General features: G+C 37.8%; 2 protein-coding genes and 1 pseudogene across 9 annotated transcripts; 1 reads left to right on the top strand and 2 right to left on the bottom strand.

Moving 5' to 3' along the window:
- The first annotated feature begins 24,023 nt into the window (after positions 1 to 24,023).
- LOC100714945 (DNA polymerase epsilon subunit 3-like) lies at positions 24,024 to 24,472 on the top strand (annotated as a pseudogene).
- Positions 24,473 to 111,254: 86,782 nt separating this feature from the next.
- Positions 111,255 to 128,411, bottom strand: Mtnr1a (melatonin receptor 1A). The gene is made up of 2 exons (XM_003469177.3): positions 128,000 to 128,411; positions 111,255 to 112,128 (listed from the first exon to the last, which is right to left on the bottom strand). The coding sequence occupies exons 1-2, from the start codon at positions 128,193 to 128,195 to the stop codon at positions 111,260 to 111,262; spliced, it is 1,065 nt and encodes a 354-aa protein (XP_003469225.1). The 5' UTR covers positions 128,196 to 128,411; the 3' UTR covers positions 111,255 to 111,259.
- A 17,550-nt stretch (positions 128,412 to 145,961) lies between these two features.
- Positions 145,962 to 263,233, bottom strand: Fat1 (FAT atypical cadherin 1). Of its 8 annotated transcripts, XR_010042555.1 has the most exons (31): positions 260,363 to 260,525; positions 246,262 to 249,547; positions 210,295 to 210,609; positions 192,831 to 192,892; positions 190,204 to 190,533; positions 189,656 to 189,866; positions 188,299 to 188,367; positions 187,079 to 187,218; positions 181,801 to 182,076; positions 181,462 to 181,672; positions 172,650 to 176,717; positions 171,997 to 172,193; positions 168,793 to 168,946; positions 167,759 to 167,992; positions 166,622 to 167,011; positions 165,137 to 165,351; positions 164,785 to 164,922; positions 162,635 to 162,778; positions 161,848 to 162,045; positions 160,668 to 161,469; positions 160,431 to 160,562; positions 159,351 to 159,508; positions 158,020 to 158,482; positions 156,152 to 156,305; positions 155,865 to 155,975; positions 153,804 to 154,435; positions 153,150 to 153,287; positions 152,592 to 152,645; positions 150,656 to 150,715; positions 148,366 to 148,401; positions 147,264 to 147,378 (listed from the first exon to the last, which is right to left on the bottom strand). XR_010042555.1 is itself a non-coding variant. In XM_063234630.1 (30 exons), the coding sequence occupies exons 2-30, from the start codon at positions 249,527 to 249,529 to the stop codon at positions 146,750 to 146,752; spliced, it is 13,935 nt and encodes a 4,644-aa protein (XP_063090700.1). In that variant the 5' UTR covers positions 249,530 to 249,547; positions 262,925 to 263,233; the 3' UTR covers positions 145,962 to 146,749. The 8 variants fall into 8 exon arrangements, 6 of the variants coding, with proteins under 6 accessions (XP_063090700.1, XP_063090699.1, XP_063090701.1 ...); XM_063234630.1 differs by lacking the exons at positions 152,592 to 152,645; positions 260,363 to 260,525 and adding an exon at positions 262,925 to 263,233 and having other exon boundaries at positions 145,962 to 147,378; XM_063234629.1 differs by lacking the exon at positions 152,592 to 152,645 and having other exon boundaries at positions 145,962 to 147,378.
- Between the last annotated feature and the right edge of the window lie 25,125 nt (positions 263,234 to 288,358).

The raw sequence follows: 288,358 nt of genomic DNA, 5'->3' as shown, positions 1-288,358 counted from the left end.
TGTTTTGGTTTTGTTGGTTTTGTTCTTTACTGTTTTGTTCAATTGTATTATAACTAACGATATAGGCAATTTTATTAGAGATAGCGGGAGGCATTATGGTAACCATTGTTGATCACCTTGTATTATGTTTTTACATTATCTATTATGTCCACCCTTTTGACTTGACCGATTCTGTTCTGTTATGTCACATTTGGTTTTACTCTCTTCCAAAAAAGTAATAAGAACTGTGGGAGCAATGAAACCCAAAATGTGTAATAGTCATTGTACAAAAGAGAGGAAAAGATAGTGCTCTAAACTATATAACTGCATGTATATTTAAGTGTATAAGATAGAAAATGATATCACAGAGTCTTATTGGATCATTGAACAGAACTGTTTGCAGTATCATTGTTGGAATGTCCACTTTATAAGCTTTAATTTTGTGACTTGAACAATTATTTCTAAGATGACAATATGTAATCCATTAACTAGCGATTTCCTACTGTTTATTTTTTTTCTGTAAATCTGTATAACTTGTACCCGTTCTCTGCTTTTTTTTTCTTTTCTCCTTAAATAAAATTTAAAAAAAAGAAAAGAAAAAAAAGGGGTAAAGATAGGAAAAGAAGAAGTTAAATTATCATTGTTTGCAGATGACATGATACTCTACATAGAAGAACCCCTAAACCCCATTGAAAGACTCTTAGATATAAAATAAATTCAGTAATGTCGCTGGATACAAAATCAATACTCAGAAATAAATAGCATTCCTATACACTAACAACAAAATCACAGAGAGAGAAATAAGAGAAGCCACACTCTTCACACTAGCAACCAATAAATAATGAAATATCTAGGAATTACTCTTACGAAAGAAATGAAAGACCTATACAGGGAAAATTATAATACACTGAAAAAGGAAATTGAAGATGATCTCAGAAAATAGAAAGACATCCCTTGCTCATGGATAGGAAGAAAAAACGTTGTGAAAATGGCCATTCTCCCAAAACTCTTATACAGATTCAATCCAATCCCAATAAAAATATCATCAACATACCTCATAGATCTAGAAAAATCACTCCTGAAATTCATCTGGAGTGAGAAGAGACCTAGAATAGCAAAGACAATTTTAAGCAACAAAGGCAAGGCAGGAGGCATCACAATCCCTGACTTGAAGTTATATTACAAAGCAACCGTAGTAAAATCAGCATGGTACTGGAATCAAAACAGAGCAGAAGATCAATGGAATAAATTAGAAGATACAACCAAAACTACAAACACACTCAATCACCTTATCTTTGATAAAGGAGCCAAGCAGGTTCACTGGAAGAACGACAGTCTCTTTAATAAATGGTGTTGGAAAAACTGGCTCTCCATTTGCCAAAAACTACAACTAGAACCATTCCTATCACCATGTACTAAATTAAAATCTAATTGGATCAAAGATCTGAATATTACAACAGAAACACTAAGTCTATTGGAAGACAAATTGGGTAGAAACCTTGATGACACAGGGGTAGGTAGAGAATTCATGAACAGGACTCAAACTGCACAGGAAATACTTCCCAGAATCAATAACTGGGACCACCTCTTATTAAAAAGTTTCTGCATGTCAAAAAAAAATCTCCAGCATAGTGAAAAGAAAACCCACAACCTGGGAAAAGATCTTAGTGAACTCCCCCTCAGACAAGGGACTTTTGTCTAAAACATATAAAGAATTTAAAAAACTCAGACCCCCAAAATTCAAAGTCCAATCCAAAAATGGGCATCTGAGATGAATACACAATTCTCAGATGAAGAAATACAAATGGCAAATAAATACATGAAAAAATGTTCATCATCATTAGTCATTAGATAAATGCAAATTAAAACCACACTGAGATTCCATCTCACTCCTGAAAGAATGGCCAGGGTCAGGAAAACCAACAACCACAATGCTGGAGAGGCTGTGGGCAAAAAGGAACTCTCCTGCAATGTTGGCGGGAATATAGACTGATACAACCATTGTGGAGGTCAGTCTGGAGATTTCTCAAAAAGCTGGGATTGGAAGTCCCATTTGTTCCAGCTATCCCACTTCTAGGCATATTCCCAGAAGAACTGAAGGCATCATACCACAGTGATATATGTGCACCTATGTTTATAGTAGCACAATTTGTAATCGCCAGATCTTGGAAACAACCCAAGTGTCCATCAACTGAGGAATGGATAAAGTTGTGGTATTTCTATACAATGTAGTACTACTCAGCTATAAAAAGGATCACATTGAGATATTTATCAATAAATGGGCCAGCTTGAGACCATACTCATAAGTGAAATAAATCAAACTCACATGTGTGAATACCGAATAGTTTCCCTAGTGTAAGAAATGATTCAAATATATAAAAGCATGTGGTAATCATGATTTCCCATTATGTGGCCTTGAAGCCTTATAAAGTTTTCACTCCTTAATTGGAATGGCTTTATTCTGGGCTGCTTGATATTATTGCCTGTAATGAGATGAACAGGTATTTTGAAGAAAACAAGACATCATAATAGCTAGTGCTGATTTAATATCATCTTGTTTTGAAGCCCACCAAACTGTTGGTCTTCTGTCTCCATTGGTTCTACCTTGTTGTATCTTACTGGATTTTATTACATGTGATAGTATAAACAAAAATTTTTATAGGCAAAGAGATAATATACGAACCATTGTTCATTTTCTGTTAGCTGGTTCTAAATATCCTGTAATACTTTTATCTACTTTAATGGTTTCACACTGTCTTGATATGTTTGATGTTATAGTATACAAAGTTATATTCAAATATTTCAAGGAAAGAGACACTATGGTAACTACTATTAAGTCGGGTTATTTGGTGGTGAAGCACTAGGTTGCTGAAATTGTCATGCTTTGACCTGTATTGTTATGTTGGTTATGTCCTCTTTTATCTCAATCTCCCCCTTTCCTTATTCATTAAAAAAATTATTTATTTGTTTTATTTTTTTAATTAAGGGGAAAAAATAAAAGAAAGCAAGATATTTTATAGTAACTTTTTTGATTTCCCATTAACTTGATTTGAAGTTCTATATTACTCTCACTATCTTGTTTTGACTGAGTAGACTGTTCCATTCTGTTTGATAGTATCAAGTTTGAGGGTATAGGTAACTACTTTGAAGGCAATAAGATTCACTAGGATGCCCATTCTGGTTTGACTAATATCTTCTTTTGAAGTCCTGTAATGTTTACAATGTTTAGGTTTTATCGGTCTTGTTCTGTACTGTTTTGTTCAACTTTATTATACCTAATGATATAGGCAAATCTTTTTAAGAATGAAGAGCATTTTGGTAATCATTGTTGATAACCTTGTACTCTGTTTTTACATTATGTGCTATGTCTACCCTTGGTTTTGACTGACAGCTTTGTTTTGTCATATTTGGTTTTATTCTCTTCCAAAAAAAAGTAATAAGAACTCTGGGAGGAATAAAACCCAAAATGAGTAAATTTTGTTGTAAAAAAGAGAGGAAAAAAAGTGCTCTAAAGGATACAACTGCAAGTGTGTTTAGGTGTGTTAAGATAGATAACCATATTACTGAGTTTTTGTTGGATCATTGAACACAACTGTTTGCAGTCTCACTGTTTGAATGTCCACTTTGTATGCTTTGATACTGTGATTTGAGCAACTATCTCTAAGATGACAATGTGTAATGTATGAACTAGTGATTTCTGACCTTTTTTCTGTAATTCTGTATTACTTGTACCCTTGTACTGTTTTGTTTTGTTTTTTCTTTTAAATAAAGTTTTTAAAAAATCTTCCACTGTTCTCGTTTTTATCACAGATTAATTTTGCCTATTTGTTTAATTGCATGAAAGCATTCCTTTTATTCTTGTTTTGGCTTCTTTTCTCAGTTTACCTAAGCCACTAGGTAATTGCTTGATTTTCATATTTGATTTTATCCATTGTATGAATGTATCACAACTTATTTAGACATTTTAGTTGTTTCTAGTTTTCACTGTTACAAATAATTCCCCAGAAACACACATTATCTATCACACTGGTCGCTATCTAAGGGATAGAATTAAATTAGTAGACGTGCCAAAATGTTTACCAAGATGATCACACCAATTTATTTTTCCATCAGCACTTAAAGCCACTGCTAATGTCACACGTGTATTTCTTTTTATCCTTACTGTAATTTTTTGGGCCCTATATGAAATAAACTTTGTCTACATTAACATCATAAAAATACTGTTACATACATTTTCTAGATGCTTTAGCAATTTTCTTTTCATGTTTATGATCCACCTTAAATTAAATCTTGCAAATGATGAGAGGTAGGGGGTTAAAGATTGCTTAATTTTTCTTTATGTGTATGCAATTGTAATTACTAGCCAATCAATTTTCTCAGATGATATAGAGACTTCACTTCATTCCTCTCCCTGGCTTGCGTCTGATGTCAGATTTTCCATGGCTCCATTGAAGGCTCTGGGGCATCTACCCCTCAGTACTCTTAGCCTGCGGCTCACCCTAGATATCAGTTCACCTTCAGCACAGCCTCCTGAGACATCTCTAATCTTTCTATGATCTCGTCATCACTTCAGTCTGGGGTCTACTGCTGGTATCCGTCACTCTGTGTAATACGCCCATGTGCCTTTTGTCCATGCCTCTTCTCTATTTCTTGGCTGAAATGTAAATGTGATAGCTGAAATTGCAGCATTTTGAGACAAGCAAGAGAAAAGAGATATGAGACACAAGGCTGCCTTTTAGCCACGATGGGGTAGGATGATGGGGAGAGAGCAGGTCCTTGCTGGCCCTTGTGTGGGACACCAAGCTCTCTCACGAGTTGTTGTTCTCATCTATTTACTGTGTTTTCTATTTGCAGATAAATGCAATAATATTACATTAGCTAAAAAAGAAATAAAATTGATTTGAAGATTTAAATTATTTTAAGTTTTAATTCCTTAGCAATAATGATTATCCTTGATTGCAAAAATACATAAAATAAATCACATCAAGACTTCAAAATTTTTGCAACATTTATATCATCTGTAATGGTTGATAGATTGTGTCAACTTGAGATGTTTAGAAGTTTAACTAAGTGACTCATTAAGGGGCCAGGAGCCTCTCTAGTAAACATTCTGAGCCTGTGCAAGAGGAAGGCAGAGAGATGGTGTGAGGGCTACACCCACCAAGCAGGGTAGCCTGCTTACACTAAAGGGAGGAAACAAGGCGTGCTCTCCCTTCTGTCTTCTTGGTTTACTGTCTTCTGCTGCCTTGGAGTGTTGCCCCTGTGCCATGCCACCCTGCTTTGGAACCAGCTGATTATGTACTGAGCCACCGTCTGTGAGCCCTTTCCTTCCTTAGTTTTGAGTGTCAGGTTTTTGTCCCAGCAATAAGAGAAAAATAACCAACACAACATCATTATGTTCAATTTAGAATGCTCATTGGTCTTCCTTAGAAATAGGGCTTTCTAAAAAGTACTTAGGATTTCTTGTCTAATCATACGAGATGGAAAACATTTGCCAAATTGAGGAGACACTGCAACTGAAATGACTGCAATAAAAAAGCCTAGAATTATATACAAGAGAAAAAAGGGGAAAATTCAAATCAATTTAGTTGTCAGAAAATGTTCAAAAAATTTGCCAGATGTTTTGGAGAACGCTAGCTGCCTAGTGTAAGAGTTCATGATGTATTTGCTTGCCATATAGATGTTTCTAACCTAGCTAGATTTTGTTACAAGTAACTACTTTTTTTAATTAGCAAAGGAAAGATGTACTGAAAATATTACTAGAAGTAGCTTATTTAGTAAAATCAATCTACGGTGAGAATATATTAGAGTGTAAATCACCAATGCTGTAGTTGCTTTAAATAAACTAAAATAAGGATTCTCAGTAAAGAAGCTGAAAATATAAAACGTGAAATTCATGGATTGCTTCACTCAGTGAAAACAGCAGAAATTAGAAGATTTAAAGTGTTATCCCATTCTAGGATATCAGTCATGTAGTTAATTTTATTTTTAAAAAGCACACAATTGTTAAATACTTGACAGTTTTGAGAAGTCAATCATCAGGACATACCGTACTGCCCTCTACCTCTCTCACCTGTTATTAATATTTGGTTTGACTGGAAGAGGATGTTGGTCCTCAGACCACTATAGGAAAGCTGGGTTTATAAATATCGCGATGAGAAAATATTTCTACAAAGTTCATTTTTTTTAAATTAATTTCATTGGTGCATTTTTGACATATACAATGACATCATTCATCACAGCGAACTTGTACCTGTACATGATATACTTTACTTTTATTTTTTCCCGTTCCCCTCCTTTCCCTTCATATCTTCTTTCCCTCTCTTTATATAGCATTTTGTTTCTATTATTTCTTAAAAAATGATTTTAATGGATGAACGAGCCCCAGCCTGGTAGGATGTTTTCCATCATCATCATTTAAGCAGTAATTGTTCTAAAAGTCTGATGTAACTATGTGGTCTTAGACCTTATTTTAATGATCACATTAACTTACCAATTTAGGTAGTATTTTTCCTAGGGCTATCTCAGAACACTGATTGAATGTTAGAATGTATAGAAATGTGTTTTCTTTCCTTAAGTAACCAACTCTGTAACAGTTCTTTGTTTCATATTTACGATTTTTGCTGTTGTTGTTTTTAGGATGATAAGATATCTTTCTTCCTCTTCTTTTTCCCTAAAGTCAATGGAGGTCAGGGTGGATGAGTAGACATATTTTATCTAGCATGCTGGGAATACTTGGGCGGATGGGAGAGTTGTCACTATTATTTTATGTATCTTGCTAAGTGCTGCCTAGTAGTTCTCAAGCCTGATTAGCAAAATACTTTAGCAATACATGACTTGGATGAGGTGAGTTCTCCCCTTGCCACCCAAATTTAAATGGAGACTTGGGGAAACTAGCAAAATGGTGTGTTGCCTAAGGTTAAACTGATTAACTTAAACTTCTAATTTTTATCATTTGTCTAACACAAACTGATAGTGGAAAGATGCATCCCCCAAGTGCCCACTGACTGCAGAAGCCACACTGCAAGGCCATCTGGGTGCCTGCTGCTTTGTGCACCCCTTTGCCTGGGCACTGCCTCAGTAATGCATGTCTCATTGTTTTGAGAATGGGTACAGAAGTAAAGATTTTCTCCCAAACCTAGAGGCAGATGGGGTAATGTCCCCCCCCCCACCCTCAGTTTTTGCTTTCAAAGCTTAAATTTTTATAGTGCAGGGTACAGAGATGACAGACAATTAGCAGGTGAAGAATCACAGAAAAGTGTTAAAAAAATTAAAACTTCTGTATTAGCTAAAAGGCTTCTGGACGCATCACTGTGATCTACAACGAAGGCTGGAGAAGATAGTGAGGAGTATTGGCTTCTACAGCCTTCACACAAAGTTGGTATGTCTATGCACTTTAAATTGTTCCTAAGCAATTTATTTTATTTTTGTTTAATCAAATTAACAAGAAGGTTTTTCCCTGGAGAAAAACCAAAACAAAGAAACAAGAAAACCAAGAATCTATTCAAAATATAATAGGATTATTACATCTAACTATGAAATTTAAATTTGCTGCCTTTTCCTGAGGGCTCGCAGCCAGTGTCATACACCTTAATGTAGCCATTCTCAAACTCTAAATGTGCATCAGAATCACCTGGGAAGCTTCTAGGACACAGCTTGCCTTGCTGGTCCCTATCCCCAGTGTTTCTGACCCAGGAGGTCTGGAATGGAGCTGAGGGTTTACATTTATTACAACGCCCCAGATGAGGCAGGCGCTGCTGAGGCAGAGAGAGCTTTGATGGCCATTAACGCAGAGCACATTCACACACACACACACACACACACACACACACACACCTGGACCTTTCAGACACATATGAATGAATAAAAATATAGCCGTACTTTACAGTAACAGTATTGCAGCTGTGTTTAAGTATGCAGTTCCACGGCATTAAGTCCGTTAACACTGCTGTGCAGCCAATGCCATCCATCCACAGAATTATTTTTGTGATCCCAAAATAAAATCTTATACCCATTAAACAGTAACTCCTCATGTTCTTTCTACCTCCCTTTGGAAACTGCCATTCTAATTCTACTTTCTTTCTCCAGGAATGTGACCACTCTGGGTACCTCATAAAAGTGCCACGATATGATAGTTGTTCTTTTGTGTCTGGCTTACTCTCTCTGAGAATCTGGGTTCTTGTGGGCATCAGAACTTCATTTCGTTTTGCAGCTGAATACTGTTCCGCTCTCCTTTTTTATAGACTATTTCAAAAGTAAGTGTTTGTTATTATGAGGTAATTTGAATGTTAAAACAACACATATTACCTATAAATATGCGTGTATATGTTTTAAATATTGAAAACATGTATGCCAGGGCTGTGATTCAGTGATAGAATATTTGCCTAATGAGCACAAAGTTCTGGTTCAGTCATTGCACTAAAAAAATAAACTGAAGACAACATGTACAAATTGTAAATAAATTTTTCAAAACTCTTAATGCATTTAAAAATCATTTTGAAAGATACAAAAATTAATCATCTTCTTAATAGTCTGCAAAGGCATTAACATCAGGCAAAGCTGAATTTCTAGTTGTTAAACAAAGCTACCTTCCCCATTACTGAACAAAAATCAAAATGAATTCAGGATTTTTTAAACGGAACTGGTTTAGATTTCTTCCTTTTAAACTTTTTTGTAAATGATCTTTTTCAGTTATAAAAACAACTAAGACTAAATAATAGTATTAGCAATAAAGTAAAATTGGGTCCAATTCTTTGAACTGCTGTGCACAGAATACAAAGCCAAGATTTAAAAATAATGAAGCATTTTCTAATATATTACACTCTGTAAATTTTTAATAATACTCTTGTGAAAGAAAAAGGTATTTCATATCATTTAATAGCTTAAATATTTTTAAAATATAGTTTAATCACCTCATACTTATCAAATTTTTATATTTTTCATGCTTTTACAATAAATAATTCATTGACAGAGTAATGTAAAGATATATTTGTTGGTAAAGGCAAAGCTTTTCAATGACTGAGATGCACAATCAGAAAATTAGGATACAGGTATTATTGGAAAGGTTTTCATAGAAGGAATTCAGTATTATTTTTCTTATAAGCTTAAGTTGAATAAAACATTTTTATCTAAAATGAATCTAGTACAAAACAAGATAGTAAACAAATATTTTACATTGGTGTTTAAGAACAATCAATTTGTGAGTGTCAAAATCGATCCATGTTTTGAATGAGTTCTTCAGGAGTTCTTCAGCCTGCTCATCTCTCTTCCAGGGTCTGCCTTCTTTCTTTATCCACCTGTGGGTTGCTTGCAGAAACAGAATCAGTGAGGCTTGTGTATACACAGGAATGAAATGCTTACTTTTCAAAATTAACTCCAACTGTGGAGGTAGGCAAGTCCAAACTCTGCAGGATGCACCATGAAGCCAGAGACCAATGTTTCTGTCAAGTTCAAAGTCATCAGCTGGCTCTGTGGGCTCCTCTTGCCTGGGGAGGTCAGTCCTTAGATACTACTCAGACCTTCAGCTGATTGGGTTAGGCGCACACAAGTTACAAAAGGAAAGGTGCTGGTCTAAAGTTAAACTTTAATCTTTTTTTTAAAATTTTATTTAAGGAGAAAAGAAAAAAAAACAGTGAAAGGGTACAAGTTATATAGATTTACAGAAGAAGAAAATGAACAGTAGGAAATCACTAGTTAATGGATTACATATTGCCATCTTAGAAATAATTGTTCAAGTCACAAGATTAAAGCTTGTAGAGTGGACATTCCAACAATGATACTGCAAACAGTTCTGTTCAATGATCCAATAAAACTCTGTGATATCATTTTCTATCTTATACACTTAAATATACATGCAGTTATATAGTTTAGAGCACTTTCTTTTCCTCTCTTTTGTACAATGACTATTACACATTTTGGGTTTCATTGCTCCCATGGTTCTTATTGCTTTTTTGGAAGAGAGTAAAACCAAATGTGACATAACAGAACAGAATCGGTCAAGTCAAAAGGGTGGACATAATAGATAACATAAAAACATAATACAAGGTGATCAACAATGGTTACCATAATGCCTCCCGCTATCTCTAATAGAATTGCCTATATCATTAGTTATAATACAATTGAACAAAACAGTAAAGAACAAAACCAACAAAACCAAAACATTGGAGACATTGTAGGTCTTCAAAAGTAGATAAAAGTTGAGAATGGGCATTATAATGAATCTCATTATCTTCACAGCTGATGCCTAAACTTTCGAACCTGATACTATCCAGCAAAACAGAATAGGGGAACATCAGTCAAAAACAAGATGGTGAGAGTAATACAGGGCTTCAAATCGAGATAATAGAAAGTCAAAGTGGGTTACTATATTATATCCTGCTATTTTTTCCCTTTAATTAAACGGATAAAAATAAAAAAGTAAATAATGGAGTGGAGATTGAGAAAAAAGAGGGCATAACAGCGAAACAGCGCAGATCAAAACATAACCATTTAAGCAGAATAGTGTTTCACCACCAGATAATTCCGACCCAAAAGTAGTTACCATATTGACTCTTTCCTTGAAGTCCTTGAGTACAACTTCGTATACTGTAGCATTAAGTATATCAAAACAATGTAAAACCATTTAAGAGAATGACAGCATTACAGAGTATTTAGATCGACTAACAGAAAATGAACAATGGTTTCTGTATAATCTCCTTGTCTTTAAAAGGTTTTTGCTTATACTATCATACATAATAAAATCCAATAAGATACAACCTGTTTAGACCATTGGAGACAGAAGAACAAAAGCTAGATGAGACTTCAAAACAAGATGATACTAAATCAATATTACCTATTAAGATGTCATTTTCTCCAAAATAGCTGTTCCTATCATCCAATCTTCTCTGTCTCATTTCTGTTGAGCTCTTTTTCTGTCAGTAGCTGTCAGTTTGTCTTCTTCATTTTGTTCTCTGCTCCATTCGTTGTGGCCTCCCCGCCACTATTTCTGGGTTCTTTGTATTTTTCTTTTTTTAGAATATCCTGCAATACTTTCTGTAGAGTTGAATTGGTGGTTGCAAATTCCCCCAGTTCCTCTTTATCCTGGAAGCACCTTGTTTTTCTGTCAATTTCCAGGGACAGTTGTGCAGGATATCTCAATCTTGGCTGGAGATTATTATCTTTCAAAGCTTGAATTATTTCTCCCCATGCTCTTCGTGATTTGATGGTTTGTGCAGAGAAATCTGCTGTAATTCTGATGGGTGTTCCCTTGTAAGTGATCTGTTTCTTGTCTCTTACAGCTTTTAATATTCTGTTCTTGTATTGAATTTCTGGAATTTTTATTATTATATGCCTGGGTGTTTCTCTGTTAGGGTTGTAGGTGGCTGGGGTCCTGTATGCCTCATACATCTGAGTATCTTTACCTTTTGCTAAATTAGGAAAATTCTCCTGGATTATTTCTGTGAGTAGCTTTTGTAGTTCACTTGTTTGTGTCCCTACTTCTTCTTTTATGTTCTTAATCCTTAAGTTATGGCTCCTCTTATCATCTTCTTGTCTTTGTATTATTGCTGTTTGTTTCTTTGTTATTTTTAAGAAGTTTTTCATTTCATTCTCCCATATTACAAGTCTGCCCTCCAGTTCAGATAGTCTGTCCTTAGTTTCTTTCAAGCTGTTATGCCAGTCTTGGATAGACTTCTTAATTTCTTGATAGTCCCTTTGAACCTGCTTCACGTACTCTATGCTTTCTCTGTTTTCTCCATCAAACAATTCTCCCCTCTTTTTCTGTTCTTCCATTCCACCATCTATTTTTTCCTGGGTGGTGCTTAGGATTTCTCTAACTATTCTGCATACTTCTAGCTTCAGGTCGTTGATAACTTCATTCCTGAATTGGTCTATGAGGCTCTCTATATGGTGCTTTATGTGTATTGGTGCGGTGTCCGCTATTGCCTGTTTCTCAGAATTGGGGGCTGAGGAGCCTTTCTTGTTGCTTCCCTTCCCCATATTTTCTGTTCCTTATATATATGCAAGCTTACCTAGGAGGCCCGGCTTCCCTGCCTGTCAGCCACAGCCTGATCGAATTGCGCTGGCTAGGTGTTCCCGCCCACCGCAGCGCACCAGGGAGTTACGGACTAGGCAGCCTACGCGGGAGTCACCCCTCCGGGCCACCGTCAGGCTCTGGGATCTGGGTTAGGCCAGCCTACTGAGTCCGCCAGCAGCGTCACGCAGGCCAGGCACTTTTCACCAATCCTGTCCGAGAGGGGAATGTGTGGCTGGAGTCGCCACCGCGCCCTGCTCCCGCAGGACTGCCCGAGCCCAGAAAGTCCTCCGCTGGAGTCAAACTGTGGTAGAGTGTCAGTTTCTCTCACTCACCTCACCACAAGTCAGTGCACAGACTCTGTTCGCAGACTCCCGTTCCCAGAGCTTCTGCATGTCTCTCCTTGCTGAGTCGATGTAGAGGCAGCCAGCCGCTGAGCGGTGGGAAACCCAAATCGCGGCTTCCAATGGCGCGGGGTCCAGCCTCCACACCGAGTCTTTTCTGTTCCTATTTTAGTGCCAGGACTGCATTCCAAGTTGGTTTCTCTCAGCCCGGTTCGTTCCTGAGTCAGTAGAGCATATCTCTACCAGCTTATGTCTCCTTAGTCCGCACCATTCCTGACTTCTGAGCCGAGCCTTTCAGAGAGCCTCCGGTAGTTGCTGTTATCTGTCAGCCATGTTCTCCCGGACTCTAAACTTTAATCTTGTTTAAAAAACACTTTTATCCAGGATAATGTTTTACTGATTATTAATATGACACATGAAATTAACCATCACAGCCTACAAGAATGCTCACACTTCACCTGCGCTCAGACAACACTGCAGCACTAACCCTACAGCAACCACCATTGTCGGCATATTGTACTCTCTCCCACCAAACTACAACTCTGTCTTTCGCCTTTCTTTAATTACTAACTTGATTCAACATTGAATGGGCTGGGCCGCTGGAAATTGCATATGTGCATACGTGTTCATATATGTGTGAAGCCATTACACTATGGACCTGTTATCCATCACACGTTCAATGAGACAGAACATTGTTAAGTAATATGAATCTTTATTACCTTCAGCCAGCCAGCAAGCAATGATAGAAGACTAGGATGCATGGCAAGCATCAGGAAAGCTTGGATAGAGTCCAGGGTCGCTGGAGTTTCATCTCACATTCTGCTGAGTGACTCTGAAAGTACTTTTTCTTTGGGTTTTTAGACCTTAGGGATAACTTGTTTTGATGAGTTAAGGAGTCACTGGGCACCTGTTCTAGAAGAATGAAGACAAAGCCCAGGCTACTCTGGATATTTCCTCCTCATCTCAGGGTCTACTTCTCAGTTCACTCTAACAGTTCTCTTGCAAGCAGAAGGTGGAGAGCTGATAGACCAAGGTCACTTGGGGAAGGCGTCTGCCGGGCAGCAGTAAGGGTGTGATGTGTCTTTCTCTGCTCTCCTATTTGAAGTGCTAAACATTGCCTTGGTCCCTTTTAGTATGGTAACTCAACTTCAAGGCACAAAGGTTGCAGGTGGAGTCTTTTGAGGCCATGAAGGGCATCTGCCTTTAGGGTAATTTTCTTGTTTTTCCAAGTATTCAGAGCACACAGGGCTAAGCCACCTCTCCAGAAAGCAAATCAAAGAGATTTGGTCAGTCTAGGTCTGTGAAGTGGTAGACACAGAAGCCTCTGCAGTAATATTCGAGGTCATGCTCTGAATTGCATTATGTAATGACTTACGACGTTTCAAGCAAATCTTCAAACATATAAGAATTAGATAACTGAGCATTTCAACACTGATACTTCCCAGAAAACTGGTAAAGGTAAGTGTGCGTACTCATTTTAACTTCATTACCAGATGCAGAAACATCATCACTAGTTATGGTAGTGATGGTGAGGAGTAAAAACACAAACTCGATCGTATCTGTATGGGACTCGAAAGGATTAACCTTCATCCTCTTCTTTTAATATGAAACCAATAAAAATCAAGTATAAGCGAGGAAGCAGGGCTCACTACAATGCTACAGCAGGCCTCTGGAGTCTAGTATGAATGAGGAACAGTTACAATGACTTGAGTCCACCAATACTTTATAGACTTTAGGGATGTAAGTCATGTGTACTTTAATGCAGGCTTCCAGAGAGCAACCTATTGAGTGAGCACAATTGAGAACCTTGTGGTGGAGGTGATAGTGTGTCTTAACCAAATTCTAAGTTATGTTCCAAGGCTCAGAGCTGACTGTTATATTCTAATCTATCTTGCACTAAGTGAATTCAGTGTCAGGGAGATAGTGGCAGGAGTGACAGCTTGAGAGTTTGAAACTGCCTGTAGTTGCCTGCCATTTTTCTTCTGTGTATGAGTGAAAGGTTATGGCACGACAATGTCACCATCAGAAGATGAAGCAGTCTTTCCAAAAGTTTCTGAAGAGAACCTAAATCATCTGGACTTGACTTGTTATGAATTTATTTTGTTAAAAAGAAAGAATTTTGTAGAATATTTATTCATTTTAGTGATTCATAGTATAATTGTCTTGATTCAAAAACACTCCTTCGTAATTAATTGTACTCTGGCAGCTCCCTGGCACCCAGAAGTGACTGTAACCCGGGCTGAGTGCTAGCCGCACGTGTACCAGGCAAACACTGTATTACTGAGCCACATCTCCAACCCCAAAGTTTGTCTTTTCTGTCTTAGAATTAAAAATGTTGCAATAACTTGAGAAACTTAATTGCAATCCTCTACATGAAACATTCCTTGAATGTTACAGAATATATTTAACACAAGGTGCTCACTACTTCTTATTTACCATTATTAGTGTGATCGTGATGACAGGAAGGACACAAGCCTAAAAGTGTGACTTAGGGGTTGGGGATTTAGCTCAGTGGCATAAGCGCCTGCCTGGCAAGTGCAAGGTCATGAGTTCGATTCCCAGCACCAAAAAAATAAAATAAATAAAAAAGTAAAAGTGTGACTTCAAGGTAGCCAAAATTTTAGTATCCTTCTATGACATATCTTAGTTGTTGTTCATCATAAGAATGGAATAGATTTGGTATGCATGGTACAGGTTTCCAAGTCTGTCCCTATTTCTATATAGGCTTAGGCATGAAAGGCAGGAAGGCATCAGCAGTTACTGCCACCAAGTTACAACGTGACCCAGCACAAATAATAACAAAATACCTACCCAGTACTGCTCACTAAATATGGGTTAAAAAAACTGCTTATAGAAAATTCTGCTTTCTGTTCATAGAAAATTGTTGAAAACAAGTTAAATGGAGCTAAATGTCTTATTCCATGTATTTCTTCCTGAGTTCATTTAATCTGGAGTTCGCCCCACTCTGACCCATATAAATCTAGAGAAATTTAAAATCACTGATTTCTCAACAGCTACTGACTGGGAAAAGAAATTGGAAAAGAACCTCTGAACTATTAAGTAGCATTTTCCCACTGGTCCTAGAACTGGAAAACCCCAATTTGAGAAAATGCTTAGAAAATTACATTGTGTGAAATCTCAAGGCACTTCTAATCTCTCAAGCGTCCTCATGCATTTCTCTAAGACCTAAATGTGTGTAGACACTATCATCTGGATGACCACTTTACAATGGTCCAACTTCCTGGTGCTAAGTTCAGGGCATCCACAAGGACCTGTCAGGGATAGGTTTGTTCCTTTGGTGTTGGATTCTGTTGATGGGTATTATTAAGTTCCTGATCCTAACTAAGAAGGGAATGCATTTATTCTTTTGTTCTGTGGGATGTTATTTAGCCTTTAGGCAAACATAAGAAACCCTTGTCATCATTCTAGTTAATAAGAAAGGTGTGAGGGATATGAGCATTCAGAGGGATCAGATTCTAGATATATTAACTGTATTCAGCAAAGTCAGACAGAAGCCTGAATTCACTGGTGATCTAAAAGTGATGGGCTGGAAATGGTCCAATGAAGTGAGCAAATTTTAAAGATGGCATAATCTTGTGCTTTTTCATGTGGAAAACACTAATATGAAAAATATATCAGGACACATGGAATGTGTCTGTTGTGAGGCTCTAATGAATGCTGCCAGACCTTTTGAATTTGAGGGTGGGAAGCATTGGCAGTCAGGACCCAGGTTGGTGAGGTCATGATGCCAGAGGCAGTCTCACCTGGATGCTTGCTGATCGCATGACCAAGGCAAAAAATTGTTGAATGTGTGCAAATTACCAATGGTAACACCATTGCAATGGCTGAAGCTCTCTGGACAAACCTTCTGTGTGAACTTTATTTAAAGTTTCATTGTAGCATTTGTCACCAACCTGATCATTCACTGGAGCTGTCTAAAAACTTTCTATTGCATATCAGGTCATGTCAGAACTCCCCAGTCTTTCTGAGAGCTTCCCAGTAGATGAAATTACCTATTTTGTTCTGAAACAGTGAGGATTACAACCAAAGGCAGCCCAACACTTCAAGGATAAAAATGTGTCAAGTGAGATGGTTTATTTCAAGCATTCTTAAATTCCTCAGCCTAATCTGTATTTTTTCTAAGAAAAAATTATCATTATTTTAATTAATGCTTTAGAAGTAAGTAAAATTATATTCCAGGAGCCTGTGTCATGTTTATCTGTGATCTCTTGTACCACTCTAAAATGTGGAAAGACACACTTCAATCAGTCTGGGACTAAATTAACAAGCCCAAGTGACTTTGCATAATGTTCAAACTTTAGACAGCATGTCTCAAAGCTCCCTGACCAGTCAGTTCCACCTTCTCCTGTATCCCAGGCTCTAGCTTTTAGGATTTGTTCCTTGTTTGAACGCTAAATTCTTGTGCTCCGCCATGTCTCTGTCTGGATTATCTTTCCTTTTCTTATACAATTAGTCGTCTAACATTTGTCCTTTAAGAGTTATTTGTGTTTTAACAACTCAGTGAAGCCTTTTTTCCATCTCTTCTTGCGCATTTTCTTTATTCTTGTATATCATCATATTACGTCCTGTATTCGTTTCTCACCATTTCCTTCTGTCATAATGAGCTATTTGAACACCAGAGAGTATGTGTTCATCTTTGTGCCCCCAGCATACAGGAAAATGGCTGGCATATATTGGGTGATCAATAAACAGTTAAATAAATGACTTACATTTCTTTCATACAAATATTCCTCATGTAGATGTGTTATATCTCTCCCTTTTTTCTGGTGTTATTTCTTTTCTAATTTTTACTTTCTCACATCAAATTTCTTACACCTCTACTAATGTAGACATTATCTACATTAAAAGTTTCTCCTTGTGATGATTATATAATGATTTGATACTGCTGACGTATAAAGAGTGCATGTTGCTAAGAAATTCAGTCTCTTAAGAACTGCTTTCGGTAGCTGATTTCATCTCTATCCTTCAAGACTATGCTTTCACTTACTTTAATTGAGTGATTATCCCAGACAGATGGCCTTTGCAAATAATAGGAATCAAGATATTATAAACAAAACCTAATTGCAAGGAAAAATTTTGCCCATTTACTGCATTTTCTATAGTTTTGTTATCTACTTTTCATAACTGTAGTAGTAATTCATATGGGTCAACAGTTGTGAATTATTTTATACGCCCAAGAGATTGAAGTTAAGGAAGAAAACATATTACGAATCCCAATTTGAAAAAAAAAAACTTCCATTTGAAGTGTATTTCAGATGTTGAAACAGTTTTAGAAAATTTCATTAAAAATTGACAATGTAATAAGCTTTTTTCTCTTTCCTTTCTTTTGTTTACATAGCACAATGCTGCATCTCAGCTCAAATTTAGCTTACTCTCCTGCTTAAATTCTTTAGATTGCCTTTAGAGTGATATTCAGATTCCTTTGCAGAGCCCTAATTTCTTTCTGCCTAAACCTTCCTCTGTCTAGTCCTGCACATTTATCCTTGACCTTGGTACACACACACACAATTATCACTACTCATCCCAAACCACTCATGGTTTCCAACAAACATTTAGGAGAGACACACACTTCACAATATTCATATCTACTTTTTCACCTGTTATTGCCTCTCTCTCTCTCTCTCTCTCTCTCTCTCTCGCTCTCTTTCTCTCTCTCTCTCTCTCTGTCTCTCTCCACTACTACTGCTACTACTAACATTGTCCCAGTTTAAAACCTCATCATTCTTCAGTGTCACTTGGAAAAATATATGTATTCATGTAAATTCCAGACTTGGTTATTACTGTTAGACAAATCAATCATTGGAAGCATGTTTTTAGACATATACTATTTGAATCATTTCCTTTGGCTGCACACCACCGCTAAATTCATCAGAATCTCATAAGCTCCATTCTTCTCTTTATTCTGTTAAATAGGACTTTAAATTCAACATCTGTCAGATCTTTAGTAAAACCTAGGCTGCATCACTTTTTGAATAGGAAAGAATTTTAAGTAGTGTTATTTTCACCTGCAGTGATAGTTGTCCTTATTCAGTCTTATTCAGTCTATGTACAACAAGATTATTGGTCTAAAAAATCACTTATGACCTAAACTGAAAACAAGCCTCAAACATATACATACAGAGAACTAAGGAAGTGTGTGTGTGTATGTGTATGTGTGTGTGTGTGTGTGTGTGTGTGTGTGTGAGCAGCAGAAGTGAGAGAGTGAAGGTCAAGTGTTAAAAGATTATTTATGCAGCACTGAATAACCATCAATAGCATGAAGAATACAATGAAGCAACACAAAAACTTTTCAGAGGAGTGTCTCAAAAGTCAGGCTAAAGAAAAAATAATGCCCTAAAGGACTCTAACAGACGTGTTAATTTTTAGGGCAGTAAATGTGCTATGGTAAATAGAATATACTTGTCGAGTGGAAGATGAGAAAGGGGACCTGCTTTGGGGTATTAGGTGGTTTATGAGCAGCCTGTTACGCTTGCAGTGGAAATGGGAAAGGATAAATAGGATCAGGCCTGGGATATTTTGTATTAGCTCTGCTAATGTGGCTGAGAGACCAGACCACGCTCAAAACCAGTCATGCAACTGCTTGACTTTATTCCCAGGAGAAACTGAAGTCCGCGCCGTGGTGCACCAGCCCCTGCACGCTCTGGCCCTGCCTGCTGTTTAGGTCACTAACACTGCTACAGCTGCAGCGTTTACTTTTACTTGACCCTGTCAAGGTTTTTGCCTGCCAGAAGTCTTTTGTACTTGATCTTATCTCTGGCTGAAATTCACTTTCTTGGCCAGTCATGGCTAGCCTTCTCATTTTCCTCAGGTTATTCTCAGTATCACCTGGTCACACAAGCCGTCTTGCCATCTTGATTAAACCACCACTTACCTGTCCATCTGGTCTACCCACTAGACTGATTCACTTTTCTGCATAGTGTTTGTCACTATAATATCAGCATCATAATATACTTTGCCATATTTGTTTGCTGTTTTTTTCTGATGATAATACTAGCTTTATGGGTGATATCTTGCATTTCTTTCTTCATCTAAGAGCTCATTCATTCATTTTCACATTATGTGAAAACAGGACTATTTGTGCTTGCATTTCAATTTCATTGGCCTTAAGATAGATATCAGGCATAAAAGAATGTTTGGGGCAGACCTCCATGTGCCAAACTCATAAAGGAAACTATAAAATTCTTGGACCTCTTAGCAAGATTCCAGATACTAAAATAAGCAGTTTATGGGGAGAACAGAAATATCTGAGAATATATTACTTTGGCAAGAATTCTGGTTTCATCCCAAGCTTAGTGAAGGCCCTTCCATGGGAACACACAGAAAGCTTTGAAATGAGACTCTTATAGGCGAGAGGTGCAAAGGCTTAGTGTCCGACTCTCACACAGATTGTACAGAAAGTTAAAAACAATATGTCCACTACATGCAGCTCCTTGGATGTTCTCCACTCTCAGGACAGTTTAGTCAAATGGGTGCTACCGGAGAAAAAGATATGGATACTTTAAAAGTTTAAAGAGTGAGCACTCTGAGTTTTTTGCAAAAGAATTTTTGCAAAAGTGGGAGAAGGTTTTAACACTGAGATTCTGATGAGGATGAGATGTCATGGAAGCTGAGAGGCATTCGTAATGAATAAAGAAAGGAATGTTAATATCACAGATATTGTCATTAGAGGGAGAAATCTTGCAAATATTTATTGGAAATTTAGCATGCTGTCAGATATAATGATTATGAAGTCACACCCCTGAATAAAGAACTATGTTGTCACAACTCTGCTCCATCACCATACTTTCCTTATTTTGAGCTTAGCAGCTTAAAAAGTCCCTAGACAGTAACTAGGGTAGGAAATGAGAGGAGACAAAGCATAACCCTACGACCTCTCCTTTTCTGTACTCTGTGTCTTATCCAGAGGCTAGTGGCCGCCCATTTGTAGCCTAAACGTGGAAGAGAGAGAAGCCCTAACTTTAAATGGGGATGTAAGGTGTAAAATTCGCTACTTTTTCTGCTTCTCTTTCCTTTTCTTCTTGAACAATTCAGTGGTGGAGACAAGAGACTCTATATACAAAAGGATTGGTTAGATAAATAAATGAACAAGTTAAGACTTGGATTTCTTGTTGTCGGAGGAAAAAAATTACAAACATACAAATAAATAAAACTAGAAAAAATGAATAATGTTGGCTTGGAAATGGAAATACCTGTGCACAAAAAGTTGAGGCTGATAGATAGATGAGTATAGACAGGTAGGTATTTCCTAGATTTGTCTACCTGAAAAGGCTGGTAAGAGTGACACCCAGTGCTGCTGAACCATCTAACACCCAAGTCTCGCTTCTAAATGGCATTCTCCATTAACATAAACCAGACTTCCTGGGACAAATGGCTAATTTCAAGACGCGCACATGAGAAGTTAAAAATAACCCTGGAATATCTTGTGTCATAAGAAAAAAAATGCTCAAAAAGTGAAGGGTGCATATAAAAATACTAGCAATAATTGGTTCTTGCTTTCCAAGCTGGGGAAATTTTAAATATTTAAATAGATGGTGGTAGTAACAAACTAAAATCCATTGAACACAATTGGAAATCTTAAGTACAGTGCAAATAAGCCCAGTCTAGGAAGCAGTGCAGTGCACGGGATGCCACAGGACCAGGAACAGCTAGACCCAAGCGTCTCCTAGCGCCATTCACAGGCTGGAGAAGGGAAAACAAGGCCACACCAGCAAGCAAGCCCAGTCTGGGAACCAGTGCCATGTGTGGGCCACCGCCAGACCGGGAACAGTCACATCCAAGCCTCTCCCTGTGAGTCAGCGCCATGCACAGACTGGCAGGAGAGAGAAAAAGGCCACATTACCAAGCAAGCCCAGTCTGGGAACAGTGCCACACATGGGCCCTGATGGACTGGGAACAGCCAGACCCCAGCCCTTTCCAGTGCATGAGCTGTCAAACAAGAGATACCAATCATCTCCCCCTTCCCCATGCATAAGGAACTGGCTTATCCAGAGAAACACAGGCTGTAATCATAGCTATCAACGTGAAATGTAACTGAATGCCTGTGGTGCTTTGGTATTAACCTAGCATTGCAGGTCTAGGGCCAGGGGTCTTATCATAATAGGTTCACAGGATAGTGGTATGCAGTGTGGCATCTAGGGGGGATCCCCTTCTGAGGGTTGTAGCCATTGTTGATTTCCTATGCTCTTGTTTTGAAGTCCTATATTGTTTCTATCATTTTGTGGGGTTGGATTTTATTCTCCTTTGTTTTGTTTGGTTATGTTAAATCCAATGGCTGAAGCAGCTGTTTCAAAGATAGCAAGATATATTATGGTAGAAATTTTGGATTTACTACTGGCTTGTTTTGAAGTCCTTTATTGCATTCATTGTTTTGTTTTTGTTGTTTCTATTCTATTCTGTTCTGTTTGGTTTTTACTATGTCAGAAGTCCTTTGAAGCTATTTTGAAGACATCAAAAAGCATTATGATAACTATTGTTGATTTTGTAATATTTTGAAACCCTGTATCTCTTTACACTGGTTTGTTTTGATTGGTTTTATTTTATTTTCTTTAAAATAAAATTTAAAAATTAAAAAAGAAATCATAAGTACATTCAAATATAAACAAATAAGTGAATATGTTAAGACTTTGGTAATACTTATGTAGTCTCAAAGTACATCATTATAGAGTGTTTATTAATTACAAAAGATGATTAATCAAGTGATCAAGTAAACACCATTGATTATGTGTCATCTGACAAGGTGAAATGAAAACACAGCACCTATATCAGAATCATAATCAAAACATTTAAAAACATTAAGAGACATAATAAATCACTGCTATCTTCAAAATTGTGGAAATCATAAAAATAGTTTCTGGTACAATATACCTGACATTTGCAATTTCAAGAAGGAGAGGTTTGTTTTTGGCTGATGGTTTCAGGTGCTCTGTGCCAGGTTTCAGTTTATGGACTGCTGGCTCCCGGACAGAAACATCATAGTAGAAAGACATGGCAGTGCAAATCTGCTCTGTACATGGAAAATCTGAGAAATCATTCCAAATCTATTTTTTGAGATGAGGTCTCACTAGATAATTTAGGCTGGCCTTGAACTCACAATGTAGTCCACGAAGACCTTGAACTCATTAATCTTCCTGCCTCCAGCCTTCTTATAGGATTACAAGCGCCACCATGTCAGAATCATTCTAAAGTTAAAGGCTGAAGAAACTTAAATTCTGAAATAGGTCTTTTTATATATATATCTAAGAAAAAAAGATATCGCAATCCCTGATGAAACTGGAGCGGGACTGGAGAAGCCAATGTAAGCAGTTTCATGTTAGCTTCTGATTTTGATGACTCTTGATATTGTGCTTGCATAAGAGAATATCTTTGTAGGAAATACAGACCGAATTATGTGGAGGGAATGGAACATGAGGTCAGTAATTTGAATCCAAATACTTCTGGGAAAAATTTATTTGTAATGGAGTTGTAATGATTTTGTAAATGTGTGATTGTTCCTGAAATATTAATTTTTTAACTTTCTTCAAGTACAAAAGTTTTCTCTTACCTTCCTAGAGCTTAAACAAAAGATCTAAACTCTCTGAACATTTAAATTGTTAATCTGAGACTGCCTGTGGCCTGAGAACAGGGAACTTCTGAGAAACAGGGGTTTTCACTAGGTGCTGAGGACACTGTATGTCTTACGAGATAAGCTTAGTAGAGAAATAGTAAAATTGAAATTTGGTTAACATTTGACAGTCTTGATTGTCAAGTTGACATGCTAGAGAGCATATGTCTGGGTAACTCGTGGGGTATGATCTTGAGGGCTATGTCTGGTCTCTACCTTCCTTGTTTCTGGCACATTCTGCTCTGCTCCCGGCCTGCTGTGAACTGAGCACTTGCCCCACCATGCCCTTCCATCATGGTGTTTCCGGTGTTAACCATGGACTGAACCCTCTGAAATAATGAACCAAAATAACCTTCCCTCCTTCAAGTTGAAAGTGTCATGTATTGTCTCAGTGACAAAAAGCTAATACACCACTAGTGATTTGTCAGTTTACCAGGTACATAGTCATGTACTCCTTCTTTTAATACACATTTAAGTAGATGCACTGTGCCAGAAAGTATGCCAGTTACCAGAGTTTACAACAAATATAAACTTTTAAAAGTAAAACCTTGAGTAGGTTATAACGCTAGGTGGCTAAAGACCTGCATGTAAAAACAACATGGTACTATGTGTTATAGAAACACTAATGCAGTTAGAAGCCAAAAGGGATAATAATTGTCTCTAAAGTGATAATCAAAAAAGGATTCAACAAAGAGGTGAATTTGGATCTGGGTCCTGTGGTTTGAAAAGAGTTCTGTAATCAAAGCAAGACAAATGGCACTGGAGGGAATGTTGCAGGTGGAAGGAATTCTAAGCAATTTGAGGCTCTTAGGAGGGCCCTGGATGACTAGAGATCAAAGTTTGTTGGGACTGAAGGCTGGTCTACAGAAGGAATGCCAATGAGGAGAGATGAAGAAAGATTTGATGTGCAAAGCTGTCCTATGTCTGGTTCTATCAACTGCTTTCTGACAGGTATTATTTTTCATGTTATAAAAAAACATGAGAGCAAGCTAGCAACATGGGAAGTCCGGACAAGGTATTGGCCAGGAGAGGAGGCCCATAGCAGAGGAGCCTTGGCCCCGCATTGGCAATGGTGGAGAGGCCCGAGGACCTAACGCTGCCCAGTGCCGTCATCACCAGGACCATCAAAGGAGCACTCTGGGTGGTGTCAACCTCTCCAAGGAGGCCGGGAGCACCATCTCCCACACAGCCAGCCATCTTTGTGCTGTAGGCCACATCCTGTGCCAAAAACTTCGCAATGGAAGGGAAACTCAAGACTCAGTGCCAGAGATGTGCTCTCAGCCATGGAAGAGATGGAGTCCCAGCTGGTTGAGGGAAGCTCTGAAAGCATAAAGGCAAGAGGGAAGCTTTGGAACAAAAGAAGAGCGACAAAGACAAAAAAAAAAACCAGATTCAGAAAAGCAAGACAGGCGCAGAGATGAGGATAATGATGAAGATGAAGAAAGTCTGAAAGAAGAACAGAATGAAGAACAGGAGGTAGACAACCAAGAGACTGGCCCTGTGGAGCTACCTCCCTGAAGCATGATGTATGTTACTGTGATGCTTTTCCTTACCGGGCAGAGTAGTCTTCGGGACAAGTGCCTAGGGAGAACAAAATAAAACTGAGTATAATTATCAGCAAAACCAGCGTTTCGCTGACTCAGAGCACCTGAAGTAGCAGAATCCTCTTTTGTTTGTTCAGTCTGAAGGCTATTACTTTTTTTGGTAAAGGAGATTCTGAATAGCTAATTAAATTGGCAAATATTAACTTGTTTACTTATGTGTATGGTTATGTAGTTTTTTAATTACTAGTTTTCCTGCCCCTCCAAAAAAATGACTGCCATGCTGCCTGCTGGGTTCCAGATCACAGAGGCAGTAAAGGCTCTGGAAAAACTAGGGCTTTGATCATGGGCAGCCATATTGGTTGACGGTAGCTTATTAAGAATGTTCAGAACGGGCTGGGCATGGAGTCACATGCCTGTAATCTCAGCTACCAGAGAGGCTGAGACAGGACAATTATGAATTTTGAGCCCAACCTGGGCAACTCAATGAGACACTGTCTTCCTGTCTTGAAAATAGATAAAGGAGGCTGGGTATGTAGCCTAGCACTCCCTCAGACTGCTTAAAATAATAATAATAATAATAATAATAATCTGTACTATGGTTTCTTCATTTGACAGTAGCATTAGATGAGTTCTGTTTTCTCTAAAACTACGTGGCTTGTGGCCTTTTTTGCTACCTCTAGGTGTCTGAGCTGCTGGGCACAGTGCTCTGGGCATAGTGTGTCTTACATTAGCAGTGTAGATTGGAAGTCCTTAAACAAACAAGAATGTTTACAAAACAGATGGCTTAATCCTAGGTTACCTCACCCCTGCCCCTGTACAGCTTAGGATTTATGGTCACCTCCTGGCAGGTGTAAAATCTTAGACTTTCTCTTACTGTGTACATCTCTCAGATTGCTGATGAGTTCGAGGCTTTACTTCATCTAACCACAACGTTACCCTCTGTGCTTCTTCCTTTCTGTTTCTTTTCTGCCTCTGCTCTATTTCCCCATTCCCACTTTCTCTCCCTTTCTAACTCATCTGCAAATGTAGCAACTTTGAATACCTGCTTAATGTCTTAAGATGCCTAGGTCTAATCAGGCCTTAAAAATGATTTTGTACTCGGGAGACTGAGGCAGGAGGATCACCTTGAGTTCAAGGGAAGTCTGAACTACTTAGTGAGATCTTGTCAGAGAGAGAGAGAGAGAGAGAGAGAGAGAGAGAGACAGAGACAGAGACAGAGACAGAGACAGAGAGAAGAGATTTTGTGAAACTCCTCTGAATACTGAGAAAATTCTGATGGTGCTCAGGGATCTAACCTCTAGACCAGCCATCCCTTGAACTGGTTTTTAAAACCAACTGTCTGTTGGTTTTTCTTAGCCTTTTTCTCTTTCCAGTCAGTGTTCCAGGCACCGGTTGAGTACTCAGGATTTGACAGGCAGTATAGTGTAGTGTAGTTTGATACTGTTACCTTGTTAAATGAAGTTTATTCATAAGTGACTGATGACTGTTGAGATTATAATGCTTTGTACAAATAAAGAACATTTCTTGTTTAAAAAAAGTATGTGAGCAGAGCATCCTGTCATTTCCCTACTTTCCCTTTGACAAACTGATAAGAAATGGAGTCGCAGGGTAGCTGGATTCCTGAGATGGTGGTGGATGTCTTGATGGATTGTCATATACTCTGTCAAATTCCTGCAGATAAAAACAGACTATATTTTGTAGAAATCATTAAATGTTCTTTTATGCTCATATTTTGGGATTTCATAAGAGAAAAAAGTTATTTTTTGCCTAGGCTGGAGATTTTTTTTTAAATGTATTTGCTTCTTTTCTTTAATTAAATATCTCATTTTAAAATTCAGGTTTTTCTTTTCTAAAACTACAACTAAAATTATGTATTTATAGAGAAATTTTAAATTTCTCTATGACTTGAATAAAATATTTTGCCTCTTTGTTTGGTTTTGGTTTGGGTCTTGAAGACGTTGATTTATCTATTGTTTGCTAAATCCAATGTCCACAAATAGAAAAAGGCATGAGGGACAATGAAAAACAGAAAGATTAAATGTCTGAACCACAGAAAAATCAAACAAAAAGATTTATTACAATTTAAATTTCTTCCTCACCACTTGCTTTAATGGGCATCACCAAAATAACAGCTTAGTTACATTGATGAGCCCTAAAATTGAACCTAATGAATGTTACAAAGATTTTTCAAAATACTGAACATTGTGAAAACAATTTTATCAAAAATAACATTTTCAAATGCTCCATAAATCATTTTAATATGGGAATTTCAGAAATTTTATTTTTTTAAAAAAAATACTCCAACAGGAGTATTTTAATAAATAATACCAGGAAAATTAGGAAACATGACCTCTCATTTTCAGCTACACACATTTAAAGGTAGTATGTGTCAGAAAAAACTACAGCCACCATATTTACATTAATCAATGCATTTTAAACACGTTCCCTGTAATTATTATTGCTGTGATGTTGCTGCTTTGATTTTGAGATGACACTCTGTCTTGGTCTGGAGCAAGGTGAAGCTCTGTAAAGAGACACAATTATTGACACATCAAGCAAAACTTGCATAAGGTTTTCATGCTGGCCAGGGACTCCGAAAAAGTAGTTGAGGGTGCTGGGGTGAGACGTGTGCAGCTTTACAACACCTGCTGTCTGAGTCCCTGAGAAGTTTCTTCGTTTAATACAATCAGGGCCAAACAATAGCTGTGGCTTTAGAGTGAGACACTTTTCAGAAGCCTGGTTTTATAAATCTCGAGAGAAAAATAAGCGTGAGAACAAGCCACTCATTCCCCCTTCCTTAGCTCGGTACATTTGAATCCCTTTGAATGGGACTATGCACTATAAAATTCTTCACTGGTGGAAATGGCTCTACCTGAGTAGGCAAAAAGTATCCTAATAGTCTCTCTTACACAACCAGAGATAAAAAGCACACAAACCCTGCAAGAAATTGGGAGATGAGACAACTACGGGTTTCACAATTCTCCATATGAAATATCATAGCATGATTTAAGAAACAGAGTGGATATCATTGTGCTTAGTAGGATGAGACTCTGGGTTAGGATATGCTTGATAGGATGGCACAAGGGAGGGAAAGCTGGGGGTGTCTCAGAAGGGAAGAGGAAGATGGGGAGAAAGAGAAGGAGGAGGAGGAGGAGGAGGAGGAGGAGGAGGAGGAGGAGGAAGATGAGAAAGAGAAGGAAAAGGAAGAAGAAGAAGAAGAAGAAGAAGAAGAAGAAGAAGAAGAAGAAGAAGAAGAAGAAGAAGAAGAAGAAGAAGAAGAAAAGGTGAGGATAAAGGGGAGAGGAGGGGCGAAGGAAGGAGAGAGAAATAAAACAATAGCATCATGATTTCCCCCTTCAGTAAAATTAGGAAAATATAACGTTGGCGATAAGAACCTTTCTTCAGAGATGTGAGTTGAGAGGAACTTTTTTGGTTTAGTACTGTCTTGAACACTAAATTAGTATATATACCAGATTCCAACGAGTGAAGCTATGAAGTAAATAAATGAATTCAGAATTATCCAGAATTTTAAATAAAGTAAGCTTGGGGGTCTGTGGACCAATTTGAAGAAAAACTCAGAATGCAGGAGGATAGAAACAAGTCCTCTACCTCCCTCAGGGAGCAGGCCAGTTTGCAGTCTGCTTTACCTTTCCCAATCTATCCGTCCCTTGTACTGACACTGAAGAAACAGAGGTCTTTGAAGTGATCTGTGTTACTGAGATCTGCAAAATAGAAAACTACCTTTCATCCGGGTAATTAAAATCAGATGTGTATCATCTGAGTACACCTGCTGCCCAGAGGCGCCCACCGTCCAGGAACAGCCATGGATTCCCTGCATCAACCACTCCTAAGCCAGGCAGTTTCCAGGCAAGACAGACTTGAACAAGAGTCCTCTATCTTTTACTGCTGCCAACTTTTTTAAAACATAAAATCATCTTCCTTTTTGCAACACACTGTCTCTTGATTTAGTTGGCCTGTTGTGCAGGAAGCAGCCAGACTTGGGTCCAAAATACTCTAGCTCAGAGCCACAGCCCCAGTCCAGGCTTTCAGTTCTGTGTGCACCAGACTCATTTACCTGGTTTCTGTATCTTTTCTCCTTGATCTTAGTTTTTTTTTTTCTTGTTTCCAAATCACTGAATTCACTTCTCTCCTCTGGCGTCTTATATCCATTAGTACTTCAGGGTCTATACTTGCTTATATCCATTATATCTTCAGGTTCTATACTTGCTAGTATTCCTTTCAATTGTATACTTTTTCTTTCCTTCAAGTAATTCTGAATTTCTCAGACTTATGTTTTATCTGCTGTTATTTAATATTCATTTTTCTAACGTCTCAAATTTAATTTGCAATCCTACTAAACACAGACTCTAAAGAATTTCTAAATGTGGAGAAACCCTCAGTCAGTGTTTTTCCAATCTGTGGTGCAGCAACGTCTGTTTTCATGAACAGTATTATTTCTCTGTTGGTTAGTTTGCTGCTTTCTTTCAATTTTGGTATAGTTTCTCATGTCAGTGGCCCCCAGTCCCTGGGGTTGTTTTTGTTCCCTATCACTGAATGATCCAATTTTGTGGAAATTTCCTATATATGAAAGAGATCAAGAGGAGCATCTAGACTTTTACTATGAAAAATTCTGCTAACAGAGACAGGGAGCTTCCTGCAAATATACTCAATTACTGTGTTTTTCTCTTTCTCTTCTTTGCTTTCTTTTCTCTTTTTTGTTTTACTGCTTTCTTGCTTTTTCGTAGCTTATTTCCTTCACCTCTGTTAAGAGATCCAAGAAAATTTCCCCTACAACTGTATTTCTCCACCTATTATTATTAATAAGGCATTCAACTGGGTGTTTCAGTCAAGTTCCTTGTTTTGGGAGCTGTATCCTGACAGCCCCTGGTATTTGCTACAACTTACCTCACCTGTCACCCCAAGTGATTTTAATCTTCTGTTTCACTTGCCTGCTTCTGCCAGATCTCAGCTCCCTGAGCATTCTGTGTTTTGCAGATTGGAAGATTTTCTTTTATGATTTGCAGGAGGTCTACAAATCATAAATTTGAAAGGAGTGGAAATAATGACTTGCGTGGGCAATACATTAAAAATCCACTTAGAAATATTTTATTTTGATTTATTAGAAATATTTTTAAAGGAATCATTTTGTGGTTAACATTCTGTGTAGTCGTAAGACAACTGTAGAGCTCTCTTCCTCAGAGTTAATTTCAGTCTTCATCTGTTGTAAATAATAAGGTAATATGCTTTTAATTAAGTGTCAAATCATATGGTGGAAGTTGACAGCACCCTCGTCCAAATAGCATATGGTATGATATGAAAACAGCATAATCAAGAGAGTAGTTCCATTTCAGCGTCTACAACCTGTGATTTATTATGCACTGTTCTAGAGACTTCACATCTCTCCACAAATGTCTCCAATTTTTGCTGTTGCTACAGAAACTAGCCCCTTCTCTGTGAGCCAGCCCTTCACGTGGCTACCTGCCTCTAACTTTCACATTTGCAGAATCAGACCTACAGCAAGCAAAAGGCCACCCTCCTTTATTTTGTTTTGTATGGACCACACCCTCAGTATATACATATGTGCACTAAAAATAAATATACAGAAAGTCATAAAATAAGCTCATGATAAATTTCAACAAAATGATATAGTTTAATTTCAACATATTTGCTTTTGAATAGGAAAAGATTTTTCCAATGCTCAGTTCAGATGGCATCTAATAAATAAGAAATAAAATTCAGAATTCATCAAAAACAGTGATGATTTATTTTCCCGAAAGGGTCCTGGTTGCACTGTTAGCTGCTTGCACATCCTGTCCTTCAAAGTAGGAGAGGAATTCTAGCGTTTGTGGGTTGTTCTAATCTCCCAACCCATGAGTTAGGCACTAACTTAGAGTGCATTCTGCCGTTCCCATGAAACTTCTGCAAATAGGGACAGAACAGTATTGGTGCTTTCTAGTTTTAGCATGCTTTCTTTTCAAACTCAAATTTCTAAATTATAAACACACTGTATCATAGAAATTAGACACCAGTATTTAGTGGGAGAGGAATAAGTGGCTCTTGTCTGACAAAGAAGGAACAATAGAGAAATGCAGTTTGTTTTTTCATTTCTCCTTGCAACAAAAATGGAATTTTCCACTGTTCAAGTGAATATTTGCTTAGCAATTCCATGAAACACTATTTAAAAGTTCCCAGAAGCCACTCTGAGTCTGGGTTTACACTGAGCCTCCAAAGAGGAACATAATATTTCCAGCAATGGTGATTATCTTCCTAGAAATTTCTTTAATTAATAAAGGGAAAACTTTGTCTTTTCAGTCAATAGAATTTTGATTTGGGAACTTGTTACATATATTTCATTTCTACAGACTAAGTTGACCTGCCAGAATAACCAGCCCATCATCATCTCACATTTAATGAAACCCACAAAAGTTTTCCCTCTTCAATAATCTGGCTGCCAATAAGGTACAAACTTCTGTGCTTCTCATGAGAAAGAAATTATTTCAAAGACTCATATTTAATCACTCTACTGAATTTAAAATGATATATACTCTACAGAATTGTACATGATGGGAGTAAATTTGGTAATGATTTCATATTAGTGTGTATTTGAGTATTTGGCTACATACTAAAATCTTTCTTAGAAATCAATCCAGTTGTTTCTCAGAAAATATTTGAATTTTTGTACTAACTTCTAAATTTCATCTTTGCAAAAATCTAAGTAGCAGTATCATTTTAAGGAAAATAAGCTAAACTTTTGGCCTTAAGATATAAAGAGCAGTAAGATACTAAAATTTCTATTTTCAAAAACTAATTTCTCAAATTTTTCTAAAACCCTCCATTGAAAAATGGTGCAATTGGATTCCTGAAACCATGCCTGAGTTTTCAATGAATCAGGGCTTCAACTGTACATCTGTATTGTCCTGTCAGCCACATATAGACACAGCCTAAAGTACAAGATAAAACTAGGGGGAAATCAATCAATAAATGTGTTCAAATCAGTAGATATTTGATAATGATAGAAAAGTCTTTAAAAATTAGCTGAATTAGAAGTGGCAGTACATGCCTACAATTACTTCAAAGGTTTAGGCAGGAAGATTAGAAATTTGAGCCCAGCCAGGACTGCACAGTGAGACCTTAACTTAGATAAACAAATAGTAAAATTAGCTGAGATGTTCAACTTCTACCTACATCTTTCAAATAATATAGGCTCCAATGTGATTTTTTTCAGCACATTTGTGGTTGTACTTTAAAGTTCGTTAACTATTGTTCTGCATGAGAGATGCCTGAAGAAGGAAATGGTGTGGCAAAAAATAATGTGATGTGTAGTGTCTCATCATAAAAGCTGAAACTTATTTGAGGAACACAGTTGAGTTTTGGTTTAAAGGAATCGTAGCACACCTCAGTTTGCTCCAGGATGGTGCACTTTAACAAAGATAAACAACAGCTGGAATCGAAGCAGCATCAGGCAGCCACAGTCTCTGCGTTCCTCCCTCTCAGGACCCTGGCAACCCCTTCCCCGGTGGTCCTGCTCCTCCACCACCACTGCACTCCTATTCCCCCCACTTGACGTCTCACCACTGTGGCTTTCACTGGCCTCAAAAGGTCACCTGTGCCTAACTTGCCTCTCTCTCTCTCTCTCTCTCTCTCTCTCTCTCTCTCTCTCTCTCTTCCAGATTATTCCGATAGAATGTAATTTACCTGGTTTATTTTTTCAATCTGACTTTAATATTCTAGCAAACCTGTGAATATTCTGCCTATGGGAGAATGCAGACAGTTGCAAGCTCCTTTCTGTTCCTATTGAAAAATGAAGTATAATTACATGACTGTGCAAACTGGCCTTGCTTTCAGTTTTTAATTTGCCATACAGAATATAGCAGAAGTTGGAAGAGGTAAGTTTCTTCTTCAGACCTACTGCCAGGTCAGTTCGGAAGAAATCTGGCAGATTCTACTTTTTGCAGCTTTAATACAACAAGCTTTCATGGAGCCATAAATCACCATGTTAACCTTCCTGCTAGCATGATTGTGTAAAAAGAAGAGGGGCATAGTTTAATCTTGACTTTTAGTGGCCCCTCCTCCCCACCAAGGTGCCAGTTGTGTGAATGAAGTATTTTGAAACACCCAAACCCGTGCATCAGTTGAATATCATGAAGGGTCCCTACTCAATTCCATTTACAAATCAGTCCTCCATGTGAGCATTGCCAAAAGTTCCCGATCACAGAATTTTGAGATTTGATTAAGTGGTTGTCTGATCCACTAAGCTTTAGAATAGTTTGTTGTGCAGCAATAAATGACCAACACACCTCTGTTCCAATAAACCATATCTAAAGAAACACCGAGCAAACTAAGTCTACCCCAACAAAACAAGTGAGTGGAACCTTCCTTATAGAAAAGACTCCATGTCCTCAGCAATCATAAAAGAACTCCCTAGTTTAATTGTTCTTCTTAATTCTCTTGAGGAAGTAACAAGGATGAATGTGATCAAGTTACAGCCAGACTCTGGTAGGATTTAGATAAAACACACAAAAGTATATCTAGATACTAGATGAGACCACTGACATCACTAACCAGATTACAACCTGCAATCTAATCACATTAAAAAATTGGACAATCATATTGCATCAAGATTCTACATAAGTGACTTAAGAATAATTATCTAAAAGCTAAAGGCTATATTTGCTAATCTCTTACTTTACCCCCACCTGAAGCAGAGAAATCAATAAATCTTAACGATGTCTCGATTATTGGAAATTTGTCCTAAATTTATTTTGTAAATACATAATCACTTGAAAATGAAAGCTATGTATGTGAAGTCAATTATGTGTAGCCATTGGGAGGAAAAGAACTTAAAACTTTGAAACCAACTACAGTCATCATTAATACAATTCTTATATTAAATGACAGTTAAAGACATATATTTTCTCACAAATCTTAAATTTCAACCTCTGATCTTATGTTAGTCAGCTTTTTGTATCTGTGACAAAACAACTTAAACAGGAAAGATTTATGTGGTTCATGGTTTTGAGGTTTAGGTCCATGGTCACGTGGTTCCCTTGTTTCTGAGTCAGCAGTAAGACAAAACATCATGGCAGAGAGTGTGGTGTGTAGTAAAGATGTTCGCCTCATGGCAGCCAAAAGCAGAGAGACAGGAAGCAGTCAGAACAAGATATAGCTTCTCGGAGCATGCAGACAGGGACCAATTCCTGCAACTAAGCCCCATCCTCAATAATTCCACCTGTTCCCCATAATGTCACCAAGCTAGGACTCTATCAATAGACTCGTCCATGGGCCGATCACAACCCTCATGATCCAGTCACTTCCCAGAAGCTTCACTTCTCAGCACAGCTGCCTTCTGGACCAGGCCTTCAACACATGAAACTCTGAGGCACATGTTATCTCCAAACCCCAGCAAATCTATGTTCATCTGTAAACTACCACAAGCAGCTAGATGGTGTACTTACCGTCAGGTTTATTCAGACTTGCCTTCCAAATAATTGATTCAGTTCACTTTGTTGACTTACAGCAAAATCCTTGCTGTCACCAAGAAATATTTGTGAATTAGTAAAACTAACGTCATGTGAACATGAGAACCTTTGCTCCTTGTTCGAGCAGATTAGTTGGAGCAGCTGCCCAATTATTTTAATGGAAAGATGTTACACTAAAACATGCAATGGATAAGATTTCACTAAATTGCCTTATTTTTCAAACATATACTATACCTATAATTTTAAATGATTTTGAAGTCCTGATATATGTATACAGAATTCTGAAATTCGATTCTGAATTAACAGCATTAGGAGGGGGAATTGTGGCAAGAACCCAAAATCACTGGGTTCAATATTATTTCAAATGAGATTTTTTGTGCTTTTATTCAACCAATATTTGTTAAATATTGAAAATCATGGCACCAGGCTCATCTTTGCTGCCCTATCTTTCTTAAAAAGGTGTGAAAGTACTCAAACTATTTTTTCCAAGCCTACACACTTTTTTGTGACCTTGATTACAAGATCATATTCCCTATCTGCTTCCTGTAGTAGTCGTATTTGTATAGGTGGCAGAATTCCATATATTCATTCTTATTATAAGAATGTAATATTACACTATAATGTATATTTGCTTTTATAAAATAGTAAACAAATGGTCTACCTTTATATATGAGCTTGCCAATATTTACCAAAAGAATTCCAGCAATTATGAACAACTAAATTCAAGTAGAAGAGTTTTCAGTAATAGTTGTTAAGAAAATAGATGGCCTGTCATTCAGGTCATGGTCCTGTTACCATTTAGGAAAATGAAAAATCCTGTCTTCCTTGTGACTTATGGTTTCTGATTGCTGTGGGTATTCTTTGGCTGGTATTTCTTGGCCCCATCACTTAAATGTCTACCTCTGTGGTGATACTGATTTTTATCTAAGCAAAATCACCTTTTCCTCCTTTTTTAAATTTCTTATTATTTTCAAGGTTGATGCACTTTGTTAATATACAAGGACAAAGTTTTCTCTTTTCATTATTAACTTCTTATATTAAATTCAGGGAAATAATCACTTGTGGTTTAATTTGTATGGATTTCATCTATATACGTTTTCTGTAAATGCTACTTGAATTGCATTTAGATCTCCTGGGTAAGCCAGAAAAACCTTAATGTCTCAAAATCTTTAACTTAATCACACCCTTTTATTGCCACATAAGGCAGCCTCCACAAGTATTAGGGAGAAGGATGCGGGTTTATGGGGGGTAGTGAGTCTTATTCATTTTAACACACTTTCTGAAGACAAAAGTGACTAGGCTGGTTCCTTGGTAGTCATGTCACATTATCATGGCCAGTCCCTACCTAACTTGCTTCCCCTCTCATATTTTAGATGGTTAAAATGAAGGCATCAAAGTGTGATTTCAGGAATCACATGGCTTACTACCATATAAAGAGACGCATTTCTTTGATTCGGGTGCATGATATTTAAGAGACCAGATCCGAGGGATATACTCACCAGACAAGGCACATTAACCACAGAATGAGTGAGTTCCATTTTAGAGTCCAATGGGATGAAGTGGGTCTCTGTGGAAAGTAAGGTCTAATTCAATTTGGAGGAGTACTTTTATGAGCAGCTCTCAGAAGACACTGGCCTGATAAACACAGCAGGGACTCCTGGGGACAGGTGAGGTCCCCAGGGCACTTGGTGATGAGGCTTTGAAGTTCAGCTTAGTGCCTAACAGACTGCTGTAGCAGTGTGAGCTCTTGTCCTCTGGGAAAGTGGCTGACATTAAGACACCCGTCCTGCAGCGTGAGCTCTCAAGGTCTGACAGACACGCAGGTGTGTTTGTATCTTGGAATCCAGTAGCTGAGATCAGTTGCTCCTATGGCAGGTCTTGAGAAGGTGTGACATTGCATTTTTGAGTAGGAAGAACTTCACTCCAAGTTATTAGAGTAAAACATATGTCACGCTTGGCAAACGCTTGGAATAATTTCCAAACAACACTGCACTTCATACCTACGGAGACCTAGTGAGAAGAGCACTGAAGCCCAAGTAGGGATGTAAACACTGTGTCCTCTCCATCTTTCTGTTTCCCAAACTTCCAGATAAAGATACAGGAGTAAGAAATCAGAAGGGGGATCATGAGCTGATGGGTGTAGAAAGTATATAAATAAGGTCATTTACTATCTACTGTTAAATAATGAATGTGTATATATTTAAAGTTTTAGGATGATTATTTAACTTTTTCTACTTTTGAGCTTTAGAGATGTATAGATGCACAATTTCTCACCGTGTGTGTGTGTGTGTGTGTGTGTGTGTGTGTGTGTGTGTGTGTGATGCTGATGATTGAACATACACTGTGGTTCATCCACAGTACTCTTTTTTATTTTTTGGTTTTGAAACAATCTCATAAGGCACTACATTGTACAGCGTGGCTTCAGCCTCCTAGAGCACTATGATTACAAGCACGCACCATGACTCTTGGCTCTTCCTCATCTTTAGTAAAATGTGGCACATAAAAGCAGGACTCATCTCAGCCAATAACTGTGAGAAGAAAATAGCTTTCACCTGTTTCAGCAGGTGATGACTTTTCTAATTACTTCATGGAAACATTAACATATTTCTTTTCCACTTTGGTATCCCCTTTTCTGATGAAACAAACAGCCTGTTAGCAAACCTACAATATCAAATTGGACTGTGAACCAAGGTGCCTGAATAGTTTCACTAGTTACCAATCTCAGTACCCTCAGAACTTTGCCCCCTTATGCTGACACCTTGCCGTGTTACATTCGGGTTTCAAGTGATTTTGTGACAAATGAGACAAATTCTTGAGGAAGAAATTAACACTTTCCTTTACCATGATCACTAGTCTAATTTAACAGTCACTCTTTATGTCGCATAGTTCATTTTATTTAATTTTCACAGTTATGACTCAGAGTTTTTTATGTTGAACCAATTGGGTTCTTACCTTCTAAAGCTAATTCTTAGAGACTTATTTTTCCCAGAGCTACAAATAAGTGACTGATCAAATTTAAACCCAGACTTCAGAGCCCACAACACAGTTTGCAGCTGTGTCATACATACTAAGTACTTCATGAAGTTAACCACGTTTTAAGGATAGAAAGGCAGAGGCAGAAAACTGGGCTTTTGTCCCCTTTTTCCTCACTAGACTGAGCTACACTGAGTCCAGATGGAGCTCCTGATTTAGTCTCTGCTCCTGAGCAGCCATATGTGGTTGTACTACATGTGATTTCTAAGCTTAGTGTTAAAGAAAAATAATATATAGAACTACTAGGAAATTGCTACAGCTTTAGCCCAAAAGGCAAAACAAGAATTTGTTTCCATGCTTAAGCAAATCCTAACTGAATTAAATCTACAGAGATAACACTCTTGTAGTGTTTTAATGATTTAGAAATTTCCAAAGGCAACATTGAAGACTCACATGATTTTCTCCATATCTTGAAGCTAGAATTACCTAAATGTAACTACACTCCCTGTTCTCTCTAGCCTGTATAGTTTCAGCTATAAAAAGAGCAGTGATTGGCTCAATGTTAGGAAATTTGGTTTCTGCTAATATGCTAGACCAATAGGGCATAGCCTCACATCACTAACATTTTACATTTCTTAAACATTTCAGGCACAAGATAGATAGTGGGAGAAAAAACACATGTAGGTCAGCTTTCCACTGTTTGTGTACTTGATTACACCACAAAGATGATGGCAGCTCCAGTCAGGTATTCCAAAAGGCTGCTTCCCCTGGACACATCTGAATATTATATGGGATTAAAAGAAATGTTTCTCCAAAGTGTTATATGCAATAAACTTTGCCATGTTTGAATCTTCTCACCCAAGCTAAAAAAAGCATTATCTTGTTTTTATCCTTATTAAAATCTTCCTGCTTGTTTTATAAATTTCATCTTTGAGCTCTGAAACCCCAAAGGACTGTTGAGTAATCTCCACTAGTCTTTTACTATTTAGAAAAACTGTCTTCAAATTAATAAGCTTCTTTATTCCCAGCCTTGCCATCATGCCTGGAGAAAAAAATCAAATCTACAAAGTTCTCCACCAATAAAAAAGATAAAGATGAATTCAATATTTTATTTCAAGTTCAGCAGCTCACACAACTCTATTATCGCTCTTCTCTGACACCATCATCTGACTAATATGCTTTCTTCTAGAAAGGGCTTTAATGGTTAGAAACAAAAAGGAAGAGAAAAGGGACTTTCAATTTGTCTTCACAGCAGTGATGAATGAGCAAAAAGATGAAAGAATTTGATATGAAAAAATATAAGTTAGATCAACATTAATCACACCAGCAAGAATTTTCCAAAGTGTTTCTTGGTATTTAGAGCTGTATCTGTCTCCTACCGCATAAACCAGGCCAAGCCTGAATTCTGATGGCTGGAGCAGTATCAGCCAAATACCTAACTGTTCTTTCTGCAGCTTGCTAGGGGTAGCAAGAAGTGAGGATTCTTCTGTTTTCTGGCAACCAGAGTTCCTGATTCTGAGACTTCTATTCAAGCAGCAGTAACATTTGGTTAGATTGATGTGGCGAGATGGATATGGAGCCACCCAATTCATCATTTAACCCTGATTTCTGCAGCAGATTCAGCTGGGAACACATGGAGTATCTTGGGTGGGCAGGCTCAAGTTACTCTTTTATACCTGGCTGGTCTTTTCTTCTATGGCCTGATTCCTTATTTGTGATAAACTCTCAAGCTGATACCATCAACAACACCCATGAGTTTCCCATATTCAGATCAAAAACTTTCAAAGAAAAAAATGCATTTGTACCAAACATGTTCAGATTTGTCACTGTTTCCTATACTTACAGTAAAACAACTGCTAATATAGCATTTACATTGTATTCTGAATTATTAGTAATCTAGAAATGATACAAAGTATACAGGAGGATGTATGTAGGCTAAAAGCAAATACAGCATCATATTATATAATGCACTTCAACATCCACAGATTTTGGCACCTTCAGATTTGCTAGAACAAATCCTCTACGGGTAGCAAAATACTATTCGTTTAAAAATTTATTAACCGATGTAGGTGGAAGAGTGAGGAGACAGTGCAGGTCTAGAATAATGGAGTAAGATTAAGCCTTATATTTCCCCAAACCAATACTGACTGTCTCTTTCTCATCCTGCCCTGTCCTCCTCTGATTTCTTCTTAGTACCTTTTCTCACCAGCCATCCAGTTGTTCAAACTACATGCAGTCCACACAACTATTACTTCTTCCCCCACCATATTCACCAATTCGTTTGATTATAACTTAAATATGTTCTTAATGCATCTACTTTTCCTGTGTTTGTGTCCAAATACTATCCAAGCTCAAACCCCTACAATCTCTATCTGTTATGTTACAATATTTGACTCACACTGTGCCTAAAGAAAGCATTTCAATGTCTTTACACTGCACATTGATTGCAGTTGAAGCCACAGTTTCTCATGGCCTGCCAAGCCATAGATGTTGTGGTTTCTTTCTGGCTTCTTGTCTGAACTTCACAGCATGCCTCTGCTCTTCTGCTCATTCATTATAACCTGGCTCCCCTCAATTCACTGAACTTATTCAATTTTTTCCTAATCTGAAAATTTTATGCTGGGTTTTTTGTTTTGTTTTGTTTTGTTTTTTGCTATTAGGTAACTTTCCAGATGCTGGTGTAAAATTCCTGGTGTCTACAAATTAAAGAAGGAGTAGTTTCACTTGACTTACAGTTTCAGGAGCTTCAGTCCATGGTCAATAAAATCCACAGCAAAAACATCATGGCTAAAAGGCATGATGAAGCAAAGTGAACCCTTTATGGTGACCAGGAAACAGAGCATAGGGTAAGAGCACCAGAGAGAATGGAGCTAAAGATAAAATTCTGTTCCCAAGGTCAGGCCTCCATGACCCACCCAGATACTCCTAGAAGTGTGCTTCACTAATTCCCTGGACAGCTGTCAAGACAATCAATTTGACACTTAACTAATTACAGCCTAGAACATAAATGCATATGCTTTTCTTAGACCCTCTCTTTCCTTAAGCCTCGATTTACAAGTTACTTCTCAAAGGAGATTTGCTCTGATCACATTCAGTAAGCCCACTCCACAATTTCCTGACCTACACTCAGCACATCACATTCTTTAACTTTATTCTTCAGCTCAAATATTGCAAAGCATGATGTGGGACGGGTATGTAAAACATATAAAAAAGGTTATGTGCTAAATGACTATTCCATTAAAACACGTCCTGAAACTCTCATCAAGAAGAAATGCGTAAGTTCATCATAAACACCAGATGCTACAGAAAGAGGAAAGAGTTGAGTGTTGTCATACACACCTGGCACTGCAAAACACAGAGAAAAGTGGAAGTTGGAAGAAAAGAGGGAAGGAAAAGAGAGGGGAAGGTAAAAAGGACAAGAAGAGGAGGTGGAAGACAAAGAGAAGAAACCAGAGAACTAAAGAGAAAAGCAAAACAAAATAAATAAATAAATGAAGGAAATAAGAGAGAAAGAAATCAGAAATGAAAAAGCAGCGAGTTATACTAAAGCTGTCAGCCTACTAGGCCTTGGACTTGACATAGAAACAACAGAAGAAGCACTTTATTTTTCCTTATGGAGGGACCAAAAACTTGGCTCACCTGAAGTCTGAGTGCTGAGCTCCCAGCTCCACAAAAGCAGGTTCCTACAGCCAACTTCCTCATCACTGATGGACACTTGCGTAAAGCTGCATATTTGGCATTCAGCGTCGGAGCCAGGGGCCTGCTTCATCAGCTGTGTCTCCACAGTCACAGCAAGGCAGCCGGCCTGGACCACCTCCGATGACAGTGGAGTATACAAGGGCATGGGAAAATCCAATCAAAAGATAAGGGAAAGAGAAATATCCTGCTCAAAAAGATAATGCCAAAGCTCAAATTAAAAAACACATGAAAAAAAATGTTAGCAGGCAAAACTATCAGCAATTAGTAATACAAATTAAAATGGCCCTAAGATTCCAGAATGAATGGCCAACATCAAGAAATCAAACAATAACAGATGTTGGCGAGGTTGTGGGGAGAAAAAGGAACTCCTCTGTATTGTTGGTGAGAGTATAAACTAGTACAGCCACTATGGAAATCAGTACGGAGATTCCTCAAAAAACTAAAACTAGAAATTGCATTTGACCCAGCTATTACTCTTCTAGGTATCTTCCCAAAAGAGTTAAAGTCATCATATTACAGTGACATAGGCATACATATGTTTATAGCAGCACAATTCATAATACATAAATTTTAGAAACAGCATGAATGTCCATCGAATAAAGAAAATGTATTTGCAAGCAATGAAATGCTACTCTGCCATAAGGAGGAGCTTGGGTGACTTGTAAGAAAATGGATGTACCTTAAGACCATAATTTTAAGTGAAATAAATCAGATGGTCAAGCTGAAATACTACATGATTTCCCTTGTATGAGAATCTCAAAGTACAAATAAAGAGAAAAATAAAAGATAACAGGAAATAGGGAGCTGGATCTCCTCAAAGGGAAAGGGGACCAGAGACGGAGGGAGTGAAGGGGAGGGAAGGGAAGATGACGGGAGACACACGTGTCATGGCGCATCATTATGGATTGCAAATGGCATCCGAGTTTAAAAAAGAAGGAAAAGAAAAAGAATCACATAGTAAATGAAATAAAACAAACCAAAAGAACAAGCAATACTTTAAAAGCAAGTACATTTGAGTACACAGAATCTTAAGTGCTTTTTAAAACAAAGACAGTATGAAGCACAAAACATGTGGGTAGGAAAAAGAACCAATTACAATGCTTCAAAATGAAGGTACCACTGATGGAATTTGTTTTTGGAAAAACTTAAGCAGTATTTCTAGTTAAATTTGATAAACTCAGTATATATTTTCCTCTATAGTCTGTGCCATTAAAATAATGGCAAAATAACTTTTAAAAGGCATAGTGAAGGATCTCAGGGATTTTGAATTTAGGATGTAGGTACACTTATTAGAAACGAAAAGGCAGAGTGAGACTCCAACATTCCCCAGACTCACTTTCTCTACACCCTATTTTCTACTCAAGAATGTAAGCTGTAAGCACTGCATAAACGAGCTTCTTGCCCTCTATGATCTTACCAGGTTTAAGTATGAGAGGGTAGAAGGAGATGAATTTTCAGTAGTTAACCGCTGGTTTCCCGGTGTCCAGGTCTCTCTACACTGACTGAGACTGATGACAAGGGGCCTTAGCTTCTCTTACAGTACTCTCATTTTCTAGGGTCTAGTCACTACTTCTTCCCATCGTTCTTTTGGAAGTTAAAAAAAAGAAAAGGAAAGAAGAGAAGGAAATAGAGGAAAGAAACAATCAAAGAAAAATTAAAAGATTATTCTTGCCTTGAATAATTAAGAAAAAAAATTAAAAGAAAAGACATCATTCTAAAACCAGCTTTATTTTTATAAAGATTTGCTTTTAAGACAAACTGCATCATGATTATTAGAATACTCAAAGAAAAATTTTTAAAAAGACTATTCTTGACTTGAATAATCAGGAAAAATTAAAAAATTAAGAGCAGGAAAGGCCTTCATTCTAAAACCAGCAAGAATAAAGATTTGTTTTTAAGGCAAGTCACATTGTATATGAAGAGAATACCTGTCTCCTCAACCACACTTTGAGGGAAAATTAGTTCTACTTACAAATTGTATCTTTTTAAAATTATCGTGTTTGTGATGCATAATTCCATTCATTGTGGGGAGCCGATACACATGAACACCACATTTTAATCATCTTCCCTGCGCTCCCCACCGTCTCATCTCCCATCCTCTAACCCCTGCCCAGCTCCACAAAATCTACCTCCCTGTTTCCAACTTCCATATTCTACTTTTCTTTTTAAATTGTTTGTATTTTGGGGCTCTCATTTAAAGAGAACGTGATATTTAAGTTTCTATGTCTGCTTAATTTCACTAGCATTATGGTTGCAAAGTGCATCCATTTTCACACAAATGACTCAAATGTGTCCTTCTGCATGAATAAGCAGGACTGCATTGTGTATAAATACCACATTATTTTCATTAAGTAATCTGTTGATGGCTCTTTCTGCCATTTCCAAAATTTAGGGATTAGGAATATAAACACAGGTGTGCATATATTACAGTACTACGATGTCTTTAGTTTAAGGGGAGGCTGTTGTTCCCATCAGAGGTATTTTCTCCTGTTCTGTTGTCCTGAGGACAGCTGGCAGCCACGTCGGGAGGTGACCCTCTGACCACACACGTGTGCGGAGGCTTCAGTGCCTGCACTGTTTATTTTTCATAGTTTATGTTTTCTCTTTCTCCAGCTATTATGGCATTGATATTAAGCATTGTAATTATATTTTAAATTATTTAAGACTAGTACCAAAAACCTAAATATGCTGTTTTGTCCTACATATGCTTATGATAAAGTTTAATTTATAGTTCACTACAGCAAAAGATTAACAATAATAACTACTGATTATTAAACAAACATTGCATGAGGTTGTTGTTTATGACTAAGTTCCTGCACTGGGCCCCAAAAGACTAAACCAAAAATCATACTGGAATCATCAATGCCAAGTTCCACATTCATCAAATAGAAACTAAATTGTAATATGATCTTCCTCAAAAGGTAGGTGACAGAAATGGCAGTTAATTTCCCAAATAGGCCCATCTCAGTGGGCCTGTTTGGGAAGTAACTGAAGTAACTCAGTGTTAATAATTCAGTTAATTTCTTATTGTTCCATCTCCAAGTCCTTGCTTTCTAAGATCAGTAATTTTGAAATGAGCAGTAGGCTTTTGATTCTTTGTTTCTTTTGGGTTTTTCAAACCTTGTCTATCAAACCACCTTCTTAGCTGGAGGTGGTGGCATACACCTGTAATCCTAGCATTTTGGGAGGCTGAGGCAGGAGGATCACAAGTTTCGACCTATGTGGGAAACATAGAGAGTTAATAAGACCCTGTTTCAACATTTTAAAAAGTGAACCGAGGACTCAGCTCAGTGTGAAGTCTCTGTGTTCAATTCCCAGTACCAAGTGGGGGACAGGGTCTTCTGCTCTCTGCCAGAACAGTTCTACTTTATCGAATGAGGTGTTGCCCTTTTCTAAAATCTAAAGTAAAACCAACTAATTTGCTGTGTTTTTTCCTTTGACACAACAAAGTAGAACAATTAGAACAGTATGTTGTAATAGAAGTTAAATAAATATTCTGTCTGTTTCTCTCTCTCTCTCTCTCTCTCTCTCTCTCTCTCTCTGTCTCTCTATCTCTGTCTATCTCTCCCCTCTCTTGTCAAGACAAATATTAATATTTTCTGACCACAGTTGATGATCAGTAACTGAAACCATGCAAAAAAAAAAAAATCCAAGAATGAGGATGAAGGGGAAACACTATAAATCTTTGCATCTTCAATCAGCACCTTTTAATCATCTTTTTAAAAAATCATCCCAATATATTTTCAAATAGCTATCAGTGATCACCATAGTCTTAATCCATTCCTTGATGCTGAAGTGTATCAGAAAAATGCCATACTAACATGCATCTCTTTGGCATATGGATTGCTATAACCTGAAGTCAGCTGAGGACCAGAAGATGCAGGAAAGCACTTATTTATCCTAATTGCCTAAAAATATAAGTTTTCCCCATTAGAAAGGAAATTTGCATTTACACATGAGTCTGTAAAGTGTCTCTATTCTAAGAGATCTCCCGATTACTTTCTGGAGACAACCCTTATTATCTGGTCAGCAGCCTCTTGAGTCTCATTTCTTGGAGAAATTCCCATGCATAAGCACATAATTAAACAATTTGTCTTTTCTTAATATGTCTCTTGTTGGGTTAATACTCCTGGCCCCAGCCAGAAAGCAGAATTGCACAAAGATAAAGTAATTTCCTTCCCTACAACTTCCAATGAGACATTAACAGAAAGTAAAAGCCCATCTTGAAGTTCTCATACGGAATTATTCTCCCAAATGTTTTTCATTTCTACTGAGAAGCTTTTTCTTTACTTGATATTGTCTGCTACTCGCAGTTCTTTCAAAATAAATTGTGAGCAATTTTTGGCAACCTGGAGGGATAGGGGTTTTCATATATTGTCCTTACTATAATAACATTTTCTATAAGGACTCCTAAGCAAGGTTATCTGTTATATATTTTCTTGTAGAAAATTAATCAAAATTTTTTCTAATAAGTATAGCACTTCTGAAAAACATTCTCAATTCATTCAGCAAGCATATATTGTACACCTACTGTGCACCACAATAGAAAGCCATAGGAAAGAAAATCCTGTTATACAATTTAGTTTCATCAGCTGGATATTGCAAATTAGACTGACAGAAGACAGATTAACAAGAAAGAATCAAAGAGAAATGTATGACCAAGCACACTGTGGAAACACACAAATATATTCAAGGATAACTCAAAGATGTGTTTATTCACTGATATTATTTTAACCAAATAGCAATATTTTGTGGAGAAACAGATAAGATGTTCTAGTCAGGATTTTCAAGGGAAAAGATATAATACAGGACACTTAATTTATAAGGTTTTATAATATTCACCCAAAGAGTGAAATGCAAAAGACTATAGGACATCTAGTCCACACACTAGAGGCCCAGAGAATCTTGCTAAGAGCCTAGATCCCCTGGTAATGTCCTGATGAGTCCAGCTAAAGACCTAGAGCCCAAGACAATGTCTTCCAGGAGTCCAGCTGTAGGCCTAGAACCCATGACAATGTCTCATGCAAGTCTGTATCAAGGATCTGCACTGCGAAGGCCCAAGGTCACTGGTGGAAGTCAGAAGATCTGCACCAATGGAATGAAGAATCTGTGCCAGCTGAAGGATCTGTACTGGAGCCAGCAAGCAACATGCCAAGTAAGGTCCAGAGCTCCCCAGAATAGTACCACAGCTCAGCAACAGCGAGGACCTGAGCTCCTGCAATGATGAGAACAGCTGAGTTCAAATCAAAAAGCAAGTGTGACCCACTTCTCTAGGAGAATCAGTAGCACCACCTCTTCCTCTTCAGTTCTCCTTTTTATGTTGTTGGCAACAATCCTCAGGTTGGCCCTCCACACTCAGCGCCATGCTGATTCAGCTCAGTTGGGTGCTACAAGTTGACCATCAGTTGTCAATCCACCATACAAGGTTAGGGGACTTTGAGCTTCTAGGACCAGAAAATTATATGAACATAACTTGTGAGGGAAATATGAAAGATAAGAGCAGATTCCTAAGGACTGATATGTGGGTTTCTCCTTATTTGGATAAGGAGATTATCCAAATTGCTATGTGTCTAGGGTCATGTTGGAATTAAGACTTACTGCTGTTTGGGAAAAGAGAAGATGATCACAGAGATTTCATGTATTTGCTTCTTTTTCATTGTTTTTGGGTCAAAATATTTCTGTGTCGTATTTCAGGATGTCATTCCATGAACATTTTTGAAGCAAATGAGAAAAACGCAATCACTGAAATCAGCGTAGAGTCCAAAGAAGCAATCTGTATTTAAAAGAAATATGTCCTTTTTGACAGTCATACCTGGATATCATCCAGAAACTGATACTGCTCAGTAAAGAGGCTACTTGTATATAATTACAGGAAATGAATCAGCAAACAATCAGACAAGAAAATTTCCTTTCTGCAAAGATGAGTACCACCAGGTTCCAACTGGAATTCAGCCACTCAGTGATTTATATGACTGACAAACAGCTTCTGTGTATAGCTAAAATCACTGTCTTGTTTCAGCAAGGAATGTCACCAGGTTCCATCTGGAGTTCTGCCACTTGGTGATTTATATGACTGACAAACAGCTTCTATGTATGGCTAAAATCACTCAAATCTCATTTCTGTAAATGTATGGAGCACCAAACTAACTTCTCCACTGTGTCATGAGAAGGGAGAATGTTCAGAGTCAGTTCACATAATGAAAAATTTCTCAGAAAAGATGATTAGCTAGGAGCTGGAGAAAAGTAAAAGTTTCAAAGGGTCTCATGCATACAAAAAGTAATAGAGAGTCATGGTCTCTCTCTCCTGGCAGGTGGTGTGGCCTCATCAATGTTCGGTGTGGCCTCATCAATGTTCAGTGTGGCCACATCAAATGTGGATGTCATTTGAGACCATCTGACATCTTGTATACAGATATTCTCTTGTCCAGCACCACGTTCAATAGAGTGCTCCTAACAAAGTAATACTTTAATTGTTGGAAGCCACAATGAAGCAGCTCTGTGCAGGATTTAAAATTAACCAATTGGCTTTCTATGTGGATCTGTGAGTCTCGGCCCCTTGCCTGGCAACGGGAGCTGATTCATAGTAAGTGAACCTTTGTTTTTTTTTTTTTTTTTTTTTTTTTTTTCTGGGTTATTATTATTTTTTTTTATTTAAGTAGAAAAGAAAAGAAAAAAAACAGTGAAGGGGTACAAGTTATACAGATTTACAGAAGAAAAAAATGTGCAGTAGGAAATCACTAGTTAATGGATTACATATTGCCATCTTAGAAATAATTGTTCAAGTCACAAAATTAAAGCTTGTAGAGTGGACATTCCAACAATGATACTGCAAACAGTTCTGTTCACTGATCCAATAAAACTCTGTGATATCATTTTCTATCTTATACATTTAAATATACATGCAGTTATATAGTTTAGAGCACTTTCTTTTCCTCTCTTTTGTACAGTGACTATTACACATTTTGGGTTTCATTGCTCCCACGGTTCTTATTGCTTTTTTGGAAGAGAGTAAAACCAAATGTGACATAACAGAACCGAATCGGTCAAGTCAAAAGGGTGGATATAATAGATAACATAAAAACATAATACAAGGTGATCAACAATGGTTACCATAATGCCTCCCGCTATTTCTAATAGAATTGCCTATATCATTGGTTGTAATACAATTGAACAAAACAGTAAAGAATAAAACCGACAAAACCAAAACATTGGAGATATTGTAGGTCTTCAAAAGTAGATAAAAGTCAACGAGAATGGGCGTTATAATGAATCTCATTATCTTCTCAGCTGATGCCTAAACTTTCGAACCTGATACTATCCAACAAAACAGAATAGAGGAACCTCAGTCAAAAACAAGATGGTGAGAGTAATACAGGGCTTCAAATCGAGATAATAGAAAGTCAAAGTGGGTTACTATATTATATCCTGCTATTTTTTCCCTTTAATTAAACGGATAAAAATAAAAAAGTAAATAATGGAGTGGAGAGTGAGAAAAAAAAGAGGGCATAACAGCGAAACAGGGCAGATCAAAACATAACCATTTAAGCAGAATAGTGAACCTTTGTGAATCACTGATCCTGGCTGAGACCTGTAGTGGTCTGTGATGCCAAAGAGACCTCAAGGGACAAGATAAGGCCACAGCTGAGGACACGTGGCTCCAACCACAGTTAACAAGATAGAGACTGCAGCTGCAGGCATCTGACTCTCTATCGCACTCCTACATAAACGACATTATAGAGATAAGACAGTTCTCCTCAATTGGCATAATTTACTATTCACAGAAGTCTTTAAAGTGACTCCCAAGGTCCTGCTCTGTTCTCACATTTTCCTCAGTATCCTCTCTCTTTGTTTGAAAATGTAGTAAATATGAGCTGCCCAGAGAAGCTCTTTGTCTCAGCCCCCAGAGTTGTAAACTCTGCTAGGGGTATTGACCCTCCTGGAGCCCTAAGATCATTTTGCCTTTTCAAAGTCAACTTTATTTAACAGCAAACAATATTGACCTCCAAAGGCAGCAATTCTAGAGATGGATATATTTACTTAAGCCTTCATTGTACACTTATTTGGGAGATTGGGGATCTTAGCCAGGTCCCCGATATTTAATAAAGTTTCCCTTGACATTAAATTAAAGGATATGAACCTTGTGGGCAAATCTCAGGAGTGGAGACAGACATCTGGAATAATTTTATATGGTCAAAACCTGGTTATTTTTGCTCGAATTACTGATATAAGTCTTGACCATTTAAATATAGAGCTTGTCCTCCAGGATTAAGTTTAGGAAAATTGAAAACATAAAAGAAATGTCCTGTATCTCCTCTCCCAAGTTCACTAGCGGAATCTGTCAATCAAAGTAGTAAAAGATAATTAACAAAGAAAAAAGTTTTAGTTTTACATTTATGCAGGCAAGTTTCCCAAAGAAATGAGACAAAAGACCAAATGATGGCACTTGAACAGCATCTTATGCTAAACAACAGAAAAAAGGATTTGGAGCGTCTATACAAGAGGGGCAAGTTATGGAAGGGAAGACATATGTGGTTAAAAAGAGATGGTCTTGTTATGCAGACAAGAGTCTGGGTTGTCTCTGAAAGAAGGAAGAAGCTCTCTTTGCACTACAGACACATTTACAAATAGGAACTTCCTTTATAAATATAAATTTCCCTGGCAAAAGGCAGAATTTATCAGCTATTTTTAGGCAGGTAGAGGGAAGTAACAACCTTTCCCAGCATCTGTTGGTTCTCATATATTTAGGTTACGATAATCACTTTTCTAGAAGCATCTTTTGGGGCGGCATGCCCTGACACCCCTCAGCATCTTGCCTTCCATATCTCTTTGGGAGACAGCCCTTGGCCTTCAGTTCTTGCTTCTTAATTTGAGATATTTATTCCCTATTGTGAATTATTTTTATATTATCCATTTCTAGAGCTTTCATGGTAAGCTTCTTCTCTACATATAGAATGAAAGACAATCACATTATAAAATTTCATATGTTAACAGGAAGCCTCATCTTGGGAGCACTGATTCTCTACACAGTCAAGAGTTAGCTCACAGGTGTCCAATTGCTTCCTATTGTTACTTTCTGCTAAATATAACACATTTTATTTATGAGCTTGAGTGGAATTAATCTTGTTCTAGAATTTCAGCTTTTCTGCATCCCCTCAGAGAGTATAGATAATAAAATATATTCTTTACAATCCAAAGTTCAGCAGAATATCACTATAATGTCATTCCTTTGGGAATATTTATTGAAAAGTCTCCACAGGCCAAGACTTTTACAAACAGAGAGCACAGGAAAGAATAGCATAAGGATCCAAGATAGCATCTACAAAGTTGATTATTCGTTTTGTGGAAAAATAAATCTTGGGAGCAGGTTATTTTGCACAGGTAACAGTCTCTAATGTTAACTGGTGCTGATAAAAAGAAGTGTGGCAAAGGTAAATAAAGCATTTAAAATCTAATTCTACTTCAATATTTTGACTTGTTTTATGTTTTGTTTTTTTTTTTCCATCAAAATCTTCTATAAGGGAAATCTTGTTCAGGTAAATTCTAAAGAGCTACATTGTCTGTATTTACATTAATAGATTTAAAGTACTTTCACAACTTTTAAAGGTCAGTGTATTTTTACATGATCTTATTTCAGATCTAAAAGCAGTCTATGAAGACATGAGACTCAAAATGAATGTGCTGAGTTCATACATTTTTAGAGGTCTAAAACCAAAAGTTATCATGAAAATCAAATTTGAGTAAAAGGGTTTTTTTAAAGTAATTCATTTTCACATTGTGATTACCACAATGTGCTATATTCAATTCTAAGTCTCCAAGAATGCTTTCTAAAGAAATTGTTTCATGTCTGTGTGTATTAGTCACCTTTCCACTGCATGCACAGCTTCAAGGAGAAAATGATTATTCTGTCTTACAGTTTCAAAAGCTTAAATCCGTAGTTGGCTGCTTCTGAGGCAGAGACATCATGGTGGGAAGGCACAGTGGAGAAACATAGTTCAAATCCTGGCAGCCAGGAAACAGAGTGAAAAGGAAAGACCTTAGAAACTTGGACCTCTCCAATGTGTTCCCAGTGACCCATGTCCCCCAAATAAGCCTCACCTTCTAAAGGTCCATTCAACTATGAACTTACAGATGCACAAACCCATTGATGAGGTTAACCCCGTCACAATGCAAGTACCTCTCCAAGCATCTCTTCATCCAGTCAAGTTGATAATCAAGACTAACCGTCACTCTGTGTCCATCCAAGGTGGTAAATATAAGCATTAGCAATGAACAATGCATTACTAAACTGAAACCATTTTCAAAACTAAGGCTATAACCTGAAATGATTTCATAATTGTCTTCTAGAACACACAACCACATTGTCCTTGCGATTTTATTTTCTGTATAAAATGTGTGACGTGACCGAAAAGCAGGACCATCATCAAGTGTTATTTTCACTGCCTGGTCTGACTTCCTCTTCCTTCTCGTTCTCTTTCCTCGTCCTGAGAGACTCCAGGCCTTCAGTTAACTAAAGTATGTGCGTTTTTTCCTCAAGGCCCAGTATTTTCCAGTTTCTTTTTACACAGGGTTGCATATAAATAAACATTCAGTGCATATTGATGCAAAATGAAGGATAATGGAAATATTTCCTATTCCTATCATTTTGCCTTTTCAAAGTCAACTTTATTTAACAGCAAACAGTATTGACCTACAAAGGCAGCAATGCTAGAGATGGATATATTGAATAAATAATTTTGACATGTGCAATGATTCAGAATTGTGATATAAGACTGTGGCCACCCGCTGGGCAAAATAAAGATCCTATGTTGAAAGCCGCAAGATGGTCCCACTGATAAGGCAGCAGCACCAGGACAAGCCTGCTGAGGAGCTATGTAGGACGGTGCTGTTCAACCACTGAGTGGAAGAGGTAAGAGCCCTCTCAGGAGGGCACTGTGGAACCCACAATGCATCAAAGCTTTGGAGTCTGCACCCAGGACGCTCACGAAGTTGAGATCAAGTCATGGCACTGTGACCCAGCTAGTGGGCAAGAACACAGAGTATGGCTGGTCGGCACAGCCAACTGTAGGAAAGACTGCGAAGGCTTATGGTAAACTCATGGGGCACTGCCAGTACCCAATTCTGTGATGCAGGTGGGAGAGAGAAGGCCTGAAGAGGCTGCAGCAGGCCAGTGGGTTTCACTGCAAAAGTCTCCTTCTATATCATGAGCAGTGGGGCAGAGGCCTAGTTAGGGAGGTCAGCTCAGGGTGAGCTCAGGGAGTGTCCTCCAGTCCAGCGGAGTGCCTTTCTGTAAGCCCTCTTCCTCCTGGACCAACAAGGCATCCAGTCACCTCCTGGCAGGTCCAGCTTGCTTAGAGCTTGTGCTTCCTGTCAAACCTAATCAACAAGGACAACTTGGAGCACTGAAAGAGTAGGCACCTCCCAGTGCAGGTGATGGTGGCAGAAATGACTGACTACTGTAGTTCCCTGACCTGTGCTACACCCTTCTCTGGGAACACGACCTCTCTCTGCACACATACAGGCTACCAGCTGCTTTGAGTGCCACCTGCCTCTAACACAGAGCCCAGGAACCGCAGCCCCTTGTGATCACGGGTGTCATGGGCATCAGGCACATGCCCTGTAAGGAGAGCTTCAGTGCTGACCTCAACATCCCAGAGATCATGACCGCCCCCTACTGTAGTCATCTCCATCTCCAGCCAAGGTTCCTCCAGCCTGTGAAAGCTACCTTCCTCCCACTGTAGGTTCTAAAAATTATAGGGTGGAATTTGAGCTCTGGCACTCTGACTCTAAATCTTACACTTCGTTGGGGATTGTGTATGGATATCCCCCAAAAGTCTCATGCACCGGCATGAGTGGTGGGCCTTTTGAAGGCGGCTGAGTCTAGCGTTTGTGATTGGTTCATTGTCTAGCACTGAGATTGGCAGTGAGCGCTGTGCCCGCCCAGGGCCGGGAGCTGGCATACTATACAAGGGAGGGAAGAGGCATGCTTTCCCCTTCTGCCTTTTTGCTCTGTACCTTGCAGGCCTGGTGAAAGACTGCCCCTTAGCCGCTACACCCTGTCTTGGAACCAGCCGAGTATGGACTGAGCCTTCCAAAAACTGTGAACTAAATAAACCTTTCCTTCTCTAATTTTGTGTGTCAGGTGTTTTGTCTCAGCACTGAGAGCGAAGACACACCATAATCATCATTCTTTCCTTTTGGTGGGTATAACTCGCCTTAGTGAACACACCTTGTAAAATCCAAAGTGGTGTAATTCTTCAAATACAATGACTCATAAAATTACAATCAGTTTATTTGTTTCTCTTTGCTCTCATCCACCAGCAGAGGGAGTAAAAATTCCTTATAGCAGTTGAAATCCCAAAAAGAAATCCCCAGAATGGTAGACCTAAACAGGGTCTTCAATCCTGTATTTCTCTAAATTAGGACGTTGCAATGATGGGGGTTGAGCAGTAAATGGCAGTTTCCTGGCTGATTAGTAGTGGGCGAGGTAAATAAACTGAGCGTCCTTGCCTCTGGGGTGTTCACCCTGTCAGGACTCAGGGATGTGCTTTCCTTTTAATGAATGCTATGTTTCCTTCGTAACTCACTGGGGGTAACGTGAAGTGTTTCAGAAAGCCAAACTCAGTGTCTTATAAGAGAAGTAAATGACCAGGAGTTTAAGCTGAATTTTTACCTGGCTACAATAAAATAATGATGACAGTTCCCTAAGGTGAAAATAACTTTAAAAGTTAATGCTCTGCACAGATTAGGATTAATGCTAATAAAAGAAATTCTGAGAACCAACAACATTTCTCTTCGGATCTTCCAAATACACCATAATATTTTTATGTAATAGCTTTCTATTTTAATTTCAATATATAAAAAGACTTTCAAATATTGAAATGGACTAGAAATTTATTCAAATTGCATATGTCATAGATTCTTGTGGATCTACCTGATATATTAATTCTAATGTGTTTCAAGTTTTATAAATTTTTCCTAAAATGACATTAAATTGAAAAAAACCTCAAAGATAGCAAGTGCTAATATGAACAATCTACTAAAAGCAAAATTGCCTTTGTTCACTTCAAAAACCTTGAAAATTATTATTTATTAGGACTTAATACTAAGCTCAGAGAACATCTTTAAACCAACAAAAACAATGTTCTTTGCTAATGACAGAGCCCATATCTTTTTCTTAATTAAGGTATAATTCCTTTTCATAGGGTGAATGTCTGTTATTTTACTTGAATCTTTGCAATGGGCTAGTTTATTAAGCAATGGAGGGGTGCATTTCATCTGCAGTATGTACTGGGGACACTATAAAATTTGGAGTTTTGAGTGGAGTCATAGCTCAGCACTGGAAAGCTTGCCTCCACACTGTAAAATAAATAAACAAAAGGTGTAAAACCTGGAAGATTCCCTGCTGTGTGGGAGTAAGGAGAAAAAAAGGAAGTCGAGAACTGATTGTTTAATGACCAAAGTGAGAAATGTATAGTCCGTCACAGATGTCTGCCTGAAACAAACTGGCCTAAGTTCCAGTTGAAAGATGAAAACAAAAACCAACAATAAAAGAAAAAAACTCAAAAGTTTCTTAGCTACTAAGAGAAGAAAAGCTTGAGAGACAAAATTCCAGTTCCTCTCCCTTGAATTCCTTCCCCTTCCTGGTTCCATCGTGCTAAGGCAAACGCAGACTGGGGCTTTCTCTCACACACCACCTTCCCCCACCCGAACTGCAGCACGGACCTGTCACTGGTCACTCTCATTCTCACCTTGTCTGCTTTCTTTTTGTGGTAACCACAGAAATAGGGGGGCTACTTTAGCCTCCAGGCCCATGCTGGGTATTCTAATCCAGAATTTTAGTAGAGAAGTTAATGAGAGTTAATTACTAGATGCTGAGTCAAATAGGGTAATGAATTATACTAAAATTTTCATTCTGTTATTTTTTCCCTTGGTTAAAGAGGCCAAATAGGGTGTACAGTTAAACCTTTCATATTCCTGAGTTCCTAGAACCCAGCAGACCCTAGTGGCATCAAGAATGGCTGCAATCTAGCTGTCGGGAGAATCAGACCAATTGGAAACTCCAAAATTACTTTGTCCTTATGTGAAAAGTACAACTTCAACTTGCTGGGGCATTTTTATAGTGGAGCTAGCCTGGTCTCCTTTTGCCTTTTGGGACTCACAACACGTCCCTCTAGCACGCCCTATTACACCAACTCCATGGTATGAAGAGAACAGAGAAACACTTAAGGAGGTCAATTCTGTCATTTCTTTCTTTCCCAACTTATACCTCTGTCCTTGGATCTCTTGATGCTCAGTTATTTCCCTTGTTAAGAACATAGAGTGAAACAGGCTCAGATTCTTTCCAAAAAAAGGAGCTATAAATACACCCCCCAACACACACACACACACACACACACACACACACACACACACACAGAGAGAGAGAGAAAGAGAGAGAGAGAGAGAGTAGATTAATACTAGTTGATCGCAGTCCTCCTTGATGCTGAACTAAATTATATCTTCAAAATTCATCTCAGCATAGCATCCCAGGAAGAAGGGTAAATGAGATTTGACATTCAAGATGAAACTTATTTACCACCCCGGACTATTAAAGAGAAAGCCCAGAGCTAGACACTGAAGTGATAAAGACAGATTTTATTCAGAGGTTACTATAATACAGGAAAAGAGACTTGAGTGTAGAACTGAGCTCAGTTTGAATACAGCTGGAATTTTAACTGAAGGGCAGGATGGGAGTTGGTGCTAGTGAATGGAAAATTACTCAGAGGAAATATCTAGGATAGGAGGATTCCTGTCTAACTTAACAAAATTCTTGCTGGGGGCAGGATGGGGTGATCATATATCAAATGCAGAAGATTCTTTTGTAAGGAAGGAAAATATCCTTCTACCCTTCATGTTCTAGATTGGGTTCATTGTTCAGAAAAAAATATATTTCTTTCTACTCTTGAAATTCTGGGTTTGGGACCCTGTAACAAAAGACAGAGTGACAAATCAAAAGCATACAAATTTATGTATTAAGACTTATATTATGAGAGCTTCCATAAGGAAATGAAGACCCAAGGCGGAAGTTAAATCTCATTGATTTTTGTACTAGTTCTACTGGAGAGCACCTACTTGCAGCAAAATGTGAAGGACACAGCGGTAAACTGGAAGGAGTTCAGCACAGCCATTTCATTTCAATTTCTCTCAGCACCTCTTGGTCCTAGAGATAAGGATGTTCCTTTCTTGCAGACATAAAAGGGGGCCTGTCACATGAGGGTCTGTTGACCTGCTTCAGGAGACACTCAAAAAATCCTTCTTATAGCTGCTGTGGCTTCCCAAATCCTCTCAGCCCCAAATAGCCAATATGCCAAAGGGCCAAATGTGGGGATAGTGAAGCCTGAACTCTGTCACTCTCTAAACTTATTTAGCAGAATTCATGGTACAATTGTGCCACCAGAGAGGGTCCTGTCGGGGTCCTGAACCCATCATACCCAATGAATTAAGATGCAGTCTTGATGACTCTTGTTACAGAAAAAGAGTTTTTATAATATGTCATGAGGAGACAGAAAGGGGATCTATTAGGCAGAAATTTAAGGTATCCCTCAAAGAAATAGGGTGCAGGTCCTTTAGAGAGGCACATTATGATCCAGAGCTGGAAATATTATGGGATTTGGTAAGTGTCTTCAGGATGGATGATCTATTCATACTGTGTCATTGAAGAGAGATGAAGTGCAGTTTATAGATGAAAAGAGGTGGCCTGTTTATGGCTGAAATGGCGAATTTACAAGAAATGGGGAACTTCCAGGCTTACTGTGTCTTGGGAGAAGAGGAAAAAGTTATAGTGGGCCTGGGTAACTTCAGTGTCCTTCAGCTGAATTTTTCTTCATTTTTCAAACACCAATTTTTTTTGTCTCCTTTTTACCTATCTTTATTTTTTCTATCCTCTTTCACCTGGACTCTGTAAAGATGAACACAGAAGCCAAAGTCAAGTCTTAGTCAAAAAAACAAGCCTGAAGGAGTCTGAGTAAGGTGTAGCTAAGAACAAACTCTTTCTTACTCCAGAATTTAGAGTTTATAACTCTCAGGAGCAAGGAAACTGCAAATAACTCTAAACAACTTGACTGTGGATATAAGTAGACAAAATAAGTGCACAAATTTTATTGCTAATGCCAGATAATCTGGGATCTTGGGAGGTCAGAACAGGATACCCCAACATTTGGTGTTTGGGCAGGCTAAGTGTTTGCAGCTGGAAAAGATTTAGAGGGTTACAGAAACAGAAGGTCTCTCTGATCTCTCCCACTTCTCTCTCCACCCCTTTCTCCCCTAAAACAAGTCATGAAAACTAGAATTCCCTTTCCCTGGAATAAGTCATAAGGGCTAAGAAAGTCCCCTCATAGCTCCTCTGTCCTCCACAGAAAGCTCTCCCATGATGGATGTCCTGCCCCTACCTTTGGAGGAAGAATGTTATGAAAGGCCACCGAGAACAATCTGGACAAACAGACCTTACTAAGGGCCCCATCCCAGCTCGTTACATCATGCTATACTTCCGTTCTGTCCATCATGCTCCTCCTCTACTAGCCACTTTACTTAGACATGCCCTCAGTCTTCCCTGGCTTTGGGGTCTGCATTTCTAAAGGTTCCTGTTCATATAAAAGTGGTTACATAAATTCATTATATTTTTCTCTCATTAATCTGTCTTTTGTTATGGGGTATCAGGCATGAATCTTACACTGATTGAGAAAAAGTCATTACTTTTTCTCTCCTACAGAACTCAAGGCTCAAATGGGCATATTGAAAAGAAAAAACATGGAAGAAAACACAAAATTATATAGTTAAAGTTCAGTTCTTTTCAAACAATATAGAAACAATATTGAACAAGCATTTTATAACTTCTTCCAGAAGACAAAACTATAGGTAAGTAAAAACACAGTCGCCAAATTGCAAAACTTTATTTTGAATCTTGTAATACTCACAGCAGGAGATTTTCTACCACATTTTCCATTAGTTAAATACAATTTTGAAATCAAACTTGTATTAGATACGGACTGTAGGTGCTTCTACTCAACCTGTTTTGCAGCTGACAGATTACAGATAATAAACAAAAAGGAGATCTTTTTTCTTTTCTGAGGAATTGAGTCCGTAAGTATGTTCCTTGGGAGGCTCTTTTTTTTTTTTTTTCATTTTTTTTTATTTAAAGAGAAAGAAACAAAAAAAATGGAGAAAAAAGGGTAGAAATAATACAGAATTACAGAAAAATAAACAGTAATAAATTACCAGTTGATAAGTTACATATTGCCATCTTAGAAATAGTTGTAGGTTACAAAATTAAAGTATATAAAGTGACATTCAAATAGTGACACTGCCAACAGTTCTGCTCAATGATCCCACAAAAACTTAGTAATACAGTTATCAGTCCTACACACTTGTTTTTTATCTTAAAGAGGGTAAAATTAAACATATCAAAACAGAACAAAGCAGTTCAAAAAAAAACAATTTAAAGAAATACAGATTTCAAAGCAAGTCCACTGGAGATCTTCACTGTCTATCTTATTGTCTCTAGTTTTCTTCCAAATATTTGTCCCCATCTTTACACACATTGAATACATACTGCATATTATAGAACTAATCAAATCATTACAGCATGATGGAAGCTTTTTAGGTCTTCAAGATCTGATATTGGGGAAACCTATAATGACTACCATAATGTCTCTCATTCTCTTCGTAGTAGCTGTCCTTATCTTTATGTCTGCTGAAATTAAACTTATGAGACTAGACTAATATCACTCTGACCAGTGAATAATAGTATTGCTAGATTTTGTATCATAATGCTACAGAATTAGCATTGGGTTTCTTAATTGGGAGGCTCTTGACATGTCTATTTCTGTTAGCACATTTTCCACATTAAAATTGTAATGGAATAGGCCATGTTTTGCATATTCAATTATCAATTCTGTGTACTTACTATAATAGCTATGAGAATTAAGGTGTATTTTGTGGACAATCTAGAAGAGCTCAGGTGAAATGTTTACTATTAAGCCACTTGAAAATTCTTTTGGCCAACTTTCCCCAACTTCCCTTTTCATAAGTCTCCATTCCAGATGCTGAGTCAGAATATCTGGGGTATAGGCAGCAGTCTTCGTGTTTACCAAACACCATCAGTGGTTTTCTTAGAGAGGTTTGGGAAGCACCACTCCAGGAAAGTCCTCATTTTCAGGAGTTAGAACATTTTCAAGAAGAAACTAATGGTTTTAAAGGAAACACACACCCTAAGAAAGGAACAGCCATGATCCAAATCTCTGGCTTGCACTTACTGGCTGCTGTTTCCTCCACAGCACTGCAGCCCCTTGAAGGCCTCTTCCTTCCTTCGTTAGGAGTATGAAGAAAGGCAAAGGCAGGGGAGAGAGGATGCAGAGATGCTGCAAGCTCCTCACAGAAACCAGGAGCATGTCCTTCGTCCTGAGCCTAGGATGAGCCTGTATACTGTGCCAAGTCACAGGAAGGTTCTGATGACAAGATGAGAGCGCACAATCAGACACTTCATAGAGAGTGAAGTGTCTCCTGGAAAGAGGTGTTACAATTATTCCCTGTAATGGTTGAATATTTTTTTTTTATCTGTAGGTCTGGAGATCGAACTCACGACCACGTGCTTACAAGGCAGGTAGGTGCTTATGCCACTGAGCTAAATCCCCAGGCCCCTGTGGTTAAATTTTTTAAGCCATGGTCTCAATACGTTGATAAGTTGCCTAGGCTGGAGTCAACCTGTCTCAGCTTCCCAGAGCGCTGGAATTACAGGCATGCACCACCACACCTAGCTCATGGTGGTTAATCTCGAGAGACACCTAGGAAATCCTGAAAGTGCGGCTCCAGGTGTATCTGTCAGGATGTTTCCAGAGACCACTGACCTGAGAACCAGCGAACTGAGGTGGACCTGCCCTGAATGTGGGCCGCACTGTCCAATAGCCTGGAGTCTGGGTGAGGCAAAAGTGGGCGGAGGAAGTTGGTCAGCACATGCAAGCTGGATGCTTCCTGAGCAGGTATAGCTTTTGCTGCTGCCATCACCTGTGGACATTAAACCCCAGCTTCTCCCTCTAGCCTTTCGGTGTGGTCTCACATCAGTGATTCTCCAGGGAATTTCTAGGGCCTCAGCCTCAAACTCCGGCGTTGTCTTTTGTCGCTTTAGTTCTGAGGCCTCCAGCTCCTTGGACTGAGCAGCTATTGGCTTCTCCAGCTCTCCGATATTCAGAGGGCCATTTTGGACTATCCAGCTTGTAACCCTGTAAGCCAACATAGTAAGTCTTCTATAATAACGGAACCTTTGACTAATTAACATGTCATTCTTTTAGCTCTCACAGCACGTTTAGGAAAAGAAAATGCTCAGTAATCTCAGTAACCAACAAAAACTCCCAGCAGAAAGGAATTTCCTTTTTTCTTTTTCGTTTCTTTTCCCTCTTTTTTTTTTTTTTTTTTTAATACTGGGAATTGAACTTATGACCTCACACTTGCCAGGCAGAAGCTGTGCTGCTGAGCTGTATTCCTGGCCCAGAAAGGAAGTTTCTGAAAAGACTAAGAGAGGCAGAGCTGGAAGAAGTAAAGTATGAGAAATATCACCGGAGACTGAAGGAGAAGGGAAGGAGAAAGGGAGAGCACACAGCTCAGAGCAGCGCGGATGCGGGTGGGTGTCTTCAGGTCTCCTTGTGTCAGTCTCGGAACCAACACGAGTCTGGAGGCCAAATGAACGGGCTTCTGCACCTGCGTCTCAGCTCCAGTACCGGAAATCATTATTCCTGCTTCAGTTCAAACTCAGACATTGCAAAAATAAAAGCACTCATCTGGCCAACTTTTGAGAGAATTTGAGAGACTTCAGATATCTCTGAATAACCCTGGTGAAAGCAGGAAAAATGAGAGCTTACCTGGGGTAATGCAGGTTAAGAAGGAACTAGAGATATTAGATCAAAAGAATGTTACACAAAGAAAGTATAAACAGAATGGCAGTGCCTCTAAATCAAGAGTCTAATAACTTCCTGATAGTCAGTGAACCTCTGGGCTTTGTTGTGCCCGTGGTTCCAGATGCCTATGGTCAGAGGATGAGAGAAACATTTCATCAGCAGCTAAAAGAGTGTGCATCTTCTGCTTCCCAGTGATCTTCTGGCTTAAGCTCTTTCTATGTGTCTTTCATCATAATTTTCTTTTTGTTTTCACACTACCTGCAGTGGATTTCATTGCTTCCCTGCCAACTTGAAGGCTCCCCAGAACCTCCAAAGAGCATTCAGGAGGCAAATTGAATTTGCTCTTAAAATCATGTTACTCATCGGAAGAGTTAACAGTGTTAGGAGACTAAAGGAAAGACAGAGGCAGGATCGAGCCCCTCTCTGGAGCAGAAAACTGGAGACAACTACAGTTGTTTGTGGAAAACAGCGGGAAGCTCCTCTTCTCATTCCACTCTGAGAAGCCCGTGCTGCTCAGTTGGATCTGCATTGTTCCTCCAGGCTCTAGACTCTGACAGCTGCTTCTTTGAGTGTAGTGTCACGTAGAGACCAAGCCACCAGGAAGCTGGCTTTACACACATACGATCATATTTTAAAACTCTACTTCCATGCATGAGTAAGAATATGAACAGCCGGTGGCCCCTTTCCTGTGTCTCTTTTGTCATTGCAGCCCACAGTGGGAACATCGGTTTCCAATGCCTGCCCCACAGCTGGGATTTCTATAAACCTGGTAAAAACAGAACAAGGGACAAGGGGTAGTAGCCTTAGCCTATAATCCCACTACTAGAAAGTCTGAGGTAGGAACATTGTAAGTTCAAGGCTAGCTTGGACAATTTAGGAAGATCCTGTCTCAAAAAGGGATTGAGGGGGCTGGGGATTTAGCTCAGCGGCATAAGCACCTGCCTTGCAAGCAGGCATTCGTGAGTTCAATCCCCAGTACCGATAAAAAGTTTTTAAAAATTGAAAAAAAAAAAAAGGATTGAGGGTGTAGCTCACTGGTAGAATACCCCAGATTTCACTCCCCAGACTGCAAAAACAAAAATAAGAAAGGTACAGACTCATTGAAGGGGCCTAGGACCTAAGGGACCCCTGCCAATGGTGAGGAACACTCTCTGCAGGAATGTGGTCAATAAGCAGAAACTTACATGATTTTTAAATAAAAGCAAGAAATCAGGAGTTTCTTGATTTTCTTCTTACCAATTTTAAACTTTAAGACAACTTATACAACAGTATTTAATTTTTACCACCTTAGCCCTTTTCAAAGTATATATATATATATAGCCAGAGAACTGCAAAAGCTGTTTTTAGTGGTTGGGCAGCTAACTACAAAGAAAACGAGTGAGCCACAATGTGCTGCTTTGTGCCAAAATGGCAAACAACCTTCCTATTAGACTCACACCAAAGAGAAATTCTGTTTTCATCACTGCCTCCCCATGGGAAAATTAGCTTAAGCTGGATGGAATGAACAGAGCATGGGGCCAAAGCTGATTGAACATGAACACGGTGTCCAAACAACAAGAGCGCCTCAGCAGACACAGACAGAGCGGGCAGAGCAGCCACAAAGCTGCATAGGGCTGTCAGTGGGTGGTGATTATGAGTGCAGTCACTTGTAAAAGTCACTTTGGACTTAAAGGAAACATCTTTTATAAAATGGCAAAGCACTTCTAAGTATATTATTTAGGATGAAGAAACCTGAAAAAAGAAAGACAAGCTTTCATTTTTAAAAACGCTATCAAAACAGTGCAGGAAGCACAGGGATGGCCCAGGTGTAGATAACCATGACAATGCTGTTTAGATCTCACTAACTATGGTGGGCAACGTACATGCTAATGAAGCTCTTTATGGTCTTTGTCAAAAGTGGGTGGAGACAAGATAAGCTGATGGAAGAATCATGGAAGCAGGCAGTGACACGGCTCAGAATATAAGCTTCCGAAATAGGACTGTAGAAGGTGAGAATATGCCCATTCCTTATATGCATCTTAGCATAATGATTATTTTGGGCTTTTTAAACATTGTTTTGTTTTGGAAACTGTATACACATTAGAGATGTTCAAAATAAAATAGAACTTACCTTTTTTGTAAGAGAAATTTCCACCTATAAAATAAAGCCCCAATTTTAAGAGTGTGTCTTTCTTGGGATAACTAAATCTTTAGAGATCAAGTCAACGAAGAAGCCATGATTTTAAAATCTGCCCAACCTTAGCATTTGTTGCTATGCCTTTCCCGGTTGTTATAAGCAACCTTTCTCCTCTTCCCTCTTTCTTGATTCCACCAAATGATGGTATTTAAACTTGAAGTTTAAATCGCCTCTTGGGCTCTACTGGCTGGACCGAATCATTTCTATGGTTTTTCTCCTCTCATTATGTGAAGTATGTGTCGATACATTTGTGGCTATTTTTGTCTGTCTTTTGCTATAGGGAGCTCTAGCTAAGAACTATAAAAAGTGGGGAGAAAATTACTCTTTCTCCACAAAGATCAAGTGTTTTTGGACTGATGAATGTCCCCATCTCCAGAAAGAATATCACAGTGGAGCAAAGATGGAGCTTCTAAGAAAGAGGGACTGTCTCATTTCACCTGGTCTACACATTTTCATCCCATTCTTCTCACCTGGAGCCACTGAAGACGGCGGATTTAGCAATCTGCCAAACCCCTCCTCGACCCCATGGACACAGGCATGACAGCTGCTCTGTGGGGAGGAGATGGGTGGAAAACAAACCCTTCCCTCAGGTCCAAAGAAAGTGCATTTTTAAGGAAAAAAATTAAATCCTTATCACATGTCATAGTTAATTGATTGTAATAACTTGAGTAAATAAATGCTCAAATAGGTGGACTCAAAATAGTTCTAAAGTGTGGAAGACCCAGTCTGGGAAAACTGTCACCAGCATGCTATCAAAGGAAAACAAGAAAAGTAGGCTTGCTTCTGTTTCTTTGGAGGAGCACCAGCCTTCACCTTCACCTTAGACATCACGTTCTGGCTTCCAGCGTAGACTCTTCAGCCTCCAGCACAGACCCTCCAGGCTTCCATCAAAGGCCCTCCAACCTGCTGATACAGACTCACTACACTGAGCTCCAGGCATTCAATTAGATCTCAGATCCCCAGTGTTCAGACAGCCCTTTTGCACTATTCCACCCTTGACTCGGTGGGTGGTCATTATAAGCCAATCTTGTGAATTCTTATATATTTTTATATCTTGCATTAAATCTGTTTCTCTAGTAAGCACTCACTGATACACCACACATAACCCTGTGAGATATGGTTAGAAGTGGTTTCCACTTAAGTCACAGCTTGACATTTAGCAAGTTATATTCTTTCAATTTTAAGCAGTAACAATTTAGACAAGGTGAGTTCTTAAACACTTTTGCACATTATCTCATTTAATCTTCACTGCAAGCCTATGAGAAGGGAATTTCTGCCTTCAATTTAGAGATCAGATGAAGCTAGCATTCTGATTTAAGAAGGAGGAGCTTGTTAAAAATAAAAAATCTTTGAGAACAAGTGCAAGAAAAGCAAGATGCTAGTATAGGTTATTAGCCTGGAAACCTAATAAGACTTTTTCTCATATTAAAATTTACAATGCAAATTTCATAGGGAATGCTGTCTTACTCAGTGTGGGCTCAGTGTCTAACAATATCACCTATCTAAGTCTGTACCAACCTGAATGTGCCAGATCTCGTCTACGATATCAACTGAATCTGGTTAGGCTGTAGAGAAGTTCAGTGAAGGAATTACTCTCAGAGGATGGGGGTCTTATTTTTGTTGCCTGGATGGAAATTTGTCTTTTCACCAGCTTAAAAATATACATATTTTAAATTTATTTTACTCAACAAAATATTCCCTATAATTTTCAGGGGGAGAAATGCAGAAATTTCTTACAGAGAATTAAGAGCTTTATCTGTTTTTGAGGGACAGAGTCTTAGTGTACTGGTCTCAATAAATACATTTATGTATAGTAATAAATTAATCATGTAATCTTTGATTAAGATTGACAATGACATAAATCACTACTGTGCAAATAACAGTAATAATACTTCTAATTATAGTTTTGCTCATTAAAAGGAAGAGAATTATCTAGATACCCAGCTGAAAACACTGTGAACCATACAAGGTAGCCCATCCATAGAAACCTCTCCCCTACTCCCCACTGAGGAAATCAGCAATTAACCAAATCCAGCATGTCTCTGCTCCATGTCAAATGCTGCAACAAGCCTAACACTATCTGCTTGAAGACAGTGACCAGCTTATTCATGGCCGTGTTCTCCAGTCATTGATGGCTTTGGCACATAGGTCTACATCCTAGAATAAGCTCTATCTCCACTAGAACCTAGCTGATTACAGAATCATCACAGCCCAAAGACAAATAGCCAGACAGACATAAGGCATGTGTAAGATTTCAGTTTCTATCTAGTAGTAGAATATTAAAAAATCTGGACATAAAAAAATCAAATTACCATTATTGCTACTGTTCTTCATATGCTGTCTGACAGTCAATAAAATATAAGAGGTCCAAAAAAAAAAAAAAAAAAAGAAAACACAATCCTTCTTATCATCAAGAAATAAAGCAATTAACAGAAAAGAGTCCTGAGAGGGACAAAGTGTCAAACCAGAACTCTAAAATAGTTGATTACTATATTAAGTAAAGAAAAGGGTAGAAAATATCACGAGCAGTTCAGGAGAAATGAATCAGGAGTGATGTCTTTAGGAAATACAATAAATATTCAAATAGAAATGTTAAAGAAAATATTCAATATTAAAGAATTGCATACTGGACGGGCCTGAGTAAAGTATCAACAAACCTGACTATATGACATTAGAACTAACCAAGGTGCAACAAGAAGAGAAAAATGAAGTAAAGCAACAGACCAAGGTACCTCAGAAATGCAGGACACATTAAACATGTCAGAGACAGAGAGAGAGAGAGACAGAGAGAGACCGTCCTCAGATAACAGTCTATAAATTATTAAAGAAAACAAACCACAGATCCTAACCACAGATTTAAAGAATTTTAAGCAGATTATATATCAAGAATAAAAGTAAAAACAGAATAAACACATTATGATCAAAATCAGATAAAGATGAACTCTTGGAAAATTTTTCTTAAAAAGAACTATTGTACACAAAGACATGACGATATTATTATGGAAGGCTTCCACTCAAATAATATGAAAACAGAATAATGGAAAACATTCTTTAAAATACTAGAAAACTACAAATTTTTAGTTATTTATTTATTTACAAATTTTAGACAGTGAAAAGAGCTTTCAAAAAATAAGAGTCGAACTGGGGGCTTAGCTCAATGACTGCGCACTTATTTCCCTGTCTTGAGCTGTCAATCCATAGCATTTCAAAAAATAATATAATAAGATAAAAATTAGGGTTTAAAATGATGAAAACAAAATTTAAGAATTAAGAAAGGACTATCTGACTAATAAAAACTAGGAGATTTTAATGCTCACAGACTTGAGCTACAAGAAGCAGTAAATCCTAAAGGAAGTTATCCAGGCATGTAGACTCTGCTACCAGGTGAAAATTGAGAGCTTCCAAGAAATGAAAAGCACCAGATAAGAAAAACAAAGGAAGGTAATAGCTCAATCAGTGGTGAATGGCAGTAATCGCAGATACTCAGAACACTAAGTGAAAGGGATTGCAAATTTGAGGCCAGCCTGGACAACTCAGTGAGTCCCTGTTTCAAAATAAGTAAAAAGGATGAGAGAATAGCTCAGTGGTAGTCATTTGCCTACAATGGGCCAGGCCCTGGCTTCAGTCTCCCGGTACCACAAACAATGGGATAGGATAGGATAGGATAGGATAGGATAGGATAGGATAGGATAGGATAGGATAGGATAGGATAGGATGGGATAGGATAGGATGGGGTAGAGTAGGGTAGGGTAGGATAGGGTAGGATAGGGTAGGATAGATCAAATGAGTAACATTAAAAGCCAGTGTCCCTATATTCAGCCTCTAAAACATAGCTGACTATATAGAAGTAAAAACAATATCAATGTATTGTGGAATTTATAACAAAAGTAGAAATAAAAATGTTTGAAAACGAAATGAGATAGTGTACTGTTTTTTGTTATAATGCACAAGAGTACAACATTACTTAAAGGCAGACTGTGATGTTAAAGATCTCTGTAACATCAGAAATCTATGGGTATAACCAAGTAAGTAGTGTAGGTATAATGAAGTCATAAATAATGCTCAACTGACCCTAAAGAAGGCAGTAACAGGAAACAACTAACAGAAAACTGAAGAATTAAAAAGAAAATAACTACATTACCAAGTGACAGAACTAAATGTAACAGTATCAAGTACATCAAACCTAAAAGATCTAATCCCTTAGTCTAAAAAGCAGAAATTGCAAGACTAAATAAGAAAATCAAATTCAATTGTAAACTGTCCAGAATAAGTCCTGTATGTTAAACATAAAAGGAGGAGAAAATGTGTACCATGCAAACATGAATCAAAACAAAATTGATTAATAAAGTGTTGATCAATAGCAAAGAAATTAGACTTCAGATATCATCAGGTAAAAAGAGGGTCATTACACAACAATAAATTTGTCAGTTTACCAAGAAGGCACAGTATTAGTCTGGATACCCTTAAAAATAAATAAAAATTGATATAATTGAAATAAATAGGCTAATGTACAACAGTGCTGTCAGAAGACAGATGAGTAGTTGTTTGAGGGCAAAATGGGATATTTCCTGCAAAGAGGCAGGAGGATTGTTTTGGAAACAAGTAAGAACCATGTCTCACTTGTATCGATGGCTACACAGGTACATAGGTTTGTCCAAATAGGATTGCACACCTAGCTATATGAAAATTACAGCATAAAGGTCTTGAATAAAAACTTCTAAAAGTACCTTTGAACTTTCCTTTGCAGCCTTATATTGCTATTTCTAGGTAGCTATGCTCATTTTCACTAGCAACATTTTTTTCTTTGTGAATAAGCACCATTTTTTTCATAGTAGCAAAACATGATTCTTCTGCTCTGATAGGCAGAAAAGATTACCGTTCAGACATAATTGATATACAATGACTTTTCTGGATCATCATATTAAGCATATTTATTAGCCAAGTTTGTGTAAGTGAAAAAAGAAATAAAAATAAGTAAAAATGGCATGGTCGTGGTCAGGGGTACAGCTAAGTGGTAGACTATGCATTTGATGTGCACAGGCTCTGGGTTTGATGCATAGCACTAAAAAAAAAAATCATGGTTTTGAGAACTAAATGTGAAGATATTACTCTAATGGTGTTATTATTCTTCTATCGTCTATCTAATATACCACTGAGTGTCACAGTCATCATACCACATCCAGGAGGGACTGATACTGGGAAGTTTTGTAGATATCAAAATCTGTGCGTGGTCAAGTCTCTTACATAAAGTGTTGGCATGTAAGCTATGCACTACCCCACACACACAGTAATTTAAATCATCTCTAGGTTACTTATACTACTGAATACCATGTGAGTACTATATAACTAATTCAAATGCCATCTTTTTAAAAAACTAATTCAAATTGATAAAAAGGTCTGTAGATATTAAATTCGAGGCAACCTTTTTCTCTGAATATTTTGGTTACAGTTGATTGAATCTGAAGCTGCAGAAGCCACAGGTAGAATAGAGAGGGCCAACTGCATACATTTAAAACCACTTCAACAAATTTTACTTTAAAAACATTTCTATTTTCTTGTCAACCAGATATCTCAATATGAATGTGGATATAACTTAAACAAATATTCTGGTATTAATACAATGAATCATTCTAATTACAAACCACTTCAAAGCTGGGGAGTAGAACATTCCATCGAAGACTTTTTACTTACCAAAGGGGAAAGTAATGAAGCGACTATTTGAAATCATTCATTGCTTGATCTTTCATTAGCTCTTTCTAGTCTTCAACAGAACTGGTCCCACAAAATGACATTAAAATTTCCATACTTCCTGCCAAGTCTTAGATTTTCATAGAGACAAAGCACAGATTTCTATCACTGTCATTGTCCTTACCGTTGCTGCAGTCGGAGCCAGTATTCAAGTGCTTGTCATGCACAGGCTCTCCCTAATTGCTTAGTATATGTTAGCTATTTAATTTTAGTTCATTTAATGATAACAAAAACCTGTAAGGCAGAGAGCATCATTATTAATCCTTATCAGTGAGGCTAAGAGAGATTATCTTTTTTTACAGCTAAGAAGCACAACTGGAATTTTATCTTAGCAATTCATATAGGAAAGTGTGCATTTAAGTATTATTCTGTGCTGTCAACAATATAGATATTCTGGTGAACAGCAAAAGCAACCAGAAATTTTCAGATACAAAGTTCCCCAGATCATAAGCAGTCATCAACACCTGGGGATGGTCTGATCACAAATAACAGGCAGAAAATAGAACTAATCCCAGGGCTAAAATCCCTGCTGGGAGGGGTGGTGCAAACAGAAGTAAACTTTACACGTATACTGTTAGTATCAGAGACTACGGGTATATAACACATTGTATTTGTCAGCTTTCCCTTTGCTGAACACAACATATGACACTCACAAATTTAAAAAGAGGTTTAATTTGGCTCGTGGCTTAAGGGAGCTCAGTCCATGGTTAGTTGAAGCATCATGGTAGACAGGAGTGGTGCAGCAAAGTGCTCAGAGAAAAAGGGGTGAGGAGCCAGATACAGTACCCGAGTTCACAGCTCCATTACCTATCCACACACATTCAGAAGTGAACTCTACCAATCCCGTGGGCAGCTCCCAAGTCAATCAGTTTGACAAACTCAAGCTCAGTGCTCACTGTCTTTTTTTTTTTTTTTCCTTCTTTATTGCTGAGGCACAGCTCACATTTCAGTTGTCTCAGCCCTCACATGGTTAGCTAGCTCCAAGGCAGGATGGGATGACACAGGGTGAGGCAGAGGAACAGGTGCTAATGCCGTGCTGGCCAAGAAGCAGCGACCATAACGGGAGGAGCAGGGAAGGCAGAAACACCTTTCTAATCCATGTTCCCAAGGACCAGGCCTCACCTCCAAGCAGCAGGTCAGCTAGACCATCCCATAATTCCATCACCCCCAAAACCTCCACCAGTGAGCACGTGAGGGTCTTAGGGGAACATCTCTATATAAACTGTAACAGTCATAATCTATTTTTTTAATTTTAAATTTTAGAAGTAGATTGTCAAAGTATAAGACACTCTATTTCAGTCCCCTGATGTAGAGAGCTACAAGAAAAAAATAACATTGTTTCTACACTTATAAGAAAAACTATTTTTAAAAAATTTCATGTTAAATGAAATAAAATATAAAATGGTACAATGCTGAGAAAATTAAGCATTTTATTATGAAATTAAAAATACCTCTGTTATGCAAACTCAGTAGATAATCTTATTCCAAGTATTTTTTCAAAAGAATAAAAAGATATCCGTGCAACTAAACTGAAGATGACAGCCATAAGTTTTACTTCCACAGAGGTGTGGCACTATAGATCTGGCCAACTTGCTGCAGAAGCCAAGGACATATTTCCCAAGTTTCCCTGGGAATTCAGGCACTCATAATGCCTGATCTGACTATGAAGTGTCCAATAGGCCCGGGCCATTAGAATTTTAAAAATTCTTCCCAGGATGTGCTTCTGGGTCTGAGGAACTGGCAATACCAGGAAATCACTGTATAAACAGGCAAGGAATATCGCATGCAAAATACAGCTCAGAACACACTGAGAAGGACACATACCAGGAACAAAGAATGTATTAAACATGTTTTGTGTTCCAGATGAAATAAAACTAAATACAGACTCAATTAAACAAAAATAAGAAATAAAATAGGTCAAAAGAGAGACTAAAGAGTTAAGCAAGCATATAAAGGACAAAATGCCATTCGAAGGTTAACAACTTTGAAACAGCAAGGAACAGGATGGTCACAGCTGCAAAACAATTTAGTCACAGTGAAAGAAGGCCTGAAATAGTAACGAAGAAGAAAAAGATGAAGATATTGAAGAGAAAAGATGGGGGAGGATGATGCCCAACTCATACAAACAAAGCAAACGATGATCTCTTTCTCAAGTTTAAAACACATGTAAGAGAAAAGACTTAATTTTAAAGAAACACCAACTGTTCTTAGAGCTCAAAAGGAAGTAAAAGTCAATAAAAATTAAAAGTTAAAATAATTAATATACACAAAGACTCTATGCAAATTTAAGGAAAAGAAAACCAAGACAATGCAATACAAACTTTTAGATATTGTGTCAAAAATTGAAGTTTTGTAAAAGCATAACATAAACAGGGCTATGAAACATAGGAGGTTAAATATTTTAATATAAAAATGCCATTTTACCCCAGTGTATTCATCATTAGGCCTTTATTTTACACAGACACTCACAACTAAGGGAAGAATGTATATAAATCAGTACAATTTTTAGCCATTGTGCAAAACAGAAAAATTTAAATTTTGTTTTGTGGATTGGTTAAAATTATTGAAGATTCATAAGGTGAAAAAGTATTTACTGAAAAATACAGTAGTTCTGTATTTGCTGATGTGATATTCTGTGTGAATCAAATGACAAAAAGCACTGGAAAATAATTATAGTATGGACACATATGTTTATAAAAGTTATGTAGCCTATATTTATGAAAATATATTTAAAATACACAACAAACTGACTATAATTACATGTGAATGGTACAGAGAATTTGGGAGTAAAGTATATTTTATTTTTTCAATTTCCTATTCTATTTGTAATTTTATCACACACCTGTATTGCTTCTGCTTCTTTTTAATGTTATAAGAATTTGGAAATTTTCAACTACTTAATGTTGGAATTTTTTAAATTTTTATTTTAGAGAGGGTAAAACTAAACATAACAAAACAGAACATAAGAAAACAATGTAAGGGACACAGATTTCAAAGTAGGACAACTAGAAGACTTCACTATCTATCCTATTGTCTCTTGTTTTCTTCCAAATAGTTGTCCACATCTTCACATACAGTAAATTCATACAAAACAACATAGTACAAAACTGACCTGAACAGGATATTAAAGACATTTTAGGTCTTCAAGACAAGTCAATAAGGAAGTCAACATTGGCCTTCATAGTGTCTCTCATTCTCTTAAAAATAGCTGTCCATACCTTCATGTATGTTGAAATTAAACACAGCAAAATAGACTAAAATCACTTTGAACAAAGAATAAATAGTAAGCTGGATTTCACATCATGATGCTATGGAATCAGCACTGGGTACCTTAGTGTCCCTTTTTCTTCAAAGTAGCTGTTCATGTCATCGTGCATTATATAATCAGTTCTTATTAAATGTTTAGAGGTTCTATGCATGAATGAGTCTCTACATGTATATCTATCCTTTCTGTATTAGAGGGAAAAACAAGACAAAACAATACAAGAACATGACATGAAAAAGACATATAAAACTACAATACAAGGTGGTCTACAATGTTTACTATTATGTTTCTTGTTATCTTCAATAGAATTGTCTTTATTATCAGGCATAATATAATTGAACATAGCATTACATAACAATATTAATAAAAACAAAAAATTGGAGACATTATAGGACTTCAAAAGCAGGTAACAGTCAAACCAGAGTGGGTATCCCAGTGAATCTTGTCATCTTCAGAGTATTTGCCTATACTCTCAGACTTGATACTATCAAACATAACAGGTTCGAATAAAATCAGTCAAGACAAACCATCAATCTAACAAGCCAGATTCAAAAAAAGATCAGTCATGATAAGACAGTGTAAGTTATACAGGACTTCAGATTAAGTTAATAGGAAATTAAGGATGGTAACCATAGTATATCCTGCTCTTTTTGGCATAGCTCTGTGTGCCCTAAAATCAAGTATGAATAGACAGACTGGAACAGAATATAATCAAACTAAACAGAGTAATGAGAATAAATGTGGATTTTAAATCCTGATACGCTATTAACAATGTCCTCTGCCTTCCTTTTATAGACAATTCCTCCCCACTCACTTTTCACAGGGTGCACTGTAAATTTTGGGTCCCATTAACTCCTTTAGTTTTTACATTATGGGGGCAACCTGCTATTTACCTAGGTGGTTCTGAACCTTTTTACCCCTGGGCTTGATCTTAAGTTATATTCCTATACCTACAAAAGCCTCCAACTTTTCCTTCATTATAGCTGAGTAGTTCTCCACTGCAAAAAAAGTGTCATGTCTTTCCAACCTATCTACAGCTGCTGGATGAACTGCCCTGTTTGTCTCTGGTTCCCTGTCACATACAGCATTGTTTTCTCATCTTTGACTTTTGGTACATAAACCCTCTTTCAGGTTGATTATATTTCCTATGCAGAGTATCTTGATGGACCATATCTCCTGATCTACTCTGCTTGTGTTTCTTTTTGTTAGTGTACCAAGGCCATCTATGTTAGAGATTATAGCCAACGTTCTCCGCCTCATTTCTGCTATGCTATTTTTCTGCTGTTGGTTGTCTACTTTTCTTCTTCATTCCACTGTTTGCTCTGTTCATTGAGGCCTCTCTGCCACTGTTCCTGAAGTCCTGGTGGTTTTCTCTCTCTCTCTCTCTCTCTCTCTCTCTCTCTCTCTCTCTCTCTCTAGAATGTCCTTCACTATTTTTGTAGGGTTGGATCAGTGGTCACGAACTCCCTCAGTTCCTCTTTGTCATGGAAGCATCTTATTTCTCCATTAATTTTGAGAGACAGTTTTCAGGATACATCAATCTGGGTTGGAGGTTATTTTCTTTCAGGGCTTTTGGAATACTTTGCTCCAAGCTCTTCTTGATTTGATAGTTTATGTTGAGAAGTCTGTCATGATTTTGATAGGTTTTCCTTTATAGGTAATCTTTTCTTTTTTCTGATGGCTTTTAATATTCTGTTCTTGTGATGAATCTGGAATCTTGATTATTATATGTCTGGGTGTAGATCTGTTTTGGTTGTAGATGGCTGGAGTTCTGTATGCCTTCTACATCAGAATATCATTTCATTTTCCTATGCTTAGGAAGTTTTCCTTAATTATTTCTGTGAATAGCCTTTGCATTTCCTTTCTCCTGCTTCTTCACTCAAAATTTTTATTCTTAAGTTATAGATCCTCTTGTTGTTTTCTAGACTTTGTATTGTTAGTTTTCTTGTTATTTTTAAGAGATCTTTCCTCTCATGAGCACACATTGCAAACCTATCTTTAAGTTTTGTTAACCTATCTTTAGTTTCTATCAGACAATTTTGCCAGCTTTCAATGGAGTTTTTAATTTCCTGATAATCTCTTTGAATCTGTTTCATACAGTGTAGTGGGTTTTTAAATATTTTTCATCAAAGGTTTCTCTCCTTTATCTGTGTTCCTCCATTCTTCCATCTGTGTCTTCTTGAGAGGTGCTTAGCATTTTTTATTAATCTTCTTATATCTTTCTTTACTTGTATTAGAATTTCAGTTTTGAGTTCTTCTATAATGTCACGAAGATATTTCTTTATGTTGGTTGATGCCATGATATCGCATTTTTGCTGCTCTTGATCTCTTCTGTATTTACCTCTCCTGGACCCATATTCACTGGGTTGGCAGCTGGAGGCTTTTTCTTGTTTCTTTCTCTTGTCATATTTCTGATTTCTTCCATACAGGTATATGGTGGCGGTCCCAGCCCCTTTCCATAATGGCTATGGTTCTTCTGAAGCATGCTAGTTAGGGATTGCTGCCCTCTCCAGTTTGCTGTTGATCATTGAGGTGCAAGCAGGAGCAGTGTAGGCTGGCCCCTCCCGTCTGAGCCAGTCAACCAGCAGGGGCCTTCACCACGTTAGTGTGTGCCATGCAGATGGAACTGGTTTGGGACAGCTTTGGGGACAATTTTGTCCCTGGCTAATGGATCCTGGCCAGGGGTGTGACCCAGCCCAAGAAGATGCCACCAAACTGCGCTTAGCAGGGAGCACCCAACTGAAGCCACTATGGTTTCTGATTCAGGCCTGTCCTGCCCAATTCCAATATGTTGTCCAGATGGTAACCCCCCTCCCTCGGGGGGACCATATTACAAGCACTTACTGTGGGTTTCTGCAGATTTCCACACCAGCTCCATTCTCCTTTGAGCTTGTCAACCCCCAACTTCAGCGTGACTGCAAGTCATACTGGCTCCAGTGAGACTGCCGGACTATGAATTGGACCTGCTCTGGTGAAAGCATCGTGATTGTGAGTCTGATCAGCTCTGGTAAAAGTGCCATGACCATGAGTTGGGCTAGCTCCGATGACAGCACTGCAACCACGAGTTGGACCAGCTCCAGTGAGAGTGCATCTGGTTCCAGGCTTCTATACATGTTTTTCTTTTCTTTCTTTTTCTGTTTCCTTAGTTTCTTCCTTGGTTTTGAGAATCTCTCTCCTTTAATCCAGTCTTCTCCATGGTGGTAAATTCTAGCATCTGAGGTGTTTTTCTCAGAGAGGCTCTTTACCTTGCTACTTATAAGTCCATCATCTTCTGAGCACCCTGGAATTTTTAAAGTTACAGCTTTTTATGGAAAGCTTTAACTAGAAAATTATATTATTCAGAGAGATTTACTCCCTTTGAACTTTATCATAGGTAAGATTTCATTCTTACATCTATGCCATTACTTTTAATGGCTACTAGAAACTTATAATTGTATAGGAACTAGCGTGGAATAATTTCATTTTATTCATATAAAGAAACATGAATAAAGTGAACATAACTATAATTTAAATATCAAACAAGTATTGTGACAATGACATGCACAGCATTCATTTTGTACATTGCTGTAAACAAAATATTTTTCTTCTCCTGGAGCCTGCCATGAAGGCCTACAACAGAGTCTTTCTTAGAGAGACATCAAAGGAGACTAGGCCCTTAGCAAAGAACAAACTCACTAACCTCAAACATGTGCTTCCATCATCAACTAATGCTATTTTAGAGAACCAAATCACATGCTGTTAGTATACTCCTGTTATTTGACTTTAAATCATGTTTTGTTACCCAAGACTCTAATAAATCATTACTTTTAATACAGTGATTTTTTTTTCAATTTTCTTATATCTTTCTCTGATTAATATAGTAAAACCTTTGGTGCAATACTTTTCACTTTTTCCATAGAGACCGAAAATTGAACTCAACAAAAGTTAGCTATATATAAATACAGGTGTGGGGGTTGCTTTATATTGGATTTTTTGCATTATTTCTGCTAAGTCTGAGTGAAGTAGGGAGAGGAAGGGAGGAGAGGAAAGAGGTCCGAGGAAGAGGTCGAAGGTCCGAGGTCCGTGGAAGGAGTGGAGCGGACGGCCGTGAAAGTAGTGGGCAGCGGTGGCTTTATTTCGGGAACGAGGGGAGAGGCCCCCCCCCGCCGGCCCCAGGCGCAGCCTCTCCACTGCACCCAGGCCGTGGTTATCCCGAGGAGAGGAGACTGGCGCACTGGCTGCTGGAATCTGGCAATCTCTCTCTCTGGCGATCTCTCTCTCTGGCGATCTCTCTTTTTGGCGATCTCTCTCTGATACGTGGAGTGGGGGAATATAAATAGCCTAAGCTTAGGGCAGTGCCCTAAGGCCATTAGAGATGTACAGGTATTTCATTGGCTGCACAGGTTTAGCCAGAAAGCAGGTTCCTAGGGAGGGGGTATAGGGTTACAGTCAAGTCTATAGGGGGCGGGGGGAGGCAGGAGTTTTCTAACTTAGCTGCAGCTTTTCCTGGTTAAAGTGTCCGGTCTGGCCCAGCAACTCTTTCAATTTTCATCTTTTAAAAAAATTTCTTGCCTTAAAAGACAAGGTAATATCTTGGAAAAGGGAAAAAATGAAATAAAATACAAAGCAAGACAAATGTACTACCCTCTTTACTTGGGAAGGAGAAAACAGAAATCCTGGTCACCTGCTCCCACTCTGTTGACCCCACTAAACTGTGTTGGGGCTCAAAAAGCTACAACTCAAAGTGTAGCATTTTGGATGCTGAGAGCTTTGAATTAAAGAAGAACCAAGGTTTCTGGCTGTTTCCTACCCTCTTGCCTTCCACCATGCTTTTCCCCCCAAAGCAGGGAAGCTTTGAGGAGCTTTCTCTGAAGTGGGCTTATCTGATTAAGGGAAATTCCTTTAGGAGAAGGGCAAGTGCCATGTGCTACTCCCTGATACCTCATTACTGGAAAAGGATACCAAAGGTCTGACACCTTGCCAGCACAGACTTTGTCACTGGCAAACATCTGTTTTTAGGAGAGCTGCCACCTAGAGGCTTCATTTGCATAGCAAGGTGGGATTTGCTCCCTGTGGATTTCTTCCCTTCACCCCTATAGCCTGTCAGCTTCTCCTCCCAGAATAACGAAGCTTATACTTAATTCTGTAGCTAAAAATGCTGTTTAGGTTTCAACCATCTGGCTCTTCTTTAGGTGTCATATTCTGTGTGATTCCTATGCACAATACACTAATCAATTTACATGCTTCTTTCCCTGTTAATGTCTGTTTATTTTTAGCAAACTCAAGAGAATTTCCAGAGAGCAATGAGGAAGTTCTCATCCACCTGTGTTTCCCTTTGCCACATTTTTGAGTGAGAGAGATAGGACCTAATGGGCCTGGGGATATCTGTGGCTGCCAGCAGAAGAGGTAAGCATTTGGAAGCTGACAAAGGAGCAGAGATTAGTCCCAGGTGAAAGGTAAAGTGTGCCTCAGGGAGCAAGGGAACAGCTGGTATTATGTTTGCCTGCAGTGCTGGGTGGGAGGCTGTGGCAAGTGCTCCTAGGGGGCCCGGGAGTAGACTAGCAGTTATGTGTATAAAGCAGGGAAATGTTAAGGGTGTTGGACTCCTTGAGATTTTGTTCACCTTTTCCCAGGCCCAGATATTCACGCAAGGGAATTCAAGCAAAGGAAGGAAAGGAAGAGCAGGACTTCAAGGTGGAAGCACAACCACAGAATGGCAAAGAAGCACCACAGATCCAGTAAGTGGTTATCACAAAACTACCAGACTTCAGCCAGTCCCAAAGGTACCACATCATGGCATGTGGCAAACATTACTTTTTAAACTGCCTTTTTCTTCTTTGTTCCCTCATCTACTTTGTTCTGGCCACCTGTGAATTCAACTTCTTGTCATCATCTTCTTGATGCCCTTGGTTGTGCCCACTGTGTCTTTCTTGGAGAAGTGGGCCAGAGAGCCCAGCACGTACACACACAGTGGGAAGAGTGCAATACCAGTTCCCAGTTAAGGGGCTGCAGCCCTGCAGGCAGAGGAGGGAAAGCCAAAACTGGCAACTTAGGCAGCTGCTGGGCTTGGAGCTGACACCATCTGATGGAGCTGAGCTCAGGAGTAGTGAGCTTTTAGTTCTTTGGGTAGCTCCTAAGACCTGCTGCTAGTGCTCTGGGGCAATGTAGGCCAGGTGCTGGGAGCAAATGTCATTCAGCCTTTTGACATCTTCAGTTTGCTGTGTATCCCAATGTTGAAGCTGCAGGACAGCTTACAACACAACACATACTGAAAGTGCATCTCCAACATGTTCCTGGTCAGACCATCTTGTGACATTTGAGCTTCAGGCCCTGGCAGCATGTCTGCAGAAGCAGAAATTCACCTTCCATGCAATCACAAGAGGGAAAAATTGTGGAACTGAGCCACAGGGTATATGCAAGAATGTACAAGCCTGCTTGACTTGATGCCTCATATAAGTTGTGGAACAAAATATAGGCTGCACTCTTGTTGTACACCCAACTATGGCTTCTGAGACACCAGGAACTATGCAGCTTTGTCCTGGTATACAGATGGACAGCCCCACAGTTATAGCTACCAGCTTTTCCTATAACCTGCAGTATGTCTTTTGTAACATGATATTAAAGAAATGAAACACTATAAATAAATATTTTAGGGGCTGGGGATTTAGCTCAGCGGCATAAGCACCTGCCTTGCAAGCAGGTGGTCATGAGTTCGATCCCCGGTACCGATTAAAAACAGAGAGAGAGAGAAATAAATATTTTAGATACTTCTACAGGAATCAAGCAACTGAAATAAACAATTAAGCAAGTTAGTTATCTATTCTCTTGTCATGTTTTGTCTTGGCCCCCAGGCCTCATGTATTTGCATTATGCATCTGTGATTGGTTCATTGTCTAGAGCTTCAATTGATGATGTCAGTGCTACACCCACATAGGGGTGGAGCCAGTATACAGTGTAATGGCAGGAAGAAGGTGTGGCTTGCTTTCTTGCCTGTTTCTGCCTTGCTGCTTGCAGCCACCATGAACTGCAGCCCCACCATGCCACCCTGCCTTGGAGCCAACTGAGTATGGACTGAAACCTCCAAAAACTGTAAGACATAAATCTTTCCTTTGTCAACTTTGGGCATCAGGTGTTTTGTCTCAGCAACAAGTAAAGAGTAACTAAGACACCTCTCTTCTAGCATTGACACTTAAATGCAAAGCAAATGCAGCTGGCTGTCAATTTTTAAGGTGAAGTAGGAAGGACAGATACTCCCAGACATTATCAAATGAAGAAAGTTGCCCTCTTTTTCAAGTCCATTTTGGATTCATTTACGTTAACTTTTGTGTTGGTTATTTCTCTCTTGTTGCTGAGACAAACTACTTGGTACCCCAAATTAAGGGAGGAAATGTTTATTTAGCTCATAGTTTGTGGTGGTTTCAGTCCATAATCAGCTGGCTCCAACGTAGGATGTCATGGAGAGGATCAATAGTTCATGGCAGGAGAAGACAGCAAACACAAGAGGAAAAAAGAAGGCTTGAGAGAGCAAGTCTCTTTCCCTCCATTATAGTATATGCAGGCTACCTGCTACAGGTGTAGCAATCACACCCATAATCCCAGCATTGGACCATGAATCAATCAAATTCTAGAAGACCACCACCCCTGATTGCATGAGGCTTTGAGGGACATCTAGACACAAGCCACAACATTCCACCCCTGGCCCCCCAAAGACTCATGCACATCTCTTTATGAAAAAGGCATTTTAGCCCATCAGTTAGCTGCCAAAGTCCTAACAGTTTCAGCACTGTTGAAAAGTTCAAGTCCAAATCTCCTCCAAGATGTAAGGCAAACTCTTAGCCATGAGCCCCTGTACAAATGAAAAGAAAATTAAACACTTCCAACATTCAATTGCATAAGATAGACATTTCCATTTCAAAAGTTATGAATAAGAAGACACAAAGGATTGGGACAAAAGCAAGTCCACAATTCAGCTAGGCAAAAATTAAGTCCTGTATATCCATGTGAAACATCCAAAGCAATTTGTGACAAGTTATGAGCCCCAAAAGTCTTGGGTAAGTCCATCCCTACAGCACTTTTGATGGTTGTAGTCCCCATGGCTTCTCTATTAGGCCCACTTTGCTCTTTCCTTGCAGGTTTCTTAGATGATCCACATTCCCAACTTCTCCAAACTTCTGAGGTCTCCACTACACTTTTGGCTTCATCCTCACAGCTTCGTACACTGCCCTCTCAGGGGCACACTGCCTTCTTCTGAAATCTGAGTGGAAGTCTTTTTAACTTCAGAATTATTGCACTTTGCATGTACCTAAAATCAGCACCATGTGGATGATGCCAAAGTCTACTACCAGCTGGAGCAGTAACCAGGCTTTCTTCTTTCTTAGCCATAGGGGTCAAGTGCCTGGATTGCTGAACACTCTGAACCTGATTCTGAAGAACAAATTCTCTGTGCTGCCATCATTCTGGAACCTGCAGCTACAGCCATCATTCTGAAACATGGTGCTCTGTGACTTTCTCCTCAAAGCAAAATCTTTCACTTTTGCAATCTGGAGACTGCAAAGTATGGAGACTTACTACTTCTTGTTGTGCCCTTATGCCAGTTTTTATATTCTCCTGAGCAGACATCCACAGGAGAAAAGAGGAGGCAGGGGCAAGACATGCAGAGGGGCCGGCTTGGGAAAGAACCATCCATAGGGGATCCCTGCACTCAGCTCACTGGGATTTCCCTGTCTTGTAGTCAGGGGTTATAAGGAGAACAATTGCAATCAGGACACAGAATTTATATTATTTTTTATGATGGTCACCCAGATTTAAACAGTAAATCTGTCCACAACACTTAAGACCCAGAATACTCATCTAAGGGCCTGGATCCTGCAGCAATTCCTTGCCTAAGTCCAGTTAAAGACCTAGAACCCATGAGAATGCCTCGCACAAGTCCAGCTGGAGGTCAAGAACCCAAGACAAGAAGTCACGCCAGTCTGTTTTGTGGATCTGCTGGAAAGGTCAGTGGTGGAAGCCAGAAAGTCTATGCCAGCAGGATGAAGAGGCTGTGCCAATAGGTCTACACTGGGGCCAAGAATTCAAGCTCAAAATAAGGACTAAGGCTGCCCTGTAAAGTCCCGTGGTCACCTCAGTGACAAGGAGGTCCAAAGCTCTTCTCATGATGAAAACAGTCAAATACATGCCAGGAATTCAGTATGACAAGCTTCTCCTGGAGATTAAAAAGCACATACCTTTCCCTCTGGGGTGAGGAAGTGATGCACAATATAAGGAGCAAAGCTCCCCCAAAGTGAACCACAGCCACTCACCAATAAGGTCCTGAGCTCCTCTGATGACAATGGTCAAATTCATATTGGGGAAGCCAGCATGACAAGCTCCTCCAGGAGAACCAATGGCTTGAAACAGCGACTCTTCTTCTCCACATCTGTATTTATGCTGGCAACGTTCCTCAAGTGGGCCATCTACACTCAGCACCATGCTGATTTAATTCAGATGGTATTAAGTTGACCAGCAGTTTTTAATGCATAACACCCTGTAAGAATGAGTAGCCACAATATACCAACTCCAATCAAAGAGGGTCACTCCCATACCCATGAGCTTCTGGAGGCCAGGACTCACAACATTTTTAAAGCATTCTTCTCAGCTCTTTACTCTTGATTCTCAACATAAATCTGGCTAAAAGTATACAGCAATAAGCCATGCCACTTCCTCCACATCAGACACCTTGAAATTTCTTTTGCCAGATTACTCTACCACTCTTAACCTCCCTCTCAGGTGAACTCTCTGGACATGAGACAAACTTTCTTCCAAGCCACAACAAATCCTGTGGACTCCAACAGCCAATGCAGGCCTTCTTCCCAGCAGAAACCTCTTGAACTTAGTCTTTATTAGCAAGATTTATACAAGCCTTCTGATCTCCTGAGCTCTGATCAGAGTATCCCATACAGAACTGCATAAGGTATTCCAGAACTGTTCTTTCAGGGAGCATCTTCAAACCATTCCATATCATTCCCATAAGCCATTTCCAAAGGCTCTTGAACCACATGGTCAGTTACAGTCACAGCAATGATGACCCAGCTCCTCTGGTACCAAATGCTGTGCTGGTTACTTTTGTTGCTGAGACCAAATGGCCTGATGTCCAAAATTAAGAAAGTAAAAGGTTTATTTAGGTGATAGTTCATAGAGGTTTTAATCTGTAATCAACTCTGACCGGGGTAGGCTGACATGGCCCAGGATCAACAGTTCATGTCACAAAAGACAACAAAAATGACAAGAGCAAAAAGGAAAGAAAGAGAGAGCAAGCCTCTTTTCCTCCCTTATATAGTATGCAGGCTACCTGCCCCAGGGCAAGCAGAGCACTCACATGCATAATCCCAGAATTGGATCATAAATCAGTCACCAACTCTAGATGCCAACCCACATGGCTGCATGAGGCTCTGGGGGGAGACATCTGTCTAGACGTCACAAACCATAACAGTTTTTCACTGATTTCATGCTCCCCCAAAACAACTCAGAGCACAATGCCAATGCCTAAATAAATTGTTAGCATACCAGAAAAATTCACCTCCTTGTATATAATTACTTTTCTTTCACAATTCCAGTATCAAATTACCTGACCAGAAATTTAAAACACACACACACACAATCACACACTGCAGATTGCTTTACAAATTGAAATCTGAAAAACAACTAAACATAGTTTCTTACAGAAGTGCATTTCTTCTGTTACAGTCCTAATGTCTGGAGGCAAGTCTGAAGTATCCTTCCCATTCTTCTGGATCTGGGCTTCTTTATGATTAAGAGTGGGCGACTGTCCTAGTACTGAATCCAGCAACTACTTTAAAGACACCTGCCTGTCTGGTCTTGTTTAAAAGGCAGAGGTACTGCCTTGTTTTGCATGATAAAATTAGATAAATTCCTCTGTTATGATTTGAACTGAAAGGACCCCTGAAACCTCATATACTAAGCACCTGACTGTCAGATGATGGGTGTTGGGGGAAATGAATGGACCAGGATCACTTTAACTTCATCATCTGGGTCAATCAGTTACTAAAATCATAATTTTATGTCATAATTCAGAGGTGATAGAAGCAGAAAAGGGGCCTGTTTGAAGGGAGTAAAGGAGGGCAACACTTTGAGGACTGTATCGGATCCCAGGTCCCTGGAATCTCTCTGCCTCTATCTCTGTCTCTGTCTCCAACCCCTCTCTCTTTTCCCCTCTTCCTCTTTCCTGACTGCCATGAAGTCAGCAGCTCTGCTCCATCCTGATGTCCTACCTCACCTCATGTCTAAAGTTATGGAGCCAACTGACCATGGGCTGAAATCTCTGAAATCATAAGCTAGTAAATCTTTCCTATTTTAACTTGTTTAAGTCACATGTTTTGTCACAGTGACAAAATGCTGGATAAATAGTATTTCCCTTCGGAGAAAAACTGTGCGACTTATCTGTGCATGAAAGTGTAACTAAAGCTAGCTAAGATTTTTAACTTTCAGAAGTTTGTTGGTACCAAATGTAGAAACAGTGATCTGTCATTCAGTCCAAACGATTGATGCAGTTAATTAGAACTAAACTCCACAGGGAAGATCTTGCTTATGTTTTCTCTTTGATCGTGAGATTGATGGACATCATCAGAATGGGTGATTTGTCTAATGTGTATTCTATGGAACGTTTCAAGGGAGGTTTTTAATCACACTTACACATTTTGCTACGTTCCAAACACTATTTTAAAGTACTATATAATTATTAACTCATTTAATTCTTCAAATACACTTATTGGTAAATTCTATTATTCTGATAATTTAAGAGAAATGCAGGTAGATAGTAACTTGTCCATGGTCACACAGCTGGTAAGTGTCAGAGTCTCTGCTACACTGCTCCTATCATCAAGATAAAGCAGAATTTCTCAAGTTCAGCATTACTGATATTTTGAGCTAGATAATATTCCATTGTATAGGGCTGGCCTGTGCCTTTCAGTATTTCTTAGGTCCCTATTCCATGGCCCTCTGGCACAATCAAAAAAGTCTTTAGACATTGCCAAATATCCCCTGGAGCCCCAAATCATCCTTTTTCATGAACTCATACTTTGTTTTTATCACTGAAAGAGTATGACTGAAAAACAAAATGAAAATAGATAAATATGAGCTTATTAAAATTAATGCTATCATGCCACCTCACCTTTTAAAATAGATTTGTGAAATATTTTGGAATAGCCCTATTTTGACTTTAATTTGATATTTCATCCTCTTTTCTCTAAACTTTCTCTGGCTTAGGCAGCTAGAAAAGGGAACACTGCACTTCTCACATTAAGTCACAAATATTCAAGAAATTGTTGCATCTTTATATTGTTAGACGGTATGTATGAACAGAAATGCAAGGCATTACACAAATCTCAGCATAGCTGATGAAAAGCACTCACAATGAATTTAGAATCAGTAAGACAATCAAAACATATGAATGCTAAAGCATTGGTACAATCACTTTTTCTGTGGGAATTAGAAGCAAAATGATCACTGATGGAGGTAGTGGACAGGGCAGGCTTTGATGTAAAGGTCAGTGAGTAAAATCTAGAAAGGTAAAGTTAAAAGAAAGGCAAATTGGCATCCTGAATAGGAGCTGAGCAATGTACAAAACACAGTGAGGATGCTGGCCTGGCTAGAATGGATGGTACAAATGGGAAAATAAGATACAGGCATGAAAGAGGACAGTGATGAGTCACTGAAGGTCTGTGAACAAGAACATGAAAGAGCATAGGTGTTTTAGGAACATTAATGAACAGGGAGCAATAAAGGATATAAGGAAACTCATGTAGAGTTTAGAAAATTGTTAGATAATCTATTTCAGAGGTGATGAGAAGGAGACCAAGCTGTTTACTGCAAAATGGAAATGAAGAATGATTGATGGAAGTGATTTCAAGTTGAAAAGGTTGGCAGGAACTGATAATTTATTAGACATTGAAAACAATAACAAATGTGGTATGAAGCTCTTAAGAGAGGCCCAAATAACCCTTTCCTTCTTGAGAGTTGTGGTCTTACATGACTTCCTCCCCTAGAAGGTGGGCTAGATCCTAGTAATTCATTTCTTAGGAACAGAATATTGCAAAAGACAATGAGACATCACTCCTGAGACTGGGTTATAAGAAAGGCATGTTAAAGATCTAACATATAACATGATGACTATAGTTAGGAACCATGCATTATTTACTCAGCTATGGCTAAGGAAGTAATTTTTTAAGGTGCTAGAGATTAAAACTATGAACTCACACACGCAAAGCTTACACTGTACCACTGAGTTACATTCCAGTTCTGAGAGAATAACCTCAAATGTTCTCGCCACACATGCAAGTGCACACACAGAAACGTTCATGCAGGGAACAAAAAAGCCCAATAACTATGTAAGGCTATAGATATGTTAATGAGATTACTGTAATTGTGTGAATCATTCAAAATGTATACATATCACCATATTACCTTATAGATCACAAATATAATTTTTACTTATTGATTATGCCTCAATAAAACTTAAGTAGTATCACATTCGAAAGAAAGTGGGAGCCTGGGGTATAGCTCAGCAACATAAACCCCTGCCTGGAAAGCACCCAGTCCTGAGTTTGATTCCTAGAACCCTCCCTCTCAAAAAAAGAAAGAAAAGAAATGAAAGAAAGTAGAACAGATATTTATTTTGGAGCATAAAAACCCAAAAGGAATAAGGATGTAAGCTGAATGCAGATAAGAATTGCCTTGTTCTGTGTCATAATCCCAGACACTGGTGTACGTTGGATGAATAGTGAATAAATTGAATATAGTTAATAGTAGAGACACAATTGGAGCCTGAATGCCCATTGTCTGTAATATAAAGACAAAGTAAGCATACTTTATCCCAAAACACATATAATTCTACATTAATTAGTCCACTCTAAATTTATTTCTTTATCTTTTGGTATTTTTGACACAAGTTTTCACTAAACAGTTCAGGCTGGCCTTGAATTCATTTTGTAACCCAGGCTGGCTTGGAACTCACAATGTTCCTTCCATCTCAGCCTCCTGAGTGCTGCTGGGATTACAGGTGTGCACCACCATGCTCAACCTTACTCTAAGTTTATAAACTTACTAACCACATTTTAATGGGTGGTGATTCCGTTGATCAAACTCTCAAGTACAATCCTAGAATCAGAGCTGTCAGTTAGTTTACTAATCAGTAGTCTTTAGAGAACAGTATTATAGTTCATATTAATTTTAGATGTCAACCTGGCTGTACCACAATGCTGAGGTATTCAGTCATGTGTTACTGTACATGTTTCCAGAAGAGTGTTTGGGGATGCAATTTACATCTAAAACATGTGGATTATGAATAAAGTAGGTCTGGTCATCTGAAGTACAGAATGGGCTAAGCTGCCTCAAATAAGAAAGAATTCACATCATCCAGCCACCAGGCTTACGCTGTACCATTGCCTCTTCCTTGGTCTCTAACCTGAGAGCTCACCAGGCAAGGTTTAGATTTATCACCTTCCACTATCTTGTGAGCCAGATCCCTAGAGTAAATCTTTGTTCTCTTCTCTTCTCTTCTCTTCTCTTCTCTTCTCTTCTCTCCTCTTCTCTTCTCTTCTCTTCTCTTCTCTTCTCTTCTTCTCTTCTCTTCTCTTCTCTTCTCTTCTCTTCTCTTGTGTCCTTCCTCTTTTCTCTCTGCTTTCTTCTCTTTCCTTTCTCCTCTCCCATCTCTCCCCGCTCACCTCTCACCTTTCCCCTCTCCCTTCTCTGCCTTTTTTCTCTGTGTACACACACACACACACACACACACACACACACACACACACACAGTGGTACTTTGGTTCACAAGATTCACAAACTCAATTTACCTGGTGATACTGGTCACAAACCAAATTGGACAAGAACTGAACCAAATTTCAGGTCAATATTGCACCTAACCGTGTGTATATATTACAGTGATTGTGTTCTCTGGAGCACTTTATTACAATATGCTTGCCTGTTTGTGTACGTATGTAATGTGTGTACATAGAGAAAGATTTACTTTAAAAACTTAGCTTGCAAGGTTGTAGAGGCCAACAAGTCCTAAATGCAGAATAGATCAGTGTGCAGTGCATTAAGAACATTTCTCAACTTCTAGCTACTGTCAGTTACTTGCCACAGGAGTCCCTTCAAGTCAGCAAAAATCTTCGAGTGAATTGGTAAGCAAATCAGAAATCACATCACGGAACATGATTATGGAGTGACACCTATTAGCTTGGTTATAAGCTATCATGAGGTCTACTTGCACTCAAGGAGAAGGGATTAGACAAGAATGTGAAGCGTATAGATACACTAATTAGTTTAATCATGAGAATCATTTCAAAATGATGGGGCATCACCCTGGATCTGTCTTTATAACTGAAAGCAGAAACACCATAACAGAGAGGCAACTTAATGAGGACTTGGTAACATTAGAGAAAAGAGAATTAGAAGAAAACCGAAACACAAAAAGAAGTTATAAAGAAAAGTACTGACACTGCAAAAATCAAACCGGTGGTGTGAAAAATAAGTTTAATGTTTTTTTAGAATGCTTATGAAATCGCTGAAAAGATGAAAGCAAGTGAGAAAATGATAAATGATGTACAGAAAACAGAGCTAATATTTGGAGAAACCATGTCCCCTAAGAAAACCAAGAACAAATGGCAGAGTCATACATTTATATATTAACTCATATACTGTTGGTATACTTATTACATGTAATCTTTGCTTCTATGTGTATATTATATATATATATATATATATATATATATCTCATATATTATAATAAACATTTCCATGTATGAAGATACACTGTAAGGGCACAGTTATAAAAAATAGTAAAGGCACAGTTATAGAATATCAAACTTACAGACATGTGATAGCAAGTTAAAAATCAAATAGTGGCCTCTGCCTATGCTCCTGCTGTGTGCCCCCTAAGCACCCTGATGAATTCAGTCAGCCTTGACTGTCTACCCCAGCTGCCTTTCTTCTAATAATATGCTGGGTCACTTTGAGTATGCCCAGCCTGTGTTTTCCTTAGTTCAAAGAATATGTATTGTTTCCAGCTTGCCGTAAAGACTTTATATAGGAAAAAGTGGAGCAGTCTAGGACATCCTTAACTTTGCTTGATCCACTCAAACCCCCTCCTCTTGCCCCCAGGATGTTCCTACACTATGGTAAACAATTCCCTTTAAGTAAATCTATTTAGAGTTAGCTTGCCTGATATTGTGGGACTTAATACAATTCATGTAACCAATCATGCAATAATCTGCCATTTGGTTTATACCTCCTGCTTCCAAACTGTATTTAAAGTGCACTCGAAACTGATTCGTGGCTGGTGATTTGGACTCTGTTGTAGTCTTCCAGTCCACCTACGTAAGATCAATAAAGTTGCTTTCTAGATTCCTCAGTGCAAAGAATCTTCTGCTCAGTTTGATACTGGTTTTCCTGCAGCAATACCTAAAATTTTATAGTATATGCAGAAAAAAGTATGAAGATAGATATACATCCCAGCAAAAATTGAATTATCATGGTAACAGCAATAGTCTAAGAAAGTAGAGTAGAAAAAGACCAGTTTATTTTAAGGGATTAATTAAGCTGGTCTCAAATACCTCTTGCTGTAGCAATAAATGCAAAGGCATGAGAGAATATTTTTATAGACTGTTAGAGAAAAAATGGCAATACAGTAATTTCATAACCAGTTCTTTTCCATGTAAAAGCCAAACATGAAGACACGCAATTAAGAAATACAAGATTTAAGCTTGTGGCATTGTTCAGTAGTAAAAGGTTTGCTTTATGTATGTAAGGCCTTGGCTTTGATCCCCATCATCAAGGAAAGAATGGACACAGGGAAAAAAGAAATATGACACATAGATGTCCCTTAGGAATTGACTTGAAAGCTGCAGTCAATAATTTAAGAACAGAAATACATAAACTAAGGATGCTGAGCTGTATTATAAGAGTTACTAAGCATAAAATCTAAAAAAGAGTCAATTTAAAAAGTTGTAACAGGGGCTGAGGATTTAGCTCAGCAGCATAAGCACCTGCCTTGCAAACAGGCGGTCATGAGTTTGATCCCCGGTCCTGGAAAAAAAGAAAAAAAAATTGTAACATTTTAAAAAGTAATAATCAACCAAGAGGTAAATATAAAATTTCTTTTAAGTGCAAAACTTAAGAAATAGTAACAATTCAGATGTAAAGCTACAGATTAAGAAGTCATTCTCAAATTAAAGAGAAAAATAGAGCTAACATTTAGAGTTAAATTTCTGTGACCAGATATTCCCCCAAGCAGATTTGTGTTTGTCTTCCACCAATGCCGGGTACATATTTTCCTTACATGACTAACTTTACCCTCTTATGTAATCTCAAACATTTGCTTCCCATATGTCTGAGTTTGCCTGGAGTTTGAACTTGTATACTTGCAACATATATGATGTAGCTTTCACTTAGGCCAATCAGTAATAATGACATAAGTTGTAACCAATCAATGACTGCCAAATACTCTGCTTCTGCACTTCCTGCTTGTTTATCCCATATAAGCCCCAAATGATCTATGATCAGGGCCTGATATTTTGGTGATTGATTAAATCCCAGCTCCATCCATGTTAAATAAATCTGCCTCCAAATCCTGGGTGATGTTTTGGTGTTTCTATTTGCTGCTGCAAAGTAAGTATTGACTTACTATAGATCTCTAATATTAAACCACTAATACTCAAATACGTGAATAGACTAGAAAATCGCAAAGATTCATGTTTCCATCAAGTTGAAGAAGCTACGCATTGAACATAAACAATTTTCTAGGTAGACAGATTACTAAAATTGACTCAAGTATAGAGAATTTCAATATACAAATGGCTTTGAAAAAATTAAGAAAAAGTCAAAAATTAACTTCATTAAGATTTAAACAAATTCTTTCAAAATGAGGGGTGCTAAACAATTCACCACATTTCCATTTGAAAGCATTTTTAAGTGCTGTGTATCACAATCACATCTCCTTAGCCATAAGAATTCCTTGGTGCACAGAGATATTAGGTAATATCCCACTTTGATAACTCCGGCACTTTATGGAAATTGGAAAGAGTTGACCAAGACATCACAAGTACAGATGACTATAGAAACTTGATGTTTCAATCCCAGTAAGAATGAATTGACTTTTCTTTAAATTAAATCAACTCCATAGTGCACATCTGATTGGTCTTTTTGGGGGGGGTCAGTACTATACTGGTGGCTCAGTAATGATTTTGACTCAGTATTGATGAATTAGACACTGAGCAGTTGCAGTAACAGATTGGCATGGGGAGAGATAGGCTCTACCAAAAGTCTCATACACAGAATCTATCCCTATCAAATACATACACATACACAACCACTCAAAATTGCACTATGCAAGCACACTGGTAGTATAGAAAAGAAACACACCATTTCCTCTGGAGAAGTCGACTTTGTTCAAGGCTTCCTTTGTTCTTTGGTCAACACTCATAAGACAAACAAAATTCTTCCTACTTTGGATGTAATCTCCATTTTAATGTCTTTTATTCACACTTTCCTGCCCTTTCTTCTAATCTTAATTCTTCCAGGCCTTTAGACAACCTAAACTCCAGAAGGGAGATGGAATATTTTATTTGCTTCTATGTCTCTAGCAGCTAGCTCAAACTAGTTATAAGTAATTCTTATTTCTCAATTTTTTTTACAAATTTGTATTTTAAACACAATGTGTTTCTTGTATTTATTTTTAAAGTAAGTCTAAACAAATGACATAAAAATAAAAATACATATATCTCTGAAAATATTAAAAGATCTTTAGTAGCACAACTGAAAAGCTTTCAAGAGATAAAATTTCCTTTTTCTACATCAGATTGCACATTTTTAAATTTCTTTATCTAAAACTGAACATGTTTTAAACATATTTATTACCAGTAATTCTTTAAAAGGAAAAATTTTACCTTGTATCTTTATTATTTGTCTACTTTTATTCTACTATTATAAGAGTACACACTTTTAAAATTCTTTAATACTCTAAAAATCCTAGATAAAATTACTGACTCTTAATGCAAACTCTCTTGAAATAATATACTACAACTCCCAAGGGTTTCTTTGTAACCTCAGCAACCACTGATGATACCAAACATTCTTTGAAGAACTTATAATTTCCACAAATAATTTTTTTTGTCTTTTTCATTTTTATCGGTACCAGGGATGGAACTCACGACCGCCTGCTTGCAAGGCAGGTGCTTATGCCGCTGAGCTAAATCCCCAGCCCCCCCACAAATAATTTTGGAGTGGGGAAAATCCTTCTGAAGATGTGCTGAAAGTTTGTGTATATTCAAGGTGCTGGGAGGAACATTTTTAATGGAAGAATCTCTTTCAAAAGTTTCTGAAGAGTTCTTGTGAGCTACCATAGTACTTACACATTGACTTGTTAGATTCTCACTTTTAAAGGGAGTGATGTTCTTATAAAAATTATTTATCTTGTTTCATTTTTCCCTCACATTTTTAGTGAGGATTGTTGGACAGGGTGTTAAATCATGAGTCAGCAGCATGGGGATATATTCTGTGTGAATTTTTTTAATTTTAAAGATAAAAAAGAATAAAAGCAAAGATATGGAATTTCAAAACAAAATACAAGGAAATGAGCAATGCTTAATGTATTGTGTACTGTTAACTTCAAAGTAGTTGCTCAGATTACAAGATATAAGCACACATAACTGATCAAACAAGATTAGCATAAACCATTTTTGTCAAAGAACTAAATCAGTAATGTAACGATCTTTTGTGTGAAAGAATATATATACATATACTTTTCCTTTTATACACACACACGTATATATCTATATCTATATCTATATTCTTTTCCTTTCCTTCTCTCCTTTCACTCATACCAGTTGTTATTTCCTTTTGAGCAGTTTCTTTCTCCTTCATAACATCTACTGTAGATTTTGGATCATATCTATTTTCCAGCTCCTTAAACTAGAGACATAATGCAATGTTTGCACATGCAAGTTTGAATTATTTCACGTGTGAGCATGATCTCTACTTGCATCCATTTATCTAAAGCTTCAAGCTCGCCCTTCTTTGGAACAGAGTAGCACTTCCTCATTACATAAAAATGCCACATATTTTTTAACCATTCCTTATTTAATGGGCACTTGGGTTGTTTCCAGGATTTAGCAACTACAAATTGTGCTACTATAAACAGGGGTGCACATATATTGCTATGGTATGATGTTTTAATTCTGGGGAAATACCCAAAAGGAAGATAGCAGGGTCAAGTGGAAACTCTACTCCTAGTTTTTAGAGGACTCTCCACATTGATTCCACATGATTTTGTCATTCTACACTCTCACTAACAGTGGAGACAGCTTCCTTTTTCACCACAACCCATCAATGTTTGTTATTCATTGATTTCTTGATGATAGCCATTCTTTCTGGGGAAAGATGGAATCTCAGTATTGTTTTAATTTGAATTTCTCAAATGACCAATGATGTTGAACATATTTTCATATATTTATTTGCTATTTGTATTTCTTCATCTGAGAAATAGATATTTTTGGACTGAGTCTTTGAATTTGGGAGACCTGATAATTTTCAGTTCTTTATATGTTCTACACATAAGTTCTTTGTTTGAGGGACAGTTGGCTAAAATATTTTCTCATTTCATGAGTTTTCTTTTCACTCTTGTTGATTTCTTCTGAACTGCAAAAACTTCTTAGCAAAATGAGATCTCAGTTGTTGACTTTTTGAAGCACCTCCCACACCATATGTATTTTATTCATGAACTCTACCTATCCATAGGTCATCAAGATTTTTATCTACTTTGTATTCTAGTAGACTTAGTGTTTCTGTTTTAACATTTAGGTATTTGATCCATTTTGACTTTGGTTTAGTACAAGATGGTAGATATGGGTCTAGTCTTAGTCTTCAGCATGTGGAGAGCCAATTTTTCCAGCAATATTTATTAAAGAGACTTTTTTCCAGTGAACATGCTTTGCCCCTTTGTCAAAAATAAGTTGATTGAATGTGTTTGAGATTGTGTTTACATCTGCTAATCTGTTTCACTGATCCTCAGCCCTGATGGTTTTGTTGTAGTTGTTTTGATTCTTTGCTCTTTATTTTGTTTTTGTTTTTGTTTTTGTTTTTGCCAGCAACATGCTGATTTTATCAAAGTAGCTTTGTAGTATAATTTCAGGTCAGGGATTGTGATGCCTACTGCCTTGTCTTTGCTGCCCAGGATTGCCTTTGCTATTCTAGATCTCTTCTGGTTCTAAATGAATTTTATGGATGTTTTCTCTAGATCTGTGAGGTATGATAATGGTATTTTTATTGGAGTTGAATTAAATCTGTATAACAGTTTTGGAAGTATGTTTGTTCTTCTTATCCATGAGCAAGGAACATCTTGCCTTGTGTGTGTGTGTGTGTGTGTGTGTGTGTGTGTGTGTGTGTGTATGAGGGATTGAACTCACAACCTCACGTTTGCCAAGCAGGCACTTACACCGCTGAGCTAAACCTACAGCCCCATCTTTCCATTTTTGAATGCCCTCTTTGATCTCTTTTTTTCAGAGTGTTGTAATTTTCAGTGTATAGATCTTTTATTTCCTTTGGCAGATTGATTTGTAAGTTTTGCATGCAATTGGGAAGGCGGTGGTTTCCCTAATTTCTCTTTCAGTGAGTTTATTGCTTGTGTACAGAAATACTATTGATTTTTCAGCATTGACTTTGTATCCCGCGATGCTATCAAGTTTAACCATTAATTTTAGAAGTCTTTTGGCGGAGTTTTTGGGGTCTTGTATTAGGGAATTATGTCATCTGCAAATAATAATTTAACTGTTCCTTTCCTATCCTTATTCTTTTTATTTCTCTCTCTCTCCTAATTTTTCTGGCTGTTTCCAGAACTATGTTGAATGGGAGTGATAACAGTGAATATCCTTCACTTACTTCTGAATTTAGAGTGAAAGTTTTCAGTTTTTGACTATTTAGTATGATGTCAGCTGTTGGTTTGTCATAGATGGCTTTTATCAGACTGATATTAAGACCATCTATTCCAACTTTTTGTAGAAGTTTCATCATATGTTAGTGTTGGACTTTATCAAAAGCGTTTTGTGCATCTATTGATATGATCATGTGAATTTTAACTATGGCTGTGTGGACATGGTGCATTATGTTTACTGATTTGTGTATGTTGAACCATCCCTGCATTCCTGGGATGAATCCCACTTGGTCATGGTTAATAATCTTCTTGATGATTTGTTTTATTCTGTTTGCTAGTATGTTATTGAAGATTTTTGCATCTGTGCTCATTAGGAAGATTGGTTTGTAGTTCTCTTTTTGCCTGGGTCTTTCTCTGGTTTTGGTATCAGAGTAATACTTGCCTCTGGGAGTGAGTTAGGGAGTATTGTTCCCTTTCAATTTCATTAAAGACTCTGATGAGTGTTGGCAATGAATCTTCTCTAAATTTATTGCAGAATTCAGCTGTGAATTCACTGGGACCTGGGCTTTTCTTTGTTGATAAATTTTTAATCACATTTTTAATTTCATTAACTGATACTGGTTTATATAAAATATTTACATCCCTGATTCAGTTTTGATAATTCATATATTTCTAGGAGTCTGTCCATTTTTTCTGTGTTTTGCATCCTGTGTGAACAAAAATTTTCAAAATAGATATGGGTGAGCTTCTGAAGCTCCACAGGATCTGTAGTGATTTCATCCTTTTTGTTCCTTATTGCATAAATTTGAGTTTTTTCTTTCCTTTTTTGGATAAGGTTGGCTAAGTGTTTATCAACTTTATTCTTTCAAAGAACCAAATTTTTGATTTATTAATGCTTTGTATTGTTTTCTTAGTCTCTAGTATGTTAATTTCTGCTCTATCTTTATAATTTCCTACTCTGTGTGGGCTTTGTGCTTGACTTGCTCTTTTTTTTTCTAGAAGCATGAGGTGCAGCTTTTGGTTGTTCATATGTGCTCATTCTTTTTTCCTGACAGGAGAAGTCATCACTATAAGTTTCCCTCCTATGGCTGTTCCTGGATTTGTTCTGGGTGGGCTGGATGTCTGAGGTTCCATTTTGATTTTTTGTCTTGTCTTTTTATATTTCAAAAAAAATTTATTTTTTTTTTGTGTTGATCCTTGTGAGTTTTTATAGTAGGTAGCTTTATCACAAATGTCAGACCCTCTAGTAATTGTGTGTTCTTCAGGAATGTCTTCTGTGTGTAAGAGATTCTTGTTTGTATCTTTACAAGAGCCTACCTTCCCAATTAATTAAGCATTGGATTTTGGCATCTGTTTGGCTCAGTCCCTGGTTCTTTGGTGTAGGACTGTGGTGAGGTTATAACCTCAAAGATTTACAGTATTGTTACAGAAGGGAGAACAACTGATTTTAACAGATATGACGTCCTACCCTAAGTAGTAAAATTATCAATAACAGTAGCATCAAGCACAACTTAGAAGCTGAGAAACTGTGGTGGTTATTAATCTTGAACTTTAGATTATAGGAGCAGAGTCTATAGTTATATGACAAAACTGATTGCAAATTAGAGGTTTGTATACAAAGTGTTTCCTCTTGATAGAGAGGTTTTACTCTCAGGGAAGTGTAGGGAGGAGAGTGTACTAAACAAAGGAAAGGAACAAAGTGTATAAAAACTGGGAAGGAAGCAGAAGCAAGGCTGGCAGACAAGGGATGATCCAGCAACTTTTGGGAAATTAGAGAAAGGGATAGAAAAGAAGGAAAGAAGCAATATTTGAGTAATTATCTGAACTTGGTCTGGATTTGGAGAATGAGATTAGTTTTCTGTGTTGGAGTTCTCCCCAGTCATTTAGAAAAGAGAGAAAAAAAGAGCAAAAGAAAGAAAAAAGGAAGATGAAGGAGAAAAAGAAGAGAAAAAATATTGAGAGAAAAGGGCCATATACCAAGCCCTGAGTTCTTTCTGGGCAAGTGGCCAGGCCTCAGTTACCTGCTGGCCTGTATAGTTATTGTTATTTTGGACTTTTTACACCACTAGTCTACTGTGCATCTTGTTTACCTTAATGAGGATCCTAGTATGTCACTGGCATTCCTTCTGATCTCTGGGGATTTCCAGGAAGTTCATCTGAATTATGGCTGCATCAAGAGGAGAGACCACTCTCCTCCAGTGTGGCTGAGTTCCCCCAGTGGTGAATAAGTCTGTGTGATATTTCACTTGAGCTGTCTCATTTGCAAAATGTCAAAATTATAAATATTGTATAAAGATTGTTAATTTAGATTATGTGTGAAAAGTATTTGAAACTTCCAAGTGTTGAAATGAATTATTATATTATTTACTTTTAAAACATGATGTGTTTTTCCAACTGAAAAAAAATTTAAAGTGATTTCTACTAGAAGTTGTTGTATAATTTTTCTATTTATAGAAGACATTTATTTAAATTTTTTTTTAATCTAAATGAGCTTATATTTGATGGTACTGTGTTCTTCCCAAATAAGCTCTTACTTTTTATGATTTCAAATATTTTACTTCATTTTAGTTTTTATTTAAGGATAAAAAAACCAGGAAAATCAAGAAATAAACAATTAAAAAAACCAAAAACAAAATAACAACATAGGTTCTTATTTTAATGTCACTATCAAATAGCCCTTTCAAAGTCCCAGAGTCTGAAGTTCCCCTTTTTAAGAAGGATAAATAGCCTTAAATCTCTGATCCAAAGAAGGAATTTTATCCTACATGAAAATGATTTTCAGAAACGAATTTTTGCTCATAAACAAAGATGAAAAGGTTTTAAATAATGCAGATAATACTTCAAAGCCTAACCGAAGTCTAAGAATCATCAAAACCAAGAATAGTGCCTTAAAGAGACATGTGGGTCATTTCTGCAGAGAGGTAGGTGGCACAGCTCTGCATCTGTCTTTCATCCCTCACTAGTCCATTGTTATTCTCCAGAATGTGTTTCTCTTTCTGTATTTTTTCTTCCTTCCTTGCTTTGTTACTTTTCTCGTTTTCTTTTTCTTTTTTTTTTTTTTTCTTTTTAGGATTATTCTGGTTATTGAACCTCATGCATGTCAGGCAAGTGCTTTTCCATTGAGCTATACCCCAATCCTGTTCATCCTTTTTTAGAGGCTTAGCTGGTGAAGTTAATATACCCATAACTAGATGCACTGGGGATAGTCATACCTGTATCTTTTAGGTTTTTAAGACTTAGAATAATTTTTGTTAGTTTCTTCAGTATGTGACCTTGTTTTCAGTTAGGATTTTGGTTTGAGGAAGGAAGGACATGGGCAGTTTCCCATGTTTCAGATCCTTCTGTTTGTTTCTCTCCACAATCATAGCTTATGCCAAAAGCCAAGTGTATTAGTCTGCTTTGCATTAATCTGACAAAACACCTGAGAAAACCAACTTAAGGAGAAGAAACATTCTATTTTGGCTCATCGTTTCAGAAGTTTTAGTCCATTATCCCTTGACTCTACCTTTGAACATACAACATCATGGTGAAGAGCATATTATAGAGAAAAACTGCTCACCACTCAGCAGATGAAGGGCAGAGAGAGGAAGAGCAGGAGCCAGTGACCAGGGTCCCAATATCTTTGTTAGGAGCACTAACTTCCTTCCACTTCTCTATGTCCCATCTCCTAAAGGCTCTGTCTCTTCCCAGGAGCACTACAAGTGGGATACTGGGCTATTAACACATGGATTTGGGGAGGCATTTAAGTTCCAAATCATAATATTAAACACCTGGTCTCCAAAGTATCACACCCATTTCAAAATACAAAATGTACTGTGTCTCTCTCTAGCAATCCTCAAAGTCTTAAAAGTTCCACATTGCTCACATCCAAGCCCAAGAATTGTCTTGGCTGATGTCTATAACCCTAGCTACTCAGAAGGTTGAAAGCCTGGAGGACCACAGGTTCAAGGCCAATTTGGAAACTATCTCAAAATCAAATCAAATCAACTAAGGTCTGGGGATATGGCTCACTTGTCTATCATGCATGAGTCTCTGGGTTTGATCCCCACCACTGAAATAAAAATATGTCCAAGTCTTAAGTCTCCTCTAAGAATCAAGACAAACTCAGCTGTGAACCCCTGTAAAAAGTTACTCCAGGACTACACTGGAAAATGGCGAGCTTTACTATTCTAAACAGGAGGAAAGAGGATAAGGGAAGATTTAAATCTCATAAGGCAAATATTGAATCCTGTACCTCCATGTACAGCATCTATGGAAAGTGGCAGTGTGATGTGAGCTCCAAAGAGCTTGGACAGCCCCATCCCTACAGCCTTACTGGTCGTAGCCCACATGTCTACTCTCTTAGGCTGGCTCTACACACTGTCTTTGGCTTTCCTGCATAGATGTTCTGGATTCCTGGCATCTCTAATTCCCAGGGTCTCTTCTGTGGCTTTGACTTCACTCTTACAGCTTCCCACCTCACTCCATCAGGGCTACTTGCAAAATGCCTGGCACTCCAGTCCTGAAGTCCTGATCCCATAACTCTTGGGTTTTGCATGCCTGCAAAACCACCATTGTGCAGACAATGCCAAGGTCTGCCACCCACATGTGCAGTAACCAGATTTGCTTGGATAAAAGTTATAATGACTCCTTAGTACCTGGATGGCCAAACACTGAGCATGTATTTAATGAAGTGTGCAGTAGGATCACTGGGCATATATTTAATGAAGAATGTATAAGTACAATTCCTTAGACAGTCTTGTGGAAGTAGGACATCCCTGGACTCTCTTCAAGAGAGAGAGAGAGAGAGAGAGAGAGAGAGAGAGAGAGAGAGAGAGAGAGAGAGAGACAGAGAGAGACACAGAGAGAGAGACAGAGACAGAGAGAAGAAAGATAACTTTTAGCCTGTGATGATGGAATCTTTCTAATTCTAAGATGCCCTCAAGTCGTCTTCTTTTGTTGTTCTGGTGTAAAGTACTGGCTTCTTCTTAATTTCCCAATCTCTTCGGCAAATGCCCTCTCCTTTGCTACAACTTCAAACACTGTCCTTTTCTAGATGGATTTCAAGTGCTTTAAATTTTTCTCTTCTCCTTTTTTGCTCCTGATTTGCACTTTAAATCCTCATAAAATTAGTTGGCAATATTCATACCATTGCCTGAGTGCTGTGCTACCTTGACACTTTCTCCACCAGAGAAACTAGCCCCCCATGCATAAGGGCAGCCTCCCATAAAATTTCATGGAATAAACAAATGGTAGACAAGTTCTTTGCCAGCATGTAACCTAGATGGCCTCTAGTCTAATTCCTGAAAGTATTCACTTTTACCTGAACCTCACCAAAACAATCTTTATTTTCTATATTCCTATCAGTACTCTGTTTTTTGTGGGCACCAGAACTGCTCATCAAGATCAAAATTCTACATTTTATCTAGCTCACCTCGCTAAACTCTTCCCAACTCCTTTAAGCCAATTCCAAAATCTTCAGAGTTACATCAGTTGGTATATTCATTGATACATCTCCATTTTTTTATTACAAGTTCTGAGAGTAAGTTAACTCTCTGTCAAAGAAAACACCTGAAAATTTTCATATTAAAGGAAGAAAAGGATTGTTTTGACACCTAGTTCCACAGGTTCCCATTGTTGGTAATTTGCCCTGTTGCTTTGGTGCCATAGCCAGACAAAGCTTCATGACACAGACTGTATGGTAGAACAAAGCTTCGACTTCATTGCATCCAAAAAAAGAGCAAGAGTGAAGGGAGTGACCTAATGTCCTGTTGAGGAGCATGTCCCCAGTGATCTAGCTTCCTTCTACCAAGCATTATTTCCTAAAATTTCTACTACCTCCCAGTAGCATCACAGGCTGGCATCTAAGCCTTCAGCACATGGAATTCAGGAAACATTGAAATTCTAAACCATGGATGTCTATCAATTACAGAATATGTTATTCTAGGTGTGTGTGTTCGAACAGCAGAAATGTCCAGAAACTGACACGCATACTTGATCTGAGATGAAAGCTCTGGTGATACTTTGGACCCTTAGGTACAGATGTCAACTAGCATCTGTTTCCAATTCACCAAATGTTTGGATATTTTACCTTTCTCCAATGTACTACTCACCAAGGAAGTGATTCTTCCTTTTGGAAGAATCATTGCCACTTGTATTTGCTGTGATGTTTCAGGTTCATAACCCTGGGAACCAGTCTTTATTTTACTCAGTGTGTTCAGAAGATGAAAACTAACCTAGGTATGCAAACTAAATAAGGTATCACAACTTTTTGTTGAAGCAGAAAGAAATCCTTGGTTTCCTTTTATATAGATTGGCTATCACTTAGCAGATTTTCCGTGTTTTATTAATCATGGCTATAATTCTCTGTGAGTCAGACCCTGCTTGTTGTACCCAGCCTTTTCATGTCTTAAAGTGACTGTGACTTCAGATGCAAAAATCCTCAATAAAATGTTGGCAAATAGGATGCAGCAAATCATCAAGAAGATCTTACACCATGGCCAAGTGGGATTCATCCCAGGCATGCAGGGATGGTTCAACATACATAAATCAATAAATGAAATCCACCATATCAATAGAGCCAAAAGTAAGAATCCAATGATCACTTCTATACATGCAGAAAAAGCTTTTGATAAAGTCCAACATTCATTTATGATAAGAACCTTGCAGAAAACTGGAATAGATGGTCTTTACCTCAATATAATAAAGGCCATTGATGACAGACCAACAGCCAGTATCATACTAAATGGTCAAAGTTGAAGGCCTTTACTTTAAAATCAGGCACAAGACAAGGATGTCCCCTGTCACCGCTCCTATTTAATATAGTACTGGAAATACTAGCCAGAGCAATTAGACAAGAGAGAGAAATAAAAGGCATAAAGATAGGAAAAGAAGAAGTTAAATTATCATTATTTGCAGGTGACATGATACTCTACATAGAAGACTCCCAAAACTCCATTGAAAGACTCCTAGATATAATAAATAAATTCAGCAATGTGGCTGGATACAAAAATCAATACTCAAAAATCAATAGCATTCCTATACACTAACAACAAAATCACAGAGAGAGACAGAAATAAGAGAAGTCACACTAGCAACCAAAAAAACTGAAATATTTAGGAATTACTCTCATGAAAGAAGTGAAAGACCTATACAGGGAAAATTATAATACAGTGAAAAATGAAATTGAAGAGGATCTCAGAAAATGGAAATACATCCCTTGCTCATGGATAGGAAGAATAAATATTGTGAAAATGGCCATTCTCCCAAAACTGTTACACAGATTCAATGCAATCCCGATAAAAAATACCATCAACATACCTCATAGATCTAGAGAAATCACTCCTAAAATTCATCAGGAGTGAAAAGAAACCTAGAATAGTAAGGACAGTTCTAAGCAGCAAAGGCAAGGCAGGAGGCATCACAATCCCTGACTTGAAGTTATACTACAAAGCAATCATAGTAAAATCAACATGGTATTGGAACCAAAACAGAGCCGAAGATCAATGGAATAGATTAGAAGATACAACCACAACTACAAACACACTCAACCACCTTATCTTTGATAAAGGGGCCAAGCAGTTTCACTGGAAGAATGACGGTCTCTTTAATAAATGGTATTGGAAAAACTGGCTCTCCATATGCCGAAAACTAAAACTAGACCCATGCCTATCACCATGTACTAAACTAAAATCTAAATGGATCAAAGATCTAAATATTAAAACAGAAACACTAAATCTATTGAAAGACAAATTGGGTAAAAAACCTTGAAGACATAGGAGTAGGTAGAGAATTCATGAACAGGACTCAAACCGCACGGGAAATACTTCCCAGAGTCAATAACCGGGATCACCTCTTATTAAAAAGTTTCTTCATGTTAAAAGAAATCTCCAGGGGGCTGGAGATTTAGCTCAGTGGCATAAGCACCTACCTTGCAAGCAGGCAGTTGTGAGTACCAATAAAAAAGGGAAAAGACAAAAAAAAATCTCCAGCATAGTGAAAAGAAAACCCACAAACTGGGAAAAAATCTTAGTGAATTGCCCCTCAAAGGACTTCTGTCTAAAACATATAAAGAATTTTAAAAAATCAGACCCCTAAAATTCAAAGACCCAATCCAAAAATGAGCATCTAAGATGAATACACAATTCTCAGATGAAGAAGTGCCCAAACAGCAAATAAATACATGAAAAAATGTTCATCATCATTAGTCATTAGAGAAATGCAAATTAAAACCACACTGAGATTTCATCTCACTCTTGAAAAAATGGCCAAGATCAAGGAAACACCAACAATAAATGCTGGAGAGGCTGTGGGGAAAAAGAAACTCTCCTGCATTGTTGGTGGGAGCGTAGACTGGTGCAACCATTGTGGAGGTCAGTCTGGAGATTTCTCAGAGAGCTGGGACTGGAAGCCCCATTTGACCCACCTATTCCACTCTAGGCATATTCCCAGAAGAACTGAAAGCATCATACCACAGTGATATTTGTGCACCCATGTTTATAGCAGCACAATTTGTAATAGCCAGATCTTGGAAACAACCTAAGTGTCCATCAACTGAGGAATGGATAAAAAAGTTGTGGTATTTTTATACAATGGAGTACTACTCAGCTATAAAGAATGATCACATTGATGTATTTATAAATAAGTGGATGCAGCTTGAGACCATACTCATAAGTGAAATAAATCAAACTCACATGTATAAATACCAAATAGTTTCCCTAGTGTAAGAAATGATAAGAATACATAAAAGTGTGTGGTAATCATGATTCCCAATCATATTGGTTTGAAGCCATATAATGTTTTCACTCATTAATTGGAATGGTTTTAATCTGGGTTGTTCTATTTTATTGTCTGTGATAGTATGAATAGCTATTTTGAAAAAAACAATACATCGGGGCTGGGGATTTAGCTCAGCGGCATAAGCACCTGCCTTGCAAGCAGACAGTTGTGAGTTGATCCCTGGTACCGATAAAAAAAGAGAAAGACAAAAAAAAAAAAAAAAGAAAAAGAAAAAGAAAACAATACATCGTAATAGCTAGTGCTGATTTAATATCATCTTGTTTTAAAGTCTCATCAAGCTGTTGTTATCTGTTTCCACTGGTTTTAACATGTTGTGTCTTATATTTTACTATATGTGATAGTATAAACAAAATTTCGTATAGGCAAAGAGATAATATAGAAACCATTGTTCGTTTTCTGTTAGCTGGTTCTAAATACCAGTTTCATTCTCTTGAATGGCTTCACACTGTCTTGATATGTTTGATGCTATAGTGTACGAAGTTATATGCAAATATTTCAAGGAGAGAGACACTATGTTGACTACTATTATGTCAGTTATCTGGAGATGAAACACAGTGATGCTTAAATTGTTTGGTTCTGACCTGTGTTGTTCTGTTACTATGTCCTCTTTTATCTCAATCTCCCCCTTTTTTTCCTTTTTTTTAAAAAAAAATTATTTTTTCTTATTTTTTTAATTAAGGGAAAACTAAATTTAAAAATAGTGGGATATATTATAGTAACATTTTTGTTTTCCTATTAACTTGATTTGAACCCCTGTATTGCTCTCCCCATCTTGTTCTGACTGATTTTACTATATTCTGTTTTTTTGATAGTATCAAGTTTGAGGGTATAGGCAACCACTTTGAAGGCAATAAGATTTATTATGATGCCTACTATGGTTTGACTATTATCTTCTTTTGAAGTCCTGTAAGGTCTCCAATGTAGGTTTTATTGATCTTGTTCTGTACTGTTTTGTTCAGTTCTATTATACCTGATGATATAGGCAACTCTTTTTAAGATAGCAAGAGACATAATGGTAACCATTGTTGATCACCTGGTATTCTGCTTTTGCATCATGTACTATGTCCATCCTTCTGTTCTAATTGACTCTGTTTTGCTTTGTCACATTTGGTTTTTTTTTTTTTCTCTTCAAAAAAAATGTTATAAGAACTCTGGGAGTAATAAAACCCAGAAAGTTTAATTGTTATTGTAAAAAAGAGAGGAAAAGAAATTGATCTAAAGGATATAACTGCATGTATATTTAAGTGTATAGGATAGAAAACCATATTACTGAGTTTTTGTTGGATCATTGAACAGAACTGTCTGCAATCTCACTGTATGAATGTCCACTTTGTATGCTTTAAGTTTGTAATTTGGACAACTGTTTCTAAGATAACAATATGTAGTCTATTAACTAGTGATTTCTTACTGTATATTTTTTCTTGAAATTCTGTATTGTACCCTTTTACTGCTTTGTTTTGTTTTTCTCTTTAAATAAAAAAAAGTGGCTGTGACTTCATTGCTTCTGGTAGCTAAGCATTGCCACTTGAGTATTATTTTGATAGTTTATTACTCCTATTGCTATCATAGAGACAGTTCCTGTAGTAGGATGAAACAAAATATTGTATATTGATATAAGCAAATGCAGAGTCTCCTGCTGACATAGTTACTTTCTTCATTGCTGGGACAAAATACAGCTCTGACAGCCACAGCTCTGAGGTTTGTTTTGGTTCACAGTTTCTAGAGGCTTCAGTCCATAGCCAGGTGGCTCCAGGGTAGAGCCACATGGCAGACAGGCGTGGCAGAGGAAAAAGAGCTCATTGCAAGGCAGTAGGATGCAAGGAGAGATGAAAAAAGGAGAAGTGGGAGATGTCCCCTTCCAGGCTATGTCCCCAGTGATCCACCTCCTCCAACCGGGCTTCATCTCGCAGCATCGCATTTAGCTCTAAACTCATCAGTGGACTCATTCACTGCAATAAGTATCACACCCTCATGGCCCAAGCACCTCCTCAAATCCCCACCTATGAGTGCAGAAGGATTTGGGGAGACATCTAGATACAAACTGTAACACTCGGTGATGCCCTTTTAATCAGAGAATTTCTTATGGCTTTGGTATATAAAATTTTCTTTAGGCATTGTCTGGGGTATAATCATCTAGTCTCCAACTGTCTTAATCAGCTTAGGCTGCTACAGGATACCACAGGCTTAACAGCAGAACTTTATTTCTCCCAATTCTGGAGCTGGGAAATCCAAGATCAAGGTGATAGTGAGTTGGGTTCCTGCTGAATCTCATTTTCATGGTCTATAAATTGAGGGGATTGACCTGAACTGAACACAGCCTCTAAGGCCCCTTTGATGATTTTATGGATAGTTATGCAAAGGTCAAGAAGATAGGCTTTTCCTGCTAAATTGCAAGAAATAAAGGATTTTATCCTGTGTATTTACACTGATGAAGACATAAAAACTTTTTAAATACTGCAAAAAAACCTGTATTTGAACATAATTTATTAATTTCACATATCAAAATGGAGCAAATACTGTTCAATTAAATTCAGTTCCTTTTAATAATAGACATGAACATATGGCATGTATACATACAATAAAAATACATGTGCCTATCTAACTATATACAACAAGCATGTATATGATAAAAATACACATATGAGTAACTCAGCAATATAAATTCTGCTGAGAAAAATGACAAAATCAGAAAGAGAGGCCTACTGCCTGAAAATAGTCCTTGAGCCCTCATGTTGTGGCTTCTTCAACAATCTGAATTTATCGAAACATTTACCTTTTGTGGTCATTTTTACTCTGGGTAGAGCCAGAAGTCAAACAGTGTCAGATCCAGTGAAAAAGCTGGACCCACTGTAATGGTTTTTGAGCCTGTGTTTCCACGACGTGACACACTTACAAAGGAAGGCTTCCAGAGCTGCTTCAGAGAATGGCAAAAGTGAAGTATCTGTATTCAGAGTGAGTATAATATAAGGGGGACTAATGGAAATGTGTGTTTAACTGTAATAAAAGTTTTAATGTTATCATTCACTCTGTTTTGATCACTCCTTGTATTGTAAGAGCCTCTCAAATCACCTTCATTTGTAACCCAAGTTTAATTCCCGCCAAACAACAGAACAAATTAGATAGCTTGAAAACAATAAGAAATAACATTCACATATATGCATATATATATAAATATAACTTTTATCTGAACAAATATATACAAGAAAAGAACCCATTATTCATCATTAGCTGTAACAAAGTACATACTTTGGTAAAAAGAAGTAGAAACATGAAATATGTTATATCATGAGCTGTATTTTTGAAATTAGAAAATTAAACTTTTATCTTTTGGAAAAACAAACTTCTCAGGGTTTTATTCATATTTATACCAAAGTGTGAGCAATAGAAGTGTAAGACAAAGTCAGAACTCAGATTAATATCTTATACTTAACAACTTTGAAATGTTTAAACATTGTCTAAGGAAACATTTATTCTGTAGCTTGATGGTCATAAAGTTAATGAAGATATTGTAGCTTTCTGGGAAGGAATTTGAGCAGTTATTCCTTACTATGAAAACTAAATAATTGAATTGGTTTTTCCAGATCATAGACATCTGGCTCATCCAGGACTTTGAAGGCTGGTGTTTAGTGGAAAATCACTAGTTCCTTTGTGCAATGATTTCAAGGGCTCTGCGAGTTTTGTTCAACATCATCATAGAAACGGAAGATACAATTCACATTATTTTCACTCAAGAAAGACTTTTTTCCATTTCACATTAATAAACTAGATGTTTTTATCTCCCAGTGCAGTGTAACAGTTTTATCAAAATTAGAGTACCAGATTTCAGCAACACTAAACGGGGTCCAGTGTCTTATTTCTACAAACAACAGTGATTAATTGTTTTTAAATGAACATGTGAATCAGAGGCCTTCTGCAATCAGAACACAGAAATGTGTCCTCTTAATAAAAATTCCATTTCCTAGGAACGCAGTCCAAATATATCTTTAGTAACAACACAGCTCATTTAAATAATCATTTGACTCAGAAGCTGTATAAACTGCTTATTTTCATTTAGATCACCCGCATTAATAACAGAACAAAAGAGTCAACTAGCAAACACACACAATATGAATGTATACACACACAGTCACGTGCAAACACTTTCTTAGCTGTTTAAACTCTGTAATAGTAAAAAATATTCCTAAATAGTTGTCACTCTTAATTTAAAATGTTTTTGTTTCATAGATAAAAAATAATAAACTATTAAAATTCATGATTCAAAATTATCTGCATTCCACATTCATTTATAATTGTTGTCATATAATGTTGAAATTTTTCCTTTCCCTTTAAAATGGCTGTACAATTGGATCCCATTATCCAGGCATAAGCTGAACCCAGTTACAACATGCTGCAAAGTTTGATGGCCAGCACATTCTCTTGGTACTTTAGTTGTTATTTGTCACCCATTTACTATTGTTACCTTATTTGAATGCTGAGATTTTAAGTATTTGTCCTTTATTCTTGTTTCTATATTTTACAAATTTAGTTCACATTCTGTCTTAGACCCTCTATAAAATATTAAAATAAGTATTAATTTGTTAGCAATATAAATATCAAAGACACCTAAAATCAATTTTATTTATGAAATTTTCACTAACACACTCACATATTTCCCAGCACTTGTAATCAACACAGCAACACAGCAAAGCTGGTTCTATCATTGCAGAGAATATAGCACTTTTAGAGCACACATTACATTTTCTTCAAATAAAGATGCTTCGTTTTCAAGCATTAAGTAAAGGAAGGCATTTAGCTTAGTGGCACAGTGCCTACCTGGAAAGCACGAGGTCCTGAGTTCAGGTCCTAGTACCAAAAAAAAAAAAAAAAAACAGAAGAAGAAGACGGAGGAGGAGGAGGAGGAGGAGGGAGAAGGGAAGGAAAGGGGAGGGGAGGGGAGGGAAGGGAACGGAAGCATAGTAAAAAGCTTTCCAAAATTACTTGCTACAAAGAAAAGGCTAATTAAGGAAGATTGCTCACAGGAAATTCCCAAAGATAACTTGATCATTTAAACTGATTTAAAATTTATCTATTATATCCCAAATATATTTGCTTATTCACAGTGAAATGTGGTGATGTATCAGAAGCAGACCAAAAAATGGATCAAATTATTATTTTTAATTTCATAGCATTCAGGCTTAAAATAGCTATTCATTAAGCAATTATGGATTTCATATCTATGTCTATGCTGTCAAATTATCCTTCAGAATATTTTAAATCAAATAGATCTGTCATTTCAGTAGAAAGATGTAAAGCTGATATTTTAGCTTAGTGGGACAGTGACTGCCTGGCATGTGTGAGGCCCTAGGCTTGATAATCAGGAAAGAAAGAAAGGAAGGAAGGAAGACAAAATGAAAAGAATAAAGATGCCACATTTATGCAAGTAGATGACTTACACTCACACAAAAACTTGATGACAGAGCATGTAATTAAGCAGAACAAAATCATTCCTTCCTGTGACCTTTAGTATCTATTCTTTTTTCTATTATTGACTCTAGTCTCCAACAATATAATTATGAAGTTATAGTGTAGGCGATGTGTCCCAAACTAATCTAATAGATTTAAGAAATATAATAGTATATGTTTAAAAAGTTAAATCCTCTAGCAAAACGAAACTCCTATATGATTTAAATTTTCCAAGATAGTTCATTTGAAGCAAATTCCCCAGTGGTAATATTCAACCAATGTATATAGATTAGAATGGGCCAATCTTTCTGTCTCTACGCTCGAACTTGTTATTAGTGTCAATACATAAATTCCGGCATGCTAGCAATTGTATATGATTCTAGCAAATGATTTTAGAAAAGACAATTATGAGTGTTTCTTCTTTCCACGTCACATGGCCTTGCACGGACTTTGCCTATTTAGTCTCAGATTCCATTGAGTACTTTTGAAAAAGACTATCTCCCTCCTTTTATGACACAGGTATTGTTTCTGGCTTCACAAAACCTCTAGCTGAAGCAATGAAATTCCAGCTACAGGTAAGTATAAATACACATACAATTTGGAAATATGCCACTCAGAGAAGTTTACCTTAATAGTTTGTAGTTGGGTAACAAAATTTGCTGGCGTTCACGAAACGTTTATTTCCTGAAATACGGGATCACATCAGCAGGATGCAACCCAGGGGTCAGTTTGTACTGTACAATAATTTTTTAATAATTAGCAAGCTAGATGTCATAAAAGAGTTAATGTTCTAAACTACAGAATAGTTTGTGCAAGGGAAATGCCAGGCACAACTAACTGGATGCTGATCTGACTTTTTCAAAGAAAAAAAAATACCGATCTTGGGACTTTCTACTTATTAATCTCAAAGTGAGAAGATGAAATATCTTGAATGATTTCAAGTCTTCTAAAATAGAATTCTGGTAGAGAAAGTTTTTGTTTTTAGTCTTTACAAACAGGTTTTGACAAGTAATATTTTAACTACTAAACTGAGGATAGTGAAGTCAAGGTTTTAAAGTTACATATTTGATTTTCAGGTGATGTACTCTACTTGGCAGGGTTTTAAAAGGTACGGTTTTGTTTCAGTATTTTTGTGGTAGTACAATTCAAATATAATATGATATACCCAGAAATAAAATTCTATAACTGGCCAAGGAATCATAGTACATAGAAGCAACATATAGATTAGCAACAAAAGTAATTAAATCCAAGCATCAAGTAGAATGTAATACAAATATTAAGAATTTGGTTGAAAATAATTTATGAAAGGTTTGATTATCTGAAATTTGGAACATCACTATAAATATTACATCTGCAATATAAATACGATTTGAGTAAGAACATTTACTTAAAATTATTTAGAGTAATTTTTTTAAATAACTTAAACACACTGACAACTGTCTCCACTGTAGTTTGGCATTTCCCAAAATATGCTGTATTTTTAAAATAATCTGACACTCCTAGGGAATTCTGTTTCTCTAAATACATACCCAGGTAACTTTTTTGTTATGTACTAGTCACAAATCACCAATTTTTCCATATGAGAATTTTGTTGCAGATCTTTAAAGCGTGAAAATAAAATATGGCTGTAATGTTTAGTCAAGCACTCTATGTAACAAATCTCATACAGTCCCAAACAGACACCTGAGATAAACTATAGTGATGTTTGTGAAACCAGATTTTCCTATATATTTTTGGCTCCTTTTACATTGTCATTACTATTTGAGCAATTAAATACTGAAATGTATCATTGAAGAATATTTGTTTTGTGGTATCTATAAAGTAAAATCTGGTTTAGATTGTCTACTTGACCTCCTTCAGTATCAATCTAAAACACAGTCACCGTAGTATCAAAAGAGCATATCGCTTTGATTCTTCATTATTTTTGACCGAACTGATTAAACAATTTAATGAATAAACACATTTCAAAAAAATAGGTTAAGGAAACAAAATAATAAGCCAAATATCTATGACACAGTTTGGTCTAAAGTATCTCCTAGAAGACTCATGTGTTTAGAAGTGGGATTTTTGGAAAACTGATTTGATGATGAGTTTATAGTTGAGTGTGCTATTATAAACAGGTCCACGTTGGAGACAGGTCGCTAGGGATGTGTCCTCTCCCCAACCCCTTCTCTCTTTGACTTTCTTGCTTTGACTCTGTTTCTTGAGCCATGAATTCAGCAGTTTTCCTGTCATGCCTTACCATCATGATGCTTCTGCCTTGGATCCAGCTAACTATGGACTGAATCTTTTGAAACCATGAGCCAAAATATTCTAAATTGTTCCTCTCTTAAATTGTTTGTCATAAATATTTGTTACAGAGACAAGAAGTTGGTAACAGAATCTTAAAGTCAAACAATTTTAATGTAGCTTTTTCTTTAAAATATGATGATAATTGACATCTGAATAAGAGCTCAAAGAACTCTGCTATAGTTCTCCTATTGCAATGTGAAACAATGTAATTATAATATAATCTTAGATGTAGTAGAGATTTTGGCTTTAGTTGTCCAGTGCTATACTTCCAACAGAAAAGTGTGATGGTGACGGTGATATTTATGAGAAATCACTCATTGATTCAACCTCAGCTTTTCACACTGCAGTGAGAATCACTCCTCTCACTTCTCCTTCTTGTTCATCACAAATAAAATGCTCTATTCATTTCCTACTACAAATGTTTTTAAAAGGGGGTGTGACAATTTCAGTCGTCCCTCACAATCTGTGGGGAAATGATGCTAGAATTTTCCAAGGCTATGAAATGCTGTAGATGCTCAAATCTTTTATACAAAATAATGAAGTATCTACTATAACCTCACATCTTTCCATACACAGTTCTATAATTCATCTCTAGAGTACTTACTTATAATTCATACTACCATGCTCACATTATATAAATAGTTGTTGTACTGTGTTGTTTAGGAAATAATGACAAGAAAAAAAGCTTGTGCAAATTCCATACAGTTGGGTTTTTCCCTAATATCTGTAATTGGTTAAATTCAAGGATGAGGAACCCACAGACAAGGAGACTTTGTACTGCTTTGTTGTAACTCACAATATAAGTTTTCATACATTCTCATCACTCAAAGGCATTCATCATGCCACTTTGACCCTCTACCCCAAAACATATCTTCAGTTAACGCATGACTCTCACATGTTTTGTGTTTCTCTTGATAAGCAGAATTGGGCGTATTCACAATGCAGAGAGCACACTAGTTCAGAAACTATAGTGGCAACCCCTTAAGAACTTGAAGTGCTTCAAATACTCTGCTTCCTAGACATAAGAAAGAAAACAGACACTAAAATGAACAAGACCTTGAGCAATGTAGACAACTTCCAGTAACACTAAACAGAGTCCACTTTTATTAGATTATTGTTGGTTAATGGTGCAGAAGGTTTACATTTAATTCTATCTTCTACATCATTAGAGCTATCCAGAAAGAATATTTTGGCTGTACATAGTGCAACTATGATTCTTCTGTATTCCTTCCTGAAATTTTGGTTCAGTAGTCCATATATAATTGCATTGAGGCAGCTGTTGAAGTACGCCATATAGTAACTAGCCACAAAGAGCCACTCTGGAATCCTGGGCACCATGCTAGCAGGGTCTGAGGCTACAATGAGACCGATGAAGTTTAGAGGAGCCCAGCAAATGGCAAAAAGTACAAAAACTACGAACATGGTGACAAAATTCCTGAAGTCTTGAGGTTTCAGTTTAGACTTGTTTTCAGGTTTCACCTTCTGTCTGACCTGTAAAACTAGGATCCATATTCTTAGGTAACAGAATATGACTATGATCATAGGAACTATGAAATGAAAAACCACCACAGCTATTGTATATGCTGAGCTCACAGACTGTGTGAACGTACAGGAATAGATGCATGGGTCGTACTGGAGCGATCCAATTCTCAGGTTGGGCATAATCGCCACAAGTGTCAATATCCATATCAGAAGCACATAACAGAGGGAATTCTTGTTACTGTACAGCTTGTCATACTTGAGACTGTGGCAGATGTAGCAGTAGCGGTTGATGGCAATCCCGGTGATACTGAATACAGAGCCAATGACACTCAAGCCCATCAGGAAGGCGCTAATCTGACAGTGCAGATATCCCAGGTTCCATCCATTGTTAAATATAGACGTCAGCACCAACGGGTATGGGTAAACGGCCACCACCAGGTCTGCAACTGCTAGGCTCACCACAAATATATTTCCTAAAACAGAAAAAATTTACAAAATGTAGGTTAACACTAGTATTGCATGGATTTTGTTGTGCTTTTTCTTAGTTATTAAAGAAAAAACTGTACCCACAGCTTGAATGACCTAATAGTACTACCAGATCATAAATGAACTGGAGGCCACTTTCACCAAGAAGTAAGCCCATTGTTGCCTTTGTCAAATCCACTCTTCATATATTTATACATCCCAGAAAAAGTGGGCTTCATTTCCAAAATTATTGTCTTCTCAACGAGTTTGTCTCCTTATTATACTTCTGTTACATCTTTTGTTTTGGAATCTGCTGCAGTACATGAGAAATAACATTTCATGTCATCTTGCAAGTTAGCCATGACTTTCTTGAGTTCCAGGTCTTCTATCCCTCTCTAGATATTCAGTTGTTCTCACCTGGGCCTCTAGCTTCTGTGATTGGAAAGTATGAGTTACTTAGGAGAAAAAGGGCTCTGTTCTCAGTTTCCTAGATTAGAGCAGTGGTTTTCTCCCTTAAACATAACCAAGGTAAGTTGCTTCAGCTCACCAAGCCTCAGTTTCCTCTCCTATGAGGTGGAAATAATGGTAGTATCTTCCTCATCAGATCATAGTGAGCATTAAGGGAGGCACACTGTGTCACATACTGCATACAATGACCAGTGTCATATGGATGTTGTTCATATCCTACAAAACCCCTCACCTCAAATCAAAAGAAAGGTAGTAAATAATTAAGTCTCCGACTTACAGGCATCTAGATTGTGAACTGTCACATGTGTACTACCTAGGACTCACTTTATCAGGTTACTCTATGTCACATACTGCTTTGTGCTTGAAGTTTCTATTTCCTATTCCCCCAACATTCTTGCAAAAATGAAGTAAAAGAGCAGTCATGATGTAATAAAAGAAGTTCATGGCATATAAGAATTTCGAGAAAATTGTCATAAAAGCAAATTCTTTAAAAATTGGTTATGATTGTCTAAATTAAAAGTAAAAATTAATTTTGAAGTGAATAAATTTCAACTACCAATCACATAAATACCTAAATTAGCATACTGAATACATTTTAACTCAAAATATTTAATATTTTAAAAATATACATACCATGTGAAATGTAACTACAAATTAAAATGTCACAGAAACATTCTTTTTACCCAGAAGGTTGCGAAGACAAATTGACTTAACATACATTTGTTTTTAAAGAGCTTAAAAATAGAATCACAAATGATGGCATGAATTTTGTTCGTATGGTTTTAATTCTGCACTCCATTTATTTGATACCAACTATGCTTTATGACTGCCCAAGTAATTATACTAATTAAGTCATCCATTCTTTGAAGTAATATCATTTTACAAACGGTGAAAGAAAATTACTAAGCCTCAGAGATGGCTTCCAGGTAGCTCCACATGAAGCTCTGCCACAGCTGCTCACGTGTGTTGTATGAGTAGGATAAAGGAGAAGGAGATTTCTTTTTCTTTTTCATGTCATAACCTTGTTAGGCAAGTAATTAAATTATTTATTTATAATTATCACATAAGAAGTTCATATATTCCATTCTTAGGTCTGTGGTAGATTAAAAACTTATTCATTAATACAGATATCAAAGAATTCATGCACCCAGAATAACGTATCCTGGAATTGAAAATAATGTTTATTCATGTGCAGCACTTTTTCTCTGCTGATTTACTGCCAGCTCCCTGTCGTGGGGGAGTCATAGAACCATTCAATGTTAAGCCTGAAAGGTCTACTCTTAATAACTAGCTTGTATAATTCCTACTTGTTAGAGAAGAACAAAACAGAAAAATGGAGTTTAATTGAGGTAATTTGTGTGTGTGTGTGTGTACTAGAGATTGAATTCACAACCTCGCAGTTTCCAGGCAGGCGCTTATATAACTGAGCTAAATCCCTGGCCCTTCAATTGAATTAAATTACAAAACGGTTAAAGAGTCCAAAGTGTAAAAAGCGATTTATTTCTTAACCATGCTTAGAGTTCTTCCCTAAGGAAGCTCCTATAGTCAGATATAGGGGTTCAAAATGAAGTCCCTCGGGCAGGTTCTGGCTTAGTACCTCATTAGGCACCATTCTAAAACAAGCACATGAAAACTAGAAAATCGTGAGTACATGAGAACTAGAAAAACAGTCTTAATTCTCTTTGCTGTTCTATTTTCTACAATTATTTCCCCACCTTTCACCATCTCCGCACAGCCCAAGCGCACGTAAGGACAGGGCCTCTCTGTCATCTGTCTTTCATTTTCAGCTGTCTTTCCCGTGGAATTTAGGCATCAGCACCAGCTACAGAAGCATAACCTCCACCATTGCTCCAGAGAGTTTGTTTCTCAGGATGCTGGAACCCTAATTCATGCAGATTCTGGTAGTGAAAGTGGATGAAGAACCTTCAGGATGCTATTACACCAGAAAATAGCTCCCTAGCCAATATACTTCAGTTTCTTAGATGCCCAGGTAATAGTTCCTCTTCCAGTTCCTATTACTACTGTCTCCTAGAAAGGACTAGTCATTGTAATGCATAGCTGGGCACTATGACGCATATTGTAAGAATCAATCAAAGTCCATCAGTACTCTGGTTTTTTTTGTTTTTGTTTTTGTTTGTTTGTTTGTTTGTTTTGCTTTTTCCTTTTTATCAGTACCAGGGATTGAACTCACGACTGCCTGCTTGCAAGGCAGGCGCTTATGCCGCTGAGCTAAATCCCCAGCCCCTAGTACTCTGCTTTTTTGCTTGCAACCCCATAAAAACCTCCCTCCGCGGGCCTTCAAGCCCTGATATTTTGAGAGACCAACTGATTCCCTGTCAATGCCTGTCCAAAGTTAAATAAAACTGCCTCCAAATCCTGGGTCTCATTTTGGTGTTTCTGCTTGCTGTTGAAGTATCTCTGTATTGTTTCTGTTTATCTGTAATTGGTTCAGTAAGTCCTGGATTTAAAGTAATTAAAAATCATATTTCCAGGAGCAAAGAGAACACTGATAGTTTAGGACCTATAGTGGCAAAAATTACTTATCTGTACCAACTTTCTTAATAAAGAAAAACTTGTATTACCCTTCTTATCACAAAATACATCACTTTAACATACTATGAGGTGTGTATCATTTTGACATATTATGAGGTATGATTTTTTAAAAACCCCACAGTGAATATTTAAATTGGTGACCTCATAAGGGGTACAAGGTAATTCTTATCCCTTCTACCATTTCCATCCTGGCCCCCTAGACTCATCAGAGGATGTAGCTAGAAGGCACCATCCTGGAAGTAGAAATCAGTCCTCACCAAAAATAAAATTTCCAATGTCTTGATCTTGGACTTCACCTTCAGAACTGCAAGAAATAAATTTCCATTATTAAGAATTACTCTGTCTGATGTATTTTATTATAGCAATGGAAACAGACTAAGACACCAATGGTGTTTGAATTATTTGTGGTAGCTTAGCAAGCTCTAAGAAAACATTAGCCAGCATAGAGAGTTGATTTATAACGCAAACCCTTAGGATTTTGCAGGCAAAATGTGTTGTCCTCTGAAGATAAGCATGCTCCTTTTGGTAAAAACTTGTCTTGCTACTAACCCTCAATAGAGTCTGTATATTTAACCATGAACCATCAGGTGATGATGTGGTTGGACAGGTCTCTCACTGGGGACTCCTGTTGGTTGACCCACCAAAGTATAAGTTTCAATATCAAATATAGATGTATTCAAGTAGGTCCTAAAAGCACAAACAAATGGACAGATGCCCATGCTTTGTGTTCCTACCAAAATTCTCCCGTTTTCTAAATACGTACTTATGGCCTCACAAGGATTTTCCTTTGACCAGCTGTCTTGCTTACTTGTTTCCCATCGTTGGGACAAAATACTTGACATCCAAAATGAAGAGAGGAAAGATTTATTTAGCTCACTGTTTGTGGAAGTTTCAATCCACAATTAGTTGGCTCCAAGGCAGAGTGGCATGGCACAGGGGAACACTTCAAAGTAGCAGCACTCAGAACAAAAAGGGATAACAGCAAGTCTCTTTTCCTCCTTTATATTGCATACATCTGTGTTCCCTCTCTTGCTCTGGGTGCTTTTGCAGGCTGCTGCCTTGAAGTGTTGCCCTGGTGCAATGCCACTCTGTCTGGATTGAAATCTCCACAAATAGTGAGCTAAAATAAACCATTCTTTCTTTCATTTTGGGTTAGGGTATTTTTTTCCCAGCCAAGACAGAAAAGTAACAAAGAGACCATCTGACTAAGAATAAAAGAACTTCTGACACAGTTTACAGATGATTTTTTGACTGTATATTGGCAATACCTGCAACTGAATGACTGTGGCACTGTAGATTCAATCCAGAGTGGCCATGAAAGACAAGAGTAAAGGAAAATTTCTCCCAGTTAACAAAACGTTAATCAACGTTCAAACAAAACTTGAGACTGGTTGCTTATTTTTCTTGGAAAGAGAAATGGCATCAAAAACAGATATCCATTAACCCTGGAGGCCATGGTTTACATCAGTGGCCCCCAAGCCTCATACAGTTATGGACTTGACGAAATCTAGCTTTTGTAAATGGTTCATTGTCTAGCGTTTGGATTGGTGGTGTATTTCACCCACCTACAGGTGGAGCCAGGATATGATGTAACGGCAGGAAGAAGGTGTGTCTCTCTTTTGCCAGTTAGCACCTTGCTGTTTTGCAGGGGCTATGAATGGCTGCCCCGCCATACCATGCTGCCTTGGAGCCAACTGAGTATGGACTGAAACCTCCAAGAACTGTAAAAAATAAACTTTTCCTTCCTTCATTTGGGGCATTAGGTATTTTGTCTCAGCAACAAGAGTGAAAAGTAACTAAGACATTGAGCAATGACTAATGTAACAGAATCAAATGGTCAAGGAATTGAAAGAGACATGATTAAAAAAAACTGGTGACAAAGGTTCTGGGGAAGATGCCGGTACACAGCCATATCAGGATAGTAATCTGACATGAAGATATTTGTATATCATTTGAGCAGTCACCAGAAAGCAACCTCAGGAAAAAAGGAACTTGATCTTGCAACTTGTAGACATCCATTAATGTTTCCTTAGCCATGACTGTCCTTGACCAATAAGCTCACAAATTTTCACAGCAGCAAAGAAACCTTTATTCATGGGCTTAGCAATATATATTAGTACTTAGGAAATTGATATAACCATAGCCAGTGCTGAATGATCAAACTAACAGCATTGGAGACCAACACCCATGTAACACCATTCCCTAAGGAAATCAGCCAATTACTGTGTTGGTGGCAAACTGACACAAACTACTATCTCCATCATCGAAAGGGGAAGGACTTTGTTCTGACTGGAACAGGAGTATGCACCAGGTGTGGATTTGCCTTTTTAAACTTTTAATATTCCTCATTTTTCTACCAGCATAACATCTATGTACTCACAGGATGCCTCTTCTACCATGATCATATTTTTCACAGCTCCTGACTAAGGAGTTCATTTACAACAAATGGAGTATAACAATGAAGCCATGTTTTGGGGATTCACTTGACTTACCATGCTTTCTGTCTCAGAAGGGCTGACTCAAAATAAAAAAGAAGAAAATGGCTTGTTGGTACACTGGGGTTTAAAGGTTCCATGTCAGCAGCAACAGCTGAGTGAGCCTGGGGGATTTCCCCAAGACATGATTAAATTAGTGATTAACCTACAGTATTGTTTATCCCATATCCAGGATTCCTGGCTGAGAATATTAAGGAATATTTGGCCAGAAAAGGAATATGGAAAACTTTGCTTTGGGGCATTAAACCACACAGGCAACATATTATATTCTTAAGTTTAAAAAGATTGTGTTTTAGAAACTCATCTTTTCAGGCTGGGGATTTAGCTCAGCAGCATAAGCGCCTGCCTTGGAAGCATGTGGTCGTGAGTTCAATCCCCAGTACTGATTACAAAAAAAAAAAAAAAAAAAAAAAGAACATACCTTTTCAGATTATTACAGGCCATGTGAACCGTAGGGTTGGAAACAAAACTTTACACCTGGTCCAACGCTGGCCATACTTCTTGCTCAGATAACCTTGGATAACCCATAGCACCCTAGAGCTTCCATCTCTTAACTGTGATAACATAACCCTGGCTTTGGTGAGGAGCTGCAAGCATGTGTGGCCCATGTTTGCTCTGAGCGAATACTAGCTTCTCACGTCTGTTCACCTGTAGGTGAATCCACACCTTCTGCTTCACAGCTGGTTGCTCACCCTGGTTAGAGAACCAGAGCTCAGAAGCCTCCTCTGATTACCCCTGCATCTGCAGTCTCCCCATGGCAAATAGGCCTTCTTTTATCATTTGCCCCTCTGGCTATCAGCCTCATCTTCTGTCCTCAGCACACAATCTATTTCTTTCCTACCCTTTTAATCCATCATGCTGTAACATCTGGCTGCTACCCACACTTGTTGTGTACACTTCTCTTGAGTATTCAGTAACATTCTTGCTGACCTCTCAGACTTTATCCTCTTTAACATCGCTGAACTATAATATTATATTTATAAAATATAGTGCCTGCATCACATTCTGTTCACATAATATACTGTCTAACTCATACACTATTCACAGAACACATTAATTTACTGCCCACAGATAGTCTCTCCATATAACCCACCACCCATGTCACATAATGATCATATAACACACTGATGACATAACTCATTGTCCATACAGTGCTCTTCTCTCATAACACATTGTTCTCTTGGTCAATGAGATCTTCCTTGCTTTCTTGCCTTCTTGACCCATTTGTCCTCTAGTTCTTTGATCTCTTCTTTTGTTGACTGAGTCTCTGTCCAGTCCTTCATTTTGCACTTTGACTGTTGACTCTCTGCCGTTGTAAAGTTGGTTGATAGAGTTTAACTGCTGTATTAATGCATTGTGCATACAACTAAAGAGACCAAGAAGTGTTCAAGCAGTTTAAAATAAAGTCCTAGCTGATCAGCTGTTTGCTCTGGTCTAGATTTCAGTCAGTTTTAAAGCTATAAAATCCTAAGAATCCTGCTTATTTTCTGCATCTTTTTCTTGAAGGTAATTTTGGGAGACAGAAAGATCTATGTGTTACAGTCAGATTGAATCAGTCTTTCCTCCTTAACTGAAGATAAATTACTGATGTCTGCACTATTATTCACCCTAGAAAATTTTAGATGAAACTTCTAAAACGAATGTAATATTTATGTACAAAGAACTTACATTGACACATTAGGTTAATAATCTTTACTTCTGTAGACACTTTTTCCAATCTTAAACGGTTCAGAGAAACACAGCTTATATAAACAAATTAATTACACTAAAAGTAGCTCTAGTTGCCAAATTTCAAATGAAAATTAGAGTCATTACTAAAAATGGTTGGGGCTGGGGATATAGCTCAACAGCACAGCGCCTGCCTGGCAACTGTGAGGTCATGAGTTTGATTCTCAGAACCAAAAATAAATAAATAAATAAAACGGTGCAATCATAATACTGTGCCACACAATATTGTCAGTATACTAAAACAGTATTGAAAGTGATACAGTAATACTTCTGTATTTATATGTTAAAAATAAATCATGAAAGGAAAATGAAGAAAAAGTTAACATTACAAAAAGGCAAAATACTCTCATAGAAGTCATCTTAAAATTTCAAAATTTGAGCCTTTTTTATATTCTTACATACTTCTTAAGGATCTAGAAGTGTTAAATATTGTATTCTGACTTAAAAAATACGTACTATCCATACAAACTTCACACTAAGAATACAACAGAATTCACTCTGCTTGCTGGAATTTTATATGTAAATCATAACTAACTTGAAGTAGAACAAGCCATTTAATCCTTGCAACATTAATTTTGTTCCAAATTAACAAGTGAAAAAAACAAATAAGTAATTTGTCCAAAGTCACGCATGACAGATTTTGCTCCAAGCCATCTGGTTCCAGAAGGTTCATTCTTTAGAGGAAACATATTTTTTAAAAATGGGTGTATGGTAGGATTTATCTTCAACAGATAAGGAATGAATCACCTATATAATGGAATACATAGAACAATCTTTAAAAATATATATATACACAAAACAAAATAGCTGAGCACAGTCCAAATTCAAGTACAAAAATGGAAGAAAAGAAAGAAGGAACAAAAAAAGGAAAAAAGAAAGGAAGAAGAGAAAGAAAAAGTTGAGGGCGAAAAAGAATAACAAAAACTGAGTGGAGGAAACAATGGTAAGCTAAAAGGTATAAGCAAACTTAGCAACAGGTAAAATGGAATTTAATTTGTAAGAAAACTCTTGAAAGTAAAAAAGCTAAATGTAAACCTAATCTTATGATAAAAATGAATAAACTACAGCAATGTCATCTGGGTGCCACAGAACTGTTGCAAGCCTCTCATCTGATACCAGGCACACGGGAGAATCAAAATGGCACTTAAATAATTAGAAAGGAATAAACACATTAAAGATGATAACACATTACTCCTTTCAAGGTCAGAAAAGAGTGTGGTACACATGTTAAGAAAATCATAAAAGAAGAAGTACTCATTACTGACTAAATTTTGATCATTGGCCATTTAGTAGCTATGGGACAAAATAAATAAAAATACAAGGTAACAAGCAGTTCTCAAACCATCCTTTCCCATCATGGGTCTTCCAGGCTGTGTTACTTTCTTCAAAAGATATGGATCCAACGTATTATTTTAATATAGTTATACTTTGTCTCTACCCCTAAATAATGTCTTTGAAATTTTATAATGAATTCTGTCTCAATCTGATGTTCTTTTACATGTGGACTACTTTTCACATTATCTATTATCTATCTATCATCTATTGGTCTTTCATCCTAAGGTATCAGCTCTAAAATTCTCATGATTACATTACACTATCAACCAACTTTCAAATCTTCTTTTGAAGTTTTTCTGCTATAAGACTGTGTTTCTGTATGTCTATATTTATACTCTGTATCTTATTTAAAAAAAAGTATACAATGTTAAGGTTTCTTGTTGGAAAGAAATTTCTCTGAAAATAAGAGCCATGTCTTACACAAGTGTCTCATTTTGACAAATTGTCAAGAATTACCAAACCAATCACATCATCTTACACTACAGAAATACAAAGAATATTTATTCAAATGAATATTCAGTTAAATAAATACCAACAGCTCATTATACACATCCTTTTGAGCCATAAAATCAACTATTCAAATTATTCATAATGACCTGAATAGTATTTAGCACCAAGTATGTATCTTCTTTTTTTACCTTTTCTTCTGAGACCAAGTCTTTCAGTGTGATTGCCAAAAGTGTACAGGGCTGTGGAGGGATAAATCTTGCAGCACCTCATCCAGAAAATCCAGAAGCTTATTTCCAATTTGAAGCATTACTAAATTTCACTGAAAGTTTTTGAAACATCACAGAGAGCTCTCAGGTGCCAGATCAACTTGACTGGCCAACCTTTTCAAACAATGAGAAAGTTAAGGAGCTCTCTCTTTTTGGAGAAGGAAAGATACGATGCAGAGTTCTGTACCTACACAGCATGTTTTTAGAAAGTATTCACTAATAAACTGCATCTTTGCTGGCACAGAAAACCCTGGAAGGGTGTGAATTTCTTTTTCAGAAGACAGTGTATTTCTGCCAGCTAGGCAACTTAAAAATAGTTAAGAAAAGATGAAACCTCAAGACACTATGTATACACTGTACCTGAAATAGTCCAGTTATTTTGGAAAAGTGATAACAAAGCAGGAGCAAAACAAGCTCCAGAGACTCTATAAAGATTTAAAATGGACCCCCAAGGTAGATACTTTTCAAAGCAGTTATTCTTAAAAGCATTTAGGAAAAACTAATAGCATGAGGTTCAATCCAGGATCATTTTATTCTTGGATAACTTTCAAAATTTCCAATAGAAAATTGATTCTGAAAGCTAACAAAAATAAGTTGTATCTTATCCATGGTTAATTTAATATTGAAACTTGCTATCAGGAATACTTTCTCGTGCAATGAACAGCTAAAGGAATCAGAGACCAAACTCAAATTCAGTTATGTGTCCAAGACACTGAAGTCTACTTCAGTCCTAAGTTTTCCAGGAGATTCTGGGAATTACTTTCATAAATTTTTAAAATCTTAAGAGTCTCATAGTGATGTACTGTGCAAAGCACAAAAAGGACACGGTATTTTAAACAGCACCTACGCATGTGTTAGAAAAAAATTAGTATGATGCCTTCAACCATAAAATCTTGCTTTGAGTCAATAATGTTAAATATCTGTGAGAGCTACAGGAGGAAAACAAAGGCATTAACAAGAAATTTATCAGACTGGAAGTGTGGGTTTTATTAGCTCGACATCATTTTCGAAATCTGCACAATACAGGAAAGGTAGTGAATTTTTGAACTGGTAGCTATTACATTTGTCCAAGAAAGTTGCTTGTAGAGATAACTAAAATTAAACAGCAGCACAACCACTATTATTTAGATCTATGTGTTCGGAGGATGATTTAATTGTGAGGTTGTGAGGGTGCCATACTTATCAGGGGCGCCCTCTATGAATGAGTTCAGTAGCTGAACATGCTGGTAGGAGGTGGAGCCTGTTGGAAGTGGGCAATGGAGATGTGATCTAGCAGGGTATTTACTTATCCCTGTAACCTCCTTCTCTCTCTACCCCTGGCTGCCATGAGACGGGAAGCTTTCCTCCATCATGCCCTTTTGCCATGCATTTGTGCCTTGGAGCCAGCCAACTGTGGACTGGATCCCCTGGAAACTGTGAGCCAAATAAACCTTTCTTCCCTTAAATTGTGGGTTTCAGAAATTTTTCCCAGCAAGAGAAAAGTGATTAATACAATGGGTAATAATATAATCAGCCTCCACATCTCAGGTCTGCTTGCTGTGGAGAAATAATGGTTATCACTCAAGAGAAAGTTAAGATATCAGAGAATATATGTAATACTTACATAATGTCACAAATGACTGTTGGATTCTAAATCCTCAGCCTTTTTGAATGATTTTAGTACCGACCAGTTCAGTTCATATTGTCTAACTGATTTTTTAAAAATAAACAATTAAAATGAACATTCAAAACCTAAAATCAAGCTAAAGTGAACTAAATACAGAATGTATAATAGAAATAGTACAATGCCATTATAGGTTTAGTACTTAAGTAACTTCAATATAATGGGTAAGTAGGTCGATGGGCCAGTGAATGGATGACTGGATGGATGGATGAGTAAGTAGACTGATGAGCAGACTCTCATTTCATCTTCCTGTTTTATTCTATGGAGTTAGTAGATAAAGAAACTGAGGCACAGGAAGATTTGAACAACCAGACTCTGAACAAATAAATGTAGGCAGATATAAGACACAGTCTAGATCTTTTGGCTTTAATTCCTGACTTTAATCTCACTGCAACATGATTCGTTGTGCTCTGGAATAAGAAATACTGATCATTGTCTATGAATTTTGGCTTTCTGTTTTCTTATTTGCCTGAGAAGGTTGTTACATGAGTAAGACAAATTATGGAAAAGTGCTTTGAAAACTACAGATTGCTTTATGTACATAAGTACAAAAATATTGAACATTTTAAACAAGAAAAGTTCTTTTTCTGCTTCACAAAGGTTGGAGATCTTTCTGAAAGCTGTCTGTTAAAAAGAAATGTGAAGGAAACTACAGATTCACAGTTTCCAGCTTTAACTTTCAGAACCTTGGAAAATTATTCACACACAAATTCTTAAGTACATTTTTAAAAGTAAAATTATATGATTAAAAGCTTAGTTCATGCAATCATTGGGATTGGTTTGACATGGGTACATTAATGTATTGATTTTTTAAGTGAAAACTTTTACCAAAAGATGGATAAGAGTTTTTTTCAGAATCAATCATGGGCCAGAAAAATAAGAAAAAAGCTAAAATTTTAACATGAGAGGTTTAGACTTAAAATATATTGTTAAAACACTAGATAGGGTATATTTTGTATCTGTTCAAATTGTTGAATTTCAGAATTTAGACGTTTATTGCTCTTTTAGTTTCCTTATACATTATCTGATGTTCATTAAAATCTTTTACAATAAGAAAAGAATACAATGTGCAAAAGGAATTTTATAGAGGGAAAAAATCCTGAAAGGATAAAATGATTTAAAAATAGTATCTTGGAGAACTCATGCAATTGTCTATTATGGGTGTTTTGTTTTGTTTTCCAGTTTTGTTCTGAAAGATTCCAGAGTATTCGTCTTCAAATCACAGGCAAACTGTATGACTGGCCACCTTTATGACCCCAATACAGCACCCTGATTTTGCAGGAGAGATTGTGGGACTCTTTATTTTGCCAATGCTTATCCCCAGGTGAAGAGCTTATCTTCCTTCCTCTGTCACCTACTGAGAGCGATGTGCCCTGAAGGGAATGGTTCTAGATCCATTCCCTCTAAAAGCTTTTCAGAGGCTGAGACAGGAGGGCTATTCATGCTCACAAGTTCCAACTAGCCTAGGGAACATAGTGAGAATCTGCCTCAAAAACAAAAACAAAAACAAAATGTAAATTCTATGGAAATCATTATTATAGTATATTGTTTAGGGTATAGTGACCCCAAAATGTCTACACATGTTCAGTACAGATACTACTTTTTTTTTTAGTATCTTTCATCTTTAGTTGGTTAAATATGTGGATGTAAAACCTGTGGATGTGTTGGGCTGACAACACTTTTTCTGCTCCTTCTCTGATATGAAATTTTTCTGCATCATCTCTCTTTTTCCTGATCTCTCTCATGACATTTCTGAGGCAGTAAGAAAAACCTTCCTCAGTCCTTGCATGACAAATGTGTTCCCATTTTTACATGATCTCAAAGAGATCAGAATATGGAGCGAGGTAGGTAAATTCCCAGGCTCACAGGTCCCAGGTGACTATTGCTTCAGCCACATCGTGGGTTCGATTATTTTGTAGGTTAGCAGAAAGTTAGCTAAGAAATTTGTGTATAGAATATAATAGTCATATACTTGTAGAATATAATATTTATATATGCTCAGGATTGTCTTTTTCCTAGTGCAGAATAGACACAATTAGATAGCAGAGCTTCCAGGGTGATCAGTACTGTGTTAGAATCCAGTTATGGTGATCAAAGAATAATGGAAGTCAAGGAATTAAAAAAAAACAGATAAGGAGAAAAAAGAAAAGGAAAAAGAATGGGAAGAGATAGGGAGGGAAGGCAAGGCTGAGTGCACAGAGTGGCCAAGGGTTCAGTCAAAGTATCTCAGTGAGACCCAGACTGGGGTACTGAGGAACATGAGTAGAAGATATGGAGATGGATCTAGCAGTAAAGAGGTAATTGCTTAGCAGGAGATACAGGCAGAGTCAAGCCCAGCAATGGCAGCAATTAGTATATGGATGTCAGAGGACAAAGAGGACAGGATGGTTTTTTCAGTTCATTCACCTGGCCATAAATTCTAGACATATGAATAACAAATAGCACCACTAACTACCAAAACCCTTCTTTCGCAAGTCTTTCCTGAAAAGTGATGGTCCTATGTTCATATACATATGTTAAAACATAGCAGTGTACTTAAAGCTTGTGCACTTTCCTACTGTACTTCCGTTTAAAATTATGTTTAGTAGCCACGCTGATGACCTATAAGCATTCTAAAACAGCCCTGGTGCGTCCAAGGTTTGAACCTAGATTCCCCATGTTCTGTGTGGCCTCTCCGAGATGTAGAGTGGATACATATCATGTTCTGAATAGACACAAAGGAAACAAGGAGAAGAATGGCATGACAGAGTGGTGGCCATTGGGTTATATAATCATCCTAGGAACTTTTTAAAAAAATAATTGCAAGCAGTTTGCATGATTTCACTAGGTAACCACAACACTAGCATGAGGCTAAAAGGCAAGATTAGGTTTTGTCTCTATTTGACAAAAGTGGAAAGTGAAGTTTAGATGACAACTGATTTCTTGAATCAAAAGGTAAATAAGAATATAAACCTAGCGTTCCATTGCAAAAATCTTCGCACTATGCTTTGAAATCCACTTAGCACACAATGTGGTAGCACTGATTCTAGCTATCAAAATTTGAGCAAGAGCACAGCAAAAATTCTACCAGCACTTAAGACAGTAGTATTTTGTGCAGATTGGTCAGCACCTGGCTGCTCAGGTGGTTGAACATTGTAGATTTCTTCCGTGAGAAGTCAAATGCCAACATCCATCCCTGAGAGGATGAAGGGGCATAAATAGCTGCATTTATACCGCATTTCCAAAAGAAAGTACTTTTCCAAAGTTTTTGAGATTCTTTAACATTCTTGTCTTCTTTTCTCTTGTTCCCATCTTTTCCTCCTTAAAGTTATTGAAATAAGATTAACTGAAATGGAAGTGTCGAGCAATCATAAGAACTTTGAAGAAACATCCCCAAACTCATATTTGAGTGGACTATCTATATCATTGTGTCAAACTACAATCTCTTCTAGAAAGCCTCAGATGGCATGCACTGAAATGATGGTACATTTGAGTAAAAAATCCCAATTATAAAAACATGAAAGTTCAAAAGCTTGCTATATTAAAGTTCATTAAGAGTCTCTCATTCAACTGGAGGAATTTTTATTTTATAGATTGCCCTCTCAAAAAGTTGCTTGGCAAATGAATGAAATACAAAATAATGTGAAAGGAGCATTCACCATTAAACATGTGAGGCAAAATTCTTCCAGGTGCAGGAGCATATTTTAAATGAAAATCTCTGTAAGTTTCAGATTCCCAAAGTGCCACAGTCCCTGAAGCCAGCAAAGCGAGGTGAGCTCTAGATAACAAGCTCTGTGATTTAAATCTACCCATCAGCCACATTCTGCAAGACCAACTTGCACCATACTTCCTCCCCAGTGAAGTGGGTAATGGCATCACTATCACTGACCCAGAGATTCAGTCCATTAACACAGTGCTCAGAATACCTCTGGGAAACTGCTTTTATTTTTAGGAGTATGAACCCCTTTCCTGAAGCCAAAACCGCTCTAGTTTAAGCCAGTCATCTATGAAATGAGCTTATTCAACTTACTCTAATTCAATATATACTATCAGGTACTTATTAATTAATCCTTAACTGCCTCAAACATTAAAGTAATAAATGGGGGACAGAAGTCTCTCAAAAGGAGTAACCAAAAAGTGGAGCTGTTATCGACCACCTGGTCACAACAAAAATAAGTGTATGGCTTTGTCCTTACATCATCTCCCAAAAGTTTGTCTCCAAGTCAGCGAGAGGAAACCAAGTCTCCGGACACCAGTTAGAGGTGAACATCCAAGAGCTTAGAGGAGAAACTGCGCCCAGCTCCTGACCAAGATAAACCTATTTCCATTCACTGCCTGGAGAAAAACCACGGTTGATTCCAGCATGAAATTATCCCGGTGAATACACATAAATATAATCTTTACTGTTTTAAAGTAGTAAATTTGTTTACTTGCAAGAGAAAAGGTCCTTTCCAAAGCATGTTAGTGTGTGCCAATAACTGAAAATCACTGCTGATATTAAAACTAAAATAGTAGGCTGTCATTGTGACAGCTCATATATTTTCTCATATTGCAGCAAAGTTAAGAAAACCAATTTATATGTAAAACCAAGCAGTGGATGCGCTGATTCATCTCCTCTGAAGAGGCATCTTGAGGAACTTGGACCAGGTGCTTCTCCATCTAAGAAACCCCAAAAAGAAACATTTAGAATAACAGCCTTCTCCTCAGATAGAAGGAGAAACTTTACCCTGGCAAAGTTTTCTTTCTCTTGAGGATTGAACAATTGATACTGTTTTTGTGAAAAGGCATTTTAGACGGGCAGGCCAAGGGAAAAGTCGACCGACAGCTCTCACCTTTAGTGAAAATGATCTAAGTCCTCATCTTTACAGCCAGCATTTGGCTGAACTTTTCTTGGGGCTCAGGGAACCGCGGGGATCCGGCGTGGGGCTCCGGGAGCGCCTACCTGTATTCCTGAGCTTCTTGTTCCGGTACACAGACAGGATGACCAGCAGGTTGCCCACGACGTCCACCACGATGGTGACGATGAGGATGCAGGCGAGCGCGGAGGCCAGCCACGAGGGGCGCGTCCGCGCGCCCGCCCCGCCGCCCGGCGCCTGCTGCGAGGCGTTGAGCTCGGCGCTGCTGCCGTTGCCCCTCATGGTCGGGGCGCCCGGCAGCGCCCCCAGCGCCCCTGTCGGTGCCCGCGAGCGTGCGCTCCCCGCTTTTATGGCTCCTCGCAGCCCTGCGGCGCCCCTCCTCAGCCCACTGCTCCTCCGCGCCCATTCTGCCCGCTGCACCCCTCCCCGCGGCCGGACACCCCCTCCAGGAGGCGGCCACAGCCTGGTGACATCTGGCGTCCGCCGCCAGCGGTGTGCCAGCGGGGACCCCGCAGAGCGTGCGCACAGCGCCCCTGCGCGGAGACAGCGCGGTGAGGGGACTGCGAGCGCCCAGGAGCCATCCCCGCAGGGGTCAACGCTGGGAGAGGACCTTCACCCCCAGGACCTGCCGGGAGCCTAGGCGCGAACTCTACCACTGTGTCCTCTCGCTTTCTTATCTGCAAAATGGGACTAAAATGGGCTCTGACTCATCAACCTAACAGTTAAGGTGGGGAGGGTCTTTTTAGGACCGTCCAAAATTGCACCTACATATCCTATGTAACACTTGTGCTGGACACTTCCAAAAATAAATAGAGATTATAAAAGAAATATGTATGACAATATTTGCAGATGATAGAAGTGTCATCACTAATATACTACTGAACTGATATACGTATATATCAACTTACACTGATTCATATATCAGTGTAAATTTACTAGAAAATGGCTTAACCAAGATGTTTTCAGGGAGGGAGAACCTCAAAACTTTCTGGCATTAAAGGAAACTTATACTCAAAAGGAAATATTATTTAAGGAAATGTAAATAACCATGGCCTCCTATTGAAAGCTTGATGTTCATGATTTTCGCATATTTACTTTATGCTCATCCCCAATGAAAATGCTAAATAACCCTAACATTCCTTTGAGAGAGTAAAACATGAGGGCTTTGAATTCCAGCATCAACACTGCCCTGTGGTGTGACCTTCTAGAAGTCCTTGTGTCTCTGCGCCTCACCTTCTCGATCTGACGCTGTTCCCAGTAAGGCTGTGGACAGAATGATTTGTATGTATCAAGAAGTCAAATAAGGACCCCTCTCCTTGGAACTGTCAGTGTTGAGCGCTCACCAAACAAACTGCCTTTAGGTCTCACTCACACCTGCTGCTGAACTTTGACCCATGAAATACATAAACCCAGCGGCTGCGCAGCTAATATTTTCCAATTGAGTCATGGAACTCACCACCTGCTCCACCTGGAGGAAGCATGGTTTCCATCACATACAGAAAAGTGACTGAAAAGGGATCTGCCACCAGACCAAGGCTTAGACATCTAGCTTTACCACTGACCACTTTTATCATGGAGAACAAATGATTCAGTTTCCCACGTATCATATGGAGATGATGAGGATGCCAGCAGATTGTGTCCTGCACCGTGATTGTTAAGATTATGCAGCTGCAGAACATCAAATACAGCCTGGTGCTCAGACTCATTGAAGTTCATTCTTGTTATTTTTATTCTGGTGAAAAACAAACCTAGTCTTGTTATTCAATGTGAATGTTAACTTCAGGTACACAGCCTATTGCACTAGACAGTAGAAATTAAATGCATTAACTGCGGTTCTCAGATATATTTTAAAGTTCTTCATGAGTTAAAATAGCATTTCTAGTCAAGAAGAGATTACAGTTGGAGAAAGTTTCTTTGCACTTGGATCACTCTATTGAACTAGAAGAAATTGTTTTTTAATGAGTAAGGCATATGCATAAAATTACTTATTGTCCATATGAATTTAAAACATCTATTTTAAAGGGCACTTTCCTTAGGCCACCAAAAAAGACGCAGTCAGAAAAGGATAATCTTTCCAATAAATGCTGCAGGGAAAAATGGATTTCCACATGCAAAAGGAGGAAACTATACCTTTATTGTATCCCATTTATAAAAATAAACTCAAAAATAATGAAAAACCTAAATGTAAGACTTGAAGCCATAAAAATCCTAGAAGAAAACATAAGGGAGACTTGGCTTCTGTAAGGAAGTTTTGAATACTTTGCTAAAAGCAAAAGAGTAAATAAACTATGGGACTGAATCAAACTGGAAAACTTTAGCATAGCAGTAGCAACACAAAAACAATCAATAAAGTGAAATCAATATCTTTCAAATATCAATATCAAATATCTTTCCAAAGAGAAAATAAAAATGGCCAAGAGGCATATGAAAATGTGTTCAGTATCAGTAATCTTCAGGAAAATGCAAACCAAAACATAAGAGAAAAACTCTCACATTTGTTAAAAGGGCTGTTACCAAAAAGATAAAAGATACCAAGTGCCAGGTGGAGAAAAGAAACTCCTTAAAAATTTAGTGAGACCCTGTTTCAAAACAAAATATTTTTGAAAAGGGCTGCAAATGTATGTCAGTGCAATGGCCCTGGATACTGCACAAACAAACAAACCAAGCTATCAACCTCGAAGAGATGAGTAGGAGGAAAAAAATGTTTTTAAAGGAAAGAATGAAAAAAAGAAAAATTACCATATTGACTAATAATCCTTCTTCTGAGTATATATCAAACTGAATGAGACACAAAGCTATCTTCACTCTCATATTCATTGCAACATTATTCACAATAACTAAGATATGGAAATAAACCTAAGCGTCCATTGATGGATAAATGGATTTTTGAAAAGCTGGTACACACACAATGGAATAGCTTAAACATTAAAAGAAGAGCTTGCCATTTGCCATGTTAGGGATGAACTTGGAGGACATTATGCTAAGTTAAATAGGTCAGATGCAGAAAGAAAACATTGTATAATCTCACATGTGGAATCAAAACAAACAAAAAGCTCAAATATACAAAAGCTGAGAGTGAAAAATTGTTACAGGGTGGAGGAATGGAGATGTAGGTCCGAGTAAGGAAAAACAAAGAGCCTAGAGCTCTAAGGTACAGCGTGAATAGTTATAACATTGCCTTATATCCCGGACATTTATGGAGAGAGTAGATTTTAGATTTCGCCACACACACAGACACACACGTACACAGAGTTAACTATGTAAGATGATAGATACTGATTTGCTTGACTGCAGCAATTAATCATTTTGTTGTGTGTGTGTGTGTGTGTAACAAAATATGTGCACCTCAAGCATAAGACTTTAAAAGTATGTTCCCACTTAAAAGAGGAGAAAAATATGTAAGGTAAAAAGTTTAAAAACATCCATCAGAAAATGAAGGTCTGTAATTCCAATTTGTGGGCTGGCTAGCACTTCTGATTTGGCAAAAAGCACAACTGTGTTTCCAAGGCTTTGACAGGCACGCGGAAGGCGTGTCCCTTTTCCTGTATTCTCACCTTATCCTACAGCTATTGTGTAGGGTCCATAAATATTAAAATGAAGTGAAGTAAAAGTCATTAGACCTTTCCAGTATCTCATTTTGCCCCTTGGAATAATTAGATAATGGCTGTACTTTAGAAAACTCTCAGCTCCTATTTACCATCATTTCTATGTAGACCAGGCATTATTAGCACTTCACAAGATACATTTGGCCTGATGACATTTTCGTTCACATGTGTCACACATTTTCTTTCTCTTCACGTCTAGCATCACTTAAAAATGCAGCCTCTTAGATGTCCATGCTCTGTAACAGCACAGTGACAAAAAATTACCTAAGGGTTCACATGGGTTAAGCTTTTCTTGGGAAAAAAAAACTTACCATTCTTTTCAAGTGGCTCATTCTATTTGCAGTAGAAGCAGTAAACTGCTAGTGAGAAAATTAAATTCTGACAAACAACTCTCCTCTCAGCTGGTGCCCTAATTGAAATTGAACCTAATGCATTTGATGAAGAGCAATCAGAAAGTACAGAGAACGTTAGTCTGCGAAAAAGAAAGAGCAGTCCACATTGACCTTCACAAAGTTGCCGAGCAGATTCAGCAGAGTGATTTCAGCAGGCTTAGTTTCCATTCTCATTGGGTCAGCATGGAGATTGTGGTTAATGGGGAACCCATCTCTAAACAACGAAGCCCAAAGGTAGGGGGAGCGGGGATCTGGATAACTTTTCACAAAATCTGGTAGATAACAGACCGCAAACTTATATTTATGCAAGTCACTGAAAAATGAATAAAAAATTATAGCCAAGGTTACTAAGATGAGCAAGTCTTTGCTTAGAATTTATTTTTCATAGAAATAAATTCATAGGAAGAGAAATGAGGCAGGATTACATAGCATTCTCTATATTCTTTTGCCCCCTTTGCACTCTGAGCATTTGGGGCTGTATTACTTGCCTAGACTTCCGGTTTAGAGCAGCCTTGTGTGTCTGTACCACAGTGAGAAACAGTACTGTTGTTTACTGCACAGGCCATGGCATGGAAAGGGCAAAAGAAAAGAACTGTCACAGCAGTATCACGGCAGAAAAAGCAGCACCAGTGTGAAAGTCAGCACAGGTCACATCAAAGGCTTGGCTTTTATGCTAATGGATTTCTAAAATTTTGTGACATTACATGCAATACTCTGAAAATAAATAATCTATATGCCAAGAAATTCATCCAGAAGAGCAACAAAATATACAAAGATGTTAATGCTGAAATTGATGTGTAAAATTTAAAACAATTAAAGTAGCAAAATAGGCAAATACTCAAGTTTTGATTGTCCCTGAAAACACTATGTGGCTCTTTAAAATTTCATAAAAAGGATCACATATTTTAAGAAAAGCAGAGTTTTAAGGTTGAAGTTGGACATAAAATACTAATTTTGTAAAACATACTTAGGTAATACAACTGGAAGATTAAAACAGATTAGGTTATACACAAAAATAATATCTGCTTTTTGGTGACAGGGCCATAATTCTGTATTTTTAAAGTAGCTTACTTTTCTAAACCAAAAACTAACTTAACAAGATAGTTTCAGGGTGGAAATTTTAAATACTGAATTGATTGAATTCTAGAAATCTTAAAAAGCATATGAAGTGATTATTTGGTTTCTATTCTATAAAATATAAACTACATTTGGAAATATAGTATAAATGGTTTTTTAAAAGTTATATAAAATATTATAAAAGATTTTCTTTGCGTGCAAGTGACTGCCCAAAAGGAGAAAACATTTGCGTGTCCCAATGTTGCCTACTGATGATTTGAACCCAAATAAAACATGTATAACCAAGAACGTCATCTTGAAAGCTACAAAGGGAAGTGTCCTGAGCCCATGTGCCTTCTTGACAGGCCCACTATTCAGACTAGTTTGGGATCATCCCTATAAACACAAATGTTAAAAGGCAGTTGAAATGGAAGCTGGTATTTTCCCCCCTTTGGGAGTTTGTTTGTTTTCTGTTTCTGTTTCTTTCTCTGTCAGCTTTATTAAAGTAAGTTTGAGGGCTGAAGATATGGCTCACAATTGGCTAGAACACAAGAGGCCCTGGGTTCAATCCCCAGCACCCCAAAATAAGTGCTATAGTAGAAATTGCATATACTTAGGTGCATAATGTAATGATTTTATATGCACTGCAAAACGATCACCACAATCGGTCTCATTAACCAGTCTATCTCCTCACACAGTCACCTTTTTTGTGTGTGCATGGTTAGAACACTTCTGGTCTACTTTCTTAGCCAATCCAGCATATATTACAATGAACTATAGTCACTACTATGTACACTGTCTCCAGAACTTTGTCATTTTCTAAATGAAGTGGTATAACATTGGGTCAATATTTCCTCTTTCCCCCAGAGATTAAAGAGAACATTAAATCTGATAGGTGTTCATGCAGAGATATTTTGAAACCCTAAAATCCTTTATTCTTAATAAAGCAATTTTCCTTGGATTACAAGAAGAAAACCAAGAAGACAGAGCTCAGGAAAAGGAGTGTCTTTGCAGCCTGGTAGCACCCGGCACACAGCAAAGTTTCGATGAATATTTGTTAGGTGAGTGCAGGAATGAGCACATCAACAAATTTTCTTTCATCTGACACACACTAATGGACTATAAGAGAGACAGCACTCTATTTTAGCAATATTTTTGTCTTAATTTTCCAGACTTTTACCAAGCATCCGTGCATTCCCATGATGAAGTTATCAGTCTTCCAGTTACTCATATCTAACTCTTAAAAGCTCTTTTGAAACAAGAAGCTCAAGGTCAATGCAGTGAACTTCACTGGACACCCACCTCACACGCACCTGCAGCCCTCCTTCCTAAAGCCCTGCCACTCTGGCCACTGACAATGCTCTTCGACACCCCCTTTTTCCTGCTTTCTTCTTCTGCTTGCCAAGAGTATCCTTCCCTCTTTTCAGCTGAGGACAGTAAGGCTAACTGTCCCTCAGCCCATCTTGATTATTGAGGACTGAGACTGCACTTTGAAATTATATCTGTAGCGTCATAAAGCTAAGCAAATACATTAGATGTGATATTGATAGCACGGCTTAGTTTCCATGTTGCCCTAGCCTCTGGGTACCACAGGATAAAGAATTCAGATATTCAGTTTCTCCCAATTCCCATTAATACCGTGGCTGCCTATTCAGTTACCTGTATTAACAGTAAGCCAAATTCCATGACAGTACATTTTGGCAGTTCTAGGCACTGATTTCATTTAACTTAATCCAGTATTTTTCTTTGAAAAGAGTAACTAAAATCTTTTGGGTTCTTATACATACTTACAGCAAATGTCCTAGGTGCCTCCTTCTACGCCATTAATTCCCCATTTCTCAGTCTAGTGCTGAGTTTCTCTGGGATGTTAAAATAAAACTTAAGTGGCATCCAGTTTTCTGTTTCCAAACAGTTAAAAGCAGCCTTCCAAAAAGGTAATGCAACTCTGGGATGGCACTTAACATCTTTCGGCACTAGAAAAACATTTCTCATTTTTCTGCAGGTTAGTATGATGGTTACACACCATATGATAAAAATGACTTTGACAAATATAATCATGTAGTGTTTATTCTTCCCATCAGAAAAACAAACAATATGCCCTTAAAAACCCCACGAAAATTTAAAATTTTAGCAGGTAGAACTAAGAAAACTAATTTAAATCAGAAATAGAAAGTAGTAAGTTCAGATGTTAGCTAGCATTTTTTCCTAATGAATATTTAACTTATAAATCTCTTTAAAATTGAACAGTCGCTTTCCAAGGGTAGCAAATTGTGACAAGTAGCATGTTGTCTTTAAATGTAGTGTGTGTGTGTCTGTCTGTGTGTGTGTGTGCATGCACGTGCATGTGCATGTACCCCAGAATACAGATGATATTAGTGTCCAAAAACACTAAAGCAACCCTGGAATCTTCAACAGCTCCTGAGTTTTCTGAGAAAATGTTCTTTTTATTTTTTGATACTGGGAATTGAAACCAAGGTCTGGCACAGTGCTCTATCACTGAGCTACACTCCCAGCCCTCTAAGGGAATTTTAAGTGGGCGTATTGATAGCCCTTGACTTTCTTTTCCTGTCATGGAATAAGGAGTTACAGAGATTTTAGAAAACAAAACTGGTGAGCATATGCTAATTCTCTCTGGTAGCTTGGACTCTTCTATAGTAAGTGTTCTATGCTGATTCAGATAGCTTATGTGAAAAGAATAATTTTAAGACTGTGAGTCAAAATAAATCTCCTCTAAGTTGTCTATTATCAGCTAGTGTAAATTGTTCAGTCACTTCCAGTTAGCTCAAAAGAGGCTATTATTTTTTAAAACCAAAATATAGTGCAAATAATTTTCAGTTTATAGTGAGGTCAGTATAATACTTTAAAAGGTCAAAGCACTGCAAAACATCAAAACCTTCCAAACAATAAAAACATAAAACAATAAATGGTGCCAATCGTGATAGGTCAAACTTAAAGACAGCCCTTGGGGACAAAGAATAATCATGAGTGTGGATATGAATGTGATAGGGATTCTGATGATTAGATATGTAATCAGGTATCTTTAACCAAAAAGGAGATATTTGATATCCTTGGCGAGCCATGACTTCATCAGGAGACCACACATAGGAGGAACTAGACTCTTCCAAAGTCAGAGCTGAGAGGGAAGATGGAAATTTCTTCTATTGGATTTTGAAAATGTAAGCTTTCATACTGTGAGAAGACCAGCTGGATCCAAATAAAGAAGCAGCTGTCAAAGAAGCAGGAATAGCTAGCAAAAAAGAGGGAACCTGAGTCCCGGAGTCAGTAGGAAGTTGGGAACTCAGTCCTACAGCTGCAAAGAACTGGGTTCTGTAAACAGCCATGTGAGCTTGATGAGGTTCCAAGCCCCACATGACTTCAGCCTAGCTGACTACTTGATTTTAGAGATTGAGCAGAGAACCTAGTATGCTATGCCCAACATTCTAATCTACAAAACTAGACTAATAATAAACAGGAGCTATTTTAAGCCACTATATTTATGTCAATTTGCTAGAATGCAATGGAAAATTGGGTTCTTCCAAGTGCTAGAAACCAGTGGATAAGAGCAGATCCCAAACTTACACAGGTTAAGACAGCAGAGTATTGCATTTCTGTTCCCTTTCCTGAAAATAAATCCAACATCAATAAATAAATAATTTAAAGAAAATCAAACTGAAACAAGAAAGGCAAAGGTAACAGAGGTTAAAAAAAAAAAAGCAACTCCATTTTTGATGCAACCAAGAGATATCATTAACTCCAATACCCAGCTAAAGCTAGGAAGATGGGCAGCAAGTAGAGGAATAAGAAACCATGTTTCAGCAAAGGAGGAAATCAGACTACAGAGGGCAATAGTAAAGAGCCAATTTGTTATGTGTGGTGCAATGTAATAAAGAGGCATTCAGTTTTAGTACATATTTGTGATGGTTAATCTTGACTGTCAACTTGGTTGGCTTGAGAGGTATCTAGACTAGTGAAATACCACTGCAGATGTGTCTGAGTGGGTATGGAGGGGTGACGTTGTAAACTATATCTGGTCCCCTTCTCTTCCTCTCAAGATTTTTTCTGCTTCGTGCTTCCTGAACGTTATGAAGCAAGCAGCTTTCCTCCACAATGCCCTTCCAACCATGATGTTTCTGCCTTGGGGACAAGTGCGCCAACCGAGGACAGAGACGTCAAAATTGTGAGTCAAAACAAATCTCTCCTTATTTATTTATTATGAGGAATCAAGTTCAGGACCTTGTGTTTGCCAGGCAGGCACTTGTGCCACTGAGCTGTGTCACTGGCTTTCCTCTTAAAATAGTCCCATTTGATCCCAGCAGTGAGTATTCAGGTTGCTGGGTCCCAGGTTCTCAGTGCTATCTTGGGCAGATTCAAAGACAATAGGCGAAGAAAGGGAACCAGTAACATTCCCATGGCTTTATGAATGGTAGAATCCTTAGTCCCCTTAGTTGGCCAGCTTCAAAGAGCAACAATATTTCACAAGCTGGAAATAGAAAATCCCTCTTCTAGAAAAACTGAGACTCTTCAAAGGAAAGACCTATAGAAAAGGGACAAAGTAAGCTGACTGTTCATAATACATACAGGGAATAACAAGCCCCACCTTAGCTTTCAGTCAGCTTGAGGGTGCCATTAAATGCAAAGAAAAGGGAACGAGGAAATGATGGTGGAGGAAGAGGCACTCAGCCCTTACAGGCTGCTCTAGGAGGCTGAGCCAAATCAGTGGGCATACAGTTGGATGGTGAGGTGGGGATATCACAACGCAGCACTGGAGAACAATTTGAGAGTTGACACTAGGTGTAACCCAGAAATATTGGTACTTAGAATAATTAAGAGAAATAGAGGGCACTACATTGAAGCGTGGTACCTTTGTTGGGGCATAAGAAACTCCCCTTTAGAGGGCTGAAGGAAAATTCCAGCTTACTCTAGAGGTGCAGATTCTGCTACCAAATATGCAGTCTGGGTAGATGGAGATCTAAGTCCCGCACATAGAGCCTGCATGGGAGAAGTTCTGACAACTTCACAGTGGATTTAAATATCACAAGGCCTTTCTAAGGAACATCTCACTGTCTGGAGCTGCATGGGAAACCAGAAACCCTGGCATTTCTTCTGTCCTCAAGACCCACTTCTTGTCATTTGTACAGTGGGTTCCCACTCTGAGAGTCTGGGCCCAAGAAGACAGTGATGGTGACATAGACCCACTAAGAACTCTTGGCCATAGCAAGTGTAGTCTGCTGGGGGCAGGAAAGAGGGGTCTGACAGGCAGAGTGGAGTCTGCTCCACTTACAAGCTTTGTGTAAGTGGGAGCTGTGGGAACTGGGGCTGGGTGAGCCATAGCTGGGGATGATACAATTCTGGTGCCTGTGACATTCCTTTCCAATGCAGATACAGTGGGAACAGTAGTTTTTCCCTCAGAGGTAGGGTATACGCCACCTTAGGTTAGATATATAACATGGTCCACAAGCCCATACCCTGAGGCTCTCTCGTTTTAGGTTCTGACAAACTTGTCAGTCTGTTTGGCTTGGGAACCACCTACTGGATTAATAAACGACACCTTCTGAGTATGTCTGGGTGGAAGATGCTGTATCTGGTATCCAGCCCCTTCTCTTTAAGCACTGTTCCCCTGCTCTGCTTCCTGGCTGTCATGAAACGAGCTTCATTCTAATATGCCCTTCCACATGATGTTCCGCACTTGGATCACGGACTGTATACCCTGGAATCGTAAGTCAAATAAAGCCCTTTCCAATTGTGTCATATATTTGGTCCCAGCAACAAAAAAAGGTAACAAACACATGGAATTCATGATCTGAAGTAGTCCACAGGCTCAGCTGACAAGAGATTTGACAGAGCAGCTCTGATTATGTCCATGCCCATGAACAAAACCCTGGGTAGCAGGTTTGAATCTAGCCCTGCCACAGACTTTACTTACCCCTCACTGGTAAGGCAGGTTATAGACTGCCTACTGCTCTAATCAGCTTGGCCTATACCTAAGAAGAAATACTTTGGAGAGTAGTAGCTTCTTACAACTCTCCTAATTCCAGGTGAATTCCAATACTAAAAGTCCAGGAGAGAAATGTTTCCATTTTAAATATCTCTGTAAAGAAGACCGTTTTATTTTTGCTCCCATTATGTTATTTTGTTTACCCTAATGAGTTTTAAATTTTTATCTAATTTTTGTATTTTAAAAATTCTTTAATTGGATTTTCTTTTAGTCTCATTTACTCTTGTCTCATCCCTCGCATGTATGTACTAATTTTTAATTTTACTAATGCTTATTTTTTAGCCTATTCTGTGTTAATATACTTTCTCATTACTCAAGTTGTAGAGATAATTTTAAGTAAGTTTTCATTATATGTTGACATGCTACATTCACTTTTAGTCACTGATGTTATTCGTAGCTACTCACTTTTCAAAGCAGTACTTGTGATTGAACCTAGCACTTAGAAACATGGCGCTTGGTAAAGAAAAAGTTCTTAGTAAAACTATGCTCACAAACCATCTCTATGTACAAATCTCAGCAAAAAGGCATGAAAAAATAAGGGAACAAAATGTCTCCAAATACACAAAACTCCCTAAAAACCGAATCCATCAATATTAAAGTGGTTGAAACTCCAGATAAATAATTCAAAAATGAATTGCCAAAAAGAATCAGTGCATTCAAAGTAGATAAAAATAGACAATTTAAGGAGGTCAGTGCAGAATATGAGAGAGCATTTCAGTAAAGTAAGAGATTCTGAAAAAATACTAAAAATCTTGAGAAGTTCAGTAAGTCAAATCAAAAAGTTGAGAATTCTCACCAATAGACTAAATCAAGCATAGTATTAAGGTTAGAAGACAAAGTAAAGGAACTAAAGCATTCAGATAGTAATTTAAAAACAAAACAGTAACAACAAAAACAAAACTATGAACAGAATATTCAAGATCTCGATGACTACATTAAGGACCAAATTAAAGATTTACAAGTGTTGAAGAAGAAAATGTACAAACTAATGGCACAGAAAACCTATTCAATTGAAATAATAACAGAAAAGTCTCCAACTCTGGGGAATTAGGGGGACATTCAAATGCTGGAAGCACTTAGAACCCCATACAGACAGACCAGACCTCTCCATGACTTGTTAATGTGCCAAAATAATCAAAAAGAACTGAACTCAGAAATGTCAGGTCACCTTCACAAGCAAACCTATCATAACACAGATCACAGAAGAAACTCTAAAGGCAGGGATGGGGATACAGCTCAGCACCCTAAGTGCCTGCTTGGCAAGTGCAAGGTCCTGAGTTCAACCTCTGGTACAAAAAAAAAAAAAAATCTACAGCAGCCAGAAGGGCATGGAATTATATATTTTAAGCCCTGAAAGTAACTGTAAACCCAGATTACTATAGCCTAAAAAGCTTTCTGAACAGAAGGGAAAATACTTTGCAATAAGCATGAACTACAGAATTCATGGTGACTAAATAAACCAGCTTTCCAGAAAACACAAGAATCCTATACATGGAAGAGAAGATAAATATAACTAACAGAACACAGAAAAAATTATCATTGGAAAAGTAGATGAGCAAAAGAACATTAATTAGGAACAAATCAAATAGTAGAAAACATGACAGGAATCAGTAATACCTTGAATATAAATGTTCTTAATTCTCCAATTCAAAGACATAGATTGGTAGGTTGGATTAAAAAAACAAGACCCAACTATGTTGTCTACAAGAAACACATCTCACTGGCAAAGAGTAAATATGAAATAATGGGGAAAAATTCCATACAAATAGAATCTAAAGCAGCAGAAATAACTAGACTCACATCTGACAAACGAGACCTCAAACTAGAATTAGTCAGACACAAAAAGGTCTCTACAAACTGGTAAACAGTGTAAACATATATGAACTGCACATTGTTGTACTGAGTTTCATGAAAGAAACTATCTAAGATAGTTTAGGGCCTACTATAACAACAGTAGGTGGCTTTAGTACCCCCCTCTCACAAATGGATAGGCTACTCCAACTAAAACCAAACCAAACCAAATCAACCAACAAACCCAGTCACTGTTAAATTACCCTGTAGATCAAATGGACTGAATAGGAACCTACACAATATTCCATCCAAGAAGTGCAGAATACACTTTGTATTTAGCACATTATGGAACTTCCCCCAAAATACACATTTTTAGGCTGTAAAGGAAGTTTTATCAATTATAACAACAAAAACATGAAATAATACCATGTATTATTAGATTTTTAGAAACTAGATTATTTTATTAGATTATTAGAAACTAGAAATCAACAGAAAAACTTCAGAATTCATACAAACACATGGAGATTGAATAATGCACTTTTGACTCATCAGTGGGTCACTGAGATCAGAGGGGAAATATAAAAATTTCCACAGCCAAAAGATTAAACAAGACAACACATCATAATCTCTAGGATACAGTAAAGGCAGGTCTGTGAGGGAAGTTTATAGCTTCGAGTACCTGTATCAAAATGTCAGAAGAGATCTCAAATAATTAACCTAAGCATGTTAACTCAAGATCATATAAATACAACAAAACAAAAAACCAACAGAACAGACATATGAGATCAAAGTTAAAATTAAAAAGAACAAAATAATACAAAGGAACAATGAAACAGAGTTGGTTCTTTGAAAAGATAAACAAGATTGATAAACCCTTACCCAAACTAACGAGAGAAGACTCATTGATATAAATAGAGGCTAAAAAGGGGACATTATACAACATGTATCACTAAAATCTACAGGCTCATTACACACTATCTAGAAAGCCTGTACTGCAGTTAGAAAAATCTAGAATGGAAGTTTCTAGACACACATAAACTACTAAAATTGAATCATGAAGATTAAAAGCAAAACAAAACACACACCTAAACAAGTCTATAAGAAGCAATGAGGTTGACACAGTAATAAATATCTTCCAACAAAGAAAAGCTGAGACTGAATGGGTTCACTGTTGAATTTTTTAAGACCCTTAAAGAAGAACCAACCCCAGTGTTCCCCAAACTTTCCCAAGAAACAGGAAAGAATGCTTTTGCTTGCAATCTCATTTGAAAAAAAGGAAGAGAGGAGAGAGGGATGGGAGGAAGAAGGAAAAAACAGAACTGTAGCCAATATCCTTCGTGAACACGTGAACATAGATGCAAGGATTTTCAATAAAATACTTGTGAATGAAGTTTTAACAATACACTAAAAAGATCATACAGCATGACAAGCTAGGTTCATTCCAGAAATCCAAGTGTTTAAAAACACACAAATCAAATCAATATACCAAATAAATAGAACCAAAGATAAAAATACATTAATTATGTTAATAGATGCAAAAAAAAGGGCCCGTGAAAAAACTTAAGATCACTTTACAATATAAAGCCTGGCACAAAGAAGGCACAGATGATATTACCTCAACATAATGACTGCTATATATATGATACACACAAAGTTACCTGAAAAGAAACTAAAAACATTTCCTCTACAATCAGGAACAAAACAAGGATACCTTCCCTCATAGTTTCTATTTAATATACTATTGAAAAATATACAACAATCAAATAGGGGAAAAAAGGATACAAATAGTACAAATAGGAAAGGAGTAAGTCATATTATCCTTACTTGCTGATCCTATAGTCTTATACTAAGAATACACAGATGATTCCACCAGAAAACTTTTAGATCTGATAAATTCAGCAAAGTGGCAGGATACGTTTTAACACTCAAAAATGAGCAGCTTTTCTATACCCTAGTAACAAACCTGCCAAGAAAAAAAAAAATCAGTGAAACAACTACACTTACAACTAGTTAAAAAAATAAAACCTAACATATGTAAGAATAAACTTAAGTAAGGAGAAAGGCATCTAAACTGAAAAAAATTTAAGAAGCCCCCCCCCAAAAATGTTAATTCAATTAATAAATGGGGCAAATTAACTGAACAGACATTTTTTTAAAGAACATGTACAAATGGGTAATTATGGCTCATTAATGGAAAATAGTTCAACATCTTTAGCATGAAGTAAATACATATAAACTACCCTGATATTCCATTTCACTGGCTATCATGAAGAACATAAAAAAACAATGAACACAGGTGAAAAGTGCGGAGTAAAGAAATTTATATCCTGTTGGTGAGTATGTAAATTAGTGCAGCTACTATGGAAATCAGTGTGCAGATTCCGTGAACCTGAAATAGAGCTACCATACGGTACAGCTATACACCAATACTCAGCATTCACGAGAAGAATTAAAAATCAGCATACTGTAGAGATCCTCCATTTCCATATTTGTCCTGGTGCAATTCACAATAGTCAAGCCATGGTATCACTCAAGCTGCTTGTCAACTGATGAATGTATGATAAAAACATCATATATATACACAATGGAGTACTATTCAGCCATAATTAAATCATGTCATTTGTGGGAAAATGGATGAAACTAGATAGCGTCATGTAAAGTGAAATAATTCAAACTCAGACAAGCATGTTTTCTTTCATATTAGAATCTAGAAAAAAATCTAAAAACATGACAAAAGTAGAAGGAAGACCATTAGATATGAGGAAGCGAATCAAGGAAAGGTAAGGATAAGAGGGTAGAAATAATCAATGTATGTTTATATGTATGTAACAATATGCCACCTTTCTGTATAATATACACTAGTAAAAAATATAAATAAAGTACACAAACAGAAGAATACTTCCAATGTGAAAATAATTTCAAGATCAACTCAAAACAGTATTTTTAAAAAGCTCAAAGAAGCAAAAGAAATTACTTTAAAAATACTGTAAGAGAGTTCAGGGATTTAGCTCGGTAGTGTAAGTGCCTGCCTAGCAAGCGCCAGGTTGTGAGTTTGATCCCTGGTACAAAAAAGTTATCAGAAGAAAAATTAAGTAGTAGGATCCAAATAGGAATAACTGCCTATATTGTGAACAATCAGAAGAAGATCAAGTTCCTAAAAATTAAAAACATGACAGTCGAAACACAAGCTTAGCAGAATGAACAAAGACAAAGTGGAATGGAGCTTCTAAAGGATAAAATAGAGACCAAGGTCAGTAACAGGAAGTCAGCCAGAAAACAGAATTAATTTTGCAAGTAATAACAGCCTACAGTAAGTGGAGTCTATATTCTCTTGGCTGAGAATACAGAAGGCATAAAATTAACAAAGAAATAAGAACATTCTCCAAAATGAAGACTCCATAATGAAAGCTGAGAACCAATACAATGGATGAGAAAAGGCATGCATCAAGATACATCACTAGGAAATTCTAGGAAGTTGGAGAGAAAAAAGAAATCCTAAAAGATTTATGAGAATATTAGCTCACAAATAATCTAGCAGTAGAAATGAGCAACCCAATAGCAATATTGGAAGCTAGAAAACAGTATGTCTCAAAAACGTCAAAATTCTGAAAACAGTATTTTAATCTATCGATTGACCAACTGTGATAGTACAATAAAGTCTTCAAAAATATAAAGAAACTAAAACAAGTTACTTTTCATAAAATTCTCAGAAAATAACTACAATGTGCTCCATCAAAACGAAAGTTAAGCCAAGAGAAAGACATAAAAGTCCAGGTATAAGGGGACTATTCAGGGTATTTCTGGGAAAAATCCCAGGACCACTGTAGATATTCAAGAGAATAATCAAACAGACAGGTCACCAGAAGGCCTTCATGAGGCCAAAGGGCAAGACGAAAAAGGAACTGACAGGTTTTCTAATAGTTCTGGTAACGTACAAAGAGGCATCTGCTCGAGCCCACAGGTGTCTCCCCTCCCTTGACTTTCCGTTTATATAAAGAATATTGTATGTAACTATCCTCTCTGCCTGAATTCCCATTCCGCAGACCATACACCTTCCTCTTGATCAATTTCCAATGCCAGCTTATCATGAAAGCTGTCTCAAACGTTCACACATCTTCCTTCCCCATCACACGGTTTCTCAAATCCAAAATTTTCTACTTTGTACTCATCACTCTATTATATATATTTATTGATCACCAACTTGCCCCACCAAATATAAGTTCTGAGAAGGAACAGAAATTTTGTTTGTTTCTTTGAATAGAAATATAAGTGACCAAAACATATTTTTTAAATAAAGTCTAAAAAAAAAAATCAGTAAAATAAAAATTACGTCAAGTTTCAATGTAAATGAAAATAAACACATGCTATTTGCCTCAGAAGGGAATACTTAACAATTAAAATAATGAAAACACTGTATGTGGGCTAATGCAAAACTTATTCTGTAACTAACGCAAAGACGAGAACAATGAAAGCTTGGTCTCCTTCTAATATCACAGTCAGCAGGTCACCTGTAAGTCCAGTGACTCAAGAAATGATAATACTGCATATATTTTGAAATATGAAGTGAGAAAAACAGCTTACAGAGTTGTAAATGGTAACAGTAGAGCTCATGAGACTACTGTTTTGTTATACATGACAAGTATCACTGGACAAAAATAAAGCATTTACTTAAAAAATGTGTTTCCTAAGTTTTAAAAAAGCTTGAGTGTTGGTAATTGATAGCACAGTGACCACCACACAGTACTTCATAAACATCTGTTGCATGGATGGATAGATGGATGCTGACTATATTAAAAACACATGCAAGGTAGTATCTAGATTTCATATTAAAATACACAGAAATTAAGTTTTTGACAACAGAAAGATAAAATGCTTTATGATTTTTTAAAAATATAAATCATTGGAAAAAATGAAAAACACAGAGACTTTTAAATTATGGCCACCAAGTATTGATAGATTTAAAATTTACAGATGAAAAATTTCTTCAAGTTATACTTAAAATTATTTATTTTGTTACATTTTATAGTTACCATCTACTGCCACCTAGTGACTACATCTGCAAGTACCGCCTGGTTAGCAAATGGAAAGGTTTTTCACACTTATAACTACAAAAGTGAATAGATCCTTAACCATTCTTCCATCTCAATTCACCAGCTAAGTTCTGAACAAGAATATAAATGCAAAGGAAAAACAGTCAGCAAAGCTAAAGTGTTTTATTAATAATTTATTGTCAGTAAGAAAGACTGGCTAATGGTAGTTTTCAGTAAAAACCTTTACAAGACCATTGCATCACAAATATACAGACACTATAAAAACTGTGTCATGGTGGTTTTGGTTCTAAACAGGTATGCAGAAGGTCCCCATTACACTTTCCAATAATGAAAAATGTTTGTAATTCTAAAATACAGCAACCCATTTAAGGTATGTCCATGTATATCTTTCCTCTTCTTCTATGTACAGCTAGAAATAAACGATTATACTGAAATGTGTTAATGAAGTGTCATACTTCAGTGAAAAAGAACATACAGTGAATCCCTGGTTATATTAAAATCAGGGTGCTACCACCCCCCAAATCCAACTGAAAACAAATGCGCAAAATATCTTGAAAATCTAGTTAAAACTATGAAAAAATCAAATCTGTACATAAAATTTACAAAAAAAGACAAGAAGAAATTACAATAATCAAATCTATATAAATACATGAGTCATGCTAACAAGATGGTAGAACTGATTTTCGTTTCATTACTTTAACACAGACAAATGCAAATACAAAAAGATGCTCAGAAATGGCACAGCCAATGAAATCTCACCCAATTACAGTAGGTTAGGACACTGGAAATGGCTAACATATCAAGAGGTGCGTGATTCAGTGCAGCCATGCCCTTTTTAGCTCACCGAAAAGAAGCGCTTAAGCACTGCTGCAAAGAACAATGCAGATTATTGATATACAATCTCTAGGTTTGTTAAAGTCCAGGCACTTGGGGGGGAGTGTGAGCGTCAGACTTCCGTATGTTGTTGGGAATCTAGTGGAGGAATTGTCACTTCTTCAAAGTGGGCGTCATCCCCACTCTCATAGTCACTCATCATGACCTCAGACTCCACTTCACAGCACGCTGACACATCTGAGCAAGAGGCTGTGGAAGCATACACAGACATGGGCATGTTTTCTACAGTGGGAGCGTCAAAGTTTCTTTGATATCCTGGAGGGTAGGGGGCATAAGGTTCTCTGCAAGTACTATTCTCACCAGTGCCTTTTTTTTGAGGTTCAGACATATCCACTGGATAGAAATTGGGCAGATACTGATTCAAGTTGAACCTCTGCCGATTTCTGGGTGAAGACCCCAAGCTACCTGCAGCAGGCATGTCTCTAGGCGGGTGTATAGACTCAAACTGATCACTGAATTCCGGAGGCAGAGGTGGTAGCTCATCAGTCGCAGGGAAGTCTTCTGGTGGTGGTGGAAAATCACTTTCAATGTCATAACCTCCAGGGTAGTAGTCAGTATCGATGGCATTTGGATCTGCTGAGTACAGGGGAGTGTGCTCGTCAATCACCTCATAATTGGGGAATTCCTGTATGTCTGGCAGAGGGACGCTCGGCATCCAATCTGATGTATCCCAGTGGTATCCTGAGCAGGGAGAGAACAAGAGATTTCAGTATGTTGTATCCTAAGTTTTCATGCCTTAGAAAAATGCTCAGTGTATCAAAGACATAAAGATGCACATGTGTTTTTGTTCAAAGCTCATTACTTTGAATGTGCAGTTTTAGTATACACCAAATACTTAAGGAAAAGAAGAGTTCCACCAGATGCAATCTGTAGCATCTAAATTTCATGCACTTCCCTGCAGACGATTCAAACTGTCCTTTCACTTTGCCTCTGTCACTTGCAACTTACTGCACTACATGAAGGAAGTATTAGTCCCATCTTAAGACATCAGTCCTTTCAGAAAGGGGGAGTCCTTAGTGAGTTTAAAAAAAAAATCAAATGTTACTTGATCTGTATTACTTGTCAGTCAATACTAATTAACATGACTTGTTAAAACACTAGCAGTAAACTTTGGCATGTCAAAATTTAGAAACTTTCTTTATAATAATGTAGTAAGTGCAATATTAAAAGCAGTACTGTTTTCCTTTAGCAGAAGGCAGTGCTTTGACTTATCTGTAGAAAAGTGCATACAATTTAGATGCTGTGTAGACCTTCTGTTGGAACTCTTCTCTCCTTAAATTCCTAAAACAATTATCTTTAGACAGGTATGTTTCAAAGCATGCTTCCAAATCAAGCAAAATACAACCAAACTAGTGTTGCAAAAGAAATTTTTGATGGACTATAACAATCTTTACTGTTTTAAAAAGGATCAAGGATCATTTTAGACTGTGTCATTACGTTTTTTAAAAACCTCCCAAGGCCCCTTTTTTCTTCTTAGGATTTTAAAAATCCTCTCACAGGCAGGAAAAGGTTAGTCGAGATGTGCTTCGAATGCAGGGCATAACAACGAGGGACTTGTCTGCTGCTGCAAACACTGAGCAACCAAGCGAAGCAGGTCAGCACTGAGGGAGAATCATTACCAAATGTTTTTAGTGATTTATCAATGAACAACTGGCATGCATAAGTCACCTCTTGATTTGCTGAGGTCAGGAGCAGCCAAAGATTCTTTTGGTGGCAAAGTAGAAAGAAAAGAAAACATTGATAATTAAAACAGACAGCTGAAAAGGCAACAAAAGTAAGCATACAGTACAATGTAAACTGTTTGCAAAGGCCCAGTCAGCCGTGTAGTATGTCTTTGTGCTATTCTCTATAAAAATTACAAATGGCTGAGAAACTTATGTGGTACAAATAAAATGGGATCTGGAAAAAGAAGACAAAGATGAACGATGATAAGGTAGAGACTTTGAAGGACACTCAAATATTTTATTTTTCTTGTTTCTGACAATCTGACCTGAAAACACAGTTTTTCTTAGAAATAATTAAAACCCAAAAGCTTTAATAAAACATGAATTCATCAGGTTTCTCATGTATGTATAATTCAAGTACATAAACCTATTGTACATATACATTATAGTATAGCCTAACCTTCAAAAATACAAAACTCACAAACTTACGATAACTTACAGATCACTAAACGCTGAACATTTCTCTCAACTCTACCACTCTGAATATGACTGTGTATTTGCAGTCTTCCTTTCCCCGGAGAGATCAGCAGCTACACTAACTCCTTATTCAAATCTATGATTATACGTGCTCTTTCAGGACTCTCATTTACACACAGAACTCCAGGCACAAAGTCTGAGGAAGTGCCTGTAAATCTCAAGGTCATGAACACTTATGCAGCCTAAGCTTCAGGTTTTCTCTTTGAAAAGTGGGTGAAAATCCCTGGATTAAACAAAATAAATATAGCACTAGTACTACTAAGTACCACTGATACCTGTCAAAGTAACAGTTGTGATAGAAATAGGGGCATGTTAGTGATTTTTTTAAAATAAGGCCCATGCTTTCTATGCATTCTAGTGTTCTTGAAATTCACATGATAAACTGATTTGGAAGAAAGAGTATCCGATTGCTGCCTCTTTTGGTAACTTAAAAAACTGAAAAGACTGATGGTTCTTAAAAATGAATAAGTTAGTATTTAGGAAACATCTTTAAAGCTTTTCTTAGTGTACTAAAAATGTAGTATTCCTTTAAAGTGAGAAATGGTAACTTTTGTTACTAAACAGGCACTTTGATGAACCTTTAAATTTAAGCTAGCTTTCAACTTTTAAATGCAATTTACATTTCTTAGATATGAAAAAATATTCCCCAGTGGTCATCACAGTGAAGAAACTATTTAAATTCTGTTTCTTTAAATTCCATCAGTATTTAAAACATTGGGCTATTGTCACATTAAAAGTAAAAGTTGTAGGTGAATAAAACTAGCCTTCTGATTTACTAAGGAAAAATATAGTTCTCCTTAAGCAAATAAGCCAACATTCCTGAGTAACTGTAGCAACAGTGACACATTAGCCCTGCCTCTCACTGTGGAATCCAGCAGGAAATCATCCTTCTCCCTAGATCTAACACCTGCATCTTGAGAGCACACATGGCCCAGCAGTTCTGCAGTGGTGCTTGTGTATTCTTGACAGTTTACAGAAGTAGTTCTCAAACTCTGGCTCCTACAGTGGGAATATCAGGATTAAATGGGATTTAGTTTAAAGTACGAACTTTCAAGGCTCAACCCAGCCCGACTTGTTAAGAAACTTCGGTGTGAGGAAGCAGCAATCAAGCTTTTCAGTCTTCTAGATGACCTAATTTTATACTGCAGCTGGAAAACCATTAGCTTGTGCCTTTGGTTTGAGATGAGTCTAACTGCAAAAAACTAAGTACTAATATGTTAAAGGGGTAGTCAATGTCTTTTCTTCTACTTTTGAAAAGATAAAGCTTCTTACTAAATGATTTTATGAAATTAAATACCAAATATACCTTCTTCCATTTTCTTTGCTCAGATTTAGAGAAAAATCAAAGTCAAGAATCAGTTTTAGGTAATCATAATGAAAGCTTTATGATATTTAGTCTTATTCATAGAGCTCTTTGTATTAAACATTTTAGGTAGTTAAAATTGTTGAACTAACGCTTAGCACTGTACCACTTAAAGATTAATTCTGGAGATTCTATAGGTTGCCTGCAATGTCAGTATAAATCACTATGAACAGAAAAAAGTAAAAAAAAAAAAAAAAAAAAAAAAGAATAGTATACATAAAAGATATTTTTGCAATGAACCTGGATTATGAACACACACATCTTCATAACTTAAATGTATTGAACTTCCCCAAACCAGAAACTAGTTTTCATAACATTATAGCTGCCAAAAGCACTCCAGTGACAGATCACTGCAAAACACAAATACAAAACGAAAACATTTATATGACTATACCTTCTTTGTTCACCATGTCAACTACACTGTTGACAAGGTGTATTACAGTCACTATGGAAGCTTGTAAAAAGGTACAAAAGGATTCAATTAGAAAAATTTCAGTTAGAAAACAGTGCATAAAATAAAATCTTAGTACTATGCAATTTCTGCTCTATAATTTAAAAATGTGAAATTAATGCTTAAATACAACCATATAATTATGCATGCCCCTGTATTCTATTAGCTGTAATATCTTAGACTTTTCTAATTAAGCTATTTACTTGCTATTATTAATAAAAGTAATAAAGTAATCATGTTTTACTGGAATTTAGGATGAATTTTTTTTAGCTATACTTTTTTTCACAATTGTAATTATAGATTGTATTGGGACAAAACAATTCTTTTTACATCTCATGGGCAAGCAACTTAATATCTGAAGAACTTATACACTGTCCCAAGGGGGAAAAAGTTTGAGGAGATACATATGCAATACAAATACAAAAACAGTTTTGGCAGTTTGCCCTCATCCCAAACTTCTTGTCTTTTAGCAGACAGACTGATAGCTGGTAAACTAACACCAGCAGAGAGTATAGACCATTTGGGCATTTCTTGTGTAAATTCCTTTGTCTTCTATATATAAGATTGTTTTACACTATCTATATGAGATAAATATGTGTGGACAGAGCAAAAAGAAAGATGGCCCTAGAAGCTGCCCACATTCTGATTCAGGGAACCTACGATTACGTTACCACAAAGCGGAGTTTATTCATATGATCAAGTTAAAGACCTTAGGAAGACGAGAGACTTTCATGAACTCTCTGGGTGAACCAGATGAATTGAGAAAGGTCCTTTTTCTCCTGCTTGTGGCTGGAGGGAGCTATAACTATGCCTAAAGAAAAGCAGTGGAATGCAATGTTGCTGACTTAGAAAGATGAAGAAGCCATAAGCCAAGGAATGTGGGCCAGGCCATCTCTAGAACCTGGAAAACACAGGAAACAGATTTTTTTACCCAAAACATTCCAGGGAGAAATGCAATTCTACTGACCCATGATTTTAGCCCCATGAGGCAAGTGGTAAGCTGCTAGGCTACAGAACTATATAATAATTATTTGCCTTACTCTCAGCCACTAAATTTGTGGCAAACTCTATAAAAGGATTAAAAAATAAAATATAAGCACAGACTTTTATGACAGACTAGTTTTTATGATTATGATAATCGTGAAAATACCAAGACTACTATAAATGTTTTTTCCTTGCACTATACTGACAAACTAATATTAATAACTTTTTTGACCATAACTTATTAAAAGTTTTTAGAAGTATTATGGATAAGAATGTGGTTTCAACAAAAATAACTAGAAAAAGAAAAACTGACAAAATTCTGAAATGTACTAATGAAGAACATTTAGAAGCCAAGATATAAACTATACAAACTGACAACATAAATTTTTTAATGAAAAAACTACTACAAGTAGTTCTATTTTGCTTTTGTTGATTTTTGATCTGTTACTACAAATAAACACAGGTACACTTTGATATCACATGGAACATGCTTACAAAGGAACATACTTTGGGAAAAGGCTTCACACTGTGACAGACTACGTGAACTATCTAGATGCAATGTGTTACGAACTGCATTGCTCTGAGTTATGAGATACATTACTCTGCAGTAGGTAATTATTAGTAATGGATTATTTCTTTCCACAAGTAAAATATATGTAAAACACACTACATTTTTCTCCCCTCAAAATATCGTTAAACAAAGCTACAATTTCTGAGACTCGAAACCTACTTTATTGTGTTACTGAGTCTTGACAGCCATCTCTCTATTCTGGTATGTGTTAATAAGGTGAAGCTGGTTATCAGTGCAATTTACTCCAGGGAAATCAGATAAATACAAATGGTGTCACGTATCCCACTGTCAACCCTTCTTCATTAAAAACATAATCAAACTTACTAGCAATCTCTTAAAACTGTGCTCTCAGTCAGTACGCTCTGATCCAAATGGGAGCTGGGGCCGCAGTGGGGTTGGGGGAAGAGACAAATAAAACCTTGTAATACCAAAGGTGTGACTGAAACTGTACATTTTAGACTATCATTTCTTGTTGTAGAGGGTGCACAAGTGTGTATTTTGTGTGATCAAAAAAGTTGTTCTAAGTGTTTTTGAAAAACTCCCAAAACTTTTTATAACATTTACTGGGATGCAAAAAAACAGTAGTAATAGGTACAGTCAATTAGAAATTATTTTTCAATGAATGATAATAACCTTCTTCCCTATTACTGATATTTTGTTACACTTAAAAAAAATCTATTCCTTAAGAAAATTTCAAATACATTCCCCAACAGATGTTCATGCAACTATGTACAAGATGTTGTTTAAAAGTGGTCCAAGTGAAATATGGAAACATTTTGCAACTGAATTAGGGAACCTAGCGCATCTGCATTGTAATATGTATCATGAGCAGCACCATGCACAACCACCAAGCGAGCCCAGCGTCAGCGCCCTGATACTCACCATTGTCGTCACACGACTCAGACTGGAAGGAGCTAAGAGACTGCACTTCAGACAGGCTCTCCCGGGCACTGTATGGCTGAGAAGGCTTTTCCTCCAGAGGTTTCTTGGAAAGACAGGGATCGAGATCCACCACTTTAGCTAAAGGAAGAGATGAGAATCAAACAGTAGGTTCCACTGGGCCAAGACTCTTCTTTTCATTGTTCCCCGAGATTTACTTAATAAATGAATCAGAAAGACTGAGATGCCATGGCGGGCAACAACAAAGGCAAGACATCTTAATACTTTTTGAATGCTTCTACTTCCTCTGGCCATGTTTTAAAAAAATGCTCCTGTCTAATCACTTTCTAATAAAGCCCTTCTCAGTCACAGTTGAGAACCACTATCACAAAAACCAAACTATCGTCCCAGAATATCAACTAGAAGAACATGACTAAATTGCTTCCTAAAATAACATCATAGCCAAAACGCCCAGCCAGCACTCAAGACCACCAAATTCTAAAGGTCATCAAATTTTAAAGAGTTCCGGACTTTGGGCCTATTTATTTCTAATAAAAACCCAACACTTTTTACTCTAACCGTCACTGGCTGGGCACACCGTGTAACTCACTATCTGGCTCAGAGAAGGTTTGCTGAGATGAGAAAAGCTGCTCTTACCGTCATAGTCGAAGTCCCAGCTAGGCTTCTGGATGGAGTCACTGTCAGAAGGAGAGTTCGAAGGAGGTGGGGGAGGCAAGTTTGGGGCAACGCTGCAGACGGCCACTGCTTTTCGGTGCCCATGCATGGACTCAGGGTTAAAAGTGCTGAATTCAGGATGCTCTGGTATAGCAGATCCTTCAAAGGAATTTCGGTCAAGATTGTTTCTAGAGTCACTAGGAATGCTTGGAGTGTAGGAAATAGGACGGACAGGCACCTGGGGTGGGATGTCTGAGTAAATGTTCTTATTTAGCTTTGAATCAAAATATGGTCTTTGCAAGAAAGCTGTGGTTGGTCCCAAATGTTTGTCTTCAGGTTCAGCCTGGTGTTTCTTCTTCCGGCTAATCATTTTGCGGCAGAGGACAAACACCACCACCAGCAAAAATATCCCTGCTATAAAAACAATAATTCCTATTCCTTCAGCTAATCCGATATTCCACGGAGTCGACACATAGAGATTGGGAGTGGCCTCCTCACAGTGCTTCCCTCTGTACTCGTGGCTGCAGTTACAGTGGTAGGAGCCATGCGTGTTCTCACAGAGGGCCCCGTTACGGCAGGGGTTTCCAGCACACTCATCAATGTCACTCTGACACCTGCCGACAAGATCAAGAATGAGGATCCTGTGCAGTGTTTCAGCCCAACAGTAGTTCACGGGGTGAGAACTAAAATACCCCCTAACAAGACACGCCAAAACAAAAGCAGTAGGAAACAACAAGAAAATACAACATCGACAATAATAACAACAATTTTGTAATAATCACTGATTCAGTGCTTGCTTTGAATGTATATGAGGGAGACAAACATATCATGCCAATATTAACTGCCACTTTTCTAGGACTCAACAGATTAGTAAATCAATTCCTTAGAATCAACACTGGTTTGTTTCCAGTTCTGAAAGCCAGGCCATCATTCAGAAATTTGGGGTGTTGTGTTTTGATAAATGGTAGGCTAGAGTAAATTTCTAAGAAACTGTTCCAATTTGGGAATATGACAGCTGTGTGAAACACGGAAAGTTGGAAAACCCTGTTTTCTATTTTAAAATGTTATCCCTGTTGAAAACTTTCCCGGGTTCCTAATCCTTACAGATTGTAAGAAGTCCTCTCTGCCTCTCCAAACCGGCATACCATACACATGTGGAGATCCACTTCCCACTTCTCAGAGCTTCCTCTTTCTTTAATAAGGGTCCTTCTAATCACCCTCCATAACACCTGGTTTAAAATTCTGATTACTGGTATGTTTTTGTCAAATAACGTTATTCATAATGAGACTTAAGAAAGTCAATTTCACAAACTAAGGCCACATGATCATGGCAAAATTCAGCACTACAAGCACTTTGAGGACAAAACTATATGGGAATATCTGCAAGCAGGTCACATACTAACAGCCATTTAATAAGACTGAGAGCAAATTCTTATCTAAATGCACTACTATGTATAGACACTTATTAATGAGTAATTTTTTAAGGCCGAACTGATGAGTAATCTAAAATGACATCCAAAACTGCAATCTTTCATTTGCTTTTTTCAATGTATACAACAGGCACTTCCATGACTTACTTCTGTCACCTAGAAAAATGCTAACTATATTTAGGATTATGGTAAGGATTATAAAAGATACTGAGAGAGCTGAAAAAGGTTCTAGATGTTACAAAGATGTTAGTTGTAGCATATTATGAAAAAAATTATTATTGCTTTCAAAGGTTGATAAATTCAGTTTCATAAGCATCTGTTTTTGGAAAACACGATAAACTCACTCATTTTACAAGCACTTGTTGCCTACAAGAACCCATATATTCTTTATTCATAAGCAATACCTCTACAGTGTAAGTAGACTTGTGAAGTATAATATTCATCTCCTTAAAATTTTCTTTTAGAGAGGAAAAAATATAAATTATAAAAAGCCAAAGAAGATTATCAAACTCTGAAGCAAGCAGTCTGAATTAATGAAGTTCTGTTGTGTCCACTGAGGAACATTATTACTATAGAATAGATATAAACATAAATCTTGATAGAAACCTCTTACCTTTCTCCCCTAAAACCTGAATCACACTGACAGACAGCACCATCCAAACTGTCAAAACATGTTCCACCATTTTTACAGGGTTCATCTTTGCAGTATGGGCTAAGCTGGCATCTGAAGAATAACAACAACAACAACAAAAAGCATAAAGCTCATGAGCCTATTGTAAATAAAGCAAAGAACAAAGCACTGACAAGTGAAGAATATAAAGCTTTTCTACATATAAAATTACATGTTTAAAAAAGTTTAACACTGCAATTCATTATGAAAGCTAAGAAACATGCACATACCTTTGACCAGTGTATAATCCTCTGCACTGGCAAACGAAGTCTCCATTGTCTACAACACAGGTACCACCATACAGGCAGGGGTTGGAGGAGCAGGGGTTGACGCTCACCTCGCAGTAGGTCCCAATGTATAAGGCACTGCACTTGCAGTAATAACCTAAATTAGCAAAAAAAAAAAAAAAAAAAAAAAATCTTGTTATTCAATGACTTGAAAGAACTATAATTATAACGGTTTATCTTTAACCTAAGTGAAAATTTAGTCTGAGATCTATATAAGCTAATAAAATTCCCGTTTTTCTCTGTGTAAACAATTGCCCATATGGACTAGTATTCCACTACTGGAACAGGTCAAGTATTACCTATCTAAAATGTCAACACTACTGATCATTCAGATTTTAGAGTTTTTGGATTCCAGAATACTTGTGTAGACTTCTAAACCAGCTGAGCATCCTAAACCTGGAAATTTGAAATCCAAAATTTGAAATTTTGATTGCCATATTGGCACTCAAAAAGTTGTAGATTTTGAAGCCATTGAGGTTTTCAATTTTCAGATTAAGGATGCTCCAAATCACAAAGATCCACAGTAAGAGTCCATAACTAGTTTTAATCATAATTTATATAAGATTATTGGGCCAATCACACAGTGCAGGGGCAAATCATCTTGTGCCTGAACGTGTGCACACAACACTCCTTAATAAACCAATTTATCTGATGACATAAGCACTGGAGGATTAAATAAGAAAATGAATGTGAAGACCACTTTTAAGTCGTTTTATAAAGGATATCATCAAATTTGTCTGAGTACAAAGCATACCACACTCTTTACTCTGTAAGACTGTGACATTTCAATAGTGTGACAATTTCCAACTATCTGCCTTTGGGAAACACTGCAATGTAGTATCTCCTCAACCTCCTTAAAAAGTTAATCACGGCTATGGGAGTTTTTTTGGTCAAAGGAAGTGGGCTGGGAGCTGGGAGTCTGAGAAATGAATGTGCAACAGCCATATTTCAGTGTCTCTCTCAGCGTCACTTCTAAGTGACTGTGAGGCCAGCCTCCTTGCAGCCCTGATTTGAATAGGTAAGTAGTAAAGCAGACTAGACACCTTTGCTGTCTTATGTCATGAGATTTTCAGAGGACTACAATGGAGATAACATGGCCTGCTCTACTGGCTTTAGCAGCCAACACAACTTTCCAAAGACAGAAGAAAACCAGATCTTTTGGAATTCCATTCAAAGTATTTTTTTAATTTTTGCTCTATTAGTTACACACAAGCTCTATTTAGAAGGCATGATGACCATCGCTTGTCTTAACTGTCCTCTATTAGTACTCAGAAGTAGCCCAATACAAGTCAGGGTGCAAAAGCTCCACAGCACACCTGCACTAGGGCCACAAGAGAGATGGGCAAAGCAATACTTCAGAGGGTCTGAGGCCTTCCAGAAGATCCTAACACTCCATACTCACTCCATCCTAACACTCAAGACTCCAGCAGGCCCACTGTGATAAGCAACTGGGTAATGATGACACCAAGAAAAAGGAAGTGATAATAATTTTACTTCCCCTGGGTTGGCCTCTGTGGGGCTGGAGGAGTTGAAGTTAATCATGTTTGCCTGGCTGGGGATAAGCTGAGTGAGGAAACACATCTTGCTCAGCACTTGGGATATGACTGCAGATGCTCGGCAGCCACAGGCACAGCGCTTGCCAGTCCAGCTGCTGGGAAAAATTCTAAGCTCTGCTCTCCGTTAACACATTACCACTGACCTGTGATTGTACTTCACATACTAGCGTTAATCTGATCGTGTTGTTTGCAGAAGGGTTGAAAAAATAACCATGTTGAGGAACTTAGATGTGATCGGAACACCACAAAGCCTACCTCCTGTAGGTGATGGGTGACAGATGCCTCCATTCTGACAAGGGTTACTTGAACAGTCTTCTGTGGCTGTTAATAAGCACCCAGGAGATACATCCACTGAGTCTTCAATGTGTGCATAGCTTCTTGGTTTGCTATTCAAAGGCAGCTCCTGCCCATTCAAATAAATGGAGTCCATGCAACCCCTAAAACCGTTACCAACTTGGGGGCTTCTTCCATGCCTTGCTCCTTGCTGGCGAATGTGGCCACCAAAAAACACATAGTTATCCAGGTTTAGGGTTTTCAGAGTCCCTGGCGCTGTGCCTGAGGCAGTGTGGACTTGGTCCAGAACCAGTCTAGCGTAGTTTCCATTCACTTCAAGAGACACGGCGTGCCATTGCCCATCATTGACTTGAATGCTTTGAACAGAGACAATGCCAGGGCCACTCCCACAGTCAAATTTGTATTGCAGTCTTCCATTATGAATCTACAATAAAAAAAAAATTTTGCTGTCCACATTAATCTCATAGAACCTTCAGTTAGTCTCTGACAAAAGTTCTATGTAGGAGAGGTACACTGGCAAATGACGGTGGAAAGAGCAAAGCCTTGCATGAAGCACTATAGAACAATAATCATCCGTTTCATGTACAAGTAATAAAATTGCGTCTTGAAAGACATTGTCAACTGCACATACAAAAAGCAACATGGATGTGACTGTTAACTAAACACAACCCTGCACACAAAGTTTACATCACGTAGTATCTTAAGTCATATACACAAAGAATCATGTATGTAATATCTCAAGTCAAAAACATTTGAAAAGCAAGGTGGGCATCATAATTGTGTCAAACATATAAACAAAAATTCTCCAAATTCTCCATAACACTGAGATGAATTAGCTAGGGTTTGAATGTTCACAGACATACATACCTTCAGTTTGTAAAAAACAGAAGTAAATCTCTATGATCCTGAAGAGCAAAAAAGAACTTCTCATCCCACGATATATAAAACTTGTATAGCTATAAACAAACTCTTAAATAATGGAATTCACTCATCTGGCTTGCTTGATGTGTTTTTAAAAGGGGACCATCAGAAAATAAAATTTGTAATTTTTAAAGTCTGCTATCATCTGAGGTACAAAAGTACATAAAGCAGCTAGGCACACTGACTTGTGTCTATAATCCCAGCACTCTGGGAGACTTCGGGCAGGAAGACTGCAGTGAGGCCAGCCTAGTCAACTTAGTAAGACTACTTCTCAAAGCAAAGAAAAAGGGTTAGAGATACAACTCAGTGTGAAGGTCACTATCCCCAGAACTGTTAAACACAAAACGAACAATCCCTGTGTAAACACATACCTCCAAGATACTGTAATCAGTTCCTCTAGCATACATTACAATTGCATGAGTAGAATAGGTTCTGAGCCTCATTGTCAATTTCATCTCTAATTTGTTTTCATTTTCCATTAGGCGGTATTTCACAAAGCTATTTCCAGTAAATGTTAAAGATGAACTTCCTGTGAATTACAAACAGAAAAAATTATGAGAGCAAAATTTAAGCAGATTTTTAAGGTATGCTTTCTCCCACTTTGAGGCTGAGGCTTTTTATTTAAGATTATAACATTATAAAATTAAATTTCTATGGGAAAATGTCTTTTTGCTTAATCAGTAGCACGGTGTAACTGATTCTCCATTTGGAGGAGAAAAATTATACTATCACAAATAAATTCTAAAATAATAAAAGAGCTAAATATAAAAATGTTCAATCTAGAATTACAAGATAATTTCAGAAAAAATAATTATATACCGTCAAAGAATTTTGGCAAACCTTCTTAAGCAAAATATAAAACAATTTCTGTTCTCCAAAGATGATGAAAATGACATAAACTTCCAGAGGTAAAAATTGAGTAAGTACAAAATATGTAGAATGGACTAAGTAAAATGTAATTTTCAAAATGCCAAAAGAAAAATTTAACAAATCAAAAATTAAACCAGACTGAGGGGAGACCGTAATAAAGAGAATTCTTGTAGTCATAACACACAAAGAGCCATACACATTGATTAACAACAACAACAAAAGGAGCCAAAACAATCAGTCAAGCCAGAGGAAATGCTATTAGGTAACAAATGAATGAAAAGATAACTTTCACAGGTACCAGACAATTAAATATAAAAATTATTAGATGTCATTTCATGCTCATTTGATGGAGGATTTTTTTTTTTTTTAACTCAAAAAACTCAGTATTGGCAACAGAATAGGGAATGAGACCTTCATACAAGACTGGATGAAATAAGAATTGATTCAACTTCATAGAAAACTAATGTAACAATATCTTTAAAAATTTTAAAAATTTTAAAGGTGCTCTTTTAGACCCTATTATAACAGAAGTGAAACATATTTTGATTTATGAAGAAACAATTAGGTCACTGAATTCTCACCTGGGCACTGACCGAACCTGCCCCCTGGACAGACACAGGTGTACTTCTCCTCCCTGGGGTCAGGGACACACTCTGTTCCTTCAGGGCATGGACTGTCTTCGCACCCATGGTGGACAGGTGGGCATTTCCCCTCTTTATTAAAAGAAAAGAGGGGAGGTGGTGATCAACATGAATTTTTAAGAAATTAATCTTTCGTGTATAGTCATTACAGGCTGTACAGCTTTTTCATATACTCACCTTTGCAGAGACACACGGCTGCTCGATAGTGGCGGGGAGTCACAAAACTCAGTCTAGCTGTGCTGTGCGTTGACATAGAATTTTCATCCACAGATACCTTTTCATCACAGAACTTCCAAGGGCAATCCAGGCCTGCACAGCGTTTCTGAAACACATCCAATATCCTCACACCAATGATGTCCTCAATATCAGTCACGGAAGAGTTAATTTTGTGTAGAAGTTGTTTTGTTGAAACCTGAGTACTACTTGATTTCTCCACAAAAAGTAAGACATCCAGATGTGGGTGAGGCTCAGAGGGCTGCAAACTAACGATCTGTATGTCATTCCTGCGCACACCCAGGATGTTCCGTAAAGCCCGCTGGAAGTTGCGCCAGTAGTCACCAACAAATTCTTCTGGAGTGAGGTTGGCAAAGCGAATGGCAATGGTGTGGTTGAGCATCTCTTGTGTTATCTGTCTGATATGCACTGTGATGTCAGCCACTGTTGTAAATTTTCCATCTGTTACGCTGACATTCAGAAGGTACTGCCCGATATCTAGCCTTTTGTGTGCAATCAGTTTACCCCCTGTGCTGGAAACAGAGAACAGGTTGTCCATTTGGGGATCGAGACTGTAAGTTAAAGTGTCATACACATCTTGGTCTGTTGCATGAATCTTCCCAATGACACCACCGGAATATTCCTCTCCAAAAGCAGTAATGAAAATCTCCAGTGGCAAAATTGCAGGAGGATGGATGCTTTCCTCGATCACCCTGATGTCAATGTGTGTCAACGATGACAACTGTGGTTTTCCATTATCTGCCACCTATGAGAAAAATCACAGTTGTCTGCATGTTTACCACTTCTTAATAAGTATACATTGTGAAAGTATATTTACTGTTCAACTTTTTAAAAATTTCCAATGCTTGATACCTATGTCTCCAGAAGCAAAAGGGAAACAGATAATTTGTAGGCCTTTTACCAGTTCAGATCGAAATTCAGACCCTGCCTATGATGAAGCAGACAGATGCATGGGCTCCATCAAAGTGAAATAGGACAAAAAGAAAGGTGTGGATAAAAACCAGAAATCATAACTACAAATTTTTGTTTTCTCATAAAACATAAAGCTGTTCAAATATAAAAAGAAACCACCCAGGAGCTCTTCTATGCATCTGCCAAAAACCATAAAGACAGATTTTAATACCTTCACGTGCAGCAAGTAGTGGTCCTTCACTTTCCTCTGTATGGCAGCGGAGGTCAGGAGGACGCCCTGCTGGTTCACCTCAAACACTCTGTCATCATTTCCACTCACGATAGAAAAGAAGAACGGTGGGCCGTTGTGAGAAGAGTCCTTGTCTGTCACGACAAGCTGCAGGACACTGAAACCCACTGGTTTGTTTTCCTGCACAAAATTAATAGAACAAAACAAAAATTTCTCAACATAACAAAATCTTCTGCATACGGTAAAAGAACGTCAGGGTTTTATTGTAACATAAAATGTAAAGAAAAAGAAGGCCAATTGCTGATTCACCTGAGAGAAACGAGAAGTACAGGAGAAGAGAAAGGAGGAACAGGGAAGATGGGGTGAAGGAGGAGGGAGCATGTGTGAGACAGGAGGATGTGGGGGAGGAGACATGCGATGGAGCAGAGCGTGGGTGGAGGAGGTGGAGGTGAAGAATGAGGAGGCAGAGGACCAGCAGGAGAGAGATCAAGGGCGAGCAGGAGGTGAAACTACAGTAGCACAAGGTAGGGCTATGCAAAACCTTCAGTCTTAGGACAGTGAGAATATCGAACAGCCAAAGAACAAAAAGAAACAAAACAAAATTTTGGGTACACCTTGAAAATGTTCTTTTAATATTGATGGAAACTAGTTATACTGTTCCTACTTCTCTAAAACACTATCATTAGAAAAGAAAGCTACTAAACAAACAAAAGAATTGAACTGAAGAGTTCAAAAGGATTGCATGAACCGTTTGGCACACGGGGCTTACCTGGATGATGACGCTGTAATTACCCTTGGAGAAGAGCGGGGCATTGTCATTGACATCAGACACATCAATGTTCACAGTTGTGGTGTTCACTCTGGGTGGACTGCCATTGTCAGAAGCTTGAATTGTGAGCGTGTAACCTGAAATCTTTGCAGGGAAAAGACCAAGAAAGCATGCTCATTCACACGAAGTCAATGAATTGGCACCCTCATTATTTGTTGTATCCAGTACCTACAATTCCCTAACCTACAAATGAGTCCATCGCAAATAGCACGTTTTCTCAAAAGAAAAAAAGATGTCAGTCAAAAACATACTCATCAATTGTTTTGTCTTTAATAACGTACAGTTCTATTAACAGAAATAAGAAGGAAGTAATACAAATTATTAGCAAAAAAGGTTAACACGCTGCTCAAAATGCTGTTGCAGCAGGAGAAAAAAAAAGCCTTCCCTGGCACTCAACTCTTGCTTTTGGCCTCACCTTTGAGAACTGACTCCCTTCTACACCCCAGGACCCCCCAGGTCATCTCCCTGCTCCATTTCACACTCCGACTGTCCTCACTTGTCTCAAACCTTTAAGATAATCTTTGTGACCCCTTATAAAAGAAACCAAGTCAAGCGAGGTTGCTTTCTCAAGTGAAGTTTCCTGTTAAACTTTCTCTTCAAAAATGAGCCAGTGGAAGAAGCCAGGAAGCTGGCTAACTCCCAGATGAGTCATTGGTTGAACATCAGCCCCACAAAGTGCTCCCACAAAAAAGGGCTGTGAGAGCAAATCTGCCTGGGAAACACCAAAGGCTACCACTTCCTGTGCTGACAATGAACACACATGTGTGAAAAGGCCTGGTGCTTCAGTTCAAAATAGTAAATTTTACTCTGCTAGTGGAACAGCAATACTACATATAACAGTAATGCTTCCTAAACTCTTAAAGACGATCCCTACAAAAAAATGACAGGTCAGAAAATAAAATGCAGAACTTGAATAAGCTATCACTGTCTCTCCAAGTTCCTCCAGTGTCGCACGTATCCATGTTTATTGAAACTACACCCTTTATCATCACTATGTCTTTCTAAATCCCAAAACTCTCCTGCTCCACTTCTCTTCACGTGCATGACAGTGAGTGGATACGGGGGTGGGCGGACAGTGGTGTAGTCTGACTTGCCTTAGAGATCACTTCTATAATCACTGCATCTACAACTGCTAATTTACGTCTCTAAATTAGACTGAAATGCCTAAATCAGTCACCAACTAGTACTTTCCTCATATGCTATTTCCCACTAAAACCCAACCCATCTGAAAGCACACTCGTAGCATCTACCAGTCCTGAGTTGACACCTCATGACTTCCTGTCCTCTCTATAATGGTGCTCACTGCCCAAGCACAGCAAGACTGATAGAAGTCATCTCTGACACCACTGCTGTCCTACACAGGGTCATACCCAAGCTTTGTGGATTCTAATTTTTCCTTTATTCATGTTCTTTTCACTGAATTCTTTCTGCTGCTGCTCTTACTGTAACAGATAAACAGCCAATGGCCCTTCTACTTCTCCTGGTCTCCAACTATTCTAAAATATGCTTGGAACTACTTAAGTAATAATATTCCAAAATGTCTCCTGATATATTTCTGTTCACAAGATTAAGCAATTTCCTCAGGCCTGTAGCATCAAGTGTGACTCTCCCATTCTGGTTCCGTGGCCTATAATTTGTTCCTACAATGCCTTTCATTTTATCTCTCTCTACTTCTCTGTATGATTAGTCTTCTAAATATAGTTTCGATTTGCATGCTGTGTTCATATAATTTCTTGCAGGAAATTTCTCCTTTGGATCTTAAAGGGTAGTCTGTTACTTAAAGCCTAGCTTTAAAATCTGGCCCCTAGTTCCAATAAGTGTCTCAGAATGTTGGCGCCAACTGCAATTTCTTCTCGAATACAAACTTCTATTATCAAACTTTGCTACAAGCACAAAAAATATTTCGTACACTCGTGAGACACGCAGACTGCAAATGCTTCTCAAGTATTTACCCCGTTTCTCAGTTTCTGAGAAAGCTGGTTCTACCCTTTTGGACACTTCACATCATGCCTAGTAGGTCTGAACACAAAGCACTTCTAGTTATTGATCTGGTAACTTGTAAACACTCTAAATCAAAGTTTTACACTTACTGTTTCCCGGTCCAGAAGCTTAGTCACTTTCACTTCTCCCTTGACAGGATCGATTGTAAATGGACCTCCTTGATTGCCTTCTATAATTGAGTAGTGGATGAGGCTATACAAAGGCCCATCGGCATCATCAGCCATAACCTAGAAAACAGCACACTCTTATTTAGCAGATAGCTAAGGGAGGGACTGAGGCTACTTTATGGCAGTTATTTATAATAAAATCACTAACTGGCCTAGCAAATGACATTTTCATATCTCTGTAATATTTTCAAATAAAGCCATTACAAAAATTACACTGATTTTACTAAAAACTCTTGCAAAAAATCCATAAGAAGTCTTGAGGGGGTTCACATACTGTTATGACAGACTGCTCGAGAACAGCATCTTCACTGATCACTGCTGTGTAGGTGTCTTGGCTGAAGGCTGGGGTGTTGTCATTGATATCTGTTACATTAATGTTCACAGTCACCACGTCACTTAAGGAAGGTGTGCCTCCATCCGTGGCTTCTACAGTCAGATAATATTCATGGGCACTCTCATAATCCAGATTCTCAATGATAAAAATGGCCCCTGAAAGACAATCAGAATTACTTTATAACGCTATAACTTTTTTGCTAGTAATACTGAAATATGTAACACTTTTTTTTAAAAAAATTACTTTTCACTTCAAAAGTTTATTTACCAATTACGTATATTCCCTAGTTCCTTCACTCAACAATTATAAATTATGGGTTCTTATTTCACTCTTAATTATTTTCCTGATATCCATTATAATATTCCAATCACTTCCCTAGTCAGTATTACCTATATTGCTGCTATAAATATAATTGGATCCATCTCTTCCTAACCGTAGTTCATAACAGATTTTAATAAACAAAATGGAATTTTACAATTCCTCAGTTCTGTGCCTTTTGATTCCTTCTTCCTTTTCATTCTATCTTATCCACATGCACATTCTATTTTTAAAAAAAAAACCTTTAAAGCAATCCTATATTTACATTCTATCATTAAAATTCCTTTTTAACAGTTCTCCTAACATCTTTCCTTGTCAGTTCATTACAGTTCATCCTACCTAACAAGAAAATGAGATAAAAGAACTCTAAAAATAACTATTTTATGGTATGTATTTTAAAAACCTTTTAAGATAGCATCATCACACACTTATTCTTTATCTAAAATAGTCGCATACAATTAAGCAATTAGAAAGGAACTTTTTAAACTAAGACTTGACAGCCATTTCAGTCACAGCTTAGCAAGATGACATCAGTATTTACGCAGCAAGAGTCAACAGTGCCTCTGACCTCTGACCTGCAGGCAGCCCCAACAGGATGCAAAGTTCTTCAACTGTTACATATAACAACCATAATAAATATGTCAACTTCATGAGTTATCAGATGCCCACTATAGAAAGTAAGATCTAAGAGGTTGAAATTATGGTTTTACTTGGAAAGCTACATTCTATGTTTCCGATATGGAGGATAAAAGGAGTTAACTGCACAGGGTCCTCTACTGTCTATCAGTCATTCTTATCTTTACTGACTTGGAACACTTTACATCACCGCTGAACTATTGGAATGTGATACTCTGGTTTTCTATTTTAAGTTAATGTGTTTACAGATTAGTGTCTATGCCAGAAATGTATTTTACCAAACAGAATTAGAGACTGTGATTTTCTAAAGCCACTTTTATTCTGATTTTAACCAACAAAAAACCCCTTAAGTTTCTTTTTAAGAGTATCTGCTCTTAATATGTGTCTATCACTTTGTATATGGTAAAGTGCCAGACAATCTAGCCTTTTTGGTGGAACACAGTGCTTCCTCGCTCTTTTAGGGTACATTACCTGTTTTAGCATCTATGCTGAATTTCCCGTGTTCATTTCCACTTATTATTGAGTAGGTGATTTCAGCATTTGCTTCGATATCCCGGCTTGCCGCGTAAAGCTGAAGAACTTCAGTTCCAATGAGGACGTCCTCAGACACTGTGGCCCCATATTCCCGGTATTCAAACACAGGGGGGTTGTCATTTATATCCAAAACTGACACTATGACAGTGCCAGTGGCTGACAACCTCCTTGGCAAACCTTGGTCTACAGCTTTCAAAGTAAGGGTATACACTGCCTGTTGTTCTCTATCCAAAGGCTTTTCTAACTGAATAATTCCAGATATGTCATTAATGGAGAACTGCCCGTTAGCAGAGTCAATCAGTGAGTAGGAAATTTTTCGATTCAATCCTGTTAAGACACAAAATCATGCCAGAAGATTTTATATTAAAAAACTTAAATTTTAAAAATTACAAAGTATTTTTTAAAAAGATAAAATGCTAATCACTTATTTTTGAATGCGATCTAAGCAAATTCTTTGAATTATCAATTTACTGAGTTTTTAAAGTACAACCGCATACATATCTGGTTTTTTAGGTTATTTTATATAGAAGTCTATGCTACAGTACCCCCTAGATTTTTAAAAATGAAATCTATTTAAGATTTAACTTTCATGACAGTTATTTGTAACGTAACCATTTTGATATTCTTGTAATTCTTCAGTAGTAATTTGAAGCCATCAAAATGCTATGAATATAACATATCTCAGTCTTAATTTCCCACAAAAATTTGGAAAGATTTGTGAAATTGCACATGTAGTATTTGTTCTTGTTATATATTCCTATGACACCAAAAACTTCTTTGTGGCACCAATGGTTTAGACACAGTAACACCTCACAAATTAATTCGATGATATATGAAACAAACTTGATAAAGTTACTAAGCAGGACTTTATTCATACTACAGATACCTGATACAGTGAGTTCACTGGATCTAATTTTGAGACTTCAAAGATTCATATAAAATGAATTACAAAACAATGACTAGCCACTTCATGTGTGGAAGACACTGGCTGCACTGCGGGGCACTGGGGCTGTGCTCCGGAACAGCAGCTAGTAAGTCTTCGCACAGGGCCGAAGAGTGTGCCCCAGAGGATACCTGTGTCAGCATCCGTGGCCTGCACTCGGGTCAGTAGCGTCCCAGGCTCTGTGTTCTCAAACACAGTGATGGTGTAGGGGTCAGCAGTGAACTCGGGGGCATTATCGTTCACATCTTCTAACGTGAGCACAATACTGGCTTGACAGAATCTGCCTCCTCCATCTGTGGCCTTGACCAGAAGGTTATAAACCGCTTGCTCCTCGCGATCGAGGGGCGCTAATGTTTTCAGTTCACCTAGAGTAAACAAAAAGTAACTGGACTCATTTGAAATTTAGGATGTGAACTACAAATGCACATCTTTCTCTTCCTTTTCTCTTACAATTCTTAGCCTTGGTGTGGAGAGCAAGTTAGTCTGTGACTCACCATCTTCAGGAGCACGGCAAACCCTGCTAGGGACCAGGTTTTCCAGTGTATCTGAGGCTCGGGCCTCTTACCTTACATGCATTACAAAAGGAAAACAGTGACCTAATTTATCTAATTTAAAACTTAAAATAAACTTATTCAAAAAATGCATCCACATATTTACAATTATTTCTTAAGGGGATAATAAAAAAAGTTTAATAAAAAGTTATTGTTTGACCTAATTTTAGCAAAATTACAAGAGAAAACACTTCTAAGAAATCAAGTATCATGGATTACTTTAATTATAGAAAAACATATTAGAAATTTATAATCATAAATTCAAAAAACATGCTATATAAATAAAACAGACCAAGCAAAAAGTCTGAGGTGTAAGTCAAAAAAAAAAAAAAAAAACTTTCTAAACTTTAGAGTTTGGTTCTCAACATTAAATCTTCAGTTCAAGGAAGTGATTTTGTATTGCCAGGTTTTTTTAATCTTACTCCCAAATGAGTGAGCAATTTAAAATTTACATATTAAATTGCTGATAAATGTCTAAAAGCTCATTTCATATCACAGTAAATTTGTACAGGACAAAATATCATTTCAAAATTCTCAAGTGATCTAAAATCACCAACATACAACATGATTTTGTTGGAATACACAATGAAAGGTATCCCCAACCCCACCATTACCTGTGTCTGGATTTAGTCTGAATTTCTCTGCACCTGAACCCAATAATGTATAGGTGATTTCAGCATTGGAACGGATGTCTGCATCTGTGGCAGAGACCTGCATAATCAGTTTACCAGGAAGGGCATCTTCAGGGATGGTATCCGAATACAGAGTCTGCAAAGATTTGAAACAACACTGTTAACAATAAAATCATTAAAAGTCAGCAGTGGCTGTTGAGGAAATAAAAGACCTCATTTTAACTATAGAAAACATAGAAAATAATTGAAATTAAGCTTCAAAGAGCATGACCTCACAAAACAAACCTAAAACAAAAAGGAGCCTTCTAAGTTATCAGCTTTACCCCCGAGTTTGATTGATATTTAACCAACAAAGTACTACATATTTTGTATTGAGTCAATTTCATATCTAGTTTACATGCTTGTAAGAAAGTCACTAATATTCTATATTCACCTAAAAATTAGAAACTATACCCTGGTTGTTTATGTCCATCTACAGGAATTTCTTGTATGCAACTGTCCGTAACGTATGACCAGAACTGCAGTTGTGAGACACGATCCTTGTTACAGGAGAAAACAAAGATTTCTCCAAGGCCACAGAGCAGGCAGCAAGGCTCGGGTCCCTCTAAGCTCCCTCCTGTCTAACCCTCTCTCCACATTTGGGCTGAACTTTAAACATAATGCCCCCATTATTACGGAATCTGTGCCATAAAAGGAAAGAGGAGAAACAGGCGAAGACTACTACACTTACTTTCTTAACATGACTTGATGATCGGTGAGATGTATTTTATCAAACAGGGTATTTTATGGTCTTGTGTCTGACTTTATTACCAAAAATGATAACGTAATATGAGGCTGACCAAAATATATAGTGATGCTTACATTTTAAAAAAAAATTTATTACAGTAAAAGACACATTGCCATTAATTCTCCTCCAAGTGCTCCCTGCAAAGCTTTGAACACACCTATCCCCACTGATCTTGTCACTTTCAGAAGTTGTTCTAGAGCTTTGTTTTCATGATCAAAAATATGGTGAATGCTCCCATTTAGTGCCTTATAATGGAAAGGTAGGCTCATAACGACAGGACCACTTATCCTCATTGATCTATTCACCGGATCTGGCACCATGAAACTTCTGGCTCTTTGCCAAAATCAAAATGACCATGCAAGGTAAAACACTTCACATAAGTTCAGAGCAGCCAGGCAGCCACAACAGTGTACTAAAAGCATTCACGCAAGGGCTTCTAAAACTGCTTTAGGGTAGCAAGAACCCCTGTGTATTCTGAGGGAGATTAATGATAATGTGCCTTTACTGTAATTAATTATTTTTAAAAATTTAAGTGTTCACTGTATTTGTCACTTATGCCTCACACACTCAGATAATATCAGAGTGCTAGAAAACAAAAATGTACACATCTAGTTTCTTAAAGGAGATAATATACACAGGCCCACCCCACCAAGTACTTACTGTCACCAAAAAACATGTACTTATTGACTGGAATGAACTCCTATTTCCCCCTCAAGACTAAATGTAAGTGTCCATTTACCGGGAAGTAGGTGTGCTACTCTCCGCAGACCCTACACATGTGCTTTCACTGGACGGGCAGTATTTTCATCTGCCCTGTGCACCTTTAAACTCACTCACCCTCGGCCAACCTTCTGCCACCTAACATCCTCTCCTCCCTTCCTTTACTCTCAGTCCTCCTCACCGGCCAAACCTGTCCCCTAACACTCACTGCCATCTGCAGCCGGCGGCCCTCATTAGGATTCCCAAGGCTGCCATCCCCGGTCAGTCACGGAATTCAGAAGGTCCGCTTCACACCCTGACCAAATCCTTTAGCTAGGTCACACCTCTGCTTGCCACTGTGCCACTTAACAATTCCATCTGTCATCCTCGACAGTACTGCCCTGGCAACCTTCTGCTTCCTTCTTTCTTTGGCAATACCTGCCTTCATTTTTTCCCTTTTTGTTGGTATCCTTCTCTCAAATGAATTCAGCTGTCGGCTATCTACAGAAACCGCCCAGTTCACATCTCACTAATCTCAGCATCTCTAAGTGTTTACAAAACACCATCTACTGAATGCCTCTTTCCCTTAAATTTCACAGACTCTCCATGCTTACTCTCTAACCAATTCCCATTCTGGGTTACCTTTGTCACTGCTTTGATCTTTCTCCTTCCATTCCTGGCAAATTTAGGTCCTGACTCAACATGCGTGCCACACTGTCACTTCCAGACTGGGGTGGGATGCTATCACCTTTTTCTGGTCAGTATCTTTGGTCCTTTCCTGTCATCTCTACCTGTTCTATTACCCCATTATTTCTTCTTTTCCATATCCAAATAATGGGCTTCACTTAATCAAAGTTAACTTCTCTAAGGAACGTGAGTCACATCATCTCTTTATCTTTCAACTATAGAAGAATTCACAATCCATGCTTATTTTCTAGTGTAGAGTTCTAACTCCCTAGAATGGCCTTCACATCCCTCTACAACCCACCACACGCTCTTCTTTCCCAGGACTCAGGACCTTCCCTAGTTCTGGCAAACTAAGTTACTAGCTTCACACTTCCCATCATGCTTGTACCCCAGGACCTTCCCACCTCTACTCCCGGAGGGCAAATCACTACTTTCTAGCGGCAGGCCTCCGCTTTGCCTCTGAACAGTGTGCCCTCTTCTTCAGCTCCAGGTACCACTCCTGCCCAGCTGCACTATTCTCATCTGAGCCTGGAGCGACTCAGCTCTTGTCTAGCTGTTATTTTATCCACTCATAAAATGTGAACTCTACAGGTACAAGAGCTGTTTCACTACGTTCTCAGTTTCTCTGGTGTATAGAGAACAAAATCATCTGGTAAAGCAAAAACAGAGCTTTACAGAAGACCTGCTGGCCAGATGTTTCCCCCAAATAATCTTACTCCCAAATGAAGAAAATCCCTTCCTGAGAAGTTTACAGAGCATTTTAGAGTTAAATGACTGTAATCCGATAATGCTGGGTTTTTAAAATGAAGTTTTTGATCCATTTACAATCCCCAAAATAATTCTAAAGTCTTTCCAAGTCATGTCCCATTTAACAATCACCTCTGCATAAAAGTGACTATAATAGAAAACACATTTGAATTATAACAGTATTATATAGCGGAGAGTAACTCCTACTGAAAGGATGAAAACAATTTAAATTCATACTATACACGCATGTGGACACTACAGCCTACCTTTTCACAAACTGGACTGTTGTCATTTGCATCGAGGACTTTCACTTCAACTATAGCTTTTGATGAAAAGGTCCCATCAGTTGCTGTGATAGTCAGAAGGTAACTGTCCTTCTTTTCTCTGTCTAGAGGTTTCTTCACATAGACTTTCCATTCATTCTGTATATTTTCAACAGCAAACTGTCCCAAAGCATCACCTCCTAGCAGATTGATAGAAGATGTCGAAGTGTTGAATTCAACAAGTAACAGAAAAAGTAAACGGTATAAAGATGGACGTTATATAAAAAAGATTAAAAATAAACTTCATTATGAATTTTTCTATTTACAAAAAAAGCAGCATTAAACTGTAAATTTAAATGTGATTAAGCCAAGTATAAGGCTGCTAAATCAGTAATCCAGGCTTCTTTGAAGCTTGTTACTTCCTTAGAACTGTATTTACCATGCATTAAGTATAAAGTTCAATAAAAATGAATCATAAAAGTCAAAAACACTAATAAAATTGTTAGCTTTGAAGAACTTGCAGTGTAGCTTAAACAGATACAAATTCTACTTATTTTAGATATTAACTAAAATCTTCCCTTTAATCTCCAATTTCCATGAAATACACAGCAAATGTGTTTTTAATACAATTCAGTTCTATACCATTTGAAGTTTACCTGTTATGAAATATGTAACTTGTCTGTTGATCTCTTCGGAATCAGCATCGGTGGTACTCAAGATGGCAATGACACCACCTGGTGGATCATCCTCACTCACCGTCCCTTTATAGATCTCGGCTGTGAACCGTGGTGGGCTATCATTAACATCAGTGACAGTGACATCCACCACAGCTGTGGAAGAGAGCTGAACCTTTTCGCCATGATCTGATGCAACCACTTTAATCTGGTAATTGTCTCGTTCTTCGTGGTCAAGTTCCTTTAGAGTTGTAATCCAGCCTGTTTCCGCATTAATTGCAAAAGATTCGATGATGTCTACACTTTGTGACTGATCTAAACTATACATCACATGGCCATTCAGTCCTGAATCGAGGTCAGATGCCCTGATTTGGATGACTCTACTTCCCCCTGGAAGGTTTTCAACAATAAATGCCTCATATGGATTGGATTCCAAGACAGGGCTGTTATCATTTGCATCTTTCACTTGGATACTAACATCTACAGAAGCCACCACCTCATAGTCATCCTGAGTGCACCTAGCAAGGATGGAAAACTGGTACCACTTAGTTGTCTCATGATCGAGACTCTTCTCTAGCTTTAGTCTTCCACTCTGCCTGTCGATAACAAAGAACTCATCTCTATTACTTTCAGGAGTATTCCCTTTGGTCAGACTGTAAAGAACAGTCCCACTATGTTCTGCTCTGATGAGATCTATCTCTGTTCCAATAGGCATGTCTTCTGAAACTGTATATGTATAAAATGGCTCTGAGAATTTTGGAAGATGTCTCTCTGGTGGAAGTATTTTAACATAGACAGGAACAACAGATTCTTTTGGTGGAGACCCATTATCTACAGCTCTAACAAAGAAAGTGAAAAACTCATTTTCCAAGCCAATTAAGCTTTCCTTTGTAGTAATTACCCCAGTCAGTTTATTAATTTCCAAATTCTCCTTAACACTTTCGGAATCTGCTTCAATGGCATAAATGACATCGGCATTGGACCCCTCATCAGCATCGCTTGCAAAGACTTTAATAACTGATGTTCCTTTGGCAGCATTGGATCCGATGTTCACTTCATACTTGGTTGCTCGGAACTGTGGAGCATTATCATTGTCATCCGTAAGGATGACATTAATGGTGCAGAAAGCAACCTTTCCTCCAGCATCCTTAGCCATTAAGCGAATTGAGATTACTTTCTCTGCAGGGGTCTCTCGGTCAAGTTTTTCCAAAGTAAATATTTGTCCCCTCTCATTTGGGTAAAATCTGTCTTTGGCAAAGTCATTTACAATATTGTAAGTAATGTGACCATAAATACCAGAATCTCTGTCAGTTGCCTTAACCTCAATCACCAGGGTGTGTACAGGAGCATTTTCAGCTAGTTCCACTTCATACTCATTCTGAGGGAAAACAGGACTGTGCAAATTGCCTCCAATTACAACCACATGAACCTGAGCTGAACTTCTAAAAACTCCATCAGAAACCGAAATGTTAAGACTGTAAAATGGCTTCAAGGTGTGCCGGCGCAGATTGGAGAGTGTGATAATTCCTGTTTCACTGTCAATGACAAAATTTTTATGATCATTGCCAGACAGAATGGAATATTCCAGCCTGTCAATATCGGAACTGTCTGCATCATAGGCTTTTACACACGTCACAAAATGCCCATGAATCGCATGCTCGCTAATTTTAGCTTCATAAATTTGCTGGTCAAAGAGTGGTGGATTATCATTGAGGTCAGTGACATCTACTGTGACAATCACATCACTGCTAAGTGGGGGCATGCCACCATCAATAGCTCTGACAAAAATCTTGTGTTGCTGGAATTGTTCATAATCCAAGGTTCTAAGCAGTGAAATGAGACCAGTGGTGCTATCTATGTGAAAATGATCATGACTCTTGCTATGGTTTCCAAACATCTGGTATGAAATTCCTCTATTTGGTTCTGAATCAGAATCTGTTGCTCTAACTTGAACCACAGATGTTCCAATTACAGATGCCTCAGACAGGGTTGCACTGTAAGACTGCTGTACAAACACAGGAGGGTTATCATTGATGTCTTCCACTATTATATCAACAAATACTTCAGCATGAGCACCAGTCAAAGAGTCAGTTGCTCGTATGCTCAATTTATATGCTGGATGGGACTCAAAATCCAGAGGAGCTATGACATTTATAACTCCAGTATTAAAGTTAATAGTAAACTGGCTGAAAGGGTCTCCGTCTGTGATGCTATAGAACACTTTCAATCCTTCTGGACTGTTGGCTTGTATGTGAACAACTGGGCTGTGCACCTGGATATTCTCTGGAATCTCTGCACTGTAGAAAGGTTTTTCAAACACCGGCATGGCTTTATTCATAACAGTAATTGGAACTATGACTTCAGCTGAAAAAGCTGGGTTTCCTCCATCTTTTGCAACCACTGTAACAAGATATTCTTTATTTAAAGTGTCCAGTTCAAATTGCTTTTTCAGTGAAATTTCACCTGCGGGTCCAATTTGGAAGTGGTCGTGATGCTCCTTAAGGTAGTAGTGTACTTCCCCGTTTCTGCCACTATCTCTGTCTACAGCAGTAACGTAGCGAATGACATGGCCCACCTCGGTATCCACCTTAACAACAGCATAGTAGGGAAGGTTGATGAACACTGGCGCATTATCATTCTGGTCTTCCACAGTTACTTTCACAACCACATGGGCCACTGCTGAAGGCTTATGCTCTCCCGTCACTTCTACCACCACGTCAAATGCCTCCTGCTGCTCTCGATCAAATGGGACACCAGTGGTTGACAGCACTCCTGACGTGCGGCTGATTTTAAACCTGCGATCTGGGTTGAGGATGTGATAAAATAAAGGCTCGTTGATGGGATTCCCAACAGCAGTAATGACAGCTAATGTTGTAGCTTCGGTAGAGTTCTCTTTTACCACTGCAGAGTAAAAATCCTGGGTGAATTTCAGTTGACTCTCTTTGCTTTCTTTCACATTAATTTTCACAGAAGTGAAGCTGGCAAATCTGCCATCAGAAGCTCGAATGGTTAACTCATAGCGGCTTCTTAACTGAGTGGTGTTTTGTATGGTTATAGTGCCAGTCTTGTAGTCCATAAAGAACTTCTCCCCGATGTTACCTTCGGTGATGGAGTACATCAACTGTGAAAATGCACTGGAATCAGCATCTGTAGCATTTACTGTGATAACTTTCACTCCTTTGTATGTTGGCAACAAAAGAGATGCTTCATACAATGATTTGGAGAACACAGGAGGGCAATCATTAATGTCAATTACATGTATAGTCACATTAGCTGCATATTCAGCAAATAAACGTGGTGTCCCCATGTCGTGTACCTGGACAGTGAAGTGAAAAACACTTGTTTCTTCATAGTCCAAACTCAGTACTGTATGAATAGCACCAGTGCTAGAATCAATAGCAAAGTATTTGTGCACAGATGGTTCCACAATGTGATAAACAAGCAAAGCATTTGATTCTTTATCAGCATCAGTTGCCCGAATCACTAGAGGGACATTCCTGTCTGTCAGGACCACGCTATTAATTGAAGCTGATTCACTAATGAGTCCTGAATATTCCGCCTGCATAAAAACTGGTACATTGTCATTCTCATCCTGTAGATGTACTAGCATAGTGGTATTAGTGGACAGACCGGCCATGTTGGTTCCTTGTATTATCAATGTATAAATGGGCAGAGTTTCAAAATCCAGGGCTTTCTGAGTGATGACAGTTCCAGAATGTGGATTAATATCAAAAGCATCCCCTATGTTCCCATCTTTTATTTCATACACAACTGACGACTGACTATAGGCTGTAACTATGCCAACAAAACTCCCAATGCTGATGGTTTCACTGATTTCAATGGAGTATTCTCTTGAAGTAAACTTAGGAGAGGCATTGTCAGCAATTGTGACAAAGATATGTACAGAAGTCATTTCACTCATCGGTGGATTGCCTTTATCTGCAGCTTTTACCATTAAATCATATTCCTCTTGATGACTTCGATCCAATTCTTTGGCAGTTTTTATAGAGCCCAAGATGGGATCAATTGTGAAAGAATTTCCAATGTTTCCTGGAAGGAGAGGAAAAAAATAAATGTGAAAGGGAAAATAAGAAGCAATGGACTTAGCAGCTGAAGAGACAAAAACAAAGGTTTCTCTACAAATTATCTTCAGAGTTAAGCAGAAATGTGGGAGATATCAACATTTGAATGGGACTTTTGACTTGGTTCATTTTTATCCAACTGAAACAAGGCATGTTTTTCAGAATTTTGGCCGTAAGTTCTGAAAAGCAAGAAACAGAAAAAATGTCACTCTCTGACTAGAAAAGTGTTGTGGACAGTTGTACATCCATAAAGCTGTTAATAATTTCCTAACAACCCCTCAAACTCCTTCCAAAATGTTTTTATGTGGTTCCAGGGCAATTTTGCTTCCACCAAGATGTCTGGGGACACTTGTGGTTGGAATAGCGTGGAGGGGAAGTCGTGCTAGTGGCCATCTTGTGGGAAGAGAACAGGAAGGCTGCTGAACAGCCAACAATGCACAGCATGAGCCTCGGCTGTGAGAAGTTATCTGGCCAAAATATCAATAGGGCTGAGGCTGAGAAGCCAACTACCAGGACAGATCTGTTTCCTTGGTTTTCTTTTAACGTTTTCAGACCCAAATATATAATACCCCATAGTTTTGCATCCTTTGAAGAAATCAGAAGGTTTCTGTAGTCTTTCTGGCTAGGATCAAGGCAGCATAATGGTACTGAATCTGAATCCATCCATGAGCCCTCGACTCCTTTCTCCTTTATAAACAAGAACCCAGAATGCAGTATCCTATCACAGTACTGAATGTATTTTCCACTCACTCAAAACAAGCTCCACTTGCCACTAACTGCCTTCTCGAGTTCTTATTCTTCTAACTTCTTCGCAGTTAATATGGCATTTCACAGACCAAAACCACTTAGTGTGATCTGCAAACTAGAAAGTAACCAAGCACTTTTGTCTACGTCATTTACAGTCAACACTTCCGATACGGTCTTCATTTCCTCCCTTTAATACATTTTCCAAAACTCCATGACAATTTTTTCTGAAGCCAGACCCAGCCTGGTTTTCATTAAGTCTGCCTGGCTCTGTGTCCAGGCCCCAAGGCAGAGCCTCAGTCTGCAACAGGGAGGAGGCCCACTCTTCAAGGGCCTCAACCCTGGCCCAAGAACAGGGTCCTGCTGCCTCTGCCAGGTTGCTCAGACACTAATTTCCGGCTTGTCTGTGTTTAGCAAAAGTTCTCTTTCAATGCATTTGAGTTATCAGAGCTCAAAAACCCTTTTTGCATCCTACCTGTGCATCACCCTCACTCTCCAAAATTGCAACAGCTTATGTGGCTTGAGGGAGAGAACACGGTAACCTTTGGCAGCTGTCTTTGGCCCCATCTCTCAGGCTTTCCTGTATCTGTACTTGAAAAGCAACTAACACTGCCAACTTTATTGTCATTTATCTGTATGTATTTGTCTTATTTTCTACAGTGAAATCTTACTTTGCCAGTAAAGTTTCAAATATACAAGGCCTCAAAGTGAAGAAACAAACTTTCTTTTTCTTAGTGATGACGCAGGTTTCCAGGGTCACAATGCACTGCTTTCTGCAAAACTTGCTGCTGGCCTCCAGTCACACTGCCATCCGCCTTGCTCCTCCACCCAAAGCACACTGTCTCCATCGCAGGACCTGTGCTTTTGGTGTGTTTTCTCCTGGAACAGCCCTGCCCAGGTGTTCTGAATACCTGACAGCCCTGCTGACAGTGTCATGGTAAGTCGTTCCCTGACCTCCCTATTCAATGTGGCTGTTTCTACTTTACCCTTGTTTTTCTTTGCTACTATGTCTAACAACCTTGTTCTTTATCTACCCAATGTGAAATTTAGAAACATTCTTTATCATTTGGGATGTCCCCACTGAAACAGCAGGCCCTGAGCTTTTCACTGATATGAAGAAGGTTACACAGAAACCCTAAAGCAAAAAGAATTAAGATTCATATAGGAGAAAGCAACAACGTCACGTTGTCATGATGGCTACTGACTGGCATAAATGTGTCTCTGCTAGTAAGAACACTCATTCACCAAGCACTGAGAAAAACAGGCATAATATCTCTGAATGAATTAACAACGCCATACATCAGAAAGTTTATTCTAGGATGGGGGCTTATTCTTCTAACTTTAGCTGAATTACGATGACTTCAAATTGTCCACTGTATTTAAACAGGGAAATTGGACAAACGAGCCAGTTTTTGTTCCTAATCTACTGTCTGTCTCTCACCAATAGGGCACATAAAGGAGATGTGTAGGCCAAGTCTATTTCTTCCCATGGCTGACAAGCTGCTAATGACTGGGTTGCAATCTCTCCCACATTTGAACTCTTAACTACATTTAACCTGTTTAGGGAGGAAAATCAACTCTAATCAATACATACACTTAGTGAATGTCTTGTGTCTACAGGCTTTACAATAGTTGTGAAGGAGAATCCAAATAATCTCCTTTTTTAAAGTAACAAGAGAAGAAAACACCGCACAGCATATGGGTCTAAAGTCTACACATAACTTCAAATGCTACTGAAAATATCTTTTAATTAAATTACTTTTTTCCCTAAACACTCCTAATCAGACCATATCTTTTGCTCAATAAATTGTTAATTAAACATGCAAGGTAATGGGTGGAATTTATAACTCATCTTTTGAACTTTATTAAATATAATCTGACACAAATTAGAAGCGGCTAATTACGAATAAACTGTTAAATGAAATGTAATTATGAATATTTACAGTTTATAGTATTTCAACAGATATACATAACACACATCAACTACATTTTAACAGCAGTGGTTTCTTATAAAGTAACTGTTTACTATAGTTCTATAACATCAAAAACATCTTTAAAAAATCTTACAAGTCCCAATTTCATATTAAAGAGTCCAATGGTTCTATCTATTCTTTGAAGAGAGATAGAATTCCATTCTTAGAATACCAAATTACTAATCCCATCAGTCATTAAAAGTATTCAAAGAATGCACATGCCTTTTCGCAGACACCAACAATCATATTTTAACCACCCAGTTGTTGAAAATTATGTGAAAGCTAAGGGAAAGTTTAACATTTTCTCCTACATAAATGCAGTCAGTTTGTCTATGACAAAATTACTTATTGAAATGCTCAAGCATGCACAAAAGGAATGCACTGTTTTTCTAACTATTAAATGCCTGAGGCAATGGAAAACCACTTCATCTTTATTCAAAGCACTAACTATACTACAATGCATTTTAACACTGTAATCACAATGCAGTAAATAAATGCTATTTGTGAGTAATAAACTATTTGGTTGTTTTAAGGGAAACAAATGAAATTTCAAATTTATAAAAAAATAAAAAGTTTAGCCACACAAAGTAAAATTACTCTCCACGTACTCAGATTTTTGTTATATGATATATAGATAATCTAGGCCTCTTGATTATAAAATCTAGGAGAGATCACTTCTAAACAGGTTGAACTCTGGAATTAAGCCAAATATAGACAATTGCAATTTCCTAGGATCTTTACAAACACAGAAGAGTGAAAGGGACCATATTTTTCATACTAAAAATGGCACTGAGTAAAGTGGGAAACTCAACTGTCTTTTCAGCATTATGATCATCATTTACTCATACTATTTTGCATGAGTAGGAAAAATCTGAAAGCAGTGTAATTTCTAACTGAATAATCATATACTCTAAAGCCAAATTCCTGCCAGCACACACACCTGTGGACTAATGGTAACCCTATCAAACACAAGTATGAATGCCTTTTGCATGCCGTATAAAATGAGCTTCATTAGTCCATACAATGAATACAAGAATGAGAGGCCTCAGTATAAAACAGAACAGAGAATAAAGAACACTTCACATGGTGCTGGGGATTTAACTCTGCAGTGTAAGCACCCGCCTGGTGAGCGCACCCAAGGAAAAAAAAAGTCTTTAAATATTACGTGAAGTAAAAGATGAATTTAAAAAAAAAAGAAACACGCTGCTGCCGTGACCACTTCTTGACGCGCCTCCTTGCTATCACTAGCAGGACCCTGGATTTCCTGCTGCTGTATCTATCCAGGATTGCCCAGGCCCAGCTCCAGGAGGCCTCCCTGCCCCTTTTGCCCCAAGGCCATATATAACAGGCTCTTCAACCTTTTGTTCTAGTTCCAGACCTACTCTGTGACCTACTGCAATAACCCAACTCCATGCATGAAGCTCAACTTCAACTCCATGCATGAAGCTCAACTTTTAAAACTAGGAGTAAAAGCCGGGGCAGAGGTGTCCAAGAAGCAAGATATTTTCTTTTTTTTTGAGAACTAATCCCAAGAAGAACTGGATAAATCAGCATTCCATCAAAAAAATTCCATGCTCTATCCAAGAGAAAATATTCTCTGATAAAAAGTAAAATGTTCAATTACTAGGCCAGGACTTTCCTAAGTATTTCACAGCTAACCAATAGCTCATAGGAGAATAGCTGTGGTTAATGTAATTTCAGAAATAGTAAATTGGTCAAATAAAAAATTATCTTTCTGCAGGATTTCTCTGAAGTCTTCCACTATGCTAGTATTATGAATCTCACAAATTCCGGGTACCCAAATTAACCAGGACCCTATCTTTCCTCTCTAATGGGTTAAAATTTAATTTTAAAAATACTTCCTCTTTTTACAAGCATGCAAAATGATAAAGATCTCCAGCAATTTTTGCAGCAATATACAGAAATGTTAAAAACAGAACTTTAGAAATACATTGTAACATACACAAAATTAAAACTTGAAAACTCCAAAAATACCTGATTCAATTGAGTATACCACTTCAGCATTTTTCCCCTTGTCTTTGTCCAGAGCTGTAACCTGCAACACAACTGAGCCAACAGCTGCTGATTCATAAACCCGCCCTTCGTAAGAGGAACTGGTGAACCACGGGGCATGGTCATTCGTGTCACTGACATTAACAATAATCCTTGCAAAGTTGCGTTTTACAGGAACATCCTGATCCCGCACCTAGAAGAATCATTCAACACATTAGTAGCCTTCTGAGATTTTCTTTCTTATGGATTAAAAATCACCGTTATTCTCACACACATAAAACTTTTCAAGAACCACATGGGCAGAAGAATGAACAGACGTACCATGACCGTAAGAATGTGCTGGTGAACAGCTTCATGATCCAGTTTCTCACAAGTAGAAAGGGAGCCAGTGGCAGGATCCAGACGAAATTTCTTGAGACTCAGTGGGTCTATACTACTCTGCAGGGTATAGATTAGCTTGTTTTTCTCGTCCTTATCCACAGCCCTGATTTGCAAAATTTCTGTTTCTGGCGCTGTATCTTCAGGAATAACGACTTCGTATTTTGAAGTAGAAAACTGAGGACGGTGGTCATTTGTATCTATTACTTTGATAAGGACCTGTAATAAAAGACAAAATGGCCCACATAATAATATTCCTACTTGTAGTTTTAATATTTAAAGTGTCAAACTCTGGTGTTTTAAAAAAAGGAAATACAAACATGAGAAATAAAAGCAAATATTCAGAATTTTTCAATTTTTCATTGATATATTACTTATTTAAAATATAAGACAGGTAGTGAAGACCTTTCTAAATTCTTAATACTGACTTTGGAGATGTAAAACAGTGCACACTTTATTTAAGGTGGCTTAGGTCTCCACATAGGTGACACTGTAGTAGATTACTCATGGACAGAAAACAGAATTTAATTTGCCAGAACTTATGGAAGACACATTCCCTAAATTAGATGTGAATCTGTAACTACTAATTTACTGATGCAAATGAGACACATGATTATGCTATTTAAATTTCTCATGCTAAGACTCCAAGATTGAGTTAAAAAGAAAAATCAGAAATGTTTTTAGGACTCTAAATGTAGCTCAGTGGTAGAGTACTTTGCTAGCCTGTGTGTTGCCTTGGGTTTAATCCCTGCCACCCACCCACACACACAGAAAGCTTTTAGATCTTTTTTGTGATGTCAAAATCTACATATATATATAGTAAATGTTTATTTCCTAAAAACAATTATATACGCTGAATAGATAAACCCTCTTAAATATTTATATCTAAAAGGCAAAAGTTTTTTAAAAATTCAGTCTTAAGCTAAATTTATAAACAACAAAACCATTTACTTTGACTGTAAGAGGATTCATTTTCACAATGAAAAGATGTACTTTATATGGATAAACCATAGCAGAAATCAGTACCAATCATAAATGATGGTGATCAGTTTACAAAATGACCTTTGCTGGATCCTAAAGATGTAAGTATTAGTTAATTCCAGTGGTACAGGCGGCCTAAGTCCTAGCCTGGTGCCAGAGCACAGGGAGAGAGGCCTTTGCATTAGTACCTATGATCTACCAGAATACTACGCCACAATGACAGACCTTTGGCACTGAATTCTATAAATACTAAATTCATTTACCAAATCACAAAAAGGTTTTTATTGTAAGTAAAAATTTAAAAAACTATAAATGTCTCACTCTTAAAGATCATATATGGTTGAGAAGGTTATAACCTGTGAAGGAAATTCCTAACAATTCAATCATGACATTCTCACTCCCATTATAAATTTAAAACTTGTGTCATAGAGCAGGCATCGGACTGAGAGGCTTTATGCTGATCAAAGATCATCAACTAATCACTATTAGTAAGAGTAGAAAGTTTAAAAACTGAGTTTTGCTTAGGCAACACAAAGGAAACATTTATTGGCCACTTAGGTGCTTGGCTTTTGCCTACGCAAGAGTAAAGGTATGAAACAAGTGTACACAGCAACCCAGGCCCTCATGAAACCTTTAACCTCACTAGGCAAAGTCTATTTACGCCTTATATATTTTCAAGGAAGTTGTTAAGAATCTAGAGATTGGACATTCTGAAGAAGGAGGTAACACCATACTGCATGGGTCTTTGGTGACCTTGTCTTGAGAAGGGTTTGGTCAAAGATGCGAAAGGCTGTAGTGAGACAGAACACCCCACCTTTTAGACACAGGAGAGGACTGAGCGAAGGAAGATGGGATCTCTGGCTGAGGCTGGAAAACTGCATGTCCTAAGTGCTCTGAACCTTCTGACAGAGGAAAGCCACCTTTACCTCTTGCTCTCAGTCAGGTGGACCTCTCCAGTAGCAGGCAGCAGGAGATGAATTACAGAGCCAGAGAATGGAGGCGGGAAGTAGAGTGCTGGGGGCAAATCAGGAGCCCACAGCAGTCTTATAATCAACAGCTACTGCTGAGTATGCAGTAGGTGATAGGTTCTAGTAGCTTTAAGGTCAAGCACTCTGTATCATCTCACTTAACCCTCATAAAAATATTAATATTATCCCCACTTTCCAGATGACCAAATGGAAGTTTAAAGTGTCTAAGCTTATCCCTGGACAGGAGCAAGAAGACGACAGTCTATGTAACCATCAGCATATGAAAGGATAAAGAAAAATGTGATATATTCACATAGTGAAGCATCATGCAGTAATTAAAATAAAAAACACAAACATTTTTTATTTGCATAAAATGGAAGGATCTAGAGATCATCACGTTGACGAAATACACCAGACTCAGAAAGACAAATACTGCATGTTCTTCACAATATGTAGAATCTAAATATAGTGACAATAAAGTAGAAGGGGTACTATTATCATGAGGAAGGGACAAAGGGGGTACAGGGTGTAAGAGCAGACAGCAGATAGCAGAGTATGATCAAATCACAACAGTGAATGCATCAAACATCCCCTAAAAAATGTGAAACTGGGTGGAGCGCATGGGGCAAGGGTGGCGATGAGGAAGAAGGTGCTTAAAGTATGTTATGTGTATGTACACATCTGCCAGAACGAAACTCATTAATCTATATAACCAACATGTATGAATAAAAACATGAACAGAAAAAGAGGAAGAGACAAGATTCACACTAAGTTTTCTGCTGCAGAATGTGCAATTCATGCTCAATACAGAATAAAAGAAAACATGAAAGCGAAGATGTTTCAAAGAGATGTTAACTGGATCTGGGAAGTTACCTAGGGATGTAACTAACATAAAGTGACCTGAGTTAGGGCTTGACAGGCATCTGAAGCAAAAGCTGCAGGTCAGGGAGAGGCACTGCTGCGGCAGAGCCCTGGCATTCCCTTGTCACTCTCTCCGAGCCACTCTGCTGCAGATGTGCCCCGTGCTTTTGCAACCCACAATGGTCTCCTAACCCTCAATCTGCCATCTGCTGCTATCGGCCTGGATGTACAAAACCTGCTCTGTTGCTCCTTAAGTTTTACCTACAAACCTGAATCTCCCTAGCTTGCTCCAGGTACCTATCTGCACAGTTCATATTTCTGTGTTCCTCTTCGTCTGCTATCTGTTCTTCTGCTTTCACTGAGATTTGTATCTCCCTGTTCTCAGACTCAGACTAGAAACCTAACCCTAATTATGATTGTTCCCTTTGTCTCATACCAGTGACAGGTCAGCCTGGGCTCAAGAACCACTCTCTTATGTTCTGACTTCCCTGCTGGCAATTCATCAGGTTATTAGCAAGGCCCTCTTAAAATGACTCAAAGTAAGCTACTCAGGTATAAATAAAGAATTGAAAACTGAGGCAAAAAGAAATCTAGAAAGTATTTCCTGGGTTTTACAGAAATTTTAGTTGCTATTCAAATAGAATTCTGGGAGGAAAGATGCACTGTTTAATATAAACTTAAAAATACATATAATCATTAGAAATGAGAATGCTTAGAACAGAGGGCTATTTATTAAATTTCTGCTGCTTGATCTCGGCTTAGTCAGTCCTGTGAACTAAACAACACACAGTTACAATCCTGAAACTTTTCAGAATTACCCAGTTAGATTTACTACAATTTAATTCTGTTCTTTCATGTTCTGAGTTTAACTTCAGGATCTTATTCCTAAAGAGAGAAAATCAATTGATTTTGCTTGTCACTGCAATGAAATCTGTCACTGACAAAATATAATTTTTATATTGCAGTAGAACTTTCATGATAGTAAAATGACATCAAAGCACATAGTATAGCATACAATATCAATTTCACATACATTAAAGTCACAGGTATCTGAAGAAAGGAATAATATACTTTTACAACTGGCCTTACATTATCTACTTCCTTTATTAATTGACAGTATACTGTATATAACATTTTCTTGGGACTGGAGGTTACCGGGGATTAGATCCAGGGCCTTTGCATTAAGTTTCATCTCCACTATTTTTTAATTCTTTATTTTCAGGCAGGGTCTCATTAAATTATTAAGTTGTCCAGGCTGGGCTCAAATTTTTATCTTCATGCCTCAGCTTTCCAGAGGGCTAAAATTACAGGCATGCATCACTGTGCAATTTCATTACAATCTTTTTTTTAATGCAATCAAATGAATATTAGATAACCCTCTCTTAAGATTTAAAATAGTATAATCTAAAGGCAGAAAATAAATACAGAATATTTTCCTCTAACCTTCAAATTCTGCTTTTCTAAGGACATATAAATCATAGACAAGCCTTTAGCTTCTACTGTTCTAATACAAGCTCCCAGGAGACAGGAATGTGATAATCTAATAATTCAGATTTCAAAACAATACCTGGCACATAACAAGTGTTTGCTAAGTAAATGAATAAATGAATGTCTCTGCTGCTTCCCAAAATCCCACAATGATTATTTACACAAGAATATTCCTTTTGCATGGCTCTGACAGCACACAGCAAGAAACCAAAGAGATTAAGAGAATTTAATTCATTACAGGATTTTAACATTTAAAGTTGGATGCCCTGCAATTTGATCATGTCTTAGTTGTGAAATAGGAATAAATGTGTTCAAGAAATCATTAGAACATTTTAATCATTTTTACACACTCCTTTAGGGCCAGAGACACAGCTTAGCAGCAAGCGCAAGGGCCTGAGTTCAATTTCTCTCTCTCTCTCTCTCTCTCTCTCTCTCTCTCTCTCTCTCTCTCTCTCTCTCTCTCGCTCTGTCTAACACACACACACACACACACACAAGCTGGTGGATACACTCTCCCAGTTAAGCTAGCAAGGACAAGACAGCGGGTAAAAAAAGTGATTTCAAAGATCAATTAATTAGTTTAATCAGCTTTTATGAACTTGACTTGAACAATTCACCCTCAACAGTGAAACACTATATATTACATTATATGGATCAAACATTAACATATATTATTTTGATAATACATCAATAATGTGGTTTGGTTTCACGTTCTCTGGAAAAACTTTTGATAGTCATAGACAAAACCCAAACCAGGCTTTCCACTTGGTTTTCTTTCTCCAAATACCAATTCTCGGTGTGTACACACTCACTTGTGATTGTAGAGTCTCAGAGGCCAAATCCATTGCTGCTTTTTGTCTGTGGACCCTGAAATCAGAACAATGTGTTGCTCTTCTTCTTTAGATAGTTAGTAACCCACTTACTTGAGTAAGGATAGTGGTGGTTCCATCCGTAGCCTCGACTGTGAGGTTGTAGTTTGATTTTTGTTCTGCATCGAGAGGTTTGGCAACGATGATGGTTCCAGTGCCTTTGTCTACATCAAAGTGACTGTCAAAGTTGCCACCTGAGTTAAAAAGGACAAACACAGTTAAAACGGGAGAGAGGACAAAAACCTGGCATTTAATACTTCATGGCAGTGAAAAAAGATTTCTAACATAATGATCAAGATGAGTCCAAGGAGCCAGCATTGGAAAGGCAAGTGTGGCCAGTTAAAAGGACACTGCTTTTAAGGCCAAACTAACCCTAACTGTTAAGGAAGCCATGAATTGAGAGAAAGCAAGAAAGCAACCCCAAGAAAAAAATACGGTTATACTACTAATACATTAATCTCAGTTTGTTCTTACAGAGGTTCTGGACATCTAGTGAATTCATGTCCAGATAGCTACTTAAAAGCTGAATAAAAGCTTAATTGGTGTCTGGATATCTACTTAATTCATAACTACCATTCATGGATGTCAATTTAGTAACTATATAAAAATGTCACTAGCAATTTACAATTTTAATTTTTCCTGTTACTATGGACTGAATAAAGGATTAGCACATACCACACAAGCACTCTAGTGCTGAGCCACATTTCCAGCTCTAAAAGTTTAATTATTAAAAAATTTTTGTGATACACTGAGTATAATTCCTTAAGAAAATAACTATGACAAATGTTAATTCTGAAAAACATACTGGTAGTTAATTCTAGTCAATTGTAACTAGCAAATTATTTAAAAATAACTTTTCTCATTATTTTCATTAGTACTGTTATCTCATTTAATGAAAGTTTCTGTCCCAAAAATGCTATTCCAATAGATTCCCAATTTTATTAATAAAGCTCTTTTTAAATCACTGCACTTAAAATACTTATACCAATGATATGAAATGGAATGAAAATAAAAGGCTGATGAAATTCTCCTACTCTAATCAAAAAGCAAAACAATATCTACATACACAAGATATTAAGTGAAACCTAAAACTATGGGTCTAGGGATGATTAAAAGTCAATATGTGTGCAGTTGGAATGGGTGAGATCAGAAGCAACTATGAAAAGAAATAGCAATGAAAAATAGTCACAGGAAATAAAAGAATTTTAACAAAAATCAATGCTTTTATTTTAGATCTCATAATCTGAGGTAAATTATGTGATCTCAGCAGATACCTTCTGCTGTACAGTTCAGGTCACAAGTCATCTGAAAGACGTAAAAAACTTCTCTAGCAAGTGTATCTCCTGGCACAGCCAAAAGAAGCAAGTAAGCATGGAAAGAAAGCACAGAAGAAGAAGGGCAGTCAATCAAAGCAGATCCAAACACGGCAAGTATTAAACAGTGAAGTCAAGCACTGCACAAGAGCAACCCATCATTCTGCAAATGAGAAGTAAAACAACTATTTTCATTATTGTTAATGAGGATAGTAATTCATTCTCCCCTTAAACTCTAAGGGTTTGAGAGGCGTTATCAACAGTTTCATATAAATCATCAAAACTGGAGAAAACAAACCAACTGTCTAGTGTGAAAGTTCAGGAGGAAAAGCCTGTCCCGCCTCTACCCTGTGACTCCTGCTGCTTATGACCCATCAGCTTCTACTTTCTGAAAGAACATCTAGGATAACACAGAAGAGGAGATTGCATAGCAATATGAAATTCTCTCTAGAGATAAATCACAACACATACTACTGATCTGGAGTATCACTACAATTAAAATGTGAAGAAAACATAAAGCTCTAAGATAGCACAGTTTAATGTAAATTTTAAAAAGTGGATCAAGTAACACATTGCATTATACATTAGAGCTAAATTAAACTAAAAAAAAGAACTGACTTAGCCACATAAACTTTAATAGAAGGTGGATTAATTTAATGAACCCTGCTTTCTACTAAAACTGAGATAAATACAAATAAAAAGCCAAGACTGTACTATAAATTTTAAGTTTTTTTTTGTTTTGTTTTGTTTTATCTTTTTCGTTTTTATCGGTACCGGGGATCGAACTCATGACTGCCTGCTTGCAAGGCAGGCGCTTATGCCGCTGAGCTAAATCCCCAGCCCCAAATTTTAAGTTTTACAAATCAAAATCTGCAGGCTTATCCCTGTTCAACACTGATGTGTGTGATAGTCACACAGGCACAAGATACAGCTTTCAATATTCTAATCATAATCACTAAATATAATATGCCATATGTTACATGTAACAAATACAAATTGGGACCAAAGCATTTAGGTTTCTCTGTAAAGTAATTCCTTAATGCATTTAAAAAGTAAACAATAAATTTTAAAAATCTTTTATAAAAACCCATAACTCTGTGAAGTCAGAATATCTATTTTTTAAATAAATTTAATATATACTATACATTATAAAAAACTTTTCAATCAAGTTATTGTTTAAAGCAAATGCTCCACCCACAGATATTATTCTTAATTTTAAATTCTGAGATGTTCACAAAAATCAGAAACCATACGCAGGTCTCTTTTCAGTGGAAGTTACCCAAGGACAGTGAAAACTGAGAAAGTGAGCAGTGCTTACCAGTGATGTCAAACCAAAGAGGTGTGCCAGGAGGCTCAACAGATATTACTCCAATCATGTGAGCCACGGGATCGCTTTCCATTACAGTAAAGGTAAAAACTGATTCTTCAAATGAAATTGGCTCTGGGGGCGGTTTGGGCTTGGAGATCCACTCAATATGCAGTCTAGTGGTTGACGACTTTTGAGGGCGACCATTATCAACTGCCTTGATCTATACAATATAAAAGGAATAAAAACAGCAAATCCGAAGTTACATCCGTAACTGAAACATAGATGGGTTCAGTCTCAAACTGAGCTAATTTCAAATATTTAATATTCATATCTGGATATATTTCATTTTTAAATGCTTGATGAGCAAGCATTTTGTAACTAAACTCAGTGTAAAAATAACTGGAGTGAGCCTTAAAGAGGAGAAAACAAACCCACACTTATGAAACATTATCAAACACTGCTTACTATATCAGGACTCAAATACGGACTATTTATTGTATAAAATTAGAAGAGGTTCAAGACTGGGTTCATAGTCAGAGGCTATGATCTTAACTCACTGAAAGAATATCATATTCTCCAGCTGCAGAGAACTTCTTGGATGAAACTACTCCAGTTTTCGGTTCAATAAAAAACCTGCCATGCTCATTTCCCTCTTCAATGCTGTAGGAGATTTCTGCATTGGGACCTTCATCTTTATCTGTTGCTATCACACGATATAGAGGCTCTCGTTTGGCGTTTCTTTCTCTTTCTGGTTTTTCCCGCTCTGGCAATCTAATTTTGTAGAACTTCTGCAAGAACTGGGGTTTGTTGTCATTTTCATCGAGGATTTTCACAATTACTCTTGCAATGGTTGATTTGGGAGGAGTACCATTGTCTGTCACAGTGACCTGTTTTTTTAAAGGTAATAGGTCAACAAGATTTATAATACACACACACACATATATCTTCTTAACAAGTGCTGGCATTTACACATATAAACTTCTATTGTTCCCATAGCACTACGGCCCATACCATCTCCTCTCATTCTGACAGTGCAGAGGTACAGCAATCTCTCCCAGTTTAATCGATGGGTACCCAGGGAGCTGAGCAAAGGCTAAGAAGTAGCTGTCAGCTCCCACTCTTTTATGACCACACAGTCTCCTTTTCCTTGCACTATTGTGATTATCAAAAACGCTAAACAACCAAAAACTTGGTATTTTTAAGAACATAGATGAGATACATAAAAATTCTGCTTTGAATATTTAGCTCTCTTTAAAAAATATACTCTGTATATTTAAAACATAAAACTTTATACACTGCAGTTAAAACACTGTGATTTTAAAGTTTCATCGATAAAATAAGCTAAGGTGCATGCTAAGTATGACACACTGAAATAATACTAATCACTGTTTTATTGTTTGGCTGTCTTCTTGTGAAGAAATCTTTAGTGTTTAAGAAGCTGGACATAAACATTTCATCTTATGACCAACTTAATATTTTCAGTAAAAGCAATGTAAAAAGCTTGCACTTTTATGTAAATTTTTCAAGTCCTCAATTCAGGGATAAAGATCACAAACTGAGACACCAGTGCTGACTGCCTCTATATGCTTGTGTTAATTTCACTGTTAACAGTTCGTGTTTATGGCCATGTACACATTAAAAGTAATCATCTCAATAAGGGTTATTCTCCCCTCAATCACATCTCCCAACTTAACGTGATCACTGGCTCTCAAACATCATCACATTAGGACTTATATGATAGACATGTAAGAAAATACATAAACAATTACAAAACCTGGTTCTCATCAATGTGCTAATATTATCTTCAAAATCCTACATCCTTTAAATCTGTTCGCACTGCGCCTATTAACATTCATTGAGAAAAGTGCTTTGGAGTGAAGCACCCAATTAATGTGAAGTCTGCAGTCATAACTAGGGTGAAACAATGAGAGCATGATTTCAATGCTTATAACCTGCTAGCCTCAATATTTTGGCATCTGGTTATTTCCTTCAGCACCCACTTTTCCTTTCCTGTAGTGCATGGACATAAATTCAAAATGCCACACTATCATAAACAAAATGACTTCAAGGGGCCTACAAAACTTATGAAATAAAAACCGAAATGTAACACATGGCAAAATCACTAATGGGAAAGTACTGTGTCTGTGAAACCACCTTGCCTAGAGAGGATGTTTATAACTCATCCCCACACAGGCACAGGGCACAGCTACTAAAAACCAAGTACTTTACTGTCAAAGTTAGGAAATCTCAATCAAAGGTAAAATGGAATTTAGTAGGTAAAAAAAAAAAAAAAAAAAACAGCAATTAAAAAGAGAATTTTAAAAATTCACTACTTAGGCTCTTCTCTATTATCCACTGTAAGATGGAAGATGTACACAGTTAACTCACAATTAAACAAAGCACATGGCTTTTCCAGGTCTGGTTCCCATGTCAACAGTAGCCTCAACACGTGATAAAGAAATGTCCACAGTGGTAATAGGCCTCCTTGGCTGGATTTCCCTCTCTAATAGTTACCTTTTCCTTGTGTTTCATGGGCGTGCTGGCAACTGCACCCACAAATAGGTGATTAGTAAATGATAAGAAGCTATACTTTTGGCTTTTCTAAGCACTGAAAGGAATTTTTATTTAACTATAATAATGAGAAACCTTACTGGAAGAGAACATTTTAGAAGACATATCCAATTTTAATCTATATTTACTTTTAAAAAATTTAGGAATATTCTAAAACCACAAAAAATTCTTAATTCTTGAACAATGGGGAAAATGTGAAAACAAGCTCAGGTCAAACCAGATCTATAAATATTATCTCAAATACATAGTACTGATGAAAAAGAAAGCTGCAAAAGATATACAGAAAATATCTGCTGTACGAATGAAAATGAAATCCGAAATGATATTATGTATAGTTGCAGTTACTGTGCATCTGAATGTGTGTATATAAAAGTGCAAAAACTCTGAACAGAAAGCACGGTGGTGCTGTGTGCACTGAGGACATAAAAAGGCAAGAGAAGGAGCCATAAGCTACATTTAGAATATTTTCTTTATTTTCCTTGTCCTTGATGGACCAGAAGCTAACCTAACAAAATACCAGCAGTTAGAATACTAGCCAATAGGAGCATGGTCTATCTTCTAAGCATACTTATAACTGCAAATATGTAAAAACTAAAAATAAACCAATGCTTACTTCTAGTATGTGTTCATCTTGCTGCTCTCTATCTAGTCTCCTTGATGTAGTTGTGATAAGACCTGTAAAACATTAGGAAGTTCGTTAATCTTCAAAAACTAAAGTCAGCTGCAGAATGCTGTAAACTGAAACCATACTTTCATGAAGTCTGAAAAAATCTTCTCAAAAGGAAAAAAGTGAAAAGAATCAAATTTAAATTCCAAATACAGTTAACTGTTTTACTTACAAACAATAACAGACTGTACTTGACACTTTCTGGCTTTAATAATTCTTGGTTATGGCAGATAAATGACAGAATAAAGAAAACAGAAAGCTGAAATCAGCTACATATTCTTTGTTGGCAGGTAAAAAAATCATCAGAAAGGATTTTTTTAAAGTGAGATGAAGTCACCCAGTATTTCTTTTTCACCCATATCTTCCCAAAGATATTGACGCTACTATAAATATATTTTTAAAAATTTAAAAAATACATCAGTATAACTTACTGCCTTTGAATCATCTACCCTCCGAAGTGAAGAACTGGTGTTTTTTTTCCAGGTAATGTCTCTCAAACCACAATCATTTAATTCCCAATAAAGTAAGTGATTCTTGAAATTCTCTATTCTCTATTTCAATTATTTTATCAAACTAGTCTAAGTTTAAGCCTCTCTCTAGAACTCTGTAACTGTGAACATACCTGAAACCTACAGACAGTACAATTAAGTGTGTATTTGTGTTTCACCAAAAACACAAACAAAATTCCCAACCACTAAAATGACCCCTGCAACCACTGCCAACGGAGGACAAGTGCGTACAAATAGCCATGTGCGTCACATCTACAGGTCAGGCAGCCCATGTGGCAGAGCAGGAGCTTTGAGAGCTAAGTGTTCCCCTGTCCAGCACTGCACAGGGAAACAATCTTCATAATTCATAGTTGAGATCTGACTCTACCCCTCTAATCAACTTTCTCCTATGTTTGTAACCAATTTTATAGAACTATTAATTAAAGGCTATTTAAAATGTTTCTCTAAATTTGTAAATGAAAGATTTGTGTTTTCATTTAATTTGTTTTTCTTACATAATTACCAAGAATCTCAGCCAACATTATCTTCTCCACAATTCAATTAAGCAGCAGTCTTTTTCCAGTAAAAACAACAAAAGACTGTATTGCTGCTAGAAACTGGGGGTTTTTCTCCAACCATACTTACAGATTAAAAGGAGTTCAAGGAATATCCTTTACACTGCAAGAGCATGAAATTTGATGTAGGACATGCTTGATTTTTCACTAGAAAAAATCTTTTAAGAGTTATTTGCTCTAGCAAGTATCTATATAGTTCAAACATGGCAATGATACAGCTCAGCAGCACAGTGCCTGCCTGGCAAGCACAAGGTCCGGAGTTTGACTCCCGGTACAAGAAAAAGGCAAAAAAATCATTGATTAGTCCCACTTAACTGTCCTAATATGACACCAAAAAGTTATTACAAATGGTAACATCACATGGAACAGTAGCCTGGCATCATCACAATGGCAAAACATTATTCTTCTTCTGTCTAATACTTTATCATTTGCCCAACAACACTGCACAAACACTCACTCTGCTAACAAAGAATATGCCTATATTCTTAATATCAACTCAATATAAAACCAAAAGGTACTGGACCATCTCCTTCATAGAATTGGAATTATAGCATGTCCTACCTATATGATTTATATTAATTCCTCTCTATCACCTATTTGGAACACTGATTCCATTCAAATGCAGTAAGTTTTAATGATCCCTTCTTACCCAGTTTAGCCTGGCCACTACCAGCTCTCTTTAAACAACCCTGGAGTACCACTGCTCAGCGCTTGTGCTCCAAGCCATACATCAAACCATGGTATTAGGGTCACTCATTCAAAAATCTTCTGTATGTATCAAAAAGTCCTGGAGGGTAGATTTGATGCCTGTCTTGGACAGCTTGTCTAACTGGTATCTATTAACTTTTAAAAAAATGAGCTTTTATTTTTAAATTGTCACAGAACTAACACTAAAACTATTAAAGAGCAGAATTAAAATCTGAATCGCAGTAAGACAGCTTGTTAAACCTGGAAATGACACAAAAATATGACACAAAAAAGGGTTAATAGAGGGAACCATTCAACCTGCTGAACAAGAATGTCAGGTACTCTGACAGGCCATCTAGGTGCGCAGACGTTGAGGCCCAAATGTGAAGTGTGGGGAAGCAGTGAGGTGTACAGACAGAAGTGGCTGTCTACAAGCAAATCAGAGAATATGAAAGCTAAATAATCCCCCAACGGAGCAAAACACAGAAAGTAAGAACCAATCCCACTTGAGACTAAAGCAATGTGCTAGAAGAGAATCCCAGCGTTCCAGAGCCAAAGCCAGAGAAATTGAAGGAAAAAGTACCAGCTCCACAAATTTCAGAGAAGCCTAGAAGAGAACAGAATGCGAGCAGGAAGGCAGTTCTGAAAACAGCCATTTTTTAATGAAAAGGATATTGCTCATCATACTACAATAGAGGGCATGACATTCGAGACCTGAGCTAACCAATACAGCAGCCACCAGCCTTATGTGGTTAATAAAATGTAAATTAATTTAATTAATTTAAAATTCGATTTCACAATCACATTAACCAGATTTCAGATGCCCAGCCGCTGCCTGGGACCAGTGACCACAGGACGGAAAGAGGCAGCTGTGGGCCGCTCCTCCCAGGAGAGGAAGCTCCACTGAACAGCACCAATACTGACATGGAATACAATCCACAAATTAAGTTAGACTTACCCCTCTGTACAGCATTCACAAGATACTGCAGATGACAAAAGAAAAACAAACAAAAAGGGAAAAATCTTGTAGCGTCAAAACACTCCCAGCAAAAGAATCCCCTATCAAAAGGGGTCCCTGAGTGTGCAATGCAAGTACCTCCCCCGCAGGGCTGCGTGAGGTCAGCTGCCCTCTCCCCTCTCCAAGACAGCTAAACTTAGTTTATTCATAGAAAATACTAGACGACTGGGCGATTTTAGAGGTATGCTGGCTCTCAGGGTCATGTATTATACTGAAAGTGTACCATGCTGGGACTGTTATCCAAACATTCCGTAAGAATCCCCACTCTGTCATGTAAACACTTGTGTTTACATTCATTCTCCGCTCTGGGCATTCACACATCTGATTACTGCTGACCCTCCTCTCATCCTCTGCCCACCTGACAAATACCTACCTCAAAAATGAACCCCAGATATACTTTGTCCCTATAGCCACTACATGTCATAAACTATGTAGGTATTAAAAATACTAATAATATTATCCATTTCTTTCATTTTATTTTCTTCTATTTTATTCGAGACATAGTCTAGCTGTGTAGTTCAGGCTGGCCTTGAGTTCACTATGCAGCCCAGGCTGGCCTCGAACTCACAGTGATCTTCCTGCCTCAGCCTCTAGAGTGCTGGGATTACAGGTGCGCACCACCGTGCTCAGAGACTTCTTTCATTTTAAACATCTGTGTTCATACCCAGTTTTCTGCTAAATCCCAGAAAAATACATGCTGTATTATTAATTTAAATGAGTTCCAGTGATGAAGTTCAAATAGTTGAGCCCACATGAAATTAAATTTTTCCAAGGTCCCCATAAATCATTCATAACGCCAGATTAGAGTTTAGTCCTCCTGAAGCTCAGATTATCTTTTTCTCCCCATCATGCCAAACAATTTACTGCATAATAGCATTTCAACGCTATAACAGAAAACTCAGAACCATGACTTCCATAAAACTTAAGAAAAAACAGCAACGTGAGTCTTTATAGATTTTAAAAATCTTAAAAAGCAAATCAGAAAAAGAGATGCAAAAATAGAAAAATGCACATGCAAATGCTTTCTTCTGTAACATTGCTTTTATTTCCATTTTTTCCCAGCACCTTTAAATTAAAAATAGAAAGAAAAGACAAAAGCTAGAAGCTATTTTTGCTTGGTCCAGAAAAACACTGCATTCTTTATACCAATCCTCTGATACATGTGGGCCAGCTGAGACAGCAGGCAAAGCTCGTTCTCAACAATTAAGTTACAAACTTACCTCATAAGTTTATTCTGATTTACTCTGATAAACGTATTTAAGAAACTTTTTGCCTTTCAAGGCCACTTTAGGCATATAGAAAATTTACATAAGACATACAAATGCCCAATTAAACTGTTTCAATATGAAATTTTACTCTGCTATTTCTTACAAATCAAAAGCAAACTCACCTCCCAATTCCTCCAAGAAAAGAGATAAAATGAACTCCCCAAAGTAGACAGCACTCTACAGAACCATATTAAAAGACTAAAGTAGATGGGAAATAAACTGAGACAGTCCAGACAGAAGGGAGTGTATTTATGTATGTATTTGACGTATTTTGTTCTGTCCACTCAGCGTGTAGAGATGACTTAGACAGTTTTTGCTTTCAAGAAAGGATGAAGGCTAGAACTTGGGCAAGACTACAACTGAGAAACATCCAGACAGAATACAGAGTGGGGGTACACAGGGATAGCAAGGAAAACAAAGGCTTTTGTCGTGGGCTCTACATTTCAAGAAAATGTGAACTTGGTTGCATGATGACACAAATGCAATCATCTCGTCTCTGTTACTGCAGCATACTCGGAGCCAACCACTCAGCATTCAAGTGAAGATCTGCAGGTCCAGCCATCCCCAAGCCAACTGACCACTTTCCCCAATGTATGAAAGGCTGGTCAAGCCTGCAAGAGGCCAGAATTGCCCAGCAGAATCCTAAATTAGGACGGTTGTTTTAAGACACTACAGTTTTGGGACAGTTTTGCTTTTACAAAACAAAAGTTAACTATTATATCAAATCATCTCATCACTAACGGTATTGGGCTTATTACTAAATCCTAAGGTACTATATTTTGATTTTTAAACATACCGCCTCATTTAACAACTACCAGTAATATCTCTATTTTCACAGGTTTAGAGAAATTAAAGAGCTTATAAAATCACTTAGTAAAATGGGGGTTAAAGAAATCCAGATCATGAGCATCTGTAATCCACATTAAAGTGAGAGAAACCAGGGAGGAACTGAAGGTTTTGGTTCTATGAAAAATGGTCTCAACGGTACTGCAGATCCAACAAGATGGTAGCTAGGGAAGGAAATAATACAATTTCTGAATTGCTCAAACTGCAGTGAGCTTTTCTAATCTGTTTATTTTACAATAAAGCATGAACCACAGAAATCTATGTTCTAGCAAAGCAGTATCCAGCAGAAGCTTCTATGATGACTTGAAAAGATTACTGATTTACACTATCCAATATGGTTAGCACCAGCCACATGGACACCAAAGCAAGTAAAATATAGCTAGTATAACTGAAGAGCTCAGTTTGTAACTGTGTTAGCCACTAATCACTTCTGCTCCTTTACAGTGTCTCTGGTTTCAAGTGACCCAGACTAAAATCAAGAACTTTAACATTTACAAAAATGAAAATTTTCTTCTGAAGTTAAATTATAAAGGAACAATTCAATAGCAAATACATGTTATCAAATTGCATTTTCTCAAAGTACCTATCTTAATCCTGCGTTGTAAAGCACACAAAATTTCCCGAGAGTCTGGTGAGCTACCGCTGCTCAGCTATGCTATCTCCTCACACCCTATCCTGGTACTGCTCATCACCTCACCAAGCTTAGCTAGAGGTGAAGAAACGTAGTTTACCATTGATAGTGACCCAAAAGTCTCACTTGACAGACAGGTAAAGCCTAAGATAGCACTCCTGTCCTCAAATGCACCCAACCTATATAAATCTCTTCTCCCAAGAAGATGGAGAAATGAGCATTAAATTATTCCTATTGTTTTGCTTTTTTCAGTCAATATACGTTTGTATATTTTCCTGGACTAGCATTGGGGTGAGCATTTTAAGAAATTACTTGTATTCATACAGGTAAGACATTTGCAACACACCAAGACTTACATCACATGAACAGCTTTTAGACCAGTACTACACAAACTCAAAAGACAAAACACTGAGTTTTTATAGGCGAAACCTCGAGGCGTTAGCTGTGCATATTGGGGGGGGGGGGCGCTACCTCAATTTTTTACTTTATACACGTTACTGTAATTATTATTTTTAACAACTATAGTGCTAAAAGAAATTTAAGCATTAAAATATTAAAGCTAAGAGCAGGAGCTAGGGATGTAACTCTGCGGGAGAACACTTGTGTAGAATGCATGAGGTCCTCAGATCAACCCCTAGCACCAGGAAAGGGGAAGCAAAAGCCATAGCGAGGGGGTTAGAAATACTAATTACTGGATGAAAATAATGATAGTCTTAGAAAGTTTCAAATGAGTGCTTTAAAGGCTGAAATACGTGCATTTTAAAAACTAACTTAGAAATTGGTGCAAAGCTTATCTTTTACTACAGCTAGTATGTTTCTGAGTCAACATAAATTTTTAATGAAAGAAAAAGTATCACATATCCTAAAATATTTTCTTACTATAAAAATAAAGTCTCCTAGAACCACAAAGTCTTCTACAATTCTCTAGCCCAAATTTGCTCTTTAAAAATGAGGAAATAAAGTCCAAGAAAATTAAATGAATTCCTAGAGATCAATTAATGACAGACAGGAACAGCGTTGAGTTCTCACAAAAGCAGTGTTCAGAAAGTGTCTTTATGGACCTACCCAGGAGTGCAAACCCATGGCATGTGTTGTTTTTCTTTCAAGACAGAAGACGTTAATGTCTGAGTTTTTTTTTCTAAAACCTGAGTATTCAGATTTAATTGTAGGGTCAGCACTTTGTGATAAATAAGCAGGTTGGTTTGGGGTTGCGGTTTGGGAGCTTAGTCTCTGAAAGGTTCGCCATCACCTCTGGCCCCTTCAACCAAAAGACTGTATCAGAGTCAGGAGGCATAAACAGCTGAGCCACTACTTCCTTCCCACCCCACACCAGAGCCACCAAAGTGCAACCACAAGGGCCTATTTTGTTCGATCTCGTAAGCTTCCAGGTGATCTGGAGTTCTATCCCATGATAATCTTCAGGGTCCGGGTGTTTACTAAAGCTGAAAAACTCCACTCCCTCTCATTTTAATAGTTGTTTATAATCACTATAATAATTATATTGGCCATTTCTAGGATAAAGTGTTTACCAGTATCTTTAAAATACCACTTGAAAATACAAAAAATATAACAGGACTCCAGAGGTACAAGCAATATACAGTACCTGAGAACCATAATTAACACTGTAGAAAGTACTTAAGGAAGTGGCTAGAAAAGGCTGAAGATTCCATCTGCCCTTCCGTTACTTGTTAAATTGCAGAATCTTTTTCAGAACACTGTAATTATTCACCAAATCGCTAAATCCTGTCAGAACCCAAGTTAACTCAAATACAGGTTCTCTAATTTAACAGGAAAAAATCTAAATGGATACACAGATTTCTACTACAAAGTGTATTTCCCATTTTTTCAGATATACTTTTTGTGGTAGGTTGGCTGGTACCCTTAACCAAAACATGTCCAGCCTAAATATGACCTTGCTTGTATTTGTGGTACTGGGGATCGAATCCAGGGTTTTCACATGACCTCCCAGCCTTTCTTTTTTATTTAATTTAGTACATAGTTGAGAGAGAAAGAGACCTTCATTTTGGATTTCTGGCCTCCAGAACTGTTAAAGCAGAAACTTCTGTTGTTTTAAGGCACTTTGTTAACATTAGCTTTTTTAGGAAAATGAATACACTTTTTTAAAAATTAGCAAATTTATTGAAAATAATTAATGATATACAATAAACTGTACATTAAATCCACAATTTTATTAGTCGGACTGAATTTTTTAAGTTAATAAACAGAATGCACCACAAACTATCAGTTCAATCTCTGAATCTAGTGTATCTCAAACTCTTCTCCATCATAGTAGTAAAGACTGACAAAATACTTTTTCCAGTAATCCTATTAAGAATAACTACCACTAGTAGCTTAATGCCTGCGAAACATAAAATTTCAATTATAAAGTTGTTTCAACTTAGGGCCAAGACAGAACAAGATTCTTTTATTTGGAATGAACCAAAACAATTTCTCACTGTTCTCTAAAGAGTTCACTTGAAAACAACAATACCCAATGTATTAATTCTTGCAATTCTCCTTCTAATCTGTTTTGAAATTCTGCTTCATTAACTTTTTTCTCTTTAAAATAAAGAATTCACTTAACAAGCAACATGCTTGGTACAATTAATCAAGAATACTATTTCTAAAAAATGTATCCACTAAAGTATTCTCTTTAGTCAAAAAATTTACATATGCTCACCCTGCATTTATCAAAACTATCCTACTTTAGTCATCTTTTCTACATAGTGTAAGACAGTAACATCCCCACAACTAGTACAGATTAATATTAATTATTAAAATAAATAGCAGCAAGGATTTAAGTAAGGTGTTTTAGAACTTTGTAAGATACCTATTTCAAACCTTGAGCTTTTTAAATTTCCAAGGTATAGTACTGAAATAGCTCGCTTTGACTCAGTAAAACTCTCAAAGAACTACAAGGACCATGAAAAAGTGCAAAAAAAAAGACAGCAACAGAATTAGTAATTGTTTCAATTTTTAAAGTAAAGTAATAAAACAAAGTACTGTGAGACAGAGACAGGATACAGTAACTGCAGAACAGCAGGCAGCACATGCTTGCGAACATTTCCCAGCATTTCCCAACGAACATTTCCCACGGAATAGTCTAGCCTGCAGATCTGTACCTAATCAGCTTTACCAAATGAACCCCCTCAGAACAAGGCTGCTCACTGCAATTTTCAGAGATCACAGTTGATGTCTTCAGAACTCAATGGTGGGTAGAGGACATCACAAGCAGACAGAGGAGAAACTAATTAAAGCAAGGACAGTGTTTATTTGTGCAAACTTTGAAGACTTCTAATAAGTGAAAAGAAAATCATTCAAATTTGTTCATGTTTAAAGTCTTTTATCCACCAACTGGAAAATAAGTATTAAGCAGCAATCACGCACACAGCATTATACTTAGTTTGACAATGGACACAATCAAATGAAAAGGGAGAGGTTCTGGCTTTACGGACTTGAATTAAGATCAGAAACACACAGACAACAGGCAAGACCAGAAGCAGCACTGCAAGGTCAGAGCCAACACATGAAGACTAACAGGCAGAACACTGCTTCTCACTCTAAAAACACAGATTGCCTTATAGGCCAGGAGCAAATGTTCAACTTTTCCTATAGCTATCGCTCAGCATTCACATACTCAGAGCTTTTGCCTATGAGCTCAGAAATACAGCACTGCGCAGCCTTTATTTAGGTGGTGTTCTAAGACCACATTTAACTGCAGCCTGTCAAGAGCTCTTTTGGCAGCTGTGGCCATCTGAGCAACTATTGTTTGTCACTGCAGTACTGGTGCCACCAGGATTAGGCCTGGAGCCAAAAATGGAATCCTATTCATAGACTGTCAAGGCTGGAAAGCAGCTCAGAATTCATTTACTTCAAACTTTGGAAGCTTCACAGAATAGACAATTAAAACTAATCAAATGATTCCTTTAAAATCACATACAGACTGGCCGACTGAGAACATGCACCCTAGTATCACTGACTTATCTTCTGGTTTTAATTCTATCTTACTGTTTCTTGTTAAAAATTGATGGTATTAAAATACAAGATCAACAGCTAAATTCAATTTATACTGAACTGCTTTCTGCATTAGAATATTAGTCATAGCAGAGGAGCGATGTTACCCAATCCATTATAAGGTTAACATCATGCTGACATAAAAGACTAATCTCACTCAGAAACCAAATGTAAAATCTTAAATGTAATTTTCGCAAATGGTATTGAGCAACATATTAAAAACCCAGAATTCTTCGTAATATAATTTATCCTAAGAATTTGATGAAAATAGATTTTCGGGAGGAAAAACATTATCAACATGTGCAGAAAGGGGACTGAATAAATGTGGCCTCTTTTATACTCAGAAATATAGTTTAGAATGACATAAAAATTAGCACAAGAACAGATAAGAAAAACTTACATATCCCATCTTAAAAATGTACATATCTCAGTACAAACTACAAACAGGTAAACTTTTTTTTAATGAATTTCTGCTGGGTAATATGACTGAATCTTCATTTCCTTCCTTTGCAACTATCAAATGTTACCGGAAACTCTTGGAAGTTGTTTGCAGCTGTAGCTATTTCCTATTGCGCTTTGTTCAGTCTCCATGCCAGCCACAATAAAATGCCACTTATTCTGGTTCAGAGAACAATAGTTGAAAAGCAATATAGGAATGGAACACGGGTGAGTACACAGTACACCTACGAGCTACTGCAGAGGTCTGTGATTTTTATCGTGCTATATGGATTACTACGTATAAACTATGCATCTCTACCAAATCTATCTGCAATAAAATCACATTTCCTATACTGAAGTCACATTTCTTAGATACAACATAAAATAATTATATAGTAAATATGCTACAAAAACAAATGACAGTCATGTCAATAAATGAAAAGCATTTCACTGTATATCACTGTCCTCTTCAAAAAATAAGAAATTGTGACTTGGTAATTTGAGCAAACCAGAAAAAGGAAAGGAGGGAGTAGGAAATACCAAAGTACATGAATACATATATAGAAAAATTTTAACAGGATACATCAGCACAAAAAACGTGAAGATCTCAAAATGTAGCAACATTTTTTTCTTCCAATGAAAACAGTTATTTCTCAGAGCAGGTCTGACTAGCAGCCTATCATCAGCTTCCAACAGTCTAGCATCAGCTTGCTAAATCTTGAGATTTCTATTCTACATACATTATATTTCTATATTCTAAACACGGTCTTTAACCACTTACCCATCCAATTATTTTAATACAGAATAACCACAACTTTCACACTTTTGGTGTTAATTTAACAATAAAATAATATAACAGGAAATATAAAAACAACAAATCTATTCAGTACAAGATCTGACTGGTTCAAATGACACCTGTCCAAGTGATGCAAACGTGCTGTCCCAGTGACACCTGGGGTAAACTAAATGGTTTTAAAGAGCTTAAAGTAACCTGGAGAAGCAAGATTCATAGCATCTTCTCTATGAATTCTCACAGTAATGGCAAAAACTCAACTGATACTCAGAAATACCAAGAAGATACGTCCTCACAAAGAAAAATCATTATCTAGTTCCACTAATAAATACATGACGTATTAGAGGTCAGGAAATTACTATCAACCCTTTATGGCATGCAGACTTTTTAATGGGCTCAAAAAAAAGTCTTATGATACACAAAAACTGTACTACTCCAATTTCAATGTCTGTACGGTTTACTGGAATACATTCACGCTTATTCATTTCCACAGTGTTTATTTCAGCTTCCATGTTTCAGTGGCAGAGTTGGGTGGTTGTGACAGAGATCATATGGCCTGCACAGTTATAAAATTATGTGGAAAAACTCAGTGAGTCCTATAGTACATGGTTAATGAAACTAAGTTTAAACATCTAGCGTTATTTAGAAGCATCATAATATTTGGTCTGAAAGCACCACAGAAATAACCTCAGTCTAAAAACCATTTAGTATATGTTACAGAGTTTCTTAATACTAAGTTACACAAAATCTGATTCCAAAGCTACACTCAATACATCAAAGATACTGTGTACAAAGAAGCAGCACTTAGGAAATTCTGCCTGTTGGATCCGTACCTCAAGTGACCTTAACCTCTCTAAAATCATGTAACTGTTGGTAAGTGTGGGGAAATATGTCAAACACAAGGACATCTTGGCATCTGTAGTCTCTACGCATCTCACATGGTTTTCAATAAGCTCGAGAATGTGAAAGTTGCTTGCAATATCAATTCTGATTTCTAATGTTTAAAGTAAGGGCAAGAGATGATATAAGGGCAGAAGACAGGTATAAAAAGGACAAAAAAATAAGACAGATCTTAAAAAAACTAGGCAGGGTTTGCAGTCTCTTTTGATTGTCTCCGTCAAGGTCACTTCTCAAAGAAAACAGGAGATAGCCTGAATACAAGAATGAATAAGAGGTAACACATTTACTAGGTAAGTGAAATCAGTGGATCAGTGAAATGGGCAGCCCAAGGCAAATATAATGTATGTGTTATCACAATAATGTACTAAGACCATCAATATCCGTAATAAAGGCTTTTATGAAGCACGGCACCTAATACTGGTAAGGAAAAAAACTACAGCTGCCTCTTAGGGAACACAGCATGATAATACTTGTGTAAAAGGGTAAGAAAATAAAATAACAGGTTTTCAATTTTTACATGAAAACCATGAGAAATGGAATTGTAAGTCAATGTGAACTTTTATCAACATTCACAGAACCTTTATTTCGAATAGCCAAAATGTGACAACAGTGCAAATGTCTATCAAAGGTGAACGTATAAACCAACGCTGAGCACGGTGGGACACACATAGAAACCCAGCACTCTAGGAGGCCAAGGTAGGAAGAATGCAAATTCAAACCCAGCCTGGGCAACATGGCAAGACTCTCCTTAAAAAAAAAGATGTGTGTGGGGGAGGGGGTGCTGCAAGGGTGCTGGGTGTACCCCAGTAATGAAAAAAGATGTGCTACACAATACACATGCATGAACTTTATTTCAAAATATGTTAAGGGTAAGAAATCTTACTAAAAAAGTACATTATTATATGAATCCACTGTATATATAAAACTGTAGGAATGCAAAATACAGCTAATATGACAGACAGACAGCAGGTCAGTGGCTGCCTAAGGCCAGGGGCCAGCGAGAAGTGGGAGGGAGGGAAGTGCTGAGGAAGCTTCTCGAACTCACATATGTGTTCATTTGTTTGACTGTGGTGATGGTTTCCCAGGTATACATGTCAAAACTTCTTAAACCGTAGACTTCAAATATGTACAATTAACCAAAAATTATACCTCAAAGAAGTTTCTTAAAAATATAAAACATTACTTGCTTTGCATCAAAAACTTGAAAACTAAAAGTCTAAGACTGTGACGCCCATTCCAGTGGGAGCACATGCTGAAACCAAAACTGCATGCCAATTCTAAGCTGCGTATCACTCCTCAAGGCTCAAGCTGATAAGTACAACTGAAAAGAGAATTTGCAAGAATGGTGTCAGTTTCCTGAGGTTTCGCTTGGATAAGGAGACCTGTAAAGCTCACACTGACCCCTTCTGTTCTGTAGTCCCTTTCTTCTCTGTCCTTGATACAGCACTTCTGTTCACAGGAGCAGGGATTGACAAGGAGGCCAAGCAATTTAACAGGCTACTGTCTTGTCTCTCTCCTGCCTTGAACAAATGCAAAGTTTATGTTAAAAGAAACAAATTTATCCTTGTGCTGGATGCAGCCAAACGAAAAAATGTACAAAAGTTTTTGCTGTCCACAGAAGCATATGTATCAGAAAAGGGGCATCAGAGGGGAATCAGTTCATGCCAGGCAGAAGGCAGCACAGCAGCTTAGTAAACGGGCAGCAGCCCTCTTCTGTACCTCATATTCTACCCAGGCTACCAGCAAACACTTTCATCCAGCATGTGGCCCCCTAACCTAATCCTAGCATCATATCAGGAGTCAATCCCAGCATCACACCCTTAATCTCACGGTCACACTCTGTAGATTCAGCACCTCCAAAAACCTCCACTGATCACCCCCAAGGCTTTATAGGAGACATCTAGACATAAGCCATTAACACAAATTTTTAACAGCACAGCAAAACATTTGTGGCTGATCCCAAAAGCCCATTTTCTCCAAGACCTGAGAAAGAAAGCCTTACTGTGGCCCATAACTCTTGATTTCCAACCCAGTGATTTTCTAACTCAGTCATTAATTATTAAGCAACATGATATAGGGTCTGCAGGTGGTATTACAGATAAATAAATCACAGAACTTTCTTCAACCACATTGTGGGGTAACTAGCGCTGTCTTACCAGTACACCTAATAAAAGCAAGTATTGTAAAGGTTCTGAGAAAGATGAGGCATCTACCCTTTGGACCTTTGAGGATCTGCTTCAATTTTCTGCCAGTCTGGGGGAGCAGAGTTCTTCAGGGGCAGATCTTGTGAATCTGTATTTACTACATCCTTCTATAATACTCTCTAATATTTTCTCTCTTTAGATATGCTCGGTGATTTGTAGAATAATCAGACTTCTTTACTCATGATACAGCGTGTGATACCCCTCACCATGAACACTGCTGTGCGCTCTTTGTCCTCTACTGTGATGAGCCTTCCAGTCATAAAAACACGAAACTTCTTTTGTAAAGACTGAAGAGTGTTTTTTCACTGCATGTGTGTGTTCCTCTCAGGAGTTAAGTGGTAGTTATGAACTCCTGGAGGGAATTTGTTCTTGCTAAAGATAAAAAAGCGCACAAAAGCCTCTGCAGACAGATCTGTTTTCTGGAGTTTTCAGAATGAAGAGATTTACAACGACGTGGCAATGCCATATCCATCAGGGTTCTACACCAAGACATGACATAAGAGCAGCAATTGCGTCATGTCAGTACACGGGACAACAGACATTTCAAGGTTCCCCAATCCAGGCCATGCCCTTAAACTTCTTTCTCCTCCTTTCTCCATATAAATGATGCCCAGACCTCCTACAGTATTTGCTCAGATAAACCAAAGGACATTTGTTGGTAACTGGCCTGTCTCTTCGAAGAGGGCTTAATCTAAGACAGAAAACTTAAGAGGGATGGACATTTTTTAAAGTCTTTTCCATTAAATAGTTTTAAAACAGGAGTAGGTACATATTCATGACTTACCACTTTAAGGCTTTTCTTTCTAGATTTCTTTCTTTCAAGGTTGTGCCCAACCAACCCTTCTTCTTCCCCGCCCATGTAATCTCTGAACTCTGAAACCCTCCTCCAAAATTCTTAAGACACTACTAACCTTCTTTTATATCTGACAATGCCTTCTAACATTCTAACTCTTAGTTCTTGAACCTCTTTCACTTTATTTCAACCAAAAAGGAGGTAAATTTAATCAATACTTGTGTAATATAAACAGCATCCTACGTAGTCACTCTGCTAAATGAAGCCTTTTGTTGATCATAAATAGAGGTTGTTAGAAGTCTGGCATGTTCTTGTCTTAATTGAAATCTTTTTTCTGTGAAGCCCACAGTCCAATAATCTACTCCCAATACTTCTAAAAATAAAAACATAAAAAATAAACTACCAGGCCAGGCGTGGTGACACATGCCTGTAATCTCAGCACTCTGGAGGCTGAGGCGGAGAACTGTTGCAAATTTGAGACCAGCCTGGGTTACAAAGTGAGTCAAAGCCAGCCTGAATTGCATAGTGAGACCTTGTCTTAAAAAGCCAAAAATGGGGGCTGGGGATTTAGCTCAGCGGCATAAGCTCCTGCCTTGCAAGCAGGCGGTCGTGAGTTCGATCCCTGGTACCGATAAAAAACCGAAAAAGCAAAAAAAAAAAAAAAAAAAGCCAAAAATGAAGGGGCTGGGGATTTAGCTCAGCGGCATAAGCGCCTGCCTTGCAAGCAGGCAGTCGTGAGTTCGATCCCTGGTACCGATGAAAAAATGAAAAAGACAAAAAAAAAAAAAAAAAAAAGAAGGCCAAAAATGAATAAATACATAAATTTTTTTTAAAAAGTCAGGTCCCATATATTACTGTTCGATACATAACTAAATTCTTGCAAGGCTTAATAAATCTTAATAGTCAATTATCAGTTTTCTAAAAACCCAAACTCAATTAGAGAAACATACTAATTTGTTTCAAAGATAAGCATATAACTGTTTCAAAGTAAAAGGTATATGTAATATATTCAAAGTAAATCTTGAACTTACATTTACTTTTAACAATCAAAAAAGTGTTTACAATGTGGCCTTTTCTTCACACCCTACACCCTAATACGAGGGACTGAATCCAGGGCTGAGCTGCACCCCCCATCCTTTCCTATGTTGAGACAGAATCTCTCTAATCGTCCAGGTTGGCCTCAGTCTTGTGATGCTCCTGCCTCAGTCTCTGAGATTATAGGTTACAGCTGGGATTACAGGTATGCAACACCAGCCCTAGCACGTTCTCTATCATATTCCCTTTTTCTTTTTCTTTCTCTTTTTCTTTTTCTGGAGACAGGGTCTTATTACATAGTAGTTTAGGCTGGACTGGAACTCACTGCAAAGCCCAGGCTGGCTTCAAACCATTGGTGATTCTCTTGCCTTAGCCTCCAGAGCACTACAATTACAGGTATGCGCCACCGAGCTCAGGATCAATTAACATTTTGTTAGGCATCTGCTACACAGATTTTAAACTCAGGTTTCCTTCCACTTTAAGAATGATACCAAAATTTGGGAAACAGGCTGGGAATGCTGGTGCATGCTGTAATCCCAGCATCTGGAGGCTTAGGCAGGAGGATCACCATAAATTCAAGGCCAGCTTAAACTACGGTGAGATCCTGTCTCGAAAAAAGAAAGAAAAAGAAAATAAAAACAAAGAAAAAACAAGATAAGTAAAGAACCTAAGAATATTTCCTTTATTTTTTTTTCCTGACATTTCAAATATACACCCAGTAACTAAATAGGACAAGTACCCTAAAATAAAGACAGACATAGTAAGGTAAGCTACAATAGAACTGCAAAATTATTAAATAAATCTTACTCATCAACTTTTGTTAGCTGGATTCTACTAGCAAGGACTAAATAACTATATAACTGCTTTGTTTTACATTAGTCAGTTTTTTTGACAAACAGTTACCATTTTCTGTAAATACAATGTCCTCTCACTACATATGGCACTTGCTATTTTAACTGATCATTAATTAAGTGTTCTACACTCACAGGTGAGGTTTCTATTATACAAATGCATTCTAAGTTTTCATTCCCCACATGATAACTATGTGAAACACCTTCGTGTGAAGCAATACAAATGAGACAGAGAGCCTAAAAAAAATAAAATACACTGTTAAACAGGAAAATATACATACTGTTAAATGAATAATAGCAAAGATTGTAAGTTTTGGAAGTTTGAGAGCCACAGAGCTAACTTCTTGGAAGCAGGTGATCACAGACATTGAGAAGAAAAAAGAAAGAAACCCTAACTATTCCCAGCTGAGAACTGCTTATCTGAATCCCCTTCTACTCTCAGTTATATCACTGCTCTTCTAGAAAAACATAAAGCAACATTTAAAACCTTAGAGAACCGTGGAATACATTCTTCTAATACCCTTTGCAGAACAAGTTATAAAAATTCATATACTTAATAAAATTACGTGTAAGTTTAAGATCATTCATTTACGAACTGCTATTGAAATAACAGTATTTGCTTTTAACATCAAACTGAAACTATTAATGAGCAAAAAAAAAATCACAAAATAGTTTTATAAAAAGCAAATTCAATGGAAAAAATTCAGTGTATATCATTTGAAAATAAAGCTTTGTCTTGACTAACTCAAAAGGAAAATGACTTACCAAAACTGAAGAAAAGTCTGCAACAGATAAATACTTACTCTCAATTCTCTTCATATCAGGAAAACATAGGCATAAAGATTTCAAACAACAGTGTGAATGCATACCTGTTTTAGGATGTATGGAGAAGAATCCTTGTGGATTTCCACTTGTAATTTTGTACATCAGCTTGTCATTAGAGCTCGAGTCAGGATCAAACGCTTCAATCTGGACTACAGACACATCCTTTGGAGAATTTTCCATTATTTCTGGGTAATAAACAGGCTCTGAAGTCTGTGGTGCATTGTCATTGACATCTTCAACCTCTATGTAGATTTCTATAAACGATGAAAGAGGCACAACACCCTGATCGGTTGCATAGACTGTCAGCCAATAATGGGACGTCGACTCGCGGTCCAGTCGATCCGAGGTTTCTATGACACCTAGAGAGAAAGGAGAAAAACATAAAGCGGCATGTCAACAACCAAAAAATGCCACTCAGAGAAAGTGCCAACTTAAAGATAACTTATTGGGGGCTTATGCATCACTTACTAGTTGCATGACCTAAAGCAAGTTATCTAACCTCTGCGCCTCAGTTTCACTTTCTATGCAAGGAGGCAATAATGGTGTGCTCCTTATGGGTTGATTCAATGAATTAATATACTACATAATTATTACAACACATGCCACATAACACAGACTATAAAAGTATTATAGAACTAAGTGTCAATTAAGCACTTAATTGGGTACTTGTTAAAGTGCACCAAACAACATCATAAATGGATACTAAGTGATCATCTAAGGACACAAACTTCCTATTTCCAAAGATGAAAATCATGGCTGGCTGGGATATGGTGATATTCCCACAAGTCTGCCTCCAGTCCAGTGGGAGTAGGCATCCCCTACTTCCCACATGCCATTCCTTAAACCACTGTCAATCTCCAGGAAGAAGATAGGAACGACACTGTAATAGTTCAGCATACACATTCCTTTTTAAGTGGCTAAGAAAACAGAGCATGAGCTTTCAAAGTTCAGAATGATGAATTTGCTCAGGTCTCTGTGTACCAAGTTCTTCCTTTCTTTGCATTCCTTTAAGATGAAATGCAAAGACGACCAACGTGCTATAAAAATATAAATTCTGCAGCTACACTGAAAACTTCAGAAGGGCAGACCCTTCTCAAATAGTCATGTATCTCGCACCCTATACAAACCTCAATAAATTTTATCAAATAAATAAAATTCATTTTAAGTGTCTTAACTGGGGTTAGTATAAAATGTCCTCAGCTGAGAATTAAACTAGGACACATTTCTTGTTAGTCAACAAGTAAAAGATGAGTCATGATTATTAGAAAGAAGGTTACAGTATCTGCACTGTTTGGGGCCAAACACTGGAAACTATCAAAGCCTTGGACAGGGATATTAGCTCAGTGGCATAAACGGCTGCCTAGCAAGGTCCTGAGTTCAATTTCTGGTACAAGGAAGGAAGGAAGGAAGGAAGGAAGGAGTAAACTAAGCCTTAATTAAGCCCAGGTTTAAAAATCTCTCAAAATGGTTAAAAGTGGAAACAGTCACTTGTCTCAGGCAAATTCTACTTTTTTATTTAATAGTGTAATCCTGTCTTTGAGTTCTCAAAATATATCACTATATTTTTTGTCTCATGGATTAATCACTCTGAATGATAACTTTCAATGTTCAACACAATGGTTCAGGCTGAACTTTGGATATTGTCTACCTCTAGACTCGCTAGCTAGTATTTTCAATGTAAAGTTAAATACTGTAAGAAAAAGCAACAAATATCAATTTCATCTATATTCAGCAATGAATGTTTTAACTCAACCAAAAATCTGTATTTTGATTTGTTTAAATTAATGAAAATCACCTGTATTTATTGTGCACATGACACTGAAATAAGCACACGTTTATTGATCAAGTTAACTAAAACACTCATCACCTCACCTACCTTTTTTAAAGAACATGATACCAACTCTTAAGAAGTTTCAAGAATGCATTGTTACTAACTACCTTTACCATGTTTGTATGTGTGATTTTATGATCATTACTTACGTATTTGCATACCTGAGGTTAACAATAGAAGCCTTCTATTGAGTGCTAGAAAGTTAACTAAGAAGCTAAATGTGAGATGAGATATTGTAAAATGAATGTTTATGGCTACCAAAAAAAAAAAAACACTGTAGTTTCCTGCAACAGCTTTATCAGGTCTCACTGAACCTTCCAAAAGATCTTTAATACTTTTAGAAATAGAGAGCAAAAGCCTGAGAACTAAAGAACAGGAGTGAACTGATCTATCTCCGTGACTCTATCTCCGTGACAGACATCTGAAAGTGAAGTCAAATATGCTTCCCCTTTACTGCAGACTGAAGCTGTGTACAACTCATTCACTAAGCCAGTAAAATTATATTTGTTGTCTGAAAGAATGATCATTTCTAGTTTCTGTTACCCATCATTCCCCTCACCTGATGCAAGGCAAGCTGGGGATACAGGATGTTCTCTCTACAAACATTCATATAAACAAACCAAATATACTTATGCGCTTCTCATGTTCTGTCACTTTGTTTACAATACAATTAAATTCATTTTGCAAGTGAAGTATTGCTGGAAAATTTCAAGCAAACAAATACATGAAACTTTTATTCACCACTTTTTCACATTGCTATTCACTTTTTAAAAACCCTCTCTCTAACTGTGATCATATCAAAGCCATCTATTCAATGTTTGCTGTATCCAGGCATTACAGGTGTTTTCCTTACATTATCTCATTTATCTAATGTCGCTATGCATGTGGTGCTGTTACCCCCATTCCACAGAAGAACAACTCAAGAGATGACAGTTTGTCCTCACGGCCACTGTAAATGAATGGCAGAGCTGAAGTGCAGATATCTGGAATCTCTGACTTTAAAATCAGCAAAATTCTCTACCAACAGTTCTACGTTAATATGACAAAAGTAGATCAATCCAAACAACACAGTAACTCCAGAAAGACAAGGTGGACTGCGTATTTCATCTTCTCCATGTACATGTCAGTATTTAAGAAAAGTCCTGAATGTTCATTCATATGCAAAGGTCTTACCTAGTTTCAGATGAAAGGGTAAAAGAAATCTAAATGGCAAATATATTGTAAGATTTATAATAGATAAAAACAGCCATTCATTTCCCCCTCTATTCCTGCCCAAGCCTGGGGAGCCCGCATGGTGCACGGCTTCTGCCAGGAACCGCTCCTTCCACTCAACCAGGCAACCAGGGCAGCGGCCGCACACATTACAGGACCCTCAGCCACAGTAGGTAGCAGAGTTTTTAAGAGTTCCAGGGAATCTTGAGATAGTAAACGTTAAAAGTGAGGCAATAAAATAGTTCAATTAAAATATGGGAGAAACGTAGGATAGTATCAACTAGCAGTTAAAATATAAATTTTAATGAATGAGATGCCCCATGTATGGCTGTGTAGAGTTTAGAATTCCATACTGATGTAATGTACTTCCTCAATCAGAGGTTCTGCAGGATCTAAACCATTCTCTGCACGAGTCCTGGTTTCTGAGATGAATCACATACCAGAATCTAACTCAAAACAGTGTTTATTCACTAGGTCACTGCAAATCTTTGGCTTTGTCCTGTTTCTTTGACCAGTCTTCCCCAAAGTCACAACTAGCACTGATAAATTACAGATTGATTTCTTCTGTAACTTCAGCAGTTACCTTAATTCAATAAACAGAAACAAATATCCAGGTTTCCATTATGAAAACTAAGTAATACCTTTAGCCCACAAAAACAAAAATAAACTAAGATCTATAGATTTTTTTTCTGTAACAGATACTCAATATAATCTTTTTGAGTGCAGATAAACATCCATCTACAGACTTTTTAAGGGTTGCCGTTCTGTCTTCAAATAACTGCCTCTTTCTCAGCTCCCTCTTAGCCACCTTTGCCCTAGTTTTCTATTTCCTCTTTCACCTTTAGATGGCAAAGACAGTATGCAACTAGAGGACAAGCAAAGCCATAATGTCAACAGAATTCCCTTCAGGCAGGTGCAAGCAGGATCAAAGCCAGTGAGATGGCAGAAGGATACCATCACTCCTATGATAAGGTTACAGCACAAAAAAAGCAATGCCACCGACCAAGGGAAAAATCTGTGATGTATATTTTGAGTTTGTTACACACTCAACTCAGCAGTGTTATCAGGAATCATTCATTTACTTTAAGAAAGCATTATAAAAGTAATAAGTATCTGACTTTCTAACCTCAAGAATACAATGAAGGCATTTTAAAAAAAATGTTAATAAGATGAAAAATTTGAAAGAAGCTGGAATTATAGACCTAGTAAGTAATACTAGTAATTCCTAACATACTCACTAGGATTTCAAATCTACCACCAGATGTCACTATGGAAACTGATTGTAAACATGCATACAGTGAAATAACTCAGTTGAAGAGAGAATGAAAACCCAACATGCACTTTCTGAAAGAACTGGGCAAACAGAGGTAAAAACAGAGCTCAGTCACATTCCTTCCGAAAAGATTAATGTCTCCATAGTTAATTAAACCAATATTGATGCTCTTCTTTGATTTATCGCAAGCTTATCAGCTACAAAATCAGATGCTCAAATAAACTATCAAAAGATAAATTAAGGTTTCCAAGAAAAGCTAATTCTTACTTCTGACCACTGATAGCTGATGTCATTAGGAACTCAAACACTATCTTTGAATAGAAAGGCAAGCATTCCCACTAACTGACATGGGCAGAGCAAGATGCTTTCAACAACCACCACCAATAAAAAAGTTAAGGTACCCACTAAATCTGCTAAAAACAACTTAACTGAATTGTCTTTCTACCTAGAATTCCCTATTCTCTTTGTTTAACAGGCCCTGGCCCCTATCAAGCCCTAATTCTATAGCTTTCAACAGAACCTTGTCATCACGTCTTTCAGATTTTCTAAAACATTTTCCAAAATTATTTGTGAGTGGCAAATAACATAGTAGAAATGAATTTATATACTGACAACTTCTTTATGACAAACATCATGTCACACACTTTTTGGGGGGTGGGGGATGGTTTGGTTTTAAGGTACTGGGAAATAAACTCCAGGTCTTCACACTAGGATCCACCACACCCAGTCTCTTTTATTGTCAAAAGACATTAAATTGTGTGTGTGTGTGTGTATGTGTGTGGTGTGTTAGCTTTCATTACCAGAGCAAAATACTGAGATGATCATCTTCAGAAGAAAGATTTATTTTGGCTCAGTTTTGCAGGCGACAGTTCTGTTCATGACAGATGCCCCATGACTCTGGGCCTGGGGTGAGACAGTGGATCCTGTGTGACTGAGGTGGCTGCTCACCTCCTAATGGCCAGGAAGGGACAGTGAGGAAGGGTCATGCTCACTCTTAATGACCTACTGTCCTCCAGCCAGGCCCATCTCTTAGTGCTACAGCTGGGGCCAAGCCTCTATCACCTGGGCTTTGGGGGAACAGCATTCTGGAACCAAGTTTAAGGCGGCAGATGCTATTTATGTATCTATGTGTCTCTCTATATGTATAGCAGCTTTAGTCAATCATGAGAGAGAGTTAAATGTAAAATACAATTTTTATGCTATTTTCTCCATAGGAAACAATAGACTATTTTCTACTACTTCATCATAAACAGAAAAGAATTACTCTGTTGGAAATGAGTGTCACCCCAAATATAAAAAGTAACACTTACTTAAAAGCAGCAGAAATACTATCATATACACTAGAGATACAGTATTTGTGTCTGTAATTAGTCTATAAATACTCCATTTTCTCCAATTATAGAAAATCAAAGTCCCAGAATCATATTAGACTGTTAAGACATTCATTTTCTCTTAAAAGTAAATTTTAAAAATAGACCGTAAGTTCCTTATTTGAATGCACAGTTTTGTGCAAAGCCTTGTAAATTGTGTGCACTTAATAAGCAAAGGTCAAAAGGCATGCTTAGTTAAAAAAACAATGAAATTATGACAAACAGCCCCAGCCGACATGAGTCTAGGAGATATGCAGACTAAATGAGGCCCTAGATCAGAACAGGTTCCATAGTCAAATTAAGGGAATGTGTACAGTCTGAGCACATTAGCTAACACAATGATATTGGTATCAGTTCTTTATAACAAATGTATCACACACACACAATGTTAAAACACAACAAACTGTGTGTAGTGGAGTGAAGGCTCTATGGGAATTTTTTTTTCTGTAAATCATTTTTTGTGTTATAAAGAAAAATTGTAAAATGAGCTTGATATAAAAGCAAAGTTTCTGAAATTTAACACCTCTATGAAGTAACTGTAAGAACTCCACCAGTGATATTATCAGTCACAACCCCTGAATTAGAAACACTGTACAGACCATGCATGTCTGTGCATACATTTAAGATTCTTGCCCGCTTCTGCCATTAGCTGGCAAACTTGTGTTGCTGACAACAAAAAAGGAGAAAAAAATGAAAAAAAGAAGAACACCAGGTTGAGTGTATTTAAGGCTCCTGAGATGGCTATTCAGTCTGTTTTGTTAGGGAATGGCACAGAAGAAATACTTTCAGTAATGCAATAGTAAGTCCTTTTAGCTGAAGTATAAAAAATTACTGTTTACTTCACTGGTGTAAGTAATAACAAAACAGTGAGCAAACTGTGAAGATTGATATTCAGTGGTTTATTTCACAGAGAAAAAAATAAAAACAAATTCTAATACTTTCAAAAATAGAATGTTCTATGCATGTGTGTAACTGCGTACGTAATTAAAACTTTAATTTCCTGAGCCCACCCGAGTAATGTTTTTGAGTGCACAGTAAAAAAAGTCAAAAGCAGTGTAAGAAAGTAAGTCAACTAAGCAGCATCCTTCACAGGCCAAGCAAACTTCTAGGCAGTACAGGACTGCAGAAGTCTCCTTGTCCTGTTTCAGCTAATACAGTCAATCATGCATAAGCTTTACCTTTCTAGTTTAACTAAGACATGTTAACTGACTACTATGACCCCGATCTTTAAAAAACCAGTAAGCTGTCATTTTGCAAGAAGTCATTTGTGTTTAGGGGGCAGAGCAAAATCAGCAAATCAATATTAGGGATGGTGGGTAACATGTATCTGTACCATGATATACAGTTACACTAAACACTACTTTTAAAGTTGGCTTTGTTTGTTGCTATTTTGGGGTGGGTTTTTTTGTTTGTTTGTTTGTCGTTTTGTTTTGTTTTGTTTTGTTTTTTTGCGCAGGTAAGTCCAGGTCAGAGTGGTCTTGAACTCTCTATGTAGCCCATGTGATTTAAAACTCACAGGAATCCTCCTGCCTCAGCCTCCTGAGTGCTGGGATAACAGACATCAAGTACCATTTTAAGCACTCTTATGAGACTACTCATTCATCCACACAGAACCCTATGAACTAGATAATATGAACAACCCTGGGTAATATGATTACAAGGATGAAGAAATTGAGGTAATATAAACAACTTATCCACCAAAGTTATGTGTTCTTCAGTGCTGGAAATAGGATTCAGTTCCCAAAGTCTGGCTCCAGATCATCATGTTAAATTAAATGTCTGCAAGTCTCTGACTGTCTTCTACTAAAGGAGAGCATACAAGACAACTGAGTGTGACCTGCAAGTTTCACCAGAGTTCTTCTGTCCGCAGAATGCAAAAATGCAGGGCCTAATCGAAACAACTGGTTCACTATATTTGCAACACTCGAAAATGTGGACAAATTAGCACATTCCATATACCAGGAGGGAGCGTGTTCAGGTTTAATATTTAAGGGCACATATGGTAACTTTTTTTTAAAAAAGGAGGAATGTGTTAACTAAATAGATGTATGTCATGGATTTCCAGAGGAAAAATACAAACCTGTATAAAGAAGTGTGAAATATTTCAGATATATATAGTTATGTTTGAAGTTTTTTAAATCACACAGATACAATGATATAAACAGAAAAAAATAAACAAAATGCTCAGAGAACAATGGGGGAAAAACCCAGCAACCCAAAATAATCTTTAAACCTATAAATTTCTATAGAATGAATTTTAAATGTGTAAGAGGTTCACAATAAAAAATATAAATATGTCTGAATAAAAAGTTTTGTTAGTAAAATCTTGTTTCTCCCTTTGTACCCTATACATACCTTTTTTAAAAAGTACAATCTATTGTGTATACTAAGGGTACATAAAACTGCACAATGGGATATATAAAGAGGTAGTAAAAAGTTTATTATAAGTGAAGTAAATCAATGTATATGACACTTCACTTAATTACTTTTGTTTTATTTTCAAGACAAAACAGCTCAAATATATTCATCAGCATGAATTCCCAAACAATACAACTTTATTACCTAGAGTTCTCATGCTGTATATTAGATCTCTGGCCTTGTTCATATTATAATATGTGTTATTTTAAGGAAGTATGACTACACATGTTCATTTCCAAGTGTTGTATCTCTATTTCATTTAATCTTGGTAGGTGTTTAACAAAATGAATTCAATTAACATTTGAAAGTATACATGACATTACTTAGAAAGTTTTAGGTCTAGAAAATTCTCTAATTGTATTGCCTAGAGTTAGGTCACAAGCTAATGACCTCAAGGAGAGTCTATTTATGCAGCAACTGTCAATCTGATTTTTTTCATTATTTTGATTGCCTTTTAAATCATTTTCTTGAAAAAATATCTATCAACTTTCAATTAAAATTATGGCAATTATTTTAAAATTAACTGAGAAAGCATTCTAACTTGTAAACTTACTAAAACTCGTATTAAGTTCATAATCAGGTTTTAAGCAGCATATTTGAAAGCCAGGGATTTCTTCAGCCCTGCAAAGAGTCATTCCCAGGGCAAGCTTGGTTAAACCAAGTTTTCATGCTTTGCTGGGAAATGATTCTAAGTTTTGAATTTCCCGTCAGGATCATTAATACTGTTAATGAGGGCTTTCACGGATAAGCTCTCTTTTTAAAGAGGATCATCCTTGAGTATTAAAAAGTTATCATTTGAACACCTATTAACTGCGTAAAACTACACATTTAACACAGCCTTTGGAGAGATTAATATACAAAGGACATATTTTACATATCAAAAATAGAATTTCTAGAAGTTTATTTTAAATTTCAGAATCAGAGAACTACAATAGGTAACTTGCCTTGCCTTGAGCATACTGGATGCTCACGTCAGACTTGCACATGCAATATACTGTTTATTCCCAGTTATTCTGGAAAGTTGATAGTTTTCAATTTCCATATTTGGAAGCAGAGACTTAAGGTTGAAAATTCAGTCATTTACACAGCTAACAACTCATTTAAGCATCCAAAGTTAAGTATACTTTCTTAAGTTACCCAACCTCAAAAGCAGAAAGGTCAGAAGCCCAAACTTGGCTGACATAAACAGCAGAGAAACTGCATCTACAGTAGAGCTGTCTCTCAAATCCTGACTCCCTTTCTGTAAGCCTGAGGAAGGTGAGCTTCACAAATCTATTCAGTGGAAAAACAACACCTGAACCAAAATTTGTCAGCAAACTTATGGTGTGAAAAATCACGACTGAAATTATAAAGCCAACTAAATATACCCTAAAAAAGATGAAGCTGTCTGTACAAAGCTCAAGCATCCAATATAACTAGGTCCATTTAAAACAAAAAGGAAAAAAACTATAAAAAGAATTCAAAACAATCCCATTCTGTATTTACAAAGTTCCCATATCATATCACCTACTAATGTAAAACTCAACAGACTAAATATGAGGTTATCACCGCTGGGCTGTGAACATAGTTATTAACTTTAAAATACCAAGTGGTAGCTGGGAGATGCGAGTGGTAAATGGTAAACCCATTATGAAAGTTTTATATCAGGTCAAAACTAATTTTTAAGAAACAACCCTCTTTTTATCTAGTCCTTCACACTAATACAAACAATTCTTCATAAGATTAACTTCATTAACAAGAATCTTCTATTATTTACTACATCCTGGACCCTGTTAGAAACTCTGGAGCGTGGCATACAAATATTGTACAGAAGCAGGGCTGGTGGTGCACATCTGTAGTCCCAGCACTTGCACTTGGGAGGTGGTAGCATGCTGGGTTCAAGGTCAGCCTGGGCTACGAAGTGAGTTCAAGATCAACCTGAAATATGCAATAAGACTCTGTCTCCAAAAAAGGAAAAACAAAACAAAACAAACACTTGAGTGCTTACCATATGCCAGGTAGTACAAGGTACTCAGGAAACTAAGAAAGAGAAAAATAAGGTCTCATGGGAGTTAATTATTCACCAGAATAGCAGGTGAAGAAAAAAAAGCATCTGTTTGAGAAGCACAAAATAATATTTTAGCAACCAATAACTTTAACAACTATTTTCTATTTATTTACAAATCTCATACAAAATCCTAAATAGCTTCTGAGGTTGAATTTTTGCCTTAGTTGTATGATGAAACATGTAACAGTAACATTTTAAAATAACTGTTTTGTAAAAAAGAAAAAGGGAGACAATATGTTAAAACTGCAGTAATAAGGAAGAATGTTATTTTAGCCTGTTTATATTTTAATTTTTCCAGAAGAAAGACGTATGTTTATCAACTGTATGAAATGATTTTTTTTAAACTCAACATGAATACAAGGTTAAATAATCCAATATGTATCAACAAAATTTAAGAAATTTCAGAACTATCAAGAGTGCCTTACCGGTTTTCATAAGCTGCATAACTGCCTAAAGAGTTTGTATTACAAAGTGTGTTCCAGCAGGAAGACAAGGCACTATTCAGTGATTAAAATGTCAGTTGAAATGACTAAGCCTAATGGCAACTCCTTAAAGCAGTCCCTTGCTAAAGAAGGAATGGAATGAACTTCCTCCTGCCCCAGTCAAGTATTACAGGGGTCACTGTAACACACGGCTGCTCCACAAAGAAGCAGTTATCTCCACAGTCCTAGAATGCACACGGCAGGTTCTCCTTCTTCTAAGAGTTGTCTAGGAGCCTAAACAATGAATTTTTACTACAGAAAATGGCAGGTATTTTTCTTAAAATAAATCGTAAGACTCATATGCAATTCAGTTATGCAAACAGGAACGTGTGTTCTCCATGAACTGAATACCAACTGAGCCAAATAAAAAAGCCATTTACTTTTTGGCACCTGTGCTAACGGATCTGTATAAATTCCCACATCCTTTCCGATCCACTTCCAAGTGGCATTTTCCTTTACTTGCATCTGTACTTTTAATCCAAAACAACAACAAAAAAACTTTTGTTTCTCTATTAAATTCTATTTTAACTATAAAAGAATTGCTAAATTTTGAAAAACTAACAAAATATGTGCAGACACAAGAGGATTTTTTGGCAAAATTCACCTACTTTTAACATCTACTTTGCTGCCAGGCCCAACTTAATTTGGGTCATGCTAACTTGCTATAAACTGATACTGATAGTTTAGGAGAAATTTCAGGTATCATTTGATCATGTTTTCACACTAAGAAATTAATACCTCTAAATAACAACTGAAGTGCACTGCAGGATCTGATTATTTAACCTTCCTAAGAATCTTTGAGAAGGCAAAGTATTCATTTGCATTGTTTCTAATTTACTTGTTTTCTAACTTCAGACTTTGTTCTGAAGAAAAATTTGAAGTATTTGTATTTAACTAAGAACATAAATTTGATGTTTCTGAACTTAGCAAAAGAGCACACCTGTGTGTTTCTGCATATTCTAAAATTAATTGAACAATCCAGAGTTAAGAAATCTGGATTATGCAATATTCCCTCTCAAACTGAATACAACCAAGATTGTAATTCTGATGCATAAAAATGGACTATTTTAAGCAAACAGGAAACAAAACAGGAGACAGACTGTCACAATGCATCACTATAGAGACTCATCAAGATATAATTCTTACTCAACATCTGAGGAGACCACATGAGAATAGATTGGTAAATCTCAACATAACATGACGTCAAAAGTGAAAAACCTGAAGCAAACCAGGAATGCACACCTGCAATCCCTGCCGTCTAGGAGCGTGAGGCAGAAGGATGGAGCGTCTGAGCCCAGCATGAGGAACTTAGCGAGAACTTGTCTCAAAAAACTGAGAAGAAGGCTGGGGATGTAGCCCTAGGTCAATCTCCAGTACTTATAAAACTTAAAAAAAAATTAAACTAGCAAATAAGTGAAATATAACAGAAATTAAAAACACAGCATTTAGAGCAATAATCCTTGCTGTTAAGTTCTCTATTAAGGCAAAAGTTTTGTTGTCCCTTATCAAAAAGCACTAACAAATACCTCATTAAGATATTTTTCCTCTTATGACTCCTAACATTTCATAACACAAAGTGATAATAAAAGATAACAGAAGATGAAAATAAACACCAGAGTAGCATGTAGCTATATATATTTGCAAAGTATATAATCAAATTAATTGCTAGAAGAAACATATTTAAAATTGCACAGTTAATTGCTATGTACTAATTATAATTAGTCAAACACTTACTGAAATGTATGTATAAAAGAAGATGAAAATATAAATAAAAATTAAGGCTTCTTGATTTAAGTTGTAATTGGGTGAATATATAAGACATTATAAATATGTTCCTCAATGACAAAGTACATGGCAATTCTGTAACACAGAAATAACTCATCTCTTAAATATTATCTGCACTTTCTTAAACAGTTTTTCCAAACACTAACTACAGTACAAATTCAAAACGGGTGAGGAGAGTGTGGTACTCAAAACATTACTGGCATCCCTAAACTATCTCAAATATTATTTTAAAAAGACTTTTTAAAAAATATTCTGAACTCCTGTGTGGACTTGTCTCTTCAATTATTTTTGAAAGAAGTCATAAGTAATTACATATTTTTCCCCAATTTTAGTACTTAGGATGGTTTACTTTAACAGTTATTTGTTAGCATCTAAAACTAATGAAAGCAAGACAACATTTAACTGGGCACTATAATTTGGTAAATTCTCAATCAACCATAAATCAAAGACCTACTAAACTGACACATTTATTGTTAACTAAAAACCATTAGTACAGGATAATAAATAGTCCCCAAATAATCTTGGCACATATTTTAAAAAGTAAAAAAAATTATAAATTTTTAATCTCAATTAAACCAAATACTGAAGGAACTTAATCCACAAGCCTCTTATGAAATAATATTGTCATATCCATGGCATTAATTATTGTCTTTACAAAAGAAACACAATTCAACTGATTAAATTGTTCCAAAAAAACAGTGCAGAGATAAACAGTAGTAAGAGGCAAAGGCTAAGAAATTTTTAACAGATGTGCTCTTAATATGGTAAAAACAATAGCAATTAGCATCCATAATACAAGATGTACACATGAACATGAGTGGGTGTGCATTTATAATTGTTGACAACGCCATAAAAACACTAAACACATTTCTATCACATGGTGCCATGTCTGTAATGTTCTCCTTACCCACCTTTCCCTACAGAAGCAAATGCACATGAAAGCACACATTCATACACGCACACATGCACCCACAGAATTAAGACAGAGCAGTAAAAATCATCCAGTCCAAACCTCTATTCATTTTGCAGATGAGGAAGCTGAAGTCCAGGGAGTAAATGCCTAGAAATTACACTACACAGCTAGAAACCAACTCAGAACCAATATTCAAGTCTCTAGATATCCCAACTGCATTCAAGTGAAGCAGCAGCATAAAAAGTACACACTGTGATAACCCACATTTTATAAAAGTGAAATACGGCATTCGTGGTTTGTGATGGAAATAACTGATTATTAGGAAAAGCAAGAGTCAGTGACATCTTCTCACTGCTAATGATTCGCTAGAAAAATTCTAAGAAATTTTAGAAAGTACTCCCGGGCTCATCTTCAATAATAATAGCCTGGCTCAACTATATATTCCAATGACTTCTCAAGAGTATTGTGTACAGTGCTTCCTAACTTAAAAAGCAAACAATTTTGAAAGAATGCAGGTTTTGTTCCAAGTTTGCTACTTAAAAATACTAGCCTTCTAGCAATCTAAACAATCATTTTTACAGGATGCCTATTAACTGCACAATTCTATGTTCTGATAAATGTGTCACTCTGGCAATTTATTACCCTCTCTATGCCACAATTCTTCATGTCTAAAAGTGAGATAAGATAGGATTAAGTAATCAATATCTTTAGACAATTTTGATGCTTGAAAAACTAAAGCAAAACAAAGACTTACAGTTATTCTTAAAGAGATATGACATCTGGACCCCAAATTTCTGTAAATTCAAAGGTGCTATTACAATTCAACAAAGAAAACTGGCTACTAGAACCGCATTATTATAAAAGCAGTGTGTAAAGCAGGACTATTAGAGTAACTTAAAAGATCAACTGACTCTATACTGACTCGCTTATAATAAAAGTAACCACTCTCCTGGTGCTCTGAAAGGAACTGATACATGCAGAGCAAGCCAAATTTAGAATAAGAAGCTATTTCAATTAACAATGTAAAAAATGTTCAGATCAGGAGTGGTGACAGGCACCTGGAATCTCAGCAGCATTCTAGTAAGAGGCTGAGGCAAAAGCAGCTCAAAATGGAGCTCAGCCTGGCAAACTTAGCAACATCCCGTCCTTAAAGAAAGACTAGGGCAGTAACCCTGGTGTGAAGGCCCTGGGTGCAACCCCAGTACAGCATGAAAGAATGAAACACGGGAAGAGGGAAGAAGGGGGAGAGGAAGGACAAGGGGAAGGAGAGGAAAGGGGAGGAGGAGGAGACAGGAGGAAGGTAAGAAATTTCTAGGGCAAACAACGATCGTTAGTTCAGCCAGGCCTCTGATATCTCTCCATTATCTTTATGAAATTTAATCACAACTGTTTTTGGTGGAAGTGGAGATAGAGGTGGTGCTGATGGTAGTCGTGGTGGTGGAGGGGGAGGCAGTGGGGGAGGAGCTGGCAGTGGTGATGGTCTTGGAGGTGTAGGGTAGAGGAGGGGGTGATGGTGGTATTAATACTGAGAACTGCAGCCAGTGCCTTTATACTGAGCTGCATTTCCCAACCCTTTTTTAAAAAACATAAATTTTGAGACAAGGTCTCTCTAAATTGCCTGGTCTGGGCTCAAACTTGCAATATGCCTGCTTCGGCCTCTCAAGACTGCTGAGATTACAGGCACGCACCACTACCACACCTGGTTTCTTGGTCCTTTTCTATTTTGAAACAGTGTCTCACTAAGTCTTTAAACTGCCCAGGCTAGGTTCCAACTTGCAACCCTTTTGCCTCAACCATCCAGAGACAACTGATTTCTCAATATTTATTGAGAAATTTCACAAGTTGTTAGTAAAACTAACCAAGTTCAAAAGGAGGCATTCCTAGAGTATAAATGATTACTAAAAACAAAACCAAACAAAACTTTAAAGTATAAGTTTTATACTGTGAAACAGTAAATGTACAATGTTACTAGCATCACATGGACAAGATAAGGAACATTACAGCATCTCCTTATCTAAGATCTGGGAAGAAAACTTAAGTGTAGGACTATAAATAATTTTTCTTCTAAGAATTTCTAAACCCAAAAATGTTTCTGTGGTTTTTACTAATGCATGCAAACATACTCAGAAACAAAAAATACACTTCTAAAAAAAATCATTTTGCTTTTAATGATTTTTTTTTAACAAGTTAAAATAGTGATTCCACTTTTAAGGGTTTATAGCCAGCAGAAAGTCTATTTCCCAAGAGGAAAACTGGTTTGCTATACCATCAAAACCGAAGCAGCAGAAGGATGGAGCATAGTGCTTTTATTCTTGTCATCAGCAATGACAGGTGTCATAGAAATCCCCACAGAGTGGGGCATAAAGCTTCCATGAGAATAAAAATTAACAACCAGACTTCTGGGACAACAGGAAAGTCAGCAAGAGGGAAAAAGGAGCCCTGGTCACAGGGCAAGAAAGGTTGTCCAGACACTGTTCCTGCCCTTTGGGGAAGGCAGAGATAGCTCACATAAGGTGCTTTGGCCTGCCGGCATGGACTGCACAGGACTCCCCACCACTCACCTGCAGTCACAGAAAGGATCCTGAGATTACCTCACTGATACGGTTCATGTGCAGACAGATGTCTTCCAAAGCCTCATGCAGTCTTAAGTCTTTTTTGGAGATGGCTGAATCTAGTTCATATTTGATTCAGGGTCCAGTGCTGGGATTAAGCACGTGAGTGCTACCCCTACTCTAGCGCAGGTAGCCCGCATACAATATATGGGACAGAGAGCGGCTGTCTTCCTTCTCTTCCCTTGGTTGCTTCTGCTGTCTTCCACTGCCATGAGCTGTTGCCCCTCTGCCATGTGCCACCCTGCCCTGGAGCCAGCCAATTGTGGACTGAAACCTCTACAAACTGTGAGCTAAATAAACTTTTCTCTCTTTAACTTTGAGGGTCAGGTATTTTGTCTCAGCAAGGAGAGAAAAGTAAACACTGGTTGTGCATGTGTGTCTCTGTCCCTCTTCTTATCTACTGGTTTGACAGCTGTCTTATCTTCCCAGAAAGAAAGATGCACAAACACCATGGCACTATCTACCTCATACAACCTGGAATTCTTAGCAACCAGAACAGATCCCAGCATGGTCCTCTGTGCAGTTAACTGTTAAGTACGAAAGGAATGAAAGTATGAACCATCCCTGCAGACTCAGGCTTGCTTTCACCTCTGTCACCCAACCCTACACTTCCTTTTTATTGTTATTTGGTTTTTTAATTGTTGTTGTTTTGAGACAGGGTATCTCTTTGTAGTTCAGGCTGATCCTGAACTCTATGTAGTCCAGGCTTGCCTTCTGAATGCTGGGATTACAGGCATGTACCACCATGCTCAGCTCCAACACTATACTTTAAGAGGTTCCATGGTTTTCTCCAGTCCTCATTCTTCAAAGACTGCTAATTTGCTGCTGATGGAAGAACCTACCCAGTTTCTCCCCACATACTTCATTCCCTGTGGCCTCCTTTCAGATTCTAGGCTGCTTTGATAAATTACTGCTTTGTCCTAAGGTCACAGACCCATCAACGATCATTAACTTTTAGAGTTCACTTTTCATTCTTTTTATTTACTTACTAAAATTATTAATCCTTTTGGGGATCAGAAATCCTCTAAAGATTAAAATATGGTTAAAATAATCTAGTGGCACTCCCAAAAATCTTCACAGAAAATTTCCTGTAAAAAAATCAAAGTACTGAATAAAATCTATGGATTTTTCTACTAGTTTTCAATAACTTACAGTTACAATAAGACTGCCAATCCATCAATGCCTCTGAGCCAAGAGAAAAGCACTCTATAATTCACTTATACAAGTAAGTAAGCAAACTGATAGCTTAGCTCAAACGATAAATGTCTGTCTTCTTCAGAAAGACAGAATTTATCGTGTGCACTGGATTATAGAATTTACAGTATACTGATATACATTATTAACTGGTTCCACAAAGTGTGACATGAACTAAAACATGATGAGCACCAAGCAAACAAATCGCGTTAGCTGGGAAGGGTAGACAGTCACCAGGCAATGAACACCAGTAAGTTCTACCTTGTATTTCACACCAAACAATGAGTATTGGGAAAAGTTTTCACGTCAAAACATTTTGAATACCAAGTAAGACAAAGCAGTAAAGTATCAAAGTCTGATTGCATTAGTCTTTCAATGTCCAGTGTTCTATTTCTTGGAACACCTATAATAAAAGATCACACTGAAAATTGTTCTGCTTCAAATTCCTGTTCCTTGAATTTTTCTAGGTAACAGATGAAATGTCATGCAAAATCTCAAAAAATATAGCACTCTTTAGAATAAATGGGTTACATCTGTAAGAAATTTCATCCACATAGTAGGCTTACCTATTATTTGGTAATAGCACATCAGCTTTTCTTTTAAACTGATAATCTAGGCTGGATCTCCTGTGCAGTGATAACCATATACAATCTCAGAGTGAGGCGAACATATTAGTGCTTTCTGTCTGACACTAAGGTTTAGAAGGGCCAAGGCTGGGGCTGTGAGAGGGAGAAAGCACTTTGAAAATTTCCTGTTGGCTTGCAGACAAGACTCACTTACCTTTTGTTGAGGAACTGTACTTCCTCCCTAGAAAAATGTGTCCGCCTTCCACACCTGAACATTCCTAGGCACACAAGTGGAACTGAGGCTGAGCCCATTTTCAAAAGGATGAATAGCTACCAAGCTTCTTAGGAAACTTTAAATGACTGCGGAGTATTTTCCAAAGCAATCAACATTCCTCCCACAAGTGAATGGCCACACGTTAGTCATTAACTGAGGTAACAGGAGGAGTGACAACCCACTAATATCAATGGCAGCAAAGTGAGACACTTTCAGGCAACACTGTGAATACAGCAACAAAATATTTAGCAAAGTAAAGGAAAAAGGCAACCGCCAGAGAGGGTGACACATTAAACAAAGGTGGTGTGGTTTGCATTTACCATTGTGTTTAGTTGTGACTAACTGGAATGTCAATCTCTTATCATTTTCTTTTAAGTCCAAAATCAAGTGTCATGAATTCAGGAATTAAGCAGGTCAAGTCCCAATTGTATTTGAAACACAGTATCTAAAAGGAAAAAGAGTCAACCAGTGCCCTCCATAATCCTTTGGGCATAAGAGGTGAAGTATACTGTCATAGTCTCAAAGCTAAAATGATAGACCACGGAGCACATTCCTCTCTTATCTGGTGTTGCTTTGATTTGCCTCACCTTTCTTTCATTACAGGAAGGGCACTCCAAGGGCATTATACTTAGATCATCAAAGCATTCCAAAAAGGCAGAGGCATTCCCATGAAGCTCTCCTCACACAGAAGGGAGAAACAGCCTTAAGTTTCATGAATGAATAAGCAGTAGTGGAGGGGTTTGTGTCTTTAGGTAAAATTTCAAATGGCTAACAGCATATGGAAGGGCCATGAGAGAACATCAAATCTATTTAAGCCAAATTCCCTTATTTTTTTAATAAGAACACAAAATATATGAAGGCTTAAAAAATTCCTACTTCAAATGAAAAATCATTCAGATATTTTTTCTTTTTAAAACGCAGCAGATTTTATAATCAGCAAACGAAGCCTGGGGTTGCTTTAGTGTTTCTATTTATTCCTTAGGTAAGGATTACCCACTCAATATTTTTTGTCCCAGTTAACTGTTCCTTTGAACATAGCTTGGAGGTTTCTTTCTTTTAACCTTTCAAAGCATTTAACCAGTAAGGCTATTTTCAACCTAGATAATGCTTTCTATATTTGGAACTCTGTAATTAAAACATAACTCTGATTTCTATAATGCCAGAATACAGTTGATTAGAAGAAACAACTTTCGGTTAACTTCAACAAGCGACTAATCCCTGAAACTGTTCTCTCTGCTAAGAAATAAAACACTGGCGGCTCTTGAACTCTACAATCTACCTGATAGGCTGCACCATAACATACCAAAGATCTGCTTTATCCATGGTAAATCAAGATACAATTTCTACCCAGATAGGATGGCACATGCCCGTAATCCTAGCACCCTGCAAAGCTGAGGCAGAAGGATCAGAAGTCTGAGCTCAGCCTGGATAACTCAGCAGCTTAGTAAGACACTTCCTCAAAAGGCCTGGAGAAGTAGCTCACTGCCCAGGCTAAGCAAAAAGCAAAAATCTTTTTTTTTTTAATCTTCCGACAAACTGCTAAGCACTCATATTGTAGGAATCTGCGGGCTCTAAGGACATTTGCTTCCTGAAAACTATAATGTTTAAAACAGTAAAAACTACCAAATTAAATTCATCAGGCCCAGAGTCCTAGTCTAAGTTCTCTGACTTTGATTGACTTAGGACAATCCTGGAAGCCAGAACTCAAATATCTATGGGAAGTAGGCACTTGGAAATAAAGCCCCAAAGAGCTGTAATCAACCAACAGTTCCATTAAAACAGACAAGGACTGTCTGGTTTACAAAAATAATGGATTTCTTACTTCCAGATGATTAAAGATGAATCCATTCAGTACTGTGGCCTTAGAATAATTCCCCATGGTGCATGAAGGCACAAAGTCTGGGCACTATAATTATTTGTGAATTTTCTTCTCCACTCAGTTCTGAAGACACATAGAGATATTTTTCCTACATGCTTCCTTCTACTCTAACCATTTTATTGGTAAATTAGACTCTTATGAGTTACCAGAACTGTTACATACAACTGTTACGAAGCTGAGGAAAAATAAAGTATCTGTGAATTTGTAAATGAGTGTTCTTATTCCAAGCGCTCAGTTAAACCACCTCAGTATGTTCAAATCTATACAGTAAGTAACTTCTGAACATCTGGGTCCAATTTGCTCAAATGCAGCACTAGTCCTTAATTCCAAACATCATCTTTATATTTAAGTCTTGAACCTACTGCCAAAATTATCCACTTAAATTCTTTTTATCACTTTGTTCTTTGGGGTTTTTTAACTGTCCTTCAGACAAATGCGCTGTGTGTAGGTCCCTGTGTCTACCTGCTTCATAGTGTTTTCTAAGTTCTTAACGTGAACTTGACGTACGTGTGTGTGTGTGTGTGTGTGTGTGTGTGTGTATGCAGTTCACAAAACAGTAATCACTATACTATACATCAACTGCAGGCATGAGATAGTTAATCATTTTACAAGAACTATTTTGGTTCTAAAAGTAAGTCCACATTTTTTATTTGAAAGCCCTCAGCAGATAGATTCATCTTAAACATACGATTTTATGCAATTAAACAGCATCTAACCAAGAGAAATGAAAAGTAATCTTTCAAATGAAAAGTAAACTTTCTTTTAAAAGGACTCTCTCCCAACCCACAGAAACTTTATCAGATGCATAGGAGATCATGACTTCTTATAAACATTCATGTAAATAAAAAAACCTTAAAAGACCACCAGGGACAAAAATCTGGAAAAAGTGAATTAATTCAGAGATTACTATCCCAAAGTTTTGCTTCTAAAATCCAAATTTCTCAAACATAAAACCAGCCACCAAATTAGCAATCACAAAACTGCTTCAGTGATGAGAATCTGTTAAGTAAATTTTCACTTACCAAATTAGCGCCATTTGGTTTTTTATCTTTAAACCCACATAATCAGGGACTACAAGAATGCAGAGAAATGAGTGAACTACTGTTAGGAGAAGCTTTATTTCTGGTCAGAAATGGAGCAATTTATATTAAAAATTAAGTATGTATACTTAGCAATTTCATTTCCTGGTATTTATGCCAGGGCAACAGAGGTGCATAACAAACAGGGAAACAATGTGTATGCACAAAAACACATTTTACTAGTGTTACAGGTTAGCGCTGTGATGGCATATCAAATACTAAGTCACACTCTTTAAGAGTATCTTATGAATCGGAAAGACACACTGTGTGTGTGTGTGTGTGTGTGTGTGTGTCTGTGTGTGTGTGTATGCAGTTCACAAAACAGTATGTGTAGCTCAAGCTTACTGTTTTAAAAATCCAGCACATAGCCATGGAAAGGCATTTGTGCATACGCTAGTACCCACCAGTTAGGAAAACGTTTTAACAGTGACCTAAGCAGGGGGATTTTTTTTTTCTTTTTATAGTAGTCTACATTTTCCCATGCTTTTACAATGACCATCTATTGCTTTCTTTTTTAAATGAGGAATTAAAAAAAAAACCAACGGTAGTTCTTTGCTAATTTTGTCCCAATGCGAGGGAGAGTCAACTGTTGAAGAAAAGAATCAACATTATGTAATCATTTTCAAACTCCCCTTTCTTGACCTTTGAAAGGGGACTTCTAAAGCTAAGCAGAGCCCCCAGCAGGAAATAAATTTGCAATTCAACAGATGCACCCACAGAGATATGGCAAGATGCACCTTCAGGGGCTATGGCAATAATTTCCTTTTATTATTCCTTTGCACCCAAGAGCTTTTCAACTCTCAGAGAAGCCTGTAGAAGTTAATAGGTCCTTGATATGTGCTCTGCTGCCTGAACTGATTCCCGTTCACAAGGTAATCGGGAGACCCCACGTGGCCTTTTCACACTGGCTTCAGCAATCCCCTGCAGCGAAATGGCCCTGGGCAGCTCTGCTTTCAGCTGGGCAGGCAGAGACCTAATCAACAGAGTCCCAGGCCAGACAATCCCCACATTCACCGCCCTGAAGAAACGAAGTGGGAGGGAGCTTTATTGAAGAACGCTATTTACCTGTCATAGTGATGGTTCACCCAGCAGGAGCTTAAAGGAAAAAAAACCCTTTCAGCTGCTACAGCAGATTTTCTGGCCAGAGGCCAGCACAAAATAAACATATTTACTTAAGCTTCATTCACAACTTTTGATGAGAAACTGCTAAACCCAAATGCAAACAGGTAGATGTGTAACACAGGAGGGTTGTAGTGGCAATATGGCATAGTAAGTTTTAATTTTCCATGTTCATTTAAACCCAGAGATATGAAACATACAATGACTACAAGAAATGCAACAGAAAGTCATCCCAATGGAGACATTCCAAAATTTACACCAAAAAATGATATAAACCTGAATATTAGACATTTGTACCTCTGAAAATAAAGACCACTGAAACAACTTGACGATCAAATTTACCCTACAGCAACTACTTCTTTAATGTTCTTTGTAATTCCAAAGTGTGTGTATATATAAAGATAACTGAATTACAGAAATTAAAAATTCTCGAAGGTTTCATTTTACTTCGAAATGTCAGAACTAGTCTGAATCTGTCTTTTGGACAATTACATTTTAAAATGTTATTTTTACTTATCATATATTCTCACATTAAGCAAATTTATGTTTCACAGTTCAAACTACAATTACACTATCAATCCCAAACACGACCAAATGAGCTTTCCAAATGGAGCAACCTCCTTAATAAATGCTTATCCTAAGAAAAGACATTTGATCTACTCAGAATTTTACAAAAGCTGTAACTGGACAATTTTTAACTGAAAACAATATTATGGCTTGAAATTAATAGCTGGGCTGTTTCCACACCTCCATTAACACACAGCAAGAAACAGTACTTGTGGAATAACTGCAAAGTGAGTTTCCATCTAGTTTTGACACTAGTTTACCATCACAAGAACTGCTTCACTATAGTATGCTTAAAAGCCATCCTAGGAACTAGTCTCAGCCATCAGTATGAAATTTTCTGCAACACCAGCACAATGGGCTTTTAATGCCGTCACTGAACCAACAGAAGAAAGTACCTGGCATCCCCAAGGAATCAACATGCAGAACTGCTTAACTTTTTCTCTCCTTTTCTACAAGGGTGCCACAACCAATCATGGCGAATTAAACCATGAGACTCACCTGAGTAACAGCGCCTTGTTTTGTTGGTCACCTCTTAATATCCACAAGAAAGTTCAGAAAACCTAAGGAACCAGGCAACTTTCTTTGGCAAGATTAGAGTCACCAACTCATTAGAAGTTCTCAGACTACTTTTCTATCATAAAATGAAGGCACAGAGTCGTTTCCCTCACCTTTTTGAGAGGCCATTTCCTCAGATACTACTCAATTACACTGTCCTTTATTATAGAGGATAGCTATAAATACAAAGAAATATTAATTATCACCAAGTATCAGACAGGACCATGGTAACCTAATGGGCTTTTAAAATGGAACTAGTCCAAGTGGAGATGTTCTGCAAGAGTCAAGTACACACTAATTTAAAGATGCCATATAAAAAAATTACAGGTCTCATTAATTCTTTAATTATATTTTAAATGATACTTTTGGGTATGTCAGATAAAATAAAATTAGAAACTACAACTTCAATAAATTCAGTTTTTCTTTTATTTTGTGATTCCTTGAATATTTTAAATTATTACATACACTTAATACTATTCGACAGTTACTGCTTTTGAATTAGGCAACTGTGTTAATATAAATTATGAAAACCAATTTTCCTTTTTATATGAGCACTTGTATGCAAATAAACTGCTAAACAATGGAAACTTTCTACTGAGTGAGTTGTATGGTCTACTCTGAGACACGAATTGCTTTGGTAAGTTTTTGGTTTTACACTGACCAGGTACCTATACATACCAATGCTACATCACCTATAATCCTAGAGGATATAACTGAAAATACAATGCTCTAAGATAAAAAATCACTGTCTGAAAATTACTATACCCCAGATCTGCTACATATTAAAGATAAAATTTTAAGTCAGCACCTCTACACGACTTATTTTTTTGAGACTTTTTTTTTGAGTTCTCACCAAATTGCCCAGACTAGCTCTGAACTCTGAATCTTACCAAGCAGCTACTATTACATAAATTACCAACATCTCAACCTTCTAGACCACATTTCTTAAAGTTTATTATCTAAACTCCTACAAAACCTTAATTTCATCCTATGAAATAATATGTCAGATATGGGATACTTTGTTTTGCTGTTTAATGACTAACTGAACTTTTCTCCAACCAATAAATATTTATGCTTTGCTGTCACTATGTTTTACTTGATTGTTTTCTGATCATTTTGAAGAATAGCAACAAGGGTTGAATTATTTCTCTTTAAAAAAAAAAAAAATCTGTTAACAAAGATAGTCGTGAGTTTCCTTTTCCATGTCAATGTATTCAAAGACACCCAATCCTAAACCTCCAGAGAAATAATAGCAGGAGGTTTACTCAATCTGCGGTTACAAGTTTCTGTTTCAAATCCTGAGATTTGTTTCCACTAACTCATTATCACAAAGCACTTTCCACTTTCCACTGTTGCATATATGACCCAGTAACAACTCTAACACAAGCTGAATTTTATTTTAATGGTAAGTAGTATTAAAATACATCTTTAAGTTGTAATTTCAAGGCTGCAACGGCAGCAGGGGTATCAGAAGTGAGCTTCAAGTCGAATTCGCCCATATTTTACTTTCTATTTCCAGATTCCCAAAGTCTCCCATAAATTTCCAACTTCATTTTCCCCAATCTTTTATTCTCTATGGAATAACAATAAGTGAATAGAATACCTTCTGACTAATTAGCAAGGTGACACTAATGGCCAAAGTAACATCTGTAGAACAAACACTATTGTGAAAACTCCTTCTCTTTACTGCCCTTTATCAGACAGCCTTGTCCTTTTGCTTTAGAATGACTTACAACAATGCAGGACCCCTTGCTTTGGTATCTACAGACTTCATACACAGCCCTGGTAACTCTGCTTAGGTTCTAGTTTCATGAAAATGTATTAAAAATAACTCAAAGGACCAAAATGTGTAACAGGTATTGTGAAACAGGAAGAAAATGTTCAAATAGGGAGGGGAAAGGAAGGAAGGGAAAAGAAAAATAATGAGAAAAAAGGAAAAAACTGGAAAAAAAGCTTTTGTAAGTAAGCAGAGGAAGAAAGGTTAAAGGGGTTGAAGGGAGAGGAAGGGAATGGGAAAAAAAAATTAAGATATATCATATACAGGTACAAATTCCCTATGATGAATGCGATCACATGTACATCTAAAATATGCCAATAAACTAAATTAATTAAAAAATAACCTGAAGGTGTTAAAAGTCACAGCCAAATTACAACTGTGTTAAAATCTGATGTAAGCTATGTCAGATGGAAAATTATCAAGACACCATAGTTATTTTCACAGAAAATTTCAACTTAAGCACATTTAATATCCAAAAAGAATTTCCTCAAAGGAAAAAAAAAAAAAGAAATCATATGTAACTATGATAAGACTAAAAAATGAACACAAAACCTTGTAACTCTTCCCAGCAAGAGATAGTCTTTTTTTTTTTTTTTTTTTTTTACCGTTTTTGAACCAACTTCCGAAGTAGCAGAATACAAGAAACTGACAATCTAGGAATTCTGAGCCTAGATTGAGTGCTTTATTTTTTCCTGAGTGCTTCCAGCCATCGTGTGAACAAGTCCAGGGCAGGTGCCGGATAATGATAGACAGGTCCTTAAAGGCCATCCGCACCTAACCGCTAGCCAAGGGCAGAAGCATAGTCACCAAGCTGAATGGCGACTGATCAAAAAACAGCTGAAATGATCAGCAGCCAGCTCAAACCTTAGCCTCACTGAACTGTGAGGGACATAAACAGTGGCTGTTTCCAGGGGAGTCTGTTTCCCAACAAAAGGCTAAAATGATATGGTTCACTGTGACAATAAACTTTCAATTCAGGTTAGCATTTGCCCCTACTCATTACACTTGAGTCTTCTAGTTCCTCTTTTAACATAACCTGGCCATCCTCATCATGCCTAACCATCTCAAACCATAACCTGTCCCTTCCACTGACTGCGACACAAAGAGCAGGGAAGAGCTTCCACAAAGGTCTTCTCTTCTTCCTTAATCATTTTAAGGAGCAACTAGTTTCTTCTTTCTTCCTATTTACAAGGGTAAAAGCACAAGCCCTAAATAAGTCCTAAGTAACAAGAAAAGTAGACAAAGAGCAAATGAGAATGTTTAATATTTAGATAGTCACTAAATTAAGGAAAATTTTTAATGGTCATACATATTACATCTGACAGTTAAAATAGTCTGACTACTTAATTTACCCGCAGTTTAACCAGGCTTAAAAGAAGGGATTTGCTTATAAATTAAAAGCACTCATGGACAGAAACAACCCAGACAATGAAGAACTTTTATCTATATATGCTCAACTTGATATAGAAACAGTTTCACAACTGATGTGAATTTAGAAATTGCTTCTTTTAAGAAACACATCATCATCACTTCTCAGCCTTTTGGCTAAGATCAAGTATAAGAAATATATCAATAATGAAAATAAACAAACATACTACTCAAGAGTCTGTTGAAAGCTCAAGATTTTACTCAATATTATACAACGAAAACGTATCTAACCATTATATTCAAAACAGAAGAAATACTTTTTAATCAAAAAAGATGAGAGAGTATCAGCCTTCTACAGCCTAAGAAAAACAGAAGTCACCCCCAGGTGTTCTCCTGGGAAGCTTTAGAATTCAAGATTCCTATTTCTAGGTTTTTAGCCTCAATCTGGTGAGTGAAGTTTTTATATAAAAAGGAAATCAGGAATAAAAAGGAATCTGCATTGCTAATGAACTATTCTGTTACTGCTTTAATTCTTGTAACTTTGGATCATCCAAAAAGCGGAAATTGTAAGTGCAAGAGAAGCTGTATCTATAATCTATTTAATTTCAAATTTGGTACATATCCCAACAGGCGCGCTAACTATCTATATGCCAACAGTTTTACGTAAATGGACAGAGATGTACACAGACTTTACCATCAAGAAGCTATCCTGGAGGTAAAAGGACAAAAGTAGATTTCTTTTTTAACACGTTAAAATAATTCTTCATAAGCACTATGTGTAGATCACACATTTTAAAAATCACTGGCTTTCAATTCAACGCTTAAATTTGTGGATGTGACTGCTTATTGGAATTCTTTCTGAAATTAAAACCAAATACGCATAAAGCAAGTATTTATGGCTAATTAAAACCAAATAAGGCTATTTTTCACATTCAAGCTCTCCTAACCAGCGTCCATCTTCTATGTAAGGTTCTCACACTTTTAAGAAAGAAAAACACTTATTTTAATAATTTTTTAGATCTAAAAGATAAACTGATTTCCAAACTTTTGCCTGAACCAACAAATATTTACATGTCAAACACACCTTTTTTCTTTTCACTTGATCATGTAAACACCTTCACACAGAAACAAACCAAGAAAAAGGATCATGCGACAGACGTTTATTGGGTTCAAAAAGATGAACATCACTAAGTATTTACTGAATACCAACTATGTGCCAAGCACTGTATGTAGTGAGAGAAACAGAAGTGTTGTATAGATGCGAGCTGAAAGCAACCCACTACTCACAAACGGAAACTGGAGATTCTTCAAACTAAGAAATTAAAGGGGAACAGTTTCTACAGAAGTCAAAAAATGCAACTGCCTGAAGTGGACAGAGTACCAATGCCTGGTTATAAAACCACAGATCAGATCATTTTTGCTTATATATTATCTTTTTTTAAGGTTGTTTGATGTTTCTCTTATTACATAGCCAGTAATCTTTTAAAATAAGCATTATTCAAACATTTGTGTACTAAGGAATTATTCATAAACCTAATTGCTTTATTAATTTTTAATCTATTTAAATAAAACCAGTCTATCAAGAAAGCTAACTTTATTATTACAAGGTTTCCAGGTGATTATTTTACCCCAATGGAAAAATACTGATAATGAAACAACAGAAAGAATTTGTGTGGTAGGTTTACAGTTACTGTAAGGTCCAAAACCTGGCCAGAGAGTTGCTTAATTTACACATACATTATTTGTAGCATTTATTTTACTGCTTCTGGGTATTTGGTATACCTCAATAGAGACAGGACTATATATAAAGAAGTATAGGTTAATATTTTACTTGAAACAGCCTTGAGTGAGTTTATATTGAGTAATTTCAGGCAAAATGTACAAATGTACGTAAGAGTGATTTTTCTATTTTAACCGTTTAATTTCAAGCATTTATGAAATAAAAATACAAACTACTGTATTAAAAGCATAACAATAGCAGATTAAGTACTATGTAATATATGCACAAATACATTGGCAATCCTGGAACAAGCAGTACAGAAAGACAGCCAGGGATCCAAGGACTTAAAGATTCATAATCATAGTTCAGCACTTCGTGAACCCCTTGGTACCATGAAGTCACTGTATGTCTGAAGAAAGAATATACAACCAGACATTGTGACACACACATGTAATCCCCGCACTTCACGGTATTGAGGCAGGAGGATCACAAGTTTGAACCCAGCATGGGCAACTTAAGTGACTTAGCAACAACCCATCTCAAATGAAAAATAAAAAGGGCAGGGAATGTACCTTCATGCAAATACCCTGGGTTTAATGCCAGTACAGCAAAAAACAAAAAAACACAAAGACAAAACAAGAATATAAAGAATACACAGCCCTTGACCAAGTCTCAAATTATGTGTGACCCCAAACACATCAAGAATCACCGTTTTGGAGGCCTAGAAATAGGCGTATCACAGCACAGTGGCAGAATAGAAGGTTTGTTCAACCTTCACAATTACAATTACTGTGTTACTTTCTACTGCCACTGAGAAGTGAGGAGAAAGATGCTTTAAGTCTGGAATCTCCTTGGTTTAGGGAGACAGGCATGAAAGAGACAGACACACACCATCTACTGGAACAAAGCAAAGCCTTTCCCAAGGCAAGGTTTCTAAGGAGAGGGCCAGAGGCTTCTGCTGTGTGTTTGTTATATGAATCTAGCAGTATACGATTTAGAATCTACCACAAGCTGACAATCAATCACAGGGAAAGAACATGTAAACAAAAAAGTACATAAAAAGAACAATTAGTTCCACTTTAAGAAAAAGGTTGACTAGAAAGTTTTTATTAAGCATAGTTGTAAGGGATAACAAGAAATGATCCAGCCAGGTGTGATGATGCATGCCTGTAATCCCAGCATCCTTGGAGGCTCAGGCAATGCAAATTTGAGGCCAGCCTAGGCTACACAATGAGTTCTACACCAACCTGAGCCACAGAGAAAGTCAATCGGGTCATCAAAACGTACTAAAAAGCAAGGAAACAGGAAGCAATGGGGCACAGTGTGGGCTGAGAGCTACACAGGGCAAGGGCTGGCTTTACACAGCTAAAGCTGAGGGGCAAATGGAGGCTGATGAAGGGAGCGTACAGAACCCACGGTGAAGAGGCAGGTAAGTTTGTAAGAGGATTACACGCTCTGCTACAGACCTTGGATTTCATCCAACAGGGGACAATGCAAAGTCTGAAGGAGTAAAAGATGGAGCACCCCTATTCAAGAATCATCTCTGTATTGTAAGAACAGCCTCAAGTGTATCAAACTTCAAACCACACTGATTTCTATTATAGTATTTCAAAACTGGTATTAGTGTACACAATCCCCATTACTGTTACGTTTTCACAACACAATACAGACTTGTCTGCATGAACAAGGTATAACACCGTCTAACATCTAATTTTTAGTCATGAATTATCTTAATCTAAATGCACATAAAAACATAATGAAGATGGTACATAGTAAGTATTCAACAAATATTTGCTGTAATCACATTCTAGTGATGATTAAGAAAAACATCTGCTAGTAAAAAGAATATGGTTAAATTATTAGAAATATCCCCATAAAAAAGACAATTTTAAAGAATCCCATTCAACAGGTTAGTTCACTCAACCACACGGAAACCCTACAATAGGCTCAATTCCATATTGGATCTCCTAAGGAGATATGCTACAGCTTAACTGGCAAGGCAAGCTACATGATAAGAACAGCCCTTAAAGTATGTGTGCACATGTTTCTAGACTATCACTGCTGGAACTGGACAACTGCCAGTTCAACAAATACAGGCATGTGCTCCCAAACAGCAGTCTTTTCAAGTCCACTTCTTTCCAGTAACAAAGACATCAAAAAGACTGTCCTTTGCAGCACTGTCTTATATAGTGAGCATATAATATTTACAACCAACATTTTTCTTCTTAAAAACGCATTAAGGTAACTGCAAATAAAAATAAACAAAATGCCAACTAAGGAAATAAAAAAAGCTTGACAACTCCGGCCTTCACCAACTAAAACAATCAGTCAAAATAACAGGAACTAAATGGTTAAGAAAAAGAATCGTCATGGAAAAATACCTACAAGTCTTAAAATCTGTTCAGTTTTTATCACTGTGCTAAGTAGGCATTATAGAAAGCACAGACCAGGTATTACTTGAATCTCTATGTACACAAGCCGGTCATTAAACTATGAACATCCAATCCTTGAACATTTTTAGAACATAAAAATGGTCCTTGCCCAGAGGGATGAGAACTGCCATTCACTCTGGCGGTCTCACCATGTCCCAGACGGCTGGTGAGGCCAGCTGCAGAAGCCAAGGAGTGAGGGGACAATGCAAGAGAACAAAGGCAACAAATAGCTGGGTTCAAAACAGAAGTACAAATCAGGTTAGGTTCAGCTTCCCAGGAGATTAAACTGATTTTGAAGGTTAGCTGGGACCCTAACAACCACCTTAAACCCTGTTTTGACAAGAGGAGGCTCCAAGCAATTAACATTCTATACGTTTCAGCACTTTTACTGATAATGAGGCACCACACTTTCAGCTGCAAACATAGGTAAGACACTCAATCATCAGGGCGAAAACACTTATATCCTCACTATGATCCACTCACTATCAATCACTTCACTGGAGTAATCCTGATTTATTTTAACACCATCACTATTAATTCTGAAATCTTTTTCTCTTAATTAAGAGGCAGTATGTCATTCTGGAAAAAAAAAAAAAATGAAGACTGTTACAATTCAAGAATCCTTCAAGACCTCATGTAGGGCTAAAGTCTCTAACCCAGCTTCACCCAAGTACTGTTCAGCTAGTCATTTCCCAAGAGGTTTCTTTATAGTATCTCTAGATCATTTTTGAAAGACAGAGAGCGAGGCAATAGAATACAACTTTGTGTTCCTATCCAAGGGCGCTTGGGCAGGTTACTTAGCCTCTCTGTGCGTGCTTCCCTTATCTGAAACACAGAGATTCACATTATTTATCCGGTACTTGCAAGAACTGAGTGTGTAGCACAGTCCCTGCTTGTAATAACTCCAGTTTTTATTATACTGATGCTCAGCATCATTATCATCATTACCACCTAAACCACTGACCAAAAGACCATGCTGGAAGCTGTTTCTACCCCATGCTTTCAGATCCCGATTCCTACATGTTATTCACAACTCTGTATATTGAAGGCACTGAAAAGTGTCACATCACATTCTGCTTCACAACGTAACACAGCCTTCACAGTTTACATCCCAACATTGTCTCCTCCCAAGTAGACTTTTTTCCACTCAGCACTTACAGCATCAACTTGTTAAAATACCACAGAAATGACTAAAGAAGAGCTGACCTTGTTTTCTTTCAAAATAAAATGGGATTTCCTTAGGATTTCTAATTAGATCCAACTTTCACCTTAAAGATCAGGGGAGGATCCTTTCTCCAGCAGATTATTGCCCTGCCCTGCCTAGATTCACAATGGCACACACAATGGAGCACATTTTCACTCCCGAAACAAGCATACTATCATACAGAATTTCTGTCAAGGCTCTGATTTTCAATCTCACTGTAGCTGAGAACTTTTTTTTCCTCTCTCAAACTTTCCTAGGAGATGAACAAAAAGGAGAAGAGGACAGCAGCTGCTGCCACTTAAGGGAGGAGACAGCAACACAAAAGCCCTTTCACTAGCAAATTTCTTAGCTCCCTAACCAGGCCTCCCACCACTATCTATTTAAGTTCATGCTGCCAGGAATTCTAGACTGGTTCCAGCAGAAGGAATTGCTCCCACCGCAGGAGCCACACTTCCAACGGCCAGCAGCCCAGCTATTCACCACTCTTAGACTTCTGGGTCATGATACATGGCCTCTTAGTATCCTCTACGCTCCAATTTCTGGCATAAGAGAACACGCAGTAGTAAAAAATCATAGATCCTTGGACATATGCACAATATCCTACCTTTAAGTTAGAAAAACATAGTTTAAAAACTTGAATGAATAACTAAAATATGAAAATATTCCTGCCAGAACAGGAGAGGATATAAAAACATTTTCTCTGTCAATGAGGCCAGCAATCAAGTTAGCTTGGATAAGAATTTCTTCCTTTCTGTCTCCATGGCACGAAGGCACTCATCCTGTATCCATCCAAGAAAAACCAGGAGCCAATCTCTGAAGGGTGATACAGGACAGTGCACTAAAACTTCCCATAAAGATGCAGCCATTTCCTCTGAAGAAAAATCTAGTCTTCACTGTCTTACCCACATTTCATGGTTTATCTTGTCTTAACAGTTACCTCCATTAATCATTCCAACAATTTCTATCAAAATATGTTAAGTTTCAATCCTGAAATCATAACTGGGATTCGAAAAGTAAGGCAACATTACTAAGTTTAAAAATTTGCTCTTATCTTAATGAAAAACACAGTCTCCCTAAATAAACAGAGACAGAAGGGGAAAACCTCTCACTGGGTGGCACGGTACTGACAGCCAAACACAGACAGAAATATTCTAGATTAAAAAGGAAACATACCTGGAGGCATCTCATCACCGTATACCAGCACCAGACTCAGCCAAACACTGCAGCAACACACGCTGCCACTAACAATCATAAACATCTTTTGGATAAGCATTTTCCTAGATGCTACTTTAGTGTTAAATATTAACAGCAACAACAAAATATGCAACTTCTTCATTCTCAAGCACTAATTAACTTGATGGATATCCATCAGCTAAGGAGGCTAAATGGGATGTATTCTTAACTTTGAAGCTTACAACAAAGCAAGTAAGAACATTTTTAAAGTAAAAATGAGGTGGCTGCTCAGAAGCATACCATCAGGCAAAGCTAAATGTAAAATTATACATGCTTCAAAGATACTTACTCGGATAGTATTTGTATTGAATCTACTTTAAGAGAAATACAAAGAATCAATTAGAGCTCTGGAAATTGGCTCTCTAGAAAGTCTGACTTTCCAAATAACTTCCTGAGTAAACACTCAATCCTTCCAAATCTCAAATAGAAAAGTAATCATGTGATCATGGATTTGTCACAACAGTTCACTAATACCCAGAGACCTATCCAGAAAAGGCACATGATACCCTGGAGAGATTATCAAATGCAAAAGTGACTACCATTCCTTCACTACAGTTATATTATCTCCCTGCAAAACCAATTAGCAAAACACGCACAAAATCTGGAGAACAGCCTTTGGTGACATAGATCTGGGTGGTAGAATTTATATTAAAAAAGCTATTTTTCAGGGGGATACTTTAGGTTTAAATAGATTTAAAGAAAAGATCTTAAAAACTGAAAGCTTCAAATTGCTGAATAATAGTGTTCTTTTCTACTGCATAACACACTTTTTCTTTTCTTCCTTGAAAGAATGCTATCATTACCAACCATCCTGTTCGAGACTCTCTAAAATAACTGTCTGATAACTTTACTGCCCAAAATATTAAAGTTTCCCAGTCCAATGTGTGAATATTACTGTATCACTTATTTGACTTCAAAAAGCAAATAAACCCTAATCTACCATACACTGAGTATTTTGCTCTGTAATGCAAGGACCACAGAATACCTGACCAAGAAATTTCCAGTTTCTCTGATATTTAAATATCATTATTTACACGAATGCATAACAGTCTTTTATACAGTTACCAATCATACTACCCATAATTCTGCCACCTGCTCCTCCTCCTCCCTAAATTACCACTGGGAAAGTCTGGCATTGCCTTTTAGCTCTGAAAACTATCATGGAGCTATTTCAGGTCACTGCCTTATTTGGTTGACTGTTTCCTTCTTTTGCTTTTTTTCTTGGTAACAAGAATAACCCAATTCCTTAAGTCTGTAAGTGAAAAATAGTACTTTCCAAATGATTCTTTATAAAGTAACAATAAAGTCAAAGGCAGGGTTCATATAATTTAAGTCACAAAGACTAGGGAAATTAACATTTGGGTTCTATTTTCTGACTCAACTTTAACTTGTAATAGTTTCTCTTTTTTTTGCAGGTTTTAAAATCTACTTTGGAAACAAAAAAGTAGAAAATACTACTCTTAGAAAATTTATAAAATCATAGTTTCAACTTCACTTCGGAACCTTTGGATATTTTTCTATATTGACATAATCCTTGAAAATTCTAATTTATATTCGTAGCATGAGAAAAATAGAACTCTACTTTTCAGATGGGTAACTGTCAAAAACCACTGCTTATTTTACTTTCTTTTCAATCAAACTACAAAAATCTTAAGTTATACAATCTGTAGATTTCCTGTATCTAATACTTGTTAGTGGTATATAATAAATTAGACAAAGAATTCCTTGAATTAATAAAAGCAAAACAAAAAACCATAACCTCCAAAATAACTACTTCTATCACAAGTTACACTATTCCAGTGCTATAGGCCTTCAGATGTCAGTATAAATACTTTGATGAGTGTTGACTAAAGAATGTTGGAGGTTTTTGTGGATGTGTGGCATTACCAAATAGATAAAACTTTAATGTAACATGCAAGTTCCCTTTTACAGTGAATACATTTATAAATGAAATATCAATGAAATTAGCGAATGCACTGAAGTCCACCTATTACTTTTTAAGCACTGTGATTATTCAGTTTTCTTCTATTTCAAATTTCACATTCAGAAGGCAGAACATTTAAAGCCAAAATATGCATTAATTTCTTCATTTTCTATTAACAGTTATTGACTAGCTTCTATATGCCAGGCACTTTTTGCAAGGCTTTGATGACAGAAAATGTATAAGCTAAAACTGATCCTAAATAAAGAGAAAAAAGAAAAAAAAAAAAAAACCCTACCCTAGAAGGCTCACTCACTCCATCAGGGACAATGACAATGTCTACGCAACCAGAGTAACGTACGCAAAAGTGTGATGCCTACACACCCACATCAATAGGAGATCTTGGAGACCCCAGTTTTAGAACTTGATTCTAGATGAAACAGTAACAATAAAGTATTGCTACCACTTCCAAAAAATAATAAAAAAAAGTAACACATAGTAGGAGCTTTTCTATTTTATTCATTGCATCTTCACAAGAATCTTGTAGTTATTTTGAGTGTATCCATTTTATAGATGAAAAGGTTCGAAAAAATATTTCACTTGTCCAAGACAATGAGCTAACTGCAAGAACCAGGATTCTAAACGAGGTATTTTCATTCATTATTCCACGAAGCTTCCACATACCTCTCAAACAAAACCTGAGGGAGGTTCCAGGTGAAGCAGATCACATAATACAAGTTTCAGCATACAGCCTTCTCTGAATTGAACAATTTTCAGGTGTGCAATAACCTGTGGATGGCATGGTGCTGCTGACTGTAGTCAGTGTGCATCTGCAAACATATTGACTTGAAAAACCCCAAAGGGGCTTCTCAAAGTTACCACAAAATCACAATGATATTTTTGATGATACAAACTTAGTAATGAGCATCACTGGTGAAAGGGTCAATATTCTTTCCGTCATTTTATGTTCACGTAATCATCAGGGCTCCTCTGGGTTCATCGACATGGTTTACTGCACATAAACATACATACATGTATGCAGCAATACAACAAAATACGCATACATTTCTATACTGAACCCTACATGAGATCAACTGGGAACTGACAAACTATCATAAGGCAGATGTAAAACCAAAAAGTTGGGGGGTATCAAAAACAAGAGTAATACAAACAGACTTACCTGTTTCTTCATCTATCTTGAAAACACCAACACCAGAACCATCTCTAATAGAATATCGGATCTCCCCATCTCTTCCTGTGTCTTCGTCACGAGCTGACACTGTCATTACTGATGAACCAATAGGGACATCTTCTTTCACTATACCCTTTTCCACAAAGCTGGAAAACACGGGTGTATGTAAGTTCTCGTTCACATCAACCACCTCAACTTCCACATAACATGTGGAAGATAGAGAAACTGGCTTCCCTTTGTCTTTGGCCCTCACTGTGAGATTATACACTTGCTTCCTTTCAAAGTCCAACTGCTGTACGATCCTGACTGCTCCACTGAGTTTATCCACATCAAAGTTTCCTTCTCCGTGGTCCAAAAGGCTGTATCTCACTTGGCTAGACTGACCTACATCAGGATCATAGGCTTCTAACCACATGATTATGGTTCCTTCTGGCAGATCTTCACGAACTTTCACCCGGTAGTTAGGAGGAATAAACTTGGGTGGGTTGTCATTAACATCTTCTAGTGATACTTTCAAAAGCACAGTAGAAAACAACTGGAGTTCTTCCTTGGCTTGATCCCTGGCTTCAATCTTTAAGTAATGCACATGCTGTACTTCACGATCCAAAGGGTGAACAACTTTAACAACCCCAGTGATGCTGTCGATGGAAAACTTATCTGTATCTGTCAGAATAGAGTATGTCACGTGTCCATTGGACCCTAGGTCTTTATCAGTGGCTTCAACCTGGATGATTTCACTGTTTATTTCTTTGTCTTCGCTCACTTCAACAAAATAGCTCTCCTGTAGAAATTCAGGTGGATTATCATTGGCATCCAGAATGACGATATCTAGAAGACGCCAAGCTGCCTTCTGTGGAATACCGAGGTCATACACAGTCATATTCAGGGTGTATTTGTCTGTTGTTTCTCGATCAAGTGGAGATAAAATTTTTAGCATTCCTGTTTCCATGTCAATAATGAAGCAACTATCCTCATTTCCTCCAGATATAGCATAGACAAGTTTTCCATTGAAGCCAGAGTCAAGGTCAGTAGCATTCATAAAAATTACATTGGAACCCACCGGTTGGTTTTCCTTTACTTCGATACCTCCTGGAAGAGTATTTCTAAACTGTGGGGCATGAGCATTGACAGAGTGGGAATCAAAGAAAATATCCTCGACCTCCCCCTGACTGTGTAATTTATTTGCCTGCAAGAGTTTCTCTGCCAGCATTTTGGCAACCCCAGTCTCTTCACATTGCAAGTTTACTGGCTTGCGACTGGCGGCCACAGTTATGTTGATATATAAAGGTACGGCAAAATTCTCTCCATCTGTGGCTGTAATTCTCAGACTGTGAAAAGACACCTTTGCACCTAAGCCATCCACTAGTGACTGCTTTAATGACAAAACTCCAGAGCTGGGGTTTAAGTCAAACAAATCTAATTCATTTCCAGCTTCAATCTGATACCGCACCAACTGAAGTTCATCCGCATCAATAGCAGAAACGGTAGTTATCTGCTCCCCCACACTTAGATCTCTGGGAACTGTTCCTTCACAGTTTATCTTCTCAAACAAAGGTGTGTTGTCATTCAAGTTATTGAGAGTAACTGTCGCAAGGACTTCAACTTCTCGGCGGTACGGCAAGCCCCAGTCTGACGCACGAATCCTTAGAGTATAAACTCGAGGCATCAGTTCATAGTCCAAATTTTCTGAAGTGCTCACAGCACCAGTGAAATGGTTGATCACAAATGGCACAGGATTTACATTTGCAATACTGTAAGTCACATACCCATTCTCACCATCATCAGGGTCCACAGCACTCACTCTCAACACAGTAGTACCAATGAGTGCATTCTCATCAAAAGATGCTCTGTATGCTGTCTGCGTAAACTCGGGGGGATTGCTATTTGCACTTAAGACTTTAACCAAGACTTTGGTGGAGGCTTTTCGGTCACCCGTAGTTACTTCAAATTCAAAATGAGACACCTGCTGTCTTTTAATTGGTTCTAAAATGGAAATGAGCCCAGTGTTGGGATTTATACTGAATTTAGCTTTTCCAGGTGTACTTTTAAAAACATACCTCAAATGGGAGTAACTGGGAATGGCTTTTATCATGACCACAGGTGTATTGGGAGGAGCAAATTCACTTATTTCTGCCCTGTAAACATCCTTTTCAAACTTGACTGGCCCAACTCTGAACTGTGGAGAAGTCACATGAATTACTTTTACTGAAGAAAACTGGGGAGGAGTTCCCTTATCTTTAGCCTGTAGCGTTAGATTATAGCCAAAAGGATGACTATCCCAGTCGATACTACTAATGGCTTTGAGTTTATACTCTTTACTCCCTGGAAAGGACCTTACTGTTCTAAACTGTTGAAGAAGGTCACCTGCCACAATGCTCAGGGAAGCTATTTCCCCATTGGCACCCTGATCACAGTCATCCACGGTCACAATTGCATATGTTGGGTCTCTATCCAGTTCTGATGGTGACAATGTCACTGCTGTTATCACAGGAGCGCATTCATTGGCCTGTTCCACGTGAACCGTTAGCTTGGCCAAGCTGCTGATGCCGCTGCTACCATACAATTTCATTCCACGGTCCACTGCAAGGATTTCTAGCTCATAGAGCTGGGTCTCCATGTAATCAAGTCTACCAGTTAAAACTACTGCACCACTGGTTGGGTGAATAGCAAACATGTCAGTTCGGTCTTTAAAACTGTAGTAAAATTCTCCGTTAGTTCCTATGTCTGCATCTGTGGCACTGACTTTTGCAATACTGGTCCTTATAGCTGTGTTTTCAGGTAAGGAAACACTGTATGAGGTGGGTGAGAATAACGGTCTCAAGTCATTTGTATCCAACACTTGCACCCTGACCTTTGTCCGTGCTTCAGCATTAGTGTTTTTCTCAACTGCTTTGACTATCAGTGTGTAATGGTCTTTCACTTCTCTATTGAGAATAGCGGTATTTCCTCCTTTGGTCCTTATTCTTAGAAAGCAAAAGTCTCCAAGAATGTACTCTTCAGCTTTGAATAGGTTTTCATTGTCTCCTGAGACAATTTTGTACCTTAATTCCCACAATGGATCTGTAATGTAAATACCCATCTTTACAGGATGCCCAACATAGGTCTTGGCGGCAGAGTTCTCGTGCACAGTGACATTGTACTGGAAATGTGTAAACTGGATAGACGGAGTCTGTTCAAGTCTTTGGCTTCCATCGCTGTCTCCAAAGTGTTGGAGGAGGAGGAGGAGAAGCAGAAGCAAGGCTAGATGTCTCCCCATTGCTTAAATCTCAGAAACCTAAAATAGAAGAAAGAAATAGCAATTATTACTTTGGGGAAACAAAACAAGTTAGTAAGTATAATTCTAAATCTGACAATTCAATAAAATATTTTCTATCTACATGGAATATAAACAAATACAATGGTTTGGGGTTCCCTTCCCTGCTTTTCGAATATGAATATCAAATACTCTTAGTACTGGGTAAAATTAATAAGCTTCACAGTAATTTTTTGAATGAAAAATCCCTATTTTTCATATCTGATTCATTAAATGAAAGTCTGCCAACTGAACCTAAATTTTATTCTTATACTTAAATCTTCAAAGCAAATATAAGCAATTACTTAAAAGGTAGGTAAGTGAATGCTGCTTACATTTACTTATACATAATGAATTAAATGTTCAAGTGCTTCTCAACATACTATATTGTGAGCATATAAAGCTTCTAATTAAGGAAGAAATTTCCTCAACAATAGTTGTATATGACCTTGCATCATGAGTTTGTAATCTCACTTCAAAATGTATCCTGCAAATGCATAATTCCTTTATAAAAATAATTAACTTGGCCTCCCATAGTGGCACACACCTGTAATCCCAGCACACAGGAGGTTGAGGCAAGAGGAATTATTGGATGTTCTACATAACCTCCTGACCTACAAAAGCAAGACCTTATCTCAAAAAAAAGAAAAAAAGTTTATGCTCCCTCCCTATATCCCTACACAAAACAAGGGCCTACTCTATCATTTAACACTATGTAACTATTTATAGGTATTAAAATAATCATTATCAATTTTGATGTGGAATGTCTAAAATAGTAAAATAAGCACACAAAAAAAGTCAGTTTATAATATGAAAACCACAAGTCTGTGGTTTGGTATCCAAAATTTGCCTTTCTAAGCCAGAGAAGGAAATCTTACCTAAAGCATCAATATTTTATCACACCACTAATGTCAACAACCACTAGCATCCATATCTATCTACTATCTTTAAAACCTTGACCATCTGTCACTCAGGAGATCCTAGCAAAAGACAAGGTAGACACAAAAGCTGTGGTCACCAGAGCTAACACATGTAAGGGGTCAAATCAACACAGCAAGGTGACAGGACTCCAAGAGGTCAGAGGTTGACTTCGGAAGGAAAGAGGAAAGCTGCAGAAAGGGTATCTGACAAGTAGGGGGCAGGTCAAGTCCACTGGGACCATTAATTTTCAGGCCCCTGTTCTGTACCACACTAATCGATGTGTCTTATAAATCACCGCAGCTTCACAAAAGCCCCAGCAGCATCAAGAGGACAGAATGGTACCCTTGTAAGGTAACTCTCAAATTAATATTCACAAATGTGAATGCTATCACAGGTGAAGGACACAGCAGACCGGAAGGCTGGTTTCTCAGCGGTGTAGACGTTAGTACGGTAGCATTAACTGACAGTATCTTAACTCAGCTACTTTGAACTTGAGTTGTTAGTCATTTCATTAGAAACACGAATGAGGGGAAAGCAATTAAAAGCATAACTGACACTGATTCACGTTCAAGCTGGGCCCCCTGACTTGTTCTTAGCTATCATGCCTTCTCAGCAGCAGGAAACTACATCTCTGGCCTCTAGGGAAATGATCTCCACTTACACAAAATCAGAAAATATTTTCCCCAAACTAGAGCTATCTCAATTTGGGCAACAGTTCTAATAGTCATAAAAATATGTGTATTATAAAATGATCTAGTGATGCTAACAAAATTGGGAAGTTCCATTCAACCTAACAGAAGCAAGAATCTGCTATCAACCAGCATTACTCTAGGTATGTAGAATTAAATATGAGTAAAAGCAAAGAAAGAGCTCAATCCCAAAACATTAAGTAGAAATAAACCACACATGTGAAGAAAAAGCTTTAAAGAACATTTCATGATGTTAAATAAGCACTGTCTTTTGTTTGAGAAAACTGTATTATGTTGAAGGAGACACTACTATTCATCACTTTACTATAAATGAAAAACCCAAGATTAACAGGGGAAATGACACCATCTAACTCAAAGTGAAGAAGAATCACTCGTGTCCAGGCAATGCAGAGCAGTAAGAGCAAAAGCTGGAGATAGTCCAATCAGAGGACTCTGCAATAAAGTTAAGTTGGAAACTGCTGTGATTTGGAAGTGTCCCCGAAAGCCCATATATTAAAGGCTTGGTCACCTGCCTACAGCACTCTGAAAAGTGGTGAAACCATTAAAAGTCAGTAGCTACTTAGAGCGAGAGGACGTTATTGAGAATGTGCCTTTGAAGGGGCTACTCAGGACCCAACCTCTGCTTCCCCATCACAAAGTGAATGGACACCCTCCACTGTCAGCTCCTCCATGTACTTACACCACCACAGGCCGGAAGCTACAGCACCAATCAACCATATAAGGAAAACTCCAACACGAGTCAAACTTTTCTCCTTCTCGGCTGATTATCTCAGGTATTTTGTCACAGTAATAGAAAGCTGACTAGTACCCCGAAGCCTACTGGTTTATCCAAATTAAGATTTCAAGCGGGCAGACAGATACTGGGAGGGGCCCAGTGTGGAGATATAGACTGGAGAGTGTCAGAACATGGCAGATGGTATTGAAAATCATGAAACTGAATGAGAACTCTGACAAGGCAAACATGGATAAAAGAAAAGAAAATGAAGAATGAAATCTTGTTGCTCCCCAAGATTTAAGCAGCAGAAGGAAAGTACTCAACAAAGGACACAGAGTAGCCACTGAGATAAGTAAGGAAACCAAAAGCTGTGGTGTGATAAGACACATAAGATAAATAAATCTTGTAGAGAATTTGCAATCTACCTTCTGAACTTGGAAATGATCCATAAATATGGACTGGTACTATGCTGCCCCTACCACTACTGATTTTAAAAGAAGGGGGGAAAAAGCCTTAGATTACCCAAAGTTAAAGGCAAAATGTCCAAGAATACAATTACCACAACTATCCTTTCCCCGAAACATTCCACTCAATCCAATCAACATACCCTTGCTGCCAGCCAACACGAACCCCAAATTACCCATTTTTACTTTCTACAACCCACTCACCACAGGATTTATCATGGCTGCAATAAACTTTTTGGATCACAATCACAACTGGGGACTTTTAAAATAGAATTTATTCTGTAAACTTAACTAACAGAACATAGTACCACTGTGATTAGAATAAATAATTTAAAGCGTTCATTGATGAGGAAAAGTCCACATTTTGTGAGATAGTAATAACCCTCCAATCAGACAACTAAGAATGATGAACTTGTTTCATTATAAAATGCCATGATCAACTGTGGCTGTTACTCTATACAAAACAAACACTAAAGCTGTGGGGTGGGGCACTAACACCATTTCATCTAAAAAGTATGTTACAGGGCTGGGATTTAGCTCAGCAGCATAAACGCCTGCCTTGCAAGCAGGCAGCCATGAGTTCGATCCCCGGTACTGATAAAAACAAAAAAGACCAAAAAAAAAAGATTAAAAAGTACGTTACGACCTAGAATTTACGCTTATGAAAAGTAAACTCCAAATACCATTTTAGCCTAGGGCCATACTTTGATATTTAGAAGATGATCACACTACTTGAAATTATTGTAATTTAGGATTTCTAAAATACATTTTCCAATGTGAAAACAAAGAGTGTTTACTTAGTTCTTTAAGGAAAATAGCCTCAGGCCCAAAGCTTCAATATCTTTAGTATAGATTTCTAAAAAATCTGTAAATACAGTAGAAAAAATAACTTTTGGCAAAAATAAGGCATTAAAATCTTCATGTTTCTTTATTATGCTTTCTTCTAAAATGTTTCAGTTACTGTAAATGTACAATCTCCAAAAACCAACACAGCCTCTCTTGCTGAGAACATAACAGCACATATTCAGATCTACAGCCTAAGAGCTAGAAGGGTTTCACATGCTTCAAAAACAGCAGGTGGGGTACAACTTTACACAATACATAATTCTGTTAAACATTAGTAAGTTTGTTATTGAGAAGTCATCACTCTTACACCCACATATAGCCCTTTTGGCCCTTTTCACGTTAGGGAAACATTATTAAACTTTTTGTTCCACATAAGATAAAAATACAGAAAAATATTAAAGAACTTCATGTTTCTTTGTCCTTGTTTGTACTGCAGTCAATACTTTCATTTTCTTTTTACCGGGATCAAACTCACGACCACTTGCTTGCAAGGCAGGCGCTTATGCGTTTGAGCTATATCCCCAGCAATACTCTCATTTTCTAAGATGAGCAATAATGTACAATTTAATTAATTTGTTGCTGAGTTGGAGCTTACCATCAGGTTGTCCTTTCCTTTTTGTGGGTGCTGGAGACTGAAGTCAAGGCCTGAGGCACGCTAAGCACCTGCCCTACCACTGTGTAAGGGTCCCTATTCCTTAGTCATTTTAAATGTTCTTTAAAAGATTTCTACAAACTACAAGGCAGACACCCACATTTTCAAAAACAACCTCACAAAGTGGTTTAAAAAAAAGAATATCTAATCTAGGCAACTTTTTAAAAACTTGTATACTAACTAAAATTCTAATGGTTTCCAAAACTCATTTAATACAAATGAAAAAAACATAGTATTTCACTTAAAAGGCCCATTTGTTACTTAGCTATAATCAATCCATGTTTCCAAAAAAGTTTAGAACATTTCAGATCTCATAGCAAAAAATTAATGAATGGATCCTGCTTATTTTCTGGGTGCATACTAATTCGTACCTCATCTTAATAGGGTTTTCAGTAAAAATGGGGTGGGAGTTATGAACCTAGAAAATGAAAGGCAGTCTTAGGCTTAGCATTAATGGCTTGGCATGTATCACTTATTCTGGTAACTTCATTTATATGCTGATATTTTTGATTGAAACTGAAGTAAGTCTGACTGGTAATGCCAATATTTAATGTAAATACTGCCTTCAAATGGCCAACAACTGATTTAAATTTCCTCTGAGAATGGGCTACTGTCAATGCAGAGCTACAAATGTGACTTTCTTACAACTTTAAAACTTCAGCGCTTACATGACTTAATCTAAAATACCATTCTAAAGGTTTTCTTGTCCTTTTGAAAGCAAAATAGACATCCTAGTTTTTCCATAACCTTGGTATAAAATCTAACTTGCTAGATGAACCCATAAAACACTGTCAGTATTACGCAGACAACTATTTCTAGCTGTTCTGTGCTACTGCAACATAAAAATCGCCCAGGTAAACAAGGGCTGCACCTGAGTCTTCAGCTGAGCAAGGCATCCCTGTGCCACTCTTTTCTTCCCCTCTCTTTCCAACTACAGACAGGGTTGTCTGTACCGCCGCTCATCCTTCCAACCAGCACATGCACATGCCAGGACAAACTGTCCAGGGAGAAGCTCGTGGAGTAATAGCTAATCTTGTGATTTAAGACCATCTTACCTAATGTATTTTTCTCAGCAAAGGGAAATAATAGAAATGTTTTGGAAGAATGGTCAGTAATTAACTCTGGCCATTTCCACTACCAAATTAGGAAGGTTTGATTATAGGTCCAATTATGCTCCATATGTGCTTGGGTAAGCAGAGGTGTTTCACTTAATAATGGATTAGGAGTGCGGATGTTCCATAGATAGTAAGAAAGGGGAAGTCACTCATTCTCTAGTGTCCCTGCACCCTAAAAGAGAGGGGACCCACCCTACCTGTAAATAGACATCCCGGTACATGTAAACCTGCTTCTTCTGCAGTTTTTCTCCCTAAATTATTTCTGGAACTCAAACATTTTCAACAGTCCCTTCATGACTGCCATCATTTGCTGAGTCTACAAACACATAGTCACTCCATCTAAAAATAGAGTTTTCTAAAACCTGCATTTCCTTTAAACTAACACCCTATTTCTTTTTTCTTACACTGGCAAAAGTCTCTCAAAAAAACATTTCTCAGCATCATCTTAACTTACTTACAAGTCTAGAAACACTGCCACCCTCACAACTGCTCTCCACAAATCCTTCAGTTCTATCCTGGCAATCGAAGCAGCTTTCAGCACCACAAACTAACATCAAACCAAATGACTTTTCCCCATGTTCCCTGTCTAATGTCACATCCAATGCTACTCAACCCTCTCCCTGGCACCCCTGCAGCCTTTGTACTGTCAAGACTGCCTGAAAGAAGGCAATACATCACATATAAAGCATAAAGGACACTTTCCTTATTCCCTTTAATACCCTCCTACACAGCACCCTCTTTCACCTTAAAGTTTGTCATCACAAATTTGATTCCAACCATTCCTGCACATGCATGTGTCATGACCCTTAAAGATGTATCTCAGACTCAGTCAGGAAAAACCCCAAATCCAAGTCCTAATCTCCATGTTCCCTGGACCACTGTCTTTTCACCTATTTTCCACTGCAAAATAACTGGACTCCCAAGTTACCAAGTCTGTAACAGAACAAATCAAACAAAAAGGAACATAAAATCTATGCTGGGCATGGTGACACATGCCTGTAACCTGAAAAATCCAGAAGACTGAGGCAGGAAGATCTTGATTTGAGGCTCCTCTGCACAATTTAACAAAACCCTGTCTTTTAGAAAAAGAAAGGGAAGTACAAAACTGACCTAACTATAGCTTTTCACTAATTAATCCTGTGAACTGAACCAAGTTACTTAAGCTTGGGAGCTCCACTTCTTTGAGGAACTAAAGGTTGGATTAAAATACAGCCTCCTACACTCTTAACATATTCCTTCTAAACTCATTCCTCACATACAGGTTTTCTAAGACCTCTATTCCTGCCTGCTAAATTTCCATTTCTAAAAGTTATTTACATGTGTCATTTTTTTCTCTCAATTTCTCAATTGTTCTCTTTCCATTTCCCTACCACCTAGTTCACACAAACCGTGGTTTAGGCACAGTACTTGATTTTTGCAGTTCTTCTTATGATTCATCTCCTGGCTCCCACCTGATTCAAATTCCTTTGTGATATTAATCCATACTGCAGTTTGAAATACTCAGTACTGCCTCTTGGCCTGCTGATTTAAATATATTCTTAGCCTTAAAGATTTCTGATAATACTTTCCCAAGTCTAATTCAAATATTTATTCTCTATTTCAAACCAAAAAGGTTTACTTTCCACGGACTTGCAAGAAGCTTTCTTGACACCATGACACTGCCCAGTGGCTAGGGCTCCAAATAATACAACATCTACATCCGTCCATCATCATTTCTGAAAGAAAGCAAACGTAAGTAATTTTTCTAACCTCACATACAGCTTATTCTCTTCAACGCTGCCTTCTTTTCCTCATGCTTATCAATCATTCCCTATACAGAATATCTGCCATGTCTCTATAAGCCAATTTAAATCAGTTCCAAAGATTTTGCTATGCCCTACGTAGACAAAGAAAAAAGGTAAATCGAGTCAAGTGAAAAAACAGAAATGCTGATAATAAACTAACCAGTATTTTTCCTATAAATAATACGGAACAGTTAAGTCTCTCACCTCGTCTCCACTCACCCCACCACATAAAGCCACACCATGGTATCTACAACTCGCACGTGCCATTTCTTCTCCTAGACCTATTTCCCCATCCAGGCTTCCCTCAGTACTCATCCCATCCTTCATCCACCTATCCACACCCCACAGAGGGGACTATCCTGCTCTTCATGGATCTCTTGCCATGCTGATTGTGTGTTTATTCCTTCCCTCACTGGACTCTAAGTTCCTCAACAGCAGGAAATCTGATTTGTTCACCATCACTACCATAATGAGCCCCATGTTGGCACACAAGAGACCCACAGCTGTTGGATGAATGAATGGACAAAGGAAGAATGAAGAACAGAGAATGGAAGGCAACAATGAACAGTGGAGAGGAGACACAGAAGGCTAACATAAGAAAATAACACTTCTACCCTTTCAAATTAATAGGTAAGCCAGACACAAACACTGGGCCAGTAACAACAGTGCAGATGGCTGCCCTGTTGGTGGCTCTTTTCTAAATGGTGGTCATCACCCACCTGAAAATATTTCCAAGCTGGCTATAGTGATGGCAGATGAGTGTCTGAATTGCACACCTTATCTTGAGGCTCAATGTTTTGTTTTGTTTTGTTTTAGATGGGGGTCTTGCTTTGTAGCCCCATCTAGTCTTGAACTTTCTTACATAGCCCAGGCTGGCCTTGAACTCACAGGGATCCTCCTGCCTCAGCCTCCCAAGTACTGGGATTAAAGGTGCAAGCCACTATAGCCGGCTCAAGGCTCAATGTTTTACAATTTTATGAAGGATAAAGATTAAATAATGATGGATTGTTCTAAGAGGCTTATAGAAGATATCAAACTTCTTTATAGACTTGTTTTTACCTAGAGAATAAAAGCTCGGAATTAAGCAAGAATTTGGCAATATTTAAACCTAGGACTTTCAGTAAACGAAAGGTAATTTTTATAACATGTTAAGTACTTTTAAAACACTTGAAAATGTACAATATACAAATTCTTCATCTAATTGAATACTTTTTAAACATGAAACGCTCCTTTCTCAACTGAGTAACAGTGGCAACCTTCTGTTCTGACATTAAATGATGTACAGAAAACCGTTTAAAAACTTTTCCAGAGTCTACAGATAGGCTAACACTTGACAATTAGGCAATTGAGACCAAAAGTTGGAATTTGGCTTTATCATCCACTCTGGAAACACACACACACACACACACACACACACACACACACACACACCTGCTATTTCCCACTCATAAAAATTAAAACATACACAGAACTTTTATGACTTCATGTTACTAAATTAAATTAGGTCCTTTAGGCCGCAAATTAGGCCACTTAGGCAGCTTTCAATGGCAACAGTACTGTATTAATTTGGTTTATTTATGTGTAAAACTAGTCAAATATGAATGGACAATGGATGGTAGTTGTGATAAAAGGATAATCTCTACAAATCTCTTCCACTTCTAATATTCAAAGAAATGACTATTTCATAGGAAGCTCAAAAGCTAAGTTTGAAGGAATATATTCTAGGGCCAGCGATTTAGCTCAGTGGCACAGCACTTGCCCAGCAACAAGGCTGTGAGTTTGATCTCCAGTACCAAGAACATAATAAAGGGAAAAAAAAAAAAGACATATACTAGAAAGTCTGGGCAACAGGCAGTGAAAATGGTATTAATTCACATACACATTTTTACCATGAATCTAAATGGTCGACTAACATGATCACAACCCAATAAAGACACTTCACTGAAAAAAACACAAATGAACACACTACACAGGTGGCCAACAACTTTCACAGTGACAATCTAGTTCCTATACAAGGTTAATTCTTAAAGAAATGTGTGCACAGATCCAAACTTCTACTTAAAATGCAGACTGAGCCTTCCAAATGGCACATCTGGCATAATTTAAATCACATCAATTTCTACTTTTAAAAACTGTAACATCTTTTAAGGATCCTTATATCTTCAACCTTAAATATATAAAAAGAGACAATTCTAATTGTGAAATCAAAGCCGTCCTCCTAAGAATCAAGAGCAAATACCAAGATTAAACTGTATATACAGGAAACACTTTTACATGAGTTCCTGTAACAATTGAAAAGCTGAGTAACTGAAACTCTTCTAGAGCATTGTAAAAGTACATAACTATTGCTTAATTTTAACACAGGTAAATACCTTTCTAAATTACCCAAAACTGACTATGTGAGGCGTTAGGAACCTGCTTTTGAAAAAATTTAAAAAGTATGCCTTTCAGATATTTTACAATTCTAGTAAACCGTAAATATTCAATTTGAGAAAATAAAAAAACCTCCTCCTCTTTTACCAGGTATCAGGAAGTTGCTTAACAAAAGTCACTTAATGAAACCACAGTTCAGATACAGGCAAAAATTTTAAAAAATTAACTGCATAAAAATATCTCAGTTCACTCTAACACATACAATTATGCCCTTGTTTCCAAAGCTCTGCAAATTACATGGCAGGGGGCGGGGGGGGGGGGGACACAAGAGAAAGGCAGATTCCTAAAGGAGAGCACCCTAAGAAGAAATATTCAAGAGTCAGAATCCCTTTTCTAATACAATCTTAAAAGCTTTTTCTACAGAAAACACACAAACAACTGACAGCACATCTTGCCAGCAGTAAGCCCAGCAAAAAGGTACCGATCGCACCTCTCCAAATCAGCACTCAACCAGTCGCACTGAAACCTCGGGGCTACTGACTGCTTCAGGACACAGAACACTGCCCTTCAAAACACAGAACCTCTACAAGAATCCTAGGACTCCACTTCCAAGCTCCTACTCTCCCGATTGGCCTTCCTTCCACCTCACCTATGTGCAAGGCTCTCATAGCCTGAGAGCGAGGTCAGGGAGTCAGGAGCGGGCGGGCCCGCTCCCGGGGCCGGCGAGGAGCGAGCGCAGGACCTGCGGGACTCGGAGCTCGGGCAGCGGTCCTTCCCTCGGCCGCGGGGCTCCGGCGGCGGCTCCGGAACCAGCCCGGGCAGGCGCCGGCCTCAGTCTGCTCTCCGCAGTAGCCGCTCGGTAATTACCACGCCGCTCACGATGCCAAGGACCCCCCCCCGCCCCCGCATCCTCCCCGGGCCGCCGCGGAGCTGGCGCCGAGACTAAACTTTCCAAGTGGGAAGGACCCGGGTCCTCGCTAGCGTCCAGCCGGGCGCCTCCCTCCACCTACTCCCGGGGACCCCGGGAACAGCACGAGCCCGAGTCCTGAGCCTAAGGAAGGAGCCCACCGCGCCGCAGGTCTGCAAACCGGAGACGCCGAGTGGCGCGTTCCTCGAAGACACAGCCGGCGCCGGCGCGCACCGGTGGCCGCAGCTCCACTCGGCGCTGCGCCCTTAGTGCGCTCCCTCAAGCCAAACTTCACTGCCAGCAAACTTACTGCAAAGTTGGGTCCAAGTCTCCACGGCGCTCTCCACCCGCACACTCGCCACCTCAGGGCGCCCCCGAGCGGGGCATGGATCTGCCGGGGACCTCACTGGGCCCGCACGTCTGCATGGTGTCTGGGCCACCTCGCCGCCCGCTCACTTCTCGGCAAGGCGGCCCTGCAAAGTGCGGCGAGCTCGAGGGCGCCTCACTCTCACTCCGCGCCCGGAATATCCCTCCGCCCGTGGCCACGCCTTCCCGCGCCGGCGCTCGTTCCTCCCGCGCGGAAACTCCAGCCGACTTCGCTCGGCGAAGGGACCCAGAGCCCGCGGGGCCCGGGCGACCGAGACGCCCCGCCCGGGGTCAAGAGCTTGGTCCCTGCAAGGCCAGCTCCGAGCAAACGCCCAGGGCGGTCTTGCGACACTTCAAGGAACGGATGGGGGCCGCGGGTTAGTTATGGCCAGCACACACACTGGTGGAAGGATTTAACATGGAATGTTCCCTGCTAGGAAAGAGGAAACATTAGCTTTGCTCTAGGGGAAGGGAAAAAGTCAGCTGAAGACTAAGGAAAAAGCTCCCTGCGTATCCCGTTAGTTTTTAGAACCTTCAGGAAATTACTGAATCTGCATTTGAATGCCTCTCTTCTGGGTCTGCAATTGCTTGGGGGATAAAACACTACCGATCTCAAAAGGAATGTAATTGGAGCCGATCTACTTTCTCCTGAAATCTACACTAAGTTGCATGGTAAGGGAAATGTTTCTTCCGCGATCTCTTTGTGCAGAGTTTAAAACCCCAGAACCTCCGGATTCCCCGCGGGGGCGAGGACAACGTCCCCCACCCCCCAGCTCTGCTCTGCGGGACAAAAGGCAGCTGAGCAGCCTCAAGCAATTCCTAAAACCTTAACTCCGCCCCAGGGGGCCGCAAACTGAAAAATCCAGTTGAACAACTATAAATTCCCTAAGGAGACAGGGAAGCACCGCTCCAGGCACTCCGTTTAGCGCGCAGTCTGCGAGTCCCCGGCGAGGCCAGGCTCCAGGGCGGCGGGACGCGGCCGGGAGACAACGGCAGACACGACCTCGCGGTCTTTTGGGGCTCGAACATTTTAACAGTGAGGACGAAGAGATGTGATTTTCCGGGGACGGGAGGAGGGGAGTACGGGACGAATCGCGAAGCTGATAAAGGGGAAAGACTAAGACTGTGTCTGCGGTTCAAAGTTAATATACTTACTCGTGATTAAAAAAAAAAAGTGGCCAGCAGGTATTAACTGGGAAGAAAACATAATGGCTGCAGAATGAGTGTGCCAATTCGTAGCAACATACTCCTTGCAGAACTGTTTAGAATATACACAGATTCACGCACCCAGCAAATACACCATCATCCAAACACTGGTTTGGTCATAAATACAACTGCGCGAAGTGCTCCTGGAGTTACAGGTCAGTTTCATACACCGAACACCTAGGAAGTGAGTGACCGGATCTCCAAGCTCTACGGGTTTGCACTCCGTGCCAAATTCTAAATCTCAGCAAAACCCGGCTACACGGGAACGCCAGCCGAGTGGTTTGGGGGGCGGGAAGCCTGGGGGAGGGGGGCCTGGGGCAGTGCTTGGAAATGAACGAAAAAACACTAAAAAGTACAAAGTTATCGGTCAGTAACAGGAAAATCTCAGGATTTTCTAAAAGGCACACAAAAATTTCTGGAGAAAATTACCACTTATTAATAAGTATTAGCGCTTACTAGAACTAAGACGTCTGTTTGAGAATCCTTATTTTGCAAGCTCACTGAAAAATAAAAATTCCTGAAACAAGTTGCACTTCGTCGCCACAGGATACATGGAGAGCCACAGATCCAGGCTCTGGTGCTATGATACTAAGATCCTTTACCTACAAGAAGAAACAAGGGTGTATTGTTTGGCTAACATTAACTACCTCCTCACAAAAGAAAGACATGTGCACATATGTCCTTTAAATAGTCGACCCTCCCTAATTCTGTCCCCGAGACTCAAGGAAATTAGTGGGAAGGAAAAAAACCGTTCCCAGACAGAATCCTTTCCTGCAGCCAGGACTCTGCATCCAGTCCACCCAAACTGATTTTTGGACATCCTTTAAAGAATGGACCGGGTGGGTTGTACATAGAGGCTGCAGAGGCAGCAATCGAGCTTGCCTGCGCCCACATCCTCCGAGCGCGCTGCAGGTCCAAGTTCGCCGTCCGCGTGGACTCCTACAGCAGCGCGCCTTGCCGGGTGACCGGCCTAGAGGGCGCTGCGCCACTGCAGATACGGGGTCCCCGATGCGCCCTCCCTGGGCACCATTTCTGTAATAAGTTACATTTGAAATAATGCACAGACGGCCTCGCTTCTGAAGTTTTTTGAACAGTGCTCTGCGTGTATTTTATGAATTCAGAAAGCTCTGCATACACATCTTTCCTTTCCTAGCGGTGCACAACCAGGGTGTGTGCGGTGTCCGGAGTGGAGACCCTAAACGATGCACATGCATCCTACACTCTCAGAATCGAGCACCCCGTGTTAGTTCATTTACGTTTAAACTTAAAACACGAGACATGCCCTGAACAAAGAACTCACCTCTCGGTGCTCCGCGTTCCAGTCCTCCTGGCAGTCCGGTGAAGCCCACGCGGTTGGGATGTTGTTAGCAGCCGTGTTTTAAGTGCCAACTTTGCCACCTCCGGATCTTCAACATATCCCCAACCAGAGCGCGATCCGCCCGCACTGCTGGGACCCAGGTGGCCGCATCTCCAGAGCGTCCTCCCGACAGGGGTAAACTTGAGCACCGAAAGGAGGCTGCCGGAGAGCGAGCGAGGGCCGGGAGAGGGCCGGGAGAGCCAAGTTTGTCAGGACATGTCCAGGCAGCCAGCCGCCGAGTTGAGGAGTTGCGGCCGGGAGCTGCGGCGCACGGCTGCCTCTGTGGCTCCCGCCCTCCCCCTTGGAGAGGCTGGGGGAGGGGAGGTGACGTCAGCGCCCCGCCTCGCCCCGGCGCCCCGCCGCGGACGGGGTTCTCCGGCTGGGTCGGCCTCCCGGGCAGTTGCGGTGCAGGCGCCGAGGCTACGGCGGGCTTGCGTACAGCAGCTGCCCGATGGCTGCAGCCGTCCCCACGGTGAGCCGTGCGCCCTTGGCCACCCTGCGGCGTCCTAACCCCCAGCACCCGAGCAGCCCCGAAGCCCGCGGCGCGCACTCTCGGGCTCCCAAACCCCCTCCGGGTGGCGCTTCGCAGGCCGCCGACTGCAGGTGATGCTCTTCCTCTTCTGCGGCTACAACTCGGCGCGGCGCGGCGCCTGCCCGGCTTTTGCTCTGGCGGAAGCTTGAACGGTCTCTGCAGACTGGACTGGACGACTTGGACTTTGTAGTCCTCCAACTTCTGGGTGTGATGTGTTTGAAATACTTGTGCTCTAGCGCTGATTGTGGTCTTTGTGTTGGAAATCTCAGAGCTGCATTTTAGTCCTTTCCAAATGCACCTACGTCTTTACACCCTACTCAGAAGCATAGAAGGTTCCGAGGGGAGGGAAGAGGGGACGAGATGAAGGAGGAGCCTATTTTTTTTTTAATGTGTCTTACAAGTCAAATGTAGTGATAGGAACTAATACACAAATCAGTCGTCTGCACTTCATAACATTCAGATAAATGCAAACGTTGTCGAAGTTAAATTTATAAATGAATGCGTTTCTTTTATGTAAGTGTCCAGGCTCCTGGAAAATATCGGCTGTGGAATGTTTTTTAATGCCATTAAAGTACCAAAATATATCTCTGCACAGCATGAAATTCCGAGGGAGCCATTTCTGTAAACCGAGCCTGTCCCCACGCCATTGGCGTTAAAATCTGGGGAGCCTTGAGAAAGGGGCTGAAGACCGGTTCTACTGATATATTTGCATGTTTGTGTGACTCTATTGGTCAGTTTAGCTGGTGGTTCTCTGTGAAAAGTAAAGAGCAGAATCCCCGAGAATACGAGCAACCAGGCAAGTGGCTAAATCAGGAAGGAGGGGGAAAGATTAAATGGTGAAAATATTGTGTATCATTACCGTGAGAAAGTCGTATAACTGTACTATGCGACTATGCTTCATATAGTAAAAATTTTATTCAACCCTATTTGCCACGGAGATAATATTCATTTATGCAGGCAACACATGTTTTACTGATCATGGTAGAAAGTGTGTAAGAAGCACACGGTATGAACTTAATATTAGTGCGCGCGCGCGGACACACACACACACACACACACACACACACACACATTCCGCTGTGTCTTCCTCGGAAGAGGCAGCACTTTAGGAAGCGAAGAGTTGGAAGGCAATGGGAAAGCACCCTAGAGGGCCCTGCACACCCAGGAGGCATCCGGAAGGTGCCAGATTCCTAAGGGGGGAGGAGGCTATCAAAAGGAAGACTAGTTTGAAAGGCCAGCCTGTCCGGCCCGGCCCACTTCACATGCTTCACAGTTTCAAAGAGGCAAACTCACTCCTTTTATGTCAATAGCTGAAATTAGAAATTGAGCCCGTATTACAAGTCGTCACAATGACGCGTAAATTCCCCTGCGATGCTACTGTTCAAGCCAATTTGATCTGCTACACTAGTCTTTAGAGTCATCACAGGTAATCAATTATTTCTATTTTTAAAAAGATAAAACACCACAAGTGATGGTGTTAATAACAATTACATTAAAAAGTTAGGAGGGCAGAATATTTTTAAGAAATCTTTTAGACTTGTACAATGTAGGGGTATAGATTAGCCACATGTAGCTTTCATTGATTTCATTTCATTGAAATGAAATCAAATGAAAATTCATTTCCTTAGTCTCTACCAACCTTTCAATACCCACTTGTGGCTAGTGGTGACTGTTTTTGTCAGAACAGATTTAAAAATATTTTCATCATGGAAATATTTTCTAGTGGATAAAGGTGATCTTTCACAACTTTGTTATGGCTTTTTGAAAATCTGTTAAAATTTCCAACATTGAGTCACTTTCTAAAGAACTGAGGGGAGAGTAGAATAATGAAAGGATTCACACATTCAGCAGATATTGACAAGTACTGACAATATGCTACTATGTAATGAGTTAGGTACGTTTTGTAATTAAGAAATATCCATGTGACTTAACATGATCTCTTAGTTTTACAACTTTGCTGAGTACAGGAACCTGGGGAAATTACCATTAAGAGCAAGAAATTCTAAGTCATTTTTAGGACTAGCCCTAGGACTAAATAACCCTAAGTAGGCTTGACTGAGTCATGACCTCCCACATGCTCTGTCTGCTGCTAGCTTCTTGCTGCCTACCCATCCTGGAGGTGGGAGGAAACTTCAGCTCTCTCCACTTCCCCAGGCTTTGAAACTATTTTGCTCTTTGCAATCACATCCAGCTGTTCTTTGGTATCTGCTTGTACTCTCCAAGGAGGCCATTAGAACAAATAACTAGTCTAAGTATCAATGATGGTTAACTATTGATATGTTAATATTCCTCTTCCCAATGCAGTATAACAAGGGCTGCCTTAAAACTATACCTAAATGATAAAATTCCATCCTAATAGTGAAATTCCAGATGCTATAACAGTCAGTTGGGAAAATATCTGGAAGCATTATTAATCAGCTACTAATGGCTAACCATTAGAAACAAACAGCTACAGTGTAAGGTATGCTTTCATTTTAGGAATAAATGCATAGTGGACTAGAGTGATTGTAGACTTTCTCTCCTCACAAATATGTAAGATCAAAACTCCCCTGTAGTTTGGGACCAGATCTTACAAAATAAGTATAATTCTCGTGATACTTTCTTGGCTCCTTGATTGAAAGATCCCAAGCCTACTTTTTTAAGCAGTAAACAAGGACTCATTTAGAAACTGCTACATTTTTTTTCTTCGTAAAAGTAACCTGAAGTCAGATGATCTGGACTGAATTCTGTCTTTGACAGAAAAATATGAATTTATATGACTGCTAAAATTTGGGTGCCACACTTTCCCCTATAAAAGTGAATTAAGTTTAAGACCCATAACAGAAAGAAAAGCCACCTCACTGATTCTGACTGATAGCCCCAAAGTGTGATAACTGACTACATGTATATCATTAATCTCCACTATATCTTATCCTGCCCCTCCCATCTCACATATGAAGCCTTATAGAACCAGCAGTAATAAGAGATACTTATTTATTCCAGAGCCAGTTATGCTTCAGACTCTTCAAAACCTTTATATATATTACTATAGCTCAGCAATTCCTACAAAATTCTAGAAAGTATTAGCAATCATTAATTCTAAAGAAATCCCCGAAAGTATTAGCGATTAATACCTTCTCCCAAGGCTTTTGTTTTCCCAGCAGTGGAGACCGAACCTAGGATCTCTGCACTGACCTCATGCCCTCCCTTGCTAAGTCTCTAAATTGCCAGGTTCGGCTTGAACATGCAATCCTCCTGCCTTAGTCTTGCAGAGTGCTAGAATTACAGTAGGGTGCCACCATATCCAGCTCTTATTCCATCTTACAGATGAAAAGCAGAGGTTTAAGGCAGATTCTGGGTCACCTTTCAGAGTGAAACTCAAGTCTGGCTATCTACAAAGCCTACGATTTTGGCTACCATTATGCACTAGCTCTTTGACTTGAACCTCATTTGTGCCCTGTATGAACCATGGCCGTTTTACATTAAAGAGTAGCGATGTTGTGGTTTCAGAACTGGCTTAGGAGGAGAGCAAAAAGCTAGAGGGCAATATTGCCTTCTAGCAGCTGCTCTGAATGTGAACAACAGAGTGAAAGTATACTGATTGTGTTTAGGAATATACATGTGACACACAAATTATCTTTTTGGATTACTTATTTTCCTAGGTAGATATATGTATTAATTACTTTTCTCTCATTACTGAATACAGGATACCCAAAGTTAAAGGCTACTCAAAGTTAAAAGAAGAAAGATATATTTCATCTCAGTTTATAGAGCTTTCCATACCTAGTTGCCTGACTACAAGGCAGGGCATTACAGCAGAGGGGCATCACAAAGGAGGCTTAGTTCATGGCACAGCAGGCAGGAAGACAGCAAACAGCCAAAGCAAGGAGTCGGCCTTCTTTCTGTCCCTTTATATTCTATCTGGATCACAAACCTGCTGACCAATACCACCCACCCATTATCCACACCCTTTATCCCAGTACCACACCCGTAACTCACATTCAGACACCCAAATCCAGACAGTTTTTAAACCCCCACCTAAGATTGCATGAAGTTCTGAGGGCACGTGATATGAGCTATAACAGTATACATAGTCTTAAATGCATTTCTTTTTAATTCAAAATCTGTGCCTGGCTTTTAACTTGTTTAGCCTGAACAACAGAAAAATACACACCAATGATTTTCAATGAATTCTGACAAGGACTATCTCACAGGATTTCATAACCCGCATTTCAATTTATATTTCGCCTTTCATTTTTGTGATCTGGAACCACTAGTGTTTCTTAATCTTCCCAGCTCCAATTTCTTTTGCTCACTTATGCTTTTATATATAACAAGTAGTTATATGCTTAGAATATTACCTATCTGTATATTCTTTTGCTATAAATTCCATCTCTTTTTCTGGTAGAATTTTTGGTCATCAAAATTAATCTTACATCAAAACTCAGAGGATTCCACTTGCAAAACAAAGTATACATCTCTAGCATCTCATTGTCACATTTAGTTCTTATATCTATGACATAAAACAACTATTAATGGTTACCTAGAGTCTTGTCATTAACATGTGGACCAATCGTATACAATAAGTTGCTAGAACAAATGTGTTAGAGGCTTCTGAAAAAAATGGGTTATTTCCTTCCTCCTTATAAAGATTCACAAATGACATTACTTGTCTCTATGAACATTGTTAAGTTAGAATATCATTCTGGGGACTGACACAGTTATCTTGCTTACTGATGGCAAGACCTCAACCAAGAAAAGCAGATGGCAGTCCTTTATGACAACATGTTTCCAAATCATTTAAGCTTGGTTGCATCAGGATTTGGGCTACTGGCATGCTAGGTAATCCCTTTTGAAATGTACTAGGAGTTATTAAAGAAAAATATTAAATTGAGGTAAAACCTCCACTCATCAGTCAGTAGGAATTAGGAATAACTCTAATGGAAAAATTGAGTCCCTTAATGGTGCATGTAGTAATCTGCTTGGGCGCCATTAACAAAATACTATAGGCTGGATAACTTAAGAGACATTTGTTTTGTCACACTTCTAAAGGCTAGAAATCCAAGAATCTTGTGCCAAGAGAGACTGAATTCTTTCTAGCAAAGCCTCTCTTATAGATAGGTCTGTAGATGTCTCATTGTTTTTATTCCTCACCTAGCCTTTTCTCTCCATGAAGAGAGACAAACAGATAGACAGACAGACAGACAGACAGATAGAGACAGAAAGAGAGACAGAGACAACAGGGCTAGCATTTTCCTTTTTTTATAGGAACACCAGTCCTGCTGGATTAGGGCCTCACCCTTATGACTGCATTTAATTTTAAGGACCTTGTGAAGGTTCTATCTCCATAGTCACACTGGGGGTTAGGGCTTCAGTTTATGAGTTGGAGGACAGAAAAGAACAAGTTTTGGCCCATAACAATGAGGAAGGAATTTTTAGCAACAAAATGATTTGGTATTGCCAACTGCCTCTTTTTCTACCATAATGAAAGACAAAAACAATAACATGACATTTTATTTGTTTAACTGAAGGATTTCTCTCCACTCCTACTTTCTTTCCTTTCAGCTACCCAGGAACATTCCAGCCTGTTTCCAATATTTTTAAGGAACTCTCAAAAGTAATTTGGAATTTGAATTTATTTGTACCTCTAATTGCCAGTACTATATGCTAAGCCAAAAAATAAAAATCAGTTAATACTCTCTATGGCCTATTATGTCCATTTTTGTCTATTTATTTAAAGCAAAATTATTTTTAAAAAAATTAAAACATGCTGTGGTTGAAGATAAAATTCTCTTTAAAGTGGGCCCTGTGGTTTTGTGTCTTTAGGAAGGAAACATTTCAACAGATCCTGTGCCCCACTCATTTCCTATGTAATAGTTTATGAAAGTTTCCTTTTCTAAGTTGGTAAGTATGTGAAAGAAAACGAATTAGTAATTTTCCCCTTCCACTTGGTGTTCATTTCAGACTTCTGGTAGTATTAAAGGAAAAACTACTCACCGCTTGTTAAAATCGTAAAGCCAACTTCATTCAGAAAAATGAAATCCTGAGATAGCTTTGTGTGCTACAGCAATGGGGTTTTTTTTGTTTTGTTTTTTGCCTTTTTCCTTTTTATCAGTACCAGGGATCGAACTCAGGACTGCCTGCTTGCAAGGCAGGTGCTTATGCCACTGAGCTAAATCCCCAGCCCCAGCAATGGGGTTTTGTGGTAGACAGGAGAGGATGCGGTCAACTGCTAATACAACAAGGACAACAGGATTTACAACCAAGAAGCAGGTAGAAAATTGCAAGTAAGATCCCCACTGAAGGCAGGCCAAGCCATCAGATATGACCTGGGAAATGGTGGAAAATGAAGAAATCTGATCAGGTATTTCTGGGTGAGGGATTCTGGCCAAAGAACCTGGGCACAATGCTTGCTATAACTGGGCAATGCAGGTGTGACAGGGACACACCCTAAAGGACAAGAGCTAGAGGGCCTGAAGGAGCTTGACTGCAGTTAGGGTGAGACAAGCTCCTTCCATTCTTTCTACTCTCCTATGACCTCTTATTCCCGCAAAAGCAAAGAGGAACATTTGCTACTAATCAAGTGTCCAAAACACATTAGCTGTCATATTTGCAAGTTAACGTCCTGGGAACATGTCACTGGTTTATAGGAGCCAGGCGTGGTAGCACATGCCTGTAATACCAACAACTCGGCAGGCTGAAGCAGGAAAATTGTTGCAAGTTTGAGACCACCCTGGGCTACAATGTGAGCTCACGGCCAACCTGAACTCTGTAGTGAGACCCTGTACCGTTGGCTTATAGGAAAGCCAAATTCCTCGAGAAAGTGGGGTAATGCCTAGATAGGTAAACGTGGAGAGCTATGGGAGGTAGGTGTTTCATGTTTTGCCACTGATATTTTCTGGCTGTGTGGATTTGGCAAGTTCCTTAGTATCTAAGGATTCACTAAGTGGTTAACTAAGATGTGCTCAGCTAAACTACAAAATGAATCCCAAGGATCCTCATTTCCTGATACACCTTTGTGTAGCTTCCTCTCCTGGTTTACCAATGAGAGACTGTGAAACAATAGAATAATGCAGAAGTGATTATATGTCACTCCTGAGATTTGATCACAAAAGACCCTCTAAGGACTGGGGATTTAGCTCAGCGGCATAAGCACCTGCCTTGCAAGCAGGCAGTCGGGAGTTCAAACCCTGGTACCAGAAGAAAAGAAAAGACCCTCTAAATTTTCTTTTCCTCTCCTTCTCTCTCTCAATCACCTATCTCCTTCATTATTCACTCTGGGGCAATCTGGAAGTCCACATGATATGAAGCTGAAGTCTTTTTATTTTTTAGGGATATTCTATCTTGAGTTATATCCTCACTCCTCTTTAAATTTTATTTTGAAACAGGGTCTTGATGAGTTGCTCAATCTGCACTTGAATTTGTAATCCTTCTACCTCAGGCTTCCAGGTAGTTAGATTACAGGCATACAGCACTGTGCCCAGCTTGGAGTTCCCAGCTACACAGGAAGGCTGAAAATGGATCTTCCATCCACAGTCAGCCCTCCAGAAAACTAGACTTCAGGAAGATACTCTGCCTGCAACCTAAAGAGTCACGGTGACCTGAGCCAGATCACCCATCTAAGCTGTTCCTATACACTTGACCTCCAGAAAGTATGCAAAATAATGGATGTTTGTTGTTTTAAACTACCAAATTTTTTGTATGGGAGGGTTTGCTTAACAAAGAGATCTAGCAGCCGGACACAGTGATACAAGCATCTGCCTGGTAAGCACAAGGTCCTGAGTTCTAAGTACCAAAACCAAACAGCAAAAACAAAACTAAGTCACAGAGAACACAATGCATAAAAATCATGAGCATGTCTTCTTCAGTTGTAATTTTCCTCAAAGAGGACCTGTATTATTTCTGAGGCCCAGAGATGATGGATTGAGTTAGGTAATTATCTTCCTCTTTGTGTAAAAAAACAACGCATTTTGTAAAACTGGATTTTCTAGGACCTCAAATAGGTTTCTTCTTGTGTATACACATGCAATTTGTCAGATGTGAAACTGTGGATTCAACTGTCTCACACAGTGCTCTAATTTACGTGATTGATTGAAGAGACATAAAATGAACGGAGGGTGCCCAGTTTCTTAACCACACAGGACACTGCTGATTCACCTACCTAGTGGATGAGGCAGAATTAAAACCTGAGTGTTTCTTGGTACCACTTTCCTCTGTGATGTCACTTGGTAAGAATGCAACACAAAATGCAAAAAGAATTGCACTAAATTACTTGTGATTATAGACTTGATTGTGTATAAAGTTGTATATTGGGGCCTGTAGAGTATCGTGTATTTCATGCCATTAGAAGAGTAAGTTGGTTAATCTGCATTTTTTATTATTTATAAATGTGTTGAATTATGCACCTTAATAAAGCTGTCACTTAAATACTGCTATATTCTTAAATCCTTTTGTCACGTTAGATCATATTTTTCATCCTCAAACTTGCAATCACATTATTGTTAGATAACTGCAGCTGTTGCAGACACTGGTCAAGACAGGATGAAGAAAAACAGGTTAGTCCTATTGATGGGATAAAGAAAATCAAACCTTACCTCAAACTATATATGAAGTTTTCTCTCCGTGCATTAAAAGGCAAAGCTAAAATTGCAATTGTTAAAATATTTAGAGTAAGATATTATTCGAGACTATGAAAGAATTCACCATGTAAGACATAAAATGTTATAAACATGAAAGAAGGGATTGATAAATTCAGATACATGCAAATGAACATCTGCTTATCAAAAGAAACCATTAAAATGAAACTGTACAGATTAGGAAAATATTGATTTAATAAATCTGACTTTAAAAATTATATCTTCTGTATAAAGAAGTCTTATAATTCAGTAAGAAAGACTAGAACAACAGGCAAAGATTCAGTAGAAAACCAGGGGGAAATTATGAACCCATAGTTCAAAAAGAGGAAATATGAATGGTGATTATATAGATAGCGGGTTGAATGGTGGCCCCCCAAACATATGTCCATGTCTTAATTCCAAGAACCTATCAATGGCCAATGAGACTGTTTGGAAAAGGAATCTTTGCAGATGTAATTAAATTAAGAATCATTCAGAATTTTCTAGGTAAATATTAAATCCAGTGTCGAGTATCCTTATAGGAGACAATCAGAGGAGAGACCCTGGAGGAGGTCACATGAAGCAGTGACAAAAACTGGGTTATGCAGTGCACTGAGAATGCCTTGAGCATCAGAAATTGGAAGAAGCAAGGAAGGAGGCTTCCAAAGAGGCTGCAATCCTACCAACTCCTTAACTTCGGACATCTTGCCACTAAACCTGTAAAATGTAAAATTTTGTTGTTTTAAGATGCCCAAAAGGTTCTTGCCCTAGTATAAATTACTGTACAATTAAGGCAGTGGTCTAATGTGGCGGAAGGCCAAAGCAGAATGCCTACCACTTCCTGCTTCTTCCTCAGCCCTAATTGCAACTCGCCTTCCTGTTTGCATGCACAGAGAATTCCAATCAGTCCCTGCCTGTCTCAGTGCACCACCATGGGTCAAAGGTTACAAATAGCCCACACCCATCTCCTGGTCCAAGGAGACAGCCCAGCAGCCATGGGTTGAATGCTCCTTCCCACATCCTCATCTCAATAAACTGTTCTTTTTGTACTTTTGCTTCTCTATTGCTCCAGAAAACTCTTTTCATTACCCAGTTGAGGTAATGTGTTATGGCAACCCTACGAAGCTAACACAGTATATGAGAAATGATTAATTTCATTAGTCATTAGAAAAATGAAAGTTAAATATCAATTTTTTTACCCAAATAATGTTGGCAAAAATGAAGATGTTGGATCATTTTAGGATCAATAGGAACTCTTCTGCAGTACTAGTGGAATTGCAAATTGGTGCAACTACTTTAGAAAATAATTTGTTAATTATAACAAATTATAACAAATCATTTGTTAATTCCTGTTATAAACAGGAATTGCACATATAATCCAGCAATCTAATACTAAGTTTATTACCTGTAGGAGAAACTATGCAACATGTATACCAGGAATTTCTATGAGAAAACTCACAGCAAAATACAGAAATGTAAGCCAGCTGTGGCCAGGAAAAGAACCAAGCAGTGAGCCTGCTCTTCCCATGAGCCAGCCAGCATGCAGGTCGAGAAACAAGAAGAGCCTCACTGTGTAGACAACTAGCTGATTTGGAAGAACACTTGCTGGGATGATAGCAACTGAGACACAAAAACAATTTAATGCTTGCATTGATTAATTGACTCTGTAGGCCTGGAGCTGGTAGTGGGAGCATCTGCTTAGGGTATAACAATATGCAGTGTAGCAACTATGGGAGGTTTTAGTCTGTCTTGTTTTAGAAATTCAATATTATGCCCACTGTTTTGTTTTGCTCCAGTTTATTGCTTTGTTTTATTCCCTTCAAAAGAAAAAAGAAAAAAATACAGAGATGTCCAGCAACAGAATAGATATGTAAAACATGTCATATTCACACTATGAAATTTATACTTAGAATGCACTATTATTACCTATAACTATAACAATGATCCTTAAAAATCTAGCATGGAGAAAGAAATACAAATTGTGGGAAATTTTCTCAATACCTAGAAAACTAAACAACATTGCTTAGGGAAATACATACAAGATATAAGATATTTATTTTTAAAAGGATAATGATAAACCAAAAAGGAAACTAGAGCATGGAATAGAATGACTCATTCTAATCCTGAGATGAGAAGTGACTTCCTAGTCAATTGTATTCATTTGAATTACTAATTTAAAGTGTGTTGGAAAAGTTTCTTTTAATATATTGTTTTAAAATGATCAACACCAAAATAAGGCAAAAAGTAACAAAAAAGAGAAATGTTGGAAAATTAGACAAGGCCACACAGAGATCACCTACAATCTGACAACTGCAAATGTGTCAGCTTAATGTCATTTTATTTTTTTGTCAGCACATGTTTGCAGCACATAAAGATCATCACATTCATCATGGAGGATTTGTATAGGTACATAACACATCTTAATTCTGTGTTTGTCCCTCTACCCCTGCCCTCCCTCCAACCCTTCTTGTTTTCCCCCTGGTAATAGTTGATACCTTGTGTCAACCTGAGAAGTTTGGAAGTTTAACTAAGTGACTCAGCAGGGGGCCAGGGCCCTTTCTTTGTAAACATCCCCATCCAGTGTGCAAAAAGGAGGTCATGAGATAGTCTGAGTGCTACACCCACCAGAGGGCAGGTACCCTACATACAGTGTAAGGGAAGAAACCAGGCTTGCTCTTAATGCTTTTGCTGTCCTCAGGGAGCCTTGAACTGCTTCCATGACATTTTGCTTTGGAGGCAGCTGATTATAGACTGAAACCCCAGGGCAGGCTGTGAGCTAAATAAACCTTTCCTTTCTCTGGTGTTGAATATTTCGACCCAGCAACAAGAGAAAATTAACTAAGACACCCATTAACAAAAGCTTATTTCTATTTTTTTCTTTAACTCTTATTTTATCTTGCTTCTCTCCCCTCCCCCCAATTTTAATACCCTTATAACAAAGATTTAAAGTAGATATCACTTCATATATAAAGATAGAAAGGAAAAAACCATCCTGCACATGTGTTGAAATTACAATTGCAGGGCCATAGATCACAGCAAAAAAAATAGATCTCCTTCAATACAAGTCTACCGCATCACAAATGCTTTCCTAGATACGTAAACTCATGAAAGTCACACTTTGGGTAAGATGAGTTTCCTTGATAAAGAAGGCAAAGTCACCAAAGGCTTTTGGAGAGAAATCCAAAAACTCAGACATTGCACAGTGTGCAGCCGTGATACATACTGGGCCTTTTTGCTCAGGTAACCTTGAAATTTGAGCTTGTGTCAGGCATTTCAAACATATTCACAAAGAGATGAGCAGAATCCAATTTCTTACCTAGGTATTTAGATCTTTAATATAAAGATATAAAACCCCAGGGTCTAGAGAGGTTTGTGTGTTTACTCACTGGCTATAGCGACTGATCCTATTTGAAATGTGCCATCTGTTTCCAGTTGGGACCCTAACTGACACAAGCAGGGCTATTAATTATCTCTCCCAATCCAGACTGTGGGAGTGGTTTCCACTACTTGACTGAATTTCTTGTAAACAAAGATGTCTGTGTACATCAGGAATTCTCAAAAGCAGTCTCAGATCGGAATCATCAGCATTTCCTAAGAACCTGCTGTAAATGCCAATGTGCAAGTCCCACTCAAGAGCTATGAAACCCAAACTTTGGGAGTGGGGACCAGTAGTTTGCTTTAATAAGCACTTCAGGTGATTCTCATAGTGTTAAAGAGAACCATAAGCCAGGGATCTCCAGATATACAGCTCCTCGTTACAATCAGCCGCTGAACATTCAACATAACCTGAAGGGAGGAAGGGAGGGACAGATTCCTAGAACCCAGGGAGAAAAAAAGTCAATTCAGGTACCTTGTGACCACAGTGACGTGCTACAGTCCAAGGTAACTTCACAGGGAAGGAAAGAACCTCTCCCCAGATTCTATTTGAGATCCTCATCTAAGCTAAAGAGCCAGGAAGCCCGTTGATAAAGTCCACAAAGGTCAGTTTCCAGAGAACTGAGCAGAATACAGAAAGGTACTTTTGAAAGTACTAGGTACCTGTCATTTTGGTTTATATTTAGCAGTTCTCACCCTACATTTTGATATAATGTAGAAAATATCACTATCTTTCAGCTAACAGATTTATGGGATGTTCTAATACAGTAGAAAGTGAAAGAAATTAGGAGGGAAGCTCAAAGACAAGGGGAAATAATTTCCTCTGGACAAATTTAAGATAGGGTGAGTCTCAGGGGAGCATTATGCCATCATGTTAAGTGACTGAGGCTATTTCGACAATGTCCTAAATAAATTACTTATTGGAGATTAATGAACTGTGATATACCATTGAAAAGAATTTTGTTAATGGGATCATCATCTAATTCCATAGCCAGCTCATACCCTCTTAAATTTGGTAATGAGGAGAAGGCAAAACAAAACCCAAAACAAGTTCAGTGTGTAGTAATTTCTCAAGTTGCAACAATAGAAACGAAAGCAGGCCAGGATCTAATGGCTCAAGTTTGAGACATAATCTGATAGCTCATCAAGGAATTAAGCAATCATGATGCTACTTTTGTTGATTAGCTGTTGTCCACATTAATACTGTGACATTAAGGAAGAAAATGTGCTTTTCCTCCTGTAGAATCGATTTTTTTCTTTTCTCTTTTGATTTTCTTGGGTCAGGGTCTCACTCTGTAGGTCAGGCTGGTTTGTAACTCATGGCAGTCATGATGCCTCACTCTCCTGCATGCTGCGTCACAAACGTGCACCACCACACCCAGCTAGCAGGTACATATGAAGGGATGCTTCGGGGGAATACCAGCGACTCCTACAGCCTTTCAGTGCATTCATTCATTCATTCATTTATATTTTTAAGATGGAGTCTTACTATGTAGGCTGGCCTCAAATTTATGATCCGTTTGCCTCAGCCTCTCAAGTGGTGGGATTAAAAGACATGTCACCCCATTCAACTCTTTCAGGGCTTGGTAGAGAAATAGTAAGCCAAAAATGTCAATGGTGTCATCATTGCATTTGGGAAATGTCACAAGGTCTCTTCTACAGGTCCTGGAAGTCCTATACATCTCAGAAAATGGCTGAAAATGATCCTATGAAAAAATACAGTCTTGTTGGAATCCCTTAAATTATTTATAGCGTAATATTTCAGAATTGCTGCCATGATTCCTGGTCAGCTCCAAGAAATAAAGACCTTCCTGGGGTTTGATTTTTACTGTCTACTGCATTGGCATACTGCCTGTGTAGGTGCAGAGGACCTATTACAACCTCATTGTTCAAGTTTTAGCTTAATAAAAGTTACTATTTCTTCACTTTTAAAGTGACTGGACTTTTTTTTTCTTTTTGGAAAGCCTCTTTAATCATATCTCTTAAAGACTCTCTGAGGTAAAGCACATTTTGATTGAATAGTCAGTCATAAAATGCGTTTACATGTGCTTCATTTGGCACCGACTCCCTGATATCATATTGCCTCAGAAATGAAAGTTCTGAAAATGAGTTGAGTACTCTGGCTGCAGAAGCTTCCAGCACCTGGTTTACCTCTGTGTTTGTTTGTTTTGCTCTTTCTGTTTGGAACTTGTTTGCCATCTCTGGTCTATTTATTTTCATTGTGAAGAGGCAGTGATGAGATCATGCTCTACACTGTAGATACACACACACACACACACACACACACACACACACACACTCACACATGCACACACAATCCATTTCCCCAGAAATGTTCAAACTTTGAGATGCTCTGGTTAAGTAAAAATTTATATAATATGCCTTTAGACTGTCCATATGTTTTTCAAACATGTTCAGCTGTGGGAACATTTTAGATTCCCTTTAGGTAGATATTTCCTGTCTGTTATTTTCGAACAATGGTTTTTGGATGTTGTGTGTTTTAACTAGAGCAAATAATTATGTGAAGCAGTGCAAATTTCTGGTGGATTTTCACCTGCCAAGTCAAGTAATGTCATTTCTGAACATCTTCAGATGTGCTACACTTTTGTTAAGTTTAATGTTCTTCTGAAATGCATCAAAAGTTAGCTTTTAAGTAGTACTGTAAGAGAAGCCTCTGGCTGGCATTGCATTTTATTGTAAAGCTTTATTCTATAAAATTTATCATGAATGGTCATAAGAACAAAGAGAAGCAAACGTTGCAGTGTAGCATCCTAGCAGGTGGACTGGTATCTCTTTCCTATGTGTTGGGCCCACAGGCTGCACACAGAGGACACGGTGACTGTGCTCCTGGTGGTTCTTGAGAGGGAACAAGCCAGATCTTTATCCAGAAGAGTCTATGAATATTTGCTATGTTCATTAAGTGGCATTCTCAAAACTTAATTGTGCCATTGTGATCATTATCTTGGCAAGCTGCACTAACTCATTTTTGGACAAGATTGTGTAGCCAAATGTAGAGAGCTAATCTGAAATGCCTACTTTTAAAAACCTGAAAGATTTATAGTGTATGTTTTTATGCATTTCATGAAATTGCCTTCCAATTTACTCTATTTTATGCTCAGAACTGATCCTTGCTTGGGTGAGTTCACACTGTACTTCTAACACATGGAAATATTTTCTTTATAAAAAGACTTTTTCTAAAGAACAATATACAAATGATAGAGGTAAGAACATGGACCTTGCAGTCAGACAGCCCCAGGTTAGGCTGATATTTGTGACATAGGATGGGTTATTTAACAGTTCTGAACATTAGTTTGTTGTTGCTTTGTTGTTTTAATCTAAGAATAGTACAATGTGTCTGTCTTAGGAACATTTGAGTTGCGAACTTTGGTGTACTGTATAATATTCAGAGGTGTACTCTATAAGACTTACTTTGTCAAATTATAAAAGAATCTGACGTACGAATGTTTTTCTGGAACAGGAACTCACTCATAAGTTGGAGATTTGCTGTATTTACTTAATAGATTATTAAAATAACATGTAAAAACCAAGGAAATTGTGAAATATCAAAGTGTTCAACTTTCTCCATTCTTTATGTGCTTGTCGTCTATTAACTACTGCAAAACGTTTTCAGGTTCTATTTATTTGAGCAATAGCCTAAAAGTGCATTTGTATCTTTAGAATGCATAGATTAGAAAATTATTACATAGGAAATTTGATTCTCTAGCATAATACAACTCTTGGTGCTGAACTCTAATAAGCTTTCTTCCATAGATATGGGTCTTTAAACTATCTTTAGCCCTGTTATCAGTGTTTCAGATAGAGTCATTTGGATGCAAATTAGCCAGAAAATGAACTCCAGTAGAAGTGTTCATTTAGAGACCAATATTGTAGTATTGTGATCCAAAGAACTTCCTCACAAAATAGGATCACCCAAAGGTCAGTAGTAATAAAACAAAAACATAAATCAAAGTAAAATCTTCCTATAAATCAGCAGCAATGCACGCAAGTATCACACCAATCAGAATTATATTCAAGTATGTTAATAGTTTCTCTTACTTTTTTAAGTTTAATAGTTTACACAATTTTTAGATACTTTAGATAATGTACAAATGCAATGTAGAAAGAATCCTACCATTTAATATCTATCTATTTATTTACTTGAAGGATATTAAAGAGAATATATATGCTCAATTTACTTGTCTAAAGATGTTAATAACTGCTAATCTTTTATTCTTTTATGCTGACTCTCAAACTTTATCAGGCATTAGAACCACCTAAGGGCTCGTAGAAACAGATGGAAGGAGGTCTCAACAGAATTTGTGAGTTAGGGATTTACCATTTAAATCCTACCAAGGGGACTGGGGTTTAGCTCAGTGGCATAAGTGCCTGCTTGGCAAGTGGGAGGTCATGAGTTCAATGCCTGGTACGAAAAAAAAAAATCCTACCAAAGGCCTGTGTCCTAAACATGTGATTTTGAACATATAACTTACGCTTTATTATTTTTTAAAAGAGGAATAAACCAATAAAACAGGGTTTCAGAACAGGCTAGTAGGAGAGTAACAATAATTAATACATTGAATATTATTATCTTCATAGTCCTAATTCAGACTACAAGATATAGGCATCATATCTTGTCCAAACAATGTTAGTACAAACTTTTTTTTTCAATGAACTAAGAGAAACTAGCTATATAACTACCTTAACTATCCATTATATACATAGTTTTTCCCTTTTTCTGTCCTTTTCCTTTCCCTTTTCTGAATCACAGTTGAATGTATAACCTGTGATGGTTAATGTAGATGTCAACTTGACTGGCTTAAGGGTACCTAGATGACTGGGAAGGAACTGTTTCTGGGTGTGTCCGTGACCATGTTTTCAGAGAAGAGTAGCATATGAGTTGTGGGCTGAGCAGGGAAGATCCGTCCTCAGTGTGAGCTGGTATCATCTAATCATGTGGGACCCTGGATAGACAAAAAGACAGAGGAAATCCATATGAAAGCAGAAAAGACCAAAACAGCCAAAGCAATCTTGAATAAAAAGGATAATACTGGCATCACAATATTCAATTTCAAATTGTATTACAAAGCCATAGTAACAAAACAACATGGAACTGGCACAAAAATGGACATGTAGGTTAATGGAATAGAACATGTAGGTTAATGAAAAGAACAAACCTGTAGCCATCTGATTTTCAACAAAGGGACTAACAGAATGCACTGGAAAAAGCCACTTTAACAAATGATGCTGGACTTTAAGTGGATTTTTACATGTAGAAAATTAAAACTAGATTCTTACTTCTTTCCCTGCACTAAAATCAAATCTGAAAGACTGCAAAACTTGAAAGTTCTTCAAGAAAATAAATGGGAAACACTTAAAGCCATAGGCACCAACTGACTTCCTGAATAGGTCCCTAATACAAGGACAAGGAAGAATATCAAGAATCAGTAAATGGGACTACCTCAAACTAAAGTGCTTCTGTACAGTGAAGGTATTAACCAACAAAGGAAAGAGCCAACTTAAAGATGGGAAAAGTCTTTGCTATCTTCTCTTCTAATAGAGAATCAATATCTAGATGTTTAAAGAATTTTTTTAAAAGTTTACATTAAAAAGCTACTCAATAAAAGGACAAAAGAGTTGAGCAGAGAATTCTCAAAAGAAGAAATATAAATATAAGAATATGAAAAGTTCTCAACATCTTTAGCCATTGGAGAAATGCAAATCAAAATTGCACTAAGATTCCATCTTACACCAGTCAAAATAGTTACCATCAAAAATACAGGAAGTAATGAATACTGGCCAGAATGTAGAGAAAAAGAAGCCCTCCGACACTGCTGATGTGAATGAAACTAATGCAACCACTCTGGAAATCAATATGTAATTTCCTCAAAAAACTAAAAATAGATACACTGCTTAATCCAGCTATACCACTCTGGGATATATTTCTAAAAGAAAAACTGTATATGTCTATATTTCTTATTGGTTCTGTCTGTCTGGGGATCCTTGGTTAATACATAATTAATGGGAAATTTTCATGGGTTGGTTGAGATAGAAGAAGAGGTAGTTTGTGGAGACAGGAGGCTGAAAAATGTTTAAAGTTAGAGGCAGCTCTCTGGGCAGTGGAGGTGGGGTAGGGTGAGAAACAAGGAAAGATCTAGCAAACTGGTGTCAATATTCCCACCATGGCTGAGTTCTCACCATCACATCACTGAACAGTGAGTTGGAAAAGTTGCACAGTTTGCTTGAAAAGCTGATAGTTGCTTGTGTTAGCACATTGCTGGAAGGAGGTATGGTATTATAGCAAATAGAGAGAAAAGCAATAACATCTGATCAACATACAAATATCCATAGTAAATGATGTTTATTAGGCCACAAAGCAAGCCTCAAAAGTACCAAACCATTAGTAGACTTTTGGATTATTTTTTTCTATATAATACAATGAATAAAATAAATTTGTAGAATTTATAGAGAAGATTCTGGTTCCAAGTGCAATGGAACAGGTATACTCTATCCTGTCTTCCCCACTGACCTGTAGCCATAAAAGACAATGCATACAGCATCTACCTGAAGACTCTGAAAAGTAAATACTTTGGTAGCCATCTCATTCACAGATTTAAGTAACACTGAACTGAACAGCTAATTTACCTCTCCACTTTTTCTTTTCATCTTCTTCCTCTGCTATCCCTGACCAGCCCAGAAGTAAGGCGAGTAAGAACTCCAGTGGAACACTCTACTTCGAAGAGCAGGAAAAGGAACCTAGAGGGTCAGGGGTGAGGCTTAGTGGTAGAGCACTTGCCTGACCTGCACAGGGTCTTGGGGGTGGGGAATATAAAGTACAGTGTTCACAGAGCACTTAGAAATCTGTTTTCCTCTTTCTTTTCTATATTCCTTGATAGCCCAATCTTAGGATAAAGCTATATCCTCATCACTGTTTCACTGAGGGAAAAACAGATGTTCTGTGTTTTAAGCCTCTAAGATGTAGGCTGATTAACACATATGAGTTGATTGCAAAACTGCTTAAATAGTAACACGAGGCTGGTTGCGCCTATAATTTCAGGACTTGGGAGGTTGAGGCAGGAGGATTTCTGCAAGTTTGAGGCCAACCTGGGCTGTGAAGTGAGTTCAATGCCAACCTGAACTGCACAGTGAAATCCTGTCTCAAAAAGACAAATAAATAAGTAGTAATTTGGAAGTTACTTAATAGCCATCACAAAGAATAAATAAATACACTGTGGAATATTCATACAATGAAATAAAATGTAGTAGTTAAATATAATGAACAAAGACCATTAAAATCTTACAATGTTGAAGGAAACCAAAAGCTCATGTAGAAGGCCACCCAAGAGTATGATATAATTTATATAATTTCAGAAAATGTCAATTATTATTCCACATTTCTTTTGATACATATGTAGTGACATTATTAAAATGTCAGAAGCATAATAAATTCTACATTCATTAAAGCGTCTACAGGCTGGGCACATGTCTGTAATCCCAATATTTGGGAGGCTGCAAAAGGAGGATCACTGCAAGTTTGAGACCAATCTGGGCTACAGAGGGAACTCAAGACTGGCCTGAACTGCACAGTAAAACCCTGTCTCAAAAAACAAAACAAACAAAGAAACAACCCAACTACATCTCAGCAGGGACGAGAAGAATGAGATTCCTACATCTATAAAGTTTTGTTTCTTATAGAAAGGAGGAAGAGACACAGAGAGTCGACCAAGCTGGCAGAGGGGTGAGAGATGCATGAATACTGTTGTCTGCATACTTCTATGGAGAAGTTGAGGTGACACATCGTGCAATAAAATCTTTGAAAGGAAAGATCTTCCTGCAGTTGGGCTTTGCTGGCAATTTTTTAGATCCAATAGCTTTAGTTGTGAGCAGAAAAGAAAGGTTGAGATTTTGAGTCTTATGGATTATGAAAAAGAAAACAATAGATATAAGAGGTTAAAAATACTTGCAACCTGGCTTTATATCTGTGTCAAATGTGACTCACAAATTGTGATGATTACTATTCAGTCCTTTCTTTTTAATGTTAGATTCGCTTACTTGCTTGGAAAACTTGATTAGTTTTCAGTAAATATCCTCTGAGGAGGTTGTTGAGAGTTTACATGTGATGCCCAATTTCCCTTCACTTTTTTCTCTTTTAAGTGGAGCCAAGAAAATGACTGTGGTAAGGTGTGATTATCTCAAAATTTCATCTTCTTTTTCTTGTATTTTGGAAGAAGACATGGGTACTGACTGTGTCTTCTGAAACCTGATAGTACATCAGATAAGTTTAGAGAGCTTTTAAAAAGTACCATTTTCCAGTCTCCACCCCACTCCTACTCAATTTGAATTCCCCCAATATAGAACACAGTCTTTATTTTGAAAGAACTTCCTACAGTTGCTCTTAACCCCAAAGTAGCACAATCACCAAATCTCTACCATCAGAGAGTTCTTCTGCCTGACTTTCCCAGTTATGGCTATGCTACCAAGCCTTGGATTTTGAGTTTCCTGTAAAAGTTGCCATATGTAGAAGATTTTCTTGTGGCTATGCTGAGTGTTTCTGTTCCCTGGATGTATAAGCCTTCTGTCCAAAGTGTGCACCACAACTCTTCTGTTCAAGGCGTAGGTATGAAGAGGCAAAGCTTAGGAGAGCATTGCTATGTCAGCTGATGCCCTTCAGATTGAAACTGTAACAATTCCATTCAAAAAAAGAAATTGTAACAAAGATATTTTCTCACTAAATCTTACATTCCCATTTTATTGCTGTGTATCTGCATAAGGCACAACCATAGGGAAAAAGAGGCAGGGAATGAGGGGGACAAATATAAGGTAGGATGTCACCAACTAGCTGCAGTCTTCCAGAAAACACAGCTAGCTGCCTGCTCACCTGAGCTATTTATTACCTGGGAAGTCTCTGGAACAATGTATTGCTGTGCATTATATCTTGGAACAGTGTCAAAAAGTGAGGAAGGTAAAGAACTTGCCAACTTCTCCTCTATTCCCTTCTTTCACTGATAAATATTTGCCTTTTTCCTGAGGCCACTGAGTAATAGCAACAGTATACATGCCAGATTGATTAGCAAGTGCTGTTAAGACACCTTCCCTGTAGCCTGTAGCCTGTTGCCCGAGGGCTAGCGAGGTGAGCAGGTGCAATCTAAGCACTCACAGGTGGGAGGCTAAAACACGTAGTCTGAGGTGCTGTCTGTGCTGCCACGAGCCACACAAAAGACTGGAAGCAGCTGTTGCCTGCTTGATTAGCTGAGCAGGAGTGAGCAGTTGACTTGCATCTCAAAGGTGCTGAGGAACCTTCTTAATGAACCTTTTTGAAGCAGATGTCTCTGTGATTGTCATTGGTGCCACCTGGCCTTCTTGATGCTCTTTAATGGCTTTGTCCAAAAGGCTATGGCCAGGGAGTCACATAACTGGGTCTGCTACAGCAAGGCTGTGGCGCACACTATGTGTAACATAGTTCTGAATCATCTAATTGTGCCAGAAAGTAAGGAGGCTGACAAAGTCAGGTCTTACCTAAAAAATGCAGGTGGCAACTTTAGAACTCTTCCTGGCTAGAGATAGGATAATTTCAGCGGGAGAAAGAATTGAGTACAGTGGACTGCAAAATCAGATTATAAAATAAAAATTCATGAGTTTATAATGATACTTCTAAAATGAATTGAAAATTAAACTTTATACAGGCAAAAAAGGCATCTAACTTCCGCTCCCTATACTGAGTTTCTCTAGTTATAATAAAAGCATTAATGATCAGATTCCCTTCCTTTTGGTAGAATTCTAGCTTATAAGTGCATGAGGAATGATAGAATTGGAGAATGTTCATTTTACAGGCTTTGATAAAGTAATGAATCAACAATCAGTCCTTTAAAAAAGGCTAAAAGATTGACGAGAAAATTTTATCAGTGATGAAGTCTGATTGCACTTGACGTCAATGATAATTTTTTTAAATTGGTAGAACAAGGGCCAGAACTCAGGAGGTGCTGAGATATATCCTCTACCCTTTTTATATTTTCATTTTGAAACAATCTCTCATTAAATTGCTGAAGCTGGCCTCAGACTTTCAATCCTCCTGCCTCAGTCTCCCAGGTAACTGGGATTACAGTCATGTAACACTTTACCTAGCTCCCAGATAAATCTTATCCCTAAACGTAGGAGAGACAGGCCGACATTAAGTACCTCTCATGAAATATTACTTCTTGAAAACTGAACCTTTACCGACATAATTAAGCATCTTAACTTACCAGCTTAATAGAAGTAAGAATGATAGTTGAACATATTAAATGGTATGCAGGGGATGCAATCTGCCAAACACAGAAAATCCTAAGAGACAAAATAATAAATTTTTCAACAAACTGCATAGGAAAAAAATGTATTCAGGGAAGAAAACAAATAAGAGACAGAGACAATGTCAACTAAACATAGTTTTAAAAGTTTGTTTGGATTTTTATTCAAACAAACCTATTTAATTAATTTGTTTATTTCTAGCACTTGTTTTGTTTAATTTTTACCAGTTTACGTTTCCATTCTTTTCCTTTTTTCCTGACTTTTATTAGTACGTGTTTGCAGCACATACTGATCACATTCACTGTAGGGAGCACACCCCAATTCTTTCCCCACTTCCTCTGACTTCCTTTTATTTTCCCAGCATGAGATTCATTTACTTATCTTCTAAGGTCTTATGAAATTAATTATCATATGTACCAACTGAAAACAGACTAACAGGTAAAGAATTTATAAAACATGTAAGAAGTGTGCTAAATCAAGGAACTGCAAACTATTTTAAAACACATGCTTAAGGCCTGAAGGTGCAGATTAGTGGTAGAGTGCATGCTTAGCATGCTTAGGCCCTTAGTAGACTCCTGGCACGTCAAAAAAAAGTTTAGGAAAATTGCATGTAACCTGAGTATCAGATGATATTTAAGATTTGTTGCTAATTTTGTCAAATGTGATGATGATCCTGGGATTACATTTTTTAAAGTCTTCATCTATTTTACACACGTATGTCATATATATACAGTTCTCATCTATTATATCTAATCTATATTTTTATTTCTGTATATGTATATCAGAGAATTTATGGACTGAATATGATGAATCATATTTGCTTTTAAAATTCTGAAGAGGGCAAAGAAAGTTGGGGAAGAGTAGACTGGAAAATGGGGACCCATACCATTCATTATATTGTATGCTCTAATTTTTGAGCATACAACAGCATACAATTGAGCATACAATTGATCTTCACAGAGCTGTATATTACAGGCTTTCTTCCTGGGATGGCACTGCTAAAGGTGCTGTTATCTCTAAGAAGCCCTAAGTCATCTGGGACACGTCCTCAAAGAAGCTTATGCATCCGCAGTGTCTCCGCCAATTTTCTCTTGGCTCTCCAGCTCATATGGTGAATAGTTTGCTTCGCCACACATTTCCTTTATGATAGGATAGCCAAAGAAGGAAGCTATGGAATTTTGGACTGCAATTCCAGAACCATGAGCCAAAATAAACTTCTTTTTATAAGTCAGTTGCCTGATGTATTTCCTTGTAGTGATGGAAAACTCACTAATCATAAAGTTAAAAATTAAAATACATGAACTAATTCTTCTCAGACCAACAGAACAAGTTGCTCTGTGAAATCAGTTAAATAAGGAAAATCTTAAAATGAAGGAAACAGAAATAAAGGGAAATGCATACCACCCTCTGCTCGCAATGTCTCAACCCACACTGCTCCGAGGTGCTTTACCCTTCCCAGATTGTTCTCAGTGGCTCACAATCTCACGACGAGCAGAGAATGCACAAGAATTCAGGGTACGGGAGAATCAGCTTGATGTTTCAGCTTATAGTTCTACTAAACTTCCTTCTCACATATGAGGAAATGATTAATGAGTGTTAATATTTAGCTTCTGTTTCCATGAGAAAGGCTGAGGAAAAACATTTTTTAAAGCATCTATAGAAACTAATCCAGAAAATAAGCCAAGTAAGTCACCTTGAAGGCTTTACCTTAGTCCAAAATAAGGTAAATTTTGTTGATAGAGTGACTAGCTTGACAGTGGAATTTTCTGATGTGTTTCATGATATAAAATTTACTATTCATGGTTTGAAGTTAGTTTAGTTTGTACTCTTGTATGATGCTTTGAAAAGAGCATCAAGCTGAATGTTTCGAGACCCAGGTTTTGCTTTTGAATTTGGCATTGAAAAACTGTGTGACTTTCTTCATATTACTGTCTCTGGGACTTCATTTCTTTTCTTTTTTAAATTTTATTTAAGGAGAAAAAGAAAGAAAAAACAGAAAAACGGTGCAAGTTATACAGAATTTCAGAAAAAAACAGTAGGAAATCACTAGTTAATAGATTACATATTCTCATCTTAGAAATAGTTGTTCAGGTTACAAAATTAAAGCATATAAAGTGGACATTCAAACAGTGAGAGTACAAACAGTTTTGTTCAATGATCCAAAAAAACTCAGTAATATGGTTATCTATCTTATACACTTAAACATATATGCAGTTATATCCTTTAGAGCACTTTCTTTTCTTTTCTTTTGTAATAAGAACCCACAGTTCTTAATACTTTTTTTGAAGAGAGTAAAACCAAATGTGACATATCAGAACAGAGTCAGTCAAATCAAAAGGATGGACATAATAGATAATGTATCAAGGTGATCAACAATGGTTACTATACTGTCGCTTGCTATCTTAAGAAGAATTGCCTATGTCATCAGTTATAATAAAATTGAACAAAACAGTAAAGAATAAAACCAAAACATTGGAGACAATACAGGACTTTAAAAGAAGATAATAGTGTGGGTTTTTTTTTTTTTTTTGTCTTTTTCCTTTTTATCAGTACCAGGGATTGAACTCACGACTGTCTGCTTGCAAGGCAGGTGCT

The sequence above is a fragment of the Cavia porcellus genome, unplaced genomic scaffold (genome assembly GCF_034190915.1).
Source record: "Cavia porcellus strain 051 isolate PalLab524CR breed Dunkin Hartley unplaced genomic scaffold, mCavPor4.1 scaffold_24, whole genome shotgun sequence".
NCBI classification, from domain to species: Eukaryota; Metazoa; Chordata; class Mammalia; order Rodentia; family Caviidae; genus Cavia; species Cavia porcellus.
The sequence above is the reverse complement of the archived record's forward strand: the minus strand, read 5'-3'. Positions and strand labels throughout refer to the sequence as shown.

What these genes read in the sequence shown, in the direction of transcription:
- Fat1 (XM_063234630.1), bottom strand. Translation starts at nt 249,529, where the DNA reads ATGGGGAGACATCTAGCCTTGCTTCTGCTTCTCCTCCTCCTCCTCCAA. An exon ending in TCTTTGGTTTGACATCACTG is followed by an intron (nt 188,368 to 189,655) that starts GTAAGCACTGCT and finishes TGGCTGTGCCAG; the next exon opens with GAGATACACTTGCTAGAGAA. An exon ending in ATTACAGCGTCATCATCCAG is followed by an intron (nt 162,046 to 162,634) that starts GTAAGCCCCGTG and finishes AATTTTGTGCAG; the next exon opens with GAAAACAAACCAGTGGGTTT.
- Mtnr1a (XM_003469177.3), bottom strand. Translation starts at nt 128,195, where the DNA reads ATGAGGGGCAACGGCAGCAGCGCCGAGCTCAACGCCTCGCAGCAGGCG. An exon ending in CAAGAAGCTCAGGAATACAG is followed by an intron (nt 112,129 to 127,999) that starts GTAGGCGCTCCC and finishes TTTCTGTTTTAG; the next exon opens with GAAATATATTTGTGGTGAGC.